This window comes from Sminthopsis crassicaudata, chromosome 1, assembly GCF_048593235.1.
Source record: "Sminthopsis crassicaudata isolate SCR6 chromosome 1, ASM4859323v1, whole genome shotgun sequence".
Lineage (NCBI taxonomy): Eukaryota > Metazoa > Chordata > Mammalia > Dasyuromorphia > Dasyuridae > Sminthopsis > Sminthopsis crassicaudata.
The window spans coordinates 670,660,056-670,935,570 of record NC_133617.1 but is presented as its reverse complement, the minus strand read 5'-3'; the positions used below and the strand labels follow the sequence as shown (position 1 = coordinate 670,935,570).

The following is a 275,515-nucleotide window of genomic DNA, read 5'->3' as shown; positions in this document are numbered from 1 at the left end:
TTCATCTCTAAAGTCCTTACTTACTTCAAGGCCTAGCTCAAGTATCACCTTCTATAAGAACTCTTTCCAGATGTTCCCAGCAGCCTCGCCCCTCAAATCACTAACATCTGTTTCCTCTAACTAAATTACAAGTTCACTGAGGGTAGAGATTGTGCTTAGCATGGGGCCTGGTACATACTAGGTGCTTAATTAATGTTTGATGTTTGAAATCAATGGACTTGAGCCAAAGGGTAAGTTATGAAGGCAGGGAAGAGGCCCAAGGGCTACCTTCCCTGGGGGGACATTGTTTTCCCCTCTCTGGGGCTGTCTTTCACTTTCTCCGGAAGAGTACATTGGTCAAAATACAGCCTGACCTTTGGCAGAGTTGTTTAAGAGGTTTCAAAGCCTTAGCATTGCCCTTGTGTTATTTCCAGATCACCTCAAATGCCCCGAGAGTGTCAGAGCTGGAAAACAATCACCAATTTTGTACTAGATCTAGACCTTGGAGGTCACTGAGCCCATATTTCTCAGAAGAGAACAGAGGAACAGATTGGTCAGTGATTCACCCAGGATCAGGGGGTGGTTGAGTGTCTGCCATGGGATTTGAACTCAGGTCTTGGTGAGTCCCAGTGCCATGCTTTATCCATACTAGTGCTTCTTCTCTTAGAGATTCAAAGTGTATAGAGTTCAGTTTTACAGATGAGATAACTGAGGCTGAGACCAGGTGAGTTGTCAGAGACCAAAAGGTGATCAGAGGGACCGTGCTCATTTGCCACACTGGCAGCCTCTGTGCTCTTGACTGGCTGCCTCACAGCTCAGGAAACACCTTATCCTTTCCCTGAGCTGAAGAGGAAGTGATAAGGAGGTACTGGACTGAGGGCGATGTCCAGTTCTCCTGCCTCGGTGGGTCCTAAGTGCCCGATCCTCTGGTCCAGAAGGGGCTGAGACAGGCAGCATGGGGAGGCTGGGGAAGCCTGGGGTGGCTGCCCCTCCTACTCCTCCTGGAGGGCCCACTACTCCATCCGTCAGGGGTCAGCTAGGTTAATGAATCCCTCCCGTCTCTGCCTGGGAGACAGGCCGGGGCAGGAGCTTCTCAAAGGCTGGGGTATACTAACAGGAAGCTTTTGGCCCAGCGGCTGTTCCACTAAACACACAAAGCCGCAGCTCCTGTATGTCTGGGCCGTGTGGGGCTCCTCTCTGGGGACTCTCAGAGGATCATAGGCTTTGTGGCCGGAAGGAAGCTTGGCCAGAGTCTAGCGATCCAAACTCCTCATTTCACAGGTGAGGAAACTGAGGACCACCGAGGGCCAAAAGCTGCACCTTTTAGCTTCCCGCAGATCACAGGATTTCCAGGAAGAAAACACTCTGTACAATGAAAGGTAGCAGAGACAGAAGTCAAAGACAGGTCTCTTGACCTCAGGTCTAGAGCTCCTTCCATTATTCCACAGCTGCCCCTATATATCTCGACTTGATGGCCCAGGGGAACCACAGAAACTAACCCCGGAGAAGCCCCACTTGGCTTTCCTGCTGACAAGCCCTCCCGCTCTGTTTGGACGGGCCCCTTCTCGAGAGGAAGCTGCCCCGTTCTGGGTTAGGCGAGACATCTATCCATCAGCCTGGCGGGCAGCTGGGGCCCTGGTGGATTTATGGGGCAGAGTCTGGGGCCAAACAGCTGCTGCTTGCAATTATGGGGACTGGGCCTCTTCCAGCCAGGTGTGCTCCTGCCTCAGCCCACCCTGTCCCTCTGGGCCTGGCTCACCCCCTGGAGCACCAGCCATCTTCCCCAAGGCTGCCACCTCCAGGCAGGAGTCCATTAAGGCCCATCATTATTATATAGGGGTCCTGGGCTACCACACAATGATTCCTTCCGATGGAGAATTATCTCAGGGAATCTATCCAGGCCTCCAAACTGCTCCAGCTCCCCTTCCTCACCCCCCACCCCAGCACACACGTAAGCATGCACACACTCCCCCCTAAATATGAACATTCATGTACGGGAAGACATCATAGAATCACAAAATTGTACAATCCTAAGGGACCTCAATGGCCACATAGTCTAAGTCAGACCCTAAAGGAAGGGTTCTTAACTATATTCAGGGGCCTGGATCCCTTTGACAGTCTAGTGAAGCCTACGGGCCCCTTTGCAAAATAATGCTTTTAAATGAAACAAGGATATAAGATTCCATAGAATAAATAACAATTATCAAATTTTTAAAAAGGTTAATGAACTTGACGCTAAGAACCCATCCCCTAAAGAAATCTCCCAAACATACGTGACAAATATTCACCTCTGTCTATGCAGAGATCTCTAGGAGGGGGAAACCCATCAGCTCCTGAGGCGGCACATTCCATTTTTGGACAGCTCTAATTATTAGGAAGTTTTTTCTGATCTCAAGCCTAAATTTGCTTCTTTGCACCCTCCACCCTTTGCTCCTGGTTCTCTCCCCCGGGGGACAAGAATTCTAATCCCTTTTCCATTGAGAGCCCTTCAAATACAGACAGCTATCATATATTCTCGGAGGTTTTTCTTCTCCAGGCTAAATAACCCCAATTCCTTCAGCTTGTCTTCATTTGATATGGTCTCATATCTGTGCGGGGTCTTGGAAATTCCAGAGCACTGCCATACCCCATCTCGGGTTTATTCCTTAGGTGAGACCCTCAGAGTAGATGTTATTATCCCCATTGCATAGTTGAGGAAGGACCCTGGAAAATAAAGGAAAATAAAGGAATAAAGTCATACAGCAAGTTACTGACAGAACTGAGACGGAGGCACCGAACGCATGTCAATGTTAGGCACCTACTGTGTGCAGACCCCATCCCTGGTGCTGGGAGAGATACAGAGTTTAGGTTAGACACTATCCTTGCAGCTCACAATCTACTACTAGGATAAGTATAGGACATATAACTATAATATACAATATTATAATTAATAATAATAATAGCAAGGATTTGTATGACACCTACTATAAGCCCGGCACTGGGTTACATGCTTTACAAATATCTCATTTGATCTTCACCTGAGAGGTAGGTGCTATTATTTCCTCCATTTTATTGTTTGGGAAACTGAATCAAGTAGATGATTTGCCCAGTCAGACAGCTAGTACTGTCTCTGGTTCTGTGTCCTACGGTCCATTCCCAGCTCTGATAAGCTGGGTTCTATGTTCTAAGGCCCCTCCTATCCTTCCCTCCAGCAAGCTGCTTTCAATATTCTAAAGTCCCTTCCAGTTCTGACATTCTATGTTCTAAAGTCCATTCCTAGCTCTGATAAGCTGGGTTCTATGTTCTAAGGTCCCTTCCAGCTCCAACATTCTGTTTGATTTTGAGACCAGATTTGAACTCAGACCTATCCAATGTGCTTTGTCTCATTTTACAACATAGCCCATTATCCATATTTTGTGTATGCAAAATATATCTGGCCTATAATGCTTACTAAATACTTTATTTACACCTGCACATGTATCTATACACACCTATCCACATCTATGGATATTTCCACATATGTAGATATAGACATGTGCACAGTGTGCGATGTGTGCAGACATTTGAGATGTGCAAGATGTGACATGAAAGGTTCAGGAGAAAAAAGCTCCTTACTAACTAGGGAGCCTATTCTTAGAAACCTGAGGTCTCCTTTGAATTGTACCTGCAATTTATTACTATTTTTGAAAAAGTCTGGTAAGTCTTTACAGGACATCATTTTAAACTACCTGAGATGGCCCCATTTCTATTCATCTAAGAGGAATTGTTGGGCTGTTCAGCCGTTTTCCAGCCTGGAGGAACTGAGTTTCTTCCAGTGAGCACAGCTTTTAATACTTGGCCCAGTGAGCTTTCCCTGACTCTGAATTCCTACCACATTTAAGAATGTGTTCTATCTACCCCATTGCACAGTTGCTTAGAGATTGCCTTAAAAATATTTTCTGTTGTTTCATAGTCACGTGAGCTCACAGAATGTCAGAGTTGGAAGGGACCTTAGAATGTAAAACACAGCTTGCTGGAGGTGAGGATGGAAGGGACCTTTAAAACACAGAGTGTTGTTGCTGGAAGGGACCTTAGAATATAGATCACAGATTGCTTGAGTTGGGGGTGAGAGAGACCTTAGAACACAGAATGTCAGTGATAGAAGGGACCTTAGAACATAGAACCCAGCTTATCAAAGCTGGGAATGGACCTTAGAACACAGAATGTCAGAACTGGAAGGGACTTTAGAGTGTAGAAAGCTGCTTGCTAGAGGGAAGGATAGGAGGGACTTTAGAACACAGAATCTCAGAGCTAGGAGTGACCTTAAATATATATTGATCTCTGTTTGGCTAAGCCATAAAGCGTATGAAAGGGAGTGATGCGTTCTAAGTCTGGAAATGTGAGTTAGGGCCGAAGTATGAAGAGCTTTGAATGCCAAACTGGCTTTCTACCTATTCTTCATACATGGCATTCTTATTTCCTGTCTCTATGCCTTTGCATTGCCAGTCCCCTGGAATGCACTCCCTTCTCATCATCACTTCTTCGAATCTCTAGTTTCCCTCAAGGCCTCCTTCTGCATAAGAGACCCCCAGCTGCTAGTGCCTTCTTCCCAAAAATTTAGCTTGTATATATTTTATATCTCTGTTGTATAAATTTACATGTTTGGTGGGGCAATGGGTAGAGTTCTGTAATTGAAATCAGGAAGATTTGGATTCAAATCCAGCCCCAGACACTTATTAGCTAGTAAGTGAGCTACCAGATATCTGAGGCTGGATCTATGACTTAACCTTGTAACTTAACCTTTCCTGGATCACTTTCCTCAATGGTAAAATGAAGATAATAATAGTATCTACATCTCTGGGTTCTTTTCAGGCCCAAATGAAATAATATTTGTGCAAGTGCTCAGTACAGTGCCAGGCACAGTATTCTCTATCCTTTCCCACTTGAGTTTAAATCTTGCTTTCAGAAACCCCCAGGTGAGAATGATTCTGGGCAAGTCAATTAACTTCTTTCTGCCTCAGTTTCTTCAGTTGGCAAATGAGATAATAATAGCATCTATCTCATAGGAGCTTTTTGAGCATATATGTAAAGTGTTTTGCAAACTTTAAAAGGCTATGCAAGGTGTCCCAAAAGTCTTACCGTGGGCCCTAAGACCTCTGGAACATACTGTATACATGGTATTCTTATTGTTATTAATTATCAACATATTTATTAGTTTGACTCCACTGATGGAATGTAAGGTTCTTGAGAGCAGAGACTATTTTGTTTTGTTTCTTTATCTCTAGCATACAGCACGGTGTTTGGAGCACATAATAGATACTTAATGTTGTTGATTGATTGATTAAATTGACTGATTAAGTGATTGATTTATACGGATCTGAAATTTAGAGGATGAAGAACATTATAGATTTTTCTACATAAAAATTTTATAATTTAGTACTATTTAAACTCTGTAGAAGCCATTATATTGACTAATTCTCCCTACTAACAAAAAAATTACTTTCTAAAAATTTACTTTTTGTACTATTTTCTTTTTTGAAGATAAAATGATTAGGAGGACCTGAGTTCACACCTGTCCTAAGACACTTAACACTTTCTAGCTGTGTGACCTTGGGCAAGTCACTTAATCCCAATTGCCCCCCTCCCACAAGCAAATTATCTTTTGTTTTTAAATTCCATATTTTACCAATACTTTCCACTGTTTCTCTCCCTCTCCTTTCTCCCAGAGTCACCTCTTAAAATTAAATTAAAAAAAAGAATAATAAATCAATTCCAAAAGACTACTCAATATATTAAAAAAAAAAAAAAAAAAAAAAAAAAAAAAACCTGTATCTATGATCCTCTTCTTCCACAAAGAACCAGGAAGGATGGTTTTTTCATACCTCTTTTTTAGGGCCAAGCTTCTTTATTACAAATTTGGATCATTCAGTTTTATATCATTTGTTGTATGGTTGCTTCTCTTCATTATGTTGCTTTATTTCCCTGGTGCTGTTTACTTTCCATCCGTTTATAGAAATGTTCCCAAGCTTCTCTGAATTCTTCAAATTTATCCTTCTTTATAGCTTAGTAATTCTGTAACACTTAGGTGTCTAGCCATTCCTCAATCAATGAATATTCAGATTGTTTCCAAGTCTTGAGTTCTACTATAAATATTTTAGTGTATATAGGATTTTTTAAAATCAGTAACTACATTGGGATGTAGAACAGTAAAAGAATTTCTGTAGCAAAAGGAATGGACAATTTCTTGCATAATTCTTTCATTATTTTTATACCATGATTTTCAAAGCTGATTCTCTGCTGCTTGCCCCAGATGAAAATTTCATGATGCTTAGTGAGGATGTCAAAATTACTGGTTATGGCACAGCAGCAGGTCAGAAATAGGAGGGATAGCAGAATAGAGAACAGAGATTTAATTCTTTAAATCTAGGAGTAACTTTAGAATATTAGCTATGTGAGCTACAAAGGACGCTAGAGATCATCCAATACAGCCTCATTTTGTAGAAATTTGAGTGGTAGAGAAGGTTGTTAAATGGTTGGATGAATGAGTAAAAAAACAATTATTAATTATTTACTAAGCATTTATTTACTGTTTTCCAAGTGGAATTCTAAGAATATGAGTACAAAAGTGAGACCAAATCTGATTTCAAAAGAGTTTATTTTTTATTTTCAATTAATTAATTTTTTGCACGTAATTGTATTTTATTTTTCCAATTACACGTAAAGACAGTTTTCAACATTCATTTCTGAAAGATTTTGAGTTCCAAATTTGTCTCTTTCTCCCTTCCCTCCTTTCCTCCCCAAGACAGCAAGCAATCCGATATAAGCTATCCGTGTACAATCATGTTAAATCATGTTTCCATATTAGTCATGTTGTGGAAGAATCAAAACAAAAGGAAAAAAAAAACACGAGAAAGAAAAAAACAAAAAAAAATTTTAAAGTGAAAATTGTATGCTTCAATCTGCATTCAGATTCCAGAGCTATTTCTCTAGATGTAGATGGCATTTTTCATCACAAGAAAGAACTTATATTCTAATGGGGAGAATAACACATATAGGAGAGTGCAGCTGTAAGACAGATGTTAGATCTGCAAAGGCTAAGAAGGTTACAATGCCCAACAGGCCAGAAGTGGAATCACCAGAGCAAGTTCAAGTTCCCGAGAACTCAGAGACATAGAGAATGGTGAGGTAAGACCAAGTGGTCCAGAGGGTGACCACCATGACCAAGTCATTATAGTTGATGACTCCCTGATTAACTGAAGTGATTCACACAATGTGGATTCAGGGTTTCTTGATGATCAGGATTTCCCTAAGGCCAGGGGGCTTCAGATCAAAATGTAACAGTGACTCCAGCTTCCTCCTACAAGCATAGAGATGGGGGGAGGCAGTGATTAACACTGGGGAATGATTGCCACTCAACATGGAAGGGTTAAGAAGGGGAAGTAGGAAGGCTGCAGAAAATAGAGAATAGATACAAGAGAGTGGGAATGGAGCTACTGTGTTTACTCATCCCACTAGCGCAATCTCATTTTTCAAGTCATTGTAGCTGAAATGTAGCCCTCATAGAAAGAATCGTACAAGTATAGTCCAATACTGGGGATTGTTGGGAAATCTACCTACAACAGCTTCAAATATTTGTTGTGGTGATTTTTAAATGCATAGTTTGTATTTAGCAGATATTTAACCCTGACATAATCTCCCTTTTTAGAGAACCCAGATAAAAGTGTCTATCTTGTCTTCATTTGCTCCAGATTTCAAACACTTTACTATTCACAGTTCACATAGAATCTCTAGGTCACATTAGTGCTCCCACTATTGGGCAGATTTCTATCCCAAGGAGGTCACCAACAAAGTAAAGGCTCCATACCTATCAAAATATTTATAGCAGCATTTATTTGTGGTCCAAAGAACTGGAAGCAAAATAGATGTCCATTGATTAGGGAATGGCTGAATAAATTCTGCTCCACAAATGTAAAGGAATATCATTGTGGTGGAAATTATGATGAGCATGATGAATGCAGAAAAGCTTGGAAAGATCCATATGAACTGATACAGAGAGAAGTAATCAGAGGCAGAAAAATAATATACTCAGTGACTATCACAATGAAAATGGAAAGAACAATTACCACAAAGCAATCAAAGTTTAATATTTAGATAGGAGAAGATACCCCCAAACTACCTCTTCTTAAAGGTGGCCAGTCCACAGGTATTGCACATTATACTTGGTTTTGGACTTTTTCAATAGATTGAGATTCATCAATTATGCTGATTTGCCTCCTCCTCCTCTTCTCTTCCTTCCTTCCTTTTTTCCTTCCTCCCTCCTCCTCTTCCCATTCTTTTCTCTCTCTCCTTCCCTCTTTTTCTCCCTTTCTCCTCCCTCCCGCTCTCACTTTCCCACTCTCATTCTCACTCTCCCTTTCTTCTTTCTTTCCTTCCTTTCCTTAAAAACTTCTTATGGGATGATTCTCTGGGAGGAAGGACACTGAGGAAAACTATGATCATGTTTTTAAAAAAGATATAAATAAAAACTTAATGCTATAAAATAATAAAGAATAGTTGGTCCCAATCAAGGGGTCTAAAAAGATATGACCTCCACTCCTTTTTCAGGGTCTATGGGTATAGAACATTGTATATAAAGTCAGATTTTTTTGGATGTATTATTTAGTTTTACTATTTTTTTTTCTTCTTTAAAAAAAAATTTGTCAATCTTTCCCTTCAAAGCAAAGGAAAGGAGAGGTTTATTGGGGAAAATCCCAATGATATAAAAATAAAAGACAGAAATAAAAGTAATCTTTAAAAAATTGAATACTATTCATGATGGTTGCATATTCAATAATTGTTTGCCTTAATAAATTAAATTCCAAGAGCAGATAGTCTAATGAAATGTGTCCAATGTGCTTATATTGCTTTGTATAGTGCTTTGTCCATAGAATGGACTTAATAAATACTTGTTGGATGGATTTGAATCCAAGTTTTTCTGACCCCAAGTTTAGCTAATTTTTTTCACTCATGATAACCACACTTCCTCTGAAGAGAGGATAAACAATCTGCCAAAAAGGAAAAGGATGTAACAAGTATTACCAGAATTGGCTTTGAATTCAAATCTGGAGGCTTGAGACCCTGCTTTAGATTTGGAGCCAAAGACTTAAGTTCAAATCCTGAACCTCTTACCAGAACTGTGCAATTTTAGGCAAACTCCTGCCCCTTTGGCATTGAACCAGATTATCTGCAGAGTGCTTATTCTCTCTGACCTTGCTTTGCTCCACCAATTCATGCACTGAGCTCCCTTCCCACTCTGACATTCTGGGAGCTCTGAAGCGACTCCCACCAATCTGGGATTGGCCCAGTCAAGCGCTTTGGAGGAAGTTCATTGATTCAGTTGGCAACTCCAGGAGGCTCACTGGTAATCAATCAGAAAACTTCCTAACTGATGGCAGACTTTAGCAGTCCCTTGCTCAAAAGGGATGCCCAGAACTGAGCAAAATACTCCAGCTATTACTTGACCAAGTCAGAGGACAGTGTGACCCTCAGCTCTCTGTATTAGACACTGCACCTGTGAACAGTCCAAGATTTCATGGTGAGAATTCTTTACTAATTAGAATATGAGTGTCACCAATCAGCCATCTTACCATCCAGGACAGAGAAAGAGGGATTGCCTTTTTACAAGTTTATTTTCATTCAGGGGACAATTTCTTGCTTTTTTAATATAAATTTTTAAATCTTCCATTATTTATCAACCTTATCGTTCTTGAGATACTCTTCTATTTATATACACTGGGGGCTCAATATTTATATATACACCTTTGAATCAGCATTACCCATGCTCTGGGTTTAGAATTTACCTATAGTCTGGGTACAATATTTACCCATACCTTGGACTCAGTATTTATCCATGATCCAGGCTCAGTATTTTGATACTTACACTTTGGAATTAGTATTTGCCCACACCCTGGATATAGTATTTAGACTTACCTTGGACTGTATGTGTGTATATAACTGTACATATAAACACACACATATATGCATACTTTCATATGCATTTATATATTCCAGGGTGTGTATATATATATACACACACACATACATATATCCTAGGGTGTATATATGTATGTATTTTATACACACATACACATGCATGTATATATTCCAGAATGTATACTGTGATGTCCAAGTTAGCTCCCTGTTGACCTCAGGATCAGCCAGAGTCAGGATCAGCAAAAGGCCTTGGTTTTTAGAGGGAGAAGTGAAGGAGATGAACAAAAACTTCACAAGCTCTCCACAACCTCCTCTCTCCTCCTCGTCCTTCTCCAAAGTGACTGGCTTGTTTTACTCCACCCCCTAATCCCTCCCACAATTCTCTGTATACACCAAAAGATTGAGCCAGCACAGAATAGCGGGAAGAGCCATTTTCCAAGCATATGCTAACAGAGTATTGTCCAATCAGTAATTAGCCTAGTTGTCTGACCCCAGTGCATCAATTTAGAGTTTCAGCCCTTTACAGTATATACACACACATATATAATCTCCTTTTTACAGATGAGGAAACTGAAGCAAACAGAAGTTTAAAGAGCTTTGCCCAGCATCACCCAGGCAGTGAGTGTTTAAGATTGGATTTGAATGCAGGTTTTTTGGATTGCTGGCTTAGGTTCCATTCCCTGCACCACCTAGCTGGCTCACACCTTCTTCCTTTAAATTTTAAGTGCAGATGAGAACCATGTTTTTGCCTCTATTTGTATCCCTAACACTTAGCAGAGTGCCTGGTAAATATTAGATGCTTAATAAATGTTGACTTACTGACTGACGGATGTTGACCCTGGCTAGCTATAACCTCAGGAAAATCTTTTCCTCTCACTCACTGTGAGCTTCCTTATTTATTATCTTTCTATATTAAAAGGAAAAAGTACATGATCTCTAAGGATTCTCCCAGACTTGGCTGTCTATGATCTGGGCTTGTGGCAGTAGAAGGAAGCAGCTTGTACCTTGCCCCTACCTCAGCCTTGAGAATCCCCTTATTAATGTGTGTCCACCCAGTTTCTATCCATTGTTTCATTTGGTCCTTACAGTATTCTCACTCTTATTTCTATTTTATAGGTGAGTAAACTGAGTCCCAGAGAGGAAAAGAAACTATTTTAAGATCACAGAAGTGAAGCAGTGGCCTGGCTGGGAGATGAGGAGACAGGCTTTCTGATGACCAGTCCTGAGTTCTGTTTCTTTCTATCCCTTTTAGCTGGTAGTGAAGTTTGGTACTGATTTCCTCTCTTTTTTCTAGGTGTTTTATCTGTTACAGGCAAGAGGACTGGGAGTTTATCAAGTTCAGACTTAGAATAAAAAGAGTGAAATCATAGATTTTCTCATCTGTCACACACAGAATGTAAGAACTACTAGAAGAGCTGTAAGAGGCAAGTAGGAAGAATATTGGAACTGGGAAGATCTGAGTTCAAATTTCACCTGGGACGCTTATTAGCTAGTGACCTTAGGCAAGTTTTAAGTCTCAGTTTTACATCTGTAAAAAAGCTGTGGTAAATAAAGATCCAATGAAATCATGTACCCAAACTATATACAAAAGCCATAAAATGACATATAAATGCTAGATATTATTAATTATTATTTATGTACAGTTGAGCAAACTGAGGCTCAGAGAGGGAATGGGATCAGTCTAAAGACAAATGGAAGCTAGTGATGGAATCAGGTCTAAAACTCAGGTTCTTTGACTCCCAGGATGGCTGGGTTTTTTCCTTACTACACTGAATTTTCAAGCAAGTATACATGTCACCATCTCCTTCAAAGCCTTCCCCCCCTCCCCCCCTCCCCCGCCGAAAAGTGGAAAAACATAATTTCTGATGTTGGAGATCATCCAACTTTGGCTAAGGGGCAGGGGCCAAAATCACAGCAGCCCCCGTGACACAGGGTCCTGCCCTTATACACGTGTACACGTGTACACACATATATAACCCACAATTTTATATAAATTATTTGGTGACTGAGAAATAGTTCATAACTAGAGGGAACAGGAAAAACTGCCTGTAGGAGAAGCAATTAGCTGAGGAAGCCAGAAGTGAGGGTGAGAGGAGAGTGCATTCCACCTACAAAGCACAGCCCTGTTCAAATGCACTGTGAAAGAAGAAGGAACATCAAGTTCAGAGCATAAGTAGGCCACTTGGGCTGAAACTTAGAGTATATAGTAGATAATAGGAAATAATGGGAAACAAGCTTGGAAAAGGTAGACTGGCACCAGTTTATGGAGTCTCCATAGTCAAAAATATTTATTAAATACCTCTTGTGTGTCAGACATTATGCTGAGGATTGGGGGTATGAATATAAAAGACAATCTCTTCCTCCAGGAGAACGAATGGGGGAAGAAAATGCATGAAAGGAAACTGAAAAGTGGGAGAGGAGAGAAAGGGGCTGTCAAAGTTGTGGAGTCAAAACTGAGCAGAGCTGCTGATGGAGAATGAGGGGCTTCAAATGCCAGGCTATATTTTATTCTAAAGGCAATAAGACCTCATTAAAGTTCTTTGAACAGGGGCGTTACATGGTCACTCATGTACCATGGGAAGATTGGCAACTGCGGGAAGGGTGAAATGGAAAAGGGACAGGCTGACAGTCTAGAAGAAGTGATGAGAATCTGAACAAAGATGGTGGCCATGGGATTAGGGGAAAGAAAGTGGAATGCACCAGATACAATAGCAACTAGATATGGACAGTGAAAAAGAAGGAATATTTCAAGGCTTTTGGCTTGGGTGACTGGAAAGACAGTAGTGTTTTCAGTAGAGACAGGGAAGTTTGGGGGAGGGATGAAAGGAAGGGAGATGTTTTTGTTTTTTTAATTAAATTTATTTATTTTGGTCTCAGACACTTAACACTTCCTAGCCATGTGACCCTGGGCAAGTCATTTAACCCCAATTGCCTCAGCAAAAAAAAAAAAAAAATATATATATATATATATATATATATATATATATATATATATATATATATTACATATTGCTTTATGAATCATGTTGGGAGGGAGCAAAAGAGAAAAAACAAGGAAGAGATTAAAAAAAAAAAAAGAAAGAAAGGACGTGAACATGGCCTGTGTTGATTTACATGTAGTCTCTATAGTTCTTTTTCTGGATGCAGATAGTATTTTCTGTTCAAAGTCTATTAGAATTGCTTTGGGTCACTGAACCACTGAGAAGAACCAAGCCTTTCCTAGTTGAGTATGACACATTCTTGCTGTTACTGTATACAATGTATTCTTGGTTCTGCTTGTTTCTCTCAGTATTAGTTCATGTAAATTTTTCCAGGCCTTTCTATAATCAGCTTGGTCATCATTTTTTATAGAACAATAATATTTTATTACCTTCATATACCACAACTTGTTCAGCCATTCCCCAATTGCTGAGCATCTACTCATTTTCCAATTCTTTGCTCCCACAAAAAAAGATGCTAAAAACATTTTTGCACACGTGGGTCCTTTTCGGAGAGGGAGATGTTTAACCAAGATTTGGGACAGAGGGCTCTTTCTCTTTCCATCATGCTCCCTGACACAAAAAGAGAAAGATGAAGATTAGAGGTTTTGGTACTAAAAAAAAGGGCCCTGACAATCATCCAGTCCTAATGCCTCCATTTAACAAGGAAAGGAACTGAGGGCTGGAACAATGACTGCTATTACTGATCTTTACATATACCACTCATTTGAACCTCACAATAATCCTGTGGGGCAGGTAATGCAGATATTATTATCTCCATTTTCTAGCTAAGGAAATTGAGAGCTTAATGAATGTTTGTAGGGTCACACAGCTACTACATGTAGTAGAGGACCTTGTTTCATGTTTTACTAAGGAAATATAGATCATCCAGCCACTGAGGGCCCAACAGGTGCTTTGTACAGGAGTGGACGCTTGGAATTAGGCACCAGGATATGGTGACAGTGGGAGAGGAAGGCTGAGAGTACCAAGTAATATAAGGCCAGGTGCCACAGTCCTGAAAGGAGAGAGGCCTGGGAATCTGCAACCCAGGCTTAGAGATAAACAAGTTAAAGGGATAAATAAGCCTTGGGGTGAAGGGTCAGGTCCCCTTGATCAATTCCAAGGAGCATCCCAGGGAGTTGTCCATTGACTTGGGCACAGAATCAAAGAGCCTCAGAAATGGAATGGGCCCTAAAGGTCATTTAATCTATCAGTCGATCAATTAATATTTGCTGAGTATTCCTGTGCCAGAACCTCTAGATGGAAAAGCAAAAATGAAAACAAACCATTCCTTAATGAAAGTAGTTCCTATTGGGGAGAAATATTATATACAATACTATATATATAGCTCCAAAATATTAGACAATAAATAGAAAGAAATCTGTGGGAATGGAAGGAGCATCAGCAGCTAGAGAGACCAGGAAAGGCTTCCTCTAGAACACAATATTGGGCTGAGCTTTGGGAAACGCTGTGGATTCTAAGCAGCAGAGATAAGTTGAGAGTACATTCCACTCTGAGAAGATAGCTGTACAAGGACAGGAATGCTGGGTGTGAGACACAGTGAGAAGGCCAGCTTGTTTGGCATCTAGAGGGCATGAAAAGGCGTGACTATGACATATAACAAGCTTAGAAAGGTAGCCTGGATCCGGGTTGTAAGAGCTTTAAAAAATGAACTAAGAATTTGCACTACATCTTAAAGCAATCAGGAACCACTGAGCTTTATTGAAAAGGTTTAACTTGGGAAGGGCTAGACTCCTAATCCAGGACCAATCCGCTCAACATCAGAAAATGATGTGATTTTCTTAGAGGAAATAATATTAAAGAGGAAACATTATCATCTAGTTTGCTGCTCTACTCTAAGGAACATGAGAGCTTTCCATCTGACTTAGAACTATGTGTGTGGCACATAGTAGGTGCTTCATAAATGCTTATTGGAGATTGTCTTCCACCATTAGAGTGTGAGTTCCTTGAGAACAGAACAGAGACTCTCACTTTTATTTTTTTTCTATTTGTATTCCTAGCTTAGTTTTGGGATAATCGCACGCATACACTCAGTGCTTAATAAGTGCTTCATATATTTATTCAAATGCTGCCTACGATCTCATTAGGCTCAGCTAGGTGGCAAAGTGAATAGAGTATTGAACTTTGAATCAAGAAGACTCCTTCCTGAGTTCAAACCTGGCCTCAAACACTTATGACTCTGGGCCAGTCACTGAACTCTGTTTGCCTCAGTTTCTGTAAAATGAGCTGGAGAAGGAAATGGCAAACCATTCCAGTATCTTTGCCAGGAAAATCCCAACGGGGTCCAACAAAAAGTTGGACATAACCCAAAGATGACAAAATAACGACGGATTGTTTCACTTTGGGCATTTGCAACCCTAGCACTCCGCATTGTGCCTAGCATACAGTAGGTGCTTAACAAATGCTTACTGACTGATTGACTGGTATGCCACACCTTTGACTCACACCAGGTTTGCAGTTCATCAAATCCCGAGCTCATTCACACGAACTATTGTCAAGTCGCACTTCTTCTATCTTAGGGTAGATTCTTTTAAAGGCTGGATCCTGATGCTGGGATCCAGATTGTCCTGAATCAGGGCTTAGGGGTGGGGTGGGGGAGACAGGGACAGAGACCGGCAGATGGCCCCTCTCCCAGTCCTTGCAGGGGTTTAGCTCAGGCTAAAAGTCCTGGGTCCTGTCTGAGGTTAATTTGAGCGCGTTGCCCCAGGCCTGGGAATAGAGATATGGGGGAGGTACAAAGGGTTTTTATAGCCCTCCGGACAAGGGCCACCCCCTGGGCCTGGGGCAAATATCCCGGGGGTCTGTTGAATGGGAGAGGAGGGAGGCAGGGATGAAGCTCCTCCTCAGCCTGTCTCCTGGCAGCACCCTCTTTTAACTGATTCTTGGGGCTGAAACTATTGAAAGACTTGGGTGTTCTGAGTACCCTCTATATAAAGCACCCTAGGCAAAGGCCCTATTGCATCGCCGTGGTTATGGCAGCAGCCTTTGGGCCCTTTCCAACGTGGTCCAGCCTTTTCAGTGACTGGGATGGGCCAGAATCTCATCTCCCTCTGCCTTGCAGACCAAATTCATAAACCAAAAGGGGGTCTATCCCTTTAGGCATGGAGCCCTGGCTTTTTCCCCTTCCCCTCCCTGAGCCTCCCTGAGCCTCTCTGGCCATAAGCATCTGAGAGGAAAGTAGGAAGTGGCTGGAGGAAGGCACAGGTCCCCTCCCCCTCCCCCCTTTGCCTTCCTCTGTCTCCCCTCTCCCCCTTCCACTCTGCTGCAGGGACAAAGGCTCCAGACTAGGACCTGTGTGGATCTTGCCTTTTCATGTAGAGTCATAAATATTTATCAAGAAAATGGGGCGAGTGACTAGAGGCATGGGGGGGGGGGGGGGCGCAGACTGGGGGAAGGCGGGAGAGCAAAGATGCAGGAGGATTAAAGGAAAATCCATCCTGTAATGAAAGCAGCTGCCTGAGAACAGGGACAAGGGAAGGATGTGTTTGCCTTTGGATCCTGGGGAGGAGCCAGGGTAGGACAGAGGGACCACAGGCTCCAGGATGCACCCTAGGAGCGCCCCCACTGTCCCGAGGACCCCCACTTCTCCTCCCAGCCAAGCCTTACTTGGAGGGAAGCAGGGTAAGTCTGAGGAGATGTTGTCTCTGACCCTCCATCTTCCCCAGCACCCCCCTGACAAGCATTCTCTTGCCTGCCCCTGACATCCTCTTGGATACACTCCTAATAAGCTTCACGCCGATCATCCCCCAATCAGCCATCCTTCCTAAGTTGTTCCCCTCCCTCAGAGAATGTTCGGTTCATTAGGGGACTGTCTAGGACAATGGGTCAGACTCATAGAAATGAGAAGCACTCACCTGCACAGAGGGACTCGGAGGCCTTAGGAAAAGCCTTTAATCAACTTAGAAAAGCACATTAATGTTGACTATAGCCTATTACAGTTTTACTTGTTTTGTTCAGTGTTTCCCAATCACATCTACATCTAGTTGGGCCAGCAGGAGGAGCTTGGGGTGCCAGGTGGCCTTTGATACCTGGTCTCACCGGTTTGACCCCTTATTTGCTCTAGGAAAAATGGAGGGGCAAAAAAGTCTCCAGGAATCTTCAGCATTAGCCAGTTCACTTCCCCAAGAGGAAAAATACTTGTTAAAAGTCAAACACCTAGTAAATGGCCGAGCTGGGCCTTGACTTCAGATCTGATGATCTTTCCCACGTCACCTTCCCTCCCTTTCTTCAAACTCTTGTCCCAACCTCTGACATTATGGGAGCCCAGCGTTGAAGGGAGACTCCTGGTCCACACACAAACTCATATGCTGGGCTCACCTGCAGTATTGCACTACTGTGCAATACAATGTACATTTATTAAACATCTTCAGTATACAGTATACAGAACAATGCACTCAGTGCTGGGGAAGAAACAAAGTTTAGGTGACATAGGTCATTACTTTCATGGAGTTCAAATATATGTATGTATGTATATATATATATAGAGAGAGAGAGAGAGAGAATTATATAATATATATATATAATATAAAAATAAAATAATACAATATAAGTAAACATATATACAAACATATAAAGTTATAACAGATATATATAATATAAAACAGATAATATGTGGAGAAAATAATCATATATACAATATAAGATATATAGATTTAAATATAGATTAAAAAACACATATACATACACATATACAGATAATTATGATAGGTAATATTGCATGATAAGTAATTCCTAGAGATGTGAAGTGGAATGTGATCAGAGGATCACAAGATCATGGACTGAGAGCCAGAAGCCACTTATATCAATGTTCCCATTTTCCAGATGAGGAAACTGAGCCCCATACAAAGTGAAATGATTTCTTCAGGTTCACAGAAGTTAAAAGGCAGCATTCAAATCTAGGTCCTCTGAGAGATCAGGGAAGGCTACCTGATGCAGGTGACATGTGAGGTGGGTTTTAAAGAATGGACTAGAATTTAAGAGAGTAAAAAAAGGAAAAGTGGGAGGAAGGGCAGTGCAGGCCCCTGGCACAGCCTGAGCAAAGGCATGGAGGTGGGAGAGCAGCACAGGGCAAGGAGCTGTTGGATTTTCTGGAGCATAGACTGCAAGAAGAAGGGTAATGTTGATTAAGGGAGCGTGGTAGATAACCGGGAGGCGCCTTGAATGCCAGGCTTAGGAGTTTAATTTTTACTGAGATGGGAGCTATTGGTGATTCTGGAGATAAAGTGAGATTTGATCAGAAAGGTGGGTCTGCCCTGGTTGAAGCAAGAAAGGAGAGCAGAGGTGGGAAGCCGGTGAGGAAGCCTCTGCATTTCCCCAGGCAGGTAGTGGCAGTGGGAATAGAGAAGATGGAGAGGGAAAAGGAATGGGAACATGAAACCAGTGGGGTACAAAGAGTCAGAAATAATGGGGCTGCCTAGAGATGCCACAGGCAGAAAAGGGGGAGCCGGCGGGAGGAGCAGGGAGGCGTCCACATGCACGTCCACACACTCACATATGCTCACACACATGCTCATTCACACGAGCACACGTGCCCCCACCCCCTCCCCTGGCTGTCCTCTCCCTCCTCCGGGACCACTTAAGAGAAACCTCCTTCATTGAAATGCTAGTGAGAGAGAGAATATGAAATCAAAAACCTTCCCTTGCCTGAGTGGCAGGTCCTGGATTTGGCCCCCTCCCCCAGGCCCAGCACACGACTGTAAATTACCCACCGACATGGGCTGAATGTTAAACCCCAAACTGTACCCTGGTCCTTTGTTTCCTCTCGGATCAGATAGAAGTCTGGGGAGCCAGGGGAATGGGGGCCTAGGAAACGAGCCCCTTCGGACCTGACCGGGGTCCCTCCAGACTTTCAGCCCACCCTGCTCCGGACTGGGGTCGCCCGTTCGTGGTAAAGGCGGCACCTGGGAAATGCTGGGGAAATGGGGCGATCTGGGAGAGGGAGTGGGTTGGGGCGGGGCTGGAGGGAGAGGGGAAGAGGTGGGCTAGTGCAGTCTGCTGCTCAGTCTTCCCGGCCTGCCCTCTCTGAGGCTCTTCTAGGGGTCAGATTCTGAGTCCGGGCCCCAGCACGGTCTCCAGAAAAGGCAGATAGCGATCCTCACAAAGCCGGACCTTCCTGCTTACGAGGTATCCAGGACTGGGATTCCCTCCTGCAGAACCCCTCACGGATTCGGGCTCCCGGTCCGAGGGAAGCCCTCGGGTCATAGGGCAGACGTTTGTCCTCCTGTCACATAGCATCAAGGGCTCTCTGACCACAAGCCCTGGGTCTGAAGGGGAGAAGGAAGGAATTCCCCGGGCCGACCTCAGTCTGAGGGAGGCAGAAGAAGGTGGCTTCAAGGCCACCCTGGGATGACTTGGAAAAGCTCTTCCAGATGAAATTCTGTGATGCTTTTTAGTCTATGCTGAGGGGGAATGGAGGGGGGAAAGTGGGGTGGGGAAATTATTCCAGGAGGGGGGCGAGGCTAGTCAAGGCCTGGAGCACAGGGAGGCGCCGTCTCACCCAGTTTCTGCACAGTGGCTCCCAGCTCCTCCCCAGCTTGCCAGCTCTCCTTCCCTGCTGACCCAGGAGTAATGAGGACTTTTTGGCCATTGAGTTCCCCAGGGCGGCCAAAGCCCTTGGGATGCCTTGAGGGAGGCGGCTACCCCGCTGGAAAGGCAGCCTCATTAGCCAGAGGCAGCTGTTAAATGGGGCAAGCCCAAGGGCCCTTTCTTTCCCTGGCCCCTCATTGCAGCCCTTCACCATGACCACTCCCTGGCACCCCCGAACAGAGCTCTGCTTTGCTCCGAGAACACCTAGTCCACCTGGCTGTCCCTGGGCCTCATCGGAGCCAGTGAGTGTCTGAGACCGAACTCGGTCCTCCTGGGCCCAGGGCCTGTTCTCTCCACCAGCTTCCCTAGACGGCCCTCTCGGTGCCTTTAGAAAGGACCCTCCCTGGAGTCCGCATTTGACACTGCCACTTATAAACTAGCCCAGTCACCTCCCTTCTCTCTGAGGTGTTCAATTCCTCTGTAAAATAAGGATAATCACTTGAGTAATAGGTCGCTAGATGGCCCAGTGGATAGAGCACTGGGCCTGCAGTCAGGGAGACTCATCTGCCTGAATTGAGATCCGGCCTCAGCCACTTCCTAGCTGTGTAACTCTGGGCAAGTCACTCAACCCTGTCTGCCTCAGTTTCCTCATCTGTAAAATGAAGAGAGAAGGAAATGCCAAACACCACACGCAGTATCTCTGCCAAGAAAACCCCAAATGGGGCCACTGCCTTTCAGTCAGCTGCTAGTACTCCCTCTTCACTGGGCTATCGAGTGGCGGCTTTGTAAAACTGTGAAGCTGGAGACTAGCCCCTGTCCCAGACCCAGACCCAGGTCCAGCCCCGCTTTGCCCCCTGGCTCTTAGCAGCAAACAAGAGGGGGGGGCACTGTCACCTCGGATCAAGTTCTTCTGCCTCAGGTGCAAAGCCCCCCCCAGAGGTGGGTGGTCTGTGTGTGAGCTGGCACCTTAGGCCTGGGAGCAGCCGCCCAGCCCAGACTGGGCCAAGCCTGCGAGTCTGGGCCGGTGAGCGCTCCCCTCCCTGGGCTTCTCTGACAGCTCTGACAGGAGCCGGCTGAGCCCGGCTTTCCTGACCCCGGAGGCTGTTTTGCTAAATGTCCTCAGAGCTGTGGGGATTGGTGGGGCAAGAGGGTAGGAGCCAAGAGAGAGGCCCAAGGAGCCAGAGGACCCAAGGCTTTGGAAAGGCCTCCAGAGCCCAGCTGGGATACAGGGACAAAGAAATAGGGGCCGGGGCCGGGAAGTGGCAAGAGCCTCGTTTGGATTGCCACACACATCTGGCAATTGTTCAAGTGCCACAGAAATCTACACTTTATGTGTGTATAAATTATGATTACAATGAATTAGTTATAAATTATTCATATAACAGAACTCTATGAGTAATTGGATTATTATACTATAATAATATAAACATATCCTTATTTATATTGTCTCATTTGATGGAGTTCAGATAAAAACAATACTGGGACAAGTTGCTATCCTGCTCTTATTCATTTATATTGGGTGATCTTATGTATAGAGAAGTAAAATATAACTTTACTAGTAGTGATGCCGGTAGTGGTGTGAGGGGCGGGGGTAGTGAGGGGGTAGGGTGGAAGCAGTAGTGGTAGAGGTAGTGGGGGTGGGGGTAGTGGGGGTTGGGGGGGATAGGAGTGGTAATAATGGAAGTAGTAATGGTGGTGGGGAGTAGAAGCCACAGTAAAAAACCAGTCTCTTCTCTGTTTCTTTGCCCACCCTGGGAATCCTCCCCACTTCCTAAAGGGGAAAACTAGGGTGGAGGCCTGAGCCCAGGCCAGACTCCAGGAGGCCAGTCTGACTCAGACCTGACTGCAGTTGTCCCTTTGAGTCAATAGGCTACTCCTGGCCTGAGAGCCCTTGGCCTGGAGATCCCAGGATGGACCTTTTTTTCTCTGGTAGCCAATCAGTTCACAGACCTACATTTCCTCTTCTGCTGGAAGCTGGGCTTGATGACACAGGAGATGGATGAGGTTGGGGTGGGGGGCGCCCAGCCCTGCAGGTGCCTCCCTCCCTTCTTTGTGCTTCATGCCTGGTCTCCCTCCTTCCCAGCTGGCAGGAGCCGTGCCCCAGGCTAGGGAGGGTGCACCCAAGCCTCCTGTCACACCTCTCTTTTCCTTTCACAACCTTCCTTTCCCTTGTTCCTTTCACTCCTTCATTGTTTCTTCCCCTAATGACCCTCCCTCTTTTATCTCCTGACTTTCTCTCTCAGCTTGCCCCTTCCCTTTCTTCTACCCCTCTGCTCCCCCTCCTATTTCTCCCTTCATCTCTTCCCTCTGTCTCTGCAATTCAGTGTCTGCCCTCCCGGCAGTCTGTCCCTGACTTCAGCCAACCTAGGACAGAATCACAAAGAATTTTGGAGCTGGAAGGGACCTTGGAGGCCACTAACCCAACTCCCACCTGCACAAGATCACTTTCTACAGCATCACCGAGGGCCCGGTCTAGTCATTGCCTGAAGACTTTAGGGAGGGAGAAGCATCTGCAGCAGCCCCTTCTGCCCCTGAACAGCACTAATTGTTAGAAGTTTTTCCTTTTTATTAGCTTTCATGAGCTTAAATCTGCTTCTTGGCAACTCCCCATCTATTGCTTCTAGTTCTGCCCACCAGGGCCAAGAAAAGCAAGTCTAATGCCGTTTCCACATGCCAGCCCCAGAAATGCTTGTGGACATCTATGGCGGCCCCTAAATCTCTTCCCTGGACTAAACTCCAGCCCTTCAGCCCAGCCTCCTTTGGCTCTTCTTCACCATATGGGTGAATGAATGCTGGAGCTAGAGGGGAGCCCTCAAGTCCAACTCCTTTATTTCACATAGGCCAGTGCAATTCAGAGGGGGGGAAGTCTAACAGTGGTCTTGCCTTGTTTCCCTCTTTTACTCAACTCTCTAGGCTAACCACCTTGGATCAATCTGAGGCTTGCTAAGGGAGATGGGCTCTATTCTCCCTGACCCCATTAGACCCCTGACCTCTCCCCAATCAAATCACTTAGATCCCACCCCCTCTGAAGATTCCTAGCCTTTTTTCCAGCTTTCCCATAACACCTAACAACTCCAAGGAGTCTTATAATTCATGTGTTTTCCAAGGCTTGCAAAATGCTTTTTTCCACAATGACCCTGTGAGCTGCTATTCCCATTTTACGGATGATGAAATGGACTCAGAAATGTTTTGATGACAACTGATAAGTACCAGAGACAGGATTAGAACTCAGGTCCAACAAGTTGAGCAGTTTTTCCAGTATCCTACAGCTAAGACGTAGAATAATCAAAGTGCTACCGTATGGGTCCAGTCTCCTAGTTATAGTCCAGGCGTTTTCTGGGGGCAGAGCTAGGTCTCCCTGAACCCCCAGAACAAGGGGCTACGGAGCAGGAATCTTCAAGGGCAGATCCCTTCTCTCCAGGAGCACCTGAAAAGGTTCCCAAGTCTCCTTTGTGCCAGGCTATGAATGGAAACTGAGCTCAGCCCCAGTGACTTCCTCATCTCCCCCACAGAGATGTTTCTGGCTTTTATTAATGCAGATGAAATGCATTTCAAGGGCCCTTCATCCAAAGCCTTTCTGGAATCTGTCTATGCACACATGAGCCCGGGGAAGCAGTGGGATTAACCCCTTTGCAGCCACACATACCAAAGGTTTGCAGATTATAGAGACTTGGTGATCCCTGAAGAGTAGCAGGGGGTGATCTCCAAACTTCTCTGCACTGAGGGGTTGGAGAGGGGGGACTTGGAGAAAAGGAAAGGAGCTTTGGAGTTTGGGAGTGTTTCTACTTAGTACAGAACAGAGATGGTGAATTGGGAGAATCTTCCCATCCCCTCATCCCACAAAGGCTCCCCAATAGTGCTTTTACACACACTCATTCTCCTTTGTAACCACCACCATAGGGGCCTACAACATAGTTGGGTTAGGTCTCTGTCCAAGAGGAAAGTTAAAGGTCAGTTAAGGGCCAAAGCTAGAAGTCAAAGAAATTTGAATAACAACAATTGATTTACATAACTCTCAGCTTTACAAAGCACTTTCTCTGCCATGCTCGGGCGGTAGGGGGTATAAGTAGGTGGTATATTATCATCCCCAGTCTACAGATGAGACTTGAGGGTCGAGGATTGTTACTAAAGTGACAGCTAGTAAGAGCTCCGTGTCCAACCTGTGTCTCCTGACTTCTTTCCACTCCACATCTGCCTTTCAAACTCTGCTTTCAAACAAAAACAAACTCAAACAGCCAACTCAATTTAGCTTACTTAATGTCCCTTGATCCTTCAGAAAGAGATGATTGGGAAGCTCTTAAAAAGTGAGTTAAGGATTCTTTAGAACCACTGGGAATTTTCTCCTTAGACAAGCAATCTGGGCCAGGGAAAAGCTCTCTCAGTCGCCCGGTTCTTGACTAAAGTGAGCTTCAAGGCAATATGAGAGGCCCAGGTTGCAAGTGGTCTTGGGGTTCTGTGTTGCTCCATCAGTGACATGCTGTTACTTTGGAGCTCAGCTTAGCCATCCAGAGTACTGGCCTAAAGCAGACTTCTTAAACTTTTTCCACTTGTAACTCCTTTTTGCCCAAGAAATTCTCACATGACCCCAGGTAAATAAGTATACTAATAAAAAATTATAATTTTGCAACCCCCACATTCAATTATGAGACCCCATAAGAGATTATGACCAACAGTTTAAGAAACTTTGACCAGAGGATCCTGTCTTCCCAGCTCTGATGTTCAGTAGTCACTTCCTTCCATCCCCAGAGCCATCAAGGGAACAGCTGAAGGGAGAATGAGAGCAAAGGGGAAACTAAGGAACCCTTGCAAGTCTCCTCCTGAACCGCAGCATGGAGGTCCCACCTTGAGAACACAGTCACAGTGCCCATGCAGATGCTCACAAAACACACACACACACTGTTGCACACCTGCAGCACAGGAATTCAGCCTGGAGCACATGCAGACACACCTTTTTGTATGGTGTACCCTCCCCATGGGTATCTGCACATGTGCATGCCCATGGTATCATGTACCAAGCACAGACATTTTCACTGACCACCCCTGAGACTCCCATGTACAAGCAGATCAAGGTCACCCAGTGACACACCTGAACACATATGCACCCATATACATGCTGCTCTTCCAAATCATATATAACAGGGTGATGGGAAAGTAAGGTCTTAGTAACTGACTCCCTTCCAAGCTCCCCCAAGTCCATCTCCAGAACATGTTGAGATCTCCTCTGCCTTCAACCGGACAAGAAGAAATAGATCCTCAAAGAGGATTCCATCCTCAACCTTCTCCTCCTGTCTCCTCCCTCGGGGGAGTGCCAGACTCAGACTTGTGTAACCCTTCTTAGAGAATGGGATGCAGGAGAAACCTTGTGGTCCCTCTATCCTGCCCTACCCCACCCCGCCCTTCTCCTCTCAGGCTCTGGATAGCATTCCAATCAGCTTGCATTCCTGAGACTTGCCAGGGGCCCCAGGAAACTCATCTTTCAAGATTGCATCAGCTTTGGGAATTACTTCATGGGTCCCCTCTGGAGGCCTGGAACAAGGAGCAAAGAACCCTTCCCAAAGCCTCCATCTAAAGAAGGCTCCCAGACCAACCGCTTCTTTGTTTCCCTATCATCAGCTTGTACTCCGTTTCATGACCCAGAACTAGGTCCCTTCTCCTCCCTATACCAATACTTCCATTTTCTTCTGCCTGTTATCCTCAAGCCCCGTTACATTGAAAGCTCCTTGAAGGCATGGGGCCATGGTTTTCATATTTATATTTCTAGCACTTAGCCTGGTACATAGTGGGTGGTTAGTCCAGTAAGAGATTTTGGCTGTCGTCCACCTCAGGTCTCTTTCCTGCCATCCTATCATGGGATTCAGTCTGTCCTAGTCCAGCCAGCCTCATCATGTTATAGAAAAGGATATGGTCCAAGTCATGCACCTGGTTAAGATTCAGAGAGCAGGTGATATGCTGGGAAAATTTGTAGTCAGAGAAACAGTTGAAATCTTAATCTCTCTGGTCACTGAATATCTCTGAGCCCTGGTTTCCATCTGGGGAGTAGATGGCTTCTAAGTTTTTCTAGCTCTAAAGCTGAACCTGACTCCAAATCCAGTATAATCTACCAAACCGATCTTCCAGTGAGCCAGATTTCCTGGAGGTCCAGAAGGCCCAGCTAGGGCTAGATCCCTCTCTCTGCCTCTGCCCAGGCCAGTCTCCCCCTCAAGACATTAGTAACAGCCTCAGTATTCCAGGAAAGACTGGAAGAGGGCCAGTATATATCCTCTAAAACTTAAGAACCCAGGCATTTTGCTAAGTCGACCTAGAGCTTCTGTCCTGGCTGGGCCTGACCTCGTCTGCCACCTTGTCCTCTTCATGAAGGCTGCCTCAGTGTGGCCCCTATGCCAGTGGGATGGGTAGCTCCTGAGGAGGATGGCAGGGGCCAGAGCTCACAAGCTGGGGAGGGGGCACTCACTCCCAACCTCCTTGGCTTCTCTTTGCTGGAACTTATTTCAGTACCTGCCCTGAGGAAGTTGAGTTAATGCTCTGAATTAACCACCCAATTCCCTCTCCCTTATCTCTAGAACAAGGAGAAAGGCCTGGTTCTCCCTCCCCACCCTTCCCATTTCAGCTCTCCCCGTCTCAGCCTTATCTCTCCCCTGCAGGCCTTTCCTTGCCGGGCAACCCCTCCTTCTCCTTGCTGACACAGATTTCTCTCCTCAGTATGCGCCTCTCCCCTTTTGTTCCCCCCCCCCCCCCATCTCTCTCTCCAGTCTCATGAAACTTCTGTAACATGGCCCTGTTCTTGACTGGAAGTGAGCTTCAGGGCAATCTAAGACCAGGTTCCAGGCCCACATCAGCCATTCTGTCCCCGATTAATTGTGGACTGGACCCTTTCCTCCTCTGTACGAAGAAGGCTCTTTCTGGATCTAGGCCTCGATGCCATGTCTGAGAATCTTTCCACCAGACAGACCCCAAACTTTTCCTGATTCAGGAATGTGGGAGGGGGGGAGGAAAGAAAGAAGGGGGCTTTCTTGGACCCAAAATTCTAAGGACAGCTTTTCCTTGGACCTAGGGGTCACTAATAAACTCCCTCCCACCCACCCCCAACACAAGGCAGTATCCCATATGCTCTTTGGGGGCATTGTCAGGGGAATTGATTGGTGTTCCCAGGCACCAGATGGCAAGCAGGCCAGTCCTGGGAGAGGCAGCAGGGCTAGGCTGGGGCGCCTGGATTCCTTGGCTGACCTCAGGCTGGGCCTTGGGGTAGGTCGGAGGGCTCTTCCTTAGAAAAACCCAGTCACCCAAGGCTCTTGATTCATTTATGTATAGTATATCAATAAATTATATATATCAATAGCACCTACTACTTCATGAAATTGTTGGAAGTTGCTTTGTAAACCATAAAGGTCTACAGAAATGCTATCATTGCCATCCTCTAGGGTCACTAAAGGTTAAGCAGATGTGAGAGATGGCTGCAGACACATCTTCCTAGCTCAAAGCAGAGGTCTCAAGCCCGAAGACCTCATATGTGGTATTAAACACTGAACCTGATCATGAGAACGGGGTCTGATCTTGTCACAAGGATGAGCTACAGCAAAATCAATGTCAGAACTCACGGGGAAATTAATTTAAAGGAACCTTAGAAATCATTAAGCGCAACTCCCCATTTTACAGAAGGGAAAACTGGTCCAAGAAGGGGAAAGTGCTCAGGCAATGTCAGACCAGGAATTTTTACCCAGATTTTCCAATTCAAAATTCAGTCTTTCCACTAATATGAATGAATTAATGCTAATAAGGAATTATTAGCACAAGGCTAATAAGGAAAGCTTTAACAATCTCTTCTCTATAAGAATGTTCCTCTACTTGCCAGGCACCATGATGGGTCCTGAGAGGCTCAAAATGGAGAACGGAGAAGTCCTGTCTCCACTGCGTGATTGTGGGTGGGGGAGAATGGATGGAGTTCCAATGACTACCTCCACTTAAAAGGCTAGAAATTAAGAGACACATTAAAAGGGACCTTGAGACTCTTTGTGAAAATGTTCCTATCCACCTCTGGCCTGGACACAGGTACATACAGATCTTCCCTGTAACTCAAAGCTCAGTTGGACTCCAGGACAAAGAAACTCATTTAGAGACCACCTCCTATGAGGCAGGATCCTTCCCTGACTTTCCGGAATTAGCATCTTCCTACCACTACTCTGCTCTCCCACATAACAGCTAAGGTACAGACACAGAAATACCTCAGACACTTATTTTTCAGCACCTGCTTTGCGAAAGGTTGACCAAAGGGGTAGGAAGATGAGGTGGCTATGTCCTAGTCTCTACCTTCATTAAGTTCAGTCTAATAGAACACAATTACGGCACAAAGCTGAGTTTAAGGGCCATGATAAAGGTATGAACAAAGAGGCAGAGAAAAAAAAGCTATCCCAGGAAGAGGGTTCAGGGAAGGTTTCATGGAAATTTGCATTTAAGCTTAACTTTGAAGGATGGCTAGATTCTCGCAAAAAGAGATGCAGCATATATATAACCTATGTCAGATTGCTCGCCAACCTGAAGAGGGAGGAAAATTTTAAACTCAAAATCTTCTGAAGAATGAATGCTTAATATTTTTTTGCGTAATCGGAAAACACTGTTTAAAGGAGAGATGCAGGTTGGGAGTAGGGGGAAAAGACAAATCAAGTATAGATACAAATGTATGGATAAGGGAAAAGACTAGCTATTTGGCAGGAGGAGGGGGAGGGGGACGGGACTACCTCCAGACATGCAGCTTTAGTGCCTGAGCCAAAGTTGTTAAAGGTGAGGCACAGAATGAGCGTTTGGAGCCAGATCACACAAGGCCTCCGATGCTAGTATGAAGAGTCTTCCTGAGATATGATCCATTGTATTTTGTTGTTGAGAAACATCCTAATATACTAGGTTAGGAGCACTGGATTATTTTTCATTAGACTGGTAGTCTCCATTCTGCTCCCCAGCTCTTGCAGCATTAGGCCAATCCTTTCTCCTCTGTGGGTCTATTCATCTTTAGGATTTTGTGGCTGGAGATCCTCTCTGTAAACTCACTCAATTCTAACATTTGGTGCTTCTAGTATTTAAGGGTACAATTCTGATCCTAATGCTAGTTTTTCAGACATGGGACAAGCTGGCCCAGACCCCTTACTCAATCTCTCCAGAGAAATATTCAAGGTCTGATGCATGCCTTTGCCAGGATGTTATTGTGAGAGGTCAATAGTCACGCCAGACAGAATGTGAGGGGGGAGTAAGATGCGGAAATGCACTTTATCGACCCTGAGCATTGCCATGCTGGGAAACTCAGAGAATTTACCCTCCCGTTAGAGAGAATCACCAAGAGACTCAAAGCACTTAATGTACATATACGTTTCCAATGCTCCTCACACCAAATCCCCACACCGGGAACGACAGAACCAGAGTTTATAGTCAAGCAGGTTATAATCCATCTTTCCTAGGCCATTCCCTAAGCTTGATCCATCCAATCACCAAAACTGAGAAAATGTCCACAAAGCTGCCCCAAATAATGTGCATCTACTGAGACAAGCAGATTTAGAATTCAAGCTCAGGATTCATAATCCCACCCAATTTAATTCCAATAAGCTCAAATCACTCTCATAGTAAGCACCTGTGTCAGCTACCAAAAGTGTTGGCCACTTACTCGGCTAGGCTAGCTGGTTCTCCTTCTGACCAGCGGCCTGGGTTTCCCACCTGAGAAATGCAGATGGAGACTCCATATCAGATTGGGCTTTAGAGAAAGTCATCTTTCTGCCCTCAAGGTAGTGTGACAACAGGGTCAATTTTAAACTGAATGCCGAGGTTCTCCAAAACAGGTTGGCTAGTCTCCCCACTCCACCCAATGTCACTTGGAGCTGGCCACTCTGATTATTAATGGTGTACTGCCACCTGGTGGTTTGCTTGGGGGTACCATGGCATCCTATGGTCCCGGATGCCTGCTCAGTGCAAAGTTGTGCTGAGTGGGGCTTCTTTTCCACCTGTCCAGCATGGCTCCTTTCCCTCTAGGATCAGGCTGGCTAGGCCTTGGGCGCCCTTTGGGGCACCAACCCAGCCCCTGACTGTCCAGGAGCTTATCTCAAAGTCCTCCCTAGTTATCCAGGGTTAGGCCCAGAAACACTTTGAAGAGTGGCCAGGACAGCTGCTCCAGTTTCCATCTACATCCCCAACTGACCCTACCCACCCAGACAATTCCAAAAATGGCTTAAACCGGGGATTTAAAATGTACCAGATTACACCAAGATTTAAGTCGAGATTAGTACATAAAATCATCCAATTTCCCTACAAGACATCAGAAGAAAGGTTCCCTTTCCAAACCCAGGGCCCCACCTTGTCCCTTTTCCAGATATGGCCCTCCCATTTGGCCCAGGCTTTTAAAATGCAGGTAGAGAAGCCTATGTGCTTCGAGTGACATGGACAGGGGCAATGCTCAGAACCCTGTTCTCCCATTACCTCACTAACCCTGCCTAGTTAAGTCTCAACAATAGGCAAGAGAAGCTTTTCTTCGGGTGGGTGGTGGGTGGGGATGGGGTGGGGTGGCGCATCTTTAGACTTGGAATTGAGGCGGCACATGCTTTCGTGTGGTAAGGCATCAGGATTCAGGTTCAGAAGAAATGCCTCATCACTAGGCTCTGTTAGTTGGTGATGAACAGCACCTCTGTACAAACATCTTTCCTCTATCCCAGTCCCAAAGGAAGATGACTAGCACCGAGCAACCCCCTGAATCTGAGAACCAAATGCACTTATTCTGCTCTGTTCCTGTGCCACTGCAGAGCAGGAGCTTGCCCTTGATTAGTTAGCAGTGCTTACATGATGAAATTGGCATCAGAATCCCCTTAGGTGTGGTGTGCGGGTAAGACAAGGCAATCTCCATCTGAGCTTTCCAAGCCTTTTCACCTCCCTGCCTCCCCGCAAGTATTCAGCTGCTTGAGCTCCTTCAAACAACCCTCTGGAGGAAGGAGACTCCAGCTTCAGTCTTTGATTAGCTGGGCTCACATAATTAAGAGTTTCCCAGATCCCATTATGTGTGCACTCACCTGGAATCCTCTTCACAAGCTGAGCTATCAGATGTGTCTAATGAGGCCACTTGTGACTGGCAACTCAGGTGTTTGCCAGCGGGACACTCAGCTCCAATCTCCATGCCTGGAGCACTCCCCTCCAGTCCCCCCCTCAGAAAAACACTTCGCTGTTCCCATTTCAGCTTCTCGCCCCCAATGTTTCCCAGGCACCCACTATCTGCTCCTGCAGGCTAGTAACACAGCAGGTGTTAAGGCCTCCAGTACCCTCTCCAAGCTCTGTCACAGCCTTCAGAAAGGAGATCTACATGGCTTCAAGAATAGGATATAGACAGAAAAGAAAGGTCACAACACTCTGCTGGCACTCACCTGCTTTGTTCTATGGCAATACTTGTGTTACTCCAGCTCAGATTTTAGGCTCCAGTCTTTATTTTAGACTTACATGTTGGCCCCATTCAAGATCCCCTCAGGACTCAATCCTACCAACAACTCAAGAGGGTTCTAGGGCACCACCTTGGTCACATCCCCACATTTCCTTTTAACAAGCCTTCATAACCTTAGGTGATATTTGTTTACTGTGCTCCCTCACACTTCTCTCCTAAAAACCATTTCCTTCAAAACCCTGTTCTCAATACCTCATAGAAGTCTTTCCTGATTCTACCCCTCACCAATTTATCTTGTGCCTTTCTTATTTATGTACATGTCTCTTCTGAAAAAAGAAATATTAAAATCCCCTGAGGGGCTATTTTATTGTCTTACATCCCAATTATGTAGCACATTAGGTATTTTATAAAATGCTTCTTTTACTGATCCCCAACGTACCAAGATTCCACAAGCATTGGAGTACAACATGCATATTTCATACAGCTAGTCAATGTGGTATCTCTCCTAGCTCTAAGAATACAAATTCTTTTAGATTCTGCAATGTCCGAGTTCTCCCAAGTGTTGCAGGCTTTTCCCAAGTCTCAAAGATCAGAACTGTTTCCCTGCTGCCACTGCATCCATCTCTCAACTTTATCCTGACACAGCCCCAGGGAGCCAGCCTGCCTGCCTTCTAGAGCTCTGCCCGCAAGGTAATCGTGCCCTATATTCAGCATCCCAAGATGGCTGAGAAACAGTTAATGAGAGATATTAACTGTCAGGTCTGGAAAATAACAATGGATCTCAACCATTTTTCTTCTGCAAAGAAAGCAAAAGGTAGTTTAAAGGAAAGGCAGGTAGCTTGGATCTGCTGGCAAGGTCAACGTTAATGCTATTATTACATCTTAACAAAGGCATTTAGGTTTGGTAGTAGGGGCCATTTGTCTTAATATGACCAGTGAACCTCCAACAATCTATATGTACTCTCTTTGGGACTATGTTTCTTAAGTGAATATTCCCTTGTTTCACAAGAGAATAGATAGGAATAGAAAGGAGGGATCAGGGAGCCCTGATTCTCAAAGTCACATAATAAACTGATGACAAGACTCCATTATAACCTGGGTATCCAGTAGAGGTTGGTCAGTGATCTTTCTACTATATTTCATGGAAACTTCAAGTTTAAAACAACTGACTAGAAACTGTGGGAAAGAGAAGACAAAAACTTCAGCCCCACCCAACCTTACTACCCTCCTATGGTGATAGGAAAAGCCTCATAACCTGAAAACTTTAAAAAAAAAAAAAAAAAAAAAAAAGCCTACTGTTCATCACCAAGCCTGTTTAGACACGCTCTACCCGCCCATGTGAGAATAAAAAGACACACTGCGCTTATTTTTCCAGATGCTTCTTTTGTAAAGGAGCCAGAATTGGCAACTATACTGAAAATCTTCAAAAAGTATATACAAAGGTATTATCATACAAAATATACATAAGGCTTATGCCAAAATGAGAGCACAACAACAAAACATAGATCAGTGTCAATACCTAACACCTCTCAACATCTACAGTGAACCAGAGGAGCATAGTATACTACAATACAGTCTGCACACATAAAATATAGTAAATTACAATAATATACAGTAAGGTATAAAAGACAGGGAGTCCCCCCCAAGTCTGCCCATGATCCCTTCAACACAAAAGAAGGTTATTCCCCATATAACTCACATATGGGAAAACCTTTGAGGAGGAAGAAAAATCCCCAAGGAAATAGAATGGTTTGTCCTAAACCATTACTAGCACTTAGCAGTGCTCCTAAGGATACAGGTTGTAACAGTCAGTTCAGCAGAAGGAAGTGGAGTTCTTTGCCAGTTATCAGTATACAAAAGGTGCTGAGCAAGACGATGCTTCTCATTCCATCTCAGTGAACCGAGCAAACATGGCTTTCCGAACTGCATCCTTGTAAGAATCTGCAGTTGACACACCGTAGGAGCTGCCTTTTGCTCCCAAGCCAGCTCCTTTCATTCGTACTTGAGCCTAGGGAAAAATAAAAAAGGATGTCTTGACATAAAGCAACAGTATTCCCATAGCACAGACTGTTGGTCTCTTCTTCCCAAACTCATTCCCTTTGATAGGACCATTCAAACTGAAAATTTATAAGGTAAGTGAAAGTTAAATGATTCCTCATGGATTGTAACCCATAATTTAACTAATAGCAATTCAATGGACACAGCTACATAACTAAATTTTAAATAACTTCACATCAATAAAACCAATTAGGCAAGACTACTAATACTAACACAATACATGAGACTACCAAGTGAAATTTCATGTAATGTCTACAAACTAAGGTGCTATTAAAAAACTACTTAGTACACACACTCAATTCCTCTCATGACAATTCCCTCAGAACAAATCTTTCATCATAACCCAAACACCAAGCTATTGCTTACCTCAATGGGGGCTGTGATACCTTGACACTTCCTTCCCAAACCTGAGCCTTCCCGCCATCCCATGGCCTGTAGCATTTTATTGCCAATATTACTATGGTCAATGCCATCCTTTGTTGGTTGTTCATAATTACTAAAAATGGAGAAAGGGGAAAAAAAGTTACATAGACTGAAAAAAATTTTCATTTCACATGTGGTGAAATTTTCAAAATACATACACAGTGCCAGCATCAAACTGCTTCTTTCGTTTGGGTTCTGGAGGTTCTGGGATTCCATATTTCTCCCGTCTCTCTGCAGCTCGATCTCGGTACTTCATCTATAAATGGGCAAAGAAAAATGGTTAGAAATCTATACTAATTCATTCTTCAAACAGCTACATTTACTTCTAGATTTCTCAAGCCAACATTTAAATTGTATTAAATTCATTTAAATCTATTAGCATTTCTTTAATACTGAAAAACACTATATGTGACTTCTCTCATGTCACATTACTACTACCATATTTTAACTATAAATAAGGAAAAAAAATCACTTCTGGCTTTTCTTTTTTTAAAAATGAAAGCATTTCTGCATGAAAGTTAAGATTTAAGTGACTTTCTAAAGTAAGCTTAAAAAAACAAAACAAAACAAAAACCTATAACGAAAAATGACATAACATCCGTTGACTCATCTGTTGTATGCTAGCTTGTCATGGAAAAGAGAATGGAATCAAGCAAGGGAGTTTGAGGATATTCTAACATATTATATATGACCCTAGGGTCATATCCTCCCAGAAGCTTTTTCCAGGACAAAGAGACCATAACCTCATCTGAATTCATAACAGCATCTGGCAATCACATACTACCTTATATATTTATTGGTAAACTTTATAGGATCTTTCTCTTGCGTATTTCAAAGTAGTATGCTAATCCTTTGAGGTAAATCATCTTTTTTTAATATTAGAAAAATGTCCTATAATATGGGAAGGTACTCAGAATCTCAGAAGATTAATATATATTTGAACAAGAATACCTCTCTATAATGTGCCCGCAAAGTATTGCACCTTCATTTAAAAGATGTTTAATGATGGGAAACCCAATCTTTCCTTGAGGCAACTGTCTGATATTTTGACTTTTCCTCATACTGAACCAAAATAATCCTTGCCTTCAAAGGTCTTATAATTATATAGAGGAGATAATACCACTAGTATCTATCTAAGAAGGTTTTTGTGAGGAACAAAGGAAATAATGTATCAAGTCTTTTGCAAACTATAAACCATTATAACAACGATTAAATTATTATGAACTGGTAACTTGTTTCACTCACCTCTCTTTCTCTCAGTTCCAAGGCTTCTAGTTCTTGCTCAGATAGTCTAGATCGTCTATAGATATCCATGTTTTGCTGTGTAAAGCATTTCAAACAAAGAAAAACTCAGATTTCTCAAATTACAAATTAACGAATACTTTTTTTAAAAAAAAAGAGTTTGTCATTTTCATATTCTAAGTAATGTTAGTGCAATGATGCCACCAACCTTTCCATTCTAACTAGGAAAATTAGGCACCTCAAGAATATAGAGGGGCAGCTAGGTGGTGCAGTGGATAGAGCACCAGCCCTGAAGTCACTTAACCACAATTGCCTCAGCAAATAAATAAATTATATTTTAGAAAACAGTAAACTCAAACCTTATGTAAGTCAGAGAGTTGTTGATGTCTAACTAAAGCATCTTTGTTGGGAAATTGTCTTCTACAGAGAAGACAGGCCATTTTCTTCCAGTCAGTCAGTTTTTCTTCTTCACTTTCGATTCTTTCCATCAATTCTTCCTCATTATCACTATCACCACTATAAGCGGCTACTAGACCACGCTAGAAAAGAAATAGCAAATATTATTAAGGGTACTTTTTTCAAAATTTGAGGGTCAGAGAGAACTCCAATTAGTTCAATATTTCTAAAACTTAACATTTCACATAACATTGAAGGCTAACACTGAGAAAGTCAAGTCACTTCACCTAAATTAGTTTCTTCATCAGCAAACCAAAGTTGTATTACATGATTTCCAAGGTCCCATCTAATTCTAAATTATGTTAAGGTACCCTTCCTTTAAAACTGTTCTCAATGAAGCTTTACCAGACCACACTGCACCTCCAAGTAAGCCATCTTAACTCATCTATGACAATTAGCAAATAATTATGTATTTATTTATATTATCTGTGTATTAAGCTTTTACTTAACTCTATATGTATTTATGTACATAGTTCAATTTTAGGTCTTTGAGAGCAAGGAATTTACATTTTCTCATCATGTGTGGCAAAGTATCAACATAACTGTCCTCTGTCAATAATCTCTTTTTATATGTATATGTATATGTGTGTGTGTATATATATATATATATATATATATATATATATATATATATATATATATATATATATATATAAAGATACTTTGTAATTGAAAATGCAAACTTTATCAAATGATTATTCTGATAAAAAACTTTAAGGTGCCAAAATTTAAGATAGCATCTTTTCTTCTGGGTGAGAACAAATGCTTGTTTAATCTGTAGTATATCAGTATATCTCACCCAGAAGAGAAAAGATGCTATCTTAAATTTTGAGTATATCAGTAATCAGTCCGATACTGACTGGAATACCATCAAAGTTGAAATAAGAAATGTTAGCCAATATAAATTTCAAAATTCATCAAAACAAAATTAAATATAACCATGTATAACAAAATATATCACTACCAATACATAAAACTTCGTTAAAATTAAGAGGCTTAGAATATAGTGAAATTGTTTCTTACTTTGAGTGGATTTTCCTCTTCTCCATTTTTCATCAGCTCTGGGATAAGCTGCTGTCTTTCAGCCAAAGCTCCCTTAAAAGAGATGAAAATCCATGAACCCACAGTTTTTGCGTGACTAATTCTACTTAAAGCACTGTTGCTAGCTAATGCCCCTTTACCTTCTTCTCAAAGAGAGCAAAGCCAGCATCTGCTGCTGCAGATTCTCTTCTCTCTTCCTCCCTCAAGGAATTGACGGGCTGGAAGCTATTCTTAAAATTTTCTTTTTGTTTATTTAAGCTCTTAGCCCATCGTTCCATGTCTTTGGCAATCTAAAGTAAAAACAAACAAAAAAAACAGATTTCAAGTAAAAATGATAAATGTGGACAATGAGGACCAAGTTCTCTGCATCACATCAGTCATTAAAGATCTCTCCTCACCCCAAAAGCTCTAGCAAAATCTCTAAATAAGAGCTCTAAGATAAAAAATATTACTAAATTTCTGAGAAGTCTTTTAAAGTTAACGAGGATATATTAACCAGTAATTTAAATTACTATAATAGTAAGACTATCTGATATTACATGTGCCATTCCTATTTTCAAACACAGACATATAAAAACTTTATTGAAAGTCTGCTTTAAGTGGTCACAATATTAACTCAAAAGAAATGGAACCTGCTGTCAATAAAACATATAGGTACTTTCTGCATTGCTAATTTTAAGGAATCAGAGCAAAAGTGACCAAATGCCATCCACCTTTCAACATCAAACCAAGGATCCTGATATAGCAAACACCAAGAAATGTAATTTCAAACTTAGTTCTAAAATCCTTCAAGATATTAACTAGCTATTGAATCTCAGACAAATCATTCTACCCCTGCCCTCTCTGGCCCAGTTTCCTCATCTGTAAGATGGAGTAAACAACTGCTGAGTTTATCACCTTCCAGGATTAAACTAGATAATTAGACATTACACTCTACCAGCTCTTAACCATTACAGTTCAAGCCTTGCCTGCTGTGCCGTTTTGCTCTTAGGCTTCTCCTTCTTTTCCTTCCCTTCTTTGGTAGAAGGCAGACCAGTTTGTTGTTGGGCTACACATTCTGCTGCAGGTACATAGGTCTCCTTCTCTCCATCCCAATAAAGATATTGCTGGGTTAAGGAATTATAGTAATACTAGAAAGTAAAAACAAAAACAAAAAAATCAAGTGATTGTTTAATAGTGACGACTTTAGCCAAGTCAAATTAATAATTCAAATTAGCAATAAAAGTATCTTGGAGGGAGACAGTCATATAAGATAATAGTAAGAATCTATAGAAGTTTTCACATGCAGAGTTATCAGTCTGCATGAAAATATCTTGCTGGAATTGACTATTTTAAAGGCAGGATCCTCAGCTACCTGAACAAGGACCAAAGGTTAGGGGGGCTAGTGTTGCTTCCACCTCAGACCTTTTGTTAATTCCACTAAATAGTATGGGGCTGACTTAAGGAAGGATAAGCTTAGAAACGAGATATGGAATCTTAAATTTGTTTTTTAACAAAGGAGACAAATATAGGAATATAAATAGTAACTAGGCTTCCAGTTACTTTGTCTCTTAAAAGGAGTGACTTATAATATATGAACAGTGGAGTCCCACAGACCAAACCAGAATTCCTTTTCTAAACTGAAGACACAGTCAGGTACTAGCACTAGCTCATAACCACAGCCAGTTTCCCCTGACTGGTGTGGTTACTGATACTGAAGGGAATGTATATTATCACACCTAATATCTTATTTATGCAAAAATTCATTTTAAACATGGAGACAGAGTAAAGCTTAAAATTGAGGTTTCTTCAACAGTTTTAACTATAGATCAGGAGTAACAAAAGCTATGACAGGATATGACATAACAGCCCATAAATCTTAACACTAATCTCACTCCTTAAAAGGGAAGTTGAATATATTGTGAATTTTACTTCAAAAGTATTAATTGGGGGGGAGGGGGAGAGGGAAGTGAGGGTCCCACAAAGAAAAATTTTAAAAACTTGTTAAGAATTGTGGAGTCTTTTCTAAACATTATTCTTAGTCACCAATTAGAAAAACAAAAGAGCTCAAATTTCAAATTCTTGTATGATTATATTTGTAGCACTATTTACTACAAGCAAAACTTTTAAGAATGACAGCTATAACAAGAAAATGGTATTTACACACATGGATTGTATCTAGGTTATATTGTAACACATGTAAAATGTATGGGATTGCCTGTCATCGGGGGGAGGGAGTAGAGGGAGGAGGGGATAATTTGGAAAAATGAATACAAGGGATAATATAAAAAAAATATAATAAAAAATTATTAAAAAAAAAAAAGAATGACTAGCTATTTTGTCTATTAACTCTTCAAATTTTCTGATATTTAAAAACACTGAAAATTCAAAAACAAAGTTTCCCTCAGGAATTACTAGCAGGAAATAGAAGAAAATAGAAACAAGTAAATTGGCCTTTCTACAAGGATAGTAAGAGCTACATCATATACTTAAGGACTTAAGACTAAAGTGGCTACTAAACCATCTTTCAAAAGGTTTTAAATGGTTTCAAAGGGAATAAACTAATCTAGGCTTATAGAAAAAAGCAAATTTAAATGGAAAGTACTAAATACCACTTACCATGTTCGAGATTTTACTCCTACAAAGAATACTTAATTTCATGCCTCATAAACTGACCTAAATGAACATAATGGATTCTAAATGAAAATACATTAGGATGATATTGCATTTACCTGAGAGTTAGAATCATAATAAAGTCCTGTTACTGGATCATAATAATATCCTGAGGATTCATCATAATGGTAGGTGGAAGTGTCAGGGACGGCTATAAAATAAAAATTTAGAACAACTGTTATTATTTCCCATAACAAGCAGGCTAAAAATTCGAAGAAAGTGAATCTGTGTGCTTACATAGAAAAAAGCCTCTTGAGAAATGATCTTGATTTTAAGCTTACCATATTTGGTACCGGGGACTACACCAGTTGGGGAAGTTGTCTGTGCTTGTGTACTAGTGCTAGTACTTGGCTGTGCTTCCTCAGTCTGGAAAAAGAAAGCACGTTCAGTAGTTCTCATTTTTAAAGCCTCTTAAAAGAAAACAATAAATATTTTCCCCAAAGGTCCCTGTGACATGCTACAGCAATAAGCTAAAGCAAAATTTCAACATAATATACTACCAGCAGGTAACATTTCCTTAAAGTCAAAGCAGGCATTATAAATTAAGTGAACTATCTTGAGAAACTTTACTTAATTTTAAAATTCATTTATCAAAAACACAAAGACAATATGCTCTATCAATTCCTAGTTCAGAGCAGAAAAGGTTAAGATTTGCCCAGCAAAACAAAAGTTTCCATAACAATAAACAGTTCTATATTTAAAACTACAGATTACCGGAGAGCCAGGTGGATTGGTGGTTTGATTATACAGTTGGGGACTTTGGGATACTACAGCTGCTGAAGTAGTGGTGACTGCTGCCCCTGATAATAAAAATAGTTGATTAGAGAGCCAATGTACTTAGGTTACCTGGAAACTTCAGGACAAAATTATAAGCTAAACATTCAACAACATTTCTCTTTGATGTCCTTCCAGCATTGTACTGTAGTTTATGTCAATTCCTATTATCTAATTATCACTAAAGGCCCACTGAATATGCAGTGGAGATAGCCTTTAACCTTTGACATTTAAATGTTCTTATTAACAGAAAATAGTAGGGTTTTGGTTTTTTGGAAGTTTTTTGGAAGGAGACAGGAGAGCAGAACCAAGGAGAAATTATTCACATACTTTTGGTTAAGGAAATATTTAATCACCTAATTTTTTACTTATAATCTTAATTAAAGTAATAAAATCTTTAAATTTTATGCTTTATCCATTTCATTTGTCAAACTCTGGATCTTGTAAAAAGTTTTGGCAAGATTTCTAAAGAAGCGAGTAAAAGTGGACTTGGTCACTCAGAACTAAAACAATGTCACTATATGCCAAGTTGGAATTTGGCAAATATAAGAGCAATTTGGACCTTACTCTGAAATGCAAAAACCATGGGTCTTGTATGAGAACCCACTGGATGGCAGAGAGGATTCTTTATTATCTTTGAACTCTTTGAGGAATCCAGTAAGATTACCTCAATTCTGAAAGCTTAAGCATAAGATGCAACGAAGTATAATACCTGGTACAGCAGATGTATCACTCTCCACTCCCCCTGCTTGTTGCTGGTAAAACTGCTGATAATCTTGTGAATACTGAAGAAAATGCAAATGGCAAAGTTGGCAAACTCCTGTGAGATTTTTGGAGACCAGAAGAATGTAGATTCCTTAAGATTTTACTCACCTGGGCATACTGTGCATAGCCATCTTGGCCTGGCTGGAGGTAATTGTAGTCTATATTGCCACCTTCTCCACTTTGAGACTGAAAAATTCCAGCAAAAAGGGGAATGCACATAAAATTAGTAAACTTCAGATAAAAGTAATTAGGAAATATTCCCTAATAATTTCTTTGAGAGCATGCCAATCACAACCAATGCAGGTAGGTATAGAGAAAAGAGGAAACCCACTACCTGTGAATCTTGGCAATACCATAACACTAACTTGAGCAAAGGACCCTCCCCGCCTTCATACCTGCGTGGATGACCACTGAGCTGCAGCAATGGCTGTGCTAGCCACAGAAAAGGCGCTGACCCGGTTACCATCTGGGAGAACCAAATCTCTGAAACCATGAAGACCAAATCTCATGAACAAAACTGTACTTTCCCCTCAATATCTACCTCAGGTTTGTTCTTCCCTAACTTAGCCACATGAGGCAATCAGAGATGGTCCCCCACGTGCTGATTTTCTAGCCCAAAAATTAGTAAACTGCAAAGGTACTAGTTATTAACTGCTATTAGTGCCAGAAGATCATGAATTGTCAGTCAGAATTTTGCACACTTATTTCAACACAATTTAGTGCCAGTTTTTCTAAATATATGTGTGTACACCGCCCCCCCCCCCATCAGAAAACTAACCAAAACATTTGTAGGATGAAAAATGCCAATAGATCAGGCAAACTTGTGGCAATTATAATAATTATTATTCTTGTCTACTTCTGAAAATCTAGTACTAGATTACCATCAAATGGAATCCTTGCTGCACAATGCCATAATATAATAGAAAGTTGGTCCTGGAGTCAGGAAGACCTATGTAACTCTGGGCAAATCACTCTCTCTTGGTCTCAATTTCCTCAATTTGTAAAACAATTGGGAGATGTTTTAAGATCCAATGATCTCTGTAAGGTCCCTTTCAGCTTCTATGCGCCATTATTTCTATATTTTCCCTCTTTGTTTTTACTCTCAGCTGAAGCAAAGAGTTCTTTACTAAACACAAGTTGATTTGCAAGGACAGATGAAGGAAATAAGCTCCATGAGCAGAAACACATCTTATTCACATAGGCTTAGCCATCAAACACTAATGTAAAAATTAACAGCTTTGTTGTAAAATTGGCAAGGAATCACTAGGGGAAAAAAATCTTCGGGATTCATTTAGAACAAGATTGTTTTTAATAAAGATAGTGAAGTCACTCACTTTCTGGCACTTTTGGCAAAATCAACTCCAATTGTTTTGCCATCAATTTTCAGTGGAGGATGAAGACTTTGTAGCACCTGCAGTAGCTGAGAAGCATCCTAAAAGGCAATATAATAAAGAAACAAGATTTAGTTGCTAATCCTCAAGAAATCTGGCTCTAAAAATGAGATTAATTCATTGCATATACATATTTGAAACACCAATGGGTTCAACACCTCTTCCCATAAAACAAGAAATGAACTGTTACTGAAGGGTTACATTAATCTGAATCAAAGAATTAAACATTTTCTCTCCCCTATGGTTTTTTCCCTTTTGCTCCGATTTTTCTCTCCCAACATGATTCATAAAGCAATGTGTTAAAAATAAATACAATTTTAAAAAAAGAAAAAAAATTTGGCTGCTTAAATCACCAGAACTAAATATACATTAATTAGGGATATATGAATTGCCATAAAACTGTCAATAGTTAAATTGTGATCTCTAAAATGGAAATGACACAAAACTGCAAACCATCATTGAAATTATTAATTATACTAAAAATCTAGTGTCCAAGATTAAAAATCATCTCACCATTGCTGAAGACAGCTGCACAAATGCAAACCCTCTGTTCTGCTGTGTCTGTTTGTCTTTTATAAGCCGAATGTTATTGACAGCTAATGATGCATATGGAGACAATGCTGTCATTATGGAATCTACTACAGTATGAGGAGCAATATTTCGAAGAATAATAGCTGAGAAGATAAATAAGATAAAACATTATGCATGTTTCAATTTTTTAATTACTGTTAAATGCAAGTCTAAATACTAGTTAGAACCAGTTTCAAAGTTGAGCCTTTTATCTGAAGCTCAATTAAGAACTAAAAAATCATTGAGGTATAGATATCACATATATTCCTGTTTGCAGTTCCTGCAAATTGTATGAATAAACTTAACAGAACTATAATAAGCTAATTCAGATTATTTTGCACTACAGAAATGTAGAGAGATAAAAGACGGTTCAACCAGGAGGAACACCAAGAGTCATTTCTAGTCATTTCTAATTTGTATTTTGCCACTGGACCCAGATGGCTCCAGACAAAGTGAGGCTGCTGACTTTCCATTCCCTCACTTCAATCCAATTCACTTGTTTCTCATGGCACCACTTCCTTAACATCATGGTCATCTTAAAGAACAGAGGATAAACAACAGCAATGACAATCTATTAAGGAGTTACTTTCACTTACTATCACAGTAGTAATCCACAGACTGGACAGACTCTGTGGTTCCAGATGGCACTTCCTGCTCTGAGTCTTAAGAAACAGAAGGAAAAAAATGAGAAAGATAAATGTTACCAACTCAAAGCCCATCAATCATATATTAATATGCAAGTCTTTCTACAACCCCTCCAACATGGTTAATCCCATCTATTTCAATTTGTAGAGTATAAAGGAAAAACTGAGGACTGTTTTGATTTGCATCCATTCATTAGTGATTTAGAGTATTTTTTTTATATGATTAATAGTTTACAATTTTTCTTTTAAGATTGGTTTGCTCCTATCCATCAATCTATTACGTAAAAGGGCTAGCTTTTTTTTTTGTTTTGTTTTGTGTTCTTAATTTTACTTTTTTGTAATTGCCAATAGTTCTTATTTGGTGAAGAATTTACCATTTAATACTAACTATGAAAGAGATGGACTCTTTTCTAATTTTAACAATCGTATAAACATTTTTAATATTCAGGACACATATCCATTTTGAGATACAGTACAACATAGTTGCCTAAACCTAATTTCTTCCATATTGATTTCTCGAAGACAATAGTTTGATATTTATGAAAAGCTCATATAGGCAACTACTGGGGTGCTGCTTACTACTAAATAGCAAACAGTAAATTAAAAGCGTAAAAGAGGCTACCATTTTAAATCTGAGTAAAAAGGAAACAATATGAATTGGGAACAAGTATAAGGGGAAGAAGTGTCTAAGATTAAATATATAGTTCATATAGGACATGGCAACAGAATGTTAAAAAAAACAAAAAAAACCAAACCCCAGTTAAACCAAACTTACCAAATTTATCAGCTCCACACCGGAAGCATTTGAGTCTTTTCCTAAAGTTGTTAAGGCAGCACTGGAAAAAAAATTGAGGGTTGAGTTCTGTTATTTTTCATATCAACTCATAATCCCCATTAACCACTGAGGTATTATTTCTGTTTATTTTAGAATTATGTACTGAGTTGTCAGTTATCTCATTATAGTCAACAGCATTAGGAGGAATAGGACACATAGTCTGTAAAATAATCCAACATAATAAACAAACTCATATACTACCCAAATAAAGTTCAGAACACATAAAATATATGGAGTAGAAAGCTTAAGACTTGCATTCAGGGTTTGAACCATGGTTTTATAGTTTGTTAGATGTGTGATCCTATTCTATTTAACAGGAATGTTGTAAAAATCAGTTATTAAAAGAGGTCAAATGGGACATCTGAAAATAAATAAATATTAGATTAATATGAAGGCAAGTTAGTACCACTGTGAGGAAGCTAACTAGTGTAAAGAAATTTCTGGACTTCATGTATCTGAAGGGCCTTATGTAAATTACACATGACTTTATATATAAGATGTGTATTCAAAAGTTCTGTCATTTAATATCTTTGACCTAAGACATCTTTCATTTGTAAAATGGGCATTAATACTTTTTTGTGAGCTCAAACAAAAAAGTAGATAAAGTAATTAATGTCTATAAATTTAAGCAGTTACTATTAATCTAGAATTTTGGTGTTTATTTATACCAACAGGTTAACAAAGGGTTTTTCCCTAATAATATGCGAACAGACACTATAAAGCTGAAGAACCTTGAAATCCACAAAACAATTAAACACAAAACTAAAAGTAACTGGGAAAAAAAAGGTTTAAATGTTAACAAATAATATTTAAATATTGCTTTAAAGTTTGTGAAGCACTATATATTTGTGCACACACCCTCATATGGTCCTTACAACACTGTGAAGTATCATGATCACTTCTTATTTTACATGCAAGGAAACTGAGGCTGAAGGAGAAACTAAGTGACTTGACCAAAGTCACATAAGAAGTACATGTTCAAGGAAGGATCCACATCTAGGTCATTCTGATTTGTCCCCAAAATCACAAAACCAATGCTCTAAAACTGGTTCTAAAGTTCTAAGCTTACCATTTAAGGACTCAAAGTGTGAGATAACTCAGGGACAACTTCTTAACCAAAAATCAATTATTTAAATTCAAAGATTTCATGACCAGTACATTAATAACATAAATATTACAAATTGGAAGGCCAGAAAACAGCTTGGGAAAGGAATAGCTGACAATTATTACATAAAACAGAAACTTAGCAACTAAATTCTTTATACTCTGGGTTGAATATTCTTCAAATAAATGCTGTGCATGCCTAATTTCTCACAAATTTACGTCCAAACAAATGATCTACCAAGCTGACAATCTTGATATAAACTGAGAAAAATTAAGCCCCTTTAGAACCTGCATACAAAGCAATGCAAAGAAATCCTTAGGATATTACCTGAATTATAATCTATCATAAATATCTTATCAATAGCCAAGTGCCAGAAATATACACTTATTTTAAAAGTATTTGTCTTTCAAGTTTCAGATGAAATATTCTAAAATATAAATAGCTCCAATTATAATGACTCTAAAACAAAAGAGCTACAAAAAACTTAGTTAAGAAAAGTTTTCTTAGCACCAGCAAGTACATAGCCTCTGGGTGTCATCCTTCAAAGCTGTTTTTGTGCAGTTGTGATTTATTATCAATTTAAAAAGCCCAATAATAATAGCTGAACCAATGGTTCATTATCTTTGCCCACAAGCTACTGAATAACAAACACCATCTCATTGCTAAGGTGGTGGCATAGATAGCAAAATTTCAAATATCCTAAGTTTGAGGTCAACCATAATCCTAAAAGTACTCAGACAACATGTATTCCAGGATAGAAAATCTAACTAGGATAGTTGCCTGGCGTTCCTAAGACTGTGTTCCAAATAATGTCCATGTCTAATTAAAAATTAGGAATTCTTTTTATTTAAATGATGGTTCTAAGGGGTATGAAAAATTTTCTATAGTCAAATGATAAATAGTTAGCAGTAGCCAAGTATTCAGAGACAGAGAAAAAGAGAAAACTCTCTGGACTTTCCTCAATCTCATCTTGAAGAAGTTTTATACACATACACATGCACATGCACGTGTCAAGTCCTCATTCCTAGATAGCTTAGGTTTTCACACAATAGAGCTAAAAGTTTTAAGTTTATTTTTCAAAATGTAACCACTTTACCTTGTTACAAAGCCAATCCTCAAATTTAGGTCTGGGATTGCTATAATGCATTGCAATGTGCTTTCCTTGTATCACCAACTTTTTCTGCAAGAAAAAAAGCAATTAGTTATTCCCATTCTGAGGCATGTGTGTCCATTTTCCCAGGGCAGAGCACACTTCGGAAGAATCAGTGCTCTGGAATTAAATGGACAACATACGGGGAGGACCAACCGCCACCTATACTCTGCCCATCCAATCCTTCAGAGAGGCGGACATAGGCAGTAAGAGAATGGGATTCGGAGTAAAGGTAAACGGAGTCAGGGCGTGTTGAGAGAGCTGCCAAACACTAAACGCTGACATGGAACCAGGAAGTGTCTCCAGCAGAGACAGAAGTCCTAACATTCAGCATTGACAGGTTTGCTAAGAGTGACAGTCTATTTATATAAACAAAAACAAAAACAAAAAACCCCCAAAATCACAACTAACCCAAGTTTTAGATGGCCGCCTGTTTTTAGCCCTTAGAACATTTGTCCTTGGGCAATGCTTCACTGCCCTGCCCCCCAATCCCCAAACCTAATCAACATAAAAACATTTTTAACTCCCATTCCCCCCAAGTATTTTCTTCAAGATGTGTCCCTCTGAAAAGAAGGGAGTTCACCTCAAAGGGAACCTGGTTAAACTTTTTTTGGGGGGAAGGGGGAAAGCAAGAAGGGGATGGGATGGGACTATTTTGAATGCCACCAACTGAAGCATAACTAAATTTCATTTCTTCCCAACTATATCAGTTCATGTAATCCCCGTGTTACGATGCCTTCTTCACTGAAAAACAGACCCTCTTTCAAAATGAGTAACCAGGAGGCCAATGAAGTTTCTTCAGGGGGTAGGAAGTTTACAAATGCATTCACCACCATGTCCATCAAGTCAACAAAGTGACTAAACGGGACTGTTTTTTAAGTTTTTTAACAATCTAAAGCTCTAAGCTTCGATCATTCTGATCACAAGTATCAGGGGGCTCATACCTGCCCCCAAAGAGTCTTCATTTAATGGGAGCAACTTTTATAACTGTTTACTGAGGTGTGACAAGAGCAGAAGAGATTTAAGCAAGGTTACAGTCCTAGATTTTTAAGGAGTCTAAGCCTCCTAAAAAGATATATTGAAGAAATGACGGTTCTTTTCTGGGAGATTTAAACTATGTTGTGAATTTAGAAATTGTGATAACATCTATAGTATTTTGGAGAACAGGATTGTGTTTAACCTATGGGATTAAAATGATGGACCTCTCACTCACTAGGATATGCATATACAGAAATAAAGATGCTGGCAAAATTCAAAAGATCATCCCATCTATAATTTGGCAGGAGGGCTACTGTGAGACTCAAAACTACTTTGGGTTCCCTGAGTCTAAAATTTCTGGAGTGAATTTGGACTGTACTTTTTTTTTTCTTTTTCCAAGTAATACACATCAATATAGCTTTGTATACATTAAAATTGTGAAATTTTTGGTTTAAGAGAAATTTTGATCTTGAGAGTTTTAAACTCCTAGGCAACCAAGATTTTGGTACACCCATTAGCAGCAATGGATGTCATGCCAAGAAATTCTACTTTTAAGCACATAAGGATTAAGTATGTTCTGAGTTTGCTATGAAGGTGTCCATGGTATGAAATGCATGACGTCCTATTTTTCAGAAGCCTACAATGCCATAGCTTCAGATTACTGAAATGAGAACTATAAAAATCTGACAAATGAGTCAGTTCAAATGACACTCTCATTAGCTGAGTCTTTAGATAAACTGCAAAAGATTCCCAATGACATAATATAATTTACTTCAGGATGACAACTTACAAATTGCCACATGAAAAGCAATTATGTTTTTATGTCAGTTATTACAATTAAAAAATAATCTTTTCCCAAAGTACATCTGACCAAAGCATTTTAGTATTACATATTTGAATTCTAGACCAAAATGCTATTCAAGTGCAAAGCAAAAGTTTTATCTTCACTACTGGAAGAACACTTGACTAATGCCACAAGAAAGAATCCGAAAACGATTTGCATTTAACAAATTACAATTGGATGCCATCTTTAAAGGGCACTATAAATAAAACAGTAATTTAATTGCCACTAACAATAATACAACAGCAGCAGGACACCTCCATGGAGCTACTTTCATTGTATTTGTAATGCACATATCTTTAGTAGCATTTACATATATACTATGGAAAGATTAATATATTTATGCCTGCTCCCAAGTGACATGGTGTCTCCAGGCAAAAAACAGATTACTAGTAAAAATGCCTGCTACAGGCAGAAAAAAAAAATCTTTCCACATTCAAATGCAAAGTTTAAGAGTCTAATATTCTTCTCAATGGTCACAGTGAGAATGTAATTAGGTGGGGGAGTGGGGAAAGGATGTTTTGATAATTTTAAGATACAATCATATATACATATATATGATTTTTTTCCAGTGGCCCTGCCATATAGCCAAGTTTAAATGCAGAGCAAATTATTTGGATTTTTAGTACTATTGGTTTTTTTTTTTTTTCTCTCTTTTTGGATAAAGATTTTAATATATACAAAGCTTTTATTTAAGTCACTATTTTGGAACAAACCACTCCTTCCACCTCAGTTTTTTTTTTAATTGTACAGACTTGTTCCATTTTCAGGAATATCTAGACTTGGTGAGTGAAGCAACCTGATTGGCTTCCATCCAGCTGGTAGCATCTTGCAAGTGATAAAACTCCACGAAGGCGAAACCACGGCTTACACCTAGAGACAGCATTCAGATATAGACGGGATACTTGTGTTAGTCAGTTCCTTTATAACAGGTGAATTTCTCTCCAACTGCTTCATTACTTCGTGACAAAGCCAATTTGGGAAGCAGTTTTACATGTGACTTGGCTTTGGGATCTTCTCTTTATTTTGCCATGGCAAGGAACAAAGCCACCTTAACTGGCTACATGTCACTCAAATTTATTTCCACGCTTAAAAGTAACCATGCAACAGACTAAGAGTCAAATTAGGGCGAGGGAAAGGGGGGATGTTTACGTTATTGCTACTTACCGAAAAAAGAAAAATAAAAATTGTTTAAAAAGTCCCTAAACACAGTGTTTTTAAAAAGTTCCTCAGATGTTCTCTAACATAAGTGTCACATTCCTTAGCCATGGCAAACCCTTCATTCTCATTTCATGTGCTTGAAGATTTGGGGGAGTTCAGGAGGTTCTTTAGGGACTGAAATAGGGGTGGGGAAGAAAAACAACCTCTAGAAAATGAGTGAAAGCTCTCACCTGTTTTTCTCTTCATCAGCCTCACATCTGCAGGCTGAGGGCCTTCAAAGGATTCCATTATCTCTCGAATCTGCACAGGATTTCATATGTTTGCAGTTAAAGTTTCAAAGCTACATACTAATCCACACTAAACAAGGAGAATTCAAGCACAGAACCATGTCTTCTCAATCAGCTAAACATAACTTCTATCATCAAAACGCAGGTAACTTAAACTTTGACTTTGAAATGTGGCCATCATCTTCTGGTGTAAATTAATTTATTTCCACAAGTCTTTAGCATTGCCCTCAAGATATCTATTAGAAATTTTCCTTCAGACACAAATTCATACCACCAATTGACTTTCAAATGAAAAAAGAACAGAAATCTCCTTTTCCCCAATTCTCAAATTGAAAACAATTAAGATTAATGGCACATCTGTCATTCCTTTAAGTCCTAAATGAGCTTTTAACAGGAAAAAAAATTTTTATAGGTGTCACAATGCCAACGGAAATATGCTTAACATTTGGAATGTAATTAATTTTAAATTCTTGAAGAATTCAATTTTAGAAATTGAATTAGAAAAATTCAAATTTTAGGGAAATTACTGTACAATACCTTAAAAATAATAGTGTATCATTACTTCAGAAATTTGCCTAAAAAAAGATCTTTTCTTAAAGAATTTCTAATGAATAAGATTTTTGGGCAGCCATTTTATAAAAACTTTCCTTACAACTGCAAAACAAATTAATGAAACTCAAGTTTTCTATGCCTAAAATCCCTCTTCTACCAATTTATTTTACACAGAAGACATGAAGATATAGGGAAAATAAAACCAAGAGCTTCATGCATTCATAAGATTATTCACCAATGAGTATTATTTTTAAATCTAGCAGTTTTTACTATTGGCAAAATACACACACACACTCTCTCTGTCTCTCCTTATGGGCAAGTGGCCATTTGCCAAGACTGCAATATAAATATATGTACTGTTAAAATATCCCAAACCATCAAACAAAAGCCTAACTTTGAAAAATATTAGTAATATACCAAGAAAATTACTCATAACTCATGAGTTTTGTGATGAGCTCAGCTAAGAAGAAAATATGCTATTTTTTTCTCTTAAAGAGAAAAATAAGAGCTTTACATAATAGTGTGAGAAACAGATAATAAAATACTCAGTAAGAGCTAAAGTAGAACAGAACAAATGTCACTGAGAAAATTTTAGAAAAACTACTGTACAATACTCTGTACCTTTAAAAAATCATAGTTAGTGTAACTATTTCACAAGCTACACAGCATACTTAACTGGACATTCTATCTGAACAGCAGAAGGAAGTTTGGAAGATAGAAAAATATTAAAATTAATCACATAATAATTAGACAGGAATAACATGGAATAAATGAAATAGGTAATGTGTGCTCCCTCTGCTGGATCAATAGGAGACATTAAAACTTCTTTTGGATGTGGCAATTCTTGTATAGGAAGGCACTTGAAGTCAAACGAGCCTCCCTGGATGGTACAGGACAAGGTTATAGAATCTTTTCAACATATGATTAACTCTATTAACATATTACAATATTAACATTTGTCTTTTAAAAATTCACCATGAGTTACAAGGCTTAAATTCTAAATCTTAATTTAGTAATATAAAGAATTGTGTGTAATTACAAACTCAAAAGAACAAAATTTACATGTAGTCTTATATTATATCGTTACTTGTGCTACTGAAATAATAAGATCCTGAAAAATCCAGTCCTTGATAAATACATCTAAATTTCAAAATTGAGTATTATTATTCATACACTCATTAATGTGACATTTTCTTTTGTTACTTACATCATTCTCTGTAACAGTAATAGGGAGTCCACGCAACATGATTGTCTTACTCTCCCATTCATCATTAATATCATTCCTGTAGTCATGTTCTCCATAGTCACCGTCAGAATGGTAACCATCTTCTGATCTGTCACTATTCCTTCTCTCGCGTTCCCTCTGATGGACAATAAACAAAACTGCAATGAAAACTCCATTTTGGGACTGAGCTTTTTAACTCTTAAAAGGAAAGATGGGTTAAGGATATGGCCACAATTTCCCATCACTAAAATGTTAACTAGGAAGAAAGGAGACTTTAAAAGCTTCAGGAAAATGAGGACATTCTGGATTTCACATTCTGTGTCATAAATACCTAGCCAATAGACACTAGTAATTTTCTTTTAGGAAAAAACCATGTACTGTTGTGAATTGGGATCTAAAAGGAACTGAATACTACTTCTTTTCAATGATTAAATTCAAATGTATTTAAGAATACAAAGGCTGAATATAAAATTCAAAAGAAATTGAAGTTCAATGAAAGGCTAGAGGAACTAAAGAATTAAATAATTTTCATATTTAATAACTCATGAAACCTACACGGCATAAATTCTCTATAGAATGCTTAGAAGAAATATTTTGTCTATTTCTCCTCTTAATCATCTTAGCTTACAAAAATTAAGCAAGTATTTTCACAGATAGTAAATTAAGGGCAGCTAGGAAATATATTCCATACTGTATGATTTGGAGTCAGAAAGAGCTGTCTTGGGCACATATTGCTATATAATTGTTGGCAAATCACTTACTTGATCTCTCCAGCTATTTCCTTATGCATTAAATAGTATAAATAGCACCTATATCATGGGGTGAGTGTGAGATCAAATGAAATAAGATGGAGTGCTGTGCAAACTTTAAAGTACTATACAGTTTCTAATGTTATAGAGAAGACAAATTTTATAAACCAGATCCCATTCACTTACCTCTGGACTGTCGTAGTCTCTGTAGTCATCATATCTATCATTCCTGCGGTCATCACTGGATCTTTTATAGTCTGAATCCCTTCGTCTGCTTCTGGATTCACGTTCATCTCGATCATCCCGATCTATGATAGAACCGTATCTTCCACTACGCTCTGTTCTACTGACTCTGCAAAATAATGTTCATTATACTGCATGTCCTTTTTAAAACATTAAGCAGCTCAACTTACAGCACAATATAGCTAGCAGTTTAACATAATGCTTGATTTTAATTGTTAGTTTCAATTCCCAGAATAACAACTCCAAAATGCAAAAATAAGCAACAAATATTTTAACCCCAAATTTGTGAATTTAGCAAAATGAATTTTCTGGGTCAAGTGTTAAGGGATCTAGTGTTGATGGGGCATGAAAAACGGGCATGTATGAGATCCCATCTGTTATATGTTGTTAAGAATAGCCTTTCCCTCAAACAACGGAGTCTGGGAACTCTTCCCTATTATTTCAAAAGGATCCTCATTTACAACAGAAAAAAAAAAAAAAAAAAAAAAGGAATCTGGCACCCAACCATACATGCAGTATTTATAAACTATTTTAGAAGTCTATCTTGCAGTATTATTCAAGGCACCAAAGGGTCATTTTACCATCTGAACATCACTTGGTTATTTGGCTCTACTTTAAAGAAGATAAGAGGAGGTTTACTGTTATCAGTCTTACTAATGTCAAATCAGTCGATAAACATTTTATTAATCATTCACAATGTGTCAGAAACTATGCTAAGTGATACAAAAGGGATACAAAGAAAGAAAAACAGGCAGTGCCTGCTCTGAAGCAGTTTAGACTAATGGGGGAAGATGAGATATAAAGAAGTGTACAAACTATGAAAAAAAATAAATTGGAAATAATCAACAAATGAAAAATCCTAGAATTAAGGGGCATTGGGAAAAATTTCCTGTAGAAGGTGGAATTTTAGATGAGACTTGTAGGAAGCCAGGTAAGCTGAGAGGTGGAGAAGAAGGGGGAGAGCTTTGCAGGCCCCAAGGGAAAGCCAGTTGTTTGACACAAATTAGTTATGAAGAAGGGATCTTAAATAATCATTAACTACTTCTTAAATACAAACTGAAATGGTTTAAAAACAACCTAGCTCAATCTCTGCTACAAAGTAGCAACCAAAATATGAGAATATGAAAAAGAAGTAATTTAAATTTTATTTAATTTTGAAAGGTTTTCTCCTAATTTGTGATTAATAGTGTTTTCTTACAAAGTGCTCATCCAAGGACCACAAGTCATGCAGGCACTTAAAAGCACCTCAAAATAATAATTTTTCAATCTAGTCAAGTAATTAACTGCATATTTTGCCAAGTCAACTATATGACCAGCAATTATTACAGTAACAATAGAAAGTTATCATGTCACATTTGTTAGTTTACAACTACAAAATATTTTGAGATTGAGGAGTTTATCTTCTTAATCCTAATCTCAGGGCAGTATGATGGCAAAAGTTCTGGACTTGTTATCATTTACTTATTTACTGTGTTTGTCATTTACTTATTATTTACCATCTATGACATAGACAAATCATTTAATTTCCTCCTAATTTGTAAAATAAGAAGACATGAAGCACCTAGCACAAAAGATGATATAGATGAGAAGGGATTTAAAAACCAACCAGTCCAAACCCATTTTACAGATGAGGAAACTGGGGCCCAAAAGGGTGAAACTTGCCCATGATTACACATTAAATGGTACAAAGTGTTACTGAATCAAGGTCTTCTATTTCTAAATTCAGTGTGCTGAAGGATGTTATATTGTAGGATGCTACCTTACAAGGTTATTATGAGATTAAATAATTTATGTGTTTTATTGTAAGTCTTTAAAAATGTCAGTTATTTTTGTTTTCAGAAATAGGCTTCTCTGTTGTATAGCACTTGTTTTTTTTGAAAGTAAAAAGGATAAAAGGACAAGGATAAAACTTAAGTAAATGAGAATCCGAATCAATTTCATCAACTTGAGAAAGACAATAGCTCCTTAATGTCACAGGAAGCTAATAACAAAAATATTTGTTAAAGGATTAAGAAATATAATTAGGGCTGTGACACTTTGCCAACTTTGTGTTAGTTTACCTCATGATTCCTGGTCGAGTGTACTGGGAGGAGGGACTTTGGGGGGAGGGGAGGATGCTAGGGAATATGAGGTAGAAAAGCAAATGTTAAATAAGGGAAAAGGGGAAAAAAAATTACATCTTTATTTTTAATATCCTCTAATTGGAATTTAGCATTTCCTTCAAATATCTGAAAATATTCTGAGAAGGGGTCCATGACACAAAAGTTTAAGAAGAACCCTTGTTCTAGAACAGAATGAAAACATCGAATTCATAATTCCTGGTTCCTTTTTCAGGCCACCAACTTGATAAGTCTGTGATAAACTTCCTACATTAAAACAGTTCTGAATACCCTGGTAGTAGTAGTAAGATAAAAGTAGAAAATAAAGAGGGATGGAGATAATAACATACCTAATATGTAGTGAAAGCAACCAAGCAAATAATTGGCCTAATTATATATACCTTAAGGTCCTACATTCATATCTTCTTGTAAATTTTTTTTTCTTCCCCTGTTTTCTCATAAGCTCTAGTGTAGAGCTTATCTTTCATTAGTGGTGAGGATATCTTATAAAAGACTGCCTCTTGTTTTTAGCCTGCATTTTCCTTTGGGCTCTCTTTTTTATAGGATTTAAAGCTAGAAAGGATGTTGGAAATTACCTATTTGAATTCCCACAACTTTCAAAGGATGAACTTCCCAAAGTAACAAATGATGATGATTTGAGCTCAGGCTCTGCAACTCCAACTACTGTTCTACTCATTCAAATTGAACACTTCACTCAATCAAGCTATGGGTAGCTAAATGGGGGATAGGAGACAAAAAAGAGAACTGTCTCTGCCATCCAATAACTTAGATTTTAATAGCAAAAAGTAAGCATGAACATGTGTGCTAAAATATGCACACATTCAATGCCTCTAATACTATATACAACTCAACTACTTGATGTAACAATCTCGACTTTTTGAAAGTAATAGTGCTGTTATTTGATATTTTCTCCCAAGAATATTTGGATGGCATGTTGATTTTAAAAATAAAAGTCTTAAAAATGATTCTGAGATTATTATAACACCCTAATGAGAATCCTTTGGATATGTCAAAACAAATTAGGGGTCCACTGACAGTAACAGAAACAGCAACTATATTCTGCTCCCTTTTATCTCAGTTAATTTAACAGGTAAAGGAAGAAAGGGGACAGTTAAGATAGCAAAAGGGTAGAGGAGAAACAAGTATCTTTGAAGAACACTAAAAGGTAGAAACAATGGTTAACAGATCAGCAAATGAAAAATCTTACAACCAAATGTTTGTTTTTAGGGTCTATAACAATGAATTCATTTTAAAACAAGCCCAAAGCTTAAGAACTAAAACATACAGCTCTATTTTGGCTAAAAATTATGTTTAAGATTCCCGTAGTTACAACGTACCGTTTGTCTGAACCCATAGTCTAGTCCTTTTCAAACTGCTAGTACACAGCTCCAAAGGTCAAGTCTGTTCAAGAAGGCAAGAGAAAGAGATTAATGCAAATCATGTTGCACCCAGAGAGCTTTGCAAACGCTAGGATTATCTGCTCACCCCGCCAGGAAACTCAATTTTAGAATAGCGAAGGAAAACACCTGCTAGATCTCGCCTAGTTTCTCATTATTTGAGATAAGGGGGCAATGCACCAGAAACCGCAATGTATTTCCGAAACCAGAGTTGGAACGGTTTGAAAGCCAGTATCACCTTTTTTCGAGTAACCTCTACCGGAGAAGATCTATCTGCACGGAAGCCAGGAGATGTTCGGGTGTTAACTAAAACTCTCTTACAGAACCCAGAGAGAAAAACAGTCCCGGGATCCAAGTCTATGTACCCCTTGGCGAAGGGTTCGAGGATGCTTCAGAGCGGCTTCAGATACGAGGACGCATGGCAAGCGAGCTAATTCTTCGGAGGAAGCTTGCAGGACAAATGCAGGCCCGCTGCAAGCCCGGCCCGAGGGAGCCGCAGTCTGCGTAGCTGCGAATTCTCGGGGCGCTGCCGCAGAACCGGCGCCCCATCACAATTGGCGCCGGCACCCGCGGCGAGGTCCCCGAGGGGAGAGCTGGGACAGCGCCCTCCAGCGCGGCCCCGGGGGCCCCTTCCCTCCTCGGCGCACAGGCGAGCCGCGACAGCCCCGAGGGCCTCGGGAGCGGCGGCTCCTCGGCTATGGGCGGCCTAATGGCGGCCGGGCCCACGTCCAGGAAAGACACAGGTAGCCCGAGGACGCGGCTCGTCCGTCTTGCCGAAGCCTGGCCGCCCGCAGCCTGAGGAGGGAAGGCCTGGACGCCGGGGGCCTGGGCGAGGGGGAGCCGGGATAGGGACGGAGAACGGGGACCGACCGCAGGCGCGAACGCCGCGCCGGACCAAGGCTCGATGGGGAGGGAAGAGGGGGAGGGGGCGGCGGAGGGAGCTCGGCCCGCCGACCTCCGAGGCGCCTGAGGAGGCCCCGGAGAGCGCTGTCGAAGGCCGAAGCCCTGCCCCCGCCGCTGAGCGGGGCTGACAGATGGGAACCGGAGAGTCGGCTGACGAGGCACAGGAGAACTTACCGAGAGGCGGTTGGGGTCAACGATCAAGTTGTCGGGGAGAGCACGTACGAGCCGGCGCACTCACCCCTAACCGTGCTCGGCGAGGCGGCCCTCGCGGCTCGGCGTCTCAGAGGCTCCAGCGACGGTCCAGGACCTGAACAAAATGGCGACTCCGCAGACCGCCGTCTCCTACCCACACTGCTCCTCGCCCCGCTCGGCTGGCCGCCGCCTGCTGGAAGCTTCCAATGGACGCGCATGCGCGACGCGCTCTCTCCGGCCCTCTAACGTTGCGCGGTGGCTGCTGGGAGGTGTGGTTTCAGCTGCAAGGAATCCTTTTTTCCTGTTACTAGCCTACGCACTTTGCTTTCTTTGTGGAAGGAAGTGTCTCGTTTAATTGGGTTGGCGATAGAGAGTCGTCAGGAAACAACTTAAAAATCACCTCATAATAGTTTTGCTGCCGGAGCCGAGGCCTATAGTGACAGTCAAGAGGGAGGGGGCAGCTGAGTAGGAGGTCCCGAGAGGTTTTGGGAGAAATGCGAGGGGGGTGGGGGAGTCCCTTCCTTGTGTGCCCCGCGGCGCAGGCCCCGGCCTTCGCTCCCTCGGGTAGCCAGCGGACGAAGTCCTCGGCCCTAGGGTCCTCTCCTCAAGCGTGCCTTCCCACGGCCCCTCGGAGAGGAGCTCTGCTCAGCCCAGCCTTATCCTAGGGAGAGGCAGGGGGGTCAGACCAGGAACCCCCAGGCCGGTCTGCCTCATAGTGGCTCCCTGGGCCCCACGCCGGGGCCCTGGCGCCTTTGTTACTTCCTGATTGTGCCACAAGAGGCTCCTTCCGGAGGGCGAGTGTGGGAGTGGGAAGGCCGGGAGCTCTGTACTGCTGCAGTGGCTGGCGGCACAGCCCCTTGGTTGTACTCTTCATTAACCTGTCTGGTCTACAGGTGACCCCGTGGAAGGTCCCTCTGGGTTCTGCCCTGCGCCCTCCACCCCTTCCGAGAAGGCCCGAGGCAGGCCAAAGAAAAGTAGAGCTCGGTTCAATCCCATCTGGAATTGAAGATGGGCTCTATAAACATCGGAGGAGACGCCTCCGAGGTGAAGGCCCCGCGGGGATATGCGGAAGCCTGCTGCTCGTAGAGACCGGCGTCTTAAAAACTACAACTTGGGCAGGTTTAGAAACGGACAGCGCCTAAAGTGGGACTTAGCAAATCTTACATAGCGGCTAGCGCATTGCTAAACACTCAGTGCTCCCACCCTTTTTTGGATGAATAGGTATTAAGAATCTATTACTTAAAACTGTTTATTCGTTACCTCATTCACTTATGTTCATGGATCCACTGCCTCCAAGACCCTGGTTAGATGCTGATGGAGTATAGTCCCTGGCCATAGGATCTTACACAGTAACACATGGTAAATCAGAACCAAGGTTCAGGACTTGTGCCTTTGTATTGTGGCATTTCCCAAATTTAATGCAAGTACTTCCCAAGTTCTTGATAAGAATCTTTGAGTACTTAGTTTGGCTGCTCTGGTCACATAATATAACACAACTGAAAGATTTTATGTTCATAGGATTTATAGATAGAAAGGGAATGGAGAGATCACCTAATCCAACCCCTTCAAGTTCTTGATGCAAAATAAAATGTGGGCTGAGAGCAAAGGCACAATTTACCACAGATCACAGAGGTTAATAAATATTAGAAATGGCACAAAATCGTCAAAATTAAAAAGTTTTAAAAAAAAATCAGCATTGTCAAAGAAATAAATTACTATTTTAACCTTCTCTGGATACTCATATCCTGTACATTACAAAATGACACCGGTATTATTGATAAGGAAATGCTGCCAGATTCTCAAAAGTTAAATAAAATGAGAAGCCATCATTTGTGAAAAAACTTAACACTTCAATGATGGGTGTAACTAAGGATGTGATTAAGGTAGGTCAATTATTAAAATTCTATTCAAATTAACAAGTATATATTTAAAGACATTAAGTTTTTTAGGGAGAAAGGTTCAGAGAGTACATCTTGTACCTTCAATTAATATTCTAGAAACCCTCAATGGTGATATATGCTAAATACCTTTAACCAATTTCCATCAAAGAAGAGTTACCTTTAATCAGTAAGCTTCCCCTCTGGACACCCCGTCATTCACCCTCTGCTTCCATGAGCAAAGTTAGTGTTGGAATTTAGATCATAAATTTAAACAATGAAATAAATCATTAGCCCAATCTTGACAACTATGTGGACCCTCTCAAAAGGCAATTTCTCTACTTTTATTAATAATAGTAGTTCCCTATGTTATGTAGCTGCTAATCTTGAGTTAAGGTACTATTTAACCTAAAGAGAAGTTCAAGCTACCACAGAAATTAACAATAGCATATGGAGAATCAGCCATCATAACTCAGCCAGTACTGGATAAAGCCCAATTCAGTTCCTCAGAAACAATAGAAACTCCTCAGGCACAGGTAGGAAAAAAATAAGATAAGATATCACAATTACCTTAAAACTTAAGGAGTTGTGAAATTTAATGAAGGTAATATCTAAAGCACAGATTATTAGTTCCTTAAAATCAAAGTTGTGATTTCATGGGTACGTGAATTTCCATTGAGCCAACTCCCTTTACTAATGAATGCATGCACCTCTGTAAATCTGTCTCTTGGAGAGGTATTTTGGGATACTGAGAAGTTATGTGATTTGTAAGACTTCTTCTATGACAGATTCCCTTCGCCATGATACTGGATTATTGTAGCAAAGGTCCAAAACTATAGCTAACATTTCTGAAGCATGAAGGAATTCAAAAAAGAAAGGCACAAGAGCTCACATTGATTCAAAAAATATATATAGTTTGAGGGTAGGGGGATGGTAAAGACGTAGCAGATTAAAAAATATATATTCATCACATTGAAAAAAATTTTATTTAAAAAAAGTTCTAGCAGCAAGAACAGTAACAAAACAAAAGGAGAGACAGACAGACACAAAAGAAGGTTGCACCCTGTGGGAATTCTCTCAATCCTTTACTCAAGTTCTTTATATCGAGCAAACATGACTCTCCTCACAGCATCTCGGTATGTCTCATTTGACTGCCTCTTGCTAGGTTTCCCTTGTGATCCAACACCAGACCCCCTTGTCCAGCCTTCAGTCTGAAAAACAAGGCAAAGAAAGGACTATTATACAGCTGGTCTCAGTGCTTCACCTGGCCATCAAATTTTCTGGAGGGTACGGGACATTCTGAACCAAAGATGTTTTAACAATAATGAGATAAAGAGTTGTATGCACCATAGAGGCTATACCAAGAAATACCCCCCAAAAGACTCAGAAAACAGAGTTTAAATTTCAATAGAACAAATTCGAATTTCCCAACTCATCAAAACAGCTTTCAGTTAGCCCACCAAATAAAAGACATCAGCTTGTGGATGACAGAGTGGTATGCTATAGTAGTGTTTCCCAAATTTTAGCTTTCAACTAAACTGAATTGTACAATTTTAGCTTTACAAGTTACATGTCGCATTTATTGTATACTTAAAAGGAAAAGCAAGTTGTGTGAAATATTTGGAGTTTCATGTACAATCAAATGCACATTTGATAGCTTTATTACTTTCAAAGTAAAAATATTTTAACTAAAAAAAAAATCCTGACACTGAATTATTTTTGAAGCTCCTTCCCAGTTCTCGTCTCTACCTTCTTTCCCCTTATACCTAGTGTTTCTCTACCATTTCATTTAGAAAAAGATTTAGTTTATGCTCCATTTTCCTTATCACTTAAGTATAGTGTCTTCTTGGCTTTTCCATGTCATCCTTAGCCTTATCTCTCCCTTCTATTCCAGGTCTATGTCAAATCAACTCTAGGAAATACTGTTTCCTAAAAACAAACTGAACAATCCTTTCTCCAATCACTTCCTATGTCAACTGGTGCAAGGCACTGTTAGAAGAAGCAGAATTAAGACAACATTTGTTCACAGAAGACTACAGAGGTTTTAAAAAGTTATGGATAAACAAGATAAAAATCCTTTACCTCTTCTGCTGAGGCTAGGCCTGATTGACCATATCCCAGACCTGCTCCCTTCTTCCAACCTGGGGACTGCAGTACACTGCTTCCTTTACTGTTGCTGTCAATACCTACTTTATTTGAAGATTTACGATCACTGCAAAAGAACCAATTGTATGTAAGCATTTGCCTTTGGTTGACTGTCAGAACAAAAACCATCATTTCAAAAGACATTAAACCTCATATAGAGAAAAATCAAATCTCAAGAGTAGTCTCACTGATCTTGTGAAATTCCTACTACCTTTCCCCTTTCTACATGCTCTTAATTTTAAAAAAACTCAACTTCTGCAATTAGTACTGAAGTACCAAATTAAGCTGAAAATTTAAAATCCTACTAGCTATTTCTTGCTAGTATTAACCATTATGATAGCTATTATTCCCATAGAACTCTGTGGCCTTAGCCAAAAAAAGTGTGTCAATGGAAAAAAAAAAAAACCAAAAAATTAGCAGTACTGGCTTAATTGGGATTCTTTAATTTCCAGTTTGCTAAAAGATCCATTTTGTGACAGTGATAAAATCTATTGGCTTTTGACCCACTTGCACAACACACACAACATACACATCAAAAGACCACAAGTTTATCTAATCCAAAGTACTTGTTTTACGAATGAGTAAGGAAATTTAGGTCTAGAAAAATCGAATGCTTTGCCAAAAACCAGTCAGCAAAATATTTGGATTCTCAAACTCCAAATTCAATGCTCACTCTACAGTATAATAGTGCTTCTTCTGCCCTAGTGGCTTCAGACCCCTAAGACACCTACAGTTTATTATCAACACTTTATTTGGATGATAGTAATTAAATATAAGGTTAGTGATAATGTTTAACATTCAGAGTAAAAAAAAGATACTTTCTATTTGCTTCACAAGTGGCATATTTATATCTCCTACATATGAAGTAATACGACTAAAAGACCATGGATAGGCCAGAACCTAATGCCTTACCAGCATTAAACCAAGAAAAGATGACTCACCTGTCAGTGTCCCTGGAATATTTCATTCGTTTCCTGTCTGGGGAATCTGAAAAATGGAGTTTTTCTTTACGGTCACTTCCTTTTTCTCTGTATCTTCCCTGTTAGAAACCAAAATGTAAGACATAACTGTCAGTAGTATAGAGGGTGGGTATACTTCTGGAAAAGTATAGTTGAAACAAGGTGTTAACTCAGTAGAATTGATGAAATGATGGTTCTCTAATTCACATATATACTTAGTACTTAATATGGTGATGTAATAGTTTTCTAGCTTAGTACTTAATATGGTTCTCTAGTTCACACAAATTCAGTATGCTATAATGTAATTGTAGTAAGGTATATAAGGGCTGAGGATTGGAATTGAGACATTCCATTTTTGACCATCCTCCTGGTGGCTGTCCTGCTTCCTGCACTAAGATTAAAGGGCCCAAAATAAAGACCCTAAACTCTATTCCTGACCATTCTCATGGTGTCTATCCTGCTGAGAGCAGGGCCTGTCCAAAGGACCTTGACAAAGATAGCCCAAACATTACAAGTAGCAAGAAAAGAACTCTTTAATTTTACTCTGAGGAGGGATGAAAATTAGCAAATAGAGAAAAGATTAATAAACATACTTCCCGCTCTCTCCTCTCCAGATATGCCAGCTCCTGCTCAGACTGCTTTATTTTTCTGTGGATCTCCAGATTTTGCTGTGAAAATAAGGGGAATTTTGAGTAAAAAGAACATTCTGTGAGTTTCTATTAGAAAGCTACTCCTGGATCATGTGGATTTTTTTTTTTTTTTTTAGTAGTGGCTTTTTTTCTTTCTCATGGTTTTTTCCCTTTTGATCTGATTTTTCTTGCACAATACATCAAATATGAAATCTTTAAAAGAACTGAATATAGCTAACCTATATCAGATTGCTTGTTGTCTTGGGGAAGGGGGGGAAGGGAGAGGAGAAAAATTTGGAACATAAAAAGTTTTATAAAAATGAATGCTAAAAACCTTTTCCATGTATTTAGAAAAAATACTATTGGGAAAAAAAAGAAAGCCACTCCTAGTAAAAGCCTTAGGCTTCTTCCAATTAATATATGTGACCCCTCCTTTTCTCTTTCCATCCTCTTTCTAAAGTCAGAGAAGTTTGAAAACCTAACCGTTCTTGCCATTCTCAGAGCAGAGTATCTAAACTAGCCTGGCTTATGTCACTGACTCAATGTATGGCTTATAGTTAAGACTACACCTCAATTTCCTCTTCTCTATGCCAAATTATTAGGTAACAAGATGAAAGGAGATACATGACCAAGAATTTCTCAGGAAGGGAGCTCAGAAAGAAATGCATGCTTGTCTCTAACATCCCCTCCTCCCCCCACTCCTTAATGCAAATGTAGCAGTCTAGAAGCCAGGCACCATATCAGCACAAGAATTAGCATGATTATGAAGTTCAGGGTAGGGGCACATCACTTTCCTAGTAGGAAGTGGCTTTGCTCCAGGTACTGCTGGTGCAGTGCAAAGTAAGCTACATTTGGAATCAGATTCAGATTTCACAGGCTGCTTGGTGGTACAATGGACGGAAACCTGGACTTTAGAATCAGGAAGACCTGAATTTTGCTCCAGACACTAATTGTTTGTGACCCTCAATTACCTTGTTAAGACTGTAAGCAGAATATTTTGCTTTTCTTTGTAACCTCAGAACTTAGCACAGTATCTGTCTGGCACATAGTAGGTACTTGATAAAGTTTAGCTGACTTATTAGTCCAATTCATTTCAAAGAGAAGGAAAATGAAACATTACCTGACTTTGTCCATAGTCACAAGGTTAATAAATCATAGAAATAAATCTTCTCTACTATATTAAGCCAGGCCCAGACCATAATACTTCATTCTAGCCATGGTATTGCTGTGAAACCCTGATGCTATGGCACCCTGTCAACTGGACTTCTAAAGAAAGATCATGCCTTGGAGAACTATGCCTTTTAGCTTTGGAACTTCTACCCTGAGGGATGGGCTGTCTTGACTATTTGAAAGCCCAATCCATGTTCTATGGCTGCACTCCTCAATCTCAGGTCTCCCAGTTGGCTCCTGCTAGAATGTAAGGACCTTTCTTGAGGGGAGAAAGTAAAACTCGTATATACCCCACTCCCAGCCCTTAGCACAATTCTAGAAGCACAGCAAGCACTTAATAAATCCTCCCTTCTTCCTTATTTACTTCATACATACATACTTTAAACTAGGACTAGAATCTGAGTTTCAAAATTTCAAAAATACAGCAAAAAACTGAGAATAGGATTGGCCTTTAGAACCTATACCCTAGAATTGTGATATCAGTCTGACAACCATTGCCACTTAATTTGATTCTATTATTTTAGTCAGAAAGGATATTTTTCTCAAGACAACTCATGTGTAACAAGGAAAATTTTGATTTCATTAAAGTTAATTTAATTGTTAATAGGTTTAACTGTTAAATGAGGCAGCCAGATGGCAAAGTGGATAGAGTGCCAAACTTGGGAGTCAGAAAGACTCCTCTTCCTCAATTCAAATCTGGCCTCAGACACTATCTGTGTGGTCTTAGACAGGTCACTTCACCCTATTTGCCTCAGTTTCCTCATCTGTAAAAGGAGCTACAGAAGGAAACTGCAAATGACTCCAGCATTTTTGTCAAGAAAACCCAAATGGGTTCACAAAGAGTCAGACATAACAAGAATTAACTTGAATAAAGAGGGAGAAGCTGAGGAATACTGGAAGAAAGCCAGATGAAAAAATGAGATGATTCTGAACCTCACTGACATCATAACAACTAGAATTTAAATAGCTCTTAGATTTTGTGAAGGATTTTATTTTGTCATTTGGTTCTCATGACTCACACCATTAGCTTCTACTACCATCACCCCATTTTGCAGATGAAGATATGGGGTGACTTCCCTAGGATCAAAGTTCAAGAATGTCCTGCCAATCCCGAGTCCAGCAAGGCACCCACTGCAGGGTCTTAATGCCCACATAATGGGTTGGGATCATTGTCACTCCCTCTCCTCCACTCCAACCCTGCTACCTTGTGGAGGTCGGAGAGCTGCTGGTGCTTGAGCAGCACTTCCTTATTAGGAAACTGCCTTCTGCAGAGCAGACAGGCTAGCTTATTCCAGTCAGTGAGCTTGTCTTCTTCATTTTCCTTTTTGGACAATTCCTCCCGCTGGGGGGTCTGTGCAGGGCGAGTTTGGGCAGGGGGGGGCTTCTCTTCTTCTTCCTCTTCTTCATAGTCACTGTCTCCTCCATACTCACCCAAAAGCCCAATCAAAGGATTTACCACCTTGGGCTGCAAAGACAAGAAAATATCTGTTTTAAACTTTTGTTTGTTTATCTCTGGGTCATTTTTTAAGTCTATTTTTCATTTATCTGTTCTCTTTCTTCTCAGGTATACTGAGAAACCTGAAGTTCTCAAAACTTACATTTGGAAGTGAAATGAAAATTTCACAAGTCAACCAAAACTAAATTTTAAATAAAATGGGGCTATCTCTGCCCCTCCTCACTGTTCTGGCATATTCCAATACCTATGTCTTACTCTACTTCTTGCTCATTGGCATTTGTCAAGGTAAAGTGAGCCAAGAAAGTATTACAGGTCAAAAGTTGCAATAACTATTATAGCTAACACATTTCCCTCAAATTTTTTTTTTAGTTTTTCAATTTTCCCCTGATGAAAGAAAAGAATAAAATCCTTGCATCACATATAATTGCTATCCCTTAATCAAATACAAGGTTATCTCTATCCCCTGAATCCTGTCAAGAAGCCATACTGGTGGGGGGCTCTCTTCCTTCTTCACTGTGGGGGGTAGTGGTTTCTTGAAGACATCTTCAGTAGAGGCCTTCCCTTCACTGGAGATTTCCTGAAATCAAATAAACAGTATGAAACTTAAGATGAAGTTATCACTTAGAGCAAAATTTACATATGACCATTAAGGCACAGAAACAAAGCAGGTTGTAAGAAGTAGAGAGATACAAATTGGGTAATATAGTACTTGACAACAGAATTTAGCTACTATTTTAAATCTTATCCATATCTCTACTCCAACAAGAAAGGGCTGTGAAATAATCTACATTTTGCAAAGGGGGGAATATGAAAAAAAGTCAGACAGTAAAAACTATACAGTCAAAAGAACGAAAAGATTTCTTTCTTACCTTTGTGGGTGTGCTTCGAGCTTTTTTTTCCCTGCTATCTCTTTTGGAAGCATCTTTCTTTTCATTTGGTTTTCCTTGACTGTTGTGTTTCTTCCCCTTGTTTTCTGCCCCAGGTGACCCAGGGTCTTGTGGTATATAAACTTCTTGCTAGAGGGTTATTAAGAAATAAGGCTGGGATGATTTGTTTCTCTTGAAAATATTTGTGACAAGGCAAAGTTTCTATTTTGGTGAGGGGAAGTTGTAGATAATATTAGTGATGAAAAAAGAAGATTAAAAGAGCATCAAAGAAACAAAACAGAAGAAAGCAAAAGCAAGTTCAAAAGGATCACATAGGTGACATACTTTTGTCACCATCATACTAAATTACGCACTTTAAAAAAATAAATTCAGTTTCACATATAATAACCCTCTTTTCTGCACATATTGAAGTGTTCATTTTTTATGTTTGAGGTCAAAATGAAAAAAAAAATTAAAACAATTCGCCACTAAATTTACTTCTCTGTTCTTTAACCTCAACTCCAAAGATCTACTACTTCTCCCCCCATCGTAGTCCCAAATCAAAATATCACACTTCAGACCTTAAAATCTTTCATCTCAGAAATTTAGATTTCTAAATTCCATTCTCCAAATAGAACCAACTATGTCTCTTTCTTGCTCTTCCAATATTATACTAAATCTCCACCCTTAGAATCTTTTGATTCCTTGACCAATCTTCATCTTGCATCTCTTTTCTCCCTCTGGCTTGATTTAATCACATAGCCAACTTTGTCCTCAAGGCCTTTAACTTTCTCTTGTTCTAAACCTCTTGCTTAGATTGTTGCAACTGTCTTCTAATAATTCTCCTTACCTTAAAAACTCTCCCAATTTCAATTTATCCTCCAAACAACCACCAAAGGGATTTTTCCCAAGCACAGGTTGGGACCATGTCATTTGCCTACTCAAAATTTAGCAGCTCTTTATTTACTTCAAAATCACTAAAGGTTCCTAACTTACCTACAGAATAATACTCCTGTCCTAACACTCAAGGTATTCAATTTGACTCTACCCCACTTTTCTAAACTAATCTATTATTTCCTTTCACATGTTCTATATCCTAGACAAATAAGATGCATCTCTACCCTCAAATATACAGTGGCGCTTTTTTTTTTTTTTTGTGCCATTTTTCATGCTATTGTTGGGTTTGGGATGTGCCATTTTTAACCATTGGCCTCCTACACATCTTTAAAACTCAAGTCAAATACTAAATTTTTTCAAGAGTCTTCCATGACCCTTTTTAGTTACTAAATTACCTTGCCTCTAAAACCTCACAGAGCACACAATCTGAGTGATGCTATATTGAACAAAATATATGCCTTGGATTCTGGGTTCAAATCTAGCCTGTGTGTGACCATGGGTAAGGCACCTGACTCCCTCTTAGCCTCATTTTGAGACTGCATGGTATAACAAATTAAGAGTCAGGCTCAGAATCAGGGAAATTTGGATTCAAGTCCACTGAAAGTTGGTTTAAGCTCTCCTAGCTTTAGTTCTTTATTTGCAAAATGAGGGGGCTTCTATGATCCTCCAATGCTGATTACTGCTGAGCTTCCTGAAAGCAGGAATCATGATTTACTAATCTTTCATCTCTTTCTAGAACCTGTCAGAATGCTCTCCATGCATCAGGAATTTAATAAATGCTTAATGTTGTGGTTTTTTAAACCTAGAGTTTTCCTCCCACCCCCAACAATGTTAAATCTAAACAACAATGGTTAAGTCTGGGGTTAAAAGTCCTTTTCAAAAATATCCCTGATCCTAATAAAATCCGAGATAAGTCCTGGGACTTCAAAATAAGCTGGGCAAATGATTAAGAGTAGAAATCTAGGATTCAGGATGACTAATTGATTTTTGCCAACCTAAATCATAGAATTAGAAGATTTAAAACTAGAAAGGACTTTAGAAAACATGTAGTACAACCCTCTCATTTTTCAAGAGAAAACTAAGGACCATAGAGACTAAATCCATGAATAATTTAAGGGGCAAAAAATTGGAATTATATGTAACCTTGATCATTGAACTTTAAATGATTTTCCATATCCTCAAACCTGGCAGGCCTAATGCAATAGATACACGAATATTCAGAAATTAATACAAAACTTTTCTTTATAAATAAAGAATTAAATCTGTAAAAGATAGCTATGTAAATTTGTTTGGAGAAAAAATCCCATTACTTTAGAAAATGTTCTATTACTAATACTTTTTATATCCATTACTCTAATTAATACTAATATCAAAACTATGAACCAGCATCATTTTACAAGTGAAGTCAATGGATTATGTTTCAGTGTTTTGTTTTTTTAACTTGTTCAAAATCACTAGAAAGTAATAAAGGTGGTAATAGAAGCTAGACCTCCTTATTCCTTACTCTAGTTCTATAAGCTTTTATTACATATTAATGTGCATTTTCAAAGTAACAAAAGTAGTCAAAACAAAATTTTAAAAATCACCTGTGTTTTGGGGTCATAATAGGTTCCAGCTAAAGGATCATAATAGTAACCAGTGACAGAATCATATATATAGCAGTCAGATGAAGCTAAAAAAGAAAGAAGTCAATATTAGTCTTTCTCATAAGCATAAAATAGTCATAAATACAGACTTGGAATGACCTAGAGTGAAACAGAAGAACAGAAGACATTAATAAAAACTTCTTTTAAAAAAATCATGGCAGGCTTAACTTCCTTTACTGATGGGGTTATTAGATTGTCAAATAACAGTAGGATACATGTTATATCAAAGTGTTTGACAAAGTTTCTCATAAAATCTTTGTGAATAAAATGAGAAGATGGAGTCTGGCCAACAGTCTAGATTAGTGGGTTAGATGGGAACTAAGATGGTAAAGGAATAAATAGAAAGAAGTATAGTGGGTTTCATCTCTAGTTGCTCCAAAAAGACCTAGAAAACAAACTAGTCAAATCCTGACCAGAAAAATCTTAAGAAAAAAATCCTAGTGAATCACTTTTCCAGTCCAGTTTGGCAAAAAGGAGACAGACTTCTCCACCACATCTCCAAGAAGTTAACAGGACCAGGAATTCAAAAACCTCTAATTAATGGGGGAGTTCAGTTCAAATCATCTCTCATTTTTCATCTAGCTGGACTACTCTGGGAAATCTCTGGCTTCTTTACCTTTCCCTGATCTCTACCTCTCTCCACCTTTTTCAGCTTCCTTTTAATATAAGCTCCTTGAGGGCTGAGACTATTTCTTTTTTTTTGTATTTATATCCCTAAAACTTATTATAATTTTTGGCAACTAGTAGGTATTCAACTGTTAATTGGCCATTGATTCATTGACTGAATTCTCTTATCCTTAGAAATCAAAAGAATGAGTTTAATTAAACCAAAGCTTTGGGATTGGTTAATCTTAAAAAAAAAAAAAAAAAAGAATGGTAAAGAAGGGGAAGAGTACATTAAAGAGAAAGGATAAGAAAGGTTAAGGAAAATTATCCCATGTAATAAGGGTTCATAATCAAATAAGAAGAAAAGGTTGGGAGGAGGGGAGTGGGACACGAACTTCACCCTCATAAGAACTGATCAAAGAAAATATAAACACAGAGATGTTTTATATTATACATTACCTTGTAGGAAATGGGAGGGAAAGTGCAGAAGGGAGAGGAAGAAATAACATGTAGGGCAGATAAAGGAGATTTAAGTCCTAAACAAAACAAACTAAAAATGTACAAAAATATACCTCTTTTGGCACTGACAATTGGAAATTGGGGGTGTTTATCAAGTAGAGAATGGATAAACAAATTATTGAGTGTATGTATATGTGTGTATGAAAGAGATGGAAAACTTTTTTGCTATACAAAATAATGAAGGGAATGGTTTAAGAAATCTGGAAAGTAAAGTAAGCAATATGTGTGTGTGTGTGTGTGTGTGTGTGTGTGTGTGTGTGTGTGTGTGTGTGTGTGTGTGTGTCTGTTTTGGACATGACTAATTTGGAAATTTGTTTTGCAAACTGGTAATAGAAGTTTTGTTTTTCTTTCTCAAATGGGAGGGGTGGAGGGATAAAAGAAGACTGATTTTTACTATAAAAAATATTTTTTTAAAAAAGAAATTAATTAGGGGGTTGCTAGGTAGCTCAGTGGGTAGAGTACCAGTCCTAAAGTCAGAAGGATCTGAGTTCAAATCTGGCCTCAGATACTTAACACTTCCTAGCTGTGTGTCCCTGGGCAAGTCACTTAACCCTATTTCTTCTTTCTTTCTTTTTTTTAAAATTAATTTTATAATTATAATTTTTTTGACAGTACATATGCATGAGTAAATTTTTTTTTTATAACATTATCCCTTGTATTCATTTTTCCAAATTTTCCCCTCCCTCCTTCTACTCCCTCCCTTAGATGACAGGCAATCCCATACATATTGAATGTCTTACAGTATAACCTAGATACAATATATAAGTGTAAATCCAATTTTCTTGTTGCACGGTAAGAATTGGATTCTGAAGGTATAAGTAACCTGGGTAAAAAGACAGTAGTACAAACAGTTTACATTCAATTCTCAGTGTTCCTTCTCTGGGTGTAGCTGTTTCTGTCCATCATTGATCAACTGGAAGTGAATTGGATCTTCTTTAGGTTGAAGATATCCACTTCCATCAGAATACATCTTCATACAGTATCGTTGTTGAAGTGTATAGTGATCTCCTGGTTCTGCTCATTTCACTCAGCATCAGTTCATGTAAGTCTCTCCAAACCTCTCTGTATTCATCCTACTGGTCATTTCTTACAGAGCAATAATATTCCATAACATTCATATGCCATAATTTACCCAACCATTCTCCAATTGATGGACATCCATTCATCTTTCAGTATCTAGCCACTATGAAAAGAGCTGCCACAAACATTTTGGCACATACAGGTCCCTTTCTCATCTTCAGTATTTCTTTGGTATATAAGCCCAGTAGTAGCACTGCTGGATCAAAGGATATGCACCGTTTGATAACTTTTTGGGCACAGTTCCAAATTGCTCTCCAGAATGGTTGGATTCTTTCACAACTCCACCAACAATGCATCAGTGTCCCAGTTTTCCCACATCCCCTCCAACATTCATCATTATCTTTTCCTGTCATCTTAGCCAATCTGACAGGTAGGTAGTGGTATCTCAGAGTTGTCTTAATTTGCATTTCTCTGATCAATAGTGATTTGGAACACTCTTTCATATGAGTGGATATAGTTTCAATTTCATCATCTGAAAATTGTCTGTTCATATCCTTTGACCATTTATCAATTGGAGAATGGTTTGATTTCTTATAGAGTCAGTTCTCTATATATTTTGGAAATAAGGCCTTTATCAGAGCCTTTGACTGTAAAAATGTTTTCCCAATTTGTTACTTCCCTTCTAATCTTGTTTGCATTAGTTTTGTTTGTACAAAAGTTTTTTAATTTGATGTAATCAAAATCTTCTATTTTGTGATCAATAATGATCTCTAGTTCTCCTTTGGTCATAAATTCCTTCCTCCTCCACAGGTCTGAGAGGTAAACTCTGTTCCTCTAATCTATTTATGATCTCATTCTTTATGCCTAAATCATGGACCCATTTTGATCTTATCTTGGTATATGGTGTTAAGTGTGGGTCCATATCTAGTTTCTGCCATACTAATTTCCAGTTTTCCCAACAGTTTTTTTTTCAAATAATGAATTCTTATCCCAAATGTTGGTATCTTTGGGTTTGCCAAACACTAGATTGCTATAATTGTACCCTATTTTGTCCTGTATACCTAATATGTTCCACTGATCTAGTAGTTTATTTCTTAGCCAGTACCAAATGGTTTTGGTGACTGCTGCTTTATAATATAGCTTTAGATCAGGTACAGCTAGACACCTTCATCTGGCTTTTTTTCATTAATTCCCTTGAAATTCTCAAACTTTTATTCTTCCATATGAATTTTGTTATTTTTTCTAGGTCATTAAAATAGTTTCTTGGGAGCACTTAGCCCTATTTCAAGAAAAGAAAAGAGGAGAGGTAGGGAAGAAGGGAGGGACTAATTAGATCTAATGAGTAGCAAAAATTTCATTACTCTAGTCCAGTGCTATCTAACATTTTTATCAATGGCCTGAATGAAGGATGACATGACTATCAAACTGGATGTCTGAATAATAATAAAAAACAACAACAACATAGGTTAGAATGGCAAAATAAAAACTAACAAGATGGCCTTTAAGGGGGACAATTGCAAAGTCTTGCACTTGGATTTTTAACAAATGACACCATTCTAAGATGGAAGGAAAGTATCAAAAAAGCAATTCATGTCAAAAAGAACTTGGGATTCTAGTGAACTATAAGTTCAATGAAGTCAGACCTGGAGAATGATAATATACAGAAGAAAGCGACTGTTGAGGATCGGGTGAAAAATGGGGGTATTTTAGCTTGAAATGAAAATATTTAAGGGAAGCCATAACAGCAGTTTTCAAATATCTGATGTATATAAGATATAAGAAGTCCAAATAAGGATCAATAGACAAAAAGGCACCAGACAGACAGACTTGAGGGTCACAGAATCATATCTTAATATGTTCATGTCTTATTTATATTTTAACAAAAATCCTCTTTATAAAATCTTTGAAAAGTGGTCATTTAACTTTTGTCTAGAAACCTTTTGTGAGAGGATCATTCTGCAGGAAATCTATTCCACTGTTATTTTTAATTGTTAAAAGGATCAAAATAAAGAAAAACTTCCAAATATTTAGAATTTTATAAATTTCAAAATTATGACATGGATTGTCACTAGCAATAGTGACATAATCAAGGAATCCCTGAAGAGATTACCATAGCAGGCTGAATGACTGACTACTTATCAAGAAGGTTATGGGATTGGATTCAAGAGGAAAGAAATGATTTAGTATTTAAAACATTTTATTTACTCAATAAGTATTAAGTAGTATGTGCCAACCACTGTGCTAGTAGGGATGGGAGATGTGAGTACAAAATCTCAACCCAAAACAGATGGGAGAAACAGAAAATAATATTAAATAAACATCTACAACACAGAAAAATCACACTATCTGATATTTCTTGTTTAACTTTAACTAACATTGAGCCTTGATTCAAAAAAGTACCTAAAAATTGACAAGTATGAAGCGGGGGAAAGTGATTACTTGGGCCTTCAAGAAGTTCTAAGGGACATGGTAGGATTCCTCAGTAACTTAGGAGATAAGTACAATATCATTTCCACCAAAGTGTTAAATTTTGGTATGATTCAGAAACTCCCACTCTTAGGATTATCATAAAATTAGAAACTGTTAGCTAGAAGGGACCTTACAGATCAACTAGTTCACTACCCCCATTTTATGGAGAGGGAAACTAAAGTCAAGAGAAGTGAAGAAAAGCATCAAAAGTCTTATATACACATAGAATAAGGTACTTAATATAATCCTCCGATTATAAATCTTTTCATAGCCTTTTTTAAAAATTCAATTTTTTATATTTTCAGACCCAAATTCATTCTCCCTTCTCTTCCCCATTGCGATAGTCCCATGAAAAACAAAGCCTAATGCAAAAACATGGAGTCAAAAGCAAAACAAATTCCTGCATTAACCACATCCAAAAACCAAAAATCCAAAACCTCACTCTGGCCTCTATCTGAAGGCAGTAGTATGTTCTATAGAGCCTTGTGAAAGCTAAAGTTTAGGGGTAGTCCTCTATGGCTAGCACAGGATCATGATAAGAACAGTAGATCAAGTCAAAAAGAAAGAAGAGAGAAACTATAGATTATTCCTCTTACATTGTTGCCCATGTCGGTTTGAATCTGAGGACCAGTCTGAGTTTCTGCTGCCTCCTTTCCTTTCCCGGAAATATTTTTTACCCTAAAAAACAGAAATTAAAGTCTTAAAACTAACGAGCAAAGCACTTGACAATATCTTCCACTTTTAGCTGTACTCAAGAGAAAAATTCAAGATCACTTTCTCAGTTATTTGAGATGAAAAATCTTAGGATTTTTAATAACATGTCCTCCAGCCCTAAAACATCTGCTCAAACCTACCTGGTTATAGTGCATATTGTCAGAGTGATCCCCAGAATCATTTCTATAAAAGAAGAAACAAAATACACTCAAATTAACATACATTATAATTTTACATTATTATCACAAAAATGTAGTAGGTTCTCTGCATTTTGTAGTACTTACATTTCTATTCATACCACTTCAATACCAATTAATTCTTTTCTCATTTTGCAAGTGGAAAAATAGATCTACAGATTATCCAGATTATACTACTGAATGGATGACTTGGGGTAAGTATGAATAGTTTTGTCTAATGGAATCATATAACTGAGGCACAAAACATGTTATAATAATTCCTGATTTCATATTCAGGAAACTAGTTCATATCCCTACATTAGAATTTTACTTTTTTTAATGATATAGAAAAGAACTTCCTTGCAAGAGGCAAGTTAAAAATGATTTTTTTTTTCTCAAAAATATAAAGCAAGATGTTTAAATCCTTTGTGAAGCTCAAGACCCAACAGAGTCTATATTCTCTACTGCTTTACCAAAATCTAAGTGTAAAATAAGTTTGGGGGAAGGAAAGGACAGACACTATCCCCAGGAACAAAAAGAAAGACAAAATGTCAGGGATACACAAGAAACAAAAGATGCGTTAAGTAAAGAAAGCAAAGAAAGATGAATAAAATTCCATTTATATCTCATTGAAGATTAGTATGCTAAGACTTTTTTTTTTTTTTTTAAACTTTGGAGCTCTCTTCTGTTATTTCTTATTTTAGATGCTTGTCTATTGTTTTATAATTACTAAAAATATTCAGGAAAAAACCCACAAATTTTAAAAAATACTTTGAAAATCTGAAGAAGCGCCAACTACTTCAGAGATGGCAAGGAAGGGGTAGTAATTTCCCTTTTTTTAAGTTATATGAGTTAAAGGAACCCAGAAAAAAAAAAGTACATGGTGGTGGTGGTGGTGAGGTGGTGATGATGAAGAGTAGATTAAAGGAGTAGGGAACATAAGCTCTCAAGCCAATAAGAGAAAAGGCAAGTGAGATATCTAAGGACTTTGGGGATTTTTTTTTTTTTTAATCATATTTTCTACAGCATCACAGATGGGAGAGCATGAAATGGAGCCTGCCTACTACTGTAACGCTAAAAGCAATAACATTTCCTATTAGCCAGGGATAGACTGAAGGATGACCGCAAAGAAATAGGATTCTTGTGACCCTGTCTCTGAAGTCCTTATCTGGAGATAAGCTGCAGTTTGTAAAATGCAGTCACAAATATACAATATTTTCTGGTGTTCTACCCTAAGATGCTAGACAGTAAAATGGATAGGACAAGCTACCATTACTATTGAGGAAAAGAATAAGCATCAAAGAAAGAAAAATGAGGATGCTAGCAGGCAAAATCAACCATAGCTCAAAACTAGGGAAATCTTGCCCCACAGACTAGATTACCTTCGTTTTCCTGTAGCAAGATTCACTGCCACCATCTTCCCATCAATACTGAATGGGGGATCTAGATTCTGTAGAATCTTCACTACCCGAAGGGCCTCCTAGAAAAAAAGAGGGAAATTGTAAGCTAAAGAAAAGGTCTGGGCCTAATGGAATAGAATTCAATATTCATCATCAAAAATTTGGAACATTCTAAATTAGTTAATTGTTTCTTAACCAAATGTTTTCTAATCTAAAAACTTAAGGTGTTTAATCAAATTTCAAATGGAAAGTGGTATACGCCTTCCAAGAGTACAGGTCAGAATAAGTGCCACAGTAGTTATCAGAGGTCATATCTGTTCTGTTTCATTCAGACATCAGTTGATATGCAATCATTCTAGTTCAATATTTGGGATTCTGGATCATCAAAATCAATAAAAATGCTAATTATTTTCTTCTAGTCTTTATTATAGTTTTTCAACTATATATAAAACTAGAGAAAATCTTACTGAAAAACAAATCAAAGAAAATCTTAAGCTGTCAATTGTACTGCAAAGGAAGAAAAAGTCAAAAACATCACCTTTATGTATTCCATCAAGTCCCAAATATTTTATGCCAAAATCCTGTAAGAAAAGCTACCACTACTAATCATTATTATTTCCTATTATCCAAATAAACAAGGAGGGCTCAAACAAAGTATAAATTCTATCTCAAAACATGAAGAAAAGTCACTGTTTCATTTGTCAAAAAATCACAAATCAAAACAATAGTGATATAGGAAGATAATTCAGGAGTCTTGCCCTTCATTGCCTTCATTTTCTCATTTCGCCTCTAAAAGGCTATACTAATTTGAAAGTTCTCTTAACTTTCCCTTCATACTCCAGGAAGCTCCTTATTGTGAAGATCTCACTACACTGCAAGATCCCATTGGCCCTGGGACTCATATCCTTCCTACCATCCTACCTTCCTTCCCTCAGATTGTAGATAAAGCCACAAACTCTGAATTATCCATTTAAAGAGAGCTCAGCTCGACACTGCTTCATTCCTCTCCTGAGCTGTACTTTGACATTTACTTGACCTTCCTATCATATTCCATCCCACTCCCACCTTCCTCCAACTCATTTTTCAGCTTCCTTTTGTGTTGCCCCATCAACTTGTAAGAGCCCTGAGAGAAAGGATAACTATTTTTTGTATCTGTAACCCAGCACTGGCAACTAAGAAATTCTTAACAAATGGTGATTGACTCACTTATTTATTCAACAAATACTTAACATATTCTGTAAAGTTGTATGACCAAGACAGCCCTCCAAATGACAATTCCCCAAGCTTCCTCAATGATCTTACCTGTCATCCTCATGCCTTCAACATTTAAAACCAGGGCAACTCACCGAATGAGAATCCAGGTCAATGAAGCCGTAAGTATGGCCCATGGGGCCAGTTCTATTCTTGATGATTCGGACATTGGCAGTAGAAAGTCTGACATAGGGTTCTAGCACTTCCACAATTACTTCTGGTGGAGTGGACCGATAAATTCGCTTAAGCATAATAGCTGGCAAGGCAAAAGGTGGCAGAAAGAGATGAGAATAAGAAAAAAAAAGACAAAGGTATTGGCAGTTCTCTTATAAATACCAGACCCTTAATGGAGTCTTTATCCTACATAATAAATATTTTCTATACAGTAATACTGACTGCATTTATAAATTATACTCTGTTGGGTCAGGCTTTTCCCTTTTCTTTATGATTCAAAATTAGAAATCTGAAACAATGTTCCATAGATTTTTGTTTATATAATTCAATCTCTTGTCATTTAAAAAATGCAAATCCATAGGATCATAACCTTTTGAAACTGGAAAGGCCCTCATAAATTACTTGGTCCTATAGTCCATTTCCATTATGTTAGAATAGAGTCCCAATACAAACTTGGAATCTCTGCCACAGGTTGGACAGAAATAGTCCTCATGTACATTTGGAGTGATTTCTCTAACTCTGCACCTCTCACACTTCTTCTGAGCTAATTCAACTCTGCTTTGTTTATAGAGTACAGCACCTTCTCTGATGAGGGCACACCATGCTGGGCAAGACAAGTCCTACATCAGTCTCTCTCATGTCAAACAATTCTAAAATTTATAAGAGAAACCTTAATAATAAATCTGTATCACTTTCTGATCAATGTGTGAGCAGCAAGTTCTAACTTTTCAGTGTTATGGACACTTTTGGCAGTCTAGGAAAACATAGAAACACCTTTTCAGAATCATGGTTTACGGCCATAACTGAAGGAAATGGTAAATTTTACTTAGAGGTTAATGAAAATAAAGATATCACTCTTTTTTGATACAAATTCATGAAAACCCTGGAATCTACTGACAAAATCCTTAAGCATCAATGGATGTCCCCCTCTATTCTTCCTCTGCCTCTCATTTGTATAGCATAATTAATATTTTTAACTTTATTACAATAGTTTTACTTTTTAGAATCAGAACATATTCAGCTCTGCCCCTGTCTTTCTTTTGGACTATCCTACTGAAGTAAATCTTAAAAAGATGGTTTACATTTCCACATAGAAAACAAACAATTTGTCCTTGTTGAGTCCCTTGGCTCTTAATATGTCAAAATTTCTATTAAGTTCAGATTTGGTTGAAACAAAGTCCTGAAAATCTGAAAGTAAGTTGAACATCAATTTTTTTCCATTCAATATTAGTTTTACTGGATATGATATTTCTGGCCATAGACCTACTTCTTTTGACTATTGATATATATTATTTCAGGAACTGTGATCTTTTATTGTTGTTGACAATAAATTTCATACAATTCTAATTGTAGTTCTAGCATATTTTTTAACTTAACTTTCCTCCTCTGAAGATGATCTCTGATCTTCTCTATTCCCATAGTAAGTTTTTATAGTTGGGTTTTTCTTTGCCTATTTTTTTTTTTAATGTAAACCATTAGTGTAAGTACCTCTAATTATGGGGTTGGGGTGGGGAAAGGGGGAGGGAATGGTGCCTCTGTCTTCACTTTGGCTTTCCCTTGGTCCAGAACCCCAAAGCAAAAACTCAACCCTCCTGCAAGTGCCTTATGTCAGCAATGTCCTACTTCACTGCTTCTGCACTCACCAGATGTTTCTTACCCAGAGCTGCATCTCAGTAGCATAGTTGGGCATGGCATTCTTTATCAGCCCAGGTTTCCTTAGTTTCCCTGACTCAAACTCCCAGAGATGAAAATTCCAGTGATAGTGGATGAGGCTACCTCAAAACCCAGCTAGCCTCAGGGCTCCCCAATGACTCTTTCTGTGGAGTTAGCCTGGAGGTATTCATATGTTCTTCACAATGATTAAACCCCACTTTCTTCAGGTCTTCTTGGGTTGTTCCAGAAGGAGCCTGTTCTGCCCCAAGTCTTATTTGTTTTTCACCAGTCTATGTTCTCCCTGAGGCAAATTTTGTTTTGTTTGTGAGGGAAATTTGAAGAGTTTAGAATTTTCTGACCTACTCTACCTACCATCTTCTCAGAATTCTCCCTTGATAATAATTATAAAAAGTATTTAGTACAGTGCCTGGCACATAATAGGTGCTGCTTAAATGATTATTCCCTTCCCTTCTCCAAGACAAAATGATATCAAGATCCCAAACTTTGCTCTAAAAGTTCTATGTATAGAAGTGTAATTTTTACAATTATATCAAAATATTCACAACTCTAGAAATAAAATATTGTTCCTAATATAAGTCATAGGAAAGAAGAGGAAAAAGCTGGAAAGTTCCCTGTCAACTTGTAAATTAGAACTTTTTTCTTGAAAACATGTTGAAATCTAAATATATCTAACTGTTAAAGATAATAATGATAAAGCTCATGCATCTTACTTTTGCTCTCCCCATCCTGACGTGACTCTCCAGGCCACTGTTCCTTCTCGCTGTCTCTTCTGGTGGAGCTGTCATGTCCTTCCCTCCGAGAAGGGTACCTTTCAGAGTCCCTCCTTTGCTCTTGGCCTAACCGTCTCTCTCTTCCTTCTTCTCGTTTTTTGGTCTCAGGTTCTTTGTCAGGTGGTCCTTGAGGGTGGGTCTGTTGTTTCTCTGGAAGTACTGCTGGCTGTGCTGGTGATTTCTGGGATTCAGGATAGGTAGCTAATTCCTGCTGAACCTTGACCTCTATTAGTAGACAAAAGAAAATAACAATGAAATTTCTGCTATCTGGTTCCAAATTACACGAGCTAGAATTCATCTCTGGCAACTTGTACTATTCACTGATATATGAATGCTTTTAATATTGCTTCATGAATATTACTCCTAAACTCATTAATGGCCTTAGAAAGCAAAGGAAGCCAATTTAATTCAACCAAAATAAGATAAATGACTCAACCTTTCAAGGACAATTGATTCTTATTTCTAATCTGGATATCAGGACTCCAGTCTACTTTCCTTACAACTGTAGCCTCCTCAACACAGGATTAGATTAATCATTGAATTAGACTACAACATATAAAAATATCTAGCTATTTTCAATGAGTGTTCTTGATATGAAAGGCTATTTGGGGTTTTATCAGGAAGCTACAATTCTAGAAAAAAACTTAAGAGTATCGAAAAAACAAAAAAACAAACAGTGTAATGCATATGTAGTGAAGACAGTTGAGGATATGTAGTCTCTAAAACTGAAGAAAATTCTAAATTTAAATGTCAAACAAATCAGATAAATGAATGAATGAATATACACCTACCTTCTCTTGGGAACTTGCAATATGAGCAAGATGAACGATATCCAACAGTGCTAACTTTACACTGCAAAGGAAAAGAGAAGAAGTGAGCAAAAATTAGCAATAAAATTTTTTGCACATCCTAAACATTAATATCTATAGAGCTAAATAAAACTAGATATCTCACAAATATTCTTGTGCTGATGTCACAGAAGAGACAAGGCTAATCTGACAATTCTAAACTATGTTCATGTGTAATGTTAAGAGGACTCTTAAGAATTGCCTTCTCTGTTTGGAGAGAATGCTAACTGTCTACACACATTTTTAAGAGATTATTTTTTTGTATGTGTTAAGGAAGTATAAACATTAAAATAACAGTTAATACCGAGGATACTGTAATTCCAAAACTGTTACCATCCTTTAATGGTACATAGAGCTAAATAGATACAGAATAAGAATAAATAGATACAGATACAGAAAGTGCCCCAATTAGTAACAGCCAGAACCAAATAGAGATGAAATTAACTTATTCCAATTACTCCTATGTGGCTAGAATTAAAAACATACTTGGTGAAGGGGACACAAAGAATATATCCAGCTGATGCCCACAGTAGTTATGTAGGGGATATTTCTAGGGATATCTTAGAGGTATTGAAAAAAAAAAAACAAAAAACAGAATCAACACAAAATAAAATAAACAGCTTTTATAGAGATCTTTCACTCCTTCCTCTCTTTATGCCAATGGAATTGAACTATTTTCATAAAACAGATTAATATAGCAACATACCTCATTTTATCCCTCAAGAATAAAAAATATAGGTAAATGTCTTTCTATGTTGCCTTCTAGGATAATCTAACCATAATTGGTTATCAGAGCTTATGAACTACTTAAGAACTTAGAACAGGGATCAGAAAAGTAGGCCCGGGTGATCTAGACTGTTTTTGTATGCCTATGAACTAAGAATGGCTTTTATATTTCTAAATAAAGTTTTACTGTATTTAAAAATGTAAAAACCCATCTTGCTACTACAAAAACAGTCCTTCTAATTTGCTAACAATTGACCTAAATCACAGAATGACAGAGCTGGAAGAGAGCTTGGGAAACATCTAGTCTCATTTTATAGAGAAGTAATGCCCAGAAAGAGAAAGTGACAATATCAAAGAGATCGAGTTATGTGATTCCTATGACTCCCCAAACTCCAGATGCCAATATTCTTGGGGAGAAAAACATTCCTATATTCACAGTAGCTGTGAATATAGGTCTGGGCATATTCTACTCATCTCCACTGTTTTAACTTTTTCAAATTAACATGAGAAAGAAACACACATCTAAAGTGTGCATTTTAGATGGGTCAAGACAATTTTTAAAGAGGTCAAGATAATTTTAACAGATTTTTAAAGTCAGAGATTTTTGGACATCTTTTCATAGAAATTAACACACTTAACTAAGACTCCCCACCCAATTTTAAAATTTAAGCTTTTAACAATAGTATTTTGGGGGCAGCTAGGTGGTGCAGTGGTTAGAGCACCAGCCTTGAATTCAGGAGGACCCGAGTTCAAATCTGGTCTTAGACACTTAACACTTCCTAGCTGTGTGACCCTGGGAAAGTCACTTAACCCCAGCCTCAGGAAAAAAAACAAACAAACAACAACAACAAAAAACCAATAGTATTTTTCTGCAAATTAAGACAACTCTGAGATACCACTATACACCTGTCAGATTGGCTAGAATGACAGGGAAAGATAATGCAGAATGTTGGAGGGGATGTGGGAAAACAGGGACACCGATGCATTATTGGTGGAGTTGTGAACACATCCAGCCATTCTGGAGAGTGATTTGGAACTATGCTCAAAAAGTTATCAAACTGTACATACCCTTTTACCCAGCAGTGTTACTACTAGGCTTATATCCCAAAGAGATCTTAAAGAAGGGAAAGGGACCTGTATGTACAAGAATGTTTGTGGCATCCCTCTTTGTGGTGGCCAGAAATTGGAAACTAATTGGATGCCCATCAATTTGAGATTGGCTGAATAAATTGTGGCATATGAATATTATGGAATATTATTGTTCTGTAAGAAATGACCAACAGGATGATTTCAGAAAGGCCTGGAGAGACTGACATGAACTGATGCTGAGTGAAATGAGTAGGACCAGGAGATCGTTGTACTTCAACAACAATACTATGATGATGATCAATTCTGATGGATGTGGCCATTTTCAAGAATGAGATGAACCAAATCAGTTCCAATAGAGCAGTAATGAACTGAACCAGCTACACCCAGCAAAAGAACTCTAGGAGATAATTATGAACCACTACATAGAATTCCCAAACCCTCTAATTTTGTCCACCTGCATTTTGAATTTTCTTCCCAGGCTAATTGTACACTATTTCAAAGTCCGATTCTTTTTGTACAGCAAAACAACTGTTTGGGCATGTTTACATATATTATATTTAATTTATACTTTAACATATTTAATATGTATTGGTCAACCTGCCATCTTTGGGGGTGGGGAGGAAGGAGAGGAAAAATTAGAACAAAAGGTTTGGCAATTGTCAATGTTGTAAAATTACCCATGCATATATCTGATAAATAAAAACTATTAAAATTTTTTTAAAAAGTGCTAGAATATGAAGAAATCATTGAGACTGGGAAAAAAGAAACCCAGGGAACATTTTAAAAGTACCAAATTAAGATTTAGGAAGCTTGGATAGGCCAAACTGGATAATGTCTAAATCAGAACCTCAGCTGCTGCTGCTGCTGCTTCTTTTTTTTTTTTTTTTTTTTTTAAATGACTGGACTGGATGAGATTATCCTGTATGAACCTTTCCTATTCTAATGTTCTGTGATTTGAGATATTATCCCCAGTCAAGGGGATACTGTTTCAGGCACTAACTTTTCTTCTGTTTATGTGGGAAAATGAGTATTAAAAAAGAAGTCACAAGTGAGAGGGCTGGAATCACCATCAACAGATAGGACATCTCGTCAAAGACATCAAGAAATATTAATTTCCTTATCCTAAAGTTGATCTTAGTGTCAAGAACAACATTTATCACATAAAGATCCAATGTTTCATACCAAGAAAATGGTCTGGTCTGGATTTTCCTCCACTTTCTAATAACCAAAAGTTAGTTATATAATCACATTATCACAGCAATAATAACAATAACAAGACAGAGTTCTATTTTCTTGTCTCTGGCCCTAGTGAAGGTGTTCCTTTATCCTATCTATAACACCTTAGTCTTAGGAAAAAGAAAAAGGGAAAAAAATCTCTCTATACATACCCGTTTACAATGCCAAAAATCTGGGCTTGGTGAATACTCTAGGGTCACCTCTTTGTCCCGGATCTTTAAAGTTCCCTGTTGAGACAAATAGGCAAATCATCAATATAAACTCCTTATAAAATTGAAGTCTTTTTTTTTTTTTTTTTTTTTTTTTAAGTACAGGGAGACAAAAGAGATTTTTCTGTCACCAAAGTAAAGGATTAAATGAAGAAAAAACTTGGTTCATATATGAAGTGAATAAGTTGTTCAAGCTACAATCCTTGGGCTACATGGCCATGCAGACTTGTGCTTGGGAAAGAAGAGTACTTCAAAACTTCTTGGAGAAAAGAGTCAAACTTCTTCTCAACCCTGAATCTTTCCATTTGGGAGGCTGATTCTGGGGCAATATGCTCCTCATTGAACACATTGAGAATGCCCTGAAGGGTACCTTGCTGAATTGAGGTCCAGTGCCATGGATGAGAAGTTACATCTTCTTTCTGGGGCACGAAGAATTCAGGAACCTGCTTTGTTATCTTCCATTCCATGGCTAACTGGCCTCCAGTCAAAAAGGGAATGAAGTGGCATTAAATTTTCCTTAGAAATGTAAGGCATGAGCGTAAGGAAACAGAAAGTCACTACTGACCACAGGAAATTAAGATGAAAGTTTTATAGAACAGAAAATGACATCTAATGGCAGCATCACTCTGGCTTGGAGCTGGCAGAGTGAGCTTAACCCAAGGCCTAAGGGCAACACAGAAATCAATAGTAAATGTCTTCCCCTAAGGCATGGTGCCACCACGAGCAGGGAAAACCAAAATGGTTTGTGGCTATAAAGTTCTTTCACCTCTTACATCGGGTAAGTCAGAATTCTTTTTTTATGCCAGGAGAAAAAAGGTATTCTTGAATAAAACAATAAGCCACCAAATACCAAGAGCTACAAAGTAGTAACTATTTCCTTACAAAAAACAGCTAAAAACAGTTTCTACTTCAATTAATCACTCTTCTGGACCATTAACTCCTGAGGTACATGCATTCTCAAGCATGGAGGGATCTCTCTGTGTTTAGATTTAGGCCTTAATTACAAATAATGTGCCTATTCAACTGGGTTCCATATTCTGGCTTTGATCATAAAATGTTAGAGAAGAGTCTTTCTTCTCACTTCTCCGTCAGTCCAATAAGAAAAATAAAGAATGAACTGAAGATTAATATATATTCCCTTCCATCTTACTACTCTAAATTTCCTACTGTAAAAAAAAAAAAAAATCAGGGACCTGAAAATAAAAAAATAAATTTAAGATAATTAGAAAAAAAAAACAAAAATCAATGACCTAAGCTGTTTGAAAAGTTAGGAGACTACTACACACTTGCTAAGAATACCAGAGAAAATAAAAATCTATAAGGCCACCACAGTTTCTTCTTGACAAGAGAGCTAATTATCAATAATATATTTCAATAGAGCTTTAAGAATTTACTTTTCTCACATCTCTGAAAGATAGTAATATAGATATTGTAATATAAGTATACGTAATTTAAGAATTGTCATCCTTACTCTAGAAATGGGGAAACTCAGGCTAAGGAAGGTAGAAGAGTTACATCGAGGATTCTAAACAAAAACTCATGCTTGTATTACTGTTTCTGTACTCCATAGCTAATGGCATTGTCACAGAAAGGGGCAGAGCACACATGGTCTGGCAGTTTTGCCAATGTGGGTCGTGATAAAGATGGGACCTCACAACAATCCTATTCATCATTTTTCAAACACTGGCTTGGTGAGCAGAAAACTAGACTCTAGAAATGAGAACATAAAGTTAAAAGGCTTGAACTTACTTTTTAAAAAAATGTCTTTAATATGGCAATGTTTTATTATTCACTTCAAGTTGAAATTTTAGAACTCAAATCTATTAGAAGAAATGACTAAAGTTTAATAGACATTTTGTCTCCTCCTTTTGATTTAATCCTACATTTAATATTCAACCCAAAAAAGTCACAGAAGTATGCACTGCTTTCATAACCCGTGCTCATAACCAGAAAACCAGTTGGCTAACATTTATAGCAGGATTAAAAAACACAACAACAACTCATAAGGTTCAAAAATATTCAGTCCAGGCCCAGTAATTAGTATCATTCCACTGAAGAATGATTGTTAACATTAGCTCCTTCCTGATTTTAATCTAATTTTTACCTTCTGATTTCACCACTTGGAAGCAACATATCACACATTTAAGGCACTAGTAATGTCAACTTGATATTCCTTGCATAATATCCTCACAGAATGTTTTTTCTTTAGGCACTCCCTTTTCTTTATGACAAATTATTTCTTCTAAGAGTCTGCATGCCAATATAATGAAAGCTTCAGTTCAATTACAAAGAAAGTTGTTTTATTATCCCTACTTGAGAGTTTTCTACAACAGTTTTTCATTCCTTTCCTTTTCTGATATATTGTTAGAAATTGTAAGATTCTTGTAGGACTAGAAGTCATAGTTGTAGAAATATTAGAAGAAATTGTAGGGTTCCTTGTAAAGTAAGAAGTTGAAAGTGTTACTAGTTGGGGCAGCTAGGTGACGCAGTGGATAGAGCACCAGCCCTGAATTCAGGAGGACCTGAGTTCAAATCTGTTCTCAGACACTTAGCACTTCCTAGCTGTGTGACCCTGGGCAAGTCACTTAACCCCAGCCTCAAGGGAAAAAAAAATTGAGTTCAATTCTTCAACAAAACTATGGACTATTTCCCACATCAACATCTCTACAAAGAAAATTTTGTTTCTTATTTAATTTATAAATTCAATATGAAATTTAAGACACTTTTCCTGCAGTTTCAAGTTATTGATTTTAATACCACAAAACTCTGATAAGTCTAAAAATAACTACTGATTGCTCAAGTACCACAACTGAATTCAACAACAACAAACATTTTTGTTAATCATCTACTATATATGGGATCCTTTTGTATAGTTACGGGGAAATAAAGAAAAAATTAAGGCATGGTCCCTACTATAAACACAAACAAAATAGATTATAAGTACTTTAAAAGGCTATTCATTAGACTCCTCTTTTATGTAATCCACAAGTCTATAGAAAAAAAAGGTTGGGTGAACTTACAAGAGGCTTCATGAATAAAGGGACAACTCAGTTGAGCCACAAAACTTTTCCCTTACTCTAGAACCTGAAAAGACTACAAGAATTAAAAAATGAAAGTGGAAGGCTGTCCACATTAGCAATTCAGTATCTTTTCATTCCCAAAGCTTATATGCAACTTGTTTCTCACTTATCAAAGTTAGGTACACCTCACTCCATTCAAATATAAAACTATAGAGCTTACAAGTGAGGCTAAAAGAAAGTATGAAAAACAAAGTTTTTGCATGGCAAAGAAAAACACTATTTTCTATCCCCCAAACAATTAAGACCTCATAATTGAGTTTGCTTCTGAATACAGGGACTATATTTCCACTTCTCTTTCAGCCCATTTCTATGGATAACTAAAGTAGAATAGGAGTAATATTGTAGTCCAAACTGTCATTTTTACAACTGGTAATAAACAATAGCTTAGCAATTTGTCCAAGTCACACAATGAGCAGAAACACAAGCTTTAAAATACAAGTCCTCTCACTCCAAGTCCAGTTCATTTCACTGTGCTAAAATAGAAAAGACTTTTGCTAGATTCTGCTCTATCTTACTTTAAGTGATAATTCTAACTTCCAGTGACATAATAAAATTACTCACATTTGCACATTATTTTAATGTTTAAAAATTACTTTCCCACAATAACCTTGTGAAATTAGTAGCATCACTATTCTATATTTTAGGTTCAGTATTCACAAGCACACAACTATTAAATAGATTTCAAACCAGTTCAAGTTCAAACCAGGCACTGGACAATTCCCTCAAGGAAGACAGAAGACAAAGGCTAAGAGTCTTGTACAATTTGTTTAAATATTCAAACATAACCACAATCCCATAGAAATAGCATTTCTTATCATGGCAGTGAGGCGATATTAAATCCTAGAGTTATCCTTAAAAGAAAATAGCAACTCAAAAGGTCTGGAACAAAAGAAAAAGATCAATTTGTTAATGGTCAGGTAATCCAGTGCTAATTAGAAGGAGCAAAATCCGCCATTGAAAGGATAGCATTTGCCCTTTTGACTTACCTAGAACATCTAAATATTTTTGTCATAAATAAAAGGAAATACGACTCTATACTGTAAACCATGAACTTGGAGAATTTATCACTACCAGAGGTGTCAGAAGTTGAGAATATACATAGGTTAGACATTTTATTTTAAAATGTTATTTTAAATTGGTTCATTTATTAATGCATTTGATAGGTCATTATTCATATTTATAATACTGAACACACAGTCTAGGTCATATAAAAAGTATTTATTTAATCCATTTAAGATCTCTCAAGTTTCATTAATATCCTCATCAAATATCTGGTCCATGGACATAGTTAAACCAATAAGTCTGAAAAAGTGTCATCATTATCTTGCCTTTTACATTAACCTGATTAGTTTAGGCTACAACAAAACAGACAAATAAGCAGGCAATTAGGAAAATGTATGAAGATTCAAGAAAGATTTTTATGGAATGTCTGGAGTAGGTCTGACACATAAGGTTGACATAATAGAATTAGATTTTGTTGCCACTATCTTAAAGTATTATTTCCATGTGCTGTTAAGTGTCCACTATATACTTGATATCCTATATAACAGATATAACTAGAGAAAACAATTAAAAAAAAAAACTTTTTTAAAAGTTTCATTTTAAATTACATTTTATTTTTCAATTAACAAAAAATTAATTTTTCTCTCCTTTTCATCACCCTAGTATAGTGAGGGTGGGTGAAGATAAAATTGTAATGTAAAAGATAGTTTATTACCTTGTAATAAATATGCTTTAAGCAAAACAAATCCCTGCATTGGCCATGTCACAATTTTTTTGTGACATGCTATAATATAGCATTGTATAGATCCTCTGTCACTGTACCGATTATAGCTCTTAAGTTTTTCAAAGTTGTTTGTTTTTACATTGTTACTGTTACTGTATAATTATTATCCTTGTTCTACTCATTTCAATCTTCATCAGTTCATAGTAAGTTCATAAAAGTCTTCCTATTTTTCCCTAAAGCTGTCCCTTTCATCATTACTTTTGGAATAATAGTATTTTTTTATTAAAACTTTTTATTTTCAAAACATATACACAGATAATTTTTCAACAATAACCCTTACAAAACTTTATGGTCCAAATTTTCCTCCGTCTCCCCACCTCCTCCCCTAGATGGCAAGCAATCTTATGTTATATGTTAAACATGTTAAAATATGTTAAATTCAATATATGCATACATATTTATACAATTATCTTGCTGCACAAGAAAAATCAGATCAAAAAGAAAAAAAATGAGAAAGAAAATAAGATGCAAGCAAACAACTAAAAGAGTCAAAATGCTATGTTATGATCCACCCTGAGTTACCAAAGTCTTCTCTTTAGGTATAGATGGCTCTCTTCATCACAAGATCATTGGACCTGACCTGAATTATCTCATTGTTGAAAAGAGCCATGTTTATCAAAATCGATCATCATATAATCTTGTTGTTGCCGTGTACAATGATCTCCTGGTTCTGCTCATTTCACTCAGCATCAGTTAGCATGTAAGTCTCTCCAGGCCTCTGTGAAATCATGCTGTTGAACATCTTATAGAACAATAATATTCCGTAACATTCATAAACCATAACTTATTCAGTCATTTTCCAACTGATGGGCATCCACTCAGTTTCCAGTTTCTTGCCTCTATAAAAAGGGCTGCCATAAACATTTTTGCACATTTTGGGTCTCTTTCCCTCCTTTAAGATCTCTTTGGGATACAGGCCCAGTAGAAGACATTGCTGGATCAAAGGATATGCACATTTTGATAACCCTTTGGGCATAATTCCAAATTGCTCTCCAGAATGGATTAACAGTATTATATTACATTTATATGCCATAATTTGTTCAGTCATTCCCCAAATGATGGTACTCTCCTTTGTTTCCAATTCTTTGACTCTACAAAAATGACTTTTAAATAAATACAGTTCCAAATTATTTTCCAGAACAGGTGTACTAATTCATAGCTCCATCAGCTGTGCATTAATGTTCCTCTTTTCCTGCAGTTCCACTAACATGTCATTTTCCTCTTTAGTCAATTTTGTTAGTTTTGATAGGTGTGACAGAACCTCAGGTTATTTTAATTGCATGTTTGTTTATTAATGATCTTTCAGGTGGCTATTGACAATTTGGATTTTTTCCTTTGATACATTCTTTCACTATTTCTTCAATTAGAGACTGGCTCTTAATTCTTATACATTTGAAAAATTCCCTTTTTATGAAATTGAGACCTTTTTCAGAGAAACTTGTAAAGATTTTTTCCCCATTTACCTATCTCTAAATTTGGCTAGATCAGTGTGGTTTGTACAAAAACTTAATTTTATACATTCAAAATCACTTATTTTACTTCTGTGTTCCTCTCTATTCCTTGTGATTTCTTCTTTGTTCCTCTAATTTATGATGTCATCTTCTATGTTTAATTCATGTAACTACTTGGAATATGGTATGAGGTACAGGACTATACCTAGTTTCTGCAAAACTGCTGTTTTCCCAAAACTTTTTTGTTAAAGATAGTTTGGGATCAAGTACAGGTAGGTCCCTTTCTTACTGTTTTTTGATATAGATTTGAACTATATCAAGATTGCTTGCTGTTTTAGAAAGGGGGAAAAGTAAGAGAGAGGGAGAAAAATTTGGAACACAAGGTTTTGCAAAAGTCAGTGTTGAAAGTTATCTTTACATGTATTTGGAAAAATAAACTATTATTAAAAAAAAAAGAAAAAAAAGAAAAGAATTCCAATAATTAACTATTGCAAAAATAGATAGCTAGATAAGTAAGTAAATAAGTGGATTTGATTACATGAAAATATTTTGCAGGAATAAAGTTAAATCATCTAGGATAAGATAGGAAGATGTCTATTGGGGTGGGGCTAAGGAGGGGAATCTGTATCAAATATCTCTGGCAACTATAACCATATAAATGAAAGGAATAATCAGAGGGGCAGATAGGAGCCCTGGTGTTAGGAGGATCTAAATTTAAATCCTACTTCAGATACCTGGCACTAAATATCTATGGGCAAATTACTTAAGCCAGATTGCCTCACCAAAACAAAACAAAAACAATAAAACAAATTAAATTGAATGTTGTGAAATTATAATGACCACTGACCACCTAAAAGAGATATGAAAATGTATCTCCTCCTTATTTGCAGGAGAAAGAGCATGCTGAAAGTGGTAGAACACTACATAGAATATCAAGCCTTTTAGAAAGTTACCTAATTTTGCTGAATTTTTTCCCCCTTTTTAATTTAATTTTTTTTTTTTTTTTTTAAATACAGGCCCAGGGAGGTTGAAGGGTTACAAAGGGAAATGCAGAAGAAAAAAAGGCAAGCTATCAACAAAAAATATTTTGACATTTAAATTATACACCATCCATCATGTATTTACATGAGAAAGAATCAGTTTCAAAATTTTAAGAGAGTTAGAAAGTTACCTGAATCATGATTCACAGCCCCAGAAAGTAAGTTCTCCCATTCTGTACCTGACCACCTCTAGCAACAAGAGGCTCAATACCTAACAAAGTCCCCCATTCCATTTTTAGGGTAGTTGTCATTGTTACCAAATTTCTCTTATTTCTACTGAACCAAAACATCTCCCTGTAATTTCTACCTCTACTCTGTCTTCTATTCACAAGGATAAGGCAGAAGTAAACAACCCCTTTTTTCATTTAAAAAAAAAATCCACAAATGAAGGCAGCTAGGTGGCACAATGGACAGAGCATTGGGCCTGAAGGCATAAAGACCAGAGTTCAAATCTGAACTCAGACATTTCCCTAGCTGTTTGATCCTGGGCAAGTCTTTAACCCCTGCCTTCATAAAACTGGGGGAAATGACAAACTACTTCAGTATCTTTATCAAGAAAGCCTCATGGATAGCTGGTCCATGGAGTCATAAAAAATATGACATGACTAAATGACTGAACAATAATTAGGCACTTAATAAGTGCTTAATAAAAATTCTACAAATATGTGAAGATAGTGATCACATGTTATTACCATCAACCAACATCCCCACTCTAAGAGTCTTCTCTTCTATAGATGAAATAACTGCCAATTCCTTTACTTTATTCTTGTAAGGCATGGCTTTATGTACTTTCATTACCTTGAGGGTTCTCCTCTACAATGTTATCTCATGTCAATATTCTTCCATAAGTGAGACTAAAACTAGACATAATAATTCAGAAATGGTCTAATTAGGACAGTTTACAATAGATAACCTCTCCCTCACTTCTGAAAACATATAAAAATGAATACATCCTTTTGGCTGTCACACCACATTGTTGCTCATATTATTACAACCTCTTAAAATCTCTTTTCACATGAGTTCCTTTTCAACCACATTCCACATCCTTCACTCCATCAATCAACAAGCTTTATGGTACACAAATACAAAGAATGATAAACGCTTCTCTCAGAGCTTACATTTTATTAGGAGAAACATGTATGTCTACATAGAATAAATCAAAAAGAAAATACCACCGAGGTTATTTGGGAGGGAGAACAATAGAAATTGAGAAAAAAAAGGAAAAGGTTTCAAGGTGGTACTTGAAGAAAAGAACATAGGAGTGACCATAGAGTGCATACCAGACAGTAGGAAGGTTGGCCAGGGTAAAGGAATGGAGAAAGGAGATGGAGAAATCTCCATAACATAATTATGTTTGAAAATAGAGAGAAGAGATGTTTGGCTGGATCATAGAGTTTAGAATAGGAGATTAATATACAATGCAGGTGGGAAGAGAGCTGGGAACCAAGCTTTAAAAGTTAAAGTTTTGTATCTTTCAGGACTGAGCCATTAGAGCTTCCTGAATAAGAAAATGATAACTGCAATTTGATAAACCAATTAGAAGACTTTGTAAATGTATGTAGGTAGTTGATTTTTAAAAACTCATTTTGGAATTTTCATTTAGCTCTATTAGATTTCATTCCACTAGACATAATCTATTATTCTTGTCTCCCAAAATCTTTTTGGATCCTGATTCTGTCATTCAATATATTAGCTATCATTCATAGTTTCATGACATTCTCAAATTTGATACACATGTTATTATGTTTACCTAAGTCACTGTTTATAAGGGGGGAAAAAAGTTAAGGGCAGGACCTTGCAACCCTCTAAAAAACTTTTTTTCCAAGTCTTTTTGTAATCATTCTACTAGTTCTAAATCTTCTAAGTACATTATTATCCAGTTCATGTCTCTCTATCTTGACTATGAAACTATTATAAGAAATTTTAATAAGTGTCTTGTTAAAATCTAGGTAAATATTATTTATATACCATTTTATATAGCTAAGTTGTACACTGCTGGGCCTGGGGTTAAGAAGACTCTTCTCCCTCAGTTCAAATCTGGCCTCAGACACTCACTAGCTGTGTGACCCTTAGGTCACTTAACCCTATTCAGCACTTAAGTTTTCTCACCTGTAAAATGAGCTAGAGAAGAATATGGCAAACTGCTCCAGCATCTGTGTCAAGAAAATCCCAAATAAGGGTTACAAAGAGTCTGAAATGACCAGACAACAACAAAGGAGAAAATGAGGTTACTCTTAATTACCTATATTGGCTCATAAACATTCTTCCTTCCAGGGATGACATTCCTTGAATTTTAAATTTTTGCCAGAAATTAGCAAACCAACCTATATCTATATCTACCTTTTTCAACTTAAAAAAAAAAAAATTAAATATACCCTCATATGTCTAGTTCTTTGACCTCTCCTATTCTTTATGATTCCACAGAGATGTTACTCATTCTCTTCAAGAATGTTCAGATTTCATAAAGAACAGAAATACATCCTGACAAAAGACTGAAGAGAAGACAAAAGCATCACCAGAGAGGCTTAAGTTTTTTATTCTATCTGGGCACCACATTGGATAACAAAGTTGAGGTATGATGATACTGGAGACAAAGGAATAGGAACAAAACTTCATCTATAGCTCCCACTGTGTCTTTCTTTACAAACTATTCTTCTTTTTCTTTATACAAAAGTAAATGGCACAGTATTGTAAAAATAAGATTTTAAAGAGGTTTTAATGCTTCTAACAGCCAAAAACCTAAGAACTTTAAGAAGGCTAAAAGGAGGAGGAGAATAAAGCATGAATGTAATTCAGATTTGTATCTTCAAATTCCAGGAAGCAAAATCTTTCCAAAATCTTTTAATTATTTTTATGCCTTCTCTTTAGAGGATGGAGATTTTAAAAACAACCTGATAAATATTTCTAAAAAATATTTCTAAAAACACTGATGTGTTCTATCCTGATTACAACCAAAAATAGAAAGTGTGCAATAAAAGTGCTTGATTCTAAACAAACAAGCTTCAAGATACATTTTATTCCCTTAGCTAAGTAAACCAAAGATCTTGAGAATAAAAGTCTAAACAGAAGCATGCTGTTTTCTGAATATATCCTAACCCCAAACCCATTTTGGCCATGAGCTATTAAAATACATCTATTTTAGATTATATTGATTACAAAATTACAAAAAAAATAAGCAAAAATGTTGACAAGAGGTATAAACTAATTTCTGCCTTAGTTCTCAGCAATGATCTTTACCAGGACTCTATTCAATGCACAGCAGCAATCTATCAACTATAAGCAAAATGCCTTTTGTTTGTTTTTGTTTTGAAGATAATTTTCTCTATGCGAGTTCAAATATCCCTAGGATTCTATAATCAATCTGAATCAAAATTTTAATCCAAGACTCCTCTTTTATCTTAACAAAAAAAAAAAAATTTTTTTTCATTCTAAATAGCAATTTTAAGTCAAGTGAATCCCTAGAAGCTTTAGGCAACCAAGGCTTGATCAAATAAGCCATTCCAACATTCAGTTGTTCCCAACTAATTTTAATCTTTCTCTCTCAAAAAAAAAAAAAAAAAAAAAAAAAAAAAAAGCCAAAAAAGCAAAAGCTCCATGTCTTGTTCAAGTACAAGAATTCTAAATATACCAAGGAGAGAAGACTGTGGCAAATAGGAGAATGAAATAAAGTACTTTCATTAGTGGATATTGACAGACTCTATTACAAGAGAAATCTCCTAATAACAAAAGACATGCAATGTTTGGTACAAGAAAATTTAAAATACAATAAATTCAGTGGAACAGAATCAGATATAGACTAACTTTGTATTTGCTTTCTTACTAAAAGTCCGAGACCCAGGATCACAGGACAGTAAAGGATCTTATTTATATTCATCCGGTTTAGTCCCTCTGTTATACAGCTAAGGAAATTCAGACCCTAAAAGAGGCAATGATTTCACAAAAGTAGTGCTCAAAAGGCCTCTTAATATTTCCTTTTCTTTCACACAACTTCTCTCCTAAATTCTTATTTTTAATTCTTGTCTAGAGCCTATTTTTAACTTATTCAAACACAACTTTTCTCTTACCTTGGTCTATGCCAGGCATGTTCTCATAAAATAATAATAGATTTAGGGCTAGAATGGATCATGGAGGCCACAACATCCAATCCCTTCATTTTACAAATGTGGAAACTGAGGCAAAAAAGTTAAATAACTTGCCCACAATCACAACAAAATATCTAGGATTCAATCAGGTACTCTGATTCCAAATACACTACTTTCCAGTAATTTCAAACTATATTTGTTTCCTAAACAGTGTAAAGGGCCTAACACTCTCTCTTGATCCATTTACTTGATATATACATGGGAAGACAGCTGATAAGAATCCTTCACTTAATAAGCTTTCAAAAAAATTGAATAAAATGGATCTCCACTCCTCTATTTCTTTAGAAAATTATGGCTCACAGTTCCCTGTCTAAGCATCTAGGCTGAACAGTTCTTAAAAGGACATAACTAAATAAGTCATTCTCCTGCTCAAGAAGCTTCCATGGCTTCCTACTGAATCCTGGGCTTCTGTGTTTGGAATTTGAAGCCCATGGTAATTTGAATCTAATCTCTTTTTTTCAGGCTGACTCCAGCATAACTACATTCCAGTCAAACTGGCTGACCTGATATTCCTCATATACAGCATTCCAACCTTTGCCTCCAGGCCTTTATTCCCTCTCCATTTGGAATGTTTCCCTAAAATTCACCTCTTGGAATCTCTGACTCCCCCAGAACTTTATTTACATCTGTTTCATTACCTCTACCACCAATCCAAGCTCCTTCAAAGCAAGAGCTTTCTTTGTATCCTTAGAAATTAGCATAATATCTAACTCCTCATAGGTATGCTTATTGAATTAAACAGTTATGAAACTAAGAAAATGACATAAACCTAAAAAAGCAAACCTAAATCCTTTTATTCTTGATGTTTTGAATAATGTTACTAAGCAATTCCTTTTTTATTTATTTTTCTTTTAAAAGACTTATTTTGAGCTAATGGAAAAATACAGCAAAGAAAGCTACAATAAATTTGCAAGTCAGCATGGCTGAGTATACAATAAAGGTTACACAGTGCTCCAAAGGGAAAAAATCAGCATTAAATAGTCATTATTTAGACCTTGCTACTAAGAAGACCTTGCTACTATTATTTCCACTTGGTATTAATACACTTTAAAGATTTTCCCCCAACAAGATATATTAAAGTCATAAAAGTTATATCTTTGATGACTTCAAAAATCTTCAGGTGATCAATGAATCACAAAATGAAAATTTTTATACTTCCCTTGCTATCCCACGGATGAAATGAAGAAGTGATTCACTATAGATAGTAAGGTTTTCTACACGCACCAGCTGGCTGATGACATTATGCTGATTATACCAAGGTCAGAGACAGAGTTTCTGAGATTCTAAATGACCACTCAAAAATTTTTAGCATTCTGCATAGGAAAAATCAAGGAGATAAAGAAATCGTGTTGCCCAAACTTTGAACTGCATCTGGACGAGTAACTGTTTGATTTAATCTTATTATGCACATATACTGGGCAATCATTGCAGAAGAGCAATGAGCTAGATCTTGCTGTATGTGAGCAACTACTAATTGTTTTCAAAAATTCCCAAAGAAGAATCACTAGGACAAAAGAATGTCGTTTTACAAACTAGGAAACATGCAACACCACAATGCTCCAAAGAATCAAAATCACATGTAATCCTAAGAGCACTGGAAAATGTATAACAAGGCATGAGTTGGCTAGATTGTATTTCCAACAAAAATCATGTGTATTAGAAGACAAATAAAAGGCACTTTACAGGAGTAACTTTTCTGTTGTTAGTGCTCCTCTTCCTGCTTTCCCCTACCTCGGCTTGAGTTTATATTGCACTTATTCTATATGCATTTGGCATTTAATTTACCTATGTACATGTTATTTCCCTAGGTATAACATAGACTGTTTGATTTTATTCGTGTATCACCAGTGCTTACAACACAGTGCCCAGTATATACTGGAATTTACTGAATGCTTGTTGAATTGAAACTGATTTTTAAAATATAATCTAGGAGGCAGCAAAGTGGTCAGTGGGTCTGGCATCAGGAAGACCTCAGACATTTATTAACAGTATGACTCTGAGTAAGATACTTAACCTGTATTTGGCATTATCTATGGGGAGAAGGATTATTCTAGTATCTTTACTAAGAAAACCTCTTGGACAGTATTGGTGTGCTATGATGACAGAATTCCAAAAAGATGGACACAACTGGATAATAATCTAGCAGATGACCACCAAAAAATGAGCTAAATACATGAATAGATGAATAGTTCATATTCTGCACTGATACTCACAGAATATATACCAGAAGGCTTGCAATGTGAGATATACATTCTCAATGTAAAGTTCACAAAAGAACATGACTAAAAATTACAAAGGAAAAAAGATATGGATGGATTTAAATAATACTCTTTGAGAGATCCTCAAGGAGGGGGCAGGACCCACCTGTGCAAAAATGTTTGTGGCAGCCCTTTTTGTAGTGGCAAGAAACTGCAAACTGAATGGATGCCCATCAATTGGAGAATGCCTGAATGAGTTATGCTATATGAATGTTATGGAATATTATTATTCTATAAGAAACGATCAACAAGATGATGTCAGAGAGGCCTGGAAAGACTTACATGAATTGATGCTAAGTGAAATGAGCAGAATCAGATCATTGTACACGGCAACAACAAAACTGTATGATGATCAATTCTGATGGACATGATTCTTCCCAACAATGAGATGACTGAGGTCAGTTCCAATGATCCTGTGATGAAGAAAGCCATCTACACCTAGAAAGAGGACTGTGGGAACTGGGTATGGATCACAATATGGCATTTTCACTCATTTTGTTGTTGTTTGCTTGAACTTAGTTTTCTTATTCATTTTCTTTCCTTTTTGATCTGATTTTTATTGTGCAGTAAGATAATTGTATAAATATGTATACACATATTGGATTTAACATGTTTTTTTAAAAATACAAGAAATAAGAAAAAATAACAGTACTCTTTGAGAAAGTATCACAATGAAGAGTGATCAAAGATCTACTGAAGTGTTCATACATTACCTTTTCCACCAAGAATCTCAAAGAACTTTTATAAGTATTATGTTTCTATATCACCACTCCCTTGGAATTGTACATATCTGATGATAGGATCTCTCTCTGTTGACAGATACAGTCTACTAAGTCAGACTCATAACTGCCAACAACAAACCAAAGCAATGGTATTGAGTCTTGCACAACATGCCACTTTCTTTACAAAATTCCAGGAAAAACAGATTTCTCCTATCAAGACGTACAGATGAGGCAATATAAAGAAGGAAGGTACAACACTAATGCCACTATGTGCTGTAGAAGGAGGATTTCAGTGACAAATATGCAAGATCATTTTCCAGTCAGTCTATAGGTATGGGACCATTATTCTCAATGATTCCTCCAGCACTCTTTCTTCTTTCTATCTTATGACTGCAGAGAATGAAAGGAAGAAATATTCCTAAAATGGTCTTTTTTCTTAATGGACAGAAAATATCAAAACAAGGAAAAAAACATTTTTCAATGTTTTTTAATCTACATTGAAGGTATCTTTTCAAAAGGCCAGTGTTCACAAGAATTTATGCACACTCTCCTCTGTTTGGGTGACAATGATCCTAGGTCCAAATCAGATTTCACCTCTTTTCAGGTTCTTTAATATTACATAGATCTGTGGAAATTCCTTAAGCATTACAATAAGAAACTCATTTACACCTTCTTCATCTTGTGCTATTCCTTTCCATGCCCTTCAAATAAATCCTCCACAGCGATCATTCTCTAGGTTTTTCAATATTTGATGGGGATGAGTACAACAAACATTGATGATACATGAGCAGAGACCATCTCCTTTTTGATCACACATGCCCTTGATGATGCTATCACTTTGTATATAGGTCATTACTGTCACTATGCTATAGTCTACTTATGCCCAACATAATTCATAGCTCTGAATCATGTGCCATTTCCATTCTTATTATTAATATTAATGATATTAATTGGAAAGACAGGCTTTTATATCAGGGAGTTGCTATACAATTTCCCAAATGCAATCCAATCTACTCTCAAAATCAAAGAAAAGTTGGAAACAACTTCAGAGACCTTCTAGATCAATCCAATATGTATATAATCTATTCTTTTGAGCATTTTGTGTGAAGAAAAAATTACTAATAAACACTTTAAGTCTCTAGAACTAATAGCTGAAAAAAAAATCTCTATAATATCAAGTATGACAAAAGTTGAGAAATTTTCACCTCTTCTCAACTAAACATCTTCCAAGGAAATCTCTTGAAGTAGCTTTTCATTGATAACACTTCAGAAGAAGGGAAAATGACATTATAAAAACTGGTCTTACAGATACTTCTAAGAGTATTTTAACACCAATGTATCTCATGGGTACTATTGTTTAGGCATTTCAGTTGTGTCCAAATCTCTGTGAACCCATTTGAGGTTTTCTTGGCCGACACTGGAGTGGTTTACTATTTCTTTCTGAGGTAAACAGGGTTAAATGGTTTGATCAGGTCCAAATAGCTAGGAAGCGTCTAATATCAGATTTGAACTCTGGAAAAGTCTTCCTGACTTTAAGTCCAGTGCTCTACTCATTATGCCACATAAATTCCCTTGTAGATACGATAAACCTATTAATTAGCATATTTTAATAGTATCAGAAAAATACAAAGAGCAGTATGCAACAACAGATTCAAATGATATGAATAAAAACAAATCAATACAATGACCTGAAGAAATATGGGTATTTGATAATCTCTTGCCCATTTCCATCAGTAACTGACTTGTCAGGAGAAATATGGATATATCAAAATAAAGTAGAAAGATTTTCAAAAGGCCACTGTTCAAATCCTTGCTCTACTCATTGAAACACTTTCATTGATCCTGAGCAAGTAATGAAACCTCTAAGGGCCTGAGTTTCATTTTCTATAAAATAAAACGGAGAAGATTGTTTCTAAGGTCCCTTCCCACTCTGAGATTCTATAAGACTATATTAGATACTACCCTGCTAATGAACATTGGGAGTATAACAGAAAGTAGCAAGTTCACATCTAGTTTTCTTGCTTTCCTTTATAAATTCATGGTAGCTATATAGTTTTCCAAACCTATCCACAATATTCTTGTAGAACATGGACATGTTTAGATTTTTTTTTTTTTTTAAATGTGGTGGGAAGAACAGCTTCTTGCTCCATCCTATTCCTGCTTACAGCACTAACTAGAAATGATACCATGGTCAAGACACTGGTCAGCACCATCTTCCTCATCTGCAAAATTGTATTGGCTAATCTCCAAGGTATTTTTCCCTAAAAGTATCAGGAGGCTACTTGCCTTCAAATTAAAGAAACATTCACTCAACAACAACAACAACAACAACCACAAAAATATATATATATATATCCCCCCGAGGCTGGGGTTAAGTGACTTGCCCAGGGTCACACAGCTAGGAAATCTTAAATGTCTGAGAACAGATCTGAACTCGGGTCCTCCTGAATTCAAGGCTGGTGCTCTATCCACTGCGCCACCTAGCTGCCCCCAACAAATATTTTTTAAATGCCTAATTTATACAGAGAGAGCAATGGTTATCTTTCCCATAGCCCAACACAGACATATAAGAAAAGATCAATACTCTCAACAGATCTGACAATCTCTATAAAGAGATTTAATATGTCCACAATTCAAAATGGAACTTTAGTAGATGATAGGTACTAAATGTCCCATGAAGTGTAAAGAGAGAAAGTGATGGTAAAATCATATTGGAAGGAGGGAATGAAGGGGGCGGACTGCTGCAACTAATTTGTGTGCTAAAACACACAATTTTAAAAAATATATATTATTGAAAGGGTGATTAAGGTTTGCAGAAGTAATTCTGGAACTATAAAAAAACAAAAAACAAAACTGGTTCCTAATTTGAAAGAACAGAAATAGATGCTTTGGCAAATTGTTGGAAAAAGACAGGAGTAAAAAATAGGCATACAAAGTAATTATAGCTCTTGAAAAGGCATATGCCAGAAAAAGGAAATGACATAAGAATGAGAGAATATAATGGGAAATGCAAAATGCCCTGACACCTTTCCTGAGTACCAGTTCCTTTCAAATTGTTTATGGAACACTATTCCCTATCACAAAAATGACAGAAACTGAGAATTGGAAGAGACCTCAACAATGACCTAATATAACTCATTCACAAAAAGAATTATCACTGTAACACATATGGCCTATTCAAATAATTTAATACCATTTTTAAAAAATGAAAAATGGGTCAAGGAAAAGGCACAGTCATAGATACAGTCTGTTACTACTTCTTGTGTAAATTTAACTGATAAATAGCTATCAAGCACCTCAATGAGGAGATTAAAAAATAGCCTAGAATTCACCTCACTCAGAAAACATTGAATCTCCTTGATAAATAGGCTGGTTAGAATACAATTTCCAACATATTACAAAATAGAATTATAGAAGATTATGAGCAGCATCACTTTATACAAGTGAATGGAAAAAAGAATGTGAGCTGAGACCCAATTATAACAAACATTGAAAGAGGTAATGGTAACAGCAAATGGTAGCAAACAAAAAAGAAACTGAGGGAACATGCCCACATTCTACAGCAAAGCATTTTCTTCATCAATGATAATGGGACTACTCCATTGTGATGGGATAAAACCAGTTTCTAATAAATTTGAATTAAGAATTCAATTCTTTCCAATTAAGAAGAAATGGGACTAAAAATGGGAAAAAAGGGAAAGACAGCTAAACTAGGCCAACTCTGCAGAGAAAATATATGTTAAACTGAAAAAAAAGGTTGGGGATGCTGAAGGATTTTCAAGACAACTTTTCAAGGGAAGAAAAGGGGCAGAGAGGATCACATCAGATAAAATGTATACAAAATTAGGAGTTTTCGCATGAACAAATTTAATACACTAACATTAGAAGAGAAACAGTTAACTAGGGGGAAAAAAGCTTTGTTTCTCCAGTAAATATCACATTTCCAAGATACATAAGGAACTGATTCCAATCTATAAAAACATTTCCCAAATGAGAAATGGTTACACAACATAAACAGGCAATTTTCAAGGGAAGACCTGTACCTATTTTAAAAAATGCTCCAAATCACTAACAATTAGAAAAATGTAAGTAACTTTGGGGTTCCACCCACACCCATAGACTGGCAAATCTAATAAAATGAAAACAGAATTAACAAAGGAAAAATGACAACTACCTCCCAGGGTCCTTATGAAAATCAAATGAGGTAACAATTGTAAAGTGCTTGGGATAATGTTTTGTACATAGTAAGTGCTATGTAAATGTTAGCTATTTGAACTCAGATTTTCCTGACTGCAGGCCCAATCTTCTATTCACTATGCCTATGAGTGCCAGAAAATATAGCCAGAAAGGGACAGCTAGATGGTGCAGTGGATAGGGCTCCAGATCTGGAGTCAGGGGGACACTGAGTTCAAATCCAACCTCAGACACTTAACACTTGCTAGCTGTGTGACCCTGGGCAAGTCACAACCTCAATTGCCTTGCCAAAAAAAAGGGGGGGAAGAGGGGAAAGACCTGAATTGGAATTCAGAAACTATTATTACAGGCAAGATTTATATTCAATAAATACAGAAATAGTATACTTGTAATTCAAATATCAAAAAAAATAGGTTGCAAATTATTTAGAAGCATAAGAACCTGGCTGTCAGGATCCAACCAGCTGCCAGGATTTCTCAGGCTCTCAAAGACATGTGAATTATTTCTTAGAATTTTGGTATGTCATGCTAGGTAGTTTCAGTCAAAATTTTTGTCCTGAAAAGGAAATGTGTTCCCAAGCAAATAGCCAAGGCTTCGATGCTATCTATGCTAGAGTTGCAGCTGAGGCTGGCTATCAGATATAATATAGAAAACTGATCTCTGCAGTTTATTCCATATCTCTAGGTAAAGAATTTTTAACCATAGTGTATTTAGCCACTCTTCAAGTTAATTGGCATTCACTAAATTTCCAGTTTTTTGTTACCATAGAAAAGGCTGCTATGAATATTTCAGTATATATATTTTTAGCTGATTCTCCTAGTAATATGCCTAAGAATAGAAACACTGGGGCAGAAAGTATCAAATTTTATAATTTTCATCATATATAATTTCAAAGTTTGTTTTCAGATTGTCTGCAACAATTCACAGCTCTGACTAAACTGAATCAGTGTAGATATCTTCTCCCCACAGCCCTCCAACATTCAATGCTTCCATCTAATATTATTTTTGTCAATTTGGTAGATGTGAAGTGAAACTTAAGAATTGTTTCAATTTGCATTTATGCTATTTTTAATGATACAGAATTCTCCTTTTATGAAAAACTTTTGAAAGATACTACCATGGCAGGGAGCAGCTAGGTGGTACAGTGGATAGAGCACCAGCCCTAAAGTCAGGAGGACCTGAGTTCAAATGTAGTCTCAAACTTAACAGTTCCTAGCCATGTGACCCTGGGCAAGTCATTTAACCCCAAATGCCTCAGCAAAAAAAAAAAAAAAAAAAAAAAAGTAATACCATGTGGTGACCAGAGCTCTGATAGATATCTTTTAAGGCTGTTTGCTTTTGTGGTTTTCTCAATACTGTGTAGACAGTCCTGGTTCTGCCTTTTCACTTTGCATCAGTTCACAAGTGTTCCTAATTTAAAAAAAAAAAAAATTCTTCATATTCTTTTTTGTGGCACAATAATATTCCAATACATTCATATACCAACATTTGTTTGGCCACTATCTACTCAATGGACATTAATGTGCCACCCAATTGCTGCTATAAATAATTTTATATATGGAACCTTTCCTTTTCTCTGACATTGTTGGGTTATATGAATAGCATGATTATCTCTGGACCATGGGGTAAGTACATCTCAGTGACTTTTTTTTTTTTTTAGCATAACTCCAAACTGTTTATAAAATGATTGAACCAACTTATAGTTCCACCAACAATGATTTCTGCCCTGTCTCCCCAAAGTCCTATCATTGTAAGTGTTTTAACATATTTGCCAAACTGATGATGGTTAGATGAAACCTCAAATTTTAATTTACAATTTTCTTATTATTAGTATTATCATTTCTTCTTCGTTACTTAGAGCATGCTTTCAATTAAGTGTTGTTTGCTTTTCTCCTTTTGAAAATACCTGCTTGATTCTTTTGACTGCTTATCTACTAAAAGTAAATCTTTTGTTCTTATATGATTCTATCAATTCTCTTTGTTCTCAGAAACCAGAACTTTATTTGAGATTCTTGCTGTGGAAGCTTTTTGTCACTGACATATATGCCTCATCTAGACCTATTTATTTTGTCTGTGCAAAAGCTTTAGCATTTATTTGTGTATTTTATCTTTTATGACTTCTATTCCTTTCTTGATTAAAGTAACTTCATCTAATCAGATCATAGAAAGATATAGCCTTTCATTCTCTTCTAATTTTTAAAAATTATGTGACTTTTATATTTAGAGCTTATAGGAGCTTATTCTCAAGGTACATGGTATTAATACACTAATGTAAGCTCAATTATTGTTTTTACTAATTACTGTAGTTCCTGTAAAATAGTTGTTTCCTATTATTTGCATACTGGTATTAATAAGAAAATGGACTAATGTGTTTTAATTGTTTCTGGGTCTTGCTTATTGAATCCAATTCAACCTGCCTACTTTTCTATATTTTGATTAGCATTATTTTACAATGCAATTTAAAATCAAGTTCTGCTAGGTTCCCTTTTCATTTCTACTTTTCATTATTTTCCTCAAAATTCTACACTATTTGTTCCTCTAAATTATTTTTTAAAGTTTTGTTTAATACAAATTAACTCCTTGGTAGTTCAAATGATAGAGCACTAAATCAGTAAATTAATTTAGATTTAGATCAACATGCATACTTCATACATTGTCATGGCCTAACCAAGAACAATAAATGAATCCTTAATTGTTGAGTCTTAGTATGGAGCATATTTTCACTGCTAGTAAAAGCTAGAGCCATAAAAAGAATCAACAAGCATTAATGGAGGAAAAAACCCTACTTAAATTAGCCTAAGAATTAGCTATGAGACAAACTCTATAGCAACAACATTTAATTCTTTCCACTTTTTATTGCAACTAAAGCCACTGAATCAACCCAATTGTTCACCATTTCATTCTTTTGAAGAATTTTCATAAAGTGTCTATAGGTCTTCCCTTAATCCATGCTGTGCAACTTAGATCTTTCTATTGTTAAAACCATCAGGTCCCTGAAATTTGCCTCCATCTAACCTAATGAACCTTATATCCCACATCTCCATGAAATAAACATCAAACTTATTCCCAGCTCTATGCCGCTGCTCCTGTTTCCCCCCAATCAGAAATACCTTTTCTTTCCCCTTATAAAAAATCTTCAAACCCCACCTCTTCCATGAAGCTTCCTCAAAACTGCAAACTCCAAACCACTCTACTCAGATAAACATTTCATGTTTCTCTATTTTATAGAGATGTGAACCTTGAATCTGTAAGTTCTAGGAGTCCCAAAGAAATATGATGGTACAGTAGAGTCAAGCCAAAAGTCTCTCCTGATTTTATGTTCAGCACTTTACCATGCCACATTGCCTTTTGTAAGAATCTAGGTTTTTCTAAGAAATTTTACCCAAATTCTGCTTCACAATTGTTTATCTAATGTTAAAAAATCCCAATTTTTGATAGTATTAAAGAAGGAATAAAGCTAATTCTTTATACCTGGGAATAAGTTTACCTTCAGATCTTTGAAGGTAAATATCCTATCTCAATCAAGACCATCATGTATCAACCATTGGAATCATTCATTCACAGATTCACATTAGTGGTTTTAAATGTTTTAAAATCTAATGTCTAAGAAAACAATCAAAGCAGAACCAGACATGGGTTTAACTCAAAATCATCTAAGCCACATCAAAGGCCTTCATCCATACATACTCTCAAGTTTTATTAAAAAAAAAAAAAAGTCATTTTTATTTAAACCCCTAGAAAAGATAAATAGGTAGCTAGAACTTCATTTTGGAAAGTAGATCTATCCTGGGTTTATTTAGGTCAAGATAAGAATAGGATCCTGAGGATTTGAGTGTTATTTGTAACTTCTCACCCAATATATATTTTCAGAAGTGACAATTCAGATTTACTAAAGACAACTCATGGGCTAGTTTTAAACCTGGATCACTTAAGATGTGGGCTGTTTTTTTTTTTTTCTTCTTCTTAAATCACACTTTAAAAGATGGTTAAATTATAAAACTCTTAAGAATAAAACCAATGTATCTTTGACTAGCAGTGCTGACAAACAACACCAGAAAACATGTCTTTTGAACAAGAACTCAATAATTACTAGTACACATAAATATGTTTAAAAACAAGTTTAACTTTCCCCAAAATCTGTTCTTCTCCTCTATTTCTATAAATTATACAATCATTCACTCAGTCTCCATGTTTAAAACCTTGGTATAATTTTTGACACTTTCCTCTCCTTTCATTAGTTACCAAATCTTGTTGAATGTATTTTGTACAGTATTTCTTACATTCCTTCACTCTCTCTCTATGCCCATCACCACAACACTACTATGGTATTCTGGTCCTCTTCAAGCAAGAATACCAATCAACCAAGTATGGGCCCTCACTAATACCAACCTCAAATATCATAATAGTCTATTAACAGATAGTCCTGCATATTGATATCATCAGATATACTGCTTATGTATAGGACTGTTCATGTCATTCATTCATCTACTCAAAATCTTTCAATGGCTCCCTACTGCTGTGTAAAATTTAAAACTTGTCTGCCTGACATTTAAGACACTCTACAATCTGACACTGCCCCCACCCAATTTCTTATTTTATTAGGTCCTCCATACTCTATATGTCAACCAAACAAGACTATTCTTCATCCCCCATGTACACAACATAACACTCATCCATTCACTGTTACCTGCATGTAGAATGCTCTTACCCTCTCTTAATAGATAAGAGTTCCTTTGCTATTGAATTCATATTCATTAAGGCAATTAAGTAACTCAGAGCACTGGAATGAAGACCTGAGTTCCAAAACCTGCTTCAGATGCTTACTAGCTTCATGGCTTAACCTGTCTGCAATTGTTTGTCTCAGTTTCCTTATCTGTAAAATGGGAATAAAAGCACCTACCTCTTCTAGGATTATTGTGAGGACCAAATGATTTAACATATATCTCAAGTACTATGCAAAATTTATACTGCTATATAAATGCTAGGTATCATTATTGTTGTTATTTTTAGTCCAACTGAAATAGCAACTCAAATGTCATCTCCTCTGGAAAGTCTCCTCTTGCCCTACCCAAATTAATAAAGACTTTCCCATTCATAGGATTTCACACAATTTGCTTGTGGCTTCCTCATAATATTTAGTATATTATTTATACTCCACTCAATCCCATCTTTTTTAATGCTTATATTTACTAATAGTGATGCTACATAGCTAGATCATAAAAAATAATTTCAGAAGAATCAAAATACCAAGTAACACAAAAGGCATCAGAAACACACATGGTGTGTGTGAATGAGTTTTAATGTACTGCAAATGCTGGCCTGGGCACTTGAAAGAGTTCATCACAGTTATTGTGAAAAGGAATTTGGATGGCTATATGTCAAGGTAGAGTTAACAAATGGACAGCTTCTATGATGAATTGCTATCTATAAAATACTAAAAGAACTAGAAAAAGGTCTCCAGGATGTTAAACAGATACTCTATGAAGATTTTATTAAAAATGCATAGAAGAATCACACATGATGAGAAAATATGGACAGGCCCTGTTTTACAAATCATTGAGTTCTGTTTCAGGGAAAAAGATAAATGATATTTTTTAAAGTTTCCACAGTTTTAAATTTTGTTACACATTTGCAGTTTTATAGTACTTTCATTCATTTCAATGAAACTAGTTAGGAAAAAAATAATATAGTACTTTTATTCCTTTGCAGCAATGAAACTAGTTAGGATTCTCTCACAGCTGATTAAAGGTTACTTGCCATAGGCTCCTAAAATGCTAATAATGGCTCTGCAATTTATGCTATTAAAAACAGTACCTCTAATAGTGAATTCATACATCCTTCAAAGTATGGATAAAGTTATTTGCTTATATATTAGACATCATGAAAGCAAGAATTATGCCTCCTGTACGAAGTAAGCACTTAAAGTATTTGTTGAATTTGTTGTTGAAATGAATTTTAACCAGCTGGCTGTTCCCTCAGATAACAGAATCTGTAGAATATGATGATATGGTATTTCTATAGCACTTAAAAGATTACAAAGTGCTTTATAAATATTATCTCATTTGATTCTCAATAATAATCCTGTGACATAGGTGTTATTATTATCATCCCCATCTTACAAATGAGGAAACTGAGGCAAACACATAAATTGACTTGCTACGATCACAAAGATCCTAAGTGAGGCTAAAAATGAATTCAGGTATCACTGATTCTAGGTCTAGTGTTCTATCCACTGCGCCACCTAGCTGCTTCTGGTATAAATAAAATGAAATCTTTAAAAACTGGTCTTAGGATCAATCACAGATCCTTATTTTAAATAGTGGTAGAATGAGATCCTTTTGACACTTACAATAATAAACTTGCTTGAATGCTAATACAAATCACACTGACGCAAAGAAGCCCACTTCAGTGGTGTAAAAATTTTTAGATTCTTTTTACTTTTAGTCCAGCATAAAGTATCCTGGAATCAAATAAGTCCGCAAAGGACTTAAAATACTCAGAAATACTCAATCTATAGACTGAAAACCATCATGTAAACTTCCTCCTTTGAAAATGAGATGGTCTAAATGATCAGGCTTCATTGTAAATTGTATAAGGACAAACAACTAAACGTTTTTTCAATGGCATTCTTATTTTTAGCATAAATCCCAACACAACTTTTCACATTCCAGCCTTTTCTTTTTCTTCTTAAAGATTTTTTATCCTTTAAAGTTCCTGAAAAGGTATGAAGTGGAATCTTGAAGGATTTATACAACATCCTACGAAACATAATACAGAAGGAAAAAAAATAAAAGAGGCAAAGACATTTCCTTTTTTTAATAAATCATACAATAATTATAGGAGGAAACCAAGGAACTCAAAAGTAAACAAAATCTGCTGACCAAATAATTTTAATGTCCTATCCCAGGAACTTCTCATGGCTTAGTTAAAAGAGACAATTGGAAACCTAATTCAACTGTGACATTATAAAAAGCTCAAAATTTTGAAGAAGAAATCTTGGCTCTGAAAACTACTTCGTTCCCTTTAAAAAAAAAAAAAAAGTTTACTTTCAAGAAGCCTTGCCTTTGAGTCTCAGAGGAAATTGGCAAGATACTAAGGCATAACAATTCTTTACAGGAACATTTTCTCAGTTACTCTGCAAAGACAACTGTTTCATTTATTCCAAAGTAGAAGACAGATTTAGTTTGGGTTTTTTAAATCATGTGTCCAAAAGATCTTGATTTCTGTTGTCAATAACTTCAAGTTAGATACGTAACTTCTAATCTGCCTTAATTTCTTAACTTGAGAACACAATATTTACCACTGGAGAGATTATTGAAAAATTTCAAAATTTAAAATGCTGAGTTAGTCAATCTCCAGCTTCCAAATACATTGACAGACTGCCTATTTTCCACATCCACTCTTACAATAGCTCCCTATTATTGGAATAAATAATTTCCCCCCCTTGAGGCAACTGGGATTAAGTGACTTGCCCATGGTCAAATAGCTAGGAAATATAAAATGTCTGAGGCCAAATTTGAATTCAGATCCTCCTGATTTCAGGGCCAGCACTCTATCCACTGTACCATCTAGCTGCCCTGAAATAAAATATTTTTATTCAACAATCTGAAATTTTGCTTGGTAGAAAAAAGGCATGAGTCCATTAATATGTGTAATACTGGTAACACCTTCATTTTGAAGAAGTCCATTTTGCAAAGTTGGAAGCAAATAAACTGTGAAGATCAAATGATTACTGCATCATAAATACCTTTAAGAAAAAAGGAATTCTTTTTTATTTTATTCTAAAAGATAGCTTCATTTCATAAGAAGAGAATGTAGACTTATTGCAAAGAACACTTGACTTGGAAACAAAAAGCTAGTTCAAAACTTTGCATTTCCTTCCCATTTGAGTCCAGGAAAGTATTTTAGCTTCTCTGGACTGCATCTTCCACAATCCAATAAACAGGAATGGACTAGATGGCTGCTAAACAACCGTCCAGCTTTAAAAAGACAGTGGTTGTGGCCAACATTACACAATTATGGCAAACCAAAACAAGAGAAAAACCCCAGTTGTTATATAGCACCTTCCAAACATTTTAGTGGAAAACTATGAGATTCTTTTCAATTAAAAGGAACTCCAGAAACTGCATTGGCTCCTTTCCCATTCAGCTTTCCCGGTTCACTGTGGGCTGACCCTCTAAACTACTTCTGAGCAGAAGCTTTTCTGAACACAAACTATGGAGAGTTGGAAAATCTTAAGATATGGCATAATTGAGAAGAGTACTGATGAGGGTCAGAACTATGGTCTTAAGCATTTTGTTCTTTCCTAACTCACTCCAAATCGCAGCATCTTTCCCAGCACAGTGTTCTACACAATTGGTTGTTAATAAATATTTGCTGAACTGAACTGAAAAGAACTGATGGGTAAAATGGCAAAGTAAATATTAGTTGGCATGATAAAAGAGCTCAGAATCTAGTGCTATAAATTACAGGATCTAGTATTTATATAGAGGTTTAAAAATTGCAAAGTACTTTACAATTATGATCTCATTTTATCTTCACAACAGCCATGCAAAGTAGGTATTATTATTATTATTCCCATTTTACAGATAAGGAAACTAAGGCTGAGTGAAGTTAGACGGCTTGTCCAGAATCACACAGTTTAGTGAGTGCCTGAGGCTGGATTAAAAAACAGCACACGTTTAACCTATATCAGATTGCTTGCTGTCTTGGGGAGAGAGGATGGAGGGAGAAAAATCTGGAACACAAGATTTTGCAAAGATGTATTTTGAAAACTTTCTTTGCATATATTTGGAAAAATAAAATGCTGCTTAAAAAAAAAAAAAAAGAATAAATACTTCCCCATGTGCTGCTAAAAGGTACTTTACACAGGTTGGAAAGAGAATGATTAAATGAATTAGTAAGAAAATTAATCTACCTTCCCTATCTGTAGTCCTAACCAAAAATTTCATCTGCATTCAAATCCCATAAAAAGTCATGGGATGAAGGATACAGGGCTCCTCAGAATCATAACTTTATAATGAGCAAGGTAATATGTGATAGTCATTTCTGACACAGTCAGAAAGGAAATAGGAACTAAAAGAAGGGTCTGGCTACACTACTGAAGCATAAGACTTACCAAAAAAAGAAACATATAAATTGGATTAAAAGGTATGATCTCAATTTGGTGTAATTTAAGAACCAAATTTCTTCATTAAGGCAACTCAGTGGTTCAGCAGGATAGAGTACTGAATCTGGAATTAGGATGATCTATGTACAAGTTACTTTCCCTAAGCCTCAGTTTCTTCATCAATAAAATGAGGATAATAGCATCTACCTCATAGGGTTGTTATAAGGATCAATTTACATATGTAAAACACTGAAAAAAAAAGCACCATATAAGTGCTAGTTATTACCACCACCACCACCACCACCACCACCACCACCACCACCACCATCATCACCATCATCATCATCATCATCATCATCATCATCATCATCATCATCATCATCATCATCATCATCTATTCCATATAGAAATGTGTCTGTGATAACATACAGCAAACAATTATAAGATAGCATAGCAGAATTAAAACAAACAAACCCCAAATCCCAAAAATGAGTAAAATGAAGATAGGTTAATTTAGAAACATTCCCCTAATAAGTCTTGCATAATCAGAACTTATTTCTCACTGACCTAAAAAGCAAAACTAAACACAGTAGAAAGTTCTCCTTGCAACTTCCTTTTGAAATTCAACTATCACCAGATGTTTTTTCAAGTGGTACAAGCTCTCTGAATAACAAATAATATATGCTCCCATAAAATTCAAAGATACACTGACTCCAGAACAGAGCTGCTGAGCTGAACTTCCAAAAATTTAGCAGGCTCATCTGGTGGCAGAAAAATTTGGTCTTGTGGATGGGTGTTAGATTCAAAGAAACAGTTTTACTTCTGGACATCTTAGGTTTCCTAGGGTACTGACTTTTCAATATTCTTCTTTTCAATCCATTTCTTTTACCCTCCAAGATCTACCACTGAAAAGAATAAGGAAAGCAAAAAGAAATTTTCCCTGGGATAGAACAGGGACTATATTAACCTCAGAAAGCACAATATGCCTTCCTTTTTTTGTTCTGAAAAATGATTCTTTTCTTATATAGCTGAGACTGTAGGGCATTCTCATCATATATCTTATGCAACAGTAATATAGGCAATACTATAACCTCATATGATATATGCAAATCCTCCTTTGTCACCCTAACTGTAAGTATTGATGTGGTCTTTTTAAGTGGTCTTAATTTGAAGACTGAGTGTTATCTAATTTATATCACCTGATCAGGAGTTCCCAAAGAAGCTTTGATCCCATTAAGATCTGCCCACTATTGGGGGTGGAGCCATGATGCCGGAGAAGATACATGCGATTTTGTGAGCTCCTTTCTTCCTTCATTACCAATTAGTTAAATCAGCCTCAAAAATAACGCTGGACTGATAGAAACCACAAGGACTGGAAGCACAACATACCAGCTGAAGAGAATCTGGAGTTTCAACAGAAAAGGTCGGTTCCCAGGGGAGGAAAAAAAAAAAGAGGCCAGCACAGATGGCTGGGTGTTAGCACATTGCGCTGATCGCGCTGGGGAGAACTCTGGGATCAGAGAAGCCACTGAGATAGAGGAATCTGGCACAGGCTGTTAGCTCTTCTCTGCTTATAAAACAGCAGATCAGAAGAGAAATCAAGCCACTTTAAGATATAAAATCAGATCCTAGAACCACCCCAATCCGGAAGTGACTCAAAAGATCTCAGCACAGCAGTGCACCTGGCTTCTGCTGCCTGGGGCTTCACCTGGGAGTAGTTAAAAGCTTGAAAAGCAGGGACACGGCCCAAGGCAACATCTAATTCACACAGTGCCAGGCTTGGCAGGAGGCTGTGGAACTCAGCCAGGGAAGTCCCAGAGAAGCGGAACCTTTGAAATAGGGACCACGGTTTCTGGGCAGACACTTCCAGTTTGAGCGCAGGGGCTTTTCACATCAGCTGCTGACATCCACACCCCACCGGGATGCATAGGCTGGGTTTTGTGTAGCCTTTACTGTTCAGTCTTAAACCTCAGGAAAGTCGCTAGGACAAACAGTGCCCTCAAAGCACAGCCCTGCTAATCACCTCTGGGGCACTTCCAGGGAGGGGGAGGGGAACTCTCTCCCAGAGCTCTCTCTTAGCTCAGGTGCAGGAGCTGCTGCATCCATCTGGTCTGGGAGGAAGCTGGTAAAGAAATAAATAAATAAACTTCTTACCCCAGGGACAGACCCCAAAAGATTTTTTAACCATGAATAAAAAAGCCAAGAAAAACTATTGATTCTTTCTATACAGAGAAAGAGCGGGTATCCAACCCCGAGGAAGTTAATAGCAGAGAGTCAGCAGATAACAGCCTAAAGGGGAACCATACCTGCCCCCCATCACATAATTCTCTCCTAGAAGAGACTATTAAAAAATTAAGAGAATTTGAAGAAAAATGGGGAAAGGAAAGAGAAGCTATGATAGAGAATAACAACGTTCTGAAATTGGAGTTGGAAAAAATAAAGAATTGATAGGAGATTCAAGGAAACAAAATTTGTGAATTAGAAAAAGGTTAAAAAATCACAGGAAAGTAGGATTTCTGAATTGGAAAAGATAAAAAAATCTCAAGAAAATAGGATTTCTGAATTGGAAAAAGAAAATAATTCTCTAAAAAAAAATTAGGGAAATGGAAAAAAATTCAATAGAGCAAAATAATTCATTTAAAAACTCAATTGGGCATATACAAAAAGAACTAAAAAATGTGAATGAAGAAAATAACTCCTTAAAAATCAGGACGGAACAAATAGAAATGAATGATTCTTTGAGAACCCAAGAATCAGTCAAACAAAACAAAAAAAAATGAAAAGCTGGAGAATAACGTCAAATACTTACTGGGAAAATCTATAGACCTGGAAAATAGATCTAGGAGAGATAATCTGAGAATCATTGGACTTCCCGAAAACTATGACCAAAAAAAGAGCCTAGATTCTATTTTACAGGAAATCATTAAAGAGAACTGTCCAGAGATAACAGAAACAGAAGGGAAAATAGACATCGAAAGAATTCATCGAACTCCTTCTGAAAAAGACCCTAAAAAAAGAACACTACGGAATATTGTGGCTAAGTTGCAGAATTACCACACGAAGGAGAAAATCTTGCAAGTAGCTAGAAACATCTGCCCACTATTACTTGGAAAATGGGAGATTCCCCAGCTTTATTCACATAAACTGATCTAATGTTCTGACTTGAGCAACAAACATATACCTAGCTCAGGTTACTGCCAAATAGTTGCAAGATTCTAGTATGTTCACAAATATGAGAACATACTTTGGAATTTTCGAAAATCCATCTCTCAACTTTGGTGGCTGCAAAAAACCTGCTTCAATAAAACTCACTAAATACTCCAACCACATTTCCCCACACTGGGAAAAAAAAAATAATGACGAAGTTAGTGTTCCTCTGTTGTCATGTTTTTCTTTGATGTCAATAGATGCTCCTAAAGACTAGATGATTCTTAGTCAAGTTATCTAAAGAACTCCAATTTTCCTGAACCAGTTAATGCCAAGAATCTATTTTAAGCATAAAAGAATTATCCTGTAATTGGTCCATCCATTGAACCAAAACCAGAACATTGGTTGATGGTAATCTGGGGGCCTATGCTGAATTTACAAGGTAAATAATGAAGCTAATACAAAACAATTCCTCTCTGCCTCATTCATGCATTTTAAAAAGCAATGGTTTTGAGGCATCTTATTAATCAAATTCAGTGGAAGGTTATACTACTGAAAGAAACCAAAACTCTATTCCCATGCTTCTTGTTTCCTTCTTCAGAGGTACATTTCTAATAAAACACAGAGCACAAAACATAATATCTTCAGCTTAATGATAACCAAGAAAGCCAAGCCAGGTGCTAGTCATTGCTACCACCAAAACAAGGAAGTATCAAAATACAGTAACCAAGGATGGGGTAAGAGAAATCTATGACAGTCCTGAGAGTGCTGGCCAATTGACTTCCTCCTATAGTAACCAGTGTGAAAAACTGAAAGCCCCCAACATGGAATCACAGCCAGAAAAACCTTTTTGGCTAATGTTTCTCTGGCAAGTCTACAGTTCCAGTATCTTCAAAATGAGTAAAGCTATCACCAGCTCTGCTTTCTGAATACAGTCGCTGAGAAAGATACTAAAGCAACCCTGAGTTATGCCCTTTGTAGAATGCCTTACAGCAGCAGATCTTTTGCATATCAACAATTTACAAGTCTTGACAATGCCAAAAGCATTCACTTCTGTTTGCTACAACCATGAAGATGGAATGTGAAAGAATACGTCTTGCCCATCAAGGAAGTACAAAACAAAATTGAAACTTTGTTAACTGGATATAATAAAATTACACCTCCTTAAAGTCAAATGCATATATACACACACACATGCTCTATGTTCAGAGGCATACAGCAGATCCTGGTGATTCTGAATCTGGCCATCAGTACTAATATGAGAGTAAACTCCATCTAGAGAAGGAAATGGGGACATGGGGAGAGTAAAGGAGATGTGACTGTTCACCTGCATTAAGAAAATAAAGAGATTTGGCTCAGCAATGAGAAGCAAAGGAAATCTATCTGCTTTATCCTGAGGGCTCAGATGTTGAACATTCCCCTCTATTTTTATTTGCTCCTACCACTGGCAAAAGGCTCTGGGACAGGAACTTTAAAGATTATCTCATCCTTTCATTTGGCAGAGAGGGAACCTGAAACCCAGAGAAACTAAGGGACTTGCCTAAGGTCACACAACTCATCCAGAGTACAGCTCAGATTCCAAATCCATTGACCTAAAATTTATCCCACACTCACATGTCTTCTCCACTATTCTTAGATTTCTCTGTAACATTTCCCATACAATGATATACCGGGATTATCTCCCAACACTACTTCATAAAGGATGCCAATTTGAAATCATTCCAGGAATAAAAATGAGCTACTTCATAAGCATTGAGAGGAAGAGCTTAACCCCTTTAAAGGATCAATCCTTCCCCCATTAAACTCCACCTCAAATCAAAGATAGTTAAGCTTGTAATTTGAGGAGAAATTATTTTTCACCATGTGTGAAACATAAAGGAAGGACTCATTCTTGGAGCATAAGTATTAACAAGAAAAGTACTCAAGTAACAGCTAAGTTATCTAAAGAAAGGACATAATGACCACTTTCAAATAGTGGAAAAGGAAATCATGAAATGTGTTAACCATTAGTCCAAGGCAAATAAAAATAAGAAAGCACAGCATTGATATCAGTTATAATTCCTTAATTATAAATTCTGATTAAGAAACAAGTCCAATCAAGGTTATACCAACTATTGATCCAAGCATTTAAATAGAATCATGTGTATTTGAGAGAGTATCCTCTGGGGCTTATGAATCCCACATAATCTGAAATGGTTATGTCTATTATAGATGACTATAAATTCTCAGAAGGTATGGTCTATGTCTATTTTACTTATTTACCTTGAGAGGCAACAGTAGTAATAAAATAAAACAAAACAAATAACAACAAAAATGCGAGACTTGAAATCGGGAAGTCTGGGTTAAAAAACTTTAACAACTACTAACTTTATGACTGTCACAAATGAGTCATTTAATTTTTCTGAGCCTGTCTTCATCAATAAAATGTGTACAAAAGTTGTCCTAATGCCTCACAGGACTGATATGAGGAAAAATTACTTAAATATGCTTTCTTACTATGATAGTTTGTACAGAGTCCACCATAAGGTTTTGTGCAAGTGGACTATTCACATAAACCACTGAATTATTTCTATGACTGAGAAAAAGAGTTCTAAAAATTGATCTGCTCTTTCCTGAGAGTGGGTCATATAAGAAATCTAAATTTTTAAGACTTTTAATTCTCCTCGTAACAATATACAAAAACCAAAGTTGGAACCAATTGCTTTGCTTACTTGGAACCCATAATAAAGCTGCCTCAGAGAGAAGGCAACAGCTAGAACTAAAACACTGATTAAAACACTGGCGTAGATCACAGGAAACTGTAATTATATTTGTTCTGCTTATTTCTAGAGGATGTTACTAGAACCAATGAGTGGAAGATTCTGACTAGCAATAGGGAAAGAAGTTCTCTTTCAGGCTACTATTTTGCTCATTCCCACTGTATATGTTATTGCTACGAAACTGCTATGTGTGAAAGGCATTTTCAATCTAACTACAGACAATTAAGTTGAATTTTTTTTCCCCCATTTCCGCCAATGGAGAATAAACAGTAAACTGACTTTCTCAAGATAAAAGACAGTGAGGACAAACAAATTGGGAATAAAATTCCCATCACTTCCACTTCCTCTCCAGTACAAGGGTCCAAAAAATATAGTTTCACTGAAATGTTTAATGGGTTTCTAGGTGACAAACTGGGATCTTATAAATAAAAGAAAGTTCAAGCACAAAGAGAGGTAAGTACAGATTCAGATTCACCAGGTCAGACAGTAAGCAGTGAAGCTCTCTTGTATGCAACTCTAATTGGCAGAGAACAATAATGAATTCAAGAGATATGGATACAAAAAATCCACTCCCCCCTCATCCCCAGATGAAATGGAAAGGGGTGCATGCATGCAGGATCTGCATGCAATTAGAGCTACATACTAGTGGCCTTTGCTATAGATCCAAGTGTGTGTGTATTTACCTAAAATCCTTGCCCATGGATAAATCACAGAACAATCAAGGATTACTTCCCACTAGAGGAATTTTTTCAACAATATCCCATTGTAGATATATATACCCTAAAGGGTATCTCTTGTTCTAAACTAATAATTTATTTTTTTCCAGCCACTAATCTTGGAATCTAATCACATTGCTACTGGGCACTAGTTTAAGAATGCACAACTCAGTACCCATTAGCTCTTAAAGAAAAGCCTTCCCAACCTCTTCAATTTTCTTCTAATGGCAGCATTTTAGCTGGCACGGAGTTTGCTCCAAGGACAGATCTTCTTTTGCACCTTTCCAAAACAAAATCATATGGATTCCCTCCCTCCCCACAAAAAAACACAAACAAACAAAAACAAAACAAAAAAAAAAAAAAAATCCTTCCAGCAGCATTCGACCGAAGTATAAAGCAACCTGATTGGCTTCCATGCATCCGATGGCCTCTTCCAAGAGTGAAAACTCCACGCAGACATAGCCATAGTCGTAACCTGGGGACAGCATTTAAATACAGACGGGAGTCATGTTAGTGCCTTGCAAAAGACAAAAGACGCATAAATCCCCCATTTTCTGACCCCTTATTGTCCCTTCTTCTCCTCCCCAAAACAGATTCCAAACCCACAAAAGTAAATGGTAATGAGGAAAAATCTGGATGTTCAAATTTCAATCCAGACTGGCTCTGCTATCCTATTAAATATAAAGTTTCTCTGCCCTCCCCTTAAGAATGACAACCTGCTGAGAGTGCCTTAGAATGGATAATCCCACAAAGATCAGTTCAGACAGGAAACGGCAACATTTAAGAACAGGTTGAATGCCCTGGAAAAAAGAAAGTCAGCAGGAGGAAGGTATCTGGAAAAGACTGACTTGTCTGTGGAGAAGAGGGATCATCCCAAGGAAAACCTGGCAAGGTCACACACACTTCCCAAGGAAAGAGCACCTTTACAGAGACCAAAAGTATTACTCATAAAAGGGCAGGGGTTTTTTTGTTTTGTTTTTGTCCCCAATGCCTCAGGAGATTACTACTTGGCAGAGGCACTTCAGCTTTCTTTTGTATCATTTTTCTAAGTCCAACGGCATTCACATACACTAAGAAAAGAAAATGGTCTTGTGAGATCAGTTGGTGTGCTAGTTTCCAAAATGTGAAATCCATAGTGTGAAGTACAGAATACATTTATAGTCTCTCTTGCCAGTCAAATGAACAAGTTAGTTAGCTATTCTATCAAACTCCTTGATAAAATATCGAGTTATATAATCTTAACTTGCTTTAGATTTTCCCTGGTACTGGCAAATTATTCCAACAGCTGACATTTATATGACATTTTTGAGATACAAGCATTTCACATTTTACATTCACCATCTCATTTTATCTTTAAAACAAACCCTGTGTGTTAAGTAATTCAAGTATTACCTCCATTTTATAGATAGAAAAACTGATGTTCGGAAGAGCGGGAAATGACATGTGGTTATATAAGCTCTGTGGAAGCATATCATATTTGCATATTGATCATGATTTCCATGTTTCCTGAATACTGCAAAGGATAGGGACAATGTAAAGTTGGACACAATATTATACAAGTGGAACACAAAGTAGGGAGGAGGTAATTTAGATGAGAATTATGATTCAAGAAGAGAGAAATGTTATGGGAACTCATGACAATTTGGGGGCAAAATATTAATGTGGTAGGAACTTGACAACACCGAATCAAGAAACCAGTAACTAAAACTAACTGAAAACAGAAAAAATAAAATTGAAGCGGAGGACGGTGACAAAAGCAAAGCAGAGTAAGAGAATATAAGAGTTAAAGAAATTATTATGTGAGGATCATTTTCCATTTCAAAAGCATGACACCTGAATAACTGAAATTAAGGAATAGCCTTCAGTGAAGAACAATAGGGTGTATCTGAATATGGAATATGTATATATACACGTGTTAATTATATGTGTCCACATTCAAGTAAGTGATGGTGCCTGAAGCAGATCAGCAATTTATCCATCTGAGATTACTGTATTATCTTCCTATTAGAACTAGAAAATTCCTAAGGGATCAATAGCCAGTTCCAGATCAGTCATGTTTGAGAGTCATCACTTTAAGTGTAAAAAGTGTTTTTATTAGAACTTGGGAGTACTGCAGGTTCACTAAGAAATGTCTAAGAGGTACAAACTAAAAGGACTAGAGCACCTTTTCTAGCTTTTAAGAATGACTAGGATGAAAAAATAAAGCTCCTAAAAATCTCAATGTTACTCCTAAATCAGGAAGTGGATTGTATCCCACAAAAGGAACCTTTTAGCCACTTAATTCTGCTAGAACCCTGAATCATGAGACTTGGAACTAGAACGGTCCTTATAGGCCATCAAATTCAATCTCTTAATTTAATTGATGAGAAAATTGAGGCTCAAAAAGGCTGGGGTTTTTTTGCCCAAAGTCACAAAAGTAGCTAAGTAGCAGAATCAATATTTGAATCAAGGTCCTACAACACCAAATCCAGAAATTTTCCCACCAATCCACTAAAGATAGTTAAAATTTAAGGTTTACTTAAAATACTTGTACACCAAAGACAGAACTACCTTTGTCACTAAATCTCTTCTAAATCAAATCTAATGCACTAGTAAGTAAATACTTCTGGTAGTTTAGTAATTTAAAAGGATTTTATATTTTTCTAAAAACCATAGTGATTTAGTCCTCTCCATCCACAAATACCTACTTCAAATTCCCCTAAATATATGGCAACAATAACAAAGAAATGGTTATTAACAGAGAGAGTCTCATTCATGCTTTTGCTATTTATGCAGACTGTCTCAAAGAGAAGTAAACACAAAGACAGTTATACTGATCTAGGTCTACAATATGAAACCGATAAGGAATTTATTAGCACAAGTTGTAAAAACCCAAAATTTATAGATTCCAGGAAAGGAGAAGAGACTTGGGGCCAGGAGAAGGGTTACAGTGTGAGTCTCTCAAGAGGGTCACAAAATATTCACATTACATTAGAAACTAATAAAACTAAAAAGTTGCAAGTTGTGTTCAAAGCTAAGAATACTCTATGTTATATCCAGGTTTTATTAATACTCAATCCTATATTAAACCACATTCTAAACTATAGGGGATTACAAAGTTTTAGCATGTCTGACATCAAATGAGATGTTTAAAGAAAAGAGGCATTTTGACAACAATCATTCTTTCCTCTCATATTATCAGGGCCATAGCTGATATGTGTGTGAATTAGTTCACAACAGTTTCTTTCTAGTGATAGAAATTGTATATTTCCATGTGTTCACTGGATTGCTGATCAGAATTATCCTAAAAAGACTAGAACTAAAAAAGATCTAGTAATCACAGAAATCAGGAAACACAGAAAAGTTATCATACCAATTATCCAGACTCCCAGAAATCACTCTGAAGAAAGAAAAACATGGTATGAACTGAAATTTGGGGGACTTGTTAAGAAGCAATATAATGATTTCCCCTAAAATCTAGATAAATATCAAAAGGTTGATTTAAGAATTTTATAAACAAGTACAATCCTTTATGCTTTATTCTTTTTTTTTTTTTCCTGGAGTAGAAAAGAGAGAACATTGCTAAGAGAATGTTCTGAATCAGGAAAATTATCTGGTACTATCAATATGGCACACAAAAACAACAGGAAGATGAATGTTAAGGCAATTTACAAACTGAGAAACTGGAATAGTAAAACATTTTGGCAGGCTGGTACTCAGTATTTATTTATAAAGTAAAAACAATATATAAGTAATTCCAGTCACTTCATTTCAGTTGTGCTCACTGACATAGGAATGGCTTCATACATTTCTTTAGGGTACTCTCGAGAAAAGGTGAAAACAGGGAAGAGGGGGGAAAAACATATTAAAACAAATTAAGAGTTCTAGTTCTTCCCTACCTCCACTTACCAAGTGATCTCTTCTTCTCAGGAGCAATATGTGTGGTGAATGAGGCAGGTGCTCAAAAGGGTTATGACAAGTAAAGAAACTATAAAAACACTTATACATCCAAAACACATAGCCATCATGGAATGAGATACCAGAAAACCCACAGTAGTACTTGTTGCTTAAGACAAATGACAATAAGCCAATCCTTGAATTTTTCAAACAAATGCTAGTTAATAATAAAGTCTTTCTTTCATCATCTAATCCAACTGCCTTACAAATTTATGAATCCTCTTTTCAATATCACCAAGAAATCTTCCTAAAGCACTATTTATCTGATTTATCTGCATTAACTTCACAAACTAACCTGGTAAAAACCCTAATATAGACTGCAGATATTGCATAAAAGAAATGGCACAATGAGAGATGGAAAAAGAGACATTAAAAACATCAAAATTATTGGAGTTTGACTGGCTGACCAAATTACTTGATCAGCACCAAATAAAAGCACTACAGAAATAATCCAATTTGATTTAAAAAGCTTTTGCATTAATCATCTATGATTTGGATTTTAACAGACTTCTGTATGATATAAGAAAAAAGCAGCAGACTCCCTTTTTTCTAATTATATAACTCCTTTTTCAGATGGAATAAGCAAGAGGGGTTTTTAGGCATGTAATGCTCTAAAATACTCCGAAGAGCTATGAATTTTTTTAAAAAATAACAATATTAATTGGTTCAAAGGGCTCTCAATTATTTAATTTTCACTTTGCTATTCCCAACAGTGAGTTACTTCTCAACTACAGACAAGATTTTTCCTAAATTTTACTAAAAATTGTAAAGTATTCCCTTTAAGTCAGGGCTTTTAGCAAAACCAAACCAGAATTCATCAGACCACCAGAATTCCTACTAAGGGAATCGAAGATGACACAACAAACTCAATGTTAATAATTTCATTGGGTACATCTATTAAAATCTTCAATGCAATACTCACCTGCAAAATAGGATCTTCCAATTTCGATGACAATTATTTTCAATTCTATTTATTGTCAACTATTTACAGCTTACTTGTAAAAAAAGTTTTGAAAAAAAGGTTTGAAAACTGTATATAGTGATATATATCTAGTTTAATTGCACAAACTGGTTATGAAATGAAAGGCACAATATTTCTATATAGGCGCCGCTACGTGGCGCTGTGGACAGAGCACCAGCAGTGAAGTCAGGAGGCTCTGAGTTCAAATCTAACGTCAGATACTTAACACTTCCTAGCTGTGTGACCCTGGGCAAGTCACTTAACTCCAATTGCCTCTGGAGAAAAAAAAATACTTCTCTATATATTTCTGTACAAAGACTGCCCCCAGGATCATTTCAACTTGTCATTGCAAAGATTCATATGATTATTATCAATAGTATTCCATATTTATCACATAACCTATACACAAAACAATGAGCCGGACTCTCTAAAAGATAAATAGATGAATTTTAAAATCCTATCCTTGCTTTCAAGGAAGCTCAATCTAATAGAAGAGATGATAAGTACTCAAATAATTATGATAGACAGAATGTAATCAGTGCCAAAAAAAGTAATACAAATTACAAGATAGCAGCAACAACAACAAAAAGCTTTCATTTGGGATGCTCAGAAGATAGTAGAATAATTTCCAAGTGACTTGGGGGGGGCAATAGAACTGAGATTGCTCTCTTCTATTAAGTCACTAAAACTAGCATAGACAAGATGAAAAGAAATCATTGCAATTGGCCCATGACATTTAGCACTGCCAAACACATGAATATTCTCAGACACTAACAGCATATAATCAAGATTTAGTTCAGAATGAACAAAATGGTTCTTTTGCCATTTGTGCCAAAATGACAGTGTTACATCCTAACACAAGTTTGTTCACCACCAATATGGCTCACTAGGCAAAAATCATTGTCTAGCACTGACCTACTTCTTTGTCAATTCTTCCTTCTAACACGCAATAAATTACCACTTTCTATACTCATTTTAAAAATACTGATAATTCTCTTCTCACATATACCTTCCTATGAGTTATGGTAAATTTGGCATTGAATTTACCAATGAAATTTATCACATACAAGAAACAAGTCTATCCCCATTAAACCTTCCAATCAAAAAGCCTACTAGGAAACAGCATCAATGCTCAGAAAAATGCCTATAATTCTAAACTGCTGTTCTAGTGATCTAAATAAACAATTTCAAGTAGCTAAGCAGTAGAAAAGATAAAGAGTAGATTTTTAAAAAAGAGATATTTCAATTCTTTGGGAGATCAGTACTCTTTTCAATGAGGACACTCCTTCCACTGGTACAGATTAGCAATCATGCCTTCTAATCCTATGCAATTCTTAATTATGTTCTTTCACAGTTCTCATGTTAAACCACCCGTGACACTAGAGACTTTACTGAAGGTTTTGTTACTTTTTATGGACTCTATTTGGCTAGCTATCATTCCGTTTTCATTACATGACCAGCTCGCCTCTTTTCTGAGGGTCAATTTTAATTAGATCATTAATGATACATGCTACAGTCTATGTCTACCATATATTTTTCACTGCCTTTTGAGTGTCACTCACAATTTTGACTCTTTGAAGGAAATGGTGTTTCTAAGATACATAAAATTATATAAGTTCTGCAGGAGATTGTGTTTTAAAAGCTAAGATTTGCATCAGTGAACATCTCAAGATTGTCAAAAAAAAAAAAAAAAAAAAAAGAAAAACCCAACCACCACTACAAATTACCAGATGGAATCTTACCTAAATCCATTTCTTCAATTTGGCCACAATTCATCTTTCCTCTACAGTATAATAGTACAGTATAAATTATACAATACAAATGTGTAATAGTAATCTTCAAGAAACTGGACATCCAACTTGCAAGTCTGGATAGTAGGCATTTTTCAAACATCTAGTTTTCCTATATGGATAACTAAGCCTATTTTCTGACTTATCAATGAGAAGACAAATGTTCTGGGATTTGATCCAATCAACATGTCCTCCCATTAAATATATCTATCTGGAGATATAGATATGTAGCTCCACACAAAGAAAGATATGTTAGCAAATCAGAACTTTACTTTCTTTTAATAGAATATAGTAACAATTTGAAGAGAAAACAACAGTACCTCAACATAAGATCCTTAACAAGATCAGAAAAAATAAAATCTACATGCCAGATATCACTTTTTATTGGTATTTTTGCTGCTTTAATTAACCTAATATACATTTTCTTTTGCAATTCCCCTTAACATGTGTTAGTTTCATATGAACACATAAACTTTGGAAATTGCTTGCCATTTCTCACACAACAATTCAAATATGTAAGATAACAATACATTTATAACTAAGTATCACACAGCTGTACAGAAGCAAGCTAGGAGTAAGGTCTCAACTGGATGTAGGAATTTCATTAGTCCAGATAGCATTAAAGTATCTACATAAGATTTACCTCAGTCTTAGAAGCACACACACACACAAAATTTCAAGTTTTAAACACTATATTACCATAAAAATCTAAAGCTTATGAAACACATTAACAATATTTCTTCCACTCTCTATTCCAATCACCAATTCTTGGCCATTTGATACATTAAAAATATATCCCTCAATGAAACATTTTATTGTTTTAGTTTAGAAGTACAATTCTATAAATCATCACTAATCCCCAGTCTAAGTCAGATTTACAGAACCTTAAGAGTTGGAATGGTAATTCGAACTACTAAATCCTTTACTTAAACCCCTGGATGTATCCTTAGCACTAACATTAAACCCATTACTGATTTTTTTTTTTTTTTTTGCTAGACTCAAATTTACCATAAGCATTAAAATTATAGTTTACTAACAGTATTTGTTTCCTCATTATTTTGTGAAACTAAAAAATACATAGGAGGAAAAAAATCAGACTTTAAAAATTTTTTCAGAATGTATGTTCTCCATTGTGAAAACAGTATGAGGCACCATTCCATAAGCATGGAGGAGGGGAGGAAAAGAGGTGGTGCAGTACTGGGGCACAAGGCAAGGGAAGAAGGAAACATCTCAGAGGAAACTAATAATATACATGAAAGAATTTTTAAGTTTTCCAAATGGAGAGATTAGTTACTAGACTATTTCTCACATTTGGGCTGTTAGCAACCCAAGTCAATCCTAATGACAATTTAAATTACTCAAGCTTTTTATTTAAAAAGCAATTTCTTTTTGAGGAACCAAAAATATTCCAAAGTTGTTTCATTATTTTAACACCCTATGAAAACAAACATAGCTCCATTCATAGATTAAAAATACAATACCACCATATAGAAGAGAAATTGCCAGAGAGAGAGAGAGAGAGAGAGAGAGAGAGAGAGAGAGAGAGAGAGAGAGAGAGAGAGAGAGATCTAAAAAGAGAGAGAAAGGAATTAAATGTCTAACTCACTGTTTTAGAGTTAATTCTTTGGCTACTTTTAGAGCCAAAATTTTAGAGATTTTAGAGATCAAAACTATTTCATTGTTTTAAGTATTCCTAGAAAGTTAGACACAAAAGCATTCCTTCAAGAGTTATGTGACTGCCTTGTTCTTTCTTCCTTTATTATGCCTTCCAACAGAGAATTTATTACTTCAGTTTTTCCTTTACTCAAACTCAGGTATTTGTATGTGGAATTACTATTTGCTGATCTTTCTTCTTCCAGAAGACTATACCCTTTCAGATCAGACTTATTTGACCTTTAAATATTGTTTGTTATCTCCAAAAAGTTCATTCCCTATTGCTAGCTAGTAATTTTAACGATTACCACCAATTATGTATTTTGGTATCTACAATTAATTTAAAGTTATGTTTCCATGGTAGCCTATTTGTGTTTTTAGTCATACAAAAGTAATTAATCAGTTCAACAAAATTTATTAAGCATCTATTTTGTGTTGTACACTGAAGGAAATAACTTAGTTAAGACCAACTTCCTTGTCTTAATGGAGCTCAAAATCTAATAGATCATAAGACATAAGTTCAGATAACTATAATAAGCATTACAGTAAGTATATTAAGGAATCTCAAAACAAATTATTATCAAAAGTCATAGAGGAGCTGGGAGGAATGGGTGGAGACAGGGAACAAGCAAGACTTCCTGGAGAAGAGACCATTTTAAGCTGGGTTTTAAAGTCTAAAAGAACATTCAATATATAAAGATAGGGAAGAGAGGTACTATTTTTTTTTTTGGGTGAGAGATAATTCCACATCACTTCCCACTAATGGATTCCACAAGTTATTTCTGCCTATAATAAAGACTTTTATGAAATCATTAGCAAATATCTAAATCATCATTTTTATGAAGAAGAACAGAACCTAATAATACTGGTTGAATTTCTGATGCTTATTACACCAAAAATAATGACAAAAAAAGAATAAATTACAAATTTACAAGGTTCCAAGTTGCAACTTTATTACAGATAAAATATTACAATAACATCATTTCTGTATAACATCTGGACTGAATTGAGCCTAAGAACCATCAATAAAATAATTCTACCACAAAATCTTTGGTGCATATCATGTTATTTACATTTGCACTGATTGTCAGTGAATATCCATAGCCCTTATGAATAAAAATGCTAAGCAATACATCTTTACATGAAATGATGAGGTGATTTATTAAGAGGCTTATATTCAGTCATTTAGAAAACTAATTCAATTACATACAAAATTAACAGAATGCTTTTTAAAATATTCTTAATGTAAAGGAGAGGGAGATACTGTGGGAAAACACTGGGAGAAAGAGCGAGCACAGCTCTTGGGTACAGTTGCAGAAGGCAGGAAAGAGCCTGCCATAACAACAACAGTAACAAAATCCTATAAACATCTTTTAGGAATGGTCTCTGCCTGGCCGCCTTTAAAAGCTTACATAAATATTATTCTTCCACTTGAATTAAAGTAGTGAAGCAAATAGTTCCCAAATCTGAGGCCAAAATACAAGTTTGATAACGGAAGCCTACTTTTCAATATGTATCCTATAGAAAGGAAGACAGTCTAAAAAGAGTTCCTCTAATTCCAAAGAAGCATTAGAATCCCCACTTTAGCCTAAGTTTATAAAACTTGTCCAAAAGCAAATGTTTATTCAGCAGAAGGAACAGAAAAGAATTTCAAATAAAATGACAAAGCAAGAATTAATTCCACCTTAACAAGGAAGAGGAACTCAGCAAAGCAGTAGAATTGCGTTATAAGCAAACTTCAATTGGCATTAAAGTTTAAAAATGCTTTCCCCCATGACAGACAGATTAATACCATCTTGGCTAAATAGCTCTGGGGAAGAATAGACAATTTGTTCATGTCTCAACAATGAAATTCCAGAGAGACTATAAAACTTAGAAATTTCTTTTATCAGTGCCTTCCTGCACTGCCCCAGGTTTCTAGCCCCCTGGCCATATCCTCCTGGGGAGTAAAGCTGACCATATAATCTTTGCTTTGGGAAAGGTTCTACATAATGTAGTCAAGTCATTTTTCATGATGATTATTAGGCCTAGCTTAGTCTGCTGGACTAAGTCATTTTCCCCTAAGTGAATTATTATCCCATTTGGCAAAACTACTTCCCATACCACTGACTGGATGAGGGGCAATAACGGGTCCCATAGCCTCCCTCTTGTACCAAGTCAGGAGACCCGAGCTTTGTTGGATGCTATCCCTAATTGTGTTCCATATGGCCGGCACCACACTCTTTTCTCAGATAAAACTACAGTGTGGCCACATACCCAAACTTCAAGGGGATGAACCTGTAGATATGGAATCTCTCCTGAAACAGAAAACAAAACAAAAAAAAAATTTTTTAATATGCTGATATCCACCAAAAACTCCCATCACCTATTCAAAAGAACTTAAAAGATGACCTTTTACAAGGTCATACAAAAACATAAACTTCCAAAATATCACAGGGCTCTAGAATCAGTCAAGAGAAAAAGCATCTATAAGCATCATGAATTCAAACCCCTAAATAGGCAAATAGAGAAATATGGAAGTTTCTTAAGATATTAAAAAGCTTCTTGGAGCAAGTACAACATCCTCTAATGTCTTTAGGGATGTAGGTAAATACAGAAGTTAAAAAGGGAGGAGAAGATAGTTCCTTTTCTAGAATCCAATATATATCCAAATGTACCCAACTAAAATGCAAGTCTTCTCATCCACCCACACAAAATTAAACATCCCTACCACCTTTGATAAATTACTACTTTGGTATGAATGTAAGTCACCTCAATAGTCTTAAAAGGAATTTTTGTATATGAACACTGAAAAGTAATAAAAATTATAGGCTGTACTCATTTTATGATGAAAAACAATATGACCTATATTCCAACAAGTACAATATATTTTAAAAATGAATTTCACTCAAGAGGGGAATATTCATTTTATTTTTTTATCTCAGACTTAAGATTATATATTTGGTGACTTTTTTCCCCCCTGAGCCTGGGGTTAAGTGACTAGCCCAGGGTCACACAGCTAGGAAGTGTTAAGTGTCTGAGACCAGATTTGAACTTGGGTCCTCCTGAATTCAGGGCTGGTCCTCTATCCATTGTGCCACCTAGCTGTCCCCTATATTTGATGATTTTAACATTTACCATGCTGAATTCCCTAAAATATCTAGCCTACCTATTGCTCTGATGTGTGGTAGAAATGGCACTAAAGTCACTCTCCTTGGAACAAAATTCTTTTGTAACCTACTAATCAAAATTTCCATTATGGATATTGTTACTTTGTTCAAATTATTACAAAGTTCCTTAGGGCCTTAAAAGAATATATTTTGTAGCTAATATTCAGAGTTAGAACGGGGAGCTCAAACCCACATTCAGCCTGCAGCTTAAGTTAGCCAACAATGCTATGAATATATCCTACCATCACCACTATCAGCAATCCTTGCTGAGATATGGAATTTTACTGTAATGTTTAAGGCAACAAAGATGTTTTTTAAGGCAACAGGAAGGAATTTAGCAAACAGATTATCTATCAACTGCAAAGATATATATTGAAATACTTGCTATCTAGGGTCCTCTCATCCACCCTCACAAAATTAAACATCCCTCCCACCTCTGAAAAGTTACTAATTTGGTCTGAATATAAATCACCTCACTAGCTTTGAAAGGAATATACACACAGAGAGAGAGACAGAGAGAGAGAGAGAGACAGAGAGAGACAGAGAGAGAGAGAGAGAGAGAGAGAGAGAGAGAGAGACAGACAGACAGACAGACAGACACTGGAGTGGGGAAGGAGAGAGGGAGAAAAATTTAGGACACAAGGTTTTGCAAGAGTGGATATTGAAAACTATCTTTGTGTGTATTCTGAAAAATAAAAAGCTATTGTTTTTTAAAAATAAATAAAAAATAAAAATTTAGCAATAAAACCTAGCCTTACTGGCAAACAGATGACTCATTTGGGCAAGTACTCTCTACTATTCCACCCATTCCTTACTATCTGGCAAGAACTGAATCTCTCAGAGTGCATTAAACCCTCATGTCTCACTATCTCTGTTAAGTCTAAAATGATCTCAAATGAACATTTTTTTTTCTTTACACTCCAACAAAGAGCCAATCTGCCCTAAAGATGACTGTTAGTCTAATTGTGACACAAGCTAAATGAGAGGTTTTTCTTTTAAGCTCTTCACTTCTCCCAAATAATAGTGCACCCATTTTCAAGAAGGGCTATGTTCAACAGGTCCCCCTCCTTTAAGACTTTCTAGAGTGAAAAACTTGAAAAAAAAAAATAATAACAAGAATCAAAAAATCCCATGATTCCCACATATGCTTAAAGTGTATTTACAGAGAATCAAAATTCTCCCTCTGCTACCGCTATTTTCACCCCAGGCTCACCTGATCCCTCCAGCTCCGGTTCATGGGATTCCTCTCTAGGATTCCTCTGCTGTTCTCCATTCAGCCAAAGCGTCCATCCTCTGCCTCCTCGAGGGTCACCCAGCCCTGGAAGAACACCTCCCGTCTTCCCAAATATACTTGTGGTTTAAGCTGGCACAATCTCTATCAGCCATCTTTCCTTGGGGCTCATTTCTAAACAGCTTACCCAACCACAAGGATGAAACCCAGTATGAATCTTAGTTGAAAATTTTCAAAGTTTCAAAGTATCAGCAAGTAAATATGATTTTTTCCCAAGTATACTCTACTTGGTTCCCCTATATAACTCTAAAAATGTTTTACCTATGTGAATTTGCAAATATCAAGAGGAAGAAATTTGTATTTAATTTTCCATAAAGAACAATGTATTCTACAATTATGTTCCGATTCATAGCACAAACTACCCAAGTTATTAATATCTCACATCAGTTATCACAACATACCTACCACTAAAATATAAACAATTCTGATAGAAATGTAAATGATAGAAAATGTAAAAATATAAATTAGTTCAGATAGAACTTAAGGAATATGGACTGCTATGTATTATTCAGATAAATGTTAGTTTTTTCAAGGTGATGAAAGTAAATATACTCAGAAGTATTTATTTGTTTGTCTGTTTATTCACTGAGGCAATTAGAGTTAAGTGACTTGTCTAGAGTTACACAACTAGGAAGTGTTACGTGTCTGAGACCAGATTTTAACTCAGGTCCTCCTGACTTCAGGGCTGGTATTCTATCCACTGTACCACTTAGCTGCCCCCTACTCAGAAGTATAAAGTTGGATCAGTAGGAAATCTGGCATCCAAAAAACTGAGGATTAAGAAATATGATTTCATATTACATTTAATTCAGTCCACTTGACTTGAATAAATAGCCATGCGGCCTTAAAGGCAAATCCAGTATGTTGTTCATCACTATTAACCTAATATCTGGCACAACACTTCAAATCATCAAGAAGAAATATAGACCCATCTCAGTAGCTCTCAAATTTGGCAAAATTAATATAGGAAACAAGACTGAAATAATTCTCTGGAGCATATGGACATTTCAGTTTTAAATGTCTCATTTGTAAAAAGCAATACAAAAATTCTCAATATTTACACTTTGGTCTCCTTACCAACTCTTGCACAACTCAAAACATACATATACTCATTTTGTTCATCACCAATAAAGCTATGATATTGTTTGCATTCAAAATTTAAAGAAACTTATGGGATCTCCAAGAACATGAAGCTCACAAAAATGTCATAAATGAGATAATGTTTGTGATCAATTCTGAGCTCTCTAGAAAAAAAAGTATGAGAGAAAATTAAGATACCATCATTTAGAGTCCAAAGGGATTTTAACTTTATCATCATTTACTGAATTCCTTTCCAAATGAGAAAACTGCAGATCAGGTTGGTGTGTGGTTCTGGGCTTAAATTTTTAAGTTGTTTAAGGGCTACTTCTACCAGTGAGATAGGATTTCCTTGCTACTTTCAAACTAAGAAAAAGAATTCCATAACAAAGATAGCATGGACCAAAAGTCTAAAAGGACCTAAATTTGTGTAGTAGGTCTTATTCATATATTACAAAATTACTATTTTTGTAGTTTTAGAAATGAAATTTCTTTAACTAGAACATATGAAAATCTGACCATAATGAATTTTTAAACTCAAAGCTGTAATTTTTTGCTAAATTTGCATCATTGTTCTTACATCCTGATACTCCTACTATACTATCATGCCTATTAGAAGCAATGTTGTATTAGTAGCTTGCACAAATATATCAATTCTCTTAAGATTGTATGCATACGTATATTTCCCAAGAAAGAAATTTAAAATATATCCTATTGCACATTCAAGCATTTCAACAAAGTTATATCCATGACTCATACCACCAACAATAATTGATATCTAACAACTTAAAAAGTCCAGAGAAATTGCAAAAGTAAAGATGAATATATGATTCCCCTCTATTCTCTATTTTAAGATTGTCTGAAGAGATAAACAAGGTCTATATTCCAATCTACACACTAAATTTGTGGTGTAAAAAAAATAAATTCTCTGCCCTGGAAGACAATGCAATACATAACAACAGATAAAGATTATAAAATAGATTGTTTTTCTCTATTTCTTTAAAAAAAAAATTTGTCAGAAGGAACTATCTGGAAATAATATGATGTAACAACAAAAGGCATTTGTTAAATTTTTTTTAAAGAAACAAAGAAATATAACAGGAAAAATGTATAGGTGATACTAAAATAAGTTCACCTATTTTATAAGAATTTTAGGGAAACCATATGGTACCCTAGCAAATAGAGACATAGTGAGGCTAAATACTCTCCTCTTCTAAGCTCAATTTCTAAGTTTATTATTATTAATAATAATAAAATAAGTGAACTGAACAAGATAATTCCTAAGATCCCTTCCATCTCTGACAGCCTATGGTATCACATTGTCAAAAATAATTCACATACTATAACTAAAGAGGTTTATTCCCAAATCAATTTAACTTCACTACCTTTATGTTTCATTGAAAAAAATTATGAAGAACATAAGAATCATCATCTTAGGTTCCAATTTTGTTGTGAAGCTGCTTGAATTTCCTTCTCCATAACATCCATCTTTTAAAAAAGCAAAGAGTAGCCTCCTATAAAATTCTAGTTTCCTTTAACCTGATGTGGCTCTAGTAATCACAAATGTATCTCAAGTTTTTCATATAGTTTCAATCTGTTAATTCTCTTGAAAGGCAATAAAGTACAATGAAAAAGTGCTCTGGTTTTTGAATTCAAAGACAAGTTCAAAATTCAGTTAACTATGTATCATCTAAGATTATATTTTTATCTGTAAAGTAGGGATGTTATCTATAGGACCTATCCTCACAGAGCTATTGATAAGCACTTTCTGAACCTTAAAATGATATATAAAACTGAGTTCTTTTTATTATTTAGGTAGCTAGTCTATACATTAAGAAATTAAAATCAGACATTTGAAGAAATGCTTACTTGAAATGTTTCACCTAAATTCTCATTTGTAAAACAGATGGATATCTGAGGTAATTTTTATGTACTCAGGAAAGTATCTGCATAACTGCTATATAAATATTTGCAAGAAGCAAATTATATGTCCACCTCATGTAAACAAAATGAATATATACACCGTCGAAGCACAAGTTAATATTGCCAGCAAACATGCTTTGTTTTTAAATCATTAGATAAATCTTATTCCTAGCATTCAAGGGAAATATCTGACACAACAGTGCTGCAACACACACTTATTTACAACTGAAATGTTCCCCATCAAACACAAGCATTATACTTTCACACTTAGTAATCAATACTTAACAATGATTTCTTATACATACATACAAGTAGAAATTGCTTCAGAATATGTGGGGAAAACACATGCAGATACCTTTTACTCAGAGAACCACATCAAATACCTAATACAGATAAATGGAACAAAGAAATCACAGGCATTTGTATCACAGTGTAAACTATTCATTCATTACAACTGCCACATAAACAAAAACTAAAGATAGTAATTCACCCTCTTCATCTAAGTAGGAAAAAACAGCTTTATGAAGCAAACAATACACCCTCACAACTAGATAACACAGCATGCTCTGTTCATTTTCATCTTAGGACAAGAAACCTCAAGTTATATCAAATGTAATTAAAAGGAATGTTAAGTGCAAATGTATACATCACAAAGATAAATAAGTTTCAAAATCTTCTGTTTTCTTTTTCTTTCTAGGCAGTGTTCCTTGCTGGGTATTGAATAGTATATCTTAGATGAAAAGGCTCAAGACATAAGAAATCAACTTACCTGAGGCCACTTGCAACAGGTTTCCCAGTCTGCACTTCACTGCCTGAACATGAGGGAGGCATGTCAAGGTTCTGAACTCTGAGGATGTGGCTGGCACCCAAGCATACCACTGACAGTCAACAACTGACTAAAAAGAACTGGTCCCTTTCAATTCTTTCTCAATTAGGAAACACAACAGGGAAAGAGCATAAACTTCCAAATCCAATCAAATCACAGATTGATTGTGAGCCATTACATTTATGTATTTTTAAGGAAAAAAAAAAAAAGATTACACTAATAATTCTTCTCTGTCATATACACACAGAGGGTATATCATTTATTAAACGCCCACCAAGTACAAAGCATTAGGGAAACAAAGAAGGTAAGTTTTAAGAAGCTTACCTTCTGTTGGGGGGTATATAACTTTATAAAGATTGGGAGGGGGAAAAAAAGAATACTACTAAAATCTAATAAGATCACAGAAGAATTTCCTGTAAGAGGTGACATCTGAGTTGATCTTAAAAGGAAACTAAGAATACTGAGGTAGAGATAAAAAGAAATTGCATTTCAAGCACAAGGAGAGCCTATGCAAAAACAAAACAAAAGGAAATGGTCAGTTTTCAGGGCCCTACAAGTAGGCCAGCTCAATGGAAGGGGAGTATATGAAGGGGAGAAATTGGAAATAAATCAGAAAGGTGGGCTAAAGCAAGATTATTAAGATTGGTAAATGTTACTCTTAGGGACAGCAAGAAACTATTGGAAATTCTTGGCCAGTACCATGGTCAGACCTATATTTCAGGAAACTGATTTTGGAAAACTAGAACAGGTTATGTAAAACTATAAAAACAAACAATTTTGAAAAACTCAAGGACTTTAACAGAATGACCAATCACAAACCCAGAGGACAGATAATGAAGCTAGCTGCCCACCTCCTAACATTGAGATAACAGATTCATGACACAGGAGGAGAAACTTTTGATGACAATGTGCTTTGCTTCATTCAGGATATTTGTCATAAGGCTTTTGTTTTTCTTTTTTTCCCTCAAAGGGGAAAAATGGAGATAGGAAGAGAAAATGACTTTTTTTTTAATTGAAAAACATTTTTTAAAATATGTTTTGGCAGCTGTATAGATTATGGATTAAAGAGAAGAGAAACTAGAAGCCAGGAAATAAATGAAAAGTAATTATAATACTCTAGGAGAAAATTTAAAGGCCTGAACTAGGGTGGTAGCCATATGAGTGAAGAAAGGGGAAGGATGTTGTAGAGCTATAATGAACTAAGTTTGAAAACTGATTGACTATGACAAAGGTAACAGAGAATTTAGAGTGACTCTAAGGTAACCAATGTGGGAAATTGGATAGAGAATGATGTCATCAAGAGAAATAAGTCTGGGAGAAGAAATACATTTAGAAAAGGAAAACAATATATAAATATTGTTGGAGAAACCTTAAGTTTCAAGATTTCCAAGAAAATAACTGTGATATAACAAAATTCAATTAATCCGCCCTATAAGGTGGTATGAACCAGGAAAAAAAAAATGATTCTTATAGTAAAATAATTAAAAGTACAAGGAATCTCTTCAGAAATATATTAACTACAGAAACCTTTTCAAGAAAGAATGAAAGAAAACTAAGAGAGTAAATCTGATTAATCTAAATAAAAGAAGGAAATGAGACCAATAGGAATCTAGAGCCATGACAAGATACTAAATCTGTACTGTAATGATAAATACCACAGGAAGGGTTTGGTTATAGGGACTAAGAATATGTATAGTTTTTGTAACAATATGAAAATACCAACCACAGATTGGGAGTCAACTCAGTGTGCTTTGCTTGCCATTATCTCATTAAAAATCAGCCTGTAAAATGAGAAAGATAATTAGCCTGAACTAAGAAACCTAAAAAGCTAACACCTAACAAGCTGATTTAAAGAAAATATAAGGTTCCACATGGTCACATGGTCTTCATCATAAAGCTTAAAGATCTTTTTTTTCTTTTTTTTTTTTTGGTCAAAATTAAAGGAAAAAAAAATTTAAGTTTGAATATAAAGGCATAGTGTATAACATACCACTTTATTCTTATGAAACAGAGAAATTATGTTAAGAGTAGGGTTCTTTCACTTCTACTATACTGATAAAATATTCTGCTGAAGAAACCATCTTCCATATAAAACTATATTATAATGCAGTGTCATCAAAACCATTTGGTATTGGCTAAGAAACAGAGTAGTGAATCAGTGGAATAGGTTAGGTTCACAAAATGCAATAGTCAATGACTATAGTAGTTTGAAAAATGCAAAAATTCCAGCTTCTGAGATAAGAACTCACTATTTGACAAAAATTGCTGGGAAAATTGGAAAACAGTATGGCAGCAACTAGGCACTGACCAATATCCTATACCAAAATAGGGTCAAAATGGGTCCCTGATTTAAACATAAAAGGTGATATATAAGCAAATTAGAACAAGGAATAGTTTTATCTATCAGATCTGTGGAGGAATTTATGACCAAACTAGAGAACTTTATGAAATTCAAAATGTATAATTTTGATTATACTAAATTTAAAAGGTTTTGTATAAACAAAAAGCCAAGATGAGAAGGGAATCAGAAAATTGGGAAAAATTGTTTTACACCCAAGGGCTCTGATAAAGGCCTCAATTCTAAAATATAGAGAGAATCGATGAAATTTATAAGAATGCAAGCCATTCTCCAATTGATAAATGGTCAAAAGATATGAACAGACAATTTTCAGATGAAGAAATTAAAGCCATTTCTAGTTATATGAAAAAATGCTCTAAATCACTATTGATTAAAGACAACTCTGAGATGTCACTTCATACCTCTCAGATTGGCTAGATGACAGGAAAAGATAATGATAAATGCTGGAAGGGATGTGGGAAAACTGGGACACTAATAATACACTGTTGGTGGAGTTGTGAACTGATCCAACCATTCTGGAGAGCAATTTGGAACTATGCCCAAAGGGCTATCAAACTGTACATCTCTTTGATCCAGCAGTATTACTTCTGGGTCTGTGTTCCATAGAGATCATAAAAAAATTGGAAAACAACCCACATGTGCAAAAAAGTTTGTAGCAACCCTTTTTGCAGTGGCAAGGAACTGGAAACTAAGTGGATGCCCATCAGTGGGAGAATGGCTGAATAAGTTATGACATATGAATATAATGGAATATTATTATTCTATAAGAAATGATCAGCAGGATGATTTCAGAAAAGCCTGGAGAGACTTACATGAATTGATGCTAAGAGAAGTGAGTAGAACCATAACACACAATACACAATAACAACAAGATTATACAATGATCAACTGTGATGGACTTGACTCTTTTCAGCAATGATGTGATTCAGGACAATTCCAATATATTTTTGATAAAGAGACCCATCTGCATCCAGAGACAGACTATGGGGATTGAATGTGGATAACAATATGGTATTTTCACCTTTGTTGTTGTTTGCTTGCTTGGTTTTTTTTCTCTCATTTTTTTTTTCCTTTTTAATCTGATTTTTCTTGTGCAGTATGATAAATGTGGAAATATGTTTAGAAGAATTGCACATGTTTAATTTATATTGGATTACTTGTTGTCTAAGGGAGAAAAATACAGAACATAAGGTTTTACAAGGGTAAATGTTGAAAACTATCTTTGTATATATTTTGAAAAACAAAAAGCTATTATTAAAAAAAAAATAAAAGAAATTTCATCTCCCAAATAAAAAAGTATTTAGGGTTCTCTTAACTAAATTTAAACACGAAGTTGCATATATTTCATGAAATAACCAAATATATTTTTCAAAGTACAAATAATTAATTCAATCTTAATGTCTCTTATCACCTGTCTCACTTTTATCTGGAGATACTTTCATCATGTTTTCCCTAAGCAAACAGATGATAAGACATTGAGATTAGTAAAACTTTGTTTTGCCCAAGAACTATACCAAAAGAAACAAATCAAGATTTAAAAAATAAATAAATAAAATTATGCATTGCTTTAGATTAAGAAAGTGCTGGAAGCATGTATTTTTGGATGGTTACTATAGCCAATTAGCTACGACAAATTTTTTGCCTAGCAATTAGTTGCCATCTATTGACTAAAAGTGTTTAAAAATGGCAAGCAACCAATAAAGGGATCTTGCAATAAATTCAGATATTAACCAATACTACTTGATTTTTCTAAGCTCATCCTAAAAGGACTAACACAAGATTATGTGCTCAGGTATCCCTAAAAATGAAGTGTACACATCATATTGCTTGTCTTTCCTCTTATGTGACATAATACAATGGAAAAAATAATCTTTTCATTCCAAGTTCCTTGTTCTTTCCACTACAATACACTCCAATCGAAATGCTATTTTTCACTCTATTTGTGACCACAACTAAGATAGAATCTAATTCGCGTCACATTTTCTTTTCTGTGGTATATGTTTAACATATATTGGATTACTTGCTCTCTAGGGGAAAGGGTAATGGGAAGAGAGAGAAAAAAATTTGCAACATAAGATTTTGCAAGTGTGAAATCTTGAAAATTACCTATACATATGTTCTGAAAATAAAAAACTTTAATTTAAAAAGAAAAAACACTAGAGAACAAAAACAAAAAAACCCCACTAAGTTGTTATAGCTGCTACTATTTTAATGATATCCTTCACAATACTAGCTTATTAAAGCATAGGGAAAACTTAGAAATGATGTTTTCCACTTTGCCACTTCTCAAACACTCCTAAAGCAATCAAGCAGTAATTATTTTCTAACTTTCAAAAAATACCTATTATGTATGCTTTTATAGACAACACAAAAAATAGTACTATGATTATTCTAATTATTTATAATAAAATTCTCCAAAAATCTCCCTCTTTCAAGGCACTTTCATCCTAGGACCTTCAATGACTTGAAGAAAATATTATTCAAAGATATTTTCTTTCAATATGCTGAAATTAAATGAACATAAATAAGCAGACAAAGTAGTAGATTGCCACTAGCTTTCTGTAAGTGATGAACATAAGAATATCACTTAACACAGTATTTGGAATTATTCTGTTTTTTAAATTTTTCTGAAGATTGAGTGATTGAGTGACTATGTGTTGTGACTATGTGTTTCCATTTTTCTACATTCTTTGCTATTCCACTAGTTGGCTAAAAAGCCAAAGAAAAGAAAACTTGATAAAAGTTATTATTCCTTGAAAGCAGATGCCATACAAATATAAAAAATAGCAATCAAATATACAAAGAATGCATTTAGAGGCAGCTAGATGATGAAGTGGATAGAGTTCCAGCCTTGGAGTCAGAAGAACCTGAGTTTAAATCCGACCTCAGACAAACTCACAATTAACTGAACAACCCTGAGCCAGTTGCTTAACCCCAATGGCTCCCACCCAAAGAATACATGTATACAATTGTATGAGAAAAATGAAGTTAATATAGAAATTATTATAGTAATTGTAATAGTGGGTAAAGGGATGAAAAAGGTGCTGGTAAGAAAGACCTAAAGACCACTGCCACTTCTCTATTATAGGATCCAGTCTCCCACTTCTCAAAAGGTCTAAAACCTTTGATCAACTTAAGCAGAAGTGTTCAAACCCTGGGGAAAAAAAGTTCATTCCACTACATCTCAAAGAGCTATTATTTATAATTATTTACAAATAGAAGACCTCTTTTTAGTAGCCTATCTGAGAAATCAAATTTATCCCAACTAGTGAATATATAGGATAAAAACTAAGAAGGGGCAAAAACTGATAGAAGTACTCTTACCTCAACAAACCAGATGTTTCTACTGGCTGGTCTGGAGTCTCCTCTCCCAAACAGAACAGAAAAGATGACACCTCTCCCGTGGACAAAGTTAGAGGTATGTAATACCCTACTTTTTTCTACTACAATTTCCCTTTGTTAATGAGTTTCATTAATTTCAAAACTAGATGTCCTTAATTATTTTAGGAATAGATTCTGAATCATTTTGTGCATGGATTTCTTCAGCAATTTGAGATAACCTACGGACCTCTTCTCAGAATGCTTTTCAAATGAGAAATTAATTATATTAAATACAAATAACAAAATATTTAAAAATAAAATTCATAGATTCCAGGATAAGAACCTCCTACTTTAGGGAATAAAACCTATAGTAAGCAAGAATCTTTCTTTTATGTCTTATGGATTTTCATACCCATTGCTTCAATCAAGCAATAATTTTATCCCTCTCTTATGAATCATCAATTCTGAACTATAGAAAGTTGCATGGTCTCCACACGTTTTTGACATCTAAGCTTCTGTAACCTAAAGAAAACTAAAAGATGCTTTTCATTTGCTGGCACTGTTATTGTCCCAAAAAAAAAAAAAAAAAAAAAAAAAAAAACAGATGCAAGCATAGTCTTACAATTATGCAAATTTACAAAGATATACATTTCAATTATTAAATTTCTCAGAACATTTGTCTAATTCAAAGTACAAAAGAGCTAGCCAATCTTTGCGGTGACCTTAGATAAATACTCAATCTTTTCAAAGCTTGGCATTTATTTTTAAGATTTAGTTTATGAGTAACAACAACTAACCACTCCTAAGTGACAATATGATGATCTCTTTACAAATATTGCCAATTCAAGAGAGAATGAGATGAACACATAAAGTTAAAAAAAAAAAATCAACACTACATCTTGAACTTTCAACATTGAAAGTAACAAGACTAAAGTCAGAGTGATAGAAAACAAAGCAGGGGAAATGAAGTACAAAATTAACTATTCTGCTATGTCTGCCAAAACAAATGCTCCTAAGTCTCTTCTGTTAGGTCAACACTTTAAGAGTCAAAATACATTTTTAGAACCAAGAAAGCTACTCAAGAAATTCCCATGCAGTTCTGCTATTCTTTCAAAAATAATGAAAAATGTTTTTCCTTAGTTGTCCCCCAAAATCAGGAATGTTTAAAGCATAGAAAGTTATTACACATGAGAAACTAGTTTGGGAGGGAGATAACTTTAGGGTACAAATCTCTTTTTGACATTCAATGGAAAATAGAAGGGATAATTTATTTTCATTCAAAGGGAATTCTAAGGTTTACAAACTTAAATAGAATAAGGGTTTTCAAATTATATCAGAGAAATTTTCTTTGTTGGTAACCTGTCTGAAATCCAAATTGATACATAAAATTATTCAACATTTTTACAATCACAATGCCATTTTTAACTTGTAATACAACTCCACCTACAGGTACAGGTATTCCTTTGGTATCCAGGAATTCAGGCTGCAAGGTAAGTTTCTGTGAAGCAAATTTGTTTTTCCCATTGACTTATATAACAAAATTAGTTTTACTAAATATAAAATCTAACACACTGAACTTAAAACATTTTACAAGAATAAACCTGATGGTCAGGCCAAGGATATGTTTTAGTACTAAAAGTCCTTTTTGTAGTATTTCCCCTCATTTTCATTCCCCCATTAAATACAAATCCTTTTTCAAATTTCTCCCATGCATGGATTACCAGACACCATATGCCAGAACTAGCTTCTTTTCATTCTCTGCCTAGATATTCACAATGTTTAATAACATTAGATTGTAGTATCAGATGTTTCCAATGTTTGGTGCCTTCTGATACAAGATATTCAACATGAAAATTCCTAAGTTATAAACTATGGGTTATATAAGTTAAATTAATGCTTTTTTAAAGTAATTACGCAAATTCCAAGTTCTGTTAAGTGATTACATTTAAAAGTAAACACACCTATAAAGTTGGATTAAAAAAAAAAAAAAACCGACTCTCTGTCACTACAGAGTCCTGTAACATTAGTCATCAAGGTAATGGAAGTCTAGGATGACTAAACTAAAATCTATTTAACCCAGCTCACTTGACATTTGACATTTTTATGTCTTCATTACAAAAAAGATGTTAACCAATTTTAATCATTTTTTATACACTAAAGATTATCATAATAAACTTTAGTTCAATTTATAGGCATTTGATATCTTGAAAGAAAAAAGTTTCATATATTTATGTGTGTTTGTGTGTGTGTTTTATATATACAGTGATTACAAAGATATGGGATTGTACAAAGATCTGTAATTCATAAAATGAAACACTAGTTTTTAAAAATCTCTCTGGAAAGCTGGAACCATATTTTGATACAGATTAATAAAGATTTTTAGAGAGCAAACTATCCTAATCTTTTGAGAACTAGTAAATAATTATATTATACTTTGAAATTTATTAATAAAATTAGGTATTTACAAGTTCAATGAAGTATATGCTTCCTGTAAACACACTTTTTAAAAAATTCATACCTACTCCCCTATAATATCATGTTCTAAGGTTTAGATAACTTAAACTGTATTAATTGTTGTCAAAGACAAATATTTGCAATACTGAATTTATATTTTACTCTCACAGAATCTCATCAGACATGAATGATGCATGAATAATTCAAGAATAGACAATTCTTTTGGGAGCAAAAAAGCCCCACTACAACTAAACCAGACTGATATTTGAGGGAATACACCATATAAACCAATAGTGGTTCTGGTCATAGTATTTGTGATTTCTTGAAAGGGATAAATAAATTAGAATACTGAGGAGGAGGAGTATAGTCAAGGATTTTCATATGGCAAAGCACAAGTGCACACAGAAAAAACCCTCACCTGAGCTATAATCTTTTAGCTGCAAGTCTTTCACAGGAATCCCATCAGAAGTCCGAAAAGCATTAAGAATCTGCAAAAAACAAAAAACAAAAAAACAAAAAAAACATGGAGATGAATAAAATCATGATGATGATTTATCCAACAAATATCCAAAGGATATGAACAACGCTCTTAAAAGAAGAACTGCAAACCATTAACAACTACTTTACAATTTTTCTAAGCCACTGTCAATTAGAGTCATAGTATCTCTAGAGATGAGACAATTGGATTCCAGCACCCTCATTTGATATGAGAGCTGGGGCTCGTGGGATTACGTGATCTGTCCAATCTCACAAAGACAGTGACTGAGGCAGGTATTCCAGATTCCAAGACCAAACTATGATGGCTGTGAAAATCAAAACAATTTGACATTTCACCATGTATCAAGAAAATTAGCAAAATTAAGGAAAGATGGAAATAATCACCATTGGACACAGCAGAAAACATATATATTAATATTCTCTTTTTGAAATTATGGATTAGTTCCACCAATTTGAAAACAATTTAGAATTTTACTAAGGAAGTGATTAAAATGTCCATACCCTTTAACCCTGAGATATTCCTGTCAGGCAAATACATACCAGAAAGGCAAATATACCAAAGTATTATTAGCAGGATTTTACATGAAAGCAGAGAATTACAAACAAAGTAGATGTACAATCAGCTGGGGAATGTTATGCAATTTATGGCATATAAATATAATGCAATATTATGGTGCCATAAAAAGCAACGAATAGGAAAATTTACATGGACTGATGAAAAGTGAATTAAACAAAAACAGGAATAAAATAAACATGGAGCACAATAATGTAAATGAAAAAAAATAAAACAAAACTGACTTGCTTAATTATAAGGACCAAATCTGAGTGTGTACAAGAGTCGAGAAAATACACCTCCTGATTTTTGGCCAAGATGGCAAACCATCAAGTTCCTACCCTAAAGTTTGCACCAATTAAAAATGATAAAGAAATCCAATGAGAACTAAAGAAAGGGACTTCTTTCATCCCAGAACTGCAAAAGTCAGCCCAAAAGCAAAAGAAAAAGGGTCCAACTGATGCAAACGTAGAGTAGTCTATGAATATGACCACAGATGGATCAAGGAAACATGTATATGGAGTACAAAGCTCTATATCTGGAAGACTGAACAGAGGACTCCTCTAAGAAAGACCTGGGATGTTTCAGAAAGCAGCAGGGTAAGGAAAGTGTCAGAGAAAGATAGCCTAGGTCAAAGGACTATGAGATCCCTTTATTCTGTGATGCCTGACAGGAGCCTGAAGTGCCAACATTCTTAAATAAAAGATTTAAAGAGATGCTTACAAAAAGAGGGGACTGAATATGGACCACAACTTAGTATGTTCGTTTTTTTTGTTGTTGTTTGTTTGCCTTTTTTTCCCCTTTATCATTTTGTTTTCCTTTTTGATCTGATTATTCCTGTGCAGTATGATTAATGTGGAAATTATATATATATATATATATATATATATATATATATATATATATGAGAATTACACAGGTTTAACATATAGTGGATTACTTGCTTTTTGGGAAGGGGAAGAGGGAAGGGAGGGAAAAAAAAAATTTGGAACATAAGATTTTGCAAGAGTGAATGTTGAAAACTATCTTTGCATGTATTTTGAAAATAAAGCGCTATTATTAAAAAAAAAAAAATTAAATCTACTCTCTCCATGAAAAAGAGAGGGGTTGGGGGAGAAGGAGATTAATTAACCCAGGAGCTAGAAATCAGGACAGGAACTCAGGAGACCTAAGAGAAAACTAAGTAGAGTTAACTACTTCACCCCAAAACAGCAGAGGGGGAAAGGCACAAACCCCCAGCTTTGAAACTAAGGTTGAAGGGATGAATAAATTAAAGAAAACCCTGAGCAATATCAAAAATTATTGCAAGTCTAAAAATCCCCCAAAAGGAGAAAAATTCCATGACTACAAGCAAAAGCATGAAGAAGAAAAAAGAATCTTCTAGATATCTTACATGAAAACCCAGAAGAAATAAAGCAAGAGATTAAAAATGAAATAAAAACTCAAAAATCCAAAAGAAGAACTGGAAGGAAACAAAATTCAAAGGAGGGTGTGGTAAATCCAAGAAACGTAATCCCTGAAAACTAAATAAGATCAATAGCACCCTGACACAAGAAGAAACAAAATCAAATGCCAGGGGAAAAAAATACAAACAAATATAAGATATCTGACAAAAAACAATTGCTTTAGAAAACAAGTCAATGAGATAATTTTTAAAACATCAAGATCTGTTGGGATTACTAGGTGAGAACTGAGGTTGTCTGGATGGTGACAAGGTGAGAATTCAGGTTTTCTGGACAATTACAAGGTGAGAACTCAGGTTGACTTGATAGAGGGGGCAAGCTCATTGGCTGGGGTGGTTCTTCCCAGAAGCCCTTGCATTATCCCACGCCCATTCTCTGGGAGAATAAAAGCGAGGACTCTCAGAGAAAGAAGAGGACTCTGAATTGCATCAGGCTTGACGGGGCTCTCTGCAGGAAGGGAAGTCACTTCTTTGGACAAGAGTTAACAGCAACTGCCTGGAGACAACGGTTCATTACAGGAAGAAGAATCTGTCGGAGAGATTTGAGTAGAAGACACAGCAGATCTCTTCCCAGAGAGCGATCCAGCAGCTTCTGGAGACGACAGCTCGCTACATTTGGCGTCCACACGTGGGGCAAGGACTTTTGCTTATCCTGACAAGAGGAGCTAGACCAGACCTTCGCAATTTGGCGCCTGAACAGGGATAGACACAGTCCTGATTCCAGTGGAAAAGCTTCCAATCTAGATCTCAGTCTCTCTGACCCAGAACCGTGAGTAACGAGGAAACTTTGTTAAAGATTAAGTGAGCGTGCTAATAGATAAATAAGGAACTTAACTTGTTAAGGGCTAAACCAGGAATCTCTTATAGCTGAAATGGGGCAGATGTTAGCTATATTCAATCCCTGGACCTCAGCCGACTCAACCTCAGCCCCAGACGCAACCTCAGCTCCATTCAGGAGTGGTACTATAGAGAGTATAATCAACATAATTGAGGAGCAGAGTTTACTTGTAACCTGGGTACAGATTGCTAAACTCTTGGCTGCATTAAGACGTACATCCCCTTGGTTCTTAGAGGAAGAAAAGATAGATGTAGATAAATGGAAGCTAGTGGGATATGAAATGAAAGAATTTCAAGCAAAAAATGGGCCTCGTTCAATTTCTGCAGAAGTATTTTATATCTACAACATAGTTCAATTAGCCTTAAACTATCAAGCAAGTTGTAGGAGAAGGAAAAGTTCTAAAAATGAACAGAGGAGGAAGTGTGAGGAAAAAAGGAAAGATCAAGATCTTTCCCTAGAGCAAGAGGATTTAAATGAGGAATTATGGTATGATTCTCTTGAAGAAGCTTCAACCCTGCCTAGAGAACAGATTATTGACAGGCCCACATCAACCCCACCTTCAGAGATGGAGGAAGAAAGAGGGGAAGAGGCAGAAACACAAACAGAATTGCCTGTGAAGAAGCCTAAGCCTATGACAAGATTAGAAAAAGCATTGGTTAAAGCTAAGAGAGAAGGACAGGATATAAGTGATTTTATACATGCATATCCTGTGATTGAAAATACTGACTCTGTAGGTAAAAAAAGGAGAAGATATGCACCTTTAGATTTGAATAAAATTAAGGATTTGAAAAAAGGTTGTACCCTTTATGGGGCTACATCAGCTTATGTCAAAATGTTACTAGATGGTTTGTCTTATGAAGTCCTAACCCCGAATGATTGGAAATCCATAGCAAGGACATGTCTGGAACCTGGAGAAAATTTATTATGGCTTGCGGAATTTCATGAATTATGTAAAATTCAAGTCAGATGCAATTTGGAAATAGGAGTTAACACACAATTCACTTTTGAGCACTTAGCTGGTGAAGGTCAATATGGAGAGAATTCGGAACAGATTAATTATACCATGACAATATATGAACAAATTGCTAAGGCTGCAATAAAAGCTTGGGGTGTCCTTCCTGGACAGAAAGATCGTGGAGAGGCTTTCACTAAAATACAGCAAGGTCCCAATGAACCTTTTGCAGATTTTGTGGGACGTTTGCAAACTGCTGTCAAAAGAACTATTGGAGAAAATTCAGCTACAGAAATAATGACCAGACATCTGGCTAAGGAAAATGCCAATGAGATTTGCAAAAGAATTATATGGGGATTAGACAAAGATGCTCCTTTAGAGGAGATCATAAGACGCTGTGCTACAGTGGGAACAAATGCTTTTTACACCCGGACAATGATGAATGTGGAAAGACAGGGTCCCTCATGGCAAGGGCCTTCTAGAGAAACTCGGAGATGTTTTCAATGTGGAAAAATTGGACATCTAAGAGCTCAGTGTAGGTATGGAGATACAGTGAAAAGACAGGGTGAGAGAAGACCTAAAACCCCATGTCCAAAATGCAACAGAGGATTCCATTGGGCATCAGAGTGTAGAATAATTCAGGGAAATGGGATGAGGGGCCCAGGTCCAGGGCCCCAGGCAAAAAAGACTTGGGGCATGATGGCAGCTGATGTTACACCTAAAGAGCCTTTAGAAGGCCAGGATTCTGATTTAATCAATCAGCAGAGAAGCAATCACATGGCAGAAAGGGATTACCTGATAAGTCAGTCAAAAGGCAATCAGATTGCAAAAATGGATTACACTTGGGGAGAATACAGGCCTTTTAAACCAACAGGGCTGTGTCCAGTGCAAACAATTCCAATGTAATTGCCAGATGATGAGAAGAGATTTAGAAAGTGGTAAATAGAAGGTAATTAGATAGGTTAACTGCCTGGGAGAGAGGGTTTGCTTGTATTTCTTCAGCAGGAGAAGGAATCAGATGGGTGCCAACGAGTCATATTCGCCTTGTCCATCAGAGAGAGACAGAAAAAGAGAAAGATCTCAAAATAAAGGAGAAGATCTAAGAAACATCTGACACTGAAAGAGCATGGATAATAAGAAGACTGTTAAAGAACTTAAAAACCAGCAGGAATCATTGGACTTCCTCACACAAGATGAGAATAATGGACAATGGACTTATGGACATTTATAAATTTTCAATTTATGATTATGATTATATTATATACTTCTAGCATGTGTTATGTTACTATGTTACTATGTGCTTATGTAATTTATGTAATTATCTGTAATACTTCCCATATTGATGGATTTATGTTTCAAGGTCATGACTGTCCTATGTTCTAAATCAAAAGAAAGGGGGAGATGTTGGGATTACTAGGTGAGAACTGAGGTTGTCTGGATGGTGACAAGGTGAGAATTCAGGTTTTCTGGACAATTACAAGGTGAGAACTCAGGTTGACTTGATAGAGGGGGCAAGCTCATTGGCTGGGGTGGTTCTTCCCAGAAGCCCTTGCATTATCCCACGCCCATTCTCTGGGAGGATAAAAAGAGACAGCACTGGGCACAGAGGGCAGATTGGCCTGGAGAAGGATAAGAGCTGGAGGAGATTCAGAGCCAGGATTCAAGAAGAAAGACTCTCTGCATTACATCAGGCCTGACGGGGCTCTCTGCAGGAAGGGAAGTCACTTCTAAGGACAAGAGTTAACAGCAACTGCCTGGAGACAACGGTTCACTACAGGAAGAAGAATCTGTCTTAAAGATTTGAGTAGACACAGCAGATCTCTTCCCAGAGAGCGATCCGGCAGCTTCTAGAGACGACAGCTCGCTACAAAGATCCATGAAAACTAGGGTTGAAAAACATTTTTTAAAAAACTAGAAACCATATTTCAAGAAATCACAAATCCAAATAACCCAGATCCATTAGAACAAGAGAGCAAAATGAAGGTAGAAGGGATACACCAATTCTCTTCTGAAAAAAGTTCCAAAGAAAAGTCCTAAAAAGGCCACAGTCAAAATCCAAAATTCTCATACCAATATAAAATAAAATAAAATAAAATAAAATAAAATACTGCCAACAACAAGAAAGGAGCAATTCAAGGATCACAAATGACCTGACAGCTTCAACTATAAACAAGAAGAGATCTTGGAATATAATATTCCAAAAGTCAAAGATAGGCTTACAACCAAGAATAACTCTGAAAAGCTGAATACAATCCAACTAGGAGAAAACAAACCTATAATGGAACAGAAATCTTTCAAGCATTTCTAATGAAAAAATTGGAACTCTTGAAATTTAAAAAAAAAAAAAAAATTGAGAGAAATAGAATGGTAAATTTAGAAGAATTTTTTTTTAATATCTAAGCATCCTTAATATATGACATTAAATTTTCCTTCCAAGACTGAAAACAAAAACTACTTTCTAGTGATTTAAAAAAAAAACACTTCTAAAATTATTTTTAAAATATGGTTGATGTTTAATACCATTTACAATATCTCTCCTAAAAGATAAATAGTATAAAGACACTTCTCAAAGAAAGAAATTCAAACTATCAAAATATATTAAAAAAAAAAAAAAATGCTCCAAATCACAAATAGAGAAAAAAAATTAAAACAACTCTGAAGTTATACTTTACACCCACCAGACTAATAAAAGTAGAAAAGTACACTTGGAGATATTAGGGAAAGCAGAGAATACATTTTTGGTGGAATTGTGAACTGTTCTAGCTATTCCCAAAGGTAATTTGGAATTATACCCAAACAATTACTAAATTGTGCAAACTCTTTTGACTCAGCAATACCACTACACTAGGCCTATACCCACAATAGAGTTTAAAAAAAAAAAAAAAAAAGAGGAAACTGACCTTTTGCACCCACACAAAAATGTAGAGTAGCAATTTTTATAATGACAAAGAACTGGAAACTAAACATGATAGGCATGCCCATCAAGAGAGAGAAAAAAAAATATATGGTATATCAATGTCATGGAATACTACTAAATCCTAAGAAATGACAAAATAAATGTTCAGAGAATCTGGAAAGATTTGTGTGAAGTGATAGTGAATGGAGACAATAGAAACCAAGGAACAATTTCTATAACAGCAACATTGTAAAGAAACACAATGAAGAGTTAAGAACTCTGATCAATGCCATGACCCACCACCATTCAAGACTAGTAATGAAACATGCTACCCACCTGACAGTGAGGTGATGAATTCAAGATACAGAATGAGTTATTTTTAGACATGGCCAATATAGCTATTTGTTTTGACTGACTGTATATTTGAATCAAGACTTTGGATAATTTTAGTTGGAGGGGGAGAGAGAAAAGAGGTTACTGAAGCATTTAAAAAGTACAGAGAAAACAAAAGGAAAGTCAGAAAGAAAGGCAAAGCAGGACAACTTTGATAATACACTGAATTTGTTTGATAACTGCATCCATACCTGCATAAGCATCCTTTTTAATGTTCTACTTTGCTCATCTTACTTAGTGTTTAAGTTTAGAACCCAAAAAAGTATGTACTACTAAGAATTAAAAATTTCTTAAGTATATTTTACTAGAATTTTGTAACACCTGCAAAATCTTCATCAGTTCTGCTCTCAGAAATAAGACACTTATCTTTGGCTAACAAAGATAAAGACTTATCAAAAGAGAACACTGGGAAAACACAACATCTCCATACTACACACTATATATAAAGTAGCCTGTGAATATGTAATCTTGCCTACTGTCGTCTTGAGTATTTAGTGTTTTTGACATGATTAGGCAACATGTTTAGATGAACTACAATCTTCATACCTCCATAACAGCAGAAGCATCACCTTAATTAAAAGTATAACCAAGGGCATAAGCTAAACAAGTTTAAAAAAAAAATCTCATAAAAGTTAAATTTCTATGCAAAATAGGGCACAGAATTACAAAAATACTATCCTTCTCATTGGAAAAACAGTCATAAATATATCTAGTACACTGAGAAAACAAGGAAAAAAGCAAAGCAAAAGAAACCATTTCTCTTCTTTAAGTCATGTCACAAAGGCCCAAAAGTTACAAGCTAACAGTCCATCTGATCTAACCATTATGGAGAGCAATTTGATCCTTTGATCTACTGCTGGGTCTATATCCCAAAGAGATCATAAAAAGAAGGACGGACCTATCTCTGGAAAAATATTTATAGCAGTTCTTTTTGTGTTGACAAAGAATTGGAAATTGAGGAGATGCCCATCAATTAAAGAATGGCTGAACAAGTTTGGGTATATGATGGAACACTATTGTGCTATTAGAAGTGATGAACAGACAGACATCAGAAAAACCTGAAAAGCCTTAATATGAACTGATGCAAAGTGAACAGAAACAAAAGAACACTTTTTAAACAGCAATACTGTATGATGATCAGCTTTGCATGACTTAGCTATTCCCAGCAATACAATGAACCAAGAGAATTTCAAAAAACTCAAGAGGAAAAATGTCATTCATACCCAGAAAAAGAACTGATGGAATCTGAATGCAGATAGAAGCATACTATTTTCACTTTACTTTTTTTCAGAGCTGTGAATTAGTATAACCACTCCAGAGAGGAATCTGGAATTAAGCAAAATGAAGACTAAAATTTCCATATACTATTGTATTCCACTACTAAGCATATATTCAAAGGAGTATATATTCTTGTGTGTGTGTGTGTGTGTGTGTGTGTGTGTGTGTGTATACTGAGTATATACTCAAAAGAGGACATTTATAAAAAGAAAAGCTCTATATATGCTAAAATATTTATAGCAGCACTTTTTATGGTAATACTAAAAATCCAAAAGCAATATATCGCATTAATTTGAGAATGGCTAAACAGTAGTGCACCAATATAAAAGGCTATTATTAAACTAAGAAATGAATATATCTACCTTGTGAAAATAGGAAAAAAGTATAAAAAGATTTATATGAATTGATGCAAAATAAATAGAGAATGGAAAACAATTTTCATAACGACAACAACAATGTGCATGGAAAGAACACCATAAAACAAAAGAAAACGAATGTTGCAGACAGTTAAAAAAAAAAAAAAAAAAAATTAGTTCCAAAGAAGAGTTATTAGAAGATAGTTCCCCCTATTAGAAGACAGCACAGGGAGGAGGAAGAAAATGACCCCAGGTACAGAACATTGCACATAATGTCAGATTTTTTTTTTTCAATGTATTGTTGAGTTTTGATGAATCTTTTCATCTTTACTTTAAAAAAATAAAAAAAATAAAAATAAAAATTGGGGCAGCTAGGTGGCGCAATGGATAGAGCACCAGCCTTGAATTCAGGAGGACCTGAGTTCAAATCTGGTCTCAGACACTTAACACTTCCTAGCTGTGTGATCCTGGGCAAGTCACTTAACCCCAGCCTCAGGGGGGGGAAAAAATCTTTGATATAAGGTATGATTTGCTGGGATAGGAGAAATGGAAAAAAGAAGGGAAATCTCAGTAAAACAGGAACAAAAGATATGCATAAAATATATTAATAAATAAAAGTCATGTCACCCAAAAGCCTATTTTGATACTTTATATTGCAATATTCTAGAGATAGACAATAGCAACATTTCAGTTACATTTTTCAATGTGAATACTGAAGACAGATACATATATATACATGCATACATACAAACATACACACACACACATACACACTTTCATCTCCTCTCTCTCTCTCTCTCTCTTAAATATATGGCATAACATAAGATAAATAGAAATGGCTGTCTCCCATTTCCCATTTCTAAATGAAAAAAAGCACTAATGCTAGAATCTGAGGACCTAGATTCAAATTCCAGTCCTCTAACTGGATGCCTCTCAAACATCTTAAACTCAACATGTCCAAATTGAACTCATTACTTTTTCTTCTAAAACCTTCCTCTCTTCCAAATTTTCCCACTTTATCTCACTCCACATATCCAATCTGTTATTAAATCCTGTTGATTCTACTTTCATATACTCTCTTATATATGTCCATTCTCTATATTTTGACACTGCCATCACCCCTGGCACAAACCATAATCGCTTAGACAATTCCAATAGGCTTCTTGTTGGTTTCCTACCTCAAGTCTCTCTTTATTCCCAAACTATCCTCACTCAGCTATCAAACTGATCTTCCTAAAACAAACTTCTGACTATGTCACACACATTCCAATTCTATAATTCTAGTCATTCCCTACTACCTCAAAGATCCAATGTAAAATTCTTTGCCTTTTAAAGCTCTTCATAACCTGGTTCCTTACTACCTTTGCAACCTTCCTATACCTTATTCCCTATGAACTCTACCATCCAATGGCACTAGCTTAGCAGTTATTTTTTAAAATTAATATATACTCACATCTTCTTTTGTTGCATTTTCAGGCACCCCTCCTAGTCGAATAAGCCTGCTTGGCTTCTCTTCAGTTGGGCCAGTCCTATAATCCTGATCCTTGAATACAGAATGAAAATTATTTCAATTACAAAAAATATGGATAGAAAACATAAAACATAAAAAATCATGAATGTCATAACAGATATTCAGAAGATTAAAGACAAAAGGCCTCATTATACAAAATGAGTTGTCTTCTATTAGAACATGAGGAATAATGATAATCCCAAAGAAATTGGATTTCAAATTATTAGATTACATAAATGCTAGAACAAGTGTTCTCACTCCCTAAGGAAGTTTAGTTGAAATGGGAATTTTTTATAAATGCCCTAAATAACCATTTTTACAACGAAAAGAGTATTTTTGGCTGAACTGTTTTCTTTTCCTGAATGGTCAACCTTGGAGGGGGGGAGGGGGAGAACTAATATCTAGATGTTAACAACAGTCACACTAGACTGCTAAGATAAAATTTAAAAGGCTACCATATTATCAAATATGAATCATACAGATTAGCTTACAACTATAGGTGAATAACCAAACTTAGGGTCTCTGTTAAGAAATGTACTTTCTCTAGAAATGTATATATAATAGAATGTTATATTAATATATGAGAGAGGATATGAATAGGCAGCTTAAGACCATTCTCAGAAAACTAGCCTCCTCTCTTCTGAACAATAACAAAGAAAAATAACAAGGTACACTTCACTTCTATTGTATTTCATTCACATACCTGAAGGTCCTGTCGGGAATCTTTGACAATTTTTCCCTCAGGAAAAGACTTGTTATGACTATAGTCAAACATCTGGTTCCCTGGAACCCTGTGATCCACATCACGGTATTCCATGTTTCTGTAATCAGTATCTTGGCGGCCAAGGAAATCCAGACCCTCTTCTTCTTTAAATGCAAGACCAGACTCTGATCTTTGTTGTTCACCTCCAGGAAGTGGCTGTTTGTTGGCAAAGATTTGAGGCGCTTTATCTTGGTCCTGAAGAGGGCGCTGGTTGTTCCGAAAGTCTAAAGGAGACTCATTTTCAAGGCCCAAACCATGAGAGTCTCCTTCTCTTGCTCTTGTCTCTGAATGCTGAAACTCTCCTTTCTGGATGCCAAAAGGAGATCTTTCTGTTCCTGAAAGGTCATGAGCAGACTCTTCTCTCTTGTTCACATTTATGCCAGATCGTTCTCTATCTTGTGTAGAGGGTTGAATGAAATCCAAAATATTTGGATCCATGGGGGGCATCTCCCTATCTGTAAATTCCATATGGGGAGCTATCTCTCTACCCCTAAAATCCTGATCAGTCCTAGATCTATGTCTACCCCTGAAATCTGAAGGTGGTGTATCCCTGTCCCTAAAGTCTAGATCAGCAGTGCCAGAACCCCTGCCCCTAAAGTCCATTTGTGATCCATCCTTTCCCCTAAAGTCTAAATCAGGCATATCCCTATTTCTAAAATCTGAATGGGACTGATCCCTCCCCCTGAAATCCAAATCAGATATATCTCTGCCTCGAAAATCTGAGTGGGACCCATCCCTGCCTCTAAAATCTAAATCATATGTACCCCGACCCCTGAAATCAGGGGGAGGCCCATCTCTACCCCTAAATTCAACAGCATGTGCTTCCCTATCTCGATAGTTCATATGGGATGCCTCTCTACCTCTATAATCCATAGAAGTACCATCCCCACCTCTGAAATCCATAGGTGGTCCTTCCCTATCTCGAAAATCTCCTGGGTGCATCTCTCTACCTCTGAAATCCAACTGTGGAGAATCTCTGTTCTGGAAATCAGAAGGGAAATCCCCCCCCATGAAATCACGTCCGGGCCCCTCCCCAACTCGATAGTCAGTATGTGGTCCATCTCTAGCTCCATAGCTGAAAGAATGATCCTCTACATTTGCAAAGGGAGGATTGGGAGGCCCCGTATGCCCCTGGAAATCAAAGGGAAGTGAATCTCTGCCAGGAAAGTTGCCAGAGTGTCTTTCTTGAGCATGACTCTTAAGGGGAGGAGGATAATCCCTGTTCCACCCGGGAGCAAACCTTTCTTCTTGGCTCCCACTGTAGAAACAAAGACAGTGTTATTCATATTGTCCAGAGTTTGCAATCTACACACCAGCATATTCTTCTCTAATCACAGCACATTCTTCCGTAAACCAAAAAAAAAAAAAAAAAAAAAATTTTTTTTTTTTTTGCAGAGTTCTGTAACAATGTCCTAGATTTGCAGAAAACAGCAATGTTTTGATATTTTAAGACGAAGTGGTGGAGTAAACTTTTATGCTCCCATTTCAGGATACGAGGGAAGTCAACACAACGTTTTCAACATGACTGCTGCAGAAAAAGCTTTCACCCAGGCCTGCAACAGGGAAAATCCGCAATACCAGATAAGCTAGCAATGGTGACATGCTATATAATTTTCCATTTCCTACGGCCAGGGAAGCTAGAATTCCAAGGCCAACATGATGACTCATATATATTAGAAGCTTTTTATTTAAAATAGATTCTGTCAATGGTCTACATCTCATAACTACATGTCAATCCTGAGTGTGCCCTGAAATAATCCTTTGCTTGAGTTTATTTATTGCCTGAATCTATCAATAGGCATTACAGAAGAGTATTAATACCACCATAAAGCATTCATGGTACTCCAAGTTAAATTCCTTTATATCAAATTCCATTTCCACATTTGTTTTGTTGTAATGAAATTTGTTAAAAATGAATATGCTGCTAAAAATCATTTCCATTAGCAGGACTTGATGTGAATGAAATTCAGGTGAACTTAGTTTTTCAAATCTACTCTACTCTTTTTTTTTTTCCCCTCTTCTATGATCTGAATGTAGTCAGGTTTTGGCAAATGGAAAAATAAGCAAAGTTGAAAGGTAATTACTATACAGCAGTACACAAGCCTTAAGTTCTCAAATACAACTTGACTCTCCTTACCCCATCTACAATGCAAACAGCCAATAAATTCTTTAAATCATCTGGTACAAGAGAAAACACTTATTAAAAACGTTTCAAAGCAACACTGTTTCTTAGCCACTCAATAGGACAGAAACAGTTGAGTCAAAAAGAACTCTCCTTTGTGATATTGTGGGACTTTCACTTTTCACTACTTGAACAGTAGTCCCAAATGCAACAATTGTTGGGGAAAATGCACTGACTACTCACAGCTTCCACGAATATTACTGAAGTTACACCAAAGCTTTATAGTTTACCATAAAAAGAGCCACTTTAAATTTGATGGGATTGGAAATATAACTTTGTGGGGATTGAGAGCAGATCAGGACTCGCTCTGCAACTTACTATCTTTATAAAGTTGCCTGGGGGACTGAAAATTTAAGTGACTTGCCATGGGTCACAGAATCATTAAGTGCCATACATGGGACTTAGAGCTGGTATTCCTAACAATTCTAAGGCCACTTCTCTTTTCTATCCACTACCTCATACTTCTCTCTCTTGAAGAGAGTTGTCAAACTTATTGAGTGATGCATTTAAACTGCAGCAAATGAAACATACAGCTCATTTCCTGAAATGTATTAGGGTTCTTTCAGGCAAAATTAATCCAAAAATAGGAATTCAGTATAGATTAAATATTATATCTGCATTCTAGTCCAGCTCAAATACTTACTAGCTTGTAGGCAAGTCATTTAAACCTATGTGACCCTTAGTTTCTTCATCTGTTAAATTAAGTCAGTAAATATGAGATAAAGGAATTAGGAAAAAAACAAAAAAACAAAAAAAACTAGGTTATGTTTACAAATAAAGAAAAAAAGCTGAATGATGCAGCATAAACATACACAACAACTCTGAATAATAACTAATCCACAATGAACTTAATTAAGCAATTTATTTGGAAATAATCCAACTTGCAAGACAATGATCTACAAGTATTAAAATGTTGAAATATAAGGCTCCTACTACAAAATTAAAGCAACCTATCCCTTTGATTTGCAACTAGCTTAACTGAAAGAAAATGGGAAAAAAAAACTTACACCACCTTCATCTTAAAGGTCATTGGATAGAAGGCAAAGCTTCCTGTGAGATCCATATATCTCAATCTAGTATCTAATATTTACTGAATTCATATCATTGAGCATTGAGCATAAGGATTATATGATTTCTATTTGAATTCAGGAATTGGAATTGTAAACTTTTAAAGGGCAAGCACATCTCTTCAGTCCACTCAAGCACAAGAGACCTTTAATAAATATTTCTGATAAAACTGCAATTGATTCTCATTTGAAGATCAGGAAAGAGCTTTACCACCATACTTTATTAAATAACATATATTACTTTTCCTAAAAAGGATTAGAGACACTTTATTATCTAAAACTATACTGAAACACTGAAAAAATTTCTAAAAATTTCATTCCAATGGGAAATGTAAGTAATACTATTGTCTCCAATAATTAATTTTATATTGCTAAAGGAAAAAAAAAAAAAAAAAAGATTTTGAATATCTTACTAACTACTTGGGGGAGAGAGGAGTGAAGGATGGGGTGGGAAATCACCTAATTGCCACGATATTTTCTTTTATTTTGTGTGATCTAGGAGAAAGTAGCCCATACTTTGAATCAGAAGTCCCAATACTTAACTGTTATATGTCCATAGCCAATTTACTTAAACACTAGCTATCTTACAATGTTATTTGTTTGTGAATTATTATATTGTTTCTTATTAGTGATTATTATATTGTTTCTTAAAATTGATTATAATAAGAATATAGTAAGAAATTTTCATCAATAAGTTTTCCCCTCAGATTTTTTAATTTGCAAAAGGAAAAGGGCATAAAAATACTTTTTAGAACATCTTAAAAAATTTATGTAAAAGAATTTTTCTTCCTGAAAAGGCACATAATAAATAAAGAATCCTAAAAATATACATATTGGAAGAAAAAAAATTATAGATTTTTTTTTTAAACAGCTGTATAATCATTTTAGAAGCAGTTAGGAACTTAAAGTGTATTCCCAACTAAATACAACAGTCCAGGAGTAGAAAATGACACTTATGTTCCTCTCCAAAGACAACATTTCAATAAAGTCAAGATTTGGAATTATACTGGTATGGTGAAAAATCTAGCCTTGTAAGAATGAACATAAACCTATAAATAATTTTTTCATTAATCCAACCTGATGATAATACACAATATTTAGAAGAGTTAAATTTAACACTATATTTGGCAACAAGAGATCAAATGCACAATAAGCTTCCAATCATACATTTTTAACATGGCAACCAAAAATATATACAATGAGATCAGAGTCTTTATTATAAAATTTAAATTACATACCGGAAAGGGCCTGTCCTGTTAGCAGGTCGAGGGTCCCCCCACATTTCTTCCTGTGTTGGGAGGGCCCCAATAATTTGATTTTTTTAAACCAAATGCTGATAATAGTACCTACACAGACAGACACATCAAAAAAATTAAAAAAGGAAAGAAAAAAAAAAAAAAGGATAATTAGCATATTGAAACTTGAAATCCCTGTTTCAATTATTTAAGGCCACTTTAAGAGACTGTGTGAGATGCAACTTTACATATTACAAATCTCATTTTAAAAATCTGTCCAATAATTCAAGCACATTAATTTCCTAACAATTAGTAAGAATTTACTTTGAATATTCTTAGTATTAAAATATTTATTAAACACTTCTATACCAAGAAAAATTTCAAAGTAAAGTCTTAGGAAACACTTCAAAAACTTCAGAAGTGCTTATAAATGTCAACTATCATTATTCCCATTTTTAAGGTGATCAGATTGGGTCATATCCAAGGGAAATAACTAAACTGAAGCAATTTATTGTTCCTTGTGGTACTTACACCTACTAGGGATTTTATAACAATTTTCTATTCCAACTAACCAATTTGGTCAATACAGTTAATTCAGTAAGTACCATATCTATAAATTCCAAACAATAGACTGAAGTAAGATAAAGACTTAAGAACAGCCAACTTCCCTTCCTTCACCTGGATAGAGAGAAAGGATTCTAAAAGCATAGAGAGAGAGGAGAAAAACAATCCAATTTCTTTTATCACTTATAAGATAGTACAGAGCTAGAGAAAGGACATTCTTCTCATCTAAAAGTAAATAAACTATAAGCCAAGGTGACAAACTTTGAAATACCAGAAAAGTGAAAAGAACCCAGCAATTGATATATGCTGTCAGTGTGTGGAGGGCCATAGGAGTACACTACTGAAAAACCAAGTGAACTTAGGGTTTCCTACTTCCTCAATCTCTCCTTTCTTATACACTTCTAGGACTTAAGTTCTTGATTTGGCTACAATATGAAAGTTTTCAGGGTACTATTTGGTGAGGTACATCTAGTTTTTCCAACAAAGGAAAATATGCTTTATTTCTGAGTTTCTTCAGCTACAGAGAGAAAGGAAGCATATATTATAAGCCAAGAGCAGCAAACTCTGGTAGGGGACATGAGTTTCTCATTTTGAATAAAAGTGTGTTAGAAAAGTTTCAAAACTTGTGTCAATACTATCCCAGACAAACCCAGACTAAAAGCATAAAACTTCTGTTTCAAGCAGTTTGGAATCATTAAAAGGACTGTGAAACTTCCCTGCCTATTCTTCATCTTTAAGTCTAAACAAAAGCTATTTCTCATCCTCTTAGCCATATGCATGGAATTCTTTTGAGTGGGTATTCCTCTCATTAGGAGACTTCAAAATATTCTTGGCCTTTGTTGCAATCAAGACAATATCTCTGCCAATGGAAATATCTATAGATTCTCATCATCTATGGGAAATTCCCCTTTTACCTGAACTCTGCTAGAATATTGTGAGTGTCCATCTCCTTGTTTTATGTCTTGCTTAATAATCAGAGTTGCTAAAGTTATATTCATTATATCTTTTAAGGACCCCTGTATGATTCTAACCCATACTTGGGAAGTACTTTATCTAAGAGTTTTTTAAGGCAGCATTTTGCCCTAGCAAATTGTAAGATATTTTATAAAGATAAGACATTCAATGGGGTCTTGTATTCTCTATGCCTTTCCTCCAATATTTTGTCTATTAAAGTAATTATTTTCTCCCTACCCAGACAGTTGCAACCTAAAGATTGTCATAAATGTTACCATGATCACTACTACCATGGGCCTCTTCAACTTCTTATATTTACTTTTTCTAATGGCATCCCTCCTCCCTCCAATAGAATATTTCACCCTTTCTCTCCCTTAACTATAGTATCAGATTAATCAACAAGGTAAATTGGAAGACTCCTGCAGCAATGGGTACACTAGGCTCTGAAGCTCTATGCCCACCATTTTTATAGGAACAAGATAGTTCGTATTTACAGAGCTAAGAATATACATTCCAAATTAGAATATACCTTCCTATATAAACAATGACGAAAAGCGTGGAGAGTCCCTAGAGAACCTGCAAACAAAAACATGGTTCAGTCAAAAACAACAACAACAACAACAACAACAAACAACTTTATGCACTAGTTAAGAAATTTAATCAACATAAGAAGGATCATCATTGTTATGAGAAAATGTACTCCAAGTTCCTACAGGTGAATTTTTAGGATATAAGCAATTGTTAAGGGAAGTTTATGTTTCTCTGTGACAGGGACCTAAGATTCCACAAAATATTTAAAAATCATTAGACAACTTCCCAGATTTAGAAGAAGAAAGGATCTTAGATGCCAAGTTTAACTCTCTCATTTTACAGATGAGGAACCAGAAGCTGAGTAAGTGACTTGCCCAGAATCACACAACTACTATGTAAGCTGAGATATGAACTCAGATGTTCTTAATTCCAAGTTCAGTACTTGTGTAATTCCTATACACAGAAATAAATCAAAATGAACACAGCACACAATGTTTGAAGATATGACACACTAGTAATGTTAAAAATATCACAAATGAGAAAAATTAAGTTTCCTCCAGAAACAAAAAATAATAATAGGTTTATGGGCTAATTTCAAAGACCAAACAAAACTTCCTCTGAAGCAGTTCACCATGACAGTTAAAAGTAAAATCAAATGTTGTTTAAAGACCATGTTAAAGATCTCTGCCACACCATTATGTATTTCATTATTTTTCTATAACTTTGAGTCAAGTATTACTTGATTATTCTTCACTGGTTGTATTTTTTTAAAGCCTAATATACCTTTATTTCAATATGTATTTTCATAAACAATTCTTTAAGATCTAAAATTTTTGACAGAAGCTTCAATTAACAAAGAAAACTGAATTATGTTTATAAAGTAACTAAAGGCTATTTTTACCTGGCTCATCTTCCAAAAATTACAACTGTTACCAGAGAATTGGGATTCTATAAATATATGAATGATAGAGAAGGGGAAACTTTTTTTGTTTACATAAAAGATTTAAACATCATTTGAAGCCACTTCACAGAGGAGGAAACTAAAAATGTTTCCTTTACAAAGTTTGTGTTTGTAACACACAAAGTTACACAGAACCCTAACACCTTACAATCAATGCTGTATCATTGAGAGGGAGTTAGGCAGAATAGATATGGAACTGGCATCTAGAAAACCTGGGTTCAAATCCCCCATAAATACTTCTTGTATGACCATGGGCAAGTTATTTCATCTCCTTTTCTTTATCTGTGTAATGAAAGGGTTGACCGTGACCTCTAAGATTCCTTGTAGCTCCAAGCCTTTGATCTTCTGAATAATACTAGCTATCTGACCTTGGCTGGTCATTTAACTTCTCTCCAGCTTAGTTTCTTCCTCTGTGAAATGGCATCAATAAACTTCTAAAACACAATTTATAAAGTTATTGTAAGAATGTAATGATACTTGGAATAACTTAAAGAACACCCTAACTTGGGGTGCTTCCAAGATTCCATCACAGGTTCTCTTCCTCTTCATTCTACCATTGATTTAAATAACATCTTTATGAAGATGACTCTCAGATTTACATATCCAATCCCAGTTTCTCCCCTGAATTTCAGTCCCAGATCACCAACTGACCACCCATTAGATTTCTAAAACTGAATGTCCCACAGCTATCTCAAACTCAGTATGTCCAAAATTGACCTCATCTTTCCTCCTCCTCTTCCACACTTCACTATTTCAGCAAGTCACTATCTCTTATCCCACAGATATAATCAGTTTGCCAAATCCTGACATTTATATCCCTTATAATTGGTGTCTCTGCTTCACATCTCTCACTCTAATCCATTCTATACACAACTGCATCTAATCTAATACAGATCTAACTGTATCACTCCCCTACTCAAAACTCCAATGGCTACCTATTGCCAATAGACTCAAGTAAATTTAGTTTTCATTTTTGTTTTTAAAGTCCTTTACAACTTGGCTCCAACCTATATGTCCAACTTCACTGAATATTAATTCCTTTCATTCTCACCTTCACTCTATTCCTTATATATAAGATGCCCACCTCCTATCTCTAAGCCTTTGCTGTTTGTATATCACACCTAGAAAAGCGTGCTCTTCTCATTCAGTCTCAGAGTCCCTCTTCAAGATGCAGCTCAAATATCCTACACATAATTCTCCCATCTGCTAGCACCCTTTTTCCCAAGGTAGCTAGTGCATTTATTCTTTGTGTATCTGTGTGTGTGGATATATAGATATATGTAGATATGTACACATATAGAAAAATGTCTATTCACATACACACTCCTATATTGTAGTTCATTCTTCATTTTTAAAGAAAACCAATGACATCAAAAGGTGTTATCTTGAATTTCACATAGATTGAATTTCAGTGAGAATTGTGAAAAGCTGTCAGACTCACTTTCTCTTCAACAGTCATCAAAGTCCAGAGGCAAAAAATAAATCAAACTGATTGGTGATAGATACATGTATGTATATGTGTATGTACTTGCCATATGTATACTTATATATGTATGTACTTGTCTCTCACATTAGAACATAAACTCCTTTTAAGTAAGGATAGTTTCATTCTTTGCACTTGTATTCCCAGAGCATAGCACATTGCCTGACATACATCAGATACTTAATAAATGCTTGACTAATCAACTGAGTTATTACTATCACACAGTTTAAGACAAATATTTATCGAATATCCACTTGAGTTTCTTGGTAGTGAAAGACAAGGATAAAAATTGAAATGTAATTTGAAGCATAAAATTACCACAAGTTATATACTTCCATGACAAACACTGTAAAATATCCAATGTATTATAACATAAAATGAAATTTATCTATAGTCTTTAAACTTTCACAGGTTTTCAAATTAATTTTATTCTCCGTTTACAAATTAAGAAACTAAGCTAAAAAAAACCTAATTAACTTTCTGGGACCGTTTTCTCATCTATAATATAAGGTAACTGGACTCAAATGACCAAGTTTCTTCCAATTCTAAACTATGATTCTAAGTTTACTCAGCAAATTCATAGTAAGGAAATATCTTCCATTCTACTTTGCTCCTTATTAAAAGCCACACTTTCTTTACCACTAAATCTTCCATCTCCTCAACGACTGCAGCAAATCATCCTGGGACTTTACAGATTAAAGGCTGGAAGAAACTAACAATCAGAACCCTACATCAATGACTACAGATTTTCATATGTTGACCAAGGTTGAACTCATTTGACAACATCTATTATTAATTTCTACTTCAATCGCTATGTCATAATATCTAACCCTTCAACTCTAATCACCATGTTTTGATATAGACTCAAATATTCAAAATCAGCATTATTTCATAATAGGAAGAAAATAATAAATCTAAGCTTAGCAAAATTCAAAGTGAACTCCTGATATCATGGGCTTTAGATAAGTCTCCTGCTCTGATTATGTGGCCCTTGAACTCTACACCCGCCAAGTTTTCTAAGATATTCGATGTAATCAACAAAGACTATCAGAGTTGAATACTTTTAATTTATTATTTATAATAATTAATTATTTGTAATTTATAATTTTATTCTAGAAGCCACTGCCCCTCTCTGGGTCTCCGTTTTCAAATCTGTAAAATGGGAGGTTTCGACAAAGTGATCACTAAAGTAAGAAGATTCGGTCTGTTATGGACTTATTGGGCTATGGAATCTTTGCCTTTTTTTTTTCTTCCTGGAAAGCTCTTTAGAGAACACGGACTTAAAATACAAAATTGCCTGAAGAGATGCTGCCGCCTCTATGAATAGTACCAAATTCCATTAAAAGTCTTCCCCAAATGGTAAAGTTCTATGAGGAACAAATTTTAAAAAGGAAGAACTGCCAGAACCACTGCTGAGGTCCTAATGTTCCCTGAGAAAAAGAGGTCTCCTCACTTTTAGCCGAAGCCCCCCATCCGCGCCGAAGCTCCCGGAAAGGAGCCCCCGGCTCCAGCCGCACTTTACGAGCGGGCCAGGGCCAAGGCTAAGTGAAGGGGGCTCGGCTGCGTCCCGAGAAGGCGAGGGCAGAGAGCGGGGAGGCCCGAGGATTCTCCAGCCCGAGCTTGGAGGGGAGTCTCGAAATGCCCAGCAACCAGCCCAAGCTCGCGGCCGTCCGAAGAGGGCCTTCCGACCCGGCTCCCCGGCCTAAGACCGCGGCGATGCCGCTTCGCGCCGGCTTAGACCCGGCTTCTCCTCAGCGGAGGCCAACCGTGGCCCGCGCGGCCGGATGCCCCGAGGCTCCCACCTCACGGCGGCGACAGCCCTGAGAGGGGCGGGCCAGACCTGCGCTCGTTCGGGAACGGGAGTTGGACGAGGCCGCCGGAGCCGCGGGCCTCCCCGGGGCCACAGACGCGGCCGTCGAGGAGGGGTCGGCGGCCAGGACGCCTCTCCCCAGTACCACCCTCGGCAGCAGGGGACCGAGGCCGGCCAAAGGCGGGCGTTCCATCGGCAGCCCCAGCTCCGCTCGCCAGGAGCCCTTACCTGAGACAGCGACAGCTACACCGTCGCCGCCTCCTCAGTCGCCGCCGTCACCGACCCAGCGCTAAGAAGACCGGAACTTCCTCCCAACCCCCTCCGCGGCCGCTCCGCCAGGCCTCCACAAAGGCGCCCCCTCCGACACCAAAGCCCACTGGGAACTGTAGTCGACGTCGGAGCTCCACGGACTACGACTCCCAGCGTGCACCGCGCAAGGAAGTGGACCTCGACCGGGCGAGGAGCGAGGGAGGTGAGGGACGGAGCCGAGGGTAAATGGAACTCAGACACATCCAATGAGAAGGATGCTGCGGATGCAGTTCCCAAGATGGCGCTCGATACCGGACCGCCGATGTCGCGAGGCTTCCTGGGAGTAGTAGTTTTGGAGCCTTTCCTCCTTCAATTTGAAAAGCTTTTCCCAAGAAACCAAGGAACCCGTGTAGCTTTAGCTATTCCCACGCCTTAGAACAGAACCGCTAAGAGTGCTAGGCTTTAGCGCCACCTTTTGCTAATCTCACTTTCCCCCCCTCCCGGCCTTTTATTCGTTTAAAACAAAGGCTTCTCTTCCAGCTCCAGGCAGCTCAATCCGATAAACACGCATCGAGAAGCAAAGATCAAAGGGACAAGTAATGGACAAGCATTCGCACGCGCGGGAGACAAAGACTGCTCGGCCGCGGGGCCCACCCTCGGGCGGCTTACATTCCAACCAAGCCTCGGGTCTGCCGAGCGCCCCCTCCGCTCTCCCCCACCCCACCCCACCGTCGCGACCACCCCAAACTCTGGGTTAATGAGCGCGCCTTCACCCCGACAAGTCCCCCCAACCCGGGGTGTCTAGTCCCTCAAACACACAAAAAGTCCGCAGACGTAAGAGCAACTCACCAGTCTTGGAAACCCTTTCTTCCCTCCATACTTGGCAATCTCCTGTGGTGCCAGCTGCCGACCTTCCGTCCCCATGGGTCCCGCCGGCAGACCTACACTTAGAACTAGGCTCTGTGTATTATTTTCAGGGACAGCCTTTCTGAAGGCCAGGAAATACAACGTGAGATGGCTCTCCCTGCCAAGTCCCCACTGCAGCGTTCCAGCAGCATCGGGTGACCTCCGCTGTACTTACACAAAATAACCTGAATCATCCATTCTCGAGGCTGCTGGATAGTACGGCAGAGTGTCAGCCAGAGCCTTCAGCTTTCCTAAGTGTCTCCAGCTCCACAGTAGCACCTCCCTCCAAGGGCCGCTCGTAAATCACTTAGCACAGGCCCTGGCACACAGTAGGTGCTCTTTTTTAATTAGCGCGGTGTCATACAAACAGCTTGCTGGCCTCGGAAAGTCAGTGTAGCTCGCGACTGGGGGCTGCTCTTCCAAATGGACGTTAGTAACTTACTACAAGAGTTTCAGGGTAACTCTGAGGCACTAAGATTCCAGTATTGTTACTCATAAATCCCTACCAGTAGGCTTCTTATGAACAATTTTCCAGTCAGATTTAATCAGCTTTTAGAAAAAGTTATTTACTAAAATAGCATGGTTAAAAAAAAAAAAAAAAAACCACTTGGTATAAAACATTTCCTGCAAAAGTTTGGGGATACTTTCCCACAAGTACATTGATGATCTGAAGATGATGAATTTAGAGTTTGTGATAGTGTATGCAAGTATGAGGGAAAATGTAGAAAATGCATGACTACTGGAAGACAGCATTCTCCTCTCCCCACCTCCCACTGATAAAAGGAAAAATAAAACCTTTGTAAGAAATCCGCAGAGTCAAACAAAATAAATTCTCAGATTGACCATGTAAAATGTACCCGGCATTCTGCATCTTGAATCCATCACTTCTTTGTAAGGAAGCCGATAATAAACTTTATTATTAATCCTCTGGAATCATTTTTGGTCATTACACTGATCAAAGTTCTTAAATATTTCAGAGTTCTTTGTCTTCATAACGTTATTATTGTAAAAATTATTCTGGTTCTACCATTTCACCCTACCTCAGTTCATTCAAGTGTGTCTAGGTTTCTCTTCAATCATCCTTTTCATCATTTCTTAGGGTGCAATGATGTTTAATTACATTTATATAACAGACTTTGTTCAGCTGTTATTTGATATGCATCCCCTTAGTTTCTAGTACTTTGTCACCACAAAAAGAACTTATACAGAGAGAGAGAGAGACAGACAGAGACAGACAAAGAGAGACAGAGAGAGAGAGAGAGAGAGACAGAGAGGGAGAGACAGAGACAGAGAGACAGAGAGAGAGACAGACAGAAACAGAGACAAACAAAGAGAGACAGAGACAGAGAGACAGAGAAGGAGAGAGAGACAGACAGAGACAGAGACAGAGAGACAGAGACAGAGAGAGAGACAGAGAGAGAGGGAGAGACAGAGAGAGAGACAGAGAGACAGAGACAGAGAGACAGAGACAGACAAAGAGAGACAGACAGAGACAGACAAAGAGAGAGACAGAGAGAGACAGACAGAGAGGGAGAGACAGAGACAGAGAGACAGACAGAGAGACAGAAACAGACAAAGAGAGACAGAGACAGAGAGACAGAGAAGGAGAGAGACAGACAGACAGACAGAGAGAGAGAGAGAGAGAGAGAGAGAGAGAGAGAGAGAGAGAGAAGACATATTGCATATGGGTCCTTTTTCATCTTTTTAAAATCATTTTGGGGGTATATGCTTACAAGTGGTATTTCTATGTCAGAAAACAAGCACAGTTTAGTAACTTGGGGGGAGAAAGAGGAGAATTTGCATTACCAAAATCCAATAAAGTAGTTACTACTACTCCCAGATTGTTGTTTGTTCTTCACTTTCAAAGAGGACGGATGACATCACAAGAGTGGAGTCTTGACTTGCTAGTGAATTGGATTCAAGTGAGGCAGCCTTACTCTCTCTTCCAAAGTCATTGGAATCCCTTCATTTCTCTATTTGTAATTTGGAGAATTCTTTTCATATGGCTGATAGCTTACACAAAATAACCTGAATCATCCATTCTCGAGGCTGCTGGATAGTACGGCAGAGTGTCAGCCAGAGCCTTCAGCTTTCCTAAGTGTCTCCAGCTCCACAGTAGCACCTCCCTCCAAGGGCCGCTCGTAAATCACTTAGCACAGGCCCTGGCACACAGTAGGTGCTCTTTTTTAATTAGCGCGGTGTCATACAAACAGCTTGCTGGCCTTTAGCTTTAACTATTTTTCATTTGGGAAATGACACCTTTTCTTATAAATTTGCGTTAGTTCAGATATCTTGAATATGAGAAATGTATGAGAAACTCACTACAAAGATTTTATTCTCAACTGTTTTCTTTCTAATTTTAGCTACATTTAACCTGCATATTATATTTAACCTATAATTTTAGGTACATATAATATTTTGGGGGGCAAAATTTTGACCAAAAAAAAGCCACCTCTCCTACCCACTTCCCTTGCCCATCTGATCAAAAAAGAAAGAAAAACAAGACCCTTGTAACATAAAGCAGCACAAAATCTCATGTTGGCCACATCAAAAAATTGTGTTTCAACTAGCATCCTGAGCCAGAGGTAGGTTACCATGATTCATCATGAATTCCTTAGAATTGTGGTTGATAAGAAAGGGGAATCTACTTTGTACCTTTGTTTGAGGTTTGATGCCATATGAATACTTTTGGGAAAATACTTTGTAACTACTTGTTACAAAGCATTGCATTCTCTTTCTATGTCATTTGAGTAAATATAGTTTCCAAGAGCTGAGAATGCTGGCTGATTGTTAATAAAAAGTGTACAGTTAAATGTTCATGAGCTACAGTGTCAAATATTAAGCCTCAATTTTTTTTCAGGAAAGCAGAAAAGAATAAAAAAGAAATTAAAGAGTTGTTAAAGGACTGCCTTGCAGCAGGCGAGGGCTTAAAGTTATTTAATATACATTTGTACTGCACAGCATTTAGCACAGCTTTCTGTCAGCAGCACATGAATAAGAAAGAAAGCAGCAAATTGTGGGAGTAATCCAAGGCAAGAATTTGTCTGGGCACTATCAATATAATGAGGCAAGGTATTCAAGAAGACGATATACAATTGAAATGAAATGAGATTGGGACGAGACTGTAGATAGTACAGGAGTGATGGCCTGGGAAAGAACTGAGCAATTGAAGGATTTGGAAGACATAGTGCAGGCAAAGAAAAAGTTCTGAGGCTACAAGGTAGAGTTTCAAAACTGGGAATTTCAGAATTCACAAACATAGAAGTGGAACATTTGTGGATAATGACAAGATCAAAGTTATAACCATGTAGTTGAGATGGACATCTCATATGAAATGGGTAAATTGAGGAACTGTGAGGTTAGCATACCAAACAGAGGATTTTGTATTCCAAGACATTCATGTTATAGGAGAGCTCAAAAGTCAAGGGTCAATATGCCCTATTGTTGAGGGCGGTAGCCCCTTGATATTCCTTGTTTGATCTCCAATTTCTTTTGGGACTTGGACCTTTGATACAAGATGTGGTCAAACTAGTTTGGGCTATCTGAGCTGGCGGGGGTTTTACAGCCCCCCATTCTAATCTGCTCAAACAGACCAAATGCCAGCAGGTAATTCCTTTTTGGGAAGAGACTTCTGTCTATCTCCAAAAGATAACAAGAGAATCCTTATCTTATTTACATCACTCTCCTGAACCTCCTTACATCACTGCATCTGAATGATTGTGCTCTGGTATAAAACAGAGTCCTCAAAAATCTACTCTTTGCAAAATGGACCTTGTACCATGCAGCCATTTTGCCCACAGGCTCTCTGGTGTTTCCATTTTAATCAATAAAGACTATGTTTCCATACAGCATTAAGTAGCAAATTCCTTTGCTGCAGAACCCGCCTGTGGTTACTTTGGGGAAGGAAGGAGAGAGAGAAAAGGAACTGACCCATCTCAGTTTAGAACCTCAGTTTACTCCTCATCATTTACTCCTCATCACTATGGGCACTAAGTTAGCATGTAATTGAACAAAATTATTTCTAAATAATTTTCTTTATTTCTACTTCAATTGTAGTAACTTCTTTTTTTATTTTTAATATGAAGTTTTGTTTTTCTGTTTTCATAAATCAGATTAGTTATTTGTCTTTTATTTTTTAAAACTCTAGCTCCTACTTTTATTTATCAATTCAATTTTTATTTAAATTTAATGAATTTCTTCTTTAGTTTTTAAATGTTTTTTTTTTGTTTGTTTGTTTAGTGGGAGGTTTTATTTGCTGCTGTTCTAGGTTTGTTTGTTTGTTTGTTTGTTTGTTTTGTTTGTTTTTTTTAAATTTCATTCCCGGTTCATTATTTTGTTTCTCTTTTGCTAGAGTGTTTAGAGATATAAATTTTCCCTAAGGACTGCTTTAGCCATATTCCATAAAATTTAGTATGTTCAAGATTTGTGGTATCTGATATGATTTCCTTGCTTATCTCTTTTTGTTATATCTACATTTGTTGTAACCTTATCTGATATAGTCATTACTATTAATTTTCTGAGTTCAATTGAAACATAGCTGTTACTCCAGATACTCACATTTTAACTTTGTGTGAATCTTTAATTTCAAATATGCTTTTTTTTGGTAAACAACATATTTTTGAATTTTGCTTTCTAATCCATTTTGTTCTCTCCCATTTTGAGGGTAACTATCTCATTCATATTCATAATTAAAACAGTTAATAATGTTTCATTCCATTCTATCCTTTTGTACTTTTCTCTATCTTTGAAGCCACCCTTGTCTTTCTAAGTAAGAAAGTGGTAAAACAGGGAGTTTGCCTAACAAAATGGTCTGTTTTCACTCTGTGGGATGTTTTTCCACTTAATTTTTCCTTCTTTTGGTCTGACTTTTCTTGCACAACATGACAGATATGGAAATATATTTAAAAGGATTGTACATTTTTAACCTATATCAGATTGCTTGCTTTCTTTGGGAGAGGGGAGGTAAGGAAAAAGGAAGAATGAATGTTGAAAGCTATCTTTACATGTATTTGGAAAAACAAAATCCTATTGCGGGGGAAAAAAGGAATATTAGCTTCTTGATTTATGATGAAATATGCTACCTACCTCCAAAGAGAAAATTGATAAACTCTGAGTATAAATTGAATTAATATTTTTAAAACTTTATTTTTCTTGGTTTTTTGGCATTATAACTAATATGGAAATATGTTTTGCATGATTTCACATGTATAATTATTTCTTGCTTCCTTAATGGTGAAGAAGGAAGGGTATTTATTAGAATATAAAGAATATTAACATTATATTGGGGAAAAGAACATAAACTTTTTAAGAGCAAGGACTGTCCTTTTGCTTATATTTGTATTTCTATTACTTAGGACAGTGTCTGGAATGTAACAAGCCATAAATGTTTGTTGAGTGGTTCTATTATTTGGTTGTGATTTATTTCTCTGTCCTCTTTCCTTCTCAATATCCCTTCCATTTCTGCCTTCTCTCCAATCCTTCAAAAAAGGAAAAATAAATAAATAAACAATAACCTTCCAACATCAGTACCTTATAGGCTCTTTTCTTTCTTATTTACTTTTCTTTTTAACATTTGTAATATCAGGGTTTTGAGCAGACATTTGATTCTTACCTTTTTTATTAGAATGCAAACAATTAATCCTCCCACTTGAACAAATGTGTTTGTCTTTCTTTGTTTCTCTAGATTCCATCATTTACATTTTAAAATGTATCTATTCAGTTCTGTCCTTTTCATCAGGATTTCTTAGAAATAATCTATTTTATTCAAGATCTGTTTCCTCTGGTTGCATTATCCTTAGTTTTACTAGATAGGTTATTCTTAGTTGTAAACATTATCTTTTCCCTTTTGCAAAAATCATTCCAGGATCTCCTTATCTGCACTGTTGTAGCTGTCAAATACAATATTTGTATTGTATTTGACAAATACTGACAATAATTTCTTGTCACTTGAATTCTGTCTTTTTGGCTATTCATAGTATTTTTCTTTGACCAGAAACCTTTAGGTTTTACCTATGACATCCCTGAAAATGTTCATGTTGGAGTTTCTTATAGTAAACGATCAATAAATGGATCTTTCTATTTTTACTTTGCCCTTTGGCTTTTAGAAATCTGAGAAATTTTCATTTATGATTTCTTGAAATTATAATTCTGGAGAGAAAATTCTTCCCCTGGATCTCTCTCTAAGCAGAAATTCTTACATATTAATAAACTGCCTCTGAAAGACTGGCTAAAATGCAGAGTATAGAGTTTTTCTTCAATAATACTATTAAGTGTTACATATACAGTTTGGCCCCATTCAGGATAAAGCAATCTAAATTTGCCTAGTAGGGCTCTAGGATATCTCTTTTTCTCCACCATCAATACCTAATTTAGATTCCTGAGACTTGTGCTTTTGGCCTTTAAAATTCCCAAAGCTGAAGACTATTCTCTGCACTTGGGATGGAAAATAGTGAAAAAATCAAGGGCATAGGGCCATTTCTTGGGGACCAAAAGAGGCCCTAACACTTTCCCCCTTACTGTACTACCTCACCAAATGCCATGAATGAAAGGATCATCTTGCTCTCCAAGATGCAAATGCAGCTTTAAGGACCATGTAGACTCAGATCCTTTTGAAGATGTAAATAGTTCCAGCTACATAGCAACAGAAAAAAGAGTCCTCTCAACCAGCATGGTAGGCCAACCAGATTCAGTTATAGAATGTCCACACATGCTCCAATCATTATAATCCTCTGGCAAGCAGTTACCTAGCATCCTCTAGATGCCATTTGAGCAAACTGATGAGCCCTCTATGTTTAGAAAATGTATGCATGTTGGTTCCCTCATAAGATTCCCAAGGTCAGGAATTCTTTAGTTTTTGTCTTTATATCCTCAGAAACTATCACAATGCCTGACATTTAAGAAGGCCTTTAATAAAGGATTATTGATTGATTAAAGGTCCACATTTTCAAGTAACTCTAGTCACGTAGACTCCCTCATGAGTCAATCAGTTACTAACTTTCCCTCCACGACTTATACCATTTCCTAAAATAGTCCATAATTTAAAAGAAAAGAAAAAAGTCCATAGCAGTGTGTAGAATTCTTTCAGTGGTATCCTCATTACAATCACTGTTTACCATCCCTGGAAATAACTGAGCAGCTATGGTAAACACTCAGAACAACCACACATAAATGGTACAATGCTCCCCTGGCTCATGTATAACTTGATGTTTAAAAGAGTTTTCTTTTACTCATTAAAATTGCAGAAATTCTAGATTCTCCCAAAAAGTCAGTGTTCCCAAATGTCTCCATTCATTTTTAGTACTTAAAGGAGACATTTTTAAAAAGTCAGATAAGCTATCGATTTTAGTCCCTTGTTTTTTACATATGTTTATGGATTCCTTAAGGTCCTTTGCTTATTTATCCTCTATGGCATGAAATAAAAGGTATTCTGTATTCAATCCCATTTGCTGCTGTTTTATTACGCACATTTGCAGAAACCTAGACAAGAGTTTTACATAAATAACATTTGGAAATTCAATGTAAATTTTAAAGGATTACAAACCAATTCAGAAAGACTTTCATTAGGAAGAAGAGCACCCAAAGGATCAAAACCAATTAATAAAATCCCAGAGGTTGGGAGGATCCTGGTCCATGAGTTATATTTACTTGGAATTATTTTATATTTACTTATGTATATGTTGTTTCCCTCAGTATAATAAAAATTGGTTGAGGGGGTAGGGACTGTTTTTTTTGTTCTAAAAGGACCCTTTTGTTATTGTAAAATTCAAGAAAGATTTTATATGACACTATGTATATTTATCATACATACTTTATGAATTTTTAAGTATATAATACATTTATCATAGTAGTTCCAATATTCATTTGCTTATATGTGTTCCCCTCTAAATTTCCTTGTGTTCTCTCCTACTTTCTTATTTGTTTGTTCTGCTACAAAAAATTACTGATAATTCTGGGAAAAGGTGACACAATTTAGTGATTTTGGAAGTATAGTTCCAGATTGCTTTCCAGAATGGTTGAATCATTTTATATCTCTACCAATAAAGCATTAGTAATGTCTGTCTTCTCCCAGCAGTTCCAAAAATTGTCATTATCCTTTTTTTATCATTATTTCCAATCTGATGATTATGAGATGGAATAGTAAGAGTTATTTTAATTTGCATTTCTCTTAGCAGTAATTTGGAGATTTTTAAAAAATATGGTTGTGCTATGCTGTAATATTCTCTTCTTTAAATTGTAATCATTCTCTGGGAGCAGATTTCTTGGAGAGCTTTTGGAGGCAGCCTTAGTTTCAGTTCAGTTTCAATAATCACCTCAAATGCAGCCAGGAGTTAAAGTCCAGATCCTGTATTTTCTCCTTCCAAGTCTTGTCTCCTTCACTTGGGGTTCAGTTAGTTTTGTGGAGGCCTTCCTCTCTCTTTGGTTCCCGAGAGCTCTTGCTGCTAGTCCTTTGTCTCTTCCAGCTTCTGCCTCTTATCTCCCCAATGTCTCCAGCCAGCACAGGGGTGGAAGTGGGAATGATTCTTGACTCTTCCTCCCAGAGAATGGGCTTGAGGGTGGGCTTGTGAATCTCCTGGAAATCCATCCTAGTTGTGAATCTTCTGGAAGTCTATGAGCAGGTTTTTCCTTTTCTCCTTATATATGATCTCTAAAGGTGTGAACTCTAATGTGTGAACCAATGAGTGAACTCCTTTAAAGGTATGAACTTTGACTTCTGGCCAAGATGGCAGCGTGGAGGCAGACAGCTGCTTGAGCTCCTCGTTTTCTCTCAGAACTTACTTCATGACAAGCTTCAGACTTAATGCTTGACCCAGAAAGAAATTCACAAATAATCACCAAAAGAAGACATCCTTGAAAGTTTTTTTTTTTTTTTTTTTTTTTTTTTTTAATTTTTTATTTTATTTTATAATTATAACATTTTTTGACAGTACATATGCATGGGTAATTTTTTACAACATTATCCCTTGCACTTACTTCTATTCAGATTTTTTCCCTTCCTCCCCCAACCCCCTCCCCCAGATGGCAAGCAGTCTTATATATGTTAAATATATTACAGTATAATTTAGATACAATATATGTGTGTAGAACCGAATATTTTGTTGCACAGGAAGAATTGGATTCAGAAGGTAAAAATAACAGTTTACATTCATTTCCCAGTGTTCCTTTTCTGGATGTAGCTGGTTCTGTCCATCATTAATCAATTGGAATTGGATTAGTTCTTCTCTATGTTGAAGAAATCCACTTCCATCAGCATACATCCTCGTACAGTATCATTGTTGAAGTGTATAATGATCTTCTGGTTCTGCTCGTTTCACTCAGCATCAGTTGATGTAAGTCTCTCCAAGCCTCTCTGTATTTCTCCTGTTGGTCATTTCTTATAGAACAATAATATTCCATAACATTCATATACCATAGTTTACCCAACCATTCTCCAATTGATGGACATCCATTCATCTTCCAGCTTCTAGCCACTATGAAAAGGGCTGCCACAAACATTTTGGCACATACAGGACCCTTTCCCTTCTCTAGTAGTTCCTTGGGGTATAAGCCCAGTAGTAGTATGGCTGGGTCAAAGGGTATGCACATTTTGATAACTTTTTGGGCATAATTCCAGATTGCTCTCCAGAATGGTTGGATTCTTTCACAACTCCACCAACAATGCATCAGTGTCCCAGTTTTCCCACAGCCCCTCCAACATTCATCGTTATTTGTTCCTGTCATCTTAGCCAATCTGACAGGTGTGTAATGATACCTCAGAGTTGTCTTAATTTGCATTTCTCTGATCAATAGTGATTTGGAACACTCTTTCATATGAGTGGAAATAGTTTTAATTTCATCATCTGAAAATTGTCTGTTCATATCCTTTGACCATTTATCAATTGGAGAATGGCTTGATTTCTTATAAATTAAAGTCAATTCTCTGTATATTTTGGAGATGAGGCCTTTATCAGAACCTTTAACTGTAAAAATGTTTTCCCAATTTGTTACTTCCCTTCTAATCTTGTTTGCATTAGTTTTGTTTGTGCAGAAACTTTTTAATTTGGTGTAATCAAAATGTTCTATTTTGTGATCAATAATGGTCTCTAGTTCTCCCTTGGACACAAACTCCTTCCTCCTCCACAAGTCTGAGAGGTAAACCATCCCATGTTCCTCCAATTTATTTATGATTTCGTTCTTTATGCCTAAATCTTGGACCCATTTTGATCTAATCTTAGTATGTGGTGTTAAATGTGGGTCCATGCCTAGTTTCTGCCATACTAATTTCCAGTTTTCCCAGCAGTTTTTGTCAAATAATGAATTCTTATCCCAAAATTTGGGATCTTTGGGTTTGTCAAAGATTAGATTGCTATTTTTATTCACTATCTTGTCCTGTGAACCTAACCTATGCCACTGATCAACTAGTCTATTTCTTAGCCAATACCAAATGGTTTTGGTGACTGTTGCTTTATAATATAGCTTTAAATCAGGTACACTTAGACCACCTTCCTCTGACTTTTTTTTCATTAGTTCCCTTGCAATTCTCGACCTTTTATTCTTCCATATGAATTTTGTTGTTATTTTTTCTAGGTCATTAAAATAGTTTCTTGGGAGTCTGATTGGTATAGCACTAAATAAATAGATTAGTTTGGGGAGTATTGTCATCTTTATTATATTCGCTCGGCCTATCCAAGAACATTGAATGTCTTTCCAATGATTTAAATCTGACTTTATTTTTGTGGCAAGTGTTTTGTAATTTTGCTCATATAATTCCTGACTCTCCTTTGGTAGATATATTCCCAAATATTTTATACTATCGACTGTTATTTTGAATGGAATTTCTCTTTGTATCTCTTGCTGTTGGATTGTGTTGGTAATGTATAAAAATCCTGAGGATTTATGTGGATTTATTTTGTATCCTGCGACTTTGCTAAAATTCTGAATTATTTCTAATAGCTTTTTAGCAGACATCCTTGAAAGTTGCCAGAAAAGGTCTGTGTTTACTCGGGGGAGGGTCAATCAGACTGGGCGCAGACTGAGGGCAGGCAAGCCAGACGAGACAGGCAGCTCACACAGCCCAGACCTGAGAGGGAGGGGTAAAATCTCTGCCTTTTCTGCTAAAAGACTTTTTCCCCAGTGTGGATACTCCGTCTTGGCAGCAAGCCAGGAGCAGCGGAGAGGGTGTAAACACCGGAGGTGAAGATTAAAACCCCGGAAAGCCAGCATCTCTCAGAACCCGGCCACCCCCAACCCCAACCTGGACTGACTCAGTGCATTCTCAGAGCCTCAGAGTGCAGACTCAGTACAGTCATTGCTGTTCTGTTAGAGGCTTTCTGCTGCCCTACCCCCAGTCTGTAGAGGAAACCCATTAATACCATCCAGCCCCATCTCCCCCAAAACAGACCTATTGTTTCTCTTGTCAGTTTGTTTTCTTGATTCCTACTCTGACAAAATGAACAAAAAATTCAAAAGGGCTCTAACCATTGACAGCTTTTGTATGGAGAGAGAGCAGACTTCAAACACTGAGGAGACTAAAAACAGACTGTCCCCAGATGAATCCCCTAAGAGGGATATGATCTGCTCCTCAATACAAAAGAATCTCATAGAGGAAATCAAAAAGGCTCTCACAAGAGAGCTGGAAGAGAAATGGGAAAAGGAAAGGGAAGCTTGGCAAGAGAGCCTGGAGAAGTCATCCCATGCATTCAAAGACAGAGTGGATAAAGAAATCAAATCATTGAGAAACAAGATTAGTGAGCTGGAAAAGGTAAACAACTCCAAGGAAAACAGGATTAGTGAGCTGGAAAAGGTAAACAACTCCAAGGAAAACAGGATTAGTGAGCTGGAAAAAGAAAACAGCTCTCTAAAAAATAAAATGGAAAAAATGGAAAAAAATTCCATAGAAGATAAAAACTCAATTGGACAATTACAAAGAGATATAAAAAAAGTGAGTGAAGAAAATACATCATTGAAAATTATACTGGAACAAGTAGAAATGAATGACTCAAGGAGAAACCAAGAGGTAGTCAAGCAAAACCAGAGAAATGAAACAATTGAAAAGAACGTCAAGTACCTTACTAGAAAGACAACAGACCTGGAAAACAGATCCAGGAGAGACAATTTGAGAATAATTGGACTCCCTGAAAAATGTGAGGAAAAAAAGAGCTTGGACACCATTTTCGAGGAAATTATCAAAGAGAACTGCCCAGACGTTCTGGAAACAGAGTGTAAAATAGACATTGAAAAAATTCATCGATCACCTACTGAAAGGGACCCTAAAATCAAAATGCCAAGAAATGTAGTGGCCAAGTTCAAGAACCATCAGACAAAGGAAAAGATATTGGAAGCTGCTAGAAAAAAGCAATTCAGATATGGAGGATCCACAATAAGGATAACCCAGGATCTAGCAGTGTCCACATTAAAAGAACGCAGGGCCTGGAACATGATATTCCGAAAGGCTAAGGAACTTGGTATGCAGCCAAGAATAACTTACCCAGCAAGAATAAGCATCGTTTTCCAGGGAAGAAGATGGACATTTAACGAAATAAATGAATTCCATCTATTTTTGATGAAAAAACCAGACCTACATAAAAGGTTTGATTTTCAAATACAGAACTCAAGAGATTTCTAAAAAGGTAAAAAGAAATCTTGAGAACTATACTTCTGCCAAAAAAATATGTAAAGAACATATGTACAATTTGTCTTAGAAACTAGAGGTGGAAAGGAAATTATATCATAAAAAAGTGTAAAGTGGTGGTACTCCATCTCATGAAGAGGCAAAGGTAACCTATTATATCTGAGAGAAAGAAAGGAAGGAGATGAACATAGTGTGTATCAATAGACATATTCGATTTATGGTGAAACTTCTTCCACTTCATTGAAAAGTGAAAGGGAAGGAGTAAGCTAAGGGGAAGGGAATACAGAAATTTCGAGGAAAAGGGGTAAAATAAGGGGAGGATCTTTAAGGTGGGGGAGGGATCCTAAAAAGGGAGGGCTGTGAAAAGCAAGTGGTGTTCACCAGTTTAATACTGGGTAGGGGGGTAAGAGGGAAGGAAAGGGGAAAAGCATAAGCAGGGGTTAATAGGATGGCAAGCAATATAGAATTAGTCCTTCTAACCATAAATGTGAATGGGGCAAACTGCCTCATAAAGAGGAAGCAGTTAGCAGACTGGATTAAAAGTCAGAATCCTACTATATGTTGTTTACAGGAAACACACCTGAAACAGGGTGAGACATTCAAACTAAAAGTAAAAGGGTGGAGCAGAATATATTATGCTTCAGGTAAAACCAAAAAAGCAGGAGTAGCCATCCTCATCTCAGATCAAGCAAAAACAAAAATTGATCTAATTAAAAGAGATAAGGAAGGGCATTATATCCTGCTAAAGGGCAGCATCAATAATGAAGCAGTATCAATATTAAACATATATGCACCAAGTGGTGCAGCATCTAAATTCTTAAAAGAGAAATTAAGAGAGCTGCAAGAGGAAATAGATAGCAAAACTATAATAGTGGGAGATCTCAACCTTGCACTCTCAGAATTAGATAAATCAAACCACAAAATAAATAAGAAAGAAGTCAAAGAGGTAAATAGAATACTAGAAAAGTTTGATATGATAGATCTTTGGCGAAAGCTAAATGGAGACAGAAAGGAGTATACTTTCTTCCCAGCAGTTCATGGAACCTATACAAAAATTGATCATATACTAGGGCATAAAAACCTCAAAATCAAATGCAGTAAGGCAGAAATAGTAAATGCATCCTTTTCAGACCATAATGCAATCAAAATTACATTTAATAAAAAGCCAGGGGAAAATAGACCAAAAAATAATTGGAAACTAAATAATCTTATACTAAAGAATGATTGGGTAAAACAGCAAATCATAGACATAATTAATAACTTCACCCAAGAAAATGACAATAATGAGACATCATACCAAAATGTGTGGGATACAGCCAAAGCAGTAATAAGGGGAAGTTTTATATCTCTACAGGCCTACTTGCATAAAATAGAGAAAGAGAGGGCCAACGAATTGGGCTTACAACTAAAATTGCTAGAAAAGGAACAAATTAAAAACCCCCAGACAAACACGAAACTTGAAATTCTAAAAATAAAAGGTGAGATTAATAAAATTGAAAGTAAAAAAACTATTTAATTAATTAATAAAACTAAGAGTTGGTTCTATGAAAAAAACCAACAAAATAGACAAACCCATAGTAAACCTGATTAAAAAAAGGAAAGAGAAAAAGCAAATTGTTAGTCTTGAAAATGAAAAGGGTGAACTCACCACTAATGAAGAGGAAATTAGAACAATAGTTAGGAGCTACTTTGCTCAACTTTATGCCTATAAATTCGATAACTTAAATGAAATGGAAGAATACCTTCAAAAATATAGCTTGCCCAGATTAACAGAGGAAGAAGTAAGTAGTCTAAATAGTCCCATCTCAGAAAAAGAAATAGACCAAGCTATTAACCAACTTCCTAAGAAAAAGTCCCCAGGACCAGATGGATTTACAGGTGAATTCTACCAAACATTTAAAGAACAACTAACTCCAATGCTATGTAAACTATTTGAAAAAATAGGGATTGAAGGAGTCCTACCAAATTCCTTCTATGACACAGACATGGTACTGATACCTAAACCAGGTAGATCGAAAACTGAGAAAGAAAACTATAGACCAATTTCCTTAATGAATATTGATGCTAAAATCTTAAATAAGATATTAGCAAATAGACTTCAGAAAATCATCCCCAGGATAATACACTATGACCAAGTGGGATTTATACCAGGAATGCAGGGATGGTTTAATATTAGGAAAACTATTAGTATAATTGACCATATTAATAATCAAATTAATAAAAACCATATGATCATCTCAATAGATGCAGAAAAGGCATTTGATAAAATCCAACATCCATTCCTACTAAAAACGCTTGAGAGTATAGGAATAAATGGACTATTCCTTAAAATAATAAGGAGCATATATTTAAAACCTTCAGTAAACATCATATGTAATGGTGATAAACTAGAACCTTTCCCTGTAAGATCAGGAGTGAAACAAGGTTGCCCACTATCACCATTACTATTCAATATAGTACTAGAAACTCTAGCCTTGGCAATAAGAGCCGAGAAAGAGATCCAAGGAATTAGAGTAGGAAATGAAGAAATCAAATTGTCACTTTTCGCAGATGACATGATGGTATACTTAGAGAACCCCAAAGACTCTGCTAAAAAGCTATTAGAAATAATTCAGAATTTTAGCAAAGTCGCAGGATACAAAATAAATCCACATAAATCCTCAGGATTTTTATACATTACCAACACAATCCAACAGCAAGAGATACAAAGAGAAATTCCATTCAAAATAACAGTCGATAGTATCAAATATTTGGGAATATATCTACCAAAGGAGAGTCAGGAATTATATGAGCAAAATTACAAAACACTTGCCACAAAAATAAAGTCAGATTTAAATAATTGGAAAGACATTCAATGTTCTTGGATAGGCCGAGCGAATATAATAAAGATGACAATACTCCCCAAACTAATCTATTTATTTAGTGCTATACCAATCAGACTCCCAAGAAACTATTTTAATGACCTAGAAAAAATAACAACAAAATTCATATGGAAGAATAAAAGGTCGAGAATTGCAAGGGAACTAATGAAAAAAAAGTCAGAGGAAGGTGGTCTAAGTGTACCTGATTTAAAGCTATATTATAAAGCAACAGTCACCAAAACCATTTGGTATTGGCTAAGAAATAGACTAGTTGATCAGTGGCATAGGTTAGGTTCACAGGGCAAGATAGTGAATAAAAATAGCAATCTAATCTTTGACAAACCCAAAGATCCCAAATTTTGGGATAAGAATTCATTATTTAACAAAAACTGCTGGGAAAACTGGAAATTAGTATGGCAGAAACTAGGCATGGACCCACATTTAACACCACATACTAAGATTAGATCAAAATGGGTCCAAGATTTAGGCATAAAGAACGAAATCATAAATAAATTGGAGGAACATGGGATGGTTTACCTCTCAGACTTGTGGAGGAGGAAGGAGTTTGTGTCCAAGGGAGAACTAGAGACCATTATTGATCACAAAATAGAACATTTTGATTACACCAAATTAAAAAGTTTCTGCACAAACAAAACTAATGCAAACAAGATTAGAAGGGAAGTAACAAATTGGGAAAAAATTTTTACAGTTAAAGGTTCTGATAAAGGCCTCATCTCCAAAATATACAGAGAATTGACTTTAATTTATAAGAAATCAAGCCATTCTCCAATTGATAAATGGTCAAAGGATATGAACAGACAATTTTCAGATGATGAAATTAAAACTATTTCCACTCATATGAAAGAGTGTTCCAAATCACTATTGATCAGAGAAATGCAAATTAAGACAACTCTGAGGTATCATTACACACCTGTCAGATTGGCTAAAATGACAGGAACAAATAACGATGAATGTTGGAGGGGCTGTGGGAAAACTGGGACACTGATGCATTGTTGGTGGAGTTGTGAAAGAATCCAACCATTCTGGAGAGCAATCTGGAATTATGCCCAAAAAGTTATCAAAATGTGCATACCCTTTGACCCAGCCATACTACTACTGGGCTTATACCCCAAGGAACTACTAGAGAAGGGAAAGGGTCCTGTATGTGCCAAAATGTTTGTGGCAGCCCTTTTCATAGTGGCTAGAAGCTGGAAGATGAATGGATGTCCATCAATTGGAGAATGGTTGGGTAAACTATGGTATATGAATGTTATGGAATATTACTGTTCTATAAGAAATGACCAACAGGAGAAATACAGAGAGGCTTGGAGAGACTTACATCAACTGATGCTGAGTGAAACGAGCAGAACCAGAAGATCATTATACACTTCAACAATGATACTGTACGAGGATGTATGCTGATGGAAGTGGATTTCTTCAACATAGAGAAGAGCTAATCCAATTCCAATTGATTAATGATGGACAGAACCAGCTACATCCAGAAAAGGACTGGGAAATGAATGTAAACTGTTATTTTTACCTTCTGAATCCAATTCTTCCTGTGCAACAAAAAATTCGGTTCTACACACATATATTGTATCTAAATTATACTGTAATATATTTAATATATATAAGACTGCTTGCCATCAGGGGGAGGGGGTTGGGGGAGGAAGGGAAAAAATCTGAATAGAAGTAAGTGCAAGGGATAATGTTGTAAAAAATTACCCATGCATATGTACTGTCAAAAAATGTTATAATTATAAAATAAAATAAAAAATTAAAAAAAAAAAAAAAAAAAAAAAAAAAAAAAAAAGAATTTTTTGGATAACAAGGCTCTCAAATAAATTGCCTCTTATTACTGATAAAAAAAAACAAAAAAAAAAAAAAAAAAAAAAAAAAAACAACTAACTCCAATGCTATGCAAACTATTTGAAAAAATAGGGATTGAAGGAGTCCTACCATATTCCTTCTATGACACAGACATGGTACTGATACCTAAACCAGGTAGATCGAAAACTGAGAAAGAAAACTATAGACAATTTCCTTAATGAATATTGATGCTAAAATCTTAAATAAGATATTAGCAAATAGACTTCAGAAAATCATCCCCAGGATAATACACTATGACCAAGTGGGATTTATACCAGGAATGCAGGGCTGGTTTAATTTAGGAAAACTATTAGTATAATTGACCATATTAATAATCAAATTAATGAAAACCATATGATCATCTCAATAGATGCAGAAAAAGCATTTGATAAAATCCAACATCCATTCCTACTAAAAACGCTTGAGAGTATAGGAATAAATGGACTATTCCTTAAAATAATAAGGAGCATATATTTAAAACCTTCAGTAAACATCATATGTAATGGCGATAAACTAGAACCTTTCCCTATAAGATCAGGAGTGAAACAAAGTTGCCCACTATCACCATTACTTTTCAATACAGTACTAGAAACTCTAGCCTCGGCAATAAGAGCCAAGAAAGAGATTCAAGGAATTAGAGTAGGAAATGAGGAAATCAAATTATCACTTTTCGCAGATGACATGATGGTATACTTAGAGAACCCCAAAGACTCTGCTAAAAAGCTATTAGAAATAATTCAGAATTTTAGCAAAGTTGCAGGATACAAAATAAATCCACATAAATCCTCAGCATTTTTATACATTAACAACACAATCCAACAGCAAGAGATACAAAGAGAAATTCCATTCAAAATAACGGTCAATAGTATAAAATATTTGGGAATATATCTACCAAAGGAGAGTCAGGAATTATATGAGCAAAATTACAAAACACTTGCCACAAAAATAAAGTCAGATTTAAATAATTGGAAAGACATTCAGTGCTCTTGGATAGGCCGAGCGAATATAATTAAGATGACAATACTCCCTAAACTAATCTATTTATTTAGTGCTATACCAATCAGACTTCCAAGAAACTATTTAAATAACCTAGAAAAAATAACAACAGAATTCATATGGAACAACAAAAGGTCAAGAATTTCAAGGGAAGTAATGAAAAAAAAATTAAGTGAAGGTGGTCTAGCTGTACCTGATCTAGAACTATATTATAAAGCAACAGTCACCAAAACCATTTGGTATTGGCTAAGAAATAGACTAGTTGATCAGTGGCATAGGTTAGGTTCACAGGGCAAGATAGTGAATAAAAATAGCAATCTAGTGTTTGACAAACCCAAAGATCCCAAATTTTGGGATAAGAATTCATTATTTTACAAAAACTGCTGGGAAAACTGGAAATTAGTATGGCAGAAACTAGGCATGGACCCACATTTAACACCACATACTAAGATAAGATCAAAATGGGTCCAAGATTTAGGCATAAAGAACGAAATCATAAATAAATTGCAGGAACATGGGATGGTTTACCTCTCAGACTTGTGGAGGAGGAAGGAGTTTGTGTCCAAGGGAGAATTAGAGACCATTATTGATCACAAAATAGAACATTTTGATTACACCAAATTAAAAAGTTTCTGCACAATTAAGACAACTTGAGATACCACTACACACCTGTCAGATTGGCTAAGATGACAGGAACAAATAATGATGAATGTTGGAGGGGATGTGGGAAAACTGGGACACTAATACATTGCTAGTGGAGTTGTGAAAGAATCCAGCCATTCTGGAGAGTAATTTGGAACTATGCCCAAAAAGTTATCAAACTGTGCATACCCTTTGACCCAGCAGTCCTACTACTGGGCTTATATCCCAAAGAAATACTAAAGAGCGGAAAGAGACATATATGTGCCAAAATGTTTGTGGCAGCTCTTTTTGTTGTAGCTAGAAACTGGAAGATGAATGGATGTCCATCAGTTGGAGAATGGTTGGGTAAATTATGGTATATGAAGGTTATGGAATATTATTGCTCGGTAAGAAATGACCAGCAGGAGGAATACAGAGAGGCCTGGAGAGACTTACATCAACTGATGCTGAGTGAAATGAGCAGAACCAGAAGATCACTGTACACTTCAACAATAATATTGTATGAGGATATATTCTGATGGTAGTGGAAATCTTCAACATAAAGAAGAGCCAATTCACTTCCAGTTGATCAATGATGGACAGAGGTAGCTACACCCAGAGAAGAAACACTGGGAAGTGAATGTAAATTGTTAGCACTAATATCTGTCTGCCCAGGTTACATGTACCTTCGGAATCTAATGCTTATTGTGCAACAAGAAAATGGTATTTACACACATGTATTGTATCTAGGCTATATTGTAACACATGTAAAATGTATGGGATTGCCTGTCATCGGGGGGAGGGAGTAGAGGGAGGGGGGGATAATTTGGAAAAATGAATACAAGGGATAATATTATAAAAAATATATAATAAAAAAATTATTAAAAAAAAGTTTCTGCACAAACAAAACTAATGCAAACAAGATTAGAAGGGAAGTAACAAATTGGGAAAACATTTTTACAGTTAAAGGTTTTGATAAAGGCCTCATCTCCAAAATATACAGAGAATTGACTTTAATTTATAAGAAATCAAGCCATTCTCCAATTGATAAATGGTCAAAGGATATGAACAGACAATTTTCAGATGATGAAATTAAAACTATTTCCACTCATATGAAAGAGTGTTCCAAATCACTACTGATCAGAGAAATGCAAATTAAGACAACTCTGAGATATCATTACACACCTGTCAGATTGGCTAAGATGACAGGAACAAATAACGATGAATGTTGGAGGGGCTGTGGGAAAACTGGGACACTGATGCATTGTTGGTGGAGTTGTGAAAGAATCCAACCATTCTGGAGAGCAATCTGGAATTATGCCCAAAAAGTTATCAAAATGTGCATACCCTTTGACCCAGCCATACTACTACTGGGCTTATATCTCAAGGAAATACTAAAGAAGGGAAAGGGACCTGCATGTGCCAAAATGTTTGTGGCAGCCCTTTTCATAGTGGCTAGAAGCTGGAAGATGAATGGATGTCTATCAATTGGAGAATGGTTGGGTAAATTATGGTATATGAAGGTTATGGAATATTATTGTTCTGTAAGAAATGACCAACAGGAGAAATAGAGAGAGGCTTGGAGAGACTTACATCAACTGATGCTGAGTGAAATGAGCAGAACCAGAAGATCATTATACACTTCAACAATGATACTGTACGAGGATGTATGCTGATGGAAGTGGATATCTTCAACATAGAGAAGAGCTAATCCAATTCCAATTGAATAATGATGGACAGAATCAGCTACATCCAGAAAAGGAACACTGGGAAATGAGTGTAAACTGTTATTTTTACCTTCTGAATTCAATTCTTCTTGTGCAACAAGAAATTCGGTTCTACACACATATATTGTATTTAGAATATACTGTAATATATTTAACATGTATAAGACTGCCTGTCATCTGGGGGAGGGGGCTGGGGGAGGAAAGGAAAAAATCTGAATAGAAGTAAGTGCAAGGAATAATGTTGTAAAAAATTACCCATGCATATGTACTGTCAAAAAAAAAAAAGTTATAATTATAAAATAAAATAAAAAATAAATAAACAAAAAATAAAAAATAAAAAAAAAAATAAAGGTATGAACTTCTTTAAAGGTGTGAACTAAGTACATTACCTTATATCAAGTTCTGGCCCATAATATCTCCTTATAGAATCAGATCAATCAAATTGAACCATGCTAAATTAGATAATTGTTGTCTTTATTCATTCCAGTGACTTAGCACCTTGTAAGAATCCTAACACTATGCCTGAAGAGTTATAAAACTGTGAGTACCCTTTGATGCAGCAGTGCTTCCACTGGGCCTGTATCCCAAAGAGATTATAAAAAAGGGAAAAGGGACCCACATGTGCAAAAATGTTTGTGTCAGCCCTTTTTGTAGTGGCAAGGAACTGGAAACTGAGTGGATGCCCATTAGTTGGGGAATGGCTGAAGAAGTTGTGGTATATGAATATTATGGAATATTATTGTTCTGTAAGAAATGACCAGCAGGAGGATTTCAGAGAGGCCTGAAAAGACTTACATGAACTGATGCTGAGTGAAGCGAGTAGAACCAGGAGAACACTGTTCACAGCAACAATCTTAAACGATGATCAACTGTGATGGACTTGGTTCTTTTCAACAATGGCATGATTCAGACTAATTCCAATAAACTTGTGATATAAAGAACCATTTGCATCCAGAAAGAGGACTGTGGGGACTAAATGTGGATCACAACATAGTATTTTCACCTTTTTTGTTATTTACTTACTTGGTTTTTTTTTTTCTCATTTTTTCCCTTTTTGATCTGATTTTTTCTTGTATAGCATGATAAATATAAAGATACATTTAGAAGAACTGAATATGTTTAACCTGTATTAGATTACTTACTGTCTAAGAGAGAGGGGAGGGAGGAAGAAAAATATGGAGCACAAAATTTTGCAAAGGTGAATGTTGAAAATTATCTTAGCATGTATTTTGAAAAATAAAAAGCTATTATTAAAAAATAAAGTAAAGTAGAAATATGGTTCTGGATAGCTTACCTTTCTTCATTTAAGAGCTTTTTCTTTATGTCCTTTGACCATTTATATACGAGGATGAGGTCATGAATCATTTTTATATAGTTTATAGTTGATGGTGATAACATTAATTAACTTTGTCCTTCCTTCCTCCTTTTTGTTGCTAGATATTTAAACAATCACATTCTATTATAACAATTAGTTCTGGGTTTTTTTGTTTGTTTGTTTTGCTGAGGCATTTGGGGTTAAGTGACTTGCCCAAGGTCACATAGCTAGGAAGTGTTAAGTGTCTGAAGCCAAATTTGAACTCAGGTCCCGATGCTCCATCCACTGTGCCACCTAGCTGCCCTAATGAATTCATTTTTTAAGCTAAGGGACAATATAATGGTGTTTTAGATCTACTTGATTCCCTCTTTTGCTGCTTTATAGAGTTATATAAAAGTTAGGAATACAATCAACAGCTCACATTCTTGAGATAAGAAAATCCCTAACATTTTGGAAGAGATTTGGCTTACTACCTTCATTTAAATTTCTCTTCATATCTACTTATTCCCATCCTGTATCAGTAAGGTAAAAATTCAGGTTATCAGAAATGTTTGGGTAAAGAATTGGGCAGAGAAAATGTCCATTAATGGACAATTATCAAAAGGGAAAACTGGGGAAAGAGAAGACCTTTTCTTGGAATGCTGTTTGGTCCTTTAAGAGGTGAGTAAAACTGATGATTTTAGCCTATCTTCTGCCTATAAGGCATTTAATAACTTTTCTCTAACTCTCTCTTCTTTATTCCAGCTTAGTTCTATTTTTTCTTTGTCTTTTCTCCTGTTTCCCTTCCACAGATGATTTTTTTCAGAATAGGGAGGTTGATGATATTATTGTTGCTACAATTCAGCTATTGTGTTCCCTACTATTTTTCTCTCAATTTGCCCCATACTTAAATCTTTAATGCTATTATATAAAATTCAGAGGTTGTGATTTTCTCATTTTAAGTACTGATTTGCTTGAAAAAAAAAGTTTTTCAATTTATATAATTAAAACCATTCATTTTTTTCTTGTGATTCTATTTCATTTTTAGTTAAGAATTCTGTGTGTGTGTGTGTGTGTGTGTGTGTGTGTGTGTGTGTGTGTGTGTGTGTTTGTAAAAGGTATTTCCTTCCCTATTTGTAAATGGTGTAGTGGATAGAACACCAAGCTCAGAGTCAGGAAGACCTGAATTACTATTTACTACCTATGTAATCTTAAGCAAATCACTTAATTATTTGACCTCTGCCTACCTCAGTTTCCCCATTTGTAAAAAGAGTATCATAATAGCACATACTTCACAAAGTTGTTGTAAGGATCAAATGAAGTATTTGTAAAACACTTAAAAGTGCCTGGCACTTGTAAGCACTTAATAAATCTTTGTTTCCTTCCCTTCCTCACCTTGCTCTAATCTATTGATGATATAATCTTTTATATTAAGATTATGCAAAAAATAAACCAAAAAAAAAAAAAAAAAGATCATGCATCCATTCGGAATTTACTGTGGAATTATTGAAAATTATACTGACTCAATGACCCACTGTTTCTAGATCTGCTTGTATATTAGTAAATCAGTATGGGAGGTTCTACTGGGAAGGCATATCCCTACCTGTAATGTTTGTACCCCTACCTGTTAAACATCACATATTTGCCTCCTTGAAGAGAAGCTGAAATGCAATGGCCTATCCCTTTTTGCTGATGTGGACTATCCAAATTATCATTATTTCATTATGAAAGTTATCAATAAAACTTAAATCCTTTGTTAATTTCCAGTGATCAGTCCATCGATGTGTTGTTACTTTGACATATTTTTAAATAAACTCTTTTTAATTCTCTTTTTCCTGTTTTCCTTTCTTAATTGGGGTGAATCCTAAAACCTAGAATTATCTTTTTAACAGTATAAAAAGTGAAATTTAGTTTAAACACAATTCTTGCCAGACTATTTTCTCTCATGATGATCTCTTAGATCTCAGATCTCTGCTATGATTCTATAAATTAAAAACTTTCCACATGATGCCTTCCTCAGAAGAGAATAACACTTCCAATCTTCCCATCAGGAGAGGATAGTACCTGCCATTATCTGTCTCAGTCCCAGAAATCTTCTCTCTTTTCCTCAAAAGTAACAGTATATTGGATTTTAGCAGACCAGCTCAGTCTCTTAGCAATGCAAGAGAAACACTTCAGGACCCAGAAAAATGTAGATAAATTCACAATAAAAAATTAGATAATAATTATTATGATATAGCAAAATATGATAAATACTTATGTTAAATATTTAAATAAATATAATATAAAAAAAATAATAAAATAAAATCATAATAAAATATAGATAAATTCACAAATGCCCTTGTGAAATGACATAAACAAAATGATTACAAAATGAAATTACAATGACCAAGATCCTGCCTGATTTTAGTCCAAGTAGAAAAGGGTCAAAATCCAGACCCAGAAATCTAACCATAGGAATAACAACCAGAAGGAATCTCAGAGAACATTTAATCCAATTGGTCAAAAAATGGTCTTAATAATACCTAATACTTATATAGTACTTGCTTCATTATAAGTGCTTTACAAATATTTGCTCATTTGATCTTTACAACAACCCTGGGAAGTAGGTACTATTATTGTTCCCATTTCACAAATGTAGAATTTGAACTCAAGTTACTTGTTCAAAAATCCAAAAGGTCAAAATTAGCAGAGCAAAGAATCCCCCTATCTGCAGATTTCATGTTCAACTTCCTATTCCACCTGCCTCTGTTAGCCAGCCACAGAACAATAATAGATGCCTCAAGTGTATTTAGCCTATTCAGCAAAGAGTTCTCATATCACTCTTGGAGATTCAGCTAAGGCAAAAAGAATGAAGATGACTTAAACAAAATCAGTGTAGCCAGAATTAACCTTAGCTGAGTCATCAACCAGGAAGAAAACACATTCCCTATTTTGGCCAGATCCCAAGAATCACATCTTCCTCATACATCCAATTTTTCAGTCTCCCTAAGGGATTATCTGTGATGCAAAAAATACTTCAGCCATGGGTTATTTTCTCCTGACTATTCAGGTAGGTAGATAGGCTGCCTTCTCATTTGAGAACTAGGAAAAAACTTTTTGGTGTTAAGTCATTTGGGTGATGTCTGACTTGTGACCCCTTTTTGGTGGGAAAGGGGTTTCTTGGCAAAGATACTAGATAGGTTTGCTATTTTCCTTCTCCAGCTCATTTTGCAGCTGAAGAAACTGAGGTAGTCGGGAGTAAGTAACTTGCCTAGGTCGCACAGCTAGTAAGTGACTGAGACCACATTTGAACTTATGAAGATGAGTTTTCCTGAATATAACTTTAGAGATTACTTATTAACAATTTAGGATTAGGCAAGGAAAGGGATTTTTTTCCAGAATCACACAGCTAAGATATCACACAAGGTAAGAATTTCAAACCTAGGCATCCTGATTCTAAATCCAGAGCTCTTCCCTCTGCCCTGATGCCCTAGGAAGAAAACTTGTTTTCAGTGCCATAATGAAGAGAAATGCTCTACAGAAAAATTTCAAATTAAGAGAACCAGAAGGAAATACAATAAAAACACATGTAGCAAAAGTAACTTGCTTTGGAAATCACAAAACTGAACTAGAAATCAAAAATACAAAAGGAGTCTGCAATACAACATAATCAACTTTATATGTCCAAATGTGTCCAGTTGTAAGTCCTAAAGTAGTTGTTTAATATTGGTCGAGTTCATAGGAATACTATCTTTCATAGACCATATTAACTGCTGACACATTTCCATGCTGATTCTAGGCTTCCATTCTTAAGGGAGCTTCCAGTAATATCATGAAAGAGAAAATACTTTCACCAAGTCAGGTGGTCCTAGATATTACCCAGAGTTTGTTCACAAGTCCAGGAATTATAAGTAGTTAGATTCTTCTCTGATGATGGGCAAATCATTTAATCTTTTTAAGATTCATTTTTCTTATCTACAAAACAGAGATCTACGACCAACTGGGATTTATATCAGGAATGCAAGGCTGGTTCAATATCAAGAAAACTCTCACCGTAATCGATCATATCAATAATAAAACCAACAGAATTCACATGATAATCTCAATAGCTGCAGAAAAAGTTTTTGACAAAATACAGCACCATTCTTATTAAAAACACTAGAGAGCATAGGGATAAAGGGAGCTTTCCTTAAAATAATAAGCAGTATCTATGTAAAACCTACAAAACAGGAATAGTAATAACTATACTACCCACTTAGTAAACTGAAAACTAAACAAATGTGACTTATATTTACTCTTAAGGGAGGCAGCATGGTATAATGAAAGAAACATTGGGTCTGGAATCAGAAGAAAAAAGATTCAAATCCCAGCCCTGCCACCTCCTCTCTGTGTGATTTTGGATAAGGCCTTTAGATTCATTTAGCTTCATTTCCTTGACTCCAAAATGAAAATAACATCTGAGTTATTGACTTTACAGGGTTTTGTGGTAAAAGGGCTTCACATGCTAGAGCAATGAGAGTTATTATTCTTACCAATATAAGTATGCAGAGGAAAGAATTTTTCTTCCCTCTGAAAATCTCAATAGGTTAGAGAGATTGCAATTGGTCCAATAGACACTTAAGCTGAATTTCCTTTTTCTCATCTGCAAAGCAGTGATAATAACTGTAGGATTTATCTCAATTGGCAATTGGAAAGATTAAAAGTGGTAACATATAGAGCAAATGGTAGAGCCACAGGTAATTTGATAGGACTTATACTTTTTCCATTTGTAGAGCAGAAGAGGGACATAGGAAAGATAATTTAATTTCTGAGATCTTGTTGGACCATTAGAGTATAAAAGTTCATCCATGGGTGGGTTTTCTTTATCCATCCAAGTTCACAATCCTCTGCCTGAAACTCAAGTTTCCTTTCCAGTTTCATCTCATTTTACTTCCAGACAAACTGGATTACTCTACCTCTGTTCTTCCACCTCCATATTTTTATTCTCTTTGTTCCTTTTATTGATTTTTTTAATTTTCCCAGTTACATGTAAAACAATTTTTTACATTTGATTTTTAAAACTTTGAGTTCCAGATTCTCACCCTTCCTCCCCATATCCCTTCTTCACTGAGAATTCCACACATGGAGTTATGCAAAACGTTTCCATAAAATTCATGTTAAGGAAGAAAACATAGATCTCCCTCAAAAAAAAAAAAAAAAAACCTTCAGAAAAAAAAAAAAAAAGTTTTAAAAAATTATGCTTCAGATTGAGACCAGGCACAATCAATTCTTTCTCTGGGTATTTATAACATTTTCCATAAGTCTTTCAGAGTAGTGTTGGATTGTTGGATCACGAGAATAACAGTCATTCACAGCTGATTATCCCACAACTTTGCTATGTACACAGTATATTTCATTTTGCTTGAACTCATGGAGAACTTTCCAAGTTTTTCTGATAACATTCTGCTCATCATTTTTTGTAAAATAATAATATTCATTCATAATCACATACCACAATGTATTTAGCCATTTCCCAATTCATGGGCATCCTCTCAATTTCCAATTCTTTGCCCTGAGAAAAGAACTTCTATAAGTATTTCTATACATATTGGGTTTTTTCCTTTTTAAAAAAAATCTCTTTTGGGATTCATGCCCAAAATGGGTATTTTGTTAGGTCAAAGGATATACATGATTTTATAACCCTTTGGGCATAAATCATACCTTTTGATCATTTATCAATTGGGGAACAGCTCTTTTTTTTAATATATAAATTTGACTCAGGTCCCTAAATATTTGAAAAATGAGGCCTGTATCAGAGAAACTTGCTTCAAAATTCTTTGTATAATTATTGTTGCTAACTGTATATCCCACCCTGTTTATTTTATTCTATTTCTTTTAATCCCATCCTCTTCAAAAATGCTTTGCTTCTGACCAGCCCTTCCCTCAATGTCTTCTATCATTCTCCTCCCTTCTCATATTCTTTCCCCCTAGTATTTTATAGGGTTCACTCTGTTCCTTAAGTTTAGAATAGTCCATTTACTCAAGGCCAATTTAAATGTGACCTCCTCCAGAAAGACTTTCCTGATTTACTCTGTCCGCAGTGGCCTGCTATTTTCCGACACTTGTTTTGTTTTTCTCTGTTACAAATAATAATGTCACAAGCTCTGGGATTACTCTCCCAATCATACTTGATTTTGTTCCCAGAATGAGGTTAAATTTTCTCCACTTAAGATTTTAGGAGTTGAGGTTTTTAATACTATCACTCATGAGAATGAGTGAATCCAATGGATTTCCCCCAAATCAAGCAATCTTCACTTAATATTTGTCATATTCACATAACTGATAAATATCAATTAGCTTTTACAAAGGAATATTTATTGAGAAAATATACTAAGAACTGACTCATAACTTCCTAAACCAGAAATATATATATTTCCTTCTACCATTGGTCTCTGGACAGGTGGGCTTAGATTTAAAGTGGTTGCTATATAACATTCCTTCACAGTGTTTCCCACTAAGTTCACTTTTGGGTGTGATGTGATGGATGAATTGAGCCTTTGCTTGAAGGACATTATATCTATACTGTTCAATCAATTCCCTTCTGAGCTGAACCAAGCAGATCATTCATCCAGGTTGGCTCCTCATCCAACGTGGCTGTTGTTGCTACAGACAGACTCTGTTTCAGTTCCAGTGTTTGGACTTTAGAAAGCACTTGCAACCTTTCAAAGTTTACAAGGTTGTAACCTGGTGCATTTCATTGCTGGAAGTCATTCACCTAAAATCAGGAAACAATAACTCATGGAAGCAAGAGGAATAGAGGCAACATAGTCATACGGTTGGGTGATGAGAAAAGGCATTATCCCAACAAGCCTCTGCCATCACAACTACCTCTACTCCTACCCAAAGAACAACAGCCTTCTTTCTTTGCCCTCCTTTGAAAACCAATTCTGGCACAGTGTATCTGTTCAAGCTTTTTATAGGCACACTTAGTTCTCTGGCTCAGAAATCAGTTAAAAGACATTTCGTTGTCATACTAAGCTAATAGAAAACAATGAGAGAATGCTTGTGCATTCACTGAAGAAGGCAAGGAAAGGTCTTTTTTATTTCAAATTCTTTTTTTTTTTTTTAAGATCTTTTAACTTTTATTTTAATTTATCTTTTTTTTTAATTTTAATTTTATTTTATAATTATAACTTTTTTTTTGACAGTACATATGCATGGGTAATTTTTTTACAACATTATCCCTTGCACTTACTTCTATTCAGATTTTTTCCTTTCCTCCCCCAGCCCCCTCCCCCAGATGGCAGGCAGTCTTATTCATGTTAAATATATTACAGTATATTCTAAATACAATATATGTGTGTAGAACCGAATTTCTTGTTGCACAGGAAGAATTGGATTCAGAAGGTAAAAATAACAGTTTATACTCATTTCCCAGTGTTCCTTTTCTGGATGTAGCTGATTCTGTCCATCATTAATCAATTGGAATTGGATTATCTCTTCTCTATGTTGAAGATATCCATTTCCATCAGCATACATCCTCGTACAGTATCATTGTTGAAGTGTATAGTGATCTGCTCATTTCACTCAGCATCAGTTGATGTAAGTCTCTCCAAGCCTCTCTCTATTTCTCCTGTTGGTCATTTCTTACAGAACAATAATATTCCATAACATTCATATACCATAATTTACCCAACCATTCTCCAATGGATGGACATCCATTCATCTTCCAGCTTCTAGCCACTATGAAAAGGGCTGCCACAAACATTTTGGCACATACAGGTCCCTTTCCCTTCTTTAGTAGTTCCTTGGGATATAAGCCCAGTAGTAGTATGGCTGGGTCAAAGGGTATGCACATTTTGATAACTTTTTGGGCATAATTCCAGATTGCTCTCCAGAATGGTTGGAGTCTTTCACAACTCCACCAACAATGCATCAGTGTCCCAGTTTTCCCACAGCCCCTCCAACATTCATCGTTATTTGTTCCTGTCATCTTAGCCAATCTGACAAGTGTGTAGTGGTATCTCAGAGTTATCTTAATTTGCATTTCTCTGATCAATGCCATGTGCTGATGTAATTTATGTAATTATGTGTAATAACTCCCATATTGATGGATTTATGTATACCTGTTTTAAGAGTGAGCCCCTTCAGAAACCTGCTAATCTGATTTGATTTCCCATTTCCTTTGGTGTTTTTATCTCCCTTCCTGAGATATCAAGGAGGGTGTGACCACCTCCTTTTTATGGTGTTTTCACTTCTTTTTTTGAGCAGTCAGGGAAAGCGTGATCGCCTTCTTTTTTGGAGTTCTCACCTCCTTGAGAAGTCAGAAGAAAGTGGGAGATATTATGGGCCAGAACTTGAAACAAGGTGCTAATGCTTATGTACTTAGTTCACACCTTTAAAGGAGTTCACACATTAGTTCACATAATCACACCTTTAGAGAGCATATATAAGAAGTTCACAAGCCCACTAAAGGACAAGCCCACTCTTGGACCTCGGGAGATTCACAAATAGGATTGACTTCAGAAGATTCACAAGTCAGAAGCCCACAAACCCACTCTCAAGGAGGTGGAATCAGATTCATTTCAACTTCCACCTTTGTGATGGATGGAGACATTTGGAGAGAGCTCTCAGAACCAAGCAGAGAGATAGGCCTCTAAGAAAACTAACTGGGCCCCAAGAAAAGATTCAAGATTTTGAAGGAGAAAATTAAGGATTTGGACTTTAACTCCTGGCTGAATTTGAGGTGATTATTGAACTGAACTGAAACTAAGGCTGCCTCCAGAAGCTGCCCAAGAAACCTGGTCCCAGAGAACATTACATTTTAGAGAAGAACATTACAGGAAAGATCTCTCTCTCTCTTTTTTTTTTTTTTTAATTTTTTTGGATTTTCTTTTAAAAATCTTATTATGCATGGATAATTTTTTAACATTGATCCTTGCATAGCTGTGTGTTCCAAAATTTTCTCTTTCCCCACATCCTGTCCCCTAGATGGCAAGAAATCCAGTATGTTATATATGTTAAAAACAATATATGTAACCTATTTGTATAATTATCTTGCTGCACAAGAAAGATCAGATCAAAAAGGAAAGAAAATGAGTAAGAATACAAAATTCAAATGAACAACAAAAAGAGTGAGAATGTTATGCTGTGATCCACACTCAACATAACCTGAAGATTCCATAGAAAAATAAACTTTGAAAGAATGATAAGTACATCTCCTCCTTTTATACTGATTTTATTTGCATTTCACTGGCCAAGAATGTAGTACAAGGAGGAATGAGTAGGTTGCAGATGTCTCATTTTAAGATCTGCTTTTTCAAAGATTCCAGGGAAAATAAACTCCAGGGGAAAAAAGGGGGCCTTGTGCTTGTACTTACTGCAGTCTCTGCATAACACACTACCACAGCCATTGTTCACGGTAGAAAGTGAAGGCATTGAAAAACTCTGTCCCAGACAAAACTGAACACAGAGGGTCTGAGAATTGCATATCAAGAGAAGAACAATGCACTCACTTATGGAGACACAGGACAAGCTGTAATTTGCTGAGGGATCTTTTCTTTATAAGAAGCATTTATATAGGGAGGGAATAAGTCAAAGGCACTGGAAGGAACCTTAGCCAAAATCCTTGGTTTTACATATGGGGAGATGAAGGCCCTGGGAAAGGAAGAGGCTTGGCCAAAGTTAAACAGCTAATTAATAAGCAGCCTCATCAAGACTAGAGCCTATTAGTTCCAATGGACTTGGGATAGAATATGCTAATCACATCCTGAAGGAGAAGTATGGAGAGTGAATATAGATTGAAGCTAAGTATTTTCACATTTTTGTTTGTTTTTTTTCCCTGTGTTTATTCCTCTTTTGGTCTGATTTCTCTTGCACAACATGACAAATATGGAAATATGTTTAAAAGGATTGTATATATTTAACATACATCAGATTGCTTGCTGTCTTGAGGAAGGGGGAGGTAAGGAAGGGAGGTAGAATAATTTAGAACACAAAGTCTTTCAAAAATGAATGTTGTGTATAGAGGAATTGCACATGTTTGGATCATTTGCCAATTGGAGGGGGACAAAGGAGGGGTGAATGTCAAAAATTATCCATATATATATTTTGAAAATAAAAAGTTATAATTTTTAAAAATGAATGTTGAAATGAGGTAATTCAGACCAATTCCAATAGACGGGATGAAGAGAAGCATCTGCATCTACAAAAAGAACTATAGGGACAGAATGTCAATCACAACAAAGTATTTTCACTTTTTTGTTGTTTACTTGTTTTTTGTTTTCTTTCTCATTTTTTTCTTTTTGATCTGACTTTTTTGTTCCACATAATAATTGTGGAAATATGCAAAGAAGAATTGCACATGTTTAACATATATTAGATTACTTCTTATCTAGGGGAGGGGGTGGAGAGAAGGGAGGGAGAAAAATTTGGAACACAAGATTTTACAAGGGTGAATGTTGAAAACTTTCTTTGCATATATTTTGCTATTTTAAAAAAAATGAATGCTGAAAACGATCACTACATGTATTTGGAAAAATAAAATACTATTAAAAAAAAACAAACTAAAGTCTGTCTACCATGTGACTACCTTCCAGAGCTCTTTCTGTCATTCTACATTCACTGTCTTATAGATCAAAGACAATGTTTGCAGGTATGTGTAGGTCACATTGGATTGGAAATGGAAATGGAAACAAAAGGATCAATAGGAATTTATTTTCCTTTTGAAGAATCAAAAGACTAAAATCAAAAGACTAATTTATTCATTTTAATATACATTGCTTTATGAACCATGTTCAAGTAGGAATTTGTTAAGACGTGATGAGGGCCATCTGAGCTAGAATGATGGGTGTGTGAGTAGAGAAAAGGGGAGAGAAGGGAAAGATGGACAATCAGAAGTCAGCAGAATTTGGGGACAGATTTGGATATGCTGATTAAGAGAAAGGGGAGAATGAAAGATGATTAAAGTATTATTTTTCCCTATTCTTCTCTCTACCCCTTAGAGAGGCAATGGCAGCAAAGGGAAAAGGTGGGAGTAGGGGGCCCTACTGGAGATGGTATTTCGGGAGAAGCCATGAGGTGGCACTCTAGACTCAAGCTGTACCAGTAACCAACCCTCTCCGGCATCTAAATGAACAGGACCTCCACCTCCCACCGCCAGCTCTGAGACCTGGTTTGTTGGTTTTGTGAATGTCTTCTGTCTTGTCTAGGCAGAAGCCTGAGGTAGGAGATGGTGACAAAAGGGAAAAGGGATCCCCTCCCTTTAGAATCCACCTTTAGAATGTGGCTGTCACTGTGCCGGGGTGGCCATACCTTTTCTCTAACAGTCAGTTCCTATTTCCCAATCACTACCCTCAAGTCACCCCTACATAGAGGATTCTCTGCACGTGCACATTAGCGGGGAAGGAAGGGATGAATGAGTCCATTTGTCCTGACAGCCTGGATTTGTCCCAGGCGGCAAAGGTGGTGATGGGACTCATTTTAGCTAAGGGAAAGAAGGGACATTTATTCAAAAGCAATAAAAGCCACCAAATTCTCTTTCATTTTGATTCAGTCCCCAGATAGTACATTTGGGAACTAGGATCTGAACTCTGCTTTCTATGTCCCAATACCAGAACACTCGGGGCACCTATGTGATGCAGTGGATGGAGAGTATCGGCCCTGAGGCAAGAGATCTGATTTCAAATTTAGTTCAAACGCTGGGCGAGTCACTTCACTCAGTTTGACGCAGTTCCTTCCTCTGTTGTTAGATTGGTTGTTGCCTCCCTTCTTGAAGAAGACCAGAATAACTTCACTATGTTGAGGTCAAGGTCCCAATGTATCTGATTATGGCTGATCAGACCAATATGAGCTTAGAAATCTCTATTACAGTTTGGGCACAAATTGTCCATATGGGGCAGCTAGGTGGCACAGTGGGTAGAGCACCAGCCCTGAATTCAGGAGGACTTGAGTTCAAATCTGCCTCAGACACGTAACACTTCCTAGCTGTGTGACCCTGGGCAAGTCACTTAACCCTCAGGGGAAAAAAATATATATATATATATTTGGAGTGGAGATGTCTCTAAACTTGTATACCTCACATTTCTTTTGAGCTGTTGCAATTCTGATTCACTGGAAGAGCACAGTACCTTCTTGAATGCAGGTGTGCTACTCTGGGTGATTATTTACCAGGGTCTCCTATGTCATGAAATGAATTCCAAAATTCAGCAGAGAGAATGTAAATATCTTTGTATCACTTCAGTGTTCTTCTCTAAAGTATAATGTTCTCTGGGAGAGGGTTTCTTGGGGGGCTTCTGGAGGCAGCCTTCCTTTCAGTTCAGTGTAATCACCCCAAATGCAGTCAGGAGATAAGGTCCAAATCCTTTTTTGTTTCCATCCAAATCTTATCTCCTTCCCTGGAGCCTCCACCCACAAAGGTGGAAAATGGAATGAATCTGTCTCCACATCGGAGAGTGTGCTTGTGTCCTAATGGGCTTGTCTTTTAGTGGGCTCCTCCTTATATATGCTCTCTTAAAGGTAGGAATCTTGTGGAACTGTAGTAAGTACTAAGTACATGTATTGAACTAGAGAAACTATTAAGCACCCTGCTAAACAACCATTGTCTCTATCAATTCCACTGACTTAGCACCTTGTAAGAATTCTAATTATATCGCTTCTCCCGATTACCATGTGAACACCTCCCTTACATGAGTTCTCTGTAAAATAGTAGGCAAACATACTTTTGGCACTCAAATGAGGTGGCCAGCCCACTGAAACAAAGGATGCTTACAAGGTACTAAGTGGAATTGATGAGACAATGGTTGTCTAGTTTGTCGTGGTTCAGTATGATTGATTTAATCCTACAACAAATAATGGTTTCCTAGATGATTGGTTTATACTCAGTGAGGAGCATATAAGCAGGGACTGAGAGCCACAGAAGAGAAGCTTTCCGAGGGCAGAGAAGACAGGCGGGAGCTCAAGCTCTCGGAACCAAAGACAGACATTCATTTGATTGTCAGTCAGGCCACTGGTGGCAGACTCTCCTCCTGCATTTCTCCACTGAGACCAAGGCCAGACTGAAAGGCTCCCCAGAAAGCTGCCCAGCCCCAGGAAGGAGATAATAAAGGGTCTGGACTCTAAGAAAGCTAACCGGGCCCCAGGAAAGGAGACAAGACTTTGAAGGAGATAATAAAGGATTTGGACTTTAACCCCTGGCTGCACTTGTGGTGATTGCTCTCCTGAAAAGAAGGCTGCTCCAGAGACCTCAAGAAAACTGAACCAGAGAACATTACACATAGTCCCATACCTTGTCCTGCCAGGTAATGTTCAGAATTTCCTTAAGACAATTCACATGGAAGCCATTCGGTTTCCTGGCATGGCACTGGTGTACTGTCCGGGTTTCATAACCACAATGTCAGCACAATGATTCTGTAAATCTTTAGTTTGGTAGGTAATCTAATAGCTCTTCTCTCCCACCCTTTCTTTTTGGAGCCCCTCAGACACTGAGCTCTGGCAATGTGTGCATCACTCACATCATCTGTGAGTTCTTGGAAAGTCAGGAGTTGGGCTGGGCTGTGGCTTTAGTCAAAATGAGATCCGTAGACGACCTTAGCTTAAAAGGGCCGAGGTCTCCCCTTGTATGCCAGCCGTCTCCAGTCGTTCTGAATTATATCCGATGTTCCACGTAGGAATGTTGTGCTGGCTGGTGAAGAACCTGTGTTTTCTTGGTATTAACTGTTAGGCCAAAATTAATACCATCAGCTGAGAATTGATCCATGATTTCTTGCATCTCATCTACGAAGTTATATCGAGCGCGTAATCATTGGGAAACAAAAAATCACCAGTTCTCCCTCCACTTTATTTTTAGTCGGTAGCATTTTCAAGTTAAATCTACAAAATGAACTGGAGAAGGAAATGGCAAACCGTTCCAGTGTCTTTGCCAAGAAAACCCCAAACGAGGTCATGGAGAATCAGACATGACTGAATAACACCTGAACACTATTCTCCCAGCAGTTCATTCTGCATCTGCAAATAAGGCAACACCCAGATCCACAGCAGATGGATAGACAGGATTTATCTAGATAACAAAAGAAATTCTAACTATTTATAGAGAAATCAGAAAAGGAACTTGGAGGCCTGACTAAGCTTTGGAATCGGCCTCTGCTCTGCTTGGGCCAAGAAGGGGGCACGAAGAGGCAGCTTTCCTTCCCTGCCCAGGGCTTAGCCTCCCAGGTCTCCGAGCTCCCATTCTGGGAGAGAAGTCAGCACAGAGCTCCAGGAAGATCTGCCTTCCCGAGTTCGAATCTGCCCCCAGACACAGGCCAGTTGTGACTCCAAGCAAGTCGCTTAGCCCTGTTTGCCTCAGTTTACCCATCTGTGAAAGGAACTGGAGAAGGAAGTGGAAACCCGTTCCGTGTCTTTACCAAGAAAACACCAAATGGGCCCAGGAAGAGGTAGGCGGGACTGAAGACAACTAAACAATAACAAAAGCTCTGCCATCTTTCCCCCTGAATGTGAGAAGGAAATGGCAACTATCCCAGTAGTTTTGCCAAGAAAACCGCAAAGAAGGCCAGGGAGGGTCAGATCCCACTGAAGGGACCGAACAGCCATGCCAGGTGGGTAAATGGGCGAGGATTCGACTCCAGCTCCAGAGCCAGAACTCTAGTCATTTAAAGCACAGGGATGTGCCCCACCCCCACGGCCCAGCCGAGCCGGACGAGGAGCTGCCCTTGCCATTCGTCCGGGCAGCCGGCAGCCAGGTAGGAGCCTTCCTCCCCCAGGCCACGCCCCTGAGCCCAGAGTGAAGCTTTGGGCCTGGAGCAGCTCTTGGACTACAATTCCCACAATGCAACCCGAGGGAAGGTTGGGCCGAGCCGCTGGAAACTGACCTTTGGGAGGAGAAGTGGTTTTGCACTGTTTTCCTGGCTGGGCTGGAGATGAACGGGATGGTCCGAGCTGCAGCAGTTCCAGTGGTGGCCAGAGGTCAGCAGTTAGGCAGCCACCATGGTCAGGGGCTGGGGGAGTAAGGATTGTTGGGGCCTGGCGGCCCTTGCTCACAAGGTGGGCCCTGCCCGGGCCCCTCCAGCTTCCGGGGAGCCTAGCTAAGGGCAGGGCTTTACCTGCCGCCCCGCTCTTGGAGCAGAAGCCAGGTGGGTGTGCCCGCTCCTGTCGGGGGCCTGGGGGCGGGGAGGGAGGGGGGCGCAGGGGCCTCAGCGGGCTCGCCCGCCCGGCTCCGGGGCCTGAGGGGCACTGCTGGGCGGGGGAGGGGACGAGCACACACCTGCCTTCCAGGTGTCGCCGCCGGGCCCCGATGGACAGCCCCCCTAGCCGAGGAGCCCAGGAGCTGTCTGCCGGCCCTGCTAGGACGGGAGCTCCGGCTTCCCACCCGGGGAGGCTGGCAGGGTTAGGGCTGGGAGGGGCCGCAGAGGTCGTGCAGACCGGCCCCTGAGACTTGTTACAAGGAAGTTACTGCTCAAGGTCACAGGTAACCCGCCCGAGAGGGAAGGGAGGAGCCCAGATAATTCAAACTCCATTCTGTTTTCTTGGTGGAGAAGGAAAGCCATGTGTCTCTGCCAGGAAAAGCCCACAACCAGCGCAACTTCCACCAAAGTGCCCAGCCCGGCGGGGGGCTTCAGGCTGCTCGTGCCCGGCCTGGCGGGGGACCTCGGGCTGCTCCCTCCCCCCAACCACAAACCCAGAGCTGGCAAAGGGGGCGCTCCTGGGGCCTGGGACAAGGGGGCCACCCACTGCAGCGAGCGCCCTGCAGTCCTTCAGAAAGGGCCGGCCTCCTTTGTCAGCCAAGGGAGTGGTCCTCCTGGGGAGGCAGGGCCAGGGCCCCGGGGCGGGCTGGCACGCCAGCCCGGGGCTCACCTGCAGGCCGCCCCACCCTGCCACACCTGGCCTCCCCACCTCCGCCAAGCCACTCTTCCTGTTAGTGTGGGACGCTGCTTCTCCCATTGCTCTGGTTACTTCTGCAGGGTGGGATCACAGGCCAGATTCCCCTCCCCCCCTTTCCTTCTGATTCTGAAAGGCTTGCAGCAGAGAGTTGGACCCCACCTGTCTTTTGCGTGAACTCTACCATGTGACGCCCCTTCCAACTAGAGGCTTTCTGGAAACTTTGTTGCCAGAGGTAGAAAGAACACGGGGAAGGGCGAGTTCTGGCCCGAGAGCCTTTGACCCCGCTTCCCTCTCTCCCAAGGTCCCTCCTCAGGCAGGGGTTCGGGGAGCGTTGGAGTTGAACCCCAAAGGCCAGAGGTACAGATGCGTGTGTCTGCATCCCTCTCAGCAGGCCAGAAATACTTCCCCAAAGCCACTAGGGGGAAATCAACCCATAATCACGGACAGATTGACCAAGTAACCCATTGAGTTGTTTGTCTCTGCGGAGAAGTGGGGAAGGAAGAGAAAATGGGGCAGGGGCTGGTACAGGAAAGCACCGAGATCTAGCCCCGAAGCCATCTGGCAGTTCTGTGAGCCATCTGGCCGGCCCAGTGGGAGCTGCTCTCCTGGAGCCTCAGGAGGACTTGAGCCTCAGGGATTTATTTCTTTATTGTGGCTGGGGCTGGATCAATTCCCTCCCCTCCCTCCCCCCTCCTCTCTTTCCTTTCTCTTTCTCCTCTCTCCTCCTCCTCCTTCTTTCCCTCCTTTTCCTTCTCTTCCTCCTCCTCTTTTAACTTTTTCTCTCTCACTATTTGTATAGGATAGCTGTTATCCTACTATTATAGGGGAGAGCTTGGCCAACAGTCCGATTCCACTTAAAAAATAAACACACAACAAAATGGTCCCTACACTCAGGGGGCTTCCCTTCTACTGCCTCTTCTGAGAAGCCGGGACTGTGATTGGCTCATTAAGGGCATTGGAAGTAGTGTGAGATAGAGAACACATTGTAAAAGGGGAGGGATTTTTGAACTAGGTCTTTTCTTTTTAAAAAAATGTTTATCATATAATATATATGTTGGTGTGTGTATATGTATATGTCTTTTGATTTTACATATCATTTTTCAACTATATCCTTCCTTACACTATGTAGGAACAGTGAGGAAGGTATAGGTAAAAAGAGTAAGACCCAGTGTGCCGTCTCTTGTACTAAATATTCTCGAAGAATTAAGGAGGAAAAACCTCCAACTGTGATTGATAGCCTATGGAATATTCCAGCCCATAGTCCCCGTGTCTTCAGTGAAGAGAAAGTAGGTTAGAGTGGATCCTGAAGGAGCAGTAGAAACAAATAGAGATAGAGTGAGGAGGACTATTCCAAGAATCAGAAAAGGAAAGAGAGCGTCTCATGAGCTACCTGGGTAAGATTTTACACGCAGGTCATCACTAGTAGCCCTGTGAGGGGGAAAGACTTGCTCTCAGCTTCCCCTGATGATCCAGGCAATCTAGAGAGAGAGACATCTTCATGCAGTCAGTTTTTAACAAGCAAGTTAGTAATAAGTAGATTCAGTACTGATGTCATTTCCTCTACTTTGTGAAATAAAACTTTCATATTCACCCCTCCTTCTCTTGAGTAATCTAGAAATGACAATTCTAGTTTCTTTGTCAAGAAAACACCAAAAGGCATCACAAACAATCGGATGTGACTGAAAAATGATTAGACAACTCTTGAACAAAGCTCTCTGTATTATGAGTATTTTATTTTGTTTGGCTCTAGATTATCATCTCTAATTGAGAGCAATAGAAGTATGCAGTAGATGGATGTACATTTTGGGGAGAAGGGAACTATGTATGTAAGCTGAGAGGGCCTTTAGAACACAATATCAAAACTAGAGGGCCCTTGGAACACACTGTCAGAGCCGAGAAGGCCCTAAGAATCCATATTGTCAGTGCTTAGGAGGCCGTTAGAACATTGTACATAGACTGTCAGAGCTGGAATGGACATTAGAATATAGAATGTCAGGGCTAGAATTTACCTTACTACATAATAAGCTTAGAGAAGATTTAGAACATTGAAGGTCAGAGCTGGAAGAGTCATTGGAGATCAGATCCAATCACCTCAATTTATTGATAAGGAAGCTGAGACTGAAACTGAGAAGGGATGGGTCACAAAGTGAGTGAGTGGCAGGGTTTAGACCGAAGCCCAGGTGCCCTGACTGCAAGTTCAGGCCTCATTCTGCCACCCAACGAGTAGCATACCTCAACAGCTTCAATTGAGTCCCCTAATGTTTCTGCTGTCTTGTTGGTTTGTGGATATAGGTTAAAGCAGGGAGATGGCTGCCGACGTGCATAAGAAGAAAAGCTGGGAAAGCACCAATGGCACCTTGGTCCCTTCCGATGGGCAGAGCTCAGAGCGATCAGAGAGCCCGACTCCAGGACTGGCCCAAGGAACAGAGCCAGGTAAGGCAGGTGCAGGGGTGGCCTGCAGGTAGATGGCTAGCCCCTATTTGTGAGAGCCCAGGAGATGTACTCTGGGAGACCTTCATTCAAGCTAGTTCCTCTTTCAGCTTTCTGCAGGGGGTCGAACCCTGAAATAATCATAGCTTTTTATATTAGCTAACATTTATATTGCACACTAAAACAATGATATTTTTTGTCTCTCCTTTGGTCTGTATGATTACCCAGTGAGGTAAGTGAAGTGATTATCTCCATCTTGTAGAAAAAGAAACAAAGGTTTGGGGATGGGAATCATGCCAGTAAGGGACAGAGCTGGGACCCACATTCGGGTCTTCTGCCCCCTTCTATCCATGGCCCTTTGCATTGAATTGTGGGAAGGAGAAGGGAAGGACTCAGAGACAGACTTCATCAACTTTATTTTTCCAGCTCTTCTTTCGCTACCCTTGCAGCAGAGAAGCAGCCTCAGTGTCTCCGCATCATCTCTAGACTTGCCTGCAGGGAGCGGGGTATGCGGGCATTCTGTGTCAGACTTTGGATCTGAAGAAACTCAGGGTTCCAATGAGCCCCAGCTCAGAATCCCAGGGGCATTCAAAGGGTTAATGCCAACAGCAGGATGGCTGACTTCTCTTCCTGTGGGGGAGGATTTCCTGTAGACCTTTGGGACCCGGGATGCCCCACCTCCTCTACTGAGATAACAGATTGATCAGGCATGCAGACAGGGACTTCCCCAGACAGGACTTTGGTGGGACATCACAACAATGGAATAGAATAGATCATCCTCTCTTTGTCGTCTTCACCTTTAAGAGAGCAAAAAGAACAAGGCACTGTGGTTTGGGGCAAGTCTCTCAAGTTCATAAAGGGGCAGAGAACAGGGAAATTTTGGATTTTTAGAATTTTTTAAAAATTCGCTGCACAAGTACAAGATGAGAAAGCAGAGCTAAAAAATATTTCATGTGAAAAAGATTTGCTGGTTTCAGTGGACTGCAAGTTCATTATAAATCAGAAACCGAAAAGGTAACCAAAGAAAGCAGCATTAATAATAATAATAGTAATAACAGAAATACTTAGCATTTATATAGAACCTGCTATATGCCAGATGCTTTACAAATATTGCATTTCACTCTCATAACCATCCTGGAAGTAAGTGATATTTATCATTCCCATTTTATAGATAAGGATACTGAGGCAAAGAGAGGTTCGGTGAGTTGCCCAGAATCACTGAGCTAGCATTATCAGATTTAAACTGAAAGTCTTCTTGACTCCAAGCCCAGAGTTATGTTCATGTTAACATCTCGCTGCCTCAACATAGGACGTTAATATAGAGGCAGAGGGTCTAAAACAGGGATGTTTGGGGGGGAGGTCGTCCTCTGCGTTGATTGGAGAACATCCTTTCTGGGTACTCGGTTCAGTCTTAGGAAGGGATTCCAGTATAATAAGGGAACTGAAAGTGAAATCGTACATGAATTAACTGAAGAACTTGCTGCAACCTTTAACCAGAGAGGAGGAGGTGACCCAGGAAGGCTATGGCGGCTGTCTTGGAGTTTCTGAGCTGCTTTTGAGTCCTGCCTAGAGGCAAAGGGTAGAAGCTGTAGACAGATCGATTTGGCTTGGTCTGTGGAAATCTTCCTTATCATGAGAGCTATCTTAAAGAGGAATTGGCTGCCTTGGAAGGCAAGGAACACCTCACTCAGGCTTTCAAGTCGAGGCTGGATGGCCACTTTTGGAGGCTATTGTGGGAAGGATTCTTTTTTTTTTTTTTCTTTATGAATTGTGTTGGGAGAAAAATCAGAGCAAAAGGGAAAAACCATGGGAGAGATTAAAAAAAAGAAACACATAAAAGAAGCGAACGTAGCATTGGTTTATATTCAGTCTCCCTGGTTCTTTTTCTGGAGGCCGAAGGCATTTCCTGTCCAAAGTCTATTGGGATTGCTATGGATCACTGAACCACTGAGAAGAACCAAGCCTTTCATAGTTGATCATTATATATTGTTGTTGGCTCTGCTTGTTTCCCTCAGCATCAGTTCATGTAAATCTTTCCAGGCCTTTCTAAAATCAGCTTATTCGTCATTTTTTATAGAACAATAATATACCACACTTTGTTCAGCCATTCCCCAATTGATGGTATCTACTCATTTTCTAATTCTTTGCTACAACAAAAAGAGCTGCTACAAACATTTTTGCACATGTGGGTGGGAAGGGTTCTTACCATCCCTCTGAGGTCCCCTCCAGATTTGAGACTGTGATCAAGTGACGTGCTGCTCCGTCATCCCCTGTACCTCAGCTTCACCACATGTGGCAGGGAGGGTAGGCAAGAGGAGGAAGGGAGTGGTGCATTTTTAGGATGAGGAGGTGAGCCCTAGGCCCCACAGAGGGATCAGCTGCCAGAGAGAACATGGCTAAGGTAAAGTCAGCCCCAACTCCTGTGTCTTAAGGGCAGCTGTCTCCCCTGCCACCCCCGAGGGCTGTCAGTGATCATCCTGAGTTCCATGCGTTCCTTAAGGATAGGGAGAGAGGGCTGATGGAGATCAAACGGGGCTATTGAAAAGAAATGTGTGAAATGCTATCCAGAGCCACCTCTTCGTTATCCATCCTGATGGAGAGAGCTGTACAGCTAATGCCAAAGTGTGGGCAATCACAGTTATACCTGAGACTCTTGGAATGGCAGCATTTGGAGCTAGAGAAACTCTTAGTGCTTTAGCTTCTCATTATACAATTGAGGAAACCGAGGCTTTTTCAAGGGCACGTAGCTTGTAAAGAACAGAATTGGAACTCAGAGCTGGGTCTTGGGGCTCCCTTTCCAGTGCCCTTTTCACCGTGCTTCTGCAAAAGGAGTTTGTGGCTGGTTTAGGAAAGTGCCACAGATGGGACAGTGTGCTGGTTTGGGTGTGGCTTTTTTGGCAGGGGAAGCACAGAGTATCTCCCTTCTTTCTCTTTTTTAGCCACCGTCCCCTGAGATTCTCTAAGCATAGACTGATTAATGAGGGGGTGGAAGCAACTGTCTGTTGAGGGCACCCGTCCCTCGGTTGTGGTTAAGCCACAGTGTAGATAATGAAGAGCTGACTGGATGGGGCTGTGCCCTCTTCTAAGAGTTTGGCTTTTTGGTTGTCAGGGGCCGGCCAGGAAGGTGCCATGTTTGTCCATGCCCGTTCTTACGAGGACCTGACAGAGTCTGAGGAGGGGGAAGCCGCCGGGGGCAGTCCTGAGGAGGGAGCCAGTGCCCAGCCTCGGGCCACCGCGACGGACATGCGGCAGATCAGCAAGGACTTCAGTGAGCTGAGCACGCAGCTGACGGGTGTGGCCCGGGACCTGGAGGAGGAGATGCGGCCGGAGCCTGAAGACTGCCTCGAGTCTGCGGGACCCGGGGAGCGAAGGGCCTCAGAAGCCCCACGGGAGGGAGAGGCCGGGGAAGGGGACGAGGAGGATGCGGCCGAAACGTGGCGGCTGCACCAGAAGCACATCTTTGTGCTAAGTGAAGCCGGGAAGCCCGTTTACTCTCGTTACGGCTCGGAGGAGGCGCTGTCCAGCACAATGGGGGTCATGGTGGCTTTGGTGTCCTTCCTGGAGGCTGACAAGAATGCTATTCGCTCCATTCATGCAGGTAAGGCCTGCCTGGGGAAGGGGATGAGACCCTGTGAGGCAGGGGAGAGCGCTGAGGAGGGGCCGATCTCTGACCAGCCTCTGGGATGCTCTGATGAGAAGCTTCTCTCTCCCATTTCTTCTTGGCTCTCCTTGGTGCGCTTTCATTTTATAGCCTGCATCAGATTGGCATTGTGTGCGCAGGTCCAGACAAAAGAGAAATCAGGGGAGGGGTCTTCAGCAGTCCCTAAGGCTAACGGGTAGACAAAAACCACCCTCTACATAGTCTGTCAGAGTAGAAATAATCCCAACTCCTGGCACATTTACTAAAGGGTAAGCATGGTCCCTCCTTCAGGGGCCCCTCGGACTGAGTGGGAGACATAAGGCCTATCCTAAGAAACCCCCAATAGGAGGGGAGACCGTCCCAGGCCCCTGTCAGCACCTAGTCTGAAGAACTCTGCCCTCAGAATGCCTCTAATTTTGGAGCTCCCAGCCCAGGAGGAAACCAGGAAAGCCCCCACAAATGCTTTCAGACTCAGAAATAAGCTGCGTAAGTAATTAGGAGACACAGAGTTGAGGAGACAGATGAGGGCAGGTGGGAGAGTGGGGATTCAAATCAGAGATTGCAAAGAGCAAGGAGAAGAGCCTTCAAGGTACGAGGGAAGTCCTGGGCAGTCACTGAGGCTAAAAGCTAGCCCTGGGGAAGCAGGGCTCTCAGAGAGCCTCGAAGGGTGGACTGAAAAGCCTTTTTTGCCAATACAACCCCTGCCTGGTTGCTGAATCCTTGCATAGAATCCTCGGGGATGGGGTAGGTACAAAACGACATTGGCTTTGCCTCAGGGAGCTCACAGTAGAGAGATAAGACAGAAACGACCATTTTCATGTACAGTGACAAAGCACATTCACGGTAAGCATGTCAGAGCACCCGGGGAGTTTACGTCACTGCTAACCAGGAAAGGGATCAGGGCTGGCTTCCTGGAGGAGGTGGGTTTTGAGTTAGGCTTTCAGGTGGGTAGAACTTTAAGGTCAAGATGAGAAAGACGGATTTTTCCAGTGGCCCCTCGAGCAGGAGAGGGACCTCCCTCGCACCTGGCTGACTTTTCTCTTTGTTGCCCCTCCGGTAGATGGCTATAAGGTGGTATTTGTCCGCCGGAGCCCCCTGGTGCTGGTGGCTGTGGCCCGCACCCGCCAGTCGGAGCAGGAGATAGCCCAGGAGCTGTTGTACATCTATTACCAGATCCTCAGCCTGCTCACCTGGACCCAGCTCAATCACATCTTCCAGCAGAAGCAGAATTACGACCTGCGTCGCCTGCTCTTGGGCTCCGAGCGCATCACGGATAATCTGCTGCAGCTCATGGCCCGCGACCCCAGCTTCCTGATGGGGGCCGCCCGCTGTCTGCCCCTGGCCGCCGGCGTGCGGGATGCCGTGAGCACCAGCCTGCAGCAGGCCAAGGCCAAGAGCCTCGTGTTTTCCATCCTGCTGTCCCGGAACCAGCTGGTGTCTCTGGTGCGGAAGAAGGACCAGTTCCTTCATCCCATTGACCTCCACCTTCTCTTTAACCTCATCAGTTCCTCATCCTCCTTTCGAGAAGGAGAGGCTTGGACGCCCATCTGCCTCCCCAAATTCAACTCGGGGGGCTTCTTCCACGTGCACATCTCCTACCTGGAGCCAGACACAGACTTGTGCCTGCTCCTGGTCTCCACTGACCGAGAGGACTTCTTCACGGTCTCAGACTGCCGCCGCCGTTTCCAGGAGCGGTTGAAAAAGCGTGGGGCCCATCACATGCTGCGGGAGGCACTGCGCACCCCCTTCTACAGCGTGACCCAAGTGGGCATCCCAGACCTTCGCCACTTCATCTACAAGTCCAAGAGCTCAGGGCTCTTCACCAGGTGAGAGGTCCCTTCCCCAGCAGGTACTGCCCCACCGCTGAAGGTGAGGCACGGATGGATTGGCCACAGACGCGGCCTTGTGCCGGGCCGACCAACAGAACGGACATTCCCTGAGGTCTGAGACTGAGGGAAAGGGGACAGAGAGGCGATGAGGTAACGAGGTGCTAAAGTGCCCAGGCCTGTTACAAGCTTAGGCTGAGACAGGCCTGAGTCATAGGGCAGAGCTTCCCGATTCCCCCACTCAAGGTTCTTGGAGTATGTACCCGCTGGGAGAATAATGACAACTCATATTTCTTTACTTATTTTTATTTATTTTTGTTTCTTTTAACGCTTAAGGTTTACAAAGCACTTTTTAAAAAACAGCCACGAGAGGCATGTTGTATAGTATTATTATCCCCATTTTATAGAAAGAATGAAAAGACAATTGTTAAGCTCATTAATGTATAAAGCACTAGAAACATACACAGACAATTGACACATGGGGTGACAATACTCTTGGGAGGGTTTAGCCACAGGGAAAATGGGCTCCTAGAGTACAGCTGCCGGCCAGGTGGTAGGGTATACGCTTACAGATAATGTAAGGGATACTTCCAGCAGCGTAGGACTAAAATGTATCAGAATCAGGATTTAGACTGTTGTCTCCAGACTCCAGTTTGGTGAGATTTCCACCTTACTATGCTACTTTTCTATGTTTTTGGCAAGGATGGGAGGAATTGTCCCCAGCAGTTAAGGTCCTGAAGGCTTTGGAGCCCAGATCCTGGGTTTGAACTCCTCCAAAGCTTAGTAACTATGGGATTCTTTGTATTTTTCTGTCTGATCTACCTTGTTTGCCTCGATAGGCCTTATATTGTCCATCTTATAATTGGGAGGCAGAAGCTTTCAAGTGTCCTAAAGATGACAAGTGACTGTCATTGCTAAAGGAGAGAGTACATCCCACCATGGAGGATGCTTTGGGGCTTCCCACCTCCCCTCAGTCCCATCTTCCTCACCATAGCTCCCAAATACATACTTACATATGAGTACACTTAAACACATTCACTTTTCTGTCACAGAGCTACAGGTTGTATGCTAAAAACTTGACTCTGAGGAGGGGCCTTCTAGCCTGGGGCCCCAGGAATATCCGCTATCCCAGTCCCCTTAAGCTGAGAGAAATGAGGAAAGGGCCAGACAGCAAGAGCAAAATCTTCAATGAGAAGGGGAGTAGGTAGGAAAAAGAAGAAAAGGGATTGGGGACTGGCCATCACCAAGGCAGCTCTTCATAGAGTATAGTATTTATTATTATCCTTTTCATTAATGGCGTTTATATAGTTTTTAAAGATTTTTCAAGGTTCCTTTAGATAATCTCAATTGATCCCCACAGCAACGCTGGGAGGTAGATGCTGTTACTACTATCCCCATTTTACAGATGTGGAAATCGAGGTCAAAAGAGGTCACGTGACTTCAGCTACTGAGCTAAGTCTCTGTGTAATTCCTTCTAGTTGTCCTTGACACCTTGTAAATCTGTCTTACTGTAGCAACCTGCATAGCCAGACAGGTAAGTATTTGTGAAAATGAGAAAGACCAAAAGATTTAGCGAAGAGGAAACCTAGAGATCCCTCCTTTCAACATGAGGAAACTGAGGCCCAGATTGAGCAAAAGGCACAGAATGGACAGCCAGTCTGAGTGCAGTTATTGCTTCACCGAGTCACTCTCACAGGAGATAACATAAATAAAGCAATTCGTACTTGAAGCACTCTGTGAAAGGGAGGGATGTGGTGCTGATGACTGGGGAGCTTACATTTGGATGCAGGCTACCAGACTCACACGCAGAGTAGCTCCCATTTCTTCAGAACTTTAGGATTAACAGATTTTCCCTATAACTCTGTGAGGTAGATGGTATAAGGATGATCCCATTTTAGAGATGAGGAAACTGAACCTTGGAAAGAGAAACTTGAACAAGACCCTGCAGTGAGTAAATATCAGGAGTAGAATTTGAATTCAGGTCTCCTGACTTTAAATATGCTGTGGTTTTTGGTATGTCTTTCTTAGATACACAAATACTCTCTCTGAACCTCCCATGCTTGTTTCCACATCTGCAAAATGAGGGGTTGGACCGGGTGCTCTGGATCCAAGACCCTTCACGTCTTCATGTTTCCCCTCCTGTCCGCTTCCTCCGCAGCCCAGAGATCGAGGATCCATATGCAAGTGAGGAGGAACAGGAGCGGCTGCTGGGCCTTTATCAGTACCTACACAGCCGTGCCCACAACGCCTCGCACCCTCTCAAAACCATCTACTACACGGGACCCAATGAGAACCTTCTGGCTTTGGTAAGGGGCAGAGGGTCGGCGGTCCCTTCTCTCCTGCTGGCGTGGGTCACCCGTCCTGAGGGATCGGGGAGCCAGGGTTAAAACCCTGCTTACTGGGCTGTGTGTAGGGGAAGGCTGGGTCTCACCTTCTGGAGCCCAGGCAGGATTGGGGCACAGAGAGAGTGGAGGCCCTGGATTTACAGTATCTGGCTTCCTTGAGTCTGACTCTATTCCCCTCCCTTCCCCCTGTAGTAGAGTCCCTTCCCCCCGGAGTTTCCAAAGTGTGACTGATCCTTCTCTTTCTCAGGTGACAGGAGCCTTTGAGCTGTACATGTGCTACAGTCCCTTGGGTACCAAGGCATCTGCCATTAGTGCCGTGCACAAGCTGATGCGGTGGATTCGGAAGGAGGAGGACAGGCTATTCATTCTCACTCCTCTGACCTATTGATGGACACTGGGGGCAGCCGAGACTCCCACATCCACGGAGGGGCCAGACTGGTGGGGAGTGCAGAGGGAGGCTGGGAGGGCTGGGGATCTGCTGGGCTTGGGGACAATACCTAGATGCTGTGTTTTCATTAAAGAGTGGATGTCTGAAGCCATCGCTGTCTGCTCCCACTACACCGGGGCCTCTGGGACTTTGCCACAGGTTGGATCTGCCTTAAAAATATTTCCTGCCCCGGTTCCCCTCAGGGAGCTCACCTCAACTTCCCTGCAGCATAATTCCATGTTCCACAGCCACTGCGTACATCTGCTCACATCAGCCCCACCCACTCATTGCATCCTCATGCACACCTGCTGATTGCCCTTGTGCCCACTCATGCCAGTCCTTGTTCCCCAACCAAGGACATATACCCACTCTGCCTACAATAAAGCTATTCTGTTATTATGTTCCCACTGTGCACAAGGAATACACAGCACTCTATATATGGATTCCTTTGTAGTCTGCAAGCTAGCTGGCAGACCTTAGCCCACTTTTGTAATACCCTTGACTTAAGACTGATTCTTACATTTAAATATATATATATATATTATTTTAAAATGGTTTTTTTGTATTAAAAATGGAAAAAAAATCTTTAACTGGTGGGTATACCCTGGTCTCCAATGTACATTTATATACATATGGATATGGTGGCAATAATAGCTTTTCTTTCTCTAGCACCTTGAGCTTTATAAAATGCTTTCTTCTCAGCAGCCCTGTGAAGGCAGTGATTGATAGGCCCATTTTATAGTGAAGCAATCTATAGGTCAGGTGCCTAAGGCCAGTACTCAAACCCAGGACTTTTCCCCCCAAAACTACATCAGTAGCTTGAAGCTGCACCAAGACTTTTGGGACACTGTTTACAGCTATATGTGTACTAAGTCTGCAATTTTAAGCTGTGTATGTATGCATACATACACACATGTATATGTATATACACACCTACTGAATATAAAGTGCATTTTCCAGCACCTGAAGACACCTACTCATATGTACAAACTGCAACATAAACAATTTTTCTACCAGTTTCCTATGGGAATCCATCTCTTTCTTTGTGGAGAAGAGAGCCCTGTATTCCCTCACTGTTTCTGAGATCCAAATGGTCCCTGAAGGACTAGGAGCCTTTTAAGTGATTTGTTACTGAAGGCTCAAGAAAAATCTTTGTCTTTTAATGTTTATTTAAATGTTTAACGGTTCCTCACCCAGGACTAATGCCTCTCCCCGCCATGTCATGTTTACATGTATGTGAGCCACTCCTGGGTCATGAGCATAACGTAGTAATCTCTGGCTGGCTCACTGCCCCATCATTTTCCTTTAGTTTTCAGCCAGCCGGGCCTGACCGGACCCCTCCCTCCAAATAAGACTGAGTTGATACAAGAAGGAATTGGGGGCAGCAAACATGTATGTAGTCCCTACTGTGTGCCAGGGATTGAGCACTTCACACATATCTCACAACAACCCTTAAAAGTAAGTGCTTTCAGTTGAAGAAACGGGCAGACTGAGTTTAATGACTTTCCCAGAGTCTCACAATTTATAAATGTCTGAGGATAGATTTGAACTTAGCTCTTCCTGGTGCCAATCCTTGCTAAGGGAGTGCTCTACCCACTGTGCTACCTGGTGACCTTTAGTCTGTCACTTAGTCCTAGGTGGACACTGTGCCTCTCAAAATGCAGCCTAAAATTGCATTAGTTTTGTTTTTTTTCCCCTCACAATTTCAGATAAATTGCTATCAGTCAAGCAGCAAGTATTTATTAAATCCTTAGGATCATAAGATCATAGGCTTAAATCTAGAGGGGACCTCAGAGCCCCCACTGCCATTTTACATGTGTGAGCCTACTATGTGTCAGCCCCTTCCACAGGCACCAGAGATCCAGTCTCTACCCATGAGGAAACAACATTTGGCCATTTGAACCCAAACACTATCTTTACAGCCTCAGCTATAATGATATTCATTGACTTGTGCCCTGCCCTTCCTGGGTTGACTTTCTCTTTAGCTTTTAGGTGCTCTGTCAGACTTCAGGAGCAGGATTCATATCCCCTATCACAGACTAGGAGGGAATGGTCATCCGCTACCAAGGTTCCCTTCATTTGTACCCCAGCAGCTAAAAATTGGAAAAGGGAATAGAATTATCTTACTGGTTTCTCCATTTTTGAAAAATGAGATTTATCACTAAGGCAAGTCAAAAGGTTAATAGCCACTCTACTGTTCTCAGAGAGAGAGAGGGAAAGTGGGAGAGAAAGAGAGAAGAGAGCACAGGAGGGAAAGACAAAGGGAGATGGAAAAGAAAAGAGAAAGGAAAGAAAAGGAGAGAGAAGAGAGTGAGAAGGAAAGAAAAAAAGATATGGCAGAGGTCTAGAGAATTACTCTCTCATTACTGCATGAAGCCTCTGTCAGGCTTGTGAGCTTTCCCCAACCTTCTCTATTTCTTCTTTTTTTATAGGTGAACTATATAGCCCAGCTTCTTAAACTGTGGGTCACAACCCCATATGGAATCTTGTAACTGAATGTGAAGGTCATGAAATTACGGTTTATTATTAATAAATGTTTGGTTTGTATACCAATTTTATGTATTTATGCCCAGGGTCACATAAAATTTTCTCAGGCAAAAAGGGGTTAAAGTGGGAAAAGTTTAAGAAGCCCTCAGCTAAAATATTCTCAGATACAAAATTATCTTTGTTTCTTCCTCCTAACCTTTGACCAAATGCTATCATCTTTCCCTTCTTGTTATTGGATTTGTTCTGCTTGAGAACAAATTGGCTCTCTCCCAGAGAGCTGAACTAGGAACAATGGGTAAAACTTACAGGGAATCAGACTTTAATGGAATAAAAGGAAGACTTTTCTAATAGAGGTCCAAAATGGAATAAGTTTCCTTGAGAGAGAGAAAAGCTCAACTGTCATTTAGAGGTTACAAAATCAAAGAATCTCAGAACTGCAAATGACCTTAAAAATTAGTCTGTCCAATCCCTATCTGAAGCATATTACACCAATAATCATCAAGCCTTTCTTTGAACACTGCCAATATGGGGAAACTTCCTGCCTTTTGAAGCAGCTTCTTGCACTGTAAGTCATCTCTGATTGTAAGGAGGTTTTTCCCTTTCTAGAAATGTTGTCCCATGTGTTAGGACATAAACCCCTCAAAATCAAAATGCAGAAAGGCAGAAATAGTAAATGCATTTTTTTTTAGATCATGATGCAATAAAAATCACATGTAATATAAGGCCAGGAGTAAAAAAGACCAAAAAGTCTAAAACTAAATAATCTCATCCTAAAGAATGAATGGGTGAAATGGAAATCATAGACACAATCATTTTATCCAAGAGAATGACAATACTTAGAGGTGCTTCTTGTACAGGAGTGGGAAGATGGATGGGCTAGGTGACCCTCTCTGAGACCATCAAGTCTTATTATCCTGCTCCTACTTATGGATCTCCCATAATGGAGACTCACCACCTGTCTCCACACTCACAGCAACTCATCCTACTTTGGATAATCCTGACTGTTTATTATATGGAGAGGAATTCTGCCTCAGTAAGACCTCCTTTCATCACTCCTAGTTCAATCCTCTCTGACCAGCAGGGATAGAGTCTATTCGATGAGCCATCAAACTGTCCTTAAAGTATTTGAAGACAATTGTTAGGTTTTTTTAAGTCTTTGGATTATATGTCTCCACTTTCTTCAGATGGTCATTATGTGATGTGATCTTGAGACCCTTCGTATTCTGCCCTTGTCTGGATAGTTTATAATGTGCCAATATTCTTCCCAAAATATGGTGTCTAGAATTGAACACAATGCCATAGATACGGTCCAATCAGGGCAGAGAACAGTAGGACTATTATACCTCCCTCATTTTGGACACTATGCCTTTTTAACAATGAAGCCTAAGAGTCCATTAACTGTCTTTTGGCTGCCGTGTCACCCTGTCATGATTGTAGGCCATTAAAATCTCCAGTTCTTTTTCATGAACCAGACTAATTTTCTTTTGCCACATACCTTAGCCTGGTTTCATGAATCTATTAACCAAAAAAAGGAAAAAGAAGTGAAGACCCTTATAACCTAATGAGGTGGGAAATTGGCCTAAGGCAAACTTTTTGGTCTTAGGACCTCTGTTGTTATCCATTGTCATTGATTTAAAAAAAAAACACATATATATGTATATACATATATATATACATATTTATTTGTTTTATTTTTTCTGGTTTTATATATATAGTTTTTTAAATTATGCATTTCTTTATAAATGTTGAGAGAGAAAAATCAAAACAAAAGAGAAAAACACAAAAAAGAAAAAAAATAGGGGGGAAAGTGCACATAATATGTGTTAATTTATAGTGAATCTCCGTAGTTCTCCCTCTGGATGCAAATGGTGTTTTCTATCCAAAATTTATTAGAATTTTTTTGGATCACTGAACCACTGAGAAGAGCCAAACCTTTCATAGTTGATCATCTCACAATCTTGCTGTTAGTATGTACAAAGTATTCCTGGTTCTGCTTGTTTCACTCAGCATCAGTTCATGTAAATCTTTCTATACCTTTCTAAAATCAGCTTATTCATCATTTTTATAGAACAATAATATTCCATTACTTTCATATCTCATAACTTATTCAGCTATCCCCCAATTGATGGACATCTACTCATTTTCCAATTCTTTGTCACTATAAAAAGGGCTGCTACAAACATTTTTGCACATGCAGGTCCTTTTCTCTCCTTTGTGATTTCCTTGGGATACAGACCCAGTAATGGCACTACCCAACCAAAGGATGTGCACAGTTTTATAGCCCTTTGGGTATAATTCCAAATTGCTCTCCAGAATGGTTAAATCAGTTTACAACTCCACTAATAATAATGTCCCAATTTTTACACAAGCCCTCCAACATTTATCATTACTTTTTCTTGTCATCTTAGCCAATCTGAAAGGTGGTACCTAAGAGTTGTTTTAATTAGCATTTCTCTAATCAACAATGACTTAAGGCATTTTTTATATGACCATAGAGGGCTTTAATTTCATCATCTGAAAATTATCTATCAATTGGGTAATGACTTGTATTCTTATAAATTTGACACACTTCTTTATATATTTTAGAAATGAAACTTTTATCAGAAACACCAGCTGTAAAAAAAAGTTTTCCCAAAATTCTTCTACTTCCCGTTTAATCTTGTTTGCATTGATTTTGTTTGTGCTAAAGTTTTTTCATTTAATCAAAATTGTCTACTTTATATTTCCTGATGTTCTCTTGTTCTTCTTTGGTCACAAATTCCTCCTTTCTCCAAAGATCTGATAGATAAGCTATCCCTTGTTCTCCTAATTGGCTTATGATATCACCCTTTACATCCAAATCATGTACCCATTTTGACTTTTAGTATTTTAGTATGTATGTGAGGTGTAGATATATGCTGAGTTTCTGACATTATTTTCCAATTTTCCCTGCAATTTTTGTGAAATAGTAAGTTATTTTCCCAGGAACTAGAGTTTGAGCATTTATTAGATTACTTATAATTGCAAAAAACTGGAAACTGAGTGGATGTCCATCAATTGGACAGTGGCTGAATAAGTTGTGGTATATGAATGTTATGGGATATTATTGTTCTGTAAGAAATGACCAGCAGGAGGATTTCAGAGATGCTTGGAGAGACTTACATGAACTGATGCTGAGTGAAGTGAGTAGAATCAGGAGAACATCCTTCACAGCAACAAGATTATATGATGATGAATTCTGATGGATGTAGTTCTTTCCAACAACAAGATGATTCAGGCCAGTTCCAATGGTGTTGTGTTGGAGAGAGCCCAAAGAGAGGACTGTGGGAACTGAGTGTGGATTACAACATAGAATTTTCACTATTTTGTAGTTGTTTGCTTGCATTTTGTTTTCTCATTTTCCCCCCTTTTTGATCTGATTTTTCTTGTGCAGCATAGTTGTAGAATGTAGGAGAATTGCATTTGTTTAACATGTATTGGTTTACTTGCTGTCTAAGGGATGAGGTAGAAGGGGAAGGAAGGTGGAAAAAAAATGTAGAACACAAGATTTTTCAAGAGTGAATGTTACATATATTTCTACTATGTTTAACATGTATTTAGACTACTTGCCATCTAGGGGAGGGCGTGGGGGAAGAGAGGGAAAATTGGAACAGAAGGTTTTGCAAGGGCTAATGTTAAAGAATTGTCCATATATATGTTTTGAAAAATAAAAAGCTTTACACCCAGAGAAGGGACACTGGGAAATGAATGTGGACTACTTCATTTTTGTTTTTTTCCCCAGGTCATTTTTACCTTCTGAATCTGATTTTTCTTGTGCAACAAGAGAACTGTACAAATATGTACATATATATTGTATTTAAGATATACTTTAATATGTTTAACATGTATGAGACTGCCTGACATCTAGGGGAGGGGTTGGAGGGAAGGAAGGGAAAAGTTGGAACAGAAGTAAGTGCAAGGGATAATGTAAAAAATTACCCATGCATATGTTCTGTCAATAAAAAGCTATAATAAAAAAGAGAAAACAATAGAAAAAGAAAAAGCTTTAATAAAAAAAAAGAGTGAATGTTAAAAATGATTTCTGCATATGTTTGGAAAATAACAATCTTTCATTTTAAAAAAGACTAAAAAAATTTGGATTACTATAATCATTGATTATTGTGTCATGAGTATTTAACCTATTCCACTGATCCACCATTTTATTTCTTAGCCAATACCAAATGGTTTTGATGACTGCTACTTTATAATAGAATTTTAGGTCTAGTATTGCTAAGCCACTATCCCTTTGTATTTTGTTTTCATTAATTCCCTTGATATTCTTGCTCTTTTGTTCTTCCAGATGAATTTTATTATTTTTTCTAGCTCTATAAAATAAGTTCTTGGCAGTTTGATTGGCATGGCACTGAACAAGTAGATCAATTTATTATATTAGCTCAGCCTACCCATAAACAATTGATATTTTTCCAGTTGCTTAAATCTGACTTTATTTGTGTGAGAAGTGTTTTATAATTGTGTTCATATAGTTCCTGGGCTCATCTTAGCAGATAGACACCCAAATAGTTTATTTTGTTTACATTTATTTTAAGTGGAATTCTCTTTATATCTCCTGTTGCTGGGTTTTGTCAGTAATATATAGAAATACTGATGATTTGTGTGGGTTTATTTTACATCCTGCAACTTTACTAAAGCTGTTAATTGTTTCAAGTAGATTTGACAAAGACACTGAGTGATTTGCCATTTCCTTCTCTGGGTCATTTTTTAGATGAAGAAATGAGTCAGACAGAATTAAGTGACTTGGCTAGTTGGTCATCCAACTAGTTAAGTGTCTGAGGATCTGATTTGGACTCAGGAAGATGTGTCTCCCTGATTCCAAACACAGAGCTCTATCCACTGACCCAATCAAACTGCCCCTTAGCCCTCCTATACACACTTAAAATTTATTGGGGACTCCTTAAAGTGCTTTTGTTTATATGGTTTATTTCTATCAGGACAGCTAGGTGGCCAGTGGATAGAGTTTAAATATGCCATTAGACACTTAGCTGGGTGACCTTGGACAGGTCATTTCCCTTCATCTACAAAGTGAGCTGCAGAAGGAAACGGAAAAGCACAAAACATTTTCTTTGCCAAAAAAACCGTCCCAAATGCAGGAAGAGTTGGACATGATTGAAAATGACCAGACAACAAAATATCTATTGATATTTAGAAATTAAAATGTATTAGTTGGATTATAAAAAATAGTTTTGATTTGGCAAACTCCTTAAAAATAATCACGCTTTGAGAATCTACTAGCCTAAGAAGTTAGGGTAAGACTAGTTACCACATCATTACTAAATCATTCCTTTGATTTGATGAGAGGATACAAGGAATTTTAATAAGAATTTTAATGGAAGAATGGCCTGGATTGGTCATCCAGAGCAAAAAAAGAGGCTGAAATTCTCCTTTTTGCAATGGCCAAGAATGGCCACCAGGGGGAAGCAGAGGCCAAGATGCTCTACAAGGTCTCTGGATGGGTGCAGAATCTAGGAGTCCTCATCCATCAGAACTGGAATGGATCTCAGAAGGCTAGTCCAACCTGTACCTGAACAAGGATCCCCACTAGACCCTACCTGACTGGTTTCCTTCATAACATTCATCTCTGTCCTGGTTACTGAGCCCTCATTCTGAGCTGGGCTTGCTCATATTCTCCATCTGTTACTCGCCTTTCTGCCCAGCTATCAAACTGAATGTATCCCATTCCTGCTCAAGAAACCTCAGTGGCTCCCTGTTGCCTCTAAGATAAAATTCAAACTCTTCTATTGACACAGGGCCTGCTTAATGACAACTAGATATTCATTTGCTTGTCTTTGCACAAGCTGAAATATATTATTCCTTAGCCTTCCACCTCTTAAAATCCATAGCTTCCTTCAGATCCCAGCCCAACTGTCACTTTCCACACTGGCTCTTTCCTGAATCCCCCAGTTGCCAATGCCCTCTTTCTATCCCTTCCACAAATGACTACATACTTGCGTTTTTTTTTTTTTTTTTTTTTAGATATTTGGTTTTTTTTTTATTATTATTCATGTACGTGTAGTTTTTCCTCAATAGAATATAAGATCCTTGAAAGCAGGATCTGTTTTGATTTGTCTATTAGTAGGTGCTTAACAATGTTGAATGAATGAATCCAGCCTTTGAAGGTTTCAAGTGATGGGAACTCACTGCTTCTGGGGGGAGCCTAGTCCTCTACTGCAGCTTCTATTTACTGACCCAAGTGGCAACTCCTGGCTCCAAGCAGAAGAGGACTAATCCCTCTTCTTTGAGACAACCCTTCCAACGTTTAGAATCATAGATTTTCAGATGGAAAGAATATTAAAAATCGTCCAAACCGACTCACTCATTTTACAGATGGGAAAGTACTTGGTTAAGTGATTTCTCTTAGGTCCCATGGGATATGAGTGGCAGACGTAGGATTAGAACCCAGGTTCCGTGTCTTTTCTATTTCACCAGGAAGCCTTGGCTTGAAAACAGCTAATCTACCCCTTTGAACTCTAGGCAGACAATTCCCCAGTTGTTTCAATGCATCCTCCTCCAACACAGACTCGTGGCCTTTTGCTATTCTGGTGGCTCTCCTGAGAACACTTATCAATGGGCTTCCTAAAATCTGTTGCAAATTCCAGTTGTGTTTTGGCTAGGACAGAGTAATAATAGCTAATGTATCACATTCACTATATGTCAGGTTCTTTAATGTTATTATCTCATTTGATCCTTACAACAAATTTGGGAGAAAGATGATATTATTATCCTCATTTTACAGCTGGAGAAACTGAGGCAAATAGAGGCTAAAATGATTTTCCCCATGTCATATAGTTAGTAAATGTCAGAGGCACTAGAACTCGTTTTCTTGAATCCAGGACTAATACTTTACCCACTGTATCCACTGTACCTCCTAGCTTTCTACAGCAAGACTATCACCTCCGAAGACTAAATTCACTGTTTTAAATTCAATTTAAGAATTTTTTAAGTGTCTCCTATATGCAAAGCATTTTGCTGCACTCAAAATAAAAACAAACAACCACAAAAAAATCTCCTATCAAGGTTTCTTTTTAATTATTTATTTTTAACATTCTTTTTAAATTTTGAGTTCCAAATTCACTCCTTCCTACATCCTCCCACACCCACTGAGAAGGCAAACAATATGATATCAATTATACATGTGAAATTATGCAAAACATATGTCCATATTAGCCACATTTTTTAAAAAGCAAAAAAAAAAATAAAGTAAAAAATTATACTTCAATTTGCACTCAATTCATCAGTTCTCTCTCTAGAGGAAGACAGCATTTTTCAGCATGAGTCCTTTGGAATTGTCTTGAATCATTGTCCTGATAAGAGTAGCTAAGTCTTTTCATAGATAATCATTATTACAACTTTGTTGTTGCTGTTGTAAAACACAAAATTTCTTACCAATAACTCTTCAGACTCACTGAGCAGGAAAGATTTCTTTTACATTCTTGCAAGAATGGATGCCTTGCTGAATAGACACACCTTTGAAATTTCAAAGGCAGCATTTTATTTCCTATCTTGAAAGACAATTCCCTCCCCTGATTCCCCATTAATTGGATGTTACAGAAGTTACACAACATGAATCTCCACCTCTCATTTCATAGTCAGTCAGTGCTCCCAAGGAGCTTACACTTTAGAAGGGAGAAGCTAACTGAGGAGGGCTAAGGGCAAAGAATAAAAGGTTCTTTTCAAATCTCAAGCCATCACCTTTCATTACAAAAATCAGTCTCTATACCCAAGGAGCTTACATTCTTTTTGGGGAAGATAAACTCCACCCTTAATTATACCCGGATGTCTTTAAGAGTCTCAGCCTTCCAATTTATGCTTTATTTCTCCAATTTAATTTTCATATTTGTGAAAACCAAATATCTATCCATTTCTCACAAAGGATGTTTTCACATCCTTTTCTAACTCTTCAAATTTAGCTATTTTTTACATCCCATTTCATAAAGTCTGTTAATCCCTACACAGATCTCCTTACACAGAATGGATAATTAGTCCCGGAATTCTCGGCTAATTCTTCTGATAGGCCTATAATAGGAGTGAAACTACTAATTGTAACACATGTTCCTCCTCTTCCTGCCAATAACCTTTCCAGAGTCATTCTATTTTCCCATGTCATTCTACTAGTGGCATCTAACTACTCTGCTATTTCCTTCTCTGCTTCTCTGGTGTAACTTATCCAATAATATTTACTCACTAGAGTAGGAATGACCCAAATTCAGAACTAACTATATTTCTAGTCTTGAATTCAATTACTATCCTTGACTTTCTTTTTCGAATACCAGGGTAAAAGGAATAGCCAATTGGATTGGTGCACAGATGCCCACTCAGTTGCCAAGCAAAGCATGTTTGAGAGTACTTCCTCCACAATAGCATCCAAGGTTTGCTTGGGTATGCTCATCCCTGAGAAATTTCCAGAACTACCTTCAGTTTCATTCCAGTTATAAGCCATGACAGTCCCTAGATTTTGAAATCTTTCACCTTGCCATGAGAGGCAAACTGATTGATTTCCAGAGCTAAGGGGCTAGTACAGCCTGATTTATTCCCTCATCTAAGAGAAAGGTAGAACAAAACACTGCAATTCTCCCCAGGAATGTTATCTTTGGGAACAGAGGGAATTCACTCTCATGTTTCCATACCCAAAGGGAATGTACTATCTAGACATGGGGCAACCTGTAGCACAAATATAAAAATTGCTTTTTGTTCAGACTTTACCAATTCTACCCTGCACTGGTGTCTGTTGTTTGCCTTAAGGCCTTAATTTGATTTCAAATCTTCCTAAGAGATACATACCTCTTACCAACTTACTCTTTGATCTGCATCTTCTAAATGTCCAGCTCTTGTAGCAAACCAAATATTATTCCAAATTGGACAGTCAGTTCCATAAAATTCTCTTTTACTCTATTAGGACATACATACTTATTGCCTAATATTAAAAAAAAAAAAAACACCTACTTGTCTATGGCACTTGTCAAGCCTCTACAATTCTATAATTTGACAAGCATCAAACTGAATTGTTTGTGAGTTATCTTTCTCAGTAATACTACCTGAAATCTTCACTCAAGTTCCCCCATCCTGAATCCCAAATACTATTGTAGCAGGGAAATAGCATTAATACTATATAACCTTCCCTCTTCATAGAATTGATGAATTCTTTACAGGAAACCCACTTATACACTGGGTAGTTTGGGGTTTATTCACCAACCAGTTCTAATTCCTTCCCAAACAAATGGGGCCCAAAGTCCTTTAGGGTATGGGGCAACAATCTTATCTTCTGAAACTACTTCCTGCTGAGAATGGACATTGAGCTAGGTCATCCTACAGGGTCCCATTTGGAGGGGTTTGAGCTGACTAAGGAACTAATAGGTTGAGTCAGATCCCTGAAGCTGGTCAGTAGAGCTGTCTAGTATTGGTCATTTTAAGGTAAATTGCCCAAAAGCCAGAGGAAAACAAACTTTTTTGGAGAACTTTTTAGTTTTAAACTTTTAGTTTAGAAAACTAGAAAAGGGGATGAGAGAGTACTAAGAGCAGAATCCTCATTCTTGGGAAATGTGCTTATATCTTCCCTGAAGATCTGTAAAATATCCAAAAGCAATTTTCAGAAAGGGGGAATCCTATTAGAATAACTGAAGTATTCACAAAATCATTCCTTAACAGGTCTCATTTATTGTCTAAAGCAGGATATTGAAATAGAGAGATTAACCCAGATTTCTATATGAGACATATGTGAAACCTCTTTGCCAATAAATATTTCTAAAAAACCACTCAGAACAGGGGAAGAAGATGTTCCCCCTCTTTTGCCAGGATGGACTGGCAGAGGCCAATATAGATTGACCAACAGCTTTTCATATAAATTATTCAAAAGAAAACATGTTTTGCCTTAGGACACACTCTACAAACAAATGATATTCCCATATTAGTAACAAACTTAAATAAAATTGACTTTCTTACTGATGTAACAAAATATCCTATAAGTTACATCCCTCTAAAAAAAACTTGAATACACTAAAATCGCTTTCTCTAAACCATATTAAAGATGTTTCAGATTTAGTTTCAACAAGCAATAAAATAATAGCTAGGTCCCATAGACAGTTGTATCAATTATTTGAAACCTTTGAGGACTTTATTTCATATAGATATATACATCTAGCAACAGATAGATGATTAGGCCACATGCTCATTTTACCTAATTATAAGTTATAATGATTACATATTTTCAGATCAAAACCAGCTACACACTTGAACGGTGCTTATAGCTTTTATTGACCACTTACTCTGATTATAGAAATTGGCTATAAGAGGAAAAAGCAGAGGCCTGATTATAACCTTGTGGCCAATTCAGGAATTCATTTAAGTAACTTAATGGTATTTTCTCAAATAGTGGGTTACTAACTTAATTCAGATAATCATTCCCAAACGCAAAACTCAAAATAGTATCAGTTATAATCCCAAAATATTTCATCTTGATAGCAAGTTTCAATAATCCTAAATTTTAGATCCTAAACTAGCTATGAATCCATTTCGACCTTATTTTGGTATATGGTGTTAGATGTGGCAAAGTAATTTGTGATGCTATATCAAAGATTCTACAGCTTAGTAATGCAAGGAACTTCTAAGAGAAGTTTGTTAGATTTCTGGTTAACTTCAAGTTTTCTGAAAATGGTTATTTCAAAACACATTGAGCAAATAAGTGCATCATGGTCTCATTGTTCAATGAATATGATAGCAAATGTGATTGACAGCTTTCTCGAAGTACCTGGAGGAGGATTTCAACCTGACAGTCCTGCATCTACTTTTGGCTATCCTCTGCAGAAACATGTTGATAGATAGTTGAGGGTGTCTATTTTTGTCCATTTTGTCTAGAACCTCTTCTCTAAATAAATCTACCTTTTGCCAAAGAGAATGGCCACTGTGAATATTTCATGACTGAATCCCAACTTTTGGTGCCTATCATCATCTGATGTCTATAAAACCCACATCATTTTGGGGTCCTCGAACCACATAATTTGGTGCCAGCCCAACATCCCATTTCTCTCTGTGTCCAACATTCCATTTTTCTCTCTCTGTGCCCAACATCCTGTTCCTCTCTGTGCTCAACATCCCCTTTCTCTCTGTGCCCTACATTCCATTTCTCTCTCTGTGCCCAACATCCTGTTCCTCTCTGTGCCCAACATCCCATTTCTCTCTATGCCCAATATTCCATTTCTCTCTCTGTGCCCAACATCCCCTTTCTCTCTGTGCCCAACATTCCATTTCTTTCTCTGTGCCCAACATTCTGTTCCTCTCTGTGCCTAACATCCTGTTTTTTTTTCTGTGTCCAACATCATAATCCACATCAATAGTATTTATCAATTTTAGGTGTCAATATGTGACAATAATCCCAAATATCTTAATTAGCAATCTCATAATTATCATAAGTGATAGCCAAATAGACATAATATAGCCAATTACAAAAATGGATAGGGATCTTATATAATTTACAATCAGGTTTACAATTTTAACACACACACCAATTGGGGAAAAAAAAGTTATTTTAAAAATCAATGCTTTAGCTTATGAGATTCTAACTGGATGTCCCATTCAAATTATCAGTTACTTTTGCAAATCAATCTTTCTTGTCCTTTGCTTTTAAAATCATCTTTTTTATACTTTAAGATTCACAATATACATAATATCAAAATAACTTTGTACCAGATTTAATAAAACTTACACATATGTCCAGCAGAACTGACAAATTTTATTTTTTAATTTTGTTTATAGCTTTTTATTTACAAGATATATGCATGGGTAATTTTTCAGCATTGACAATTGCAAAACCTTTTCTTCCAACTTTTCCCCTCCTTCCTCCCACCCACTCCCCCAGATGGCAGGTTGACCAATATATGTTAAATATGTTAAGGTATATATTAAATTTGATATATGTATACATGTCCATACAGTTGTTTTGCTGCACAAGAAGAATTGGACTTTGAAATAATGTACAATTAGCCTGTGAAGGAAATAAAAAATGCAGGCAGACAAAAAAGAGGGATTGGGAATTCTATATTGTCTATATTGTGGTTCTTACTCATTTCCCAGAGTTCTTTCGCTGGGTGTAGCTGGTTCAATTCATTACTGCTCTATTGGAACTGATTTGGTTCATCTCATTGTTGGAGAGGGCCACGTCCATCAGAATTGATAATCATACAGTATTGTTGTTGAAGTATATAATGATCTCCTGGTCCTGCTCACTTCACTCAGCATCAGTTCATGTAAGTTTCTCCAGGCCTTTCTGAAATCATCTTGCTGGTCATTTCTTATAGAGCAATAACATTTCATAATATTCAAGTACCACAATTTATTCAGCCATTCTCCAGTTGATGGGCATCCACTCAGTTTCCAGTTTCTGACCACTACAAAGAGGGCTGCCACAAACATTCTTGCACATACAGGTCTCTTTCCCTTCTTTAAGATCTCTTTGGGATATAAGCCCAGTAGTAACACTGCTAGATCAAAGGGTATAACTGACAAAATTTTAAAAAATAACTTATAAATTTTACAATTTGCCCAATATACAATTTAGAAAACAACATATTTCATCTAATTAGAAGATACAAACATGTGACCTCTTTAGATAAGCTACCAGAGAACTGTGTTTTAATAACCATTTTAAAAAATGTTAAAATCAAATGCAGATTTAAACTTTTAGTAGCAATTCTTCAATATTAATGCACACCTTTTTCTAAAATCTTTTTCCCAAATGCATCCATTGAAAGTAGTTCTATCATATAAAATTTAAATTTAAACAGAATAATTTAGGTCACATTTTTTGGGAGAAAACTCTTCTTCCCCTTCAAGAACACCATTCTCCTAGATTGCCCAAAATCTTTGAAATGGTGGTAAGCTATTTGAGACCTGAGAAGGAGACACAGGCTCCTAGGAACAAAAAGACATTGGATCCTCTCCACCCTAAATTTTGTACTTTTCCTATGTGAATTGCTGTATTGGAAAGGGGGAAAGATTTAAAGTATAAAATGGATTTCCCTAGATTTCTCCAAGCCATGTGGATATAGACCACCTGTTACAGAATCCAGAGCCCCAAAAAAGAGTTTTGGAATTCTGGGGATTTGGGGAATGTAGGGACACATTTGGAAAGAAACTGGGGCTGACTTTAGAACTTGGGGCTTTTGGGAAGGCAGCATTCTTGGTAGATGCTGGATTGAACATAAGTCCACATGCAATAGCTCTGGCCATTCCCTTCTAGGGAAAGGACCTTGAAAGCTTAAGGAAATTTGCATCAAGATGCAGAAAAGAAGCACTTTTAAATCCCAAAATGGCTTTGTAGTTCAGCTGAGAATAACATAGAAGACAAACACAGATTCACACTCTCACACAAACATAAACTGCTTTTAGATTCCTTTTCTTTCTTTCTAGTACAGAGCTGTTCCTTCCCTACTTCCTGGAAAAGGACTTCTTTACTTCTCCCCTAGAGTTTCTTGTAAAAACATCTCTTGTGCAGATCCTTCCTGTACCCCAGTGTGGAGATCTCCACACTACAGGGATCCCAGATCACTAATATTTACTCAACTCTAGATTTCCTGACATCCCCTCTCTTCCAGAATTATATGAGAAGTATGTTTCAAGAGCTTCCATACTTTGGTATCATTAAATTTCCCATCTTACTAACTTATCTGATACCTCAGATGATATAAACTACCCCAGACACCAAAGGCAATACTAGATAGTTTGTGTTCTTACATTTGGAATGCGCAGAATTGTCTGGCTGCTGCAGAACCTTTTCTAGTTCCCTTCCTGATTCCTGGATTCATGAGTGACCTTACTTACTAAGGTGGTCCTGGGATCTTGGACAATCTATCAGTGAGAGAATCAATGAGACAAGTCTCCTTGTGCTTCTACAGGGCCACCCTGAACTCATAAAGTATGGATCCCGGACGAGCCCCTATTTGTAAATATCTTACTAAGAACTCCACTGATGAATGCAAGAAAGATTTATTTTACAGTTTTATATGCCCTTTGGGTATAGTTTCAAGTTATTCTTCAGAATGATTGGATCAGTTTACTATTCCACTAGTAGTTCATTAGTGTACCTATTCTTCCTTCATTCCCTCCAATGTTTGTTATTTCTGATGGGTGTAAAGTGCATTTTTCTTTTCTTTTCTTTTCTTTTATTGTAGCTTTTTATTTACAAAACATATGCAATGATAATTTTTCATTATTGACCCTTGCGAAACTTTCTGTTCCAACTTATCCCCTCCTTCCCCCTACCTCCTCCCCTAGATGGCAGGCAGTTCAATACATGTTAAATTTGTTAAGGTATATGTTAACTTCAATATGTGTATGCATGTTTATATAGTTATCTTACTGCACAAGAAAAATTGAATTTAGAAAGACTAAAAATAACCTGAGAAGAAAAATAAAAATGCAAGCAAATAATAGCAGATAGAGTGGAAATGCTATGTTGTGGTCCACACTCATTTCCTATAATTCTTTCACTGCGTGTAGCTGTCCTCTTCATTACTTAATAATTGGAACTGCTTCGGATCCTCTCATTGTTGAAGAGAGCCACTTCCATCAGAATTGATCAGCATATAGTATTGTTGTTGAAATGTATAATGATCTCCTGGTCCTGCTCATTTCACTCAGCATCAGTTCATGTAAGTCCCTCCAGGCCTTTCTGAAGTCATCTTGCTAGTCATTTCTTATCGAACAATAACATTCTATAACATTCATATATCACAATTTATTCAGCCATTCTCCAATTGATCGGCATCCATTCAATTTCCAGTTTCTAGCCACTACACAAAGGGCTGCCACAAACATTTTGCACATATGGGTCCCTTTCCCTTTTTAAAGATCTCTTTGGGGTATAAGCCCAGTAGTAACCCTGCTGGATCAAAGGGCATGCACAGTTTGATAACTTTTTGAGCATAGTTCCAAACTGCTCTCCAGAATGGTTGATCCATTCATCGTGCATTTTTCTAGTCAATAATGATTTAGAGTATTTTTATTTGCCTATTGATAGCTTTTATTTCTTCTGAAAAGTATCTGTTCATATCCTTGACCATTTATCAACAGGGAAATGTGACTGTTATTTTTTTTTAATATCACAATGACTCAGTTATATACTAAGTATATGTTTTAGAAATGAGTTCTTTTTCAGAGAATTTTTGGTAAGTTTTTTTTTTATATTACTTCATTGTCTATAGTACCTTTTAGCTAAATATAGTTTCCCTTTTAGATGGTTCTATTTTTGCTTTGGCTATGTCTGAGATAATGATTGCTACTTCTGCCTTTTTTTATATCAGGTGAAGCATAATAGATTCTGCTCCAGACTTTATGTTAACTATGTCTTTCTATTTCTATTGTCTCTTGTAAACAACATATTGTTGGATTCTAGTTTTTAATCTATTTTGCTGTCTGCTTCCATTTTATGAGTGAGCTCATCCCATTCACATTCATAGTGATGATTACTATGGATTTCCCTCCAACCCATTTTCTTTTGTTTCTTCCTTGCTCTCTTTTTATCCTATCCCACTTCAAGTCCATTTTGTTTCTAGCTTCCCTTAATCTGCCTTCCTTTAAATCATCATCCCTTCTCTCTACTCCTTCCCCTAGATGGCAAGTGGTCCAATGTCTATTAAACATGTTCAATAAAGATGTTATTTTCTTCAGTATTTTTTGCATGCCTCTTTTCACCAAACTATTAATTCTCTCTCTCTCTCTCTCTCTCTCTCTCTCTCTCTCTCTCTCTCTCTCTCTCTCTCTCTCTCTCTCTCTCTCTCTCTCTCTCTCTCTTTTTTTTTTGCAACACTCATTTCTTTTCTCAATGTTTCTCTACTACTCATCTCTTTCTTTAACTGTTCCAGGAATTCTTGCTGGCCTTGCGTCCAATTAGCATTTTTCTTTAAGTTTTTTTTGGTAGCTGCATCACATTGTTGTCTTCTTCCAAGTTTATATCTTGGTCTTCTCTACCACGGTAGTAGTTTTTTATGGTAAAAAAATCTTTTTTTGCTATTTGTTAATTTTTTTTTCTAGACTATTTCTTGACTGAACTTTATGTTAAAGTTGGGCTTTGCTCATTTTAGTGCGTAGGCTTCTGGCTTTTTTTTGTGCTGCTGTTTTCAGAGCTAGTTCTCAGGGTCTGTGTATTTGATGCTTTCAAAGTAGTGTGATCTGGAAGATTCTGCCACTGCTCTTCTGTGATCTGGTCTTAACCCAGAAAGGGGTAGCTACAAACATTAATATTCCTCTTTACTCTGGAGCTGTGACCAGAGCTCCTGTTCCCTTGTGACTGACTACCAGTGTTCCTCTGAGCTGTGGAACTATAATCCAGAACTGTGTATGGGCAATAGAGTTGCCAGTTATTTCTCCATTTCAGAAATGGGTAAACTAAGGCAAGAAGTCAGAGATGAGACTGTGAACCTTGCTTCCAGTGCCAGCTATAATTAGTGCCATCAAAGGGTTCCCTGTAGTCTCTTTCTGACCAGTCATCCCATCTCCTTACTGTCTCCCAGCTGAGAGCCCCTAAGTTGCTGCTGCCGTAGCTACAGGTATGTGGGCTCCAGATAAACCTCCCTACTGATGTCACAGACTTTCCCTGCCATCTTCTTAAGTTTTCTTAGACCAGAAAAGTGTCTCACCTGACCTTTTGTTGGTTCTGCCTCTCTAAAATTTGATTTGAGTCATTATTTTAAAGTTGTGAATTTTGGGAGAGTTCAGTTGGATGGCTGCCCTTGGATGGCTCTACAGTTAAATAAATAAATAAATAAATAAATAAATAAATACACAATATTTTGAGGTCATCTTTCCTTGTTCACATCTGCTTGGGGTGTGGGAATAATAACAGTGTAAACCTCACGGGGTTGTTGCTATTTGGGTTAACTGAAATAATGTATACAAAGTGTTAAACTGGTCTTAAAATGGTACTGAAATGCCAGCTAGCAGTATTGTTAGTAGCCTACTTAGTTTTTTGTCATCTGCAGATCTGATGAACTGGATGAGCAGGGAAGCTATCAGTACCTGTAGCCAAGATCTTCTAGATGATGGCTCTGGGCCGGACTCGCTTTTGAGCTCCCCAGGGAGAATTCCTGGAGAAGATTCGCAGGTATCTTTAGGGTAGACATATAGGACCACTGCCATCCTGCAGATGATGAATCTAAAGTACTGGGTTTGATCAGGGATATATCCTATAGACTTGAGACAGCTCTTTAGGGAGCCCTGACCTAAGAATAGTGACATTGGTTCTGCCTTTAGAGAGTCCTTACAAGGTGGATGAGATATGATGGGATTGGTGATATAGCCCCATCCTCCGGGAACTCCTGCTTTGAGAAGGGGGTACACAATCCCAATAGCAAATAATATACACTCCTAAACGTATAGTATTCCAAAAGTCTCAGTGCAGTTTTAAGCTATTAAAACTTTAATAGCTTAAAACTAAAGGTGTAGTTTTATGCTATTAAAGCAGCTTTAATAATAGCTTTATACTGCACCAAGACTTTTGGGACTTTCTATATAAATACATATAAAGTACTTACTTGGGCAGCTGGGAGAGTTTAAATGCCTCAGTGCTGAGGAAATGGAATGTCTAATTCCGGGGAGCAAGGCCATGAGGGAAGCAGCATTCTGTGGTATTTAGGAAGGAGTAATTTAAGGAGAAAAACTGAATAGGATTAATTCCCTCACCCCACTCCCATCCCACACAGCCTGAGCTAGTTCTGTCCCTGGAATATAAAACCATTTTCCTCAAAGATTCCCCTCACATCCATCCCCATCCCAATTTTATTCATCAAGAAATGTCACCTATTCTACAGAAGGAAAAATTGAGTCTAAGGCACAATAGTGAAAATCACTAGAACACACCCAAGCCCTAATCTTGTCTATGTGCACCCACTTGTGTGAGAACCCTCTCCATTAGGGGAAGAAGGGGAAAGGCTCTCTGGAGGCTGGTGGGAATCTGGCTGTTGCAGGGATGCATGGGCATCGGGGAATCAGCAATCCTGCCTGGGAAAACAAAAAACCATTGGCTGGGGGTCCTGATTCCCAAGCTCTGGGTGAGGGGAACAGCTGAGCCATCTCTGCCTTGAGCCCTCTTTAAATAAGGAGACTGTCAAGAGGCTCTCTGGTTCATAAGTGGTGTTGAGTGGGGGTGGGCAGGGAGGGGGAAGCGACGATAGAGTTGTTAGAATTGGAAAAGACCTCTGTGAGATAATACCGCGCCCCTACCATTTACAGACAAGGGGAAAGGAAGCTCAGAGAGGGATGGGATTTTGTCCAATGTCACACAGCTAATCCTGGGTAGATTCCAGGAATAGGGCTTTTTCTACTATGCAACCAAATTCCTTCGGTAAGATATTAGGAATTCTGACTTGCCTCCTCCTCCACTTCCCCCCAAGCCAAACAGAACAGGATATTGCCTTTCCTTCAGTCTTCTCCCTAGAAATTCTCCCTGGAAAATGTCTTTCTCAGAAAGAGGAAAATTGGTAGGAATCATAGAATGGCTAGGAGAGTTTTTACTAAGTATTAGATCTGGGGTTCTTAAACTGGGGATCAGGAATTTGTTTTTTAAAAAAAGTTTGGACAATTCTATTTCCAATGTAGTTTGCTTTGTAATCCTCTGTATTTTTCTAAATTTTTCTGTTTTCTAAAGTAAGATATTTTGTTCTGAGAAGGGGTTTCCAGATTTTCCCAGATTGACAAATGGCACAAAGGTTAACAACCTGTAATATAAATCAAATCTCTCCTCTTTTTTTCATGAGGAAACTGGGAGCAAGCGAGGTTCCTTGAGAGCAGGGTCTAGTTGGGGTTTGTTTTTCTGTTTCTTTGTATCCTTGCTGCTTGGCACAGTGCCTGGTACATAGAAGGCACTTAGTAAATGCTGATTGACTTGTCCAACATCACATAGATAGGAGCAGGATTAAGTTTCAGACTTAGGTCTTCTGATCTCAAATGAAAGAGACTCTCTAGATCTCACCCCTAGCGCCTTCCCCGGCCCCTCTTCCCTACTTTCTCCTTGTACCAACTTGAATCTGCTTTATAGACAGACAAATGAGGTCCATGGGGGAAGCTCAGGTCAAACTAGGAAAGAGGCTGTTCTTGGAGTGTTCCCAATCCTGTTGGACGTCCTCTTGAGGGGAAGGGATTGAAAGTCCCAGATTCTACCTTCCAATTATCTCCAAGCCCTGGGTCTTTGAGTTCTTTCGTTCCCAAGATCTGGTAGTAGGCATTGAGGAGCACATTTCAGAGATGGGTAAACTAAGGCAAGAAGTCAGAGATGAGACTGAGCCCTGCTTCTAGGCACCCCCCAGACAACCAGCTGACTCCACATGGCTGAGGGGAGAGGTGGAGCTGGGAAAAGTTCCCAGACTGAAAAATTAATCGTGTGATCCAAGTCGTGTGTTCGTGTGTGTGTGTGTATGCACATGTGCATGCATATGGAAGACAATGTTACGTAGAGAGAAGAGATTGAATCCTGACTTTGATGATCACCGGGAAGTGATCTTGTGGGTTCACCTAATAGCCCCAAGCCTCAGTTTCCCCATTTATAAAGTGTAAAGAATACCTATAGCATCTAGTTCACATTATAGTTAGGAAAACGTTTTGCCAATCTTAAAAGCACATTAAAAAGCACAGCTCCTAATATCATACATATGCAGCCTGTGTTGTATGGATAAGCATGTGTGTAGCATGTCTGCATTCTGTGTGCCCGGGCATCCACCTCTGCCCGCCCTGGGATTATGTGTTCTTACACATGTGTATGTGGGTGAGGCGTGTGCTGGAGAAGAAGCAAATTCTCCTGGAGGGAACCCATGTGACATAACGGCACACGGTGTCAGCTTCCCAGCACCCTTGGTGGTGGAGAGGACACGTGAGCCATGGGGAGGGGGAGGGAATGATATGAGCTGGTTCCCCCCGCCCCACCAACCAGGAAGGCGGCCAAATGAGGGGGGCGTTCAGCTGCGGAAATTGAAAATCTGTATCCCCTGGGCCAAGCCTGCCAACTGCTCTTGCTGATACAGATGCAAAGATAGAAAAAGAGAGAGAGAGACAAAGAGACAAGGAGATAGGGAGAGAGAACAGAGGCAGAGACACACAGAGACTAGAATCTGACAGAGACAATCACAGTCTGAAGAGCAGAAAACCTAAGATTGGAATCCAAGTCACTTGACTCTCAGCCCAGGATATTTTGTCCCTCCCCACCTCCTCTGCCTTTTTCCCTTCTCCCTCTCCCTCCTTCTTCTTCCTCCTCTCTCCTTCCCGTTCCTCCTCCCTCCTCTGACTTCTCCCTCTCTTCCTCCCTTCTCTCCTTCTTCCATCTCTCTCCTGTCTCCTCCCTCCTTCTCTTTCTCCTGTATTTTCCCCATGTTTCAGAGGAGTGTATATCTTCTGTGGATCCATCAATCTTCCTTTGTCTGGTTTGGGTTTTTGGTCTCATTTTTGCTTTTACCAGTTTATTTTTCTCTTTCTGTCAGGGCCCTCTTGACCTCACTGGCACAGGATTTTGCTTCTACAGACCTATGTTTTGGGTCTTCAGGTCAGGCTGAAAGTACCCTGATCGTATCTGTCTTGCCCTCCCTACCTGAGTTGTCTCCACTCACATCTCCATACACATCCACATACATCCACATCCTGGGCACCCTGATGGCAGCTATTCTTCACTGCTAAGATTCATTCCCTCTGTACTCCTGTATGGTCTATTCTTCATAAACCTGTGATCCCTCCTCCGGGCCAAGTGGTCTGCCTTCCACATAGTGCAGCAGAGGGCTGGGTGCAGTCTTTATACCCGGGCCCCCTCCTTTCCATTCCTACTCCATTTTCCACATATGTGAGTCCTGGAAGAATTTTTGAGGATGCTCAGGACCCTCCTTAAGGGGAGAACAAGTACCAGTCAGGCATCTTACAGAAATGGAGGGCACTAGAGGTAGAGTTAAAAGATCTGACTCTACACTTAATGCAGGAGTGTCAAACTCAAATGAAATGGGGACCACATAAGGATTCCTCTGGGCTGCATATTGACTTAGAAAACCCCAGTATACACACACACACACACACACACACACACACACACACACACACACACACACACACAACAGGAACTACATTTTAAGCAGATTTGGGTTATACTCTGGAGCTTTGTGGCCTGGGCCCACAGCTTGTTTGCCAAGTCTGATTTAATAGAATGGGACAAAACCCGTTACTCTCTGAGCCTCAGTTTCCTCTTATGTAAAACAAAGGGGCTTGGAATAGATGACCTGAAAGTTTCCTTCTTTCTGGGATCCTCACCTCCCTGAGATCCCTTCCAGCGCTGACTTTCTGTGAGCCTAAAGTGTGGTCCAGACCTGAACACCAAAAGGCACATGCACATACGCAGGGCACCCGCTGCCCGGGCTCTCTCCCACGCCCAGTCACTGCTCTCGCAAGCCGGCTCCCCGAGCAGGGTCCTCCTTGCTTTCTGGCCAGAGTCCAACTTGGGTTCTTTCTCCTTTGGACGCTTTGGGGAGGAGAGGAATGGCCCCACAGTGGCTCCAAAAACTAGGGTTGGGAGAGGGGTGAGAGATCAGCTAGTCTGGACCGCTTCGATTTTATAAATCGAGAAACCAAGTCCCCTGTAAGTTGCCCAAGATCTTATAGCGAGCCGGCGGGGACAGGACTGAACTTGTCTTGAGTCCGGGTCCAGGACTCTCTACAAGGCTGACTTCGGCCACTGGGGTGGCTCTGGTTCTCTGGCTACAGTCCCCAGCATCGGCAGTAGGCTCTGGAGACTGAAACCCCGAGCAGATCCCCACCCTACCCCGCCGCCTAGCTGGGTCGGGTGCAGGACACGGGCGGGACTTGGACCTTTCTATCCCCGGGCCTCCGAGCGGGGCGGGATCCGGGGAGCACCACCCCTGCCGCTGCTCCTCCCCCTTGGCTCCGCCCCCTTGCCCTCTCAGGCGGGGCTCAGCCCCCCAGCCCCGCCTGCAGGGCCGATCTAGCTTTTTTCTGCCCGAGTCGAGAAGGCCACAGGTGAGTGATTCAGGCGGCCAGGCTGGAAGTACAGAGACTGGAGCAGCTGTCTCCTGTGTGTGGCTGGCGCCTCCAGCTCCTGCCCCTACCTCAGGTATGGCTCCCAGGGACTCATTCCTTGGGAAGGGGGGGAGGAGGAACAGAGGGAGGAGAGGATGAGTCCACACTCAGGGCCAGACCTGCTTTGGGGAGGAATCTTAGGGACATTCCTGCCCAAGGGAGTTGAAAGCCAGCCCTCCTCTCCCACTCCTCCGGAGACCCTGCTCTGGGAACTCCTTTCCTAAGGAAGATTCTGCCATGACTCCAGTCCTGAACATTCACTGACTGCCATGGGAAGGAGGGAAAGCTGGGGGACCCGGCCCCAGAGATCTCTTTCGCAGGGACTGATCCTCTTCTGTTGCTCTCTCCTCATCTCCTAGCCCAAGAAGGATGAAGCCTGCCACGCCTTCTCCCTGGCCCAGTTGACAATCACCCCCCTCCCTCCCCGCCATGGGGTCCTTCTCGTTCTGCCTGCTGCTGCTCCTCCTGGCACAGGGGACACCTTCCCTAGAGGAATCTTGGCAATGTCCCCGGATCCCGTACGCCGCCTCCCGGAACTTCAGCGTCCAATATGTGGTGCCCAGTTTTGAGGCTCCTGCCCCCATTCAAAGGGTGACAGCTTATGGCGATGGCCAGGTCATCTTTGTGGCCACTAGGAATCACCTGTACATGCTGAGTGCCAACCTGGAGCGGCTCCAGAGCCTGGTCACGGGCCCGGCCGGCCACCCTAGCTGCCAGGCCTGCGCAGCCTGTAATTGGTCGGAATCCTCACTACCCGGCGGAGACACAGACAACGCTGTGCTGGTCCTGGACCCTGACCAGCCCTGGCTCTATAGTTGTGGCTCTTCCCTGCTAGGCCGCTGCTTTGTCCACGACCTGGACTCTCCGGACAGGGCCCCCCGCTTGGGCCACACCTCCTGCCTCTGGGACCCCTCGGCCAATCGTCCCCAGGACTGCCCAGACTGCATAGCCAGCCCCCTGGGCACCCAGGTGACTGTGGTGCAGCTGGGCTACTCTTCATACTTCTATGTGGCCTCCACCCTGAACCAGACGGTGGCCTCCCGCTACAGCCCCCACTCTGTGTCCATCCGCAGGCTCAAGTCGAACCTCCGAGGCTTTGCCCCCAGTTCTCCAGCTCTGTCTGTGCTGCCCGCGTACCTGGCCAGCTATCCCATCGAATACGTCTACACTTTCCACTCTGGCGGCCATGTCTATTTCCTGACCGTTCAGCCAGAGTCATTGAAAGCTCTCACCACTTTCCAGACGCGACTGGTGCGGCTGAGTGCCACCGAGACGGACGTGGGGGAATACAGGGAGCTGGTCCTTGACTGCCGCTTTTCTAACAAGAGGCGGCGCAGGAGACAGGGGCTCAGCCTGGAGAAGCAAACCTACAATGTGCTTCAGGCAGCCCACGTGGCCAGAGTGGGGTCTTCGCTGGCAACCGGTCTGGGGGTCCCTGAGGGCCAGAAAGTGCTGTTTGGGGCCTTTGCGGTGAGCCGGGAGGGGAGCCGGGTCCCGCGCCACAAATCCGCCGTCTGCGCCTTTTCCATAAGCACACTGGATGAGCTCATTGATAATGGCATGGAGAGATGCTGTGGGTCTCCGGCCAACCAGGAGCGCGTGGAGCGGGGAGTGGAGTTCTTTCAGCCCCAGAGCTACTGCCCAGATCCGGTGAGGAGAGGAAGGGGGAAGAGACTGAGCGGGAGGGGGGGAGGGAAAATGGGGGCAAAAGGGGGTGAACCCACTGTTTGAGGTGCACAAGGGACAGAATCCTGTCAGGCTCATTCCACCACTGAAAAAATTAAAGGGAGCCAGAGCAAAGTTTGAGGATAGACTCCTTATCCTTTTATTCCTCCCTCAGGAGTTAGCCTTAAAGTTCTAGAGTCACATCTTTTACCCCTCTAAGTATTATGACTCAACCCCAAGCAAATCCCTTTGCCCACAGTTCCCTCATCTGAAAAGTGAGACGATTGGATTAGAATCGGGTTTTATAACTTGCACTTCCAATTTCAGAGAGTTTGCAAACTTGGATGGGGAAAAAATACAACTTTATTTTCATTAACTTTTAGCTGAAATTCAACATCAATTAGAAGGAAAGCAAGACGTTTTCCAGGGTATTGAGCTTCACCAGATTATCCAAGAGGTCTTTGGCACAAAAACAGTTATAACCTGGGGACCAAATGACCTAAAGGTGTTCCCTTCCAGGTCTAGAGCCTTGGCTGAGAAATGGGAAAAGGGGTTGCTGGATCCTGGAGAGCCAGAAGGGTGGTGAAGTCAGGAATCATAGCTAATCTGTTCAGGAAAAGGGAAGAACAGGCCCCAGCGCTAGGAGACTTCCTCCTGGCTGGGCCCCAGCCCCACCCTCTGCCTTGGCCCCATTCCCCTGATTTATTAGGAGTTTCCAAGGTTACACCAAAGGGTGATTACACCATAGCTTGAGTTCTGACTTTCTCCACCCTCCTTCCCCCACCAGCTACCAGAAGGGCAGGCAAACACCCTTTTCCGGGGATCCTTTCCCTACTCATCTCCAGGACTATTGATACCTTCTATTTCCCCATGAGTAGGACAATTTATTTCCTTCCCTATTTGGGGAACCTGGGCTAAGTCCTTTATAGGAGACACACTTCCCAAGCCCAGCCTCCAGAATCATTGATTTCATTGCTGAAAGGGATCTCAAAGATCATTTAGTCCAGGGCGTTTTAACTTGGGACCCATGAATCCCACAGGGAAACTGTGGACAGATTTCAGGGGTCTGTGATCTTGGATGGGGGAAAATGCCTTTTTGTGTGTGTGCTAACCTTTAACTGAAACCTAGCATTTCCTTCTATTGTGAATGAAAATAATATTATGCTGAGAAGGGGTCCAAGGCTTCCACAGATTGCCAAAGGGGCCCAATACACACAAAAAGGCTAAGAACCTCTATTCTAGTCAGATCTCCAAAATTTACTGAGAGGAGTGAAAGTTTCCATCAAGGAAAAAAATGAGTTACTCAAGGTCACCCGGATATGGAACTGTAATATTATATATATATATATATATATATATATATATATATATATATATATATATATATATATATATATATATATATATATTGCTGCCTCTATGTGACAGCTTTCTTGTACCACATGCTGCTGTTCAAAGCTCCGTCCCTTGCCAGGTCAGTGCCCCACCCCCTGCAGCAGGAGGCTGGTCTCTGGGCTTTGTATGAGTTTAAGGTTTTGATACAATAAGTAGCCCCCTGGGTAGGGTCAGGAGTCTTAGCTTCTGAGGATAGAAAGCCCTGATCCAGACAATTCTTAGTCAAAGTTTGGTACCCAGACCAGGTCTTTCCTGGGAAGGTGGGTTAGTGACTGCGGGTCCAGTCCATGAGTAGGTCCATGTTTCCCCTGCCCCTGGATTTGGGCATAGGGGCTCAGGGGTCCTTTCTGTGTGTGACAGAGTCCTCTCTGTGGGTGCTAAGGCCAGGTTCAGGAGTTTGTAAACATCCTGGGGTTGGGTGTGATAGCTTCAGGAATCTGCTGGGACTTGGCAAGGGTGGAGTGGAGTGTGTACCTGGTTTGAGGGAGCACCGGCACCTCCCTTCTTGGCACATGCTGCCAAGCTCCCTGTGCTTCTCAAGCCCAGGCCTCTTTTGCCCTTCCAGGTGGGGCCCCAGCTTCATTATCATTCTTTATCCTCTTCATGGTGGGCTAGGTCTCTGGGTCCTTTCAAGTCTAAATCTATGATCCTTTAAATCACCTAGTTGGTCATGGGGCAGAATTTAAATCTGGGTCTTCTCACTTCAAATCTGCTTTTTTCTTTCATGAAGAGCTAACATCTAGCTTTCCACCTGAGAGGGCCTAGTCCTCAAATTCAAACACTCCCCCTTTAACCTCTCCCCCCCAGTTCTATACCTCTAGTCTGAGAGAAGGGGCCTAAGATGTGCTAAAGCAAATCATAGCTTTCTAGGTTTCCCTCTGGTCCCATAGCCGGGGACACTGTCCCGTGTGGGCCGGCCAAGTTATTCACCTGCTAAGGAGCCAGAAGAAACTGTCATTAGCCTCCGATTTTAGACATTAGCCTCTGGGGTTCACTAGACCGGAGGTTTTTAGCATCCTAGATCCCTTTGCCCAGTCTGCTGGAACCTGTGGAGTTCTCAGAATCAAATGTTAAATTTCAGTTAGAAGTTAGTGAATAAATTTTTATACATAATATATTATACATATATATGAGGATGTATACATGTAAGTTATATAAAATATACTATATACATATGCATACTTATGATGTGTAAATATATACATGCATAATACACACTATGTATATCTAAATGTGTGCATGTTTTCATGTGTGCAATATATTATGCATAGATATGTATTTGTATATTTGTGTATGTATGCATGTACAATACATACAACACCACAAATACACGAGCATATATGTATGTGTACATGTAATATTATAAATATGTGTGTGAGTATGTATGTGTACATACATGTATTGGTACACAATGTTTACATACTGTGCATATCTATATACTACATGTATGTACACCTGCAATATACTATATATACATTTCATATGTCTGTATATGCATATGTGTATAACATAATATATTATATATGCATACACACATGCACAATATACAATTTATTACATTTATGTATACATGTATAGGTATGATATAATGTATCACACAATGCACATCTGTATGTACATGATACACACATGTGCAACATATGATACATGCATGTTTTCTATGTGTGCACATACGCGTGTAGCACAATATTATGTGTATATGTATGCATACATTATAATACACTGCAATGTATCTGTATATGCATGTACACATATGTGTAATATATTATATATGTATATTGCATATATATGTATACATATACATACATTACATATACATATACATGTATACACTGTGCAATATGTATATATGTGTACAATATATAATATACACACCTGCATATTTGTAATAGTGCATGTGCATATGTAATGCATATAAACACATGCATTTGTGTATTATGTACTTATTCTCACATGTGTGCATATAAACATATATGCGGATATATGTGTATATAATATACTATATATGGATACACAAATCATCTGATTAAGAACCTCTAGGCTAAACTTTAGAGAATTTGAAAACCACCAACAACAACCTGCCCTGCTCCAACTTTCCCAGTGACCACTTGTGGAACCAGTTGCTTAAAGCTTTCTGTGTCCCACTGAGCACATGCCCTTCCCATCAGTTCAGAACTTTAGACTTTCCAAAGCACTTTCAGGGGCATTGGCTCATTGGATCCTCACTACAGCTCTGAAAGGAGTCAGTGCAAGGATTAATATCCCCATTTTTTCAGATATAAAAGCAAAAGACAGCAATTAAAATTTTATTTTAATAACAGAGGATAATAACTTTGATGCACCCTTTTTGAAATGAGCTACGAATCTTCAAACGGGATGGGGGGATGCTTTTTTGTTTTGTTCTTAAAAGAAAGCCCAATTGCAGATTAAAAAAACAAAACAAAACCTTAACATTTTACAAAGGATAAAGAGAAGATTAAAAGACAAGTTATTTGGTCAAAGTCAAATAGCTATTAGATTATGGAACCAAGACTTGGGCCAGATTTTATTTCTTGCTTTCCCCTGAATCATGCCCCTTCTGTATATTTAGTCTTATTCCTATTTTTACATACAAAGTGACTAAGATTCAGAAAAGTTAAGTAATTTAGTCAAGTCTACTCAGGAAGTTACTAGTTGAGTCAGAATTAGAATCCAGTCCTATTAATCTTTATTTTTTTCAAAGTTTTTCTATGCAACTTTGTTGCCTTGAAATTTCAATTCTGAGTTTACCAGTGGGTAAACTGAGGCTCACCAAAGTTAAAGGAAGTAAGAATGTTACTTATCTCTTTGAGGGGAAAGGGCATGGTCAGCCCAGCCTTTCCTTTTCCATCCCACCCCACTCCTCACCCCTAAATCCCGCCCCCTCAATTTTGTAGCAGGAGAGAATGAATGAGTCACTTAGCCCATCCCTGCTTTCTAGCATACCTGAAGTCCATACCATGGAGTCCCCAGGGAGAGAGGAATGATAGCTAGTTCCTAGTGAAGAAACAGATACCTTAACCTCACCCCCTCTCCCTGGGGTTATCCAGCTCCACTGGAGGAGTGGCTCCTTCCCTGACCCTACGGGACCTTTACAGACCAGTCCCCAGAACGCTTCTCAATTTCCATTTCTGAATTTAAGTGCTGCTGTTGCCCATGTTCTCTTGGCTTTGGGGCAGACACCCCCATTCTTGGGATTATGGATTTAGATAGTGCATGGAAGGACTCTAGCCCAAGCCCCTCATTTGACAGAGACTTTTGTGACTTGTTCCAGGATCAACAATAACTGAAAGAATCATCTACTGACTCTCCCTTGCTCAGTGCTTAGAGCAGGATGTAGCCAAGTTATAGATCTGATCCCTGCTGACTTTGGGGCCAGAAAACAGACAGACTCCCTGCTATCTCCTCTCTCCTGGGCAAAATAGATTAGGAGCTGGGACAGAGCATCTTTTCCCTCTGCTCTTGGTAGCTCCTGTCTGGAGCAAGCCCATCAGAGATCACAGATCCAGGTCTGGTCATCAATCCAGTGCTGAAAGAAAGGCCATTAGGTCCAGCCCCTTTCAAAGCCTGTGTCCTTTTCACTGTACCACACTGCTCCCCACCCCACCAAAATATGTGACCATTATGGGAATGGGATCCATTTCTTATACAAGTTCTATTTAATTGTCACCCTGAATGGTCCCGGCCAGTGTTTAAGATGGGGCTGCATCCCAGCTGATAGTATGAGCTGATGCAGTGGGGGAAAAGGGGAGCATGGGGGTGAGGCAAGCCGACACCTAGTAGCCAACACCCCACCTGCCTCCTCCACAGACCTGCTCTCCCATTCCCGCCCATCCCAGCCTCTCCCCAAGATTCCTCTGGAGCTCAGGGAAGGGAAGGAGGAAGTGAAAAGGTCAGTCAAGGAGGCTGGGGAAGCTGGGGCCAGACCCAGTTTTTCCAGGAGAAAGGTTTAACATCCCTCGGGACAGTTGTGCCAGGTTCCAGGGGCTTTGCTCCCTTGCTTGCTCCACCTTCTGAGACTCACTTGGTGACTTGGTGATTACATTATTCCCATATTTACTTAGCCCTGAATTTGAAGTCCAGGATCTTGATTTATTTAGGACCTGCCTCCTGTTTGTGGACCGTTGGGCAAGTCCTTCCTCTATAAAAGGAAGCAGGGTGGACGAAATAATCTCTTGGGTCTCTTCCAGTTCTAAAAGTGCTACAAAGGCAGAAAATCCCTGGCCGGCCAGCAGGAGACCTGTGTTCTGTCCGGGCTCTGCCTCTAATTCCTGATCTTATCCTTTATGGATTTCACTTTCCTCATCTACAAAAGGGGAGTGTAATAACTTCTGCCTCCTGTGTTGCCCCCTGTGAGGATCCCATGTGATACCAGCCACAGAGGTGTTTGTACAGACCAGAGCCGTTGATGTTCACTTATCCAGCTCTGTGTTGCTTTGTCCGCGTTAGAAGGACTACTAGTCATAATTTGTTGGGACTCTTAAGAACTGGGGTGGGGCTGGAAGGACGGAAGATCATCCTCCGGTCTCCGGAGAAGGGAGCCCGCAGGGTAAGGCAGGGTTGAGCTGGCGAAGGTTGCCTAGGTGTTTGGAAAGTGAGACCTGTCGCGCCAGAACCTCACCTGTCTCTGAGTCACGCTGAGAACATTTCGCAGGATTTCCTCTGGAGTGATAGCCCCCAGACTCCCCTCTCCGCCAGGAGGGCCCTCCTGACAAGAACTGTTTAGCTCTAACCCAGGGCAAAGGCACCAGATTTGGAAACTAAGGATCTGGGTCTACATCCTGATTGCTCCTTAACTGGCTGGGTGATTTCCTTTTCAGATCCTCAGTTTATTCACTTGTAAAAAGGAAGTGGTTGTACTTAATCATCTCCTTTCACTTTAAATGCCATGATCCTTTATGTTCTTAATGTGTCCCTTGGACAGTTGTCCCCTTTTCCGTAAGTGGGGGTCAGGGTGCCCCAGTCTAACATTTGTCTAAGGGCATCAGGGGAGGAGGGGACGGGGTTAGGAGTCTGCACGAGGGGCCTCATTTCATAAGCGTAGGCGTGATCCAGCTGCAGACAGATGGAGTACACCTCGACCTTCCCCATTCCCTGACACAGCTCAGACAGACCTCAGATTGAGCAAAGTCTGTGGCAATATTGGAAACAGGAAATGTGAGTGTGTGTTGAAGGGGCGGGGATGGACCTTGAGAGGAAGAGGAGGAGGAGGAGGAAGGTGAGGCTTCTGTGGTGAGCAGTGCCTTCAGGGCCCTAACTAGCTTTCTGGGGCTGATGGGTCTTTGGGGAGGGGAAGGATGAAATAAGGGTTTGAAGGTGAGTAAGAGAATGTTGAGGAACAACCTAGATTAAGATTTTATTTCAGAAAAGACCAAAGGTTAAATATGGGTTCTATTACTGACTAACTGGGCCTTTATTTCAGCATCTCTGAAATCTAGGTAACCCTGTTGGTACTGCCAGCCTAACATGGAGATAGGATAAGAATGGGGCACAGAGAACAATTTCAGTTTGCTTGGGGTACCCAAAGGTGAGTTAAATGAAACAAGGCTTGATAGGATGTGGGAAGCCTTGAATACCAGGATCAGAAGTTTATACTTTATTTAGTACAATGGGGAGCCACTGCTGCCACTTGGAGACCTCAAAGATCTATAGAAATATGAGTTTTCATTTTTACTCTTCTGAATTCTGCTGATCCTCTCTGCTGGCATCCTTTGATTCTCTCTCAGCCTAAAACAATATTCCTGGACTCCAATGTCAGCTGCTGGAACTACCCCACAACGATCTCCACCAACTACCCCCGAGAGGACCTCCTCAATGGGCACCTGGACAATGTTCTCCTTACGGCCATCCACGTTATCCTTCAGGACAATGCTACGGTGGCACATATGGGAACTGCTGATGGGCGCATCCTGCAGGTGAGGATGGGAGGAAGATGTCTGGTGGAGGGTAAGACAGTTGTTAAGGTCACTATTTTTTGGCAAAGAGGAAGCAGGGTGTGGGGGAAAGAGCTCTAACCTCGGAGGTAAGAGAGCTGGAAAAAATCCACAATTCTACCTCTTTGTATGAATGTGTGAGAAAAGCAGGGTAATAATGGGAAGAGAAGGGGGGGGAGAGAGTGACAGAGAAAGAGACACAGAGAGGAAAGGGAGAATAATAATCACAAAGTATTTTATAAATCATAAAATGCCCTAGCAACTTCTATTATTCATGTTCATTTTTGGCCCCCAGGTGAAGTTGTTCAGGTCACTCAACTATCTGCTCTACGTGTCCAACTTTTCCCTGGGATCTTCCCAGCCTGTGCATCGAGAGGTCAGCAGACTTGGAGACCACCTGTTCTTCAGCTCTGGCAATAAAGTAAAGTCTGCATCTCCCTGGGATGCCATGCAGGAGGGTATCAGCAAAGGGGATGGGCAGTGTCCCTCTGATCCTAGCTATTCTTTCCCTATGGGAAAAGGCCTAATCTCAATTCAGGAAGCCTTTATTAAGCACCTCCCAAATAAAGAAGCATTTATTAAGCACCTTCCAAATACAGGAAGGACCCAGTGCTTAATGAGAAATGTAAAGACAGACACGATGCAGGTTCTACCTTCAAAAATCTTCCAATCTATCAGCTTAAAATCTAACTAAATAGGGGGGAACTAAGAGGATCACATCTAGTCAGGTTTGGGAAAAATACTCTGAGAAATTTAAAGACAGAGTGATCCAAGCTAAGGCTGCCTACAAAGAAGGAGAGATATGATCTCTCTGTTTTTCCCTTTTCCCCTCTTTCTTGGTCTTTCTGTCTCTTTCTGCCTCTGTGTTTCTCACTTTCTGTACATCTTTCTCTCTTTCTTCCCCTCTCTCTTTTCTTTGCCTCTCTTTTTTCTGTGTGTGTGTGTGTGTGTGTGTGTGTGTGTGTTTGTCTGTCTCTTTGTCCTCTGTTTCTGTCTTTATTTCTGTTTCTCTGTCTCTTTCTGTCTCTGTGTCTGTCTGTGTGTCTGTCTCTTTGTCTGTTTCTCTCTCTCTGTCCCTTGTCTCTGACCAGTGCCTCCATCTTTACCCACAGGTCTTCAAGGTGCCAATCCAGGGTCCTGGCTGCCGTCACTTCCTGACCTGCAGAAAATGCCTCCAAGCCGAACGCTTCATGGGCTGTGGTTGGTGTGGGGATGTCTGTGCCCGGAAACAGGAGTGTCCAAGTACTTGGCAGCAGGACTCCTGCCCCCCCATTATTACTGAGGTATGTTTTTCTCCAGCCCTTGCCCCTCCATCCCCTCTCCCAGAGCAGCTGTTCTTTCTCTTGGATCAGCTCAGAAAGAAAGATTAAAAATTAAGTCACTCAGCACTAAGCCAAATCTGCCCCCAGTTCTCCAATAAACCCAGGGAACTCACAATTTACCCAATTTATAAAGAAAACCCATTATATTGAAATATTTATGAAAATTCAAATAAAAATAAGTCCATACTCCCCAGGTTGAAAACTATTGCTCTAAAGGCTATAAAAGGCAGAGGAGGAAGGGAAAACTAAATTGGCTGGGGAAGCCAGAGCAGGATGAAGTGAGACCCCACTGGTTTTCCTGGCATGTCTTCAATCCTTAGGATTAATTTTTTACCCCCACTTCCCTGGATCTAGAAACCTAATGGGGAGTGGGAAGTGGTTCCTCCAGGCACACACATGTGTGTACACGTGCGGGTCTATGTGTGTTACAGTTCTACCCCAAAGCCGGACCCACGAGGGGCAGCACGAAGCTGACAATATGTGGCTCTAACTTTCACAGCCACTTCCAGGATCTGGCCCCAGAGGGTCCTCAGAAAGTCACAGTGGGCCAGAGCCCCTGCAAAGTGCCTCCTACAGCTACCTCATACATGACGTATGTATACATGACCCCCTACCTTCCTAGTCTGCTAGCAAACTGTTCTCCTTTGTCCCTCTTCTCTCCTTCTGCCCGCTCCAAGCTGGCACATCATTCAGGGAGCCAGGGAGACTCGGGTTCTTATCCCAATGCTTGTTTGGTCTCTCTATGCCTCAGTGTCCCCATCTGTCAAATGGGAATAATAATCTCAGTCCTTCTTCTCTCTCATTTGTTTATGTAGAACCAAGAAGGAATGGGAGGGTACCTGGTAGTTATCAATTGCTACACCAGTGGAAGGGATGATATGTAATAAAAATTCAGAATTCAGCAAGCATTTGCCGACCACCTGCCATGTTCAAGGCTCTGTGCTGTGGGTGTTACAGGGGAAACATAGTAATGCTTTTCTTTCCAGTTAAACCTACATTTCATCTCAAGCTTTCCTATTTCTGTTCCCGGTACTACTGTCTATCCATTCATCCAAGGCTCTGAAGCTCTGGTCCTGGATTCTTCTCTTTCCTACCCTATAGCCCCAGCCATCCACAGCCAATCAACAGACAAGTCTTGTTTCTCACCTTCTTTAACATCTCTCCCATACAACAACCAGCTCCACCTTGGCTCAGGCTTTCCTTATCTCTCATGTGGACAATCTCCTAAGAGGCCCCCTAACTGTTCCTTCTGATCTTCCCTTCCAAGCTGCCAAAATCATTATCTTCATATGTCCCTCTCCTACTGAGAGGTTTTCCTTCAATAGCTCCCTATTGCCATCAGGATATAATACAAACTCCTTGCCCTGGCATCGCTGGCTTCTGTAATATGGCTTCAACCTCGTTTCTTCCCATAGTAGAGACAAATGGGACTACTGGCTATTCCCCATTCTCTTCCTCACAATGCAATTGCAAAGGCTGTTGTTCCCTGCCTGGAACACTCCCCCTGTTTCAGTCTGTTATGATCCTTGTTTCTTAAAGGCTTAGCTCGAGTCACTCCCTCCATGTATCCTTCTCTGATTCCCTGCCTCCCCCAGCTAAAAGGGATCAATCCCTCCCTGATCTTTCCTCCTTCACACTTATGTTTCCAACTGTATTGTAGCTGTTTGCGTATTTGTCTTTTTCTCCCGTTAGACTGTAATCTCTTTGAGGGAAGGTACTCTTCTATCTTTGTATCTCCAACACGAGGCTAAACACTTAAGAGCATCTAATAGCATTTTGTTGAATTGAGTAAAACCCAGTCTTTGCCTTCTTCAAGTCGCAGTCAAATAGACACATAAAAGTACCATACAAAGCACTAGGATTCGGTTCAGAAAAGAGAAGGGTAAAGGGTGTTAGAGTTAGCAGGCGCACAAGGGGCAGGGGTGGAGAAGGGAAATCTCCCCTGAGGGAGGTGGCATCTGAGCTGGGTCTTGATGGATGGAGACTATTCCTATAAACAGAAAGAGGTCTAGGGAAACGGGGAATTAAGAATTTGTCTGTTCAATCATGTCTGACTCTTCCTGGCCACATTTGGAGACTGGAGTGGTTGGCCATTTCCTTCTCCAACTCACTTTACAGATGAGGAAACTGAGGCAAAAAGGGCTAAGTGACTTGCCCCAGGTCACACTATAAGTGTCAGACCAGATCTGAACTCAGGAAGATGAGTATACCTGACTCCTGGCCCAGCTCTCTATCCGTTGCATCATCTGGCTACCCACAGATTTACCAAGTGCCCACATGTGCCAGGCACTAGGCTAAGTGCTTTACACTTATTATCTCATTTGATAGGGTAGAGAGTTGGAGAGTCCAGGCATGAGCAAAAAGTAAAGTATATTTCACAAAAGGTAAGTAGCTCAGGCAGATTGGGATGGAAGGTTATATAATGGGTGGAATTAGGACATCTCCTAATTAGGCTATAAAGGTAGATAATACAGATTAGCCTTGGATGCCAGACTAGGAACTGATCCACCTTCTGACTGCATTTTTGCTGGCTTTCTCTCACACCTGAAATGCTCTCTCCCCTCAGCCCTGGTCCTCAGCTTTCCTTCAGATCCTACTTAGAATCTCATAATCTTACTTTCAGCAAGAAGCCTTTCCTCATCTCTTTTAATGTTATTCGCTTCCCTCTGTTAGTTATCTGCAATTTATCCTGCATATGTCTTGTTTGTACATAGTTATTTACATGCTGTAGCCCCCAGTGGAATGAGCTCTTTAAAAGCCTTTTCTCCGTGGTTTTATACAAAATTTCCAGAACATAGTAGGCACCTACTAAATGCTTGTTGACTTGTGTCATGGGGTGGAGAGGGAAGGTTTCAGACACGAGACTTTACCTGGCTTCATGCTTTCCCCCCTCCCCCCCTCCCAAGCTTCAAGAAGGTCTTTGTGGAACAGCTGGAGTGTTTGCTGGAGGCTTCAAGTTCCCAGGCTCCTGGTCCTGCCAACGTCACCCTCAGCATCCTCGGGGCACCTACCCAATTTCACTTTCAGCTGAATGGCTCTTCTGTCCTGGGCGGGTTCTCCTTTGTGGTAAGTCAGTTTGGTTACTGCTGTGGGTGAAAATGTGGAGATGATGGGTGTGTTGGGAGGCTTTTCCTAAGTATTGGGGGTTGAGCTGTTGATGAGGTGTTCTCTGGGCTTTTTTCCTGTGTCCCTGAGTAGGAGCCAGTGGTGACGTCCATTTTGCCATTATTTGGCCCTCGGGCTGGGGGCACTGAGCTCACCATCAAAGGGCAAAATCTGAACGTGGGTTCCAGTCATCTGGTGCTGATTAATGGGACTGAGTGCACCCTTAAACAGTGAGTACTTCTTTGGCACTGAGTAATGGTGGCTGAACGTGGTTGGGGGCTACTTGTTGCTATAATGTGTTCTTTTTTGGGGGGGACAAGCAGTCAATCAATGAGTGTTTATTAAGCATCTCAATATGTGTCAGCTTACATGCTGGGGAAAAATATAAAAGAATATAAAGAACAAAAATGAATCAATCAATGTCATGATTACATTCTATCTGATAATGTATACATACACCGAAGCTATTGGAGGGACTGTATGGTGCAACCCTGGGCAGAAATAGGGGAGTTCAGAAGAGGGATGAATTTGAGGGAAAGATGATGAATTCTGTCTTGGAAATACTGAGTTTGAAAGACATCTAGTTTAAAATGTTAAATAGTTACTGCAAGACTGGAACTCAGGAGAAAGACCAGGCTGGATATATAGGTCTAGGGATCATCTGTATCAAGATACCAAGAGAAAGTAAGGAGAGAAGTATAAGGGAAGAAGACCTAGGACAAGCCTCAGTACATCTGCCACAGCTGGGAGGTGACGTATGAATGATGGACCAGCAAAGGAGGTTCAGAAGAAACAGTTTGACAAGTAGAAAGAGAATGACAATAGTGTCATTAAATCTTGAGAGGAAAGAGTATCCAAGAAGAGATAGTGATCCTTTGGGTCTACTGCAGAGTGGTTGGGAAGAATGACCGAAAGATACCAGATTTTGCACCTAAGAGATTATTGGGAGGCCAGTTTCAGTTGAGCGATGTAACCAGAAGTTAGAGTAAAAGGTTGATAAGTGAATGAGAAGAGAGGAAGCAGACACAATGAGTAGCTTTTTCTAGGAATTTGGCTGAGAAATGGAGGAGAGTTTAAGGAAACAAGAGGGTCAAGGGAAAGTCATGGGAGAGCTTGCAAGTAGATGAGATGGCATAAAGGGAAAGATTGAAGACTGGAGGAAGAGGAATGATTATATTTTAATCTATCTGAGGAGATGGAAGGAGGTGGGATCAAAGGTCTAAGAGAAGAGATTGGTCTTGGACCCTGAGGATTGCACCTTCATCAGAAACTAGAATGAAGGAGAAGAGAATAGGAGATGGCAGCAAATGGTTTTGAGACGTAGAGAAGATGGGTGGGGATAGGAGATGAAAATCGTCTCTTATTTACTCAGTAAAGTGAAGTCAGGACTTCTGCTGAGAAAGTGGCCAGAAAACAATAATAAGGCTTGAAGAGAGGAGAAGTTTTGGCACAATCACTGTGGAAAGTGAAAGAGAGAATTAGTTAAGGAGAAATAAAAGGATTGCTTTGCTGCAGTGAGGGCCCAATTGAGATCTGACAACCCAAGTTAATAGTGGAAGCAATCAAGCGCTGTTGTGTTAGTAGCTACTGAGGGCCCTAGTGACTACAGCAAGAAAGATGTGATTCAGTTGCTTTGGGAGGAGTCCACTGCCATCCTGAACGAGAAGGCTGCTAACCCTGTTACACTCTGTCTTCCCTAATCAAATCACACCTGGAGAATTATATTTAGGTCTAGATGCTACAAAGCCTGTCTGGAATAATGAGGGTCTGTGAAGGATCTATTTTTTTGTCTTGGTCAAGGGGCAAAGTTTATTGTAATTGTAATGTCAAGACAAGGGGACTAAATTCCAAGAGCATTTAGCAAAGAAACAGAAGCAAGGAGACACATTGATCTAGTTGTGAAGGATTTTTTGCGGAAACTAGAGATATTAAGCTTTGATTAGGAGCTAGCATTTATAATTGGGGCATATGCTTCTCTTGTATGATGACTTGCTGAACCCTTTTCAGGGCTGCTCATCCACCTTTAGTGTTCACTTGTTACCCAAATGGCTCCAAGAAGCTGTAACCTATGCAGTGACCATCTTGGCAGATGGGTTCAACCAGGTTGAGGGTAATCAACAAGTCTCAAGCCCTTGAGAAAATTAGGGGGACGTCTACATTTCCCTTCCTCCAGTGGGCCCCGAAGGGGGCTGAAGCAGGTGCTAGGAAGAGCTTAGAGCTTGGTCAAGAATCAGAGATACCAAGGTCTCCCAGGCATCCAGGGCCATCATCAGTTGTCCTGCCTTTTGTCCTGCTCCTGGAGTTTAATGAAGAAGAGTAAAGATGGCAATTTTGTGCAGCTCTACCTCGCTTAAATCCAGTTTAAGCACAAGTCAAGAAACACCTATGATGTCATTGGTCATCTTAAAAACTGAAGGACAAACAACAACAGTATTTATATAGTGTTTTAAAGTTTGCAAAACCCTTTGCTGATATTATCTCATTCGCCCTCACAACAACTCTGTGAAGTTTATGCTGTTATTATCCATGCTTTCAGGAGGCTGAGAAGTGTAAAAAGTTACTTGCCGGGGGCCATGTGAGTAGTGATAGTCTGAAGCAGTATTCAAATTCAGGTCTCCCTAATTTCTAGTCCAGTGCTCCAGCTGTTATACCACCTAGTATTTATCCATCTATGTATGTATCTATCCCTTCGGATTGGATTAGTTAGGTATGCTTCTAAAGCCCTTTATTGAATGTTATTTTACTACATTATAGTACCAGAAGGGTGCATTTAATAGTTCTGCTTTTCTGCATTTGTTTGTGAGGGTTTTATGTCCTAATACATGGCCAGTTTTTGTGATGTTGCCATGTATGCTGAGGAAAAAAGTCTATTCCTTCCTGTTCCCATTCACTTTTCTCCAGAGAGCTGCCATATCTAACTTTTCTAAAATATATTCATCCCTTTAACTTCTTTATTATTTTTGATTAGATTTACCCAATTCTGACATAGATAATCTATCTATGTAACTTGGGGAAAGTATTTGAAGAGCTGTCCTATAGTAATGATAATAGCCAACATCTATGTAGAGCTCACTGTCACTGTCCTAAGTGCTTTACAATTGTTATCTCATTTGATCTTCATAACAATAGGTGCTATTATTATCCCCATTTTACAGATGAGGAAACAGAGGTAAAGTGATTGGCCTAGAATCACATAGCTATTAAACGTCTGAGACTGGATTTGAACTCAGGTCTTCTGACTCTGGGCCCAGAATTTGTCAACAACACTTAGCATTCTGCTTGGCTGCAGGGGGCAGAATCAGGAGCAGCAGGTACAGGAAGGCAGATTTTATTTCAGGGTAAAGAAACAGCATTTAAGGTAGCAAGTTTCCCTCCCTGGTAGTTTTCGAACACAGACTGGATGACCGCTTGTTGGGAAAGCTCCTGCTCAGTTAGGAACGGGACTAGATACACTTTGCAGCTCAGGAATGCCTCGGACATGCTGTTGGACAAGTGCGAGTCAGACACGACCCAGAAAAGGTGGTGACTGGTGATGGCTGAGTGGAGACTTTAAGAGGGATCCAGCCCAGAGCAGGAAAAGGTTCTCAGAGGAGAGTGAGGAGGGAAGGAGAAGTTGGGCCAGCCAGCCTGCGACTTCCGCCCTTTCGGCCCTTGAATCTTGTCCTCCCTCTTTCCTCAGGATGGAAGAACAAAGGCTTCTGTGTGTCACGCCGCCGGGAAGGGACCTGGCCAATGTCTCCATCAGCTTGTCCATTGGAGGGTCCAATATCTCTATCCCGTGGCTCTTCCAGTATCGGGACAACCCCCGCATCTTCAGCATCTCCCCCAATTGCAGCTATTCGTGAGTCCCTTTGTCTGTTCCACCTTCTGTCCCCCCTCCTTCCTCACTTGAGGAGCTCCCAGTCTGTAAGGGATACGAGGAACTGATCGCTGGCTCCTGAGTCTAGACTCCTGCTTCCTTTGGGCCATGTCTTCCCAGTTCTCTCCTGGACTTGGGCATTCGTGGGCACACCGGGCTCTCCCCCCAGAGGCTGCTGCTCGTCACAGTACCTGTATGGGAGAACAGAAAATAAAGTCTCATTTTCTGAACCTCCAGGGGCTCCCGCATCACTATCCGAGGCCAGAACCTGGATGCCGTCTGGCACATGACTCTGGCCTTCGAGGACGGGCACAAGACAAAGGAGCACCGGGTGAGCCACCCCTGGGAGTCTCCTCTGAGACCTTGTCCTCCCCCTCCTTCCTGTGCTAGCCCGGGCAGCCTCGCTGGCCCTCAGTCCCCAGCCCGGGACTGGGAAGAAGCGTTGCCAACCTGCCTAACTTTGGCCTTCAGGAGTGCAGCAATGTGACCCTCCCCACGGAGCGCGTGTGCCTGGCTCCTGCCTACTCCCACCTGCCGGACGCGGAGCAGGTACAGGGCAACCTGAGCATCAGCGGGGACGGCTCCGTTCTCTACTTCCATCCCAACTTCCCCTTCTACTCCAAGCCCCAAGTCCATCCGCAGCTGGGCCCCCTGAAGATTGACCACGGCACTGTGGAAATAAAGGTTTGTGGCGGGGGGTCCACCCGGCTGAGGCTTGAGTTCTGAGGGCGAGAGAGCTCTGGCCCCCTGGGCATGGGAAGCCATTGGCAGACAGGGAGGGAGGGGACCAGAGACAACATGTGCTGGCGGAGAAAAGAAGCTTGGGAGAGGTAGAGCAGAAAACACCTTCTTGTGTTCAGTTTCCTGGACTGAGCGCCGTGGCCTCCTGCATGGATGTGAACATGACCGTGGGGGGCCAGAGCTGTCGGGCCAACCTGAAGAATAACCCCGTGATCTGCTACGTTCCTCCCACCCTGTCCATCCCCCACAACGGGGCTCCCCTGCAGGTAGGGAACTTTCGGGCACCCGGAGCACAGCCCCTTGTCTCCCTGAGCCTCAGGCCAAGGGTAGAGAGGGAGAGCTATTTCCTAGGAACACGGGAACAAACAACCGAGACCTGAGCCTCAAATACTAGACTCCTAAACCCTGGATTCACACCTGCCCTCTCAGGTCCTCTGTAACTCGAGATGGGAGCCCCAACAAGGGGGTCCCAGCGAGACTTGGGCAGTGTCATCGCAGGGAAAAGGCTCCCCAGGGAAATGTCGTGGAAGCCTAAGCCTTGCTCCCCTAGCCCTGAGTTCGGTAACAGAATCTCATCTAACAGATCCAGGGAAACAAGGGCTAGAGTCCAAGTTACCAGTGGGCCAGAGAGGCCCAGAGGAGGTCTTTGTGAGGGGGAGGGGCTGGGGGGCTTCACCAGGTCCCAGCCCAGGGGGTCTGAGCTGGGTCTGGTTGGTCCCTAGATCTGCCTTAATGGGGAATGTCGGCACCTCAGTTACGTGATACAAAGCTCCTCCGAGCTCCCACAAGCCTTCGTCATTGTGTTCTTAATCATCACCGTGCTGGTGGTCTGCTTCCTGTCCCTGCTGCTTTTCAAGTTGTGGAGGAGGAAGAGTAAGAGGAGGGGTGAGTCTCTCTGGCTACTCATCTTTCCCTTCCCTTTACCTCTATTCAGAGGTAAGACTGAACAGAGTCCTAGAGTCAGGAAGCCCTGAGTTAAAAGGGAGCCTTAGAGACTAGCTGCATGATTCTGGACAAGTCTCTTAACCTCAGTTTGCCTCAGTTTCCTCATCTGTAAAATGGAGTTAATAACAGAACCTATCTTGTAGGGTTGTTGTGAGGATCAGTACAATGCCTGGCACACGTAATGCTTATTCCCTCCCAAAGTGGAGGGTCTGGGAGGTGATGAGTGGAGATCCAAGCGTTTGTTGGGCCCGTTGTTAGAGGGATTCTTGCTTGGGTGCAGGTCCCACAGACACTTCTGAGGTGAGGTCCCTTTCAGCTCTTAGACTGAGCCTGCAGGGACAGACCCCTAGTCTCACTGGAACACTCCCCTTCTCCCTCTCTCCCCAGCATGGACCTAAAAGTTGACAAAATCCTCAGATTTGGGAGTTAGGAAAACTGCCACTGACTTGGGCAAGTCTCCTCCCCCACCTGAGACTTCAGTGCCTCATCTTTAAGATGAGAAGGTTGAACTGCGTGATCTCCAGAGTTTCTCCTAGCTCTGGGATGTTTTTGCTCTTTGTGGTTAGTCCCTTCCTAGGTCTGACATTCTGTGTCCTGGGGGCAGGTCCCTCCCAGGTCCGACCATCTGCCCCCTGCGTTCTAAGATCCCAGCCTGCTCTGGGGTCTTGTTGTTCTAAGTCTGTGCCCTTGGGACTAGAATCTAACAATGGAAATTATAATTCATTATAGCACCCATTATGCTTTGCATGATGACTCAGAAAACTTGCATGTCTATTATCAATCAATCAAAAGATTATTAAGTATCTACTGAGTGCAGAGTGAATCTCTCCCCACTCGAATCCATCCTCCACACAGCTGCCAAAGTGATTTTCTGAAATGCAGGTCTGACTATGTCACCCTCCCCCCACCCCCCCAGTCTCCCACCCTGCCACTCAATAAATCCCAGTGGCTCCCTATTACCTCTGGCATAAAGCATAATAAGCTCCTTTGTTTGGCATTTAAAGATCTTTACCGGGGGCCTCCTCTTTCCTTTCTCATCTTCTCACACCTCTCACTCGTGCTAAGGGCCATCCATTCTGACTCACTTGCAGGAAGACTTGCTCTCATCCCTCCGCCTTTGCTCAGGCCTGGAATCTCCAATTCTTGGAATCCCTGGCTTCCTTTGAGACTCAGCCCTGAGGCCGCCTTTCACAGTGGCCGTCCCCCCCCCTCCTATCCCCTACTCCCAGGGCCGCCCTTCCACCTGCTTTGTCTAAGTCTTGTCCTTTACGTCCACATTGCCTCTCCCTAAGATGGAGGGCAGAAAGTGGCTAAAAAACCAGAAGGAGAGAAGGAGGGGGAGAGGATCCCGCCCAGACGCCCTGGCACATTCTGGAAATTGCTGGGAGGAGAAAAGTGACATGGGCTTTAAGCCTCCTGCAGGTCTCTTATGTCACGCACTAATGCCAGCCGAGATCATCAGGGGACAGATTTGTGCCAGAAGATCAATGATCATAGAAAACCAACTGCATTTGCCAATAGAGGGCTCGTGGGCAGGGGGACCGTTCTCCCATCCCCAGATGGGTGTGATTGGACTCGGAGAGGGCTGTCTCCAAAGTGTTTGGGGACCATGTGTACAGAGCTAATTTCAGAGAAGAACCGAAAACAACTTGTTGACCTATATTCTGACAAGTGCTAATTTGGATGCCACCAAGCAGCTGGGGCCCCAGCCTTCTCGGAGCTGGGTGTGCATCATTTGACAGGAAGAACCAATGTGAATGTAGATGCCCCGGCCCATGAACCCCCGTGTACAGAAGTGGCAATTATCTGGGTAGTGGGGGCTGGCGTGGATCTGCGCCAGAGGAAACGGGGCCCCTAACAGACGGAAGCAGGGCAGAGGGCCAGGGACTTCCTCTGCAGAGTGGGAGCAAAGTTTGTAGCCTTGGGCCAGGCCTTCTTGTTCAGGATGAAATGAATGGTAAACCCAGCTCAAAGAAAATGATCCTACGAGAGAAGGCAATTAGCCCTACCCAAGTCTACCAGTCCATGGCTGTCACCCAGTCTGGGGGATTCCGGGGACCCCAAGCCAAGAAGAGCTCTGAATCTGGTACAAAATGGTTCTTTGAGCTCCAGAAGGTAGAAGTACACAAGAAGTATGTAGCCTGAAGCATTCAAGGGAAGAGATGACTAGGACAGGAGCTGTTTACCTGGGGAATACAAGCAGGTATAGACTTGTGAAGCCAGAGTTGATTTATTATCTCTGGGAAGAGCCCAAGACAACATTCAGCATATTTCATTTTTTTTTTTAATTTTGAAAATAGCATTTCATTTTTCCAATTACATGTAAAGATAGTTTTCAACATTCAACTCATTTTGAGTTCCAATTTTTTTCCTCCTTCCTTCCCTCCCCAAAATGGCAAGTAATCTGATATAGCTTATACATATGCAATTATGTAAACATATTTCCACATTAGTCATGTTATGAAAGAAGATATAGAACCAAAGGGAAAAGCCATGAAAACAAAAAAACAACCACAAAAAGTGAAAATAGTGTGCTCTGTCGTGCTTTCCCTGGCTGTGGATGGCATCTCCCATCATGAGTCTTTGGGGATTGTCTTGGATTGTTGTATCAGCAGGGCAAATTTCAGCGGTGGCCGAGTCCTAGGAGGGACAAGCTGATCCCTTCGTAGGCAGACGGAGTTCCCGGAGGCAGCCACTGAGACTTCCCTGGTGGCCGGACGGGATGGGGGACGTCCATCTCAGTGGATGCCTCCTCTGCCAAGATGCATTTCCATCAGGACTGAGATTATGCTACTCCAAGATATGCTTATCTTGGAAGAAATGAAGGAATGTAGGCCCGGCATCTCTCCCCGGGGGGTTCCTCTGCCCCCAGCATTTTAATTGCACCCTGCTGGCTCTGCTATGGCCACCGAGGCATCAGTGCACTCAGCATGGGGCTTTTCTAATGCCCGTCTTCAGTGCCACCAGGAAAGATGCCAGAGGCTTTATTCCATACACCTGCATGTGTGGGGGGGAGCCAACTGCTGGGATCTGTACTTTGGAGTCTCTGCGGATGGGGAGGGGAGAGAGAGGAACGGCTGGTGACTCACTTGATGGAGTGACCAGCTGACAGAGGCCTATTGTCTGGCTGTGGACTCAGCTCCGGAGAGCCAGAGAGGAACAAACAATAACATGAGGTTTGGGGTCACCGGCAAGGGATTCGATTCCTGCTATAGAATGGAAAACACAAAACAGCCGAGGAGTGAAGAGCCGCCCCATAAAAGCAGACTTAGGTGGTCTATAAAATCTCCTCAGAGAATGGTCGGGGCCCTTAGAAGGGCCACATCCCACTCTCCAGAGGTCCCGGCTCTGGGATCCGAATAGGGGAGGGACAGAGGAGATCATCTGAGTGAGGAAAGTCAGGGCGCAGGGGCAGATTAGCAGAGCTGGGGGGGAATCTCAGTCCCAAATTGGCCCCAAATTCTTCACCACTGTCACATGGCCTCCTATTGCTAATGAGTTCTTGGGATTTGACTCACTTCTTCCTGATTGACAGCTAAGTAATTCCTTCCTTTTCCCTCTTAAAGAGAAAAAAGAACAGCTCTATTATCATTTTATGCTTATCGGTTGTGGGGGGGAATGACTTAATGCGGCCCTTGGTTCATCTTTAAAAGACTGCCCATTTCCCTCACTGGCAGGGGAGGGTAGATTATTTTTTCTTTGCAGATGGGTAGATGGAGCCCAGAGAAACGTGACTTGCTTAAGGTTGTACCTGGAGTTTGTAATCTATTCAGAACTAGAATCTGAGTTTCTTGGCCCCCAGTGACCCCAGCTGGCAGGGAGAGCCCTGAATCACTGGGGGGCATAGGAGTACAGCTCTGAGGGGGTTGTTGCTCTCACAGAAATCTCTCTTCGAGAAGACCCACGAGGCTCTCTGGACAGGAATCATCGAGCTGTCTCCCTGCCCCTGCTCCGATCAGGCTCCGATTACAGGAATGGCACGGGTAAGGAAGAAATGACAAGGGACGGATCGGAAAGGGGTCTGCTCCCTCAGCGCTTCATCATTTCCCTTCCGCTCCACCTCTCAGCACCGCCCAGTCACACGGTGGAAGGTGGCCATGTTCAGCTTGTATCGTCCACGGGCAGCAGCAGTGGTTCTGGGGTTCCCCTCCTTCGGGTCAAGTCCATCTGTGCGGCCGAACTGAGTGCGGAGCTCCTGGCTGAGGTGAAGGATGTCCTCCTCCCTCCCGAGAGGATCCTCATACACGATGACCAAGTCATTGGCAAAGGTGCGGGCTGGCAAGGAGTCTCGGGGGCTGGTCAGAGTCGGGGCAGGGGCTTGAGCCAGGGGAATGGATAGGTCGGAGTAGGACGAGGTTCTCCCCTTCCCCAGCACCTCCTTAAGTATGGTGACCGAGCCAACAGCAGTGGTGAGGGCTGGCCAGGGTGGAGGCCGGGCCAAGGGCCCGAGGTTGGGGAAGGGAAATGGTGGATCCCAGGGCATGGGATAAAGCCAGGCCCATTTCCATCGTCCTGGAGGAGCTTTTCTCCTGTTCTTTATGCATCCCGGGCTCCTCAGGTTCCCTCCTCTTCTCTATCCCCAGGACACTTTGGAGTTGTCTACCACGGGGAGTATGTGGACTCTTCTCAGAATCGAATCCATTGTGCCATCAAGTCACTGAATCGTGAGTGTGTGTGTGTGAGTGTGTATATGTGTATGAGAGTGAGTGTGTATATATGTGTGAGTGAGTGTGTGAGAGTGTGTATGTATGTGTGAGTGAGAGTGAGTGTGTGTGAGTGAGTGTGTGAGTGTGAGAGTGTGTGTGTGAGAGTGTGTATGAGTGTGAGTGTATGTGAGTGTGTCTGTGTGTGTGAATGTGAATGTGTGTGAGTGTGAGTGTGTGTGTGAGTGTGTGTTTGAGTGAGTGTGAGTGTGTGAGTTTGTGTGAGTGTGAGTGTGTGTGTGAGTGTGAGTGTGTCTGTGTGTGTGAATGTGTGTGTGAGTGTGTATGTCTGTGAGAGTGGGTGTGTGAGTATATGTGTGAGTGTGTGTGTGTCAGTGTGTGAGAGTATGAGTGTGAGTGTGTGAGTGAGTGTGTGACAGTGTGAATGTGTGAGTGTGTGTGTGAGTGAATGTGTGTGTGAGTATGTGTGTCAGTGTGTGTGAGTGTGTGTATGTGAGTGTGTGTGTCTGTGTGTGAGTGTATATGTGAATGTGTGTGTGTGAGTGTGTGAATGTGAGAGTGTGTGAGTGTAAGTGTGTATGAGTATGAGAGTATGAGTGTGTGTGTGTGTAAGAGTGTGTGTGAGTGTGAATGAGTGTGAGTGTATGTATGTGAGTGAGTGAGTGTATGTGTATGTGAGTGATTGTGAGAGTGTGAGAGTGTGAGTGTGTGAGTGTGTGTGTGTATGTGAGTGTATGAGTGTGAGTGTGTGTATGTGAATGTGTGAGTGTGTGTGAGTGTGTGTATGTGAGTGTATGAGTGTGAGTGTGTGTGAGAGTGTGTGTGTGAGTGTGAGTGTATGAGTGTGAGTGTGTGTATGTGAGTGTATGAGTGTGAGTGTGTGTGAGTGTGTGTGAGTGTGAGTGTATGAGTGTGAGTGTGTGAGTGTGTGTGTGTATGTGAGTGTATGAGTGTGAGTGTGTGTGAGAGTGTGTGAGTGTGTGTGAGTGTGAGTGTATGAGTGTGAGTGTGTGTATGTGAGTGTATGAGTGTGAGTGTGTGTGAGTGTGTGTGAGTGTGAGTGTATGAGTGTGAGTGTGTGAGTGTGTGTGTGTATGTGAGTGTATGAGTGTGAGTGTGTGTGAGAGTGTGTGAGTGTGTGTGAGTGTGAGTGTATGAGTGTGAGTGTGTGTATGTGAATGTGTGAGTGGGTATGTGTGTGTGTGTGTGTGTGTGCGTGTGCTCGGGTCAGCCCTGTGGGGAATCCCTTGGCTTTTGCAGTCAGGTCCTTACTTGGGATCTGGGGGGCCGGGGGTAGAGGAATGGAGGAGGAGGGGAAACTATCCGTCTTCTCCCCTTGCAGGAGGGAAGGCAGCCGTGGCCTTGGGGTCATGCTGCCCGGGCCTCCGTTCCCCTCTCGGTAAAGGGCATACTATGCCAGTCTCCAGGGTCTGTGAGGGAACAGTGCTCCCCCAGGATGCCCTGCAGATGGCTCTGCGAGGGCTTGCTCTGCGGGGGGCGGGCCCTCTTCCACCTCCCTGGGCAGAGAGCCTCCCCGACCAGGCCCCGGCTAGCCTGAGAGCTTGAGTGTTCCGCAGGGATCACAGAGCTGGAGGAGGTGGAAGAGTTCCTGCGGGAGGGCCTGCTCATGCGGAGCTTCTGTCACCCGCACGTGCTGTCCCTTACTGGCATCCTGCTGCCCCCCGAGGGGCTCCCCAGCGTGGTGCTGCCCTACATGAAACACGGGGACCTGCGACACTTCATCCGCTCCCCCAAAAGGGTAAGTGACCTTCAGACCACCACTAGCCTTCCAAAGTGATTGCTGCAGCTCCTCCCGGTGCCCCCCAGGGTGACGGTCTCAGCCTCCATCCCCTGAGACCAAGAGGGCCGTGGCTCCCAGCCAGAGCCCAGGCTCCCTCCTTTCTTAGAGAAAAGCCTACAGCTCTGCCCTTTCTGCCTGATCCAACCTCCCCTACTTGCCCGCGGTCTCCGGGCCATGCCCCAGGCCTCTGCGGTCTTTGCCACTTGCCCAGCCCATCAAGGGTCTGTTTCTCCCTAAAGTCCCCCATCCCGCCTTCCTGCTGGCCAGGCCATCTCCGAGGGGAGGGCGAGGTCTCTGAGCCCACTAGGAGAACCTGGCGCTGGCAGTATCCCACAATGACTGCTTGATGTCTTTTCAGAATCCCACAGTGAAGGACCTCATTGGCTTCGGGATCCAGGTGGCCCGAGGGATGGCCTACCTGGCTGAGAAGAAATTTGTTCACAGGGACCTTGCAGCTCGGAATTGCATGTGAGGAGCCAGGTTGGGGATGTCCCAGAGGTTGGGGGGAGTCTAAGCCAGGGCAGAGAGACCCCGGGGCAGGACTTGGGTCAGGAAGTCAAGGAAAAGCTGCCAGATTCCAGGGAGACCAGCCCTCAGACCCGCAATAACTCGGATGTGAGATCTTAGGAAAACCTCCTCTGTGGCTCCCAAAGATAGAACCACGATGAAGGTGGGACTAGAAAGGTCTCAAAGGTCCCTTTAAATCTCCCAGAAAGTTTTCTGACATAGGAGATCGAAGCCTCGGCTTAAAATCAGCAGAGTGGCTCTGTCACATATTCATTGTGTCGCTTCCTCCCCCACAGACATCCCTTTTCTGTCTCAATTCTCCTACCTGTAAAATGGAACAGAATTAAACTCCCTGCTGGATTCTTGATCCCACTGCAGGCCGACCCAGACAAGCCCCCGGGGAGACAGAGAGGGCAGCCCCGTCCCTGTACCACCACCTTAGGGGTCCCCTGTGTCCCGTCTCCCCAGGCTGGATGAGACATTCACAGTTAAGGTGGCTGACTTTGGCCTGGCCCGGGACATCGTGGACAAGGAGTACTACAGTGTCAGGAAGCACAGTCACGCCCGGCTACCGGTCAAGTGGATGGCTCTGGAGAGTTTGCAGACCTACAAGTTCACGACCAAGTCAGACGTGGTAAGGAGGGGCCTGTTCCTCTTCCCACCCTGGCCCGAACCCTACCTGTCTGACTGTAAAGTGGCCCTTCCCCTTCTCGTCTCCACGGAATGAGGTCTGCGCCTGTGGGCCTCAACCAAGGGGACACACCTCCTTTCCCCTTTCCCATCCCTCGCAGTGTGATCTTTGGCCCCTTAGCCTTCATGGTCTCCCTTATAAAAGGACTAGATGGTCCACTCTACCCTGACTCTCCCCAGACACTGGCTAACCTAAAAATGTAACCTCCCAGCCACTCCCTTTGCATCCTTGTGAGCTGCGGATGAGGGGTGCAGGGGATGGCCCCCCGATTTTATAGCCGGGGCTCAGAAAGGTACATTGCCATTCAAGGTCACACAGTCAGTGTCAGACTCGGGGTAGTGATGCTTGGTCACCCAGTGCTCTGGAATGAGTCATTATTGTCAGGAATATGACTGTTATACATTTGCCACAGATAGTCCTCAAGGTGATTCACCTCCTCTCCTCTTCCTCCCCCACAGACAGATAATCAGGAATCGATTCTAGAACCTACAAAGTCCTTGACATTTCTATCATTCTTGGGTCTCAGTTTCTCCTGTCAAGTAGGGGGAGATTTTCTGCAAGGGGTCTGGGCAGAGGAGCAAAAGGAGCATGGTTTTGGGGGATTTGAGGATCCAAGGGGGAAAGAGGAAGAAATGTTGAAGGCCGTTTAAAGGATATAAAGTCTGCCATAAGCCTCAGACACCCCATCTTTAGTCGGGGGGGTCCTGTGGGGAGGTGAGAGGACCCTTCTCAGGCTGTAGAATCAGAACAGTTGAAATGGCCTTCCACTGACTCTGCTAATACTCTGTCTTCTTCGTCCCCAGTGGTCCTTTGGGGTCCTCCTCTGGGAGCTGCTGACTCGAGGGGCATCCCCATATCCCAGCATCGACCCCTTCGACATCGCCCATTTCCTGGCACAGGGCCGACGTCTACCCCAGCCCGAGTACTGCCCTGATGCCCTGTGAGTACCACGAAGGCTCGAGGAAGCGGGGCACAACTCACCTGAGGGAAGGGGCTGGCTGTATCAGGCTGAGAATCAGGATGCCCTGGGGCCTCCTTTATAAAATGAGGGAATGGAATCATAAAGGGCCCTTTCAGTTCTGTTATCCCCAGATGATTCCAATGTTCTTTTTTGGAGTAAGAGATTTATAGATTAGAACCATACTGCAAGTCAGTTAATCCCAAATGCCGGACCTTACCACAAAAAACTAGAACCAGTTAGGCCTTTAGACTACCTAATCACCTCATTTTGGGGAAGGAAATGGGGCCCCCAAGAAGTGCTTGGTAAAAGTCATATAGTCTGATTGATAGAATCAGGATCCAAAATGAGGTCTGCTGTATAGAGTGGGCTCATAGACCCTGGTTTGGAGATGAGACCCTTGGAAATCGGACCTAGCTCTGCACTAACTTACTATGAACTTGAGTGATTCTTTCCCCATCTTGTGGGTCCACTTCTCTCCTTTGTGCAGTGAAGGGGGTGGGACTGGTTGGTGAATAAGAACCTCCCAAGCTCTGGTGGTCAGTGAGACTTTCTTGGGTTGGGGCCTGAGCTCAGGGAGAAGGTGCAATTACCAAGATGAAGAATGGAGTGGATTTGTGTGCACTGCTCTCCTCCCTCTGAGGCTATCTGTCCTTCCCAGGTACGCGGTGATGCTCCAGTGCTGGGATCCTGTCCCCACAGAGCGGCCAGCCTTCGGGGTGCTGGTAAGAGAGGTGGAGTGTGTCTCGGCCTCCCTCCGGGGGGAGCATTATGTCAACCTGCACAGCGGCTATGTGAACCTGGAGGGTGGCCCCCGCTCACCCCCCTGCCCCAGCTCCGAAGATGAACTGGACCAGAGTGAGGAGGAGGAGATGGGACCTGGGGATTCAGGGAAGAAGGATGAGGCAAAGGAGGCCTCCAAGCGAGGCAAGGGTCTCCGGCCACTCTCGGCACCCCCCCTCACCACATGACAGCTGCTCTCGGGAAGGATGCCGTCTGAATCAGGACAAGGACCTCCCCAGAGGAGGGGACAGCCTAGATCTGGGTGCTCGGGAACCCAGAGCGGGCAGCTCAGGGAAACTGAGGAAGGAGGAGCAGGGCCGACAGACAGAGCCCCGGGCTGGTCTGACTCAGGCTCCCCGGCTCTTGGTGCTGGGGAGAAAGGCAAACATTTCAAGGCCCTTCCTGGCTGCTGTCCTTGTTCGGGAGCCTGGTCCAGCTCCTTGCTTATAATCCAGGTTGTTAAGGGACAGGGGAAGGACAGGTCATCTCTCCCCTCCTTCCCTCTGAGGAAAGAATGGGGACAGGACCTTTTTCAAATGGTGTGAAGAGGCACAGACCTGTCATTCACAAGCTCTAATACCCACAGAGGATCAGGGGCGAGCCACAGCCCCCTATCTCCCTTCCTTTCCAGGTGGGAGTGGTGTGAAGAAGGTGGTCCCTTAGGGGTTATAACCCCCACCTCATTTCTTTTGAGACCCCTTTACATGTTCAGCCAACCTGGGGAAGAGCTGGCCATAGAGAGTGCTTGAGGATCCTACAAATACTTCCTCCCACTGCACCTCAGTCTCCATCATAATTTCATTCATTCCTCCACTTTTCATTGAAAAAAAAAAAAAAAACATTATTCTGGAATCTCACCTTCTGTAAGAGTAATCCCTCCTGGTCCTCCTTAATTTGAATGTTTTCCCTCTGAGACCATCCCTGATTTATGCTGTTGTTTGTATAGAATTGTCTTCATGTTGTCTGTCATTAAATTATGAGCTCCTTGAGAGCGGGACTGGTATTTGTTTGTTTTTTGCCTTTCTCTGCCTCCCCAGTGACCTTCTCCTGGGAGCTGCCTTCTCCTCCAACAAGAGGGGCGGCCCCGGAGTCCGGAGAGCCGGGTTCCAGCCTTTGGCCCTGCCACTTGTGTGACCTTAAACAAATGCCTTCTCTTCTTCCTCTGAAGTCAGGATGGGGCCTGGAGAGTCAGAGTCCCGGCTTCCACCTTGGACAGGCCATGTTCTTCCATCCCACCCGGACATTTGGGGATTCTAAGGCCTATGGGATGCTGACTTTCGGCCCTCCTCATCCGGCTAAATCTGGACATCAGCCTGTGGTTCCCTGGCCCGGACACCATCCCCCACTTCTGTCCACACAGAGTCTCAGCTGAGTTGGGGGAAGGGAGGCGGAATCTGCAGGGAGGGGGGGCCTGGGAGAGGAAGGAGGAGGGTGAGGGTGAGCCATCCATTGTAACCAAGGCATTCAGACTTCTATTTATACCAGCCTCAAGGCCATCAGCACAGCAGGCCAGGCGGGGACTGGGGGCCCATGAATGGCTGCTTTCCCCAGAAGGGGCTGCTGGGGGAACGGGGGAGGGAGGTTCTCAAGCAGAGAAGGCAGAAAATGTAAAAAGCACAGAGCTTTCCTCCTCTTCCCCTCATCCTGCTCACCAGATCAGACCATTCCAGAAAGTCACTATTCACTTAGAAAACATCTCCTGCTGGCCCGGGGCCTCCGATTCTCTCATCCCTGGCCCAGCCTGGCTAAGCTGCTCGGAAGCTGTCTGGGTAAAGATAATGCCCCAGGATCAGCCGGGCCTTCCCCCCAGCCCCACATCCCAGGCCTTCTGACTTTCTGGACTTTCCTCCATCTTAACCTGCTTTGATTGACAATAAGCAAGAACCCCAGGATAAGTAAACCAATTTCACCTAAGTCCCTTCCTCTCCCAGCCTCAGTTTCCTCACCTGTAAAATGTAAACATCAGGCCACTTGGTCTCTAAGGTCCTTCCCAGATGAAAAATTCTGATGGTCAGAGTTTTCTGGTCATTGCCCCAGCCAAAGGCTATAAGAGGACCCTCGGGTCCTTTGTCAATAGAGTGTGGGGTCTGAACTCCAGCAGGAGGAGCAGTGTATTGACCGTAATCTCTGGTGGAAATCCATCCTTGTGAGATCACTGACATTTTGAGAGACAGTTGGTAGTATTTTTTGGGGGTGGGGGTTCATCCTGGCTCAACAGCTGGTGAGGCTGATCAAGAGAAAAGAGTTGAGGTGACCAAAAACTCAGCTTCTAAATGATCTTCCTCAAGTGCCTGTCTAACCATGTTACTCCTCTACTTAATAGATTCCAGTAGCTCCCTGTTAGTTCCAGAATCAATTATAAAATTCTCCGGTTTGCAAAGCCCTTCCTAACCCAACCCTTTCACCCCTTTCCAGCCTCCTTACACCTCACTCCCCTCCAAGGATTCTCCCATGCAGTGATACAGGCCACACTCTGTCTGTCTGGAGCATGAACATTTTCAACCCCTTCCTTCTGCTCCCCAGGCCTGGAACTTCCTCCCTCCTTATCTCTGCTTCCATCCTTCCCTGGCTTTCCTCAAAATTTCAGCTAACGTCCTATTTTCTATACCAATCATCCTTTCCCAGTCCTCCTTAATTTTAATGTCTTCCTTCTGAAACCATCCCCAATGGGTCCTGCAGCCATCTAACTCATATATGTCTATTTGCATGTTTTCTCCTCTATTAGCCCAGGAGCAGCTAGTTCCTTAGGAGCAAGGACTATTTGGATTCTGGGGGGACTTCTCAGAAACTCTAGTGCACCACACCCTTTCATCCTGGCTCTGGGAGCCAGATGGCTTCTTGCCCATTTTTGATCATGAGGGACTTTGGGTTAGATCATCTGCCTTTCCCGATCATTGCCCACTGAGAATTCTTTTTTCATTCTGGGATCCTTTGGGGGAGAGGAGAGGAGAGGCAGAGTGAGACATAGGATCCCAGGTCCCATTCGGGACCCACAGTTAGGCTCCAGAGATGGGGATCTGACTCTTAAGCTTCGTCTGCTCATGCCTGGGATGGACATGGAATTTTCCAAAGCCTGTTCTAGATAATATCTAATGTGCTGAATTTGGAACCAACAGAACCTGGGTTCAAACGCCACCTCTGATGTTTAAGAGCCAGAGTTTAATATGTTGCCTTAAGGTTTGAGAAATGCTTTAATATTATCACACTCTGATCCTCACAATAACCTTTTCAATTATCTCCATTTTCCATTTGGGGAAATTAATAACAAATGTCTGAAGTTGGATTTAACCTCAGAATTTCCTAATATCAGGCCCAATGTTTCATCTGTTGTACCAAGTAGCTACTTAGAGATGTCAGTAAAGCACTTTTAAAATCTTTAAATGGATATATGAATTATTAAGGGCAGCTAATATGGAATGCCAAGCCTAGAGTCAGGAAGGCTCAATTTCCTGAGTTTAAAATCCAGCCTCAAACACTTACTAGTATGAATATATGGATGTATCTATGAACCTGAGGAAGTCACTTAATTCTGTATACCTCAGTTTCCTCATCTGTAAAAATGAGCTAGAAAAGAAAATAGTCAACCTCTCCTGTATCTTTGTCAAAAAAACAAAACCAAACCCAAATGGGATCACGAAAAGTTCTGCCTGAACAACAAATAATCAGTTATCATAATCACTAACAATCCTCAGAAGCAACCTGCGCCAGCTGAGTGTACTCCTGAGCAGAGTTTAGAAACGTGGGTACATAAGTTGGCCAAGAAAGGAGGTCGTGGAGCCATCCATGCATGGCTCAACAAAGGCTGAAGGTCACCTGCTGCTTTAGGCCATGGGGAGCAGCTGCATCTCCATCCCGGTTAAGTGCAATGAAAACAGAATGAGACCTGGTCTCCGTCTCCCTCCAAGCCCTCCAGCTATCATTTTTAATAGCTATTCTCCTGACAGTGAAGTTTCCCATTAAATTATATATTCGGGCTTAGCTCTGACCTAGCTCCAGCTTTGATGTTGCCCTTAATATCAGGCTGCTAATTCCTCATTAAGAATTTCCAGAGCTTTTTTGTGTGCCCAGTTCTGTGTTTCACCCTGGGCTGAATAGGAAGAGAGAGACCCAGAGGAGATAAGTCCCAGTTGACAAGATGGCCCTCGGACGTGTGGGAAGGGCATGGACCTCATGAGCTACCTTAGTATCCCAGGCTAGTCCCATACCCTCTCTAAATGGGAATTAGACTAGGTTATCTATAAATTCCCTTCTTCCTCTAAACCATGTGATCCCAAGATAACTGAGAAATTGTTATCTCTCAGAGAAGAAATTCTCACAGAGCCCTAGACAGAGAAACACCTGTTTTAGCAGCTGGGGGAGGAACAGGATGAACAGAATTCACTCAACGTGACCAGCTGTCATTGGCTTTAACTGTATCTCTGCAGGACTCTCGGCTCAGCCCAAAAGTTCCCTCCCTTTATGTACCTCTCTCTACTCAACCATTTTACCTGTTAACCAAAGAAATAAAGGGCCCAGGATCAGAACTAAGTTAACCAAAGAAGTAAGGGACCCAGGATCCTCTGATCTTCCCCAACTGAGCTCCAGGTTTTTCAGGAGGAAGAGTGAAATCATCAGGGATCCTGTCTGGATTTTATCTCCCATTATTCTTTTGGGTGGAGCCTGCTAGAAAAATATAATTGTAATGATATAGGGCTTTAAGGGGTTTTTTCCCCCAGTTCATTTTTCTATTGAAGAGTTGTGAGTATGCAAGATTGTCTCCATTTTATAGGCAAAGAAGGTAGAGAGGTAATAGTCTTGTCCAGAGTCACACTGTGAGCTGCAATCCACATCTGGAGTCTGGGCTTCAGAACTGGACTGTTTTAAGAAGACTTTCCAGAAAAATCGAGTGTATCCAGAGGAGAGAGAACAGAATGTTGCAAGAGGACTGGAGACGGACATAGCATACGACAATTGGTTGTTTAGTCTGCAGAAGAGAAAACTGGGCTGGAGGCTTGATCTCTGACTTCCAAGTATCTGAAAGTCTGTTATGGGAAAGAGATTAGCTGCAGATTTTTTGGAACGCTGTCACAGCTCCAGTGGCTGTTAGCTTCTTTGATGGGGGGAAGATTTCTTCCTTTGGAGGCTGAATGACCATTGTTAGAATACTATTAAGGAGGATAACTTTTCAGGTATGGGTTAAATGGTCTTTGAGCTTTCTTCTGACTTCTAGGCTCTTCTCCCTGGGATGCTTTGGAGAGCAGGGAATTGAGATTTTATAAGACCCAGGGAAGGAGGATTGGAAGGAATTGGGAAGAGTGAACCCATGGAACCAGCCTGGCTTTGAGGTTCTAATTCCAAATTCAACAAAAAGCTCTTAAAAGTCCCCAAATGGGAGGAAAATAGTTAAATTTTGGACATGTTGAATTTTAATTTTTTCTCTAATAATTGTTAATAGATGCTTTTTGATTGTATTTCTAGTCCCTGAGGGTCCTATCTTCTCCCCTGAACTTCCATTTGCCTCATACTGCCCCGTTCCCTGTCCTGCAAATAGCTCCATCTAGTCCAGGGATGCTGAGAATAAAGCTCAGAGAGCCAGGAAGGGGCAAACCCAGACCCCGCCCTCAGGGGGACATAGTCTGGGAGGAACAGAGGAGGAGCAGAACTGGGCCTTGCCCCACCCTGGGAGTTTACAGCCTAGGGAAGGCAGTGCAGAGTTCTCTAACTGGGATAAAGCCTGCTCTCTTCGAGGATTCTTCCCCTGCCCTGTCCTGTGTCCCAAGAGATGTCCTAAGGCTAAAACTCAGCACTAGAGAAAGGGAGGGGGAGGGCGCATCTGCCAGGGGCGTTCAGAGAGTGAAAAAGTTGGCATCTGGTTCTCAAGTTCCCTGGTCCGGTAAGACAAGAGGAAGCCCTCCGCCTCCTCTCTCAGCTGTCACTGGGTAGTTATGGCAGCAGGATGCCTCGAGGGATTCCAGAATGCACAGGCGCGGACACACACACACACACACACACACACACACACACACACACACACACACACACTCACACACACACACACACACACACACACACACACACACTCACACACTCACACCTGAACTGCCTGTGCAGTTTGCACGTAGGCTGGCTCACAGTCTCCCCTAATTCAGTCTCCTCTCCCTAGGAAATTGGACAGACTCCAAGACTCAGCAAGCTTCCAAGCAAGCTGTGGGGGGAGGAAGGGGCATTTGGGCAGAAAAACTGAGAGATCACAACCTTTTCCTGGCAAGGGTGTCATTTGCAAATGCGGTGTGTGCCAGCCTTGAGTTATGAAGCCTTGAGTGCCAGGACCACTGGGGTGGGAAGGGGTTCCACCGGCACCACAGGCTCCCAATCTCCCCCTTCTGGCTCCTCATTCTCTCTGACTCTCCTGCATCACACAGTTAGAATGCCCTCTCTTCATTTTCAGCTACTGGAATCCTATCTCTGCTCCAGGGTTTGCCAGGTGAAGCTTCCTCCAGGAGCCTTTTCTGGCCTCTCCAAGCTGGCTGCCCCCTCTTCCCTGTATTCCCACAGCCCTGTGTCAGAGCCTACCGCCTTCCGCAAGACAGGGGGGTTCTGATCGTCCCTCTGGGCTTCGAGGACCACGAGGAAGGAGAAAAGGTCTCTGTCTTTCTATGGTATCAAGCTCTAAGCTTGTGTCAGTCAATCAGTATGCTTAATTAAGCACCTACCATGTGCCAAGCACCCTTCTAGGTTCTGGGAATACAAAGAAAAACAAATGACCAATGCTCTCAATGAGATATTATTCTACTGTTAGCTTGATACCAACTTTCTCCCTCCCTCTTCTTCCTTCTCTCCCTCTCACCCCCTCCCCATGTCCTCCTCTCCCTCTCCCTGTCTCCCTTCCTCCCTCACTTTCTGTGACTGTGTCTGTCTCTATTTTTCTATGTCTCTCTTGCTTCCTCCTGTCTCTCTGTTTGTCTTTCTGTCTCTGTCTGTCTCCATCTCTATCCCTTTCTATGTCTCTCTCTGTCTCTGTCTCTGTCTCTCTCTCTCTCTGTCTGTCTGTCTGTCTCTCTCTCTCTCTCTCTCTCTCTCTCTGTCTCTCTCTGTCTCTCTGTCTCTCTCTCTCTCTCTCTTTCTCTCTCTCTCTCTCTCTGTCTCTCTCTCTGTCTCTCTCTGTCTCTCTGTCTCTGTCTCTGTCTCTCTGTCTGTCTCTCTGTCTGTCTCTGTGTGTGTCTCTCTCTCTGTCTCTCTCTCTCTGTCTCTCTCTCTCTGTCTCTCTGTCTCTGTCTCTGTCTCTCTCTCTCTCTCTCCCTCTCTCTTCCTCTCTATCTTTCTCTCTCTCTCTCCCCCCTCTATGTGTGTGTGTGTTTCTCTGTCTCTCTTCACCACTTCTTCCCCCTCTGTCTCTGTCTGTCTGTCTGTATGTCTGTCTCTTTCTGTCTCTCTTGCTTCCCCTTTCCTTCTCCTCCTGTCTCTCTGTTTGTCTTTCTGTCTCTGTCTGTCTGTCTCCATCTCTATCCCTTTCTATGTCTGTCTCTCTGTCTCTGTCTCTGTCTCTGTCTCTCTCTCTTTCCCTCCCTCCCCCACCTTCTCTCTCCCTACCCCTGTCAGACAAAAACTCTCTTCTCTCCCCCTCCCCCCCTGTTCTTGAGTTTAAACCAAAGGACATGTCTTGGGACACAACAGAAAAGACAAAAGCTCCTTGAAGAGACTAAGCTTTAATCTCATCTGTTAGACAGAAGCAAATGTCTCAAACTGTCAGTTATCTGAAGGCACCTCCTCCTTTGTTCTTCCCTAGACTGTGAGCTCACAGTGGGAGAGCAACATCCAAGTCTGCTTCTCCTCTGTCTCTTCTAGACTATATCCCCTCTGAAATCAAGGCCTAGACTTGCTGCTTCTCCTCTTACTCCTTTTACTTCCTGAGTTTGGTTCAGCATCCTGGCCTAGATGGGGCTCATTAACAGAAAAGGAGGCTGTATAAGGCAGATGGAAGCTTAAGGACAGAATAGGGGCTCAGGGAGAACTTGGAAACTCAGTGAGAAAATTGGAGAACAATCAATTAGTTGATCAATAAGCATCTTTTAAACTCCTGATAAATAATAATTGCTAGAGAAACAGACAACTCAAACTTAACATATCCAAAATTTAACTATTTCCCTCTAACACCATTTTAGCATTTTAAAGGTCTTTCACAGCCTGTTTATTGTTCCATTGCTCCCTCCCCTGAATTATTCTATGACACAACCAAACTTTCCTAATGGCCTTTGTTCAAAAGTAACATTTCATTTCTTGCCTCCACACCTTTGCAAAGATGGACCCCATGCCTAGAATGCCTTCTTAGCTCTTCCTCCTGAAACTCCTAGTCATTTTCAAAATTCATCATGCACCTTCTTTAAAAAAATCTTTAAACATTTT

The 275,515-nt window shown here is 39.3% G+C and overlaps 5 protein-coding genes and 1 long non-coding RNA gene across 14 annotated transcripts in view; 3 read left to right on the top strand and 3 right to left on the bottom strand.

Moving 5' to 3' along the window:
• Nucleotides 1–32,194: 32,194 nt before the first annotated feature.
• On the bottom strand, nucleotides 32,195–57,337 carry RBM5 (RNA binding motif protein 5). Of its 2 annotated transcripts, none has more exons than XR_012484899.1 (25): nucleotides 56,568–57,337; nucleotides 55,431–55,494; nucleotides 51,917–52,082; nucleotides 50,964–51,119; nucleotides 49,148–49,217; nucleotides 48,556–48,629; nucleotides 45,884–45,967; nucleotides 43,623–43,683; nucleotides 42,800–42,865; nucleotides 42,147–42,307; nucleotides 41,577–41,674; nucleotides 40,638–40,725; nucleotides 40,351–40,428; nucleotides 40,190–40,262; nucleotides 39,418–39,503; nucleotides 38,985–39,069; nucleotides 38,763–38,854; nucleotides 37,020–37,181; nucleotides 36,192–36,341; nucleotides 36,034–36,105; nucleotides 34,839–35,093; nucleotides 34,558–34,661; nucleotides 33,471–33,568; nucleotides 33,256–33,385; nucleotides 32,195–32,839 (listed from the first exon to the last, which is right to left on the bottom strand). XR_012484899.1 is itself a non-coding variant. In XM_074283305.1 (25 exons), the coding sequence occupies exons 2-25, from the start codon at nucleotides 55,445–55,447 to the stop codon at nucleotides 32,714–32,716; spliced, it is 2,448 nt and encodes an 815-aa protein (XP_074139406.1). In that variant the 5' UTR covers nucleotides 55,448–55,494; nucleotides 56,568–57,337; the 3' UTR covers nucleotides 32,195–32,713. The 2 variants fall into 2 exon arrangements, 1 of the variants encoding a protein (XP_074139406.1); XM_074283305.1 differs by having other exon boundaries at nucleotides 34,558–34,632; nucleotides 34,914–35,093.
• A 2,084-nt stretch (nucleotides 57,338–59,421) lies between these two features.
• Nucleotides 59,422–165,953, bottom strand: RBM6 (RNA binding motif protein 6). Of its 4 annotated transcripts, XM_074283303.1 has the most exons (22): nucleotides 164,770–164,843; nucleotides 160,286–160,332; nucleotides 158,242–158,349; nucleotides 153,695–155,012; nucleotides 152,935–153,024; nucleotides 142,674–142,743; nucleotides 117,917–117,990; nucleotides 83,055–83,129; nucleotides 79,795–79,855; nucleotides 78,944–79,228; nucleotides 76,481–76,641; nucleotides 75,117–75,214; nucleotides 73,699–73,741; nucleotides 73,441–73,522; nucleotides 68,171–68,256; nucleotides 65,691–65,837; nucleotides 65,309–65,398; nucleotides 64,570–64,830; nucleotides 62,160–62,234; nucleotides 61,549–61,646; nucleotides 60,545–60,674; nucleotides 59,422–59,673 (listed from the first exon to the last, which is right to left on the bottom strand). In XM_074283303.1, exons 3-22 carry the CDS (start codon nucleotides 158,283–158,285, stop codon nucleotides 59,548–59,550), a joined length of 3,414 nt encoding a protein of 1,137 aa, XP_074139404.1. In that variant the 5' UTR covers nucleotides 158,286–158,349; nucleotides 160,286–160,332; nucleotides 164,770–164,843; the 3' UTR covers nucleotides 59,422–59,547. The 4 variants fall into 4 exon arrangements, with proteins under 4 accessions (XP_074139404.1, XP_074139403.1, XP_074139402.1 ...); XM_074283302.1 differs by lacking the exons at nucleotides 160,286–160,332; nucleotides 164,770–164,843 and adding an exon at nucleotides 165,640–165,953; XM_074283301.1 differs by lacking the exon at nucleotides 160,286–160,332 and having other exon boundaries at nucleotides 164,770–164,876.
• On the top strand, nucleotides 164,370–166,629 carry LOC141552267 (uncharacterized). The gene is made up of 3 exons (XM_074284661.1): nucleotides 164,370–164,423; nucleotides 164,470–165,497; nucleotides 166,447–166,629. Exons 1-2 carry the CDS (start codon nucleotides 164,370–164,372, stop codon nucleotides 165,034–165,036), a joined length of 621 nt encoding a protein of 206 aa, XP_074140762.1. The 3' UTR covers nucleotides 165,037–165,497; nucleotides 166,447–166,629.
• Nucleotides 166,630–202,396: 35,767 nt separating this feature from the next.
• On the top strand, nucleotides 202,397–214,284 carry MON1A (MON1 homolog A, secretory trafficking associated). 3 transcript variants are annotated; one of them, XR_012484898.1, is made up of 6 exons: nucleotides 202,397–202,760; nucleotides 205,801–205,941; nucleotides 209,048–209,536; nucleotides 210,639–211,447; nucleotides 213,517–213,710; nucleotides 213,997–214,284. XR_012484898.1 is itself a non-coding variant. In XM_074283299.1 (6 exons), exons 2-6 carry the CDS (start codon nucleotides 205,815–205,817, stop codon nucleotides 214,135–214,137), a joined length of 1,671 nt encoding a protein of 556 aa, XP_074139400.1. In that variant the 5' UTR covers nucleotides 202,397–202,760; nucleotides 205,801–205,814; the 3' UTR covers nucleotides 214,138–214,284. The 3 variants fall into 3 exon arrangements, 2 of the variants coding, with proteins under 2 accessions (XP_074139400.1, XP_074139401.1); XM_074283299.1 differs by having other exon boundaries at nucleotides 210,639–211,404; nucleotides 213,563–213,710; XM_074283300.1 differs by having other exon boundaries at nucleotides 202,438–202,593; nucleotides 210,639–211,404; nucleotides 213,563–213,710.
• Nucleotides 214,285–238,626: 24,342 nt separating this feature from the next.
• Nucleotides 238,627–268,136, top strand: MST1R (macrophage stimulating 1 receptor). Of its 3 annotated transcripts, none has more exons than XM_074283298.1 (21): nucleotides 238,627–238,780; nucleotides 239,106–240,396; nucleotides 247,551–247,739; nucleotides 248,053–248,133; nucleotides 248,870–249,040; nucleotides 249,511–249,671; nucleotides 251,986–252,145; nucleotides 252,278–252,414; nucleotides 255,864–256,025; nucleotides 256,281–256,374; nucleotides 256,515–256,727; nucleotides 256,904–257,050; nucleotides 257,507–257,669; nucleotides 261,611–261,712; nucleotides 261,797–261,997; nucleotides 262,313–262,393; nucleotides 263,971–264,152; nucleotides 264,553–264,662; nucleotides 265,170–265,335; nucleotides 266,196–266,332; nucleotides 267,012–268,136. In XM_074283298.1, the coding sequence occupies exons 2-21, from the start codon at nucleotides 239,176–239,178 to the stop codon at nucleotides 267,319–267,321; spliced, it is 4,188 nt and encodes a 1,395-aa protein (XP_074139399.1). In that variant the 5' UTR covers nucleotides 238,627–238,780; nucleotides 239,106–239,175; the 3' UTR covers nucleotides 267,322–268,136. The 3 variants fall into 3 exon arrangements, with proteins under 3 accessions (XP_074139399.1, XP_074139397.1, XP_074139398.1); XM_074283296.1 differs by having other exon boundaries at nucleotides 248,053–248,178; XM_074283297.1 differs by lacking the exon at nucleotides 238,627–238,780 and having other exon boundaries at nucleotides 238,823–240,396; nucleotides 248,053–248,178.
• Nucleotides 255,497–275,515, bottom strand: part of LOC141551552 (uncharacterized) — a 51,200-nt gene continuing 31,181 nt past the window's right edge. The window contains exon 3 of the long non-coding RNA XR_012484897.1: nucleotides 255,497–256,234. This is a non-coding gene — a long non-coding RNA (uncharacterized LOC141551552). The remainder of the gene's footprint in view (nucleotides 256,235–275,515) is intronic.

Coding starts and splice junctions, on each gene's coding strand:
- RBM5 (XM_074283305.1), bottom strand. Junction 48,630..49,147: donor GCTGATGAAGAGAAAAACAG/GTGAGAGCTTTC, acceptor TGCTGTCTCTAG/GTGTAAGCCGTGGTTTCGCC. Junction 38,855..38,984: donor AGTCCCCGGTACCAAATATG/GTAAGCTTAAAA, acceptor TTTATTTTATAG/CCGTCCCTGACACTTCCACC.
- RBM6 (XM_074283302.1), bottom strand. CDS start 158,285: ATGTGGGGGGACCCTCGACCTGCTAACAGGACAGGCCCTTTCCG. Junction 79,856..83,054: donor ATTTTTGGCATTGTAAACGG/GTATGTATAGAG, acceptor TTTCCTTTGCAG/TGTAAAGTTAGCACTGTTGG. Junction 76,642..78,943: donor TCAGGATGGGGAGAGCAAAA/GTAAGATGCATG, acceptor TTGCCTTGCCAG/CTATTATGCTTAAGCGAATT.
- LOC141552267 (XM_074284661.1), top strand. CDS start 164,370: ATGCCCAGCAACCAGCCCAAGCTCGCGGCCGTCCGAAGAGGGCCTTCC. Junction 164,424..164,469: donor GAAGAGGGCCTTCCGACCCG/GCTCCCCGGCCT, acceptor GCGCCGGCTTAG/ACCCGGCTTCTCCTCAGCGG.
- MON1A (XM_074283299.1), top strand. CDS start 205,815: ATGGCTGCCGACGTGCATAAGAAGAAAAGCTGGGAAAGCACCAATGGC. Junction 211,405..213,562: donor AGCTCAGGGCTCTTCACCAG/GTGAGAGGTCCC, acceptor CTTCCTCCGCAG/CCCAGAGATCGAGGATCCAT. Junction 213,711..213,996: donor ATGAGAACCTTCTGGCTTTG/GTAAGGGGCAGA, acceptor TCTCTTTCTCAG/GTGACAGGAGCCTTTGAGCT.
- MST1R (XM_074283296.1), top strand. CDS start 239,176: ATGGGGTCCTTCTCGTTCTGCCTGCTGCTGCTCCTCCTGGCACAGGGG. Junction 256,728..256,903: donor ACGGCACTGTGGAAATAAAG/GTTTGTGGCGGG, acceptor TCTTGTGTTCAG/TTTCCTGGACTGAGCGCCGT. Junction 257,051..257,506: donor ACAACGGGGCTCCCCTGCAG/GTAGGGAACTTT, acceptor GTTGGTCCCTAG/ATCTGCCTTAATGGGGAATG.